The sequence below is a fragment of the Dendrobates tinctorius genome, unplaced genomic scaffold, assembly GCF_039654945.1.
Source record: "Dendrobates tinctorius isolate UK_male_01 unplaced genomic scaffold, ASM3965494v1 ptg000102l, whole genome shotgun sequence".
NCBI lineage: Eukaryota > Metazoa > Chordata > Amphibia > Anura > Dendrobatidae > Dendrobates > Dendrobates tinctorius.
This window is the reverse complement of record NW_027361770.1, coordinates 19639124-19894525: the sequence shown is the minus strand read 5'-3', so window position 1 is coordinate 19894525 and position 255402 is coordinate 19639124. Positions and strand designations below refer to the sequence as shown.

General features: G+C 44.6%; 1 protein-coding gene and 1 long non-coding RNA gene across 3 annotated transcripts; one reads left to right on the top strand and one right to left on the bottom strand.

The window, feature by feature from the left end:
- Positions 1-26515: 26515 nt before the first annotated feature.
- Positions 26516-49655, bottom strand: RMP24 (ribonuclease MRP subunit p24). The gene is made up of 5 exons (XM_073587768.1): positions 49486-49655; positions 48802-48824; positions 43196-43395; positions 36639-36844; positions 26516-28192 (listed from the first exon to the last, which is right to left on the bottom strand). Exons 1-5 carry the CDS (start codon positions 49557-49559, stop codon positions 28036-28038), a joined length of 660 nt encoding a protein of 219 aa, XP_073443869.1. The 5' UTR covers positions 49560-49655; the 3' UTR covers positions 26516-28035.
- An 18646-nt stretch (positions 49656-68301) lies between these two features.
- LOC141099815 (uncharacterized) lies at positions 68302-125327 on the top strand. Of its 2 annotated transcripts, none has more exons than XR_012234530.1 (3): positions 68302-68568; positions 112627-112747; positions 124907-125327. It is a non-coding gene; the product is annotated as an uncharacterized lncRNA (long non-coding RNA). The 2 variants fall into 2 exon arrangements; XR_012234531.1 differs by having other exon boundaries at positions 112627-112751.
- The last annotated feature ends 130075 nt before the right edge of the window (positions 125328-255402 follow it).

Here is a 255402-nt window from a genome sequence, read left to right as displayed (position 1 = left end):
CCCCTCTCCACATCAGTTGTTTTACAGAGCACGAGAGGAACTCCGCACCATGAGAGAGTTAGAGATTTGTATTCTCTTAGGGAGGGATTGCTGCTTGTAACACTCTTCTCCCAAATGTGAGATCAGAGGTAGCAGATAGGTCTAACCTATAATGTTTGAAAAAGGTAGACGGAGAGGACCAAGTGGCCGCCTTACAGATTTGGTCGATGGAAGCATCTGCTCTCTCTGCCCAGGACTGCTCCATGGCTCTCATGGAGTGGGTTTTTATCCCTCTGTAACAGCCCTGCCTGCACTTCTAAACGCTAGCATAATGGTCTCTCTCACCCATCTAGCTATAGTCTGTTTAGAAGCTTTAAGGCCTTTTCTTGACCCCTGGAATGAAACAAATAAGGCCCTCTGCTTTCTCCAAGGTCTTGTCACCTCTAAATACTGCAGGAGAGATCTCCTCACATCTAGGCAATGAAGCCTCTCCTTCTGATTGCTAGGGTTAGGACAAAAGGATGGTAAGACTATCTCCTAAGCCCTATGGCATTTTGATACCACCTTGGGAAAGTATGCTGGATCTAATTTTAACACAACTCTATCATCCATGACCTGGGTGTAGGGAGGGTCTGCTGACAATGCGTGTAAATCCCCAATCCTATGGGCCGATGTGAGCGCCACTAATAAGGCTGTTTTTAATGTTAAAATTTTATCTGATGTTGTGTTCAGTGGTTCAAACGGACTTTCTGTCAGAGATGATAAGACTAAATTTAGATCCCAAGGAGGAGGAGTAGGTGTCAGGACAGAGTCAGCTCTAGTACAGGCTAAGGAGGAGGAGTAGGAGTCGGGACAGAGTCAGCTCTAGTACAGGCTCGGCTAAACCTGGCGATCCACCTATTATTTGCCAGATCATAGTTAAATAATGCTGCCAAGGCTGAGACGTGTACTTTGAGGGTACTTCCAGCTAACCCCAACTCTAAACCTTTCTGCAGAAATTCCAGTATTGCCACTATCGGGACTTCCCCTTCCCGTATTGGCCCAGAGGAAGATAAGAATTTTCTCCATATCCTCCCATAAATGTTGGTAGTTACTGGCTTCCTGCTACGGAGTAAGGTGGATATTAACCCTGCTGAGTCCCTTTTTCTCTCGTAGTGACCTTTCAAATTCCAGGCTGTCAAATGCAGCCCGGACTTCTGAGGGTGATTGAAGTGACCATGTGCTAGAAGGTCCTGGTCCCATGGGTCCGTCACTGACATCACTCTCAGCCAGTAGAACCATGGTCTTTTTGGCCAAAAGGGGGCTATCACAATCACTCTGGCTCTGACCTCCCTGATCTTCCTCAGAACCACTGGTATGAGGGCATATTGGAAGGAAGGTGTACCGGAGACCTGATGTCCACTCTATCCTGAAGGCATCTACTGCCAACAGCCTGTCTGCTGGACTTAGGGAACAGAATTTCTGAACCTTCCTGTTGGCTTTTAAGGCAAAGAGATCTGTACTGGGTTTCCCCTTTCCCCACATGTGCACTATCCATTGAAAAATTGACTCTTTTAGGGACCATTCTCCTTGCCTCAAGTGGTTTCTGCTCAGAAAATCTGCCTTTAGGTTGTCTACACCTCGGATATGCAGGGCCGACAATGAGAGGAAATGGTGTTCTGCCAGAGTCATGATCCTCTTTGTTATCTGCATCAAGGACTGAGAATGCGTGCCCCCCTGGTGGTTTACATATGCAACCGCTGTTCGGTTGTCCAATAGGACTCTCATATGGTGTCCTCTTAAGTGTGGTAACAACCCCTTTATCGCCTTTTCGATTCCCAGAAGTTCCCAATCTTTGAGGATAGATTTCTTTCCTCCTGGGCACAGGGATCCTGGAGCCATACTGTGTCTAGGTGAGGTCCCCACCCCCAAGAACTGGCGTCCGTTGTGACTACCTTGGAGGCTGTGTATGTCCAGGGTACTCCTCTCGGAGATGACTATCTGTAACCACCACCTGAGTGACTGAAGTACATAGTCTGGGAGGGTGAGCTTCTGCTCTAACTGTCCCTGAAGTTCTAGGTCATTCTACAGCACACACCATTGCAGTTCCCTTGTATGGAACTGGGCCCATTTCACCGCTGGTATGCAAGAGGTTAGAAATCCCAACACCAACATGGCCCTTCTCAGAGTCATTTCCGGCTTTTTTATTGTTACAATTAATTGTTTGATTTTCTCCTCTTTCTCCTCTGGGAGGTGACACTCCTGCACCACTGAGTCCACCGTTAGCCCCAAGAAATTCTGGATCATTGCTGGTTCCAGCTTAGATTTTTTGAGGTTCAGTTACCATCCCAGCGTCTGTAGTGTTTCCATCACTATTCTGACTTGTTCTTGACAGTGAGGGAGATTTCTTGCCGCTATCAAGAAGTCATCCAGACATGGTATCACCAGAGTATCTTTTTCTCTGAGATGTGCTGTGACTTCTGCAATCAATTTTGTGAAAACTCGAGAGGCTATCGCTACCCCAAAGGATAGAGCCCTGTACAGAAAGTGATGTCTGTTGTGAACTCATTTTCTGGTCTGCCTCTGGTTTCTGGTGAGGGAGCTGGTTGTGCTGACAGAGGAGTTGTGAGTTCTTTTCAAGCTCCCTCTGGTGGTGGCAGAAGGTAGTGAAGCTGATCTAATTAACAGAGACCTGCCACCTGATAATGAGGAAGAGGAGTGGACATCTGGAGTCTCAGACTGGATTTAAGACAGCCGACTCCCTATTCCCATGCTGGTGATTTTTTCCTGCCTCCTGAGGTCTGTTTCCAGCTCAGTTCCTGCCTTCTCAAGCTAAGATGCCTTTGCTAATGTTCACATTTGATTTGGTTTGGTCTATTCAGTTTTTGTGTGGCCATCCATAACAGAATCACCAGCCATACCGCAGATTCTAGGGTACTCAAAAGCAGAAAAAAATTGTTAAAAAAAATTGTCAGAATTTTTTTTTTATTTTTATATGTATTTTTTCCTCTTTTTCTCTGGGGCCGTAGGAGGATTTTTTCTCTAATTGAGATTAAGCAATTGTCTGATCGTGTGGAGCAGCTTGCTGCTGAAGTGCGGGGAATTTCCGCCTATTTCACTCAATCACATGCTGTTGAACCAAAGATCCCTACTCCTGATGTGTTTTCTGGGGATCGGTCTAAATTTCTGAATTTTAAGAATAATTGTAAATTACTTCTTGCCTTGAAGCCTAACTCATCGGGGAGCTCTGTGCAGCAGGTTAAAATTGTCATCTCCTTTCTGCGGGACAATCCTCAGGATTAGGCTTTTTCTCTGACACCTGAAAATCCTATTCTGACTAATGTGGACGCATTTTTTGAAGCCTTGGGTTTGTTGTATGATGAACCTAATGATATTGATCATGCTGAGAAAACCCTATTGGCATTGAACCAGGGTTAGGATTCTGCAGAGTTATACTGTTAAAAATTCCGAAAGTGGGCGGTCCTTACTACATGGAATGATGGTGCATTGGCAGCTCTCTTTTGGAAGGGTTTATCAGAGACCGTAAAAGATAGGATGGTGGGAGTTCCAGTTCCCTCTGGTCTTGATGATTCTATGTCATTAGCCATTCAAGTTGATCAGCGTTTTCGTGAATGTAAAACTACACAAGATGCGTTGCCACCTTTTGAACAAACGTCTGAACCTATGCAATGTGATAGGGTTTTGTCTAGGGCGCAACGTCAAGAGTTTAGAAGGCGTAATAAGCTGTGATTTTTCTGTGGAGACGCCTCTCATACTATTTCTGTCTGCCCTAAACGAGAGAGACGATTTGCACACACATTTGCTGTGGGCAGTGAACAACCTAAGTTCCTTTTTGCAATTACTCCGATCTGCTCCTTATCCACATTTTCCGCTAAGGCTTTTGTAGATTCAGGAGCAGCTTTGAATCTGATGGATTTGGACTTTGCTAAACGTTGTGGTTTTCCTATGATACCTCTGTGGATGCCTATTCCTTTGAGGGGTATTGATGCTACTCCTTTGGCGGAGAATAAGCCTCAGTTTTGGACCCAGGTGATAATGCGAGTTGCCCCAGACCTCCAAGAAAATTGAAAATTTTTGGTGCTGCACAATTTGCATGATACTATTGTTCTGGTTTTTGCCTGGTTGCAAACTCATAATCCAGTTTTGGATTGGAAATCTGTGTCTGTGGTAAGTTGGGGTTGTCAGTGTGTTCTTAGGGACACTCCTGTTTTCTCCACCTCTCCTCAGTCTCATGATATTCCTGATTATTTGGCTGATTTTTCTGATGTATTTAGTGAGAGTAAGTCTGCATCTTTGCCTCCTCATAGGAATTATGACTGTGCCATTGAGTTGATGCCTGGGTGTAAATTTCCCAAGGGTCGGCTTTTCAACTTATCAGTACCCGAACATGATGCTATGCGATCCTATATTAAGGAGTCATTGTAGAAGGGTCATATTAAACCATCCTCTTCACCCTTAGGTGCTGTTTTTTTTTGTGGCCAAGAAAGATGGTTCATTAAGACCTTGTATTGACTATCGTTCCCTTAACAAGATGACGGTTAAATATCAGTACCCGTTACCCCTGATGTCTGATTTATTCTCCAGAGTTAAAAGTGCCTGCTGGTTTACTAGGCTTGACCTCAGGGGGCGTATAATCTTATTTGCATCAAGCACGGGGATGAATGGAAGATGGCTTTTAATACTCCAAAAGGACATTTTGAGTACCTGGTGATGCCTTTTGGGCTCACTATTGCCCATTCTGTCTTCCAATCCTTTATGAATGATATTTTCCGGGACTTTGTGGATACGTTTTTGATCATCTATCTGGATGATATTTTGATCTTTTCCAGTGATTGGGATTCTCATGTGGAACATGTCCGGACTGTGTTCCGGATTTTGAGGGAGAATTCCCTGCTTGTTAAGGGATCGAAATGCCTCTTTGGTGTACAGAGGATTTCATTTTTGGGATTTATTTTGTCTCCGTCGACTATTGAAATGGATCCGGCCAAGGTACAGGCCATTTATGATTGGGTTCAACACACTTCTTTGAAGGCTCTCCAGAAGTTTTTGGGTTTTGCTAAATTCTATTGTAAATTTATAAGTAATTTTTCTGGTATTGTCAAACCACTGACTGATCTGACCAATAAGGGCGCTGATGTGCTGAATTGGTCTCCAGAGGCTGTCTCGGAATTTAAGGAGCTTAAGCGGAAATTCACTTCTGCTCCGGTTTTACAACAACCTGATGTCTCACTTCCATTTCAGGTGGAGGTAGATGCTTCTGAGATTGGTGCGGGAGCTGTTTTGTCCCAAAAAGATCCTGTGACTTCTAAAATGAATCCCTGTGCCTTCTTTTCTCGAAAGTTCTCCCCATCTGAACGCAACTATGACGTGGGGAATCGGGAATTGTTGGCCATGAAATGGGTATTTCAAGAGTGGAGACATTGGTTGGAGGGAGCTAGACATCAAGTTGTGGTCCTCACCGACCACAAGAATTTGATTTATCTGGAGTCGGCCATATGCTTGAATCCTAGACAGGCTAGGTGGGCCTTGCTTTTCATGCGTCTTAATTTTGTGGTCTCTTTTCTTCCTGGCACTAAGAATGTTAAGGCAGACGCCCTTTCTAGGAGTTTCTTTGCTGATTCTCTTATTGTGACCGAGCCTACTACCATCCTAGGTGAGGGGGTAGTTCTTTCTGCCATTTTGCCAGATTTGAGATGCACCCTGGAGGAATTTCAGGAGGATAAACCTGAGCGTTGTCCTATGGGAAAATTGTATGTTCCTGACCAATGGAGGAAGAGAGTGATGTCTGAAGTTCATTGCTCCGCATTGGCTGGTCATCCAGATATTTTTGGTACCCGAGATTTGGTGAGTCGGTCTTTTTGGTGGCCTGCCTTATCTCGTGATGTCAGGAATTTTGTGCACTCCTGTGGGACTTGTTCTTTGTCAAAACCCTGTTCTCGTTCTAGTGGGTTGTTGATGCCCCTGCCGGTGCCTTGAAGGCCATGGACCCATATCTCAATGGATTTTATTTCTGATCTTCCTGTCTCTCAGAGAATGACTGTTAACAGCGTGATTTGTGATTGATTTTCTAAGATGGTCCATCTTGTATCACTCCCAAAGTTGCCATCTTCCTCAGAGTTGGTGCCCTTGTTTTTACAACAGGTGGTTCGGTTGCATGGGATTCCTGAGAACATTGTGTCGGACAGAGGAGTTCAGTTTGTTTCCAGATTCTGGAAAGCCTTTTGTCCCAATCTGGGAATTCTGTTATCTTTTTCCTCTGCATTTCAACCTCAGACCAATGGGCAGACTGAGAGAACAAGCCAGACTTTGGAGTCCTATTTGAGATGTTTTATATCTGCTGATCGGGATGACTGGGTCTCATTTTTGCCCTTGGCCAAATTCGCGCTAAACAATAGAGCTAGCTCTGCCACTTTGATGTCGCCCTTTTTCTGTAAATTTGGGTTTCATCCTCGATTTTCTTCAGGGCAAGTGGAATCTTCAGCCTGCCCAGGTGTGGACACTGTGGTAGAGAGAATGCAGCAGATTTGGGACCAAGTGGTGGATACGTTGTCACTCTCTCAGGAAAGGGCCCAGCTGTTTGCCAACCAACATAGGACCATTGGTCCCCGGTTTAAAGCAGGTGATATGGTTTGGTTGTCGTCAAAGAATATCTCTATGAAGGTTGTATCTCCAAAGTTCAAGCCAAGATTTATTGGACCTTATAGGATTTTGGAGATTCTTAATCCTGTTTCTTTTCGATTGGCTCTTCCAGTTACATTTAAGATCCATAACGTATTTCATAAATCTCTGTTGAAGAGGTTTGTTGAGCCAGTAGTTCCTGTGGCGGTGCCTCCTGACCCTGTATTGGTTGAAGGCAATGTGGAATATGAGGTAGAGAAAATATTGGATTCTCGTTTGGCTAGATGGAGACTCCAGTATTTGGTCAAATGGAAGGGTTATGGCCAGGAGGATAATTCTTGGGTCTCTGCCTCTGACATTCACGCCAATAGATTGGTTCGTGCTTTTCACCGGGCCCATCCTGATCGGCCTGGTGGCGTGGATGAGGGTTCGGTGACCCCTCCTCAAGGGGGGGTACTGTTGTGAGTTCATTCTCTGGTTCACCAGTTGTGAGTTCTCCTTCCAGACTCCCTGTGGTGGTGACAGGAGGTAGTGACGCTGATTTGATCGGTGGAGATCTGCCACCTGAGAATGAGGATGGCAATTGGACCTCAGGATTCTCAGATTGGATTTAAGACAGCCGACGCCCTATTCAGTTGCTGGTGATTCCTTCTGGCTTGTCAGCTCTTGGTTTTCAGCTCTGTTCCAGTCATCTAAAGCTAAGTTGCTCTGCTAATGTTCACACTTGATTTTGTTGGTCTATTCAGTTTTTTGTGTGGTCAGCCAGCCCCGGCTGGGGACTGTGCTGAATTTCCACTCTTATTTATCAGTATTTTGCCAATTGGCTTTTTGTCCCTTACTAGTTCGGTCTCTTTTTGCTCTGTCTCAAAATATTTCAGAGTGCTGATTGTTATAATGAGTCACTAAAGGAGGAAAAAACAAAATACTAACTAAGTCCAGAAAAACCAGAGAGGTTGGCAGCTATCGGATTGCAGACCCCTGAACCTATCCACAAGAACTAGCAGTAGCCGTGGGGGGTTCCTACGGTGCCCTAGACCCCTCACCACAGCCGGAGAACTACATAGCCTAAAGACAGAAAGGGGAAAAACTAAACTGCCCCAGAGCAGACCCCAAAGCAATAGGCAGCCCCCAACATATAATGACGGTGAAAACACTGACACAGATAGAAAGATAGGTTGAGCAAATGATGGGGCCCAAGCTAACTAAATAGGACAGGATAGGAAAGCCGCTGTCTGCCATCCGCAAAAACCCTATCCAAAATGTGCCAACCGACTGATAGGAAAAACAGGTCCTGAAGTCGCTAGGCTTCAAAAGACTATATCAGCACTCAGGTATATTCTGAAGACAGAGCAAAAGATCAACAGATCAGAGACAAAAATGGAATTCAGCTCACACCCGGCCGGGGATGGCAGAACTCCCAAAAAACAAGGCAAAACAAAAACAAAACTGAAGAGTACAAAGCAGAGCAGAAAAACTTAGCTTTGAGACGCAGGAATCAGACTGGTCTCCAAGAATCCAGCAGGATCACCTGCAAGGCAGAAGGGCGTTGGCTGCCTTATATCCAGACACCCAGTCATCATCTAGCTGCCCAGGTGTTTGGTAATCAGCCTCACTACCTTCCTTCACCAGAGGAGGGAGTTAATCAGACCTCAACGGTGAAGGGAAAAATGAACTCACAACAGTACCTCCCCCTTGAGGAAGGGTCACTGAACCCTCATCCATGCCACCAGGGCGATCCGGTTGAGCCCGATGAAAGGCATGCACCAATCTTTCGGCATGAATATCAGAGGCAGAGGCCCAGGAATTATCCTCCTGACCATAACCCTTCCACTTAACCAAATACTGGAGTCTCCATCTAGCCAGGCGGGAATCCAGTATCTTCTCTACCTCATATTCCATGTTACCTTCAACCAATACCTTCAGGAGGTGCCACCACAGGAACTACTGGTTCAACAAACCTCTTCAACAAGGACTTATGAAACACATTATGAATTTTAAATGTGACAGGAAGAGTCAACCGAAAAGAGACCGGATTAATAATCTCCAGAATCTTGTAAGGTCCAATAAATCTAGGGTTAAACTTAGGAGAAGCCACCTTCATAGCGATATTTTTTGATGACAACCAAACCATATCACCCACCTTAAACTGGGGACCAACGGTCCTACGCCGGTTGGAAAACCGCTGGGCCTTTTCCTGGGAGAGAGACAGCTTATCCACTACTTGGTCCCAGATCTGGTGCATTCTCTCCACCACAGTGTCAACACCAGGGCAGGCAGAAGGCTCCACCTGCCCTGAAGAAAATCAAGGGTGAAACCCAAAGTTACAAAAAAAGGTGACATCAAAGTGGCAGAACTAGCTCTATTATTTAAAACAAATTCGGCCAAGGGCAAAAATGAAACCCAATCATCCTGATCGGCAGAAATAAAACATCTCAAATACGACTCCAAGGTCTGGTTTGTTCTCTCCGTCTGCCCATTGGTCTGAGGGTGAAACGCAGAGGAGAAGGACAACTGAATTCCCAGCTTGGAACAGAAAGTCCTCCAAAATCTAGACACAAACTGAACTCCTGTGTCAGATACAATGTTCTCAGGAATCCCGTGCAAGCGAACCACCTGTTGCAAAAACAAGAGAACCAACTCAGAGGAAGATGGCAACTTAGGGAGTGGTACAAGATGGACCATCTTAGAGAATCTATCACAAATCACCCAAATAACAGTCATTCTCTGAGAGACAGGCATATCAGAGATAAAATCCATTGAAATATGGGTCCATGGCCTCCTGGGCACCGGCAAAGGCATCAACAAGCCACTTGAGCGAGAACAAGGTTTAGACCGGGAGCAAGTCCCACAGGACTGCACAAAATTCCTGACATCATGAGACAAGGCGGGCCACCAAAAAGACCGACTCATCAGATCTCTAGTACCAAAAATACCTGGATGACCAGCCAATGCAGAGCAATGAACTTCAGACATCACTCTCTTCCTCCACTGGTCAGGAACATACAACTTTCCACTGGGACAACGCTCAGGTTTGTCCTCCTGAAACTCTTCCAGAGCACGTCTCAAATCGGGCGAGATGGCAGAAAGAACTACCCCCTCGCCTAAGATGGTAGCAGGCTTTGTCACAACAGGAGAATCAGCAAGGAAACTCCTAGAGAGGGCGTCTGCCTTGACATTCTTAGTGCCCAGAAGAAGAGAGACCACAAAATCAAAACATGTGAAAAACAAGGCCCACCTAGCCTGTCTAGGATTCAAGCGCTTGGCCGACTCCAGGTAAATCAAATTCTTGTGGTCAGTAAGGACCACGACTTGGTGTTTGGCTCCCTCCAACCAATGTCTCCACTCCTCAAATTCCCATTTCATGGCCATCAGTTCCCGATTCCCCACATCATAGTTATGTTCGGATGGGGAGAACTTTCGGGAAAAGAAAGCACAAGGATTCATTTTAGATGTCACAGGATCTTTTTGGGACAACACCGCTACTGCACCAATCTCAGAAGCGTCCACCTCCACCTGAAACGGGAGTGAGACATCAGGTTGCCGCAAAACCGGAGCAGAAGTGAATCTTCGCTTCAGCTCCTGAAAGGAAAAAACAGCGTCCTGAGACCAATTCAGCATATCAGCACCCTTCCTAGTCAAATCAGTCAATGGCTTGGCAATACCAGAAAAATTAGCTATAAATTTCCAATAAAAATTAGCAAAACCCAAAAACTTCTGGAGGGCCTTCAAAGAGGTGGGCTGAACCCAATCATAAATGGCCTGTACCTTGGCCGGGTCCATTTCAATAGTTGACGGAGACAAAATAAATCCCAAAAATGAAATCCTCTGTACCCCAAAAAGGCATTTCGATCCCTTGACATACAGGGAATTCTCCCTCAAAATCCGGAACACAGTCAGAACATGTTCCACACGAGAGTCCCAATTCTTGGAGAAGATCAAAATATCATCCAAATACATAATCAAAAATGTATCCACAAAGTCTCGGAATATATAGTTCATGAAGCACTGGAAGACAGAAGGGGCATTAGTGAGCCCAAAAGGCATCACCAGGTACTCAAAATGTCCCTCCGGAGTATTAAACGCCGTCTTCCATTCATCCCCATGCTTAATGCGAATAAGATTATACACCCCCCTGAGGTCAAGCTTGGTAAACCAGCAAGCACCTTTAACTCTGGAGAATAGATTAGAAATCAGGGGTAACGGATACTGATATTTAACAGTAATTTTGTTGAGGGCACGATAGTCAATACAAGGCCTTAATGAACCATCTTTTTTATCCACGAAAAAAAACCCAGCACCTAAGGGTGAAGAGGATGGTCTAATATGACCCTTCTCCAACGACTCCTTAATATAGGATCGCATAGCCTCGTGCTTGGGTACAGATAAATTGAAAAGCCGACCCTTGGAGAATTTACACCCCGGGTTCAGCTCAATTGCACAATCATAACTCCTATGAGGAGGCAAAGACGCAGACTCATTCTCACTAAATACATCATAAAAGTCAGCCAAATAGTCAGGAACATCATGCGACTTGGTAGAGGTGGAGAAAACAGGAGCATCACTAAGGGCACACCAACAACCCCAACTCACCACAGACAAAGATTTCCAATCCAGAACTGGATTATGGATTTGCAACCAGGGAAACCCCAGAATAATGGTATCATGCAAATTATGCAACACCAAAAATCTGCAATTTTCTTGATGGTCTGGGACGACCCGGATTACCACCTGGGTCCAAAACTGAGGTTTATTCTTCGCCAAAGGAGTAGCATCAATACTCCTCAAAGGGATAGGCGTCCGCAGAGGTGTCATAGGAAATCCACAACATTTAGCAAAATCCAAGTTCATCAGGTTCAGAGCTGCTCCCGAATCCACAAAAGCCTTGGCGGAAAATGTGGACAGGGAGCAGATCAGAGTACTTGCCAGAAGAAACTTAGGTTGAACACCACCCACAGAAAACGTATGTGCACAACGTTTCTCTCGTTTAGGGCAGAGAGAAATAATATGCGAGGCATCTCCACAAAAAAAACACAGCTTATTACGCCTTCTGAACTCCTGATGTTGCGCCCTAGACAAAACTATCATATTGCATAGGTTCAGACATTTGTTCAACAGGTGGCAAGATCTCTCGTGTAGTTTTGAGTTCACGTAAACGCCGATCCACCTGAATGGCTAATGACATAGAATCGTCAAGACCAGAGGGAACAGGAAATCCCACCATAGTATCTTTTACAGTTTGACAAACCCTTCCGAAAGAGGGCTGCCAAGGCATTATCATTCCAGGTAGTAAGGACCTCCCACTTTCAGAATTTTTGACAGTACAACTCTGCCGAATCCCGATCCTGGCTTAATGCCAGCAGGGTCTTTTCAGCCTGATCAATAGCATTAGGTTCATCATACAACAACCCCAAGGCTTGAAAAAATGCGTTCACATTATTCAGAATAGGATCATCAGGTTTCAAAGAAAACGCCCAATCTTGGGGATCGCCGCGCAGCAAAGAGATGACAATTTTAACCTGCTGCGCGGAGTTGCCCGACGAGTTCGGCCTCAAGGCAAAAAAATAATTTACAATTTTTCTTGAAATTCAAGAATTTAGACCGATCCCCAAAAAACACATCAGGAGTATGAATGTTTGGTTCAGCAGCATGTGAATGAGCAAGATAGGCGGAAATTCCCCGCACTTCAGCAGCGAGCTGCTCCATACGATCAGACAATTGCTTCATCTCCATTGAGAGAAAAATTCCCCCTACGGCCTCAGAGATATAGAGGAAAAAATATGCACAAAAAAAAATAAAAATTCTGACACTTTTTTTTTTTTTTTATAATTCTCTCCTGCTATTGAGTACCCTAGGATTTGCGGTATGGCTGGTGATTCTGTTATGATGAGTCACCGAAGGAGGAAAAAACAAAATACTAACTAAGTCCAGAAAAACCAGAGAGGTTGGCAGCTATTGGATTGCAGACCCCTGAACCTATCCACAAGAACTAGCAGTAGCCGTGGGGGGTTCCTACGGTGCCCTAGACCCCTCGATCACAGCCAGAGAACTACATAGCCTAAAGACAGAAAGGGGAAAAACTAAACTGCCCCAGAGCAGACCCCAAAGCAATAGGCAGCGCCCAACATATAATGACGGTGAAGAAAGATGAAAACACTAACACAGATAGAAAGATAGGTTGAGTAAATGATGAGGCCCAAGCTAACTAAATAGAACAGGATAGGAAAGCCGCTGTCTGCCATCCGCAAAAACCCTATCCAAAATGTGCCAACCGACTGATAGGAAAAACAGGCCCTGAAGTCGCTAGGCTTCAAAAGACTATATCAGCACTCAGGTATATTCTGAAGACAGAGCAAAAGATCAACAGATCAGAGACAAAAATGGAATTCAGCTCACCCCCGGCCGGGGATGGCAGAACTCCCAAAAAACAAGGCAAAACAAAAACAAAACTGAAGAGTACAAAGCAGACAGAAAAACTTAGCTTTGAGACGCAGGAATCAGACTGGTCTCCAAGAATCCAGCAGGATCACCAGCAAGGCAGAAGGCGTGATTGCAGACAGTGTCTTTCCTTTCCTGTCCTTTCTAGCTAGTGTGGGCCCAATCGTTTGCTCAGCCTATTTTCCTACCTGTGTTCGTGTTTTCATCTTGTCTCACCGTCAATACATGTGTGGGGCTGTCTATTCCTTTGGGGGGCCTGCTCTGGGGCAGTTTTAGATTTTCCCTTTTCTTGCTTTAGGCTTATTTAGTCCTCCGGCTGTGACGAGGCATCCAGAATCATCGTAGGTACGCTCCACGGCTGTTATTTGTGTGGTTAGGATCAGGGGTCTGCAATTACCAACCTCTCTGGTTTTCTGTGACTTGGCTTGGTCTTGTTTTCCTCCTCGGTGACCAATTCATAACAGACGCCACTGTGACCCCAATCTGGACTGCCACTCAGATATTTGCGATCTTGTTGCCGGATTGGGACGTGATAATAAGCGTCCTTGAGGTCCAGGACTGCTATATAACACTGAGGAAAGAGGAGTTTTACTGATCTTATCATCTCCATCTTGAAAGATGGGATTATCAGATACCTGTTGAGGCCTTTCAGATTTATAATTGTCCTCCAGGAATTGTTTTTTTTTTTTTTTAATAAGAAATAGGGGGGTAAAATCCTTCCTTTCTTTCCTCTGCCGGAACCTCTTCCAGGACATGTTTGTCTAGGAGCGAGATTACTTCCCCTTCCAGATTCTCTTGTTTTTCTTGAGAGGACTGTACTGGAGTCTGCATTTATCTTTGTGGCGGTCAGTGGTGGAACCTTAACTCCAGACCTGATCCCACAATTTGCCGGATCCAGGTGCTGGATGAGATCCTCTCCCAGGCTGGGAGGTGGTGTGAGAGCCTCCCTCCCACCTGAGGACAGTCACTGGGAGGGTATTTTGGGGTCTTTGGAGGGATTGCCGAAGTAGAAGCCTCTCCCTCCTCTGGATCGCTTGTTAGAGTTGTTTCTGTCTTGGTTCTTGTACTGCTGTCTTGTGAACTTCCGGCTCTTCTAAAAGGAGCACCGAAGGGCCTGAAATGGCTGTTTTGGGAAATTTTTCTTCTTGTCGCCGGCCTTTTCTAACACGTCATTCAATGCCGGTCCAAACAAGAAATTTCCCTCACACAGCAGAGAGCAGAGTTTCATCTTTGCCTGTGTGTCCCCCGGCCAGCATTTGAGCCATTCTGCACGGCGTCCCACATTCGCCAACAAAGCTGCTGAATTTGCTGCTAGCCTTGCTGAATCCACTGAAACCTCAGCTAGAAATACTGCCATTGCACTTATGGCTGGTATTGCTTCTAGAATAGTCTCCCTGGGGACTTTTTGCTCTAGTTGATCCTCCAGGTTATCAAACCATATTTTTAGGGATCTAGCCACACAAGTTGCCGCGATGGCCGGCCTTAGTGCCCCCCGCCGAGGCCTCCCAGGCTGTTTTAAGACAACTATCCATCTTTCTGTCCAGAGGCTCTTTCAGGGAACCTAAATCCTCAAAGGGCAGGGAGGACTTTCTGGCGACATTTGAGATTGCTACATCAATCTTTGTAGCCTTATCCCAGGATGAGGATGCCTCTTCATCAAAGGGGTACCTCCTCTTTAGGGAATTGACTATCTGGGACTTCTCTGGTTTTTCCCATTCACTAAGGCTAGTTTCACACTAGCGTTCTCGGGCGCAGCGCAGGGTCGCCACTTAGCTCCGCCCCGGCCGCGCCCCCTCCGGTCAGCTCCTCCTAGGATCGCATCACGCTGCATGCGATCAGCCTACCGCATATTTAGCGCTGGGTACGCTGACCGTGCGCTGGTCTTATTCTTGTGGCGCTGCACCCAGCGCACAAAAATGCAACAGCGCGTTTTTGTGCAAAATCTGCAAAATCAGACCAGCGTACCTTGCTTTGCAATCTGTATCCGTAGTCTGTAAAGCCTTCACTGACGCACAGACCTCTGACTGAATCAGGGATCTCAGGTTTTCAGCGAAAGAGGGTGTCTCCTCCGCTACTGTTTTATCAATACAGTCCTGGCATAATCTCTTCTTACTCCAGGATGCTCCTAAGAAACTTTTGCATAAGGGACATTCCTTATTCTTAGATTTTGATTTACTCTTCTTAGGGACCGACCTCCTATACTCCACCCCACCAATGTATGTTTAAAGAGGGGAGAGATGGAGACAGAGAGAGGAGAAAATAGAATTAGACTTACCGGTAATTCGGTTTCTAGGAACCTTCCACGACAGCCACCTTGGAGGTTGTCTCTCCGCCCTAATGGGGGACAGGAACACAAAGAGGTTAAATAACCCTCCCCTTCCTGCTACCTCAGTGTTTTTTCTGACATACTAGCATGAATAGTTACCGCCAGTAGAGCAGGAATCATCAGGTAAATACATCATATAGGGAGGGAAATTAGTGCTGTCATGGAAGGTTCCTAGAAACCGAATTACCGGTAAGTCTAATTCTATTTTCTCTAGTCACCTTCCACGACAGCCACCTTGGAGTCATGCCAACGTTAATTTTTTTAGGGAGGGACTACGGCTTGCAAGACGCGTCTGCCGAACGTCAGATCCCTATTGAAGTCCAGTCTATAATGTCTGGTAAAGGTGTGCACAGAGGACCAGGTGGCAGCTCTGCATATCTGCTCTGAAGAAGTATTTCCTCTTGTTGCCCAGGACGTAGCGACTGATCGAGTGGAGTGGGCTTTTAACGACTCCGGCGGAGATAGATGTCTTGAAGAGTATGCCAGGGAGATGGACTGCTTGATCCAACCCGCTATTGTGCTCTTTGCTGCCTTCTTCCCTTTGTTTCTTCCCAAATACTGAAGGAACAGGTTCTGATCAATTCTCCAATCCTTGGTTGCTTCGAGGTAGCGGAGAACCACCCTGCGAACGTCCAGGGTATGAAACCTTCCCTCTTTCGGATTAGAAGGATTTGGGCAAAATGAGGGCAACACGATATCCTGGCTTCTATGAAAATCTGACACCACCTTGGGCAAAAAGGAGGGGTCTAGACGCAGTACTATACTGTCAGAATTGAGTAGGAGGTAAGGTTCCTGTACTGATAGGGCCTGTAACTCCCCCACCCATCTAGCCGATGTGATTGCTACCAGAAATACCGTTTTGAGTGTAAGAACCTTCAATGAGATTTCTGACAGGGGCTCAAACGGGGCCTGTGTCAGGCTATTGAGTACTAAATTAAGATCCCAGGGGGGAACCCGATCAGGGACTGAAGGGCGAATCCTGCCTGCCGCTACCATGAACAGCTTGATCCAGCGGTGTCTAGCTAGGTCTTGGTCAAAGAAAGAGCTAAGGGCAGATACCTGTACTTTTAACGTACTTGGAGTAAGCCCTAATTCTAAGCCCTTCTGCAGGAAATCCAGTATTTGGGCAATATTTGGATGAATGGGGTCAGGGGCCCCCGGGAGGCACCAGGAGCAAAACCTCTTCCATATCTTGCCGTAAATTGCATTCATCACCGGCTTTTTACTTTTTTTGAAGGGTCCGAATCACCTTGTCCGACAACCCTTTAGCCTTTAGAATATTGGCTTCAATAACCAAGCTGCTAGATGCAGCCTGGTCGGGTTCGGGTGAAGCAAGGGACCCTGAAACAGGAGGTCGGTGTTTTGGGGTAGGAGCAAGGGACCCTCTTGGGCCATGTCCAGCAGAGCGCTGTACCAGCTTCGTCCTGGCCACATGGAAGCCACCAGGATCGTTGTGACTCCGTCTGCTCTGATCTTCTGTAATGTTCTTGCCAGCATCGGGATTGGGGGAAAGGCGTAGGCCAGTCTGAAGATCCATGGATGGGCAAACGCATCTGTCCCCCGGGCTCCATACGTGGGACTGAGGGAAAAAAAGGTTGCCACCTTTGCATTCTGCGCATTCGCGAACAGGTCGACTTCTGGGTTTCCCCATCTTGAGACTAGGTTCTGGAAGACCTCTTGGCTCAGACACCATTGTCCTGGATGGACGTCTTTCCTGCTCAGGAAGTCTGCCTGGATGTTTTCCGACCCCTTCAGATGTACTGCGGAAACGGATAATAGGTTCTTCTCCGCCCAGAGGAAGATCCTTGCTGCTACATTCTTTAGACTGGTGTACCTTGTGCCCCCCTGGTGCCTGAGATACGCTACTGTGGTCACGTTGTCGGAGTATATCCGAATATGATGGTTTTTGACTAGGGCTGATGCGGCTTTCAGCGACTCTTCTACTGCTGTCAATTCTCTTAGGTTTGACGATCCAGATCTTATGTTCTGGGGCCATTGCCCCTGAAAGTATGAGTCTTCGATCACCGCCCCCCAGCCTCTCAGGCTGGCATCGGTACATAGTACCTTCAGAGGAAGCTGATCCCAACTTATTCCTCTCGCCTCAGGTTCCGGTAATTCAGCCACCACCAAAGGCTTGTTTTCACATGTCCTGGAAGCGGGATTCTTTTTGATAGGTTGTTTGAATACCTCTTTGCGTTCATCAGGACATATGATTGGAGGACTCGCGTATGAGCTTGTGCCCAAGATACCGCCTGAATGCACGCCGTCAGAGAACCAAGGATGGACATGGCGTGCCTTAGTGTTGGCGCCTTCTGGTTTCTGAACCGGATTACTTTCTGCCGAAGGTCTCTTTGCCGATCTTCGGGGAGAAAGGAGGTTCTTTCTTCTGAATCCAAGAGGATTCCCAGGAATTTTCTCCTTGGAGAAGGATAGAGGGCCGACTTCTAGAGATTCGGTATTCACCCCAAGCCCTCGAGTATCTGTAGGGTCCTTGATACGTCTTGGTTCAGCCGGACTACCGATGGTGCGATGATCAGCAGATCGTCTAGATACGGCACAATACATATTCCTTGAAGCCGGATAGAGATGACTGCTTCCCTCATTATCTTCGTGAATACCCTTGGTGCTGGGGATACCCCAAACGGCAGGGCGTTGAACTGGAGGTGGCGGATTTCTTGGCCGTGGAAGATCGCGAACCTCAGGAACTTTCGGTGGTCTGGATGAATGGGGACGTGGTAATACGCATCCCTCAGATCTATCGTGGCCATTTGCCAGTTTTGCCCAATCAGCGGAATTGCCGACTTCACTGATTCCATTTTGAACCTTCGGTACTTGATGAAGTGGTTCAGGGGCTTCAGATTTATTATGAGCCTGTGTTTTCCTGAAGGTTTTTTTATCAGGAACAGGCGAGAATAATGCCCCCTGCCCTCCTTTTGCGGAGGCACATATGAGACCACTTCTTCTCGTAGGAGTTCTTCTATCTGATGCCACAATATTCTCTGTAGACTTGGGGACTGTGTTGGAGTAATTCTTAGGGCGTGTGGGGGAGGGTGCTCGAACTCCAGCTTCAGCCCAAATTGTACAGTGTGCAGGACTGGTTTGAAGTCGTGGCCTGCCATTGGGCGAGAAACTGTGTGAGTCGACCCCGGACCCGGTAGTCACTGTTTCTCCGGGGGCTGCTGCTGTTGGGGCACAAGGATGTTTCTCTCTTTCCCCCCTTTCGGGTAGCTCCATCGACCCGTCTTGCCCTTTCCTCTGAATGCTCTCTGGGAGGTCTGCTCTCTTGAGGGACGAAAAAACCGCCTTTTGATTTCTGTTCTGGCAGCGACTTATTCTTGTCTGAGGCCTTCTCTAGGATGTCCTCTAGGACCGGACCAAACACATGGTGTCCCTGGAAGGGGATAGCACACAGCTTCGTCTTGGAGGTGATATCACCCCCCCATGATTTTAGCCACAAGGCTCTCCTGGCCGAATTTGAAAGGACAAGGGACCTTGCTGCCACCCGTACCGTCTCTCCTGAGGCATCCGCTAAATATCCCGTTGCCTTCTGGAGAATTGATAGTGAGTCTAGGATTTCCTCTCTTGGAGTACCCCCCGATAGGTGGTCTTCCAACGTGCGTAGCCAGAAAAACAAAGATCTGGCTACACAGGTAGATGCAATATTCGCCTTGAGCAGGTTCGTGGAGGCCTCCCAGGACTTTTTAAGATGGCTCTCTATTTTCCGATCCATCGGATCCTTTAATTGGGAAGCATCCTCAAAGGGTAAGGACTTTTTTTAGTGACCTTAGACACCTGGACGTCTATTTTAGGGATCTCCCATATAGAACTATCACCCTCTAGGGGGAACCGATTTTTAAGCTCAGAGGGCACAGTGAGCGCCTTCTCGGGGGAGGACCACTCCTGAGCTATTAAATCCTGTATGACCTCATGAACCGGGAACCCTTTTCTACCTTTGGGTTTCAACCCTCCAAACATCTCATCCTGGACTGAGAGTTTAACCTCTTCCTCCTCTAATCCCATGGTGTTTCTCACCATGGATACTAACTCCTCCATATCCTCTGAGGAGAAATAATATTTTTTCGCATCATGACTGGATGTGGACGTGGAGCCCTCATTTTCCCAGATATCCTCCGATCCGGACCTCTCCTGAGTCCGAGTCATCTTCCACAGGTGCTCTTTTCCTCTTTTTTGGGGCAGGGCCCTGGGCCGCGGGGGTCTGGGCGGCTATGGAGGACTGCACCTCCTGTCTGATGAGAGTTTTTATGCTGTCAAACAGGGAGGGTTGCTCGGTACGCAGGATACAGTCATATGTTAAAGTTTGGGCACCCCTATTAATGTTAACCTTTCTTTATAACAATTTTGGTTTTTGCAACAGCTATTTCAGTTTCATATATCTAATAACTGATGGACTCAGTTATATTTCTGGATTCAAATGAGGTTTATTGTACTAACAGAAAATGTGCAATCTGCATTTAAACAAAATTTGACCGGTGCAAAAGTATGGGCACATCAACATAAAAGTGACATTAATATTTCGTAGATCCTCCTTTAGCAAAAATAACAGCCTCTAGTCGCTTCCTGTAGCTATTAATGAGTTCCTGGATCCTGGATGAAGGTACTTGTGACCATTCCTGTTTACAAAACAATTCCAGTTCAGTTAAGTTTGATGGTCGCCGAGCATGGACAGCCCGCTTCAAATCATCCCACAGATGTTCAATGATATTCAGGTCTGGGGACTGGGATGGCCAGTCCAGAACGTTGTAATTGTTCCACTGCATGAATGCCTGAGTAGATTTGGAGCGGTGTTTTGGATCATTGTCTTGCTGAAATATCCATCCCCTGCGTTCCCTTCAACTTCGTCACTGATTCTTGCACATTATTGTCAAGAATCTGCTGATACTGAGTTGAATCCATGCGACCCTCAACTTTAACAAGATTCCCGGTGCCGGCATTGGCCACACAGCCCTAAAGCATGATGGAACCTCCACCAAATTTTACTGTGGGTAGCAAGTGTTTTTCTTGGAATGCTGTGTTTTTTAGCCTCCATGCATAACGCCTTTTTGTATGACCAAACAACTCAATCTTTGTTTCATCAGTCCACAGGACCTTCTTCCAAAATGTAACTGGCTTGTCCAAATGTGCTTTTGCACACCTCAGGCTTCTTTTGCATCACTCTCCCATACAGCTTCTCCTTGTGCAAAGTGCGCTGTATTGTTGACCGATGCACAGTGACACCATCTGCAGCAAGATGATGCTGCAGGTCTTTGGAGGTGGTCTGTGGATTGTCCTTGACTGTTCTCACCATTCTTCTTCTCTGCCTTTCTGATATTTTTCTTGGCCTGCCACTTCTGGGCTTAACAAGAACTGTACCTGTGTTCTTCCATTTCCTTACTATGTTCCTCACAGTGGAAACTGACAGGTTAAATCTCTGAGACAACTTTTTGTATCCTTCCCCCGAAAAGCTATGTTGAATAATCTTTGTTTTCAGATCATTTGAGAGTTGTTTTGAGGAGCCCATGATGCCACTCTTCATAGGAGAATCAAATAGGAGAACTACTTGCAAGTGGCCACCTTAAATACCTTTTCTCATGATTTGATAAACCTGGCTATGAAGTTCAAAGCTCAATGAGGTTACAAAACCAATTTAGTGCTTCAGGAAGTCAGTAAAAAGTAGTTAGGAGTGTTCAAATCAAGAAAATGATAAGGGTGCCAATACTTTTGCACCGGTCAAATTTTGTTTAAATGCAGATTGCACATTTTCTGTTAGTACAATAAACCTCATTTGAATCCAGAAATATAACTGAGTCCATCAGTTATTAGATATATGAAACTGAAATAGCTGTTGCAAAAACCAAAATTGCTATAAAGAAAAAAGGTTAACATTAATAGGGGTGCCCAAACTTTAACATATGACTGTATTTTGCGTACAGGGTTGGCATAACTTCTTCCTGTAGTCAGAAGGAAACCTGGCACCACAAATACCACACTTGCGAGGATTTTTGGGGCCCGAGGCCTTGTCTTCCTACAAGAAGAAGAGTGGCTCGCTCAGATCCGTGCCACCGTAGTTTGACAGAAAAAGGGGACCGGTCCTGCTACTCACTGTAGGAGGGGGAACGCTGGGCTCCGCAGATGCTGCAGTTGAGGGTTTCTCACCATCCATGCTGTACACACCACAGACACGCTGCGCTTACCTGGAGCTGCTGCACCCTTTTGAGGGTGTTGCTGGCGTTCATTCTGTGGTGCTCCTCCCTCCTCCTTTGTCCCTGGGGAGGACCTGGTCGACCCCCGCCGCCATTGGAAGCATTTCCCGGGTCCCCCGGGTGCCGGCGCTCGTTTCCCCCTTGCAGGACGCCGGAGGCCGCAAACCGGAAGTGCGCGTCACCGCAACTTCCGGTTTACTGCCCGCCCCCTCTGGCACGCGCGCCGGCTTCCACCTGCAGCGCTGGAAGGAGGGAGGACGCCGGGGAGCTGTGCAGGACCTCGCAGGAACCATACCGCCCCGCTTTACCCCGGAGGGCGCGGGAGGGGCGGCAAAGTCCCGAGTCACACCGCAGTGGAGACGGGAGCATGTGGAGGAGAGGCGAACCCCCCGACCTCGGCTGCCCAGCTTCGGTTAGTATCTAGGGCTCCGCTCGCTGGCCACGGCAGCCCCTTGTGACCCCTTCATGCCCCGATAGGGGACAGGAAAAACACTGAGGTAGCAGGAAGGGGAGGGTTATTTAACCTCTTTGTGTTCCTGTCCCCCATTAGGGCAGGGAGACAACCTCCAAGGTGGCTGTCGTGGAAGGTGACTAGAGAAAGAACAGACATTAGCGTGCTGGACTTTCTCGAAGCTCACTCACATGCTTCACGGGACGGGTACCGGAAGTGGAGGCTGACTGGTCTTCTCACTGTCTCTCAACGAGACTATGGACCCTTCCTTTTTAGAACAGCGAACATCCACCCGTACGTTGCCCGAGAGGCTTCCACTGCTGCTGCAGCGCATCTGGCTCATCTCATTTGAGCAAGACCGCCTCTCCCGCACCTCCTGATGTGGCTGTAAGTGCTCTGGCGAAAAGCTCTCCATCTCACAAGCTGCTTAGCGGCTACCACCAGACGAGAGCAGTCACATTCAACCTAGAATGGCCGGTGACACCCGCCAGCACTTCTGACTGCCATTACAGCATTGCCTTTTTTTTTTTCTTTTAATTAATTGATCACCTGATTGATCCTGCACCTGCCGACCGCTTGCGCTTCCTGGATCTATCCCCATGCATGCGCGCTGTGCCCTGTCTGTACGCGCACCTGCCAACCACATCTGGTTCACCTCCGGAGCGCGCCGGCTACTTCCGGTGTGCACTCTGACATACCCGGTGCCTGTGCGTCTCTGCTTCCGGGTGTACCTGCTCCCTGCGCGCACCCGGCCATTTCCGGTCCACCTCTGGGCCACATCCAGAGCGCACTGGATCACTTCCGGTACGCGCTCCCTTGCTTACCGGCTGCCCGCGCCTCTATAGTCTCTCCGGGTACTCGACGCGCACCCGTCCCTTCCGATGCGCGCCCGGTGCACTCCCGGCTCGTTGTTTTTTTAAATCATGGGCCGGCCTCTTGGGCTCAACAGGGAGGGTAGATAAATCTGGCCTCCAAGGAGTTTTAATTCACCTGGGCACCAATGTGCCCCACGGGCTGCATGGCCACTAATTGTCAACAGGGAGGGTGCACAGAAAGTGGCCTCCGAGGACCTCCATATAACTTGTGGGACATGACAGCATCAGGGAGGGTGCACCCAATGTGTACTCCAAGACTTCTGTCTTCACCCGGGCATTGCCTCACGGGCTGTGGCCATGCATTCGCTCAGGGGGGGGAATGGGAATACATAGTCCCCCGAGGCGACTACTGACACCTAGTGACGGATGCAGCAGACCAGTTGCCTGCCAAAACCCATCCGACCCAGGCCCGGGCATCCTCTTCTTTCTTCAAGAGTCTTCATCTTGAGGGTTCCTCATCAAGGACAGGAAACCAACTGATGTGGAGAGGAGCCGCCCCTTTTATCTTGAAGGTTTCCTGTCCTTAAAGGGCGGATCCCCTCTCTCATGGTGCCATCATGTATGATGCAAAAAATTAAGTTGCATCCTTGCTGTTTTATTTTCTTCTTTATAAACCTTATCTGGGCAATACTGCTGCATTAGTCACTCCTGTGATCAGTGTCTCAGCGGTAATCAGGCCCAGTTTGTTTCTGGATTGACATTCTGCTAGGAGTGTGAATAGTCTCTACGAAACATCATGGAACAGTGAGCGTGTTATACTGACTACACTGGTGACAACTCAATGTCAGTGTTGATATACAGTGCCTTGCGAAATACTGCACGCCCCACTTTTCAGTTTTTGAATTTCCACAAAAATTTATAACCGATAAATTTCGTGCAACTTCACAATTATGTCCCACTTGTTGATTCTTCACCAAAGGTTTACATTTGGTATCTTTATGTTTGAAGCATGATATGTGGGAAAAGATTGAAAAGTTCCAGGGGGCCAAATACTTGCACTGTAACTACCAGACATTCTGGTGATTTACACATGGGCAGGTTTAAAACAGATTTGCCAATATAAACTGCATAAGATCATCAGACTACATTCCTTTTTGAAAATTTAAACTCAACTGCCACCCAAGTAGCTTGACTGACTCCTCCGCATACCCCCACCCCTTAAAACTCTCACACTGCTCAGTACAGGATGCAGCTGTCAACCAGACTGGGTGGGAAATTATTGAATACACTTGCAACCATAGGCTCTCTTACGATTTAGTTGGGCTAATAAAATGCTCATTTTAAAATTGGGATGGATTAAGAAGCCATTTTGACAAATAAGTACTCCAGCCTCATCCGTTCTAACAGATTTAATGTATTCAATAATGAAAATCTGCTTACATTTCACATGCTGATGAGTGGTGGGCTATACATACTGCTCTTGAGAAGCATACAGTTATTAAACGCATGATGCTGATGGACGCAATACACAAATATCGGCACTGCTCTGAAAATTATACTATATTAGTAAGTGGATTAAATTAATGTTTCATGCAGAATTGAAAAAAATGGCAATGAGTTTGAGCAACCATGTACAATCTTTTACCTCATTTTCATACCTAAATTGGTTATCTGTTAAAAGTTTTACAAGAGATCGATTAGTAGGTTTCCTAACTTTTGCACGATCAGGAACTGTGAGCTGTAAAATAAAAGCATCCTGCATCTTTACTTTGTTTTCTTTTCACGCACATACAATAACTTTTAGTTCTTTGGAAAAGCTTTCTTGGCGGACTTTAGAAAAAAAAAAATTGTATTTTCAATATAATTTCAGCTTTAGCCAAGTTATGGCTCATAGCTATAAAAGATAACTACATAGCCTGGACATACAGTAGTGTGCAAAAGGTTTAAGTGTGGAAAAATGCTATCGTGGAGAGGGAAGGAACTAAAAAAATATTGGAGAACTACAGGTCTTCTGTGGATGGTGGCTTCTGTAAATCCTTCTGTCTCTTCATGTAATCCCAGTTAGACTCAAAGATGTTGAGATAAGGGCTATGTGGCGGTTCATATCACTTCTACGGCTAAGGCTCACTGTTCTTTCTCTTCTTTCTCTCCAGCCCTTCAATGAACAAACAGAATGCAGTTACAGCCACAGATTTTGACCCATCAGTCCAGAACAGCTGCTGCCATTTTTTTGCACCGTTGAGTCAATTGGCCTCGTTTAGGTGTCGAAGGAATGGCTTTTGGCCACAAATCTTCCATGGTGACTTTTGGACAGAATTATCTGAACTGCAGACGTGTGTAGCTGGGTCCCAATGGTTGCTGCCGGTTCTGATCTGATGGCACTTCTGAATGCCATTCAGTTTCAAAGGGAAATAAGCATAATGTGTCTCATCTGGTATATGAAGTTTCGTGGATCGACGAGTGCATCTACGGTCCTGACCATTACCCATTTGTTGGTGTACTCAATGTCATTCGAGTGCAGTTCAATTAACGCGGACACAGAATGGACAAATTAAGTTTTGTCTTCTCCACACCCGTGGTATGGTTCTCTCATGCAAGAGAATCAGATCACACTGAGGTGACCCTCGGATCAAACTTTGTCAGTGACATTATCTTAATTGGCCCGTTTCTCTCACATGCCTAAGAGACATAGCTAGTCTCCACCCACTAGCTCTGACAACTGAAAATTAGAAACAGAGCTTGCAGGGTGAAAACCTGGTAAGAAATGCAGGATTCAAGTTATACACTGGTTCAAAACGTATTTCTTGACACGACAGATTATTTTTAAGTCACAAAAAACTGCAATGCTAATGTGCTTGTTCCTTTGCCCATTCACAGAAAGTGGTCAAAAACTCCCAAAGAAAGTAGCTGCAACATCATCGTCCTTGCTGACATTTTGGCGCTATTCACACACTGCAAGTCTATTTTTATATCCCTAGAAAACTGATAGTTTTTCGCTCATATGCCATTTGTATAGCCTCTATTTTGCATACTTTTTTCTCAACCATTTTTATTCCATCGTGAATTTTATTAATCCATTGATTCTTAACGGATCTGTTAAAAATGGATGAAACAGATAGAACTCAACTAAAAAGAATGGCTCCTGTTTTCCAACCCTAACAAATTCCCATAAACTTTAAATGGCTGAGTCTGATCTGCAAAATAGCAGAGTAGGATATGCTCCAAGTCTCATGGACAGGAGAAATGGATCGGTTTTTAAAACTGCTGTGTGTATGGGTCAATGTGCTCTGTTTCAAAAATGGACTGCACACATACAATCAATGTGTGAATGAAGCCTTGGGACTGTTTCACTATTTCTGAAGAAATCCTACTGCAGTTTTTGATGTAATTTTTTCTGGAAGTTGGTCCAGCGAAAGAAACAAGTGCTCCCTTTATAGCGGGGCTCAGTTAAGGAACCCTTAGGGTATTTGCACACATTAAGCATTTGTAGCGGAAATGTCTGCATCTCTTAGCAGCATAAACTTTGGGTGAAATAAGCTGCATTTTTGTTGCAGATTTTTCCCCACTTATTAGTATGCATGAAGCGTGCAGCAAAAACATTGAAAGGAATTGACACTGCAGATTTAAGCTGGCTGCAAATCTGCAAAGTAAAAATATAAAAATTCTACCTAAAATAAACTACAGTATACAATTTCAAAACATATTTAGTTTTTTTTTTTATTATGTCTCTACAATGTGAAATACAGGCAGACAATCTAACAATGCATCCAGCATAGAAAATTTCATAAATGTACAACTATAAAGTAATTTTTATGGAAATAAATGACAGATTGACAACTCAAGAAAAACTAATGATTTGCTATGTTTAGGATGCATCTTGTCCAGCAAGGAGACATGATCAGGGCTGTGGAAGCAGATATATACCGTATTTTTCGGACCATAAGACGCACTTTTTTCCCCAAATTTTTTTTGGGAAAATGGGGCTGCGTCTTATGGTCGCAATATACTTACAAATCCGGCGGCGGTCCCAATGCAGCCTCCCTGTGCTCTGTGGTGCGGTGGGGTCGGGTCTCTGTAATGTGGCTGCAGCGGGGCTCTGTGCTGCGTGGGGGGGCTCCGCCGGCATTTCGTTAAAGCCTGAAAGCCCCCCGCAACTCTGTTGCTGCAGCGCGGTGGCCTCCAGAAAGATGGCCGCCAGGAGCAGCGCATACTCAAATTCAAATCACGGCAACGAGATCTCGTCTCCCGAGACCTTGGGACAAGATCTCGTTGCGGAGATCTGAAACTGAGCAACGGCCATCTTTCCGGAGGCCCCTGGCGGCCATCTGTCCGGAGGCCTCTGCGTCGCAGCAACAGAGCTGCGGGAGGCTTTCGGGCTTTAACGAAATGCAGGCGGAGCCCCCCACACAGCACAGAGCCCCGCTGCATCCCCGACACCACCGCACCACAGAGCACAGGGAGGCTGCATTAGGACCACCGCCACAACAAGATTTGTAAGTATATTGTGACCAGAGCACAGCCACCCCACAGACCACAGCAATGCCACGGAATTCGGACTGTAAGACGGACCCCCATTTGACACATTTTTTCCCTCCGTTATTTTCCACCCCAAAATTTGGGGTGCGTTTTATAGTCCGAAAAATACAGTATATATGGATACACCTAAATAAAATGGGAATGGTTGGTGATATGTAACTTGTAAATAACTCATGAAAGAAAAAAGTTACGTTAAAACCAAGCACACCATTGTTTTCTTGTGAAATTCTCAATAAAGTTTGATGTGTCACATGACCCTCTTCCCATTGAAAAAAATAAAGTTGGATCCAAAATGGCCAACTTCAAAATAGCCGAAATGGTCACCACCCATCTAGAAAATTTCCCCCCTCCCATATACTAATGTGCCACAAACAGGAAGTTGATATCACCAACCATTGTCATTTTATTTAGGTGTATCCATATAAATGGCCCACCCTGTACTTCATAGGCATTTATGAAGCAGAGAGCTCAGGTTGAAAGACCTTGCAGTTTAGACTGGATTTTCAGACACAAAAATGGTCTTTGTTTCACAGTTTTGTGAAACCGACCTAAAAAAGTTAGACACAGATAATAAATACACTTGACAGACAATCTACAAAATGTAGTTAAAGCAGTATTCATATTTTAGAGCAATCAAGGAATCCCGAGACCACAAGATTACAATTCTTACATCCATCATGAAAGAGAGGTTAGGAAATTCTGCAAATTTTGCTTTTTATTTTGTTCTTTTTCCTCTTGACCGAGTAGCATTTTTAACCTTGAAAAATGGAATTTGCCCTTCTTTGCTGACTTTGCTATCAAGGCTGGTGAAGATGTGGCAGAGGCATATGACCTGCAAAAATTAGATGTAAATCTATTAAACATTTATCAAAAAATACAACACAAAATCAAGCATTATATATTATCAGACAGCTCGTCGACTTCTTTTGTTTTACTTTTTCTGCCTCCACTGATGGCTGTAGCAGTCACTCACCAGCTCGTAAGAAGAGGAAGCAGGGAATCATGCAATAATACGGAGTAGCAGTGGGACTTCGGTAAGGTAACATGTGTTCGTGGGTGGCAGGGCTGTGGAGTCGGTAACCCAACCACAGACTCAGATTCCCCAATTTCCTTGACTTCCAACTCCACAGCCCTGCCTCACTACAGAGCATGTACATAAAGTGCAGCAGATTTATCTCAACTATGACTCCACAGCCCTGCCTCACTACAGAACAAGTACATAAAGTGCAGCAGATTCATATCAACTAAAACCAGAGATCCTTACATAAAGGACAGAACAGACTTTTATTTAGGACATTTCACAACTTTCCCAAATTCTTATGAAAACATTTACAGCACTGAACTACTGAACCCAATTTATTATATATTTTAGGAGTCTGAGTCCGTCCATTTTATACCGACTGCAACTCCGGCAATATGAACACCAACTCCACAGCCCTGGTTGTAGGTGTGTTTTTTTCCGTAGACAAGTATCTGAAGAAGGGCGTTACAATTAAGCGAGAACTGTATTTTTAGCAGGCTTTACATAAATCAATAGTACTTTGTAATAACCAGAATCCTACAATATCTGTCCACTTTTTCCAAGTTCCTTCTCTGCTAGATTTCTAAAACTTAACAAGGATAAAACAGAATTCATCATCTTTCCCCATCTAACACAACCACCCAACAAACCTATCCATCAAAGTCAATGGCTGCCTACTCTCCCCAGTCCTGCAAGCTTGCCGTCTCAGGGTAACCCTTGACACCTCTCCTTCAAAACACAAATCCATGCCCTTTCCACATCCTGCCAACTGAAACGCAAAAATATTTCCGTACATTCCTTAGCCCAGAATCTGCAAAAACAATAGTGCATACCCTCATCTGCCACCTCGACTACTGCAACCTCCTGCTCTGTGGCCTACCTTCTACCACTCTTGCACCCCTCTAATCTATCCTAAACTCTGCTGCCCGACTAATCCACCTGTCATCCAGCCTCTCCTCTGTCAATCCCTTCATTGGCTCCCCATTACTCAGAGACTCCAATTCAAAGCCATAGCCATGACATACAAAGCCATCCACAACCTGTCATCTCCATACATTTGGGACCTAGCCTCCCAGTACTTACCTGCATGCAACCTCTGATCCTCACAATATCTACTTCTCTACTCCCCTCTTATTTCCTCTTCCCACAATTGCATGCAAAATTTCTCTTGTACATCCCCTCTACTCTGGAACTCTCAACCCCAACTTATCAGACCAGGGGCGGACACAGACTGTAGTGGGCCCCTGTGCAGGAAATTTTTTCGGGCCCCCCCCTTCATAGGGCAACAAAGTTATTTGTTATCTAATATTGAGGCTATGCAGGGCTGGTTATAATATCTGTATAGACATTAATGTAACCCCACCATAGAATATAATGCAGTCCCCCTCCATATAGTATAATGCAGCCCCTCCATAGAATATATGGCAACGCCCTCATAGTATATAATGCGGCCCCTTATATAGTAAAATGTTGGCCCTCCATAGAATACAATGTAGCCCTCCTTATATAGTATAATGCAGCCCCCATAGAATACAATATAATACAGCCCCCCTATAGAATATAATGTAGCCCCAAATAGAATATAATGTAGCCCCCCATATTATATAACAGCCTCCCCTTATAGAATATAATGTACCCCACATGGTATATAACACAGCCGCATAGTATATAGCTTAGCACCACATGGTATATAGCCCAGCCCACCATGGTATACAGCCCAACATGGTATAATACAGCCCAGCATGGTATATAGCCCCCCCAGCATTGTATAATACAGTCCAGCATGGTATATAGCCCCCCCCCAGCATGGTATAATACAGCCCAGCATGGTATGATACAGCCCAGAATGGTATACAGTCCCCCCCCCCAGCATGGCCCCACAGTCCAGCATGGTATATAGCCCCCCCCAGCATGGAATGATACAGCCCAGCATGGTATATAGCACTCCCCAGTATGGTATAATACAGCCCAGCATGGTATATAGCCCCCCCAGCATGGTATGATACAGCCCAGCATGTTATATAGCCCTCCCAGCATGGCCCCACAGTCCAGTACTCATACTGATTTAAAAAAACAAAAAAAAACCAAAAAAACACCACACTCCTCACCTTCTCCTCGTGCCTGCGTTGCTCCCGGCTCCTGTCTCCTCTCCTGCACTGCCTGGTACACAGTGAGAGCGCGATGACGTCATCGCGCCCTGGCCTTGTCAGAGGCAGAGCGGGGAATGATGGGAGAGGGAGCGTCAGCTGACAGCTCTCTCCTACAGGCTCCATCATTGGGGGTGGGGGGGTGGAGTCGGCGCAGGGGCCCCTTTGCCTCCCACAGCACTGCTCTCCTCATTGCACTACAAATGGCTAGTTTGAATTTTGACATAATTAGCCATGCGGTGCTGGAGGGGCCCCCTCTCCCCCGTGCAATGCACGGGCGGTAGGTCTGCCGCTGTATCAGCACTTGTCTACCAAAGAAACCTTCAAAAGGAACTTGAAGACCTACAACCTGCAGCAACCGTTGTTCCACATTACTGCTGGATGACTAGCTCTACCCTCACCTATTGTATTCCTCACCCATCTCTTGTAGACTGAGCACTCACGGGCAGGGTCCTCTTTCCTCCATTACTAGTCGGTGACTTGTATTGTTCATGATTATCATACTTGTTTTTTTTTTAGTACATATACCCCTTTTCACATGTAAAGCGTCATGCAATAAATGGTGCTATAATAAATGTTATTAAGTACGTTTTTTTTTTCTCAACTTCTGAACCACTATTTCCTCTCCCCCTACTTCCTTAACTTAAAAGGGAACGCATAATCAGAAAACAACTTGATTAAAATCAGGCTTTTGTGTTAATCCCGTAACAAGAGGCATTTCAGTTTTTGTGTTTTAGTTTTTTGCTTTCCTTCTTCCCAGAGCCATGACTTATTTCAAATTAGCCACGTGAGGGCTTGTTTTTTGCAGGACAGGTTGTACTTTTGAACAACACCATTGGTTTTAACATATTGTGTACTGGAAAACGGTAAAAAAATTTAAAGTGCAGGGAAATTGTAAAAAAAAAAAAAAAAAAAAAAAAAAAGGACATTTGCACACTTGTTTTTTACCATGTTCATTAAATGCTAAAACTGACCTGCCATTATGATTCTCCAGGTCATTACGAGTTCATAGACACCATTTTTTTTTCTTTAAGTGTTAAAAAGAATTCAAAAATTGGCGCGTCGAGCCGCCGTTTTTATTGATACAATTTTTGGTGTATATACAATCTTTTGATCGCCCATTAATGCATCTTACTGCAATGTTGCAGAAACCGGAAAAACGTAATTGACATTTTGAATTTTTCTCTCGTTACGCCGTTTAGCGATCAAATTTTTTTTTTTATATTGCTCGATCGGGCGATTATGATACCAAATATGTGCAAGTTTGATTTTTTCATTGTTTTATTTTGAATGGGGTGAAATGGGGGTGATTTGAACTTATACTTTTTTTTTTTTTTACTTTTTGCATGCTTCAATAGTCTCCATGGGAGACTGGAAGCTGCAGTACTTCGATCACCTCTGCTACACACAGACGATCAGATCTCCTATGTGTAGCAGAAATGCTCACTTGTTATGAGCATCGACCACAGGAAGGAACTCATAGCAATTTGACAATAACAACCGTAGAGGTCTGCTGGAGACCCCTGGCTGTCATGTTGACCCATCGGTGACCCAAGATCATGTGACAGGGTCACCCATTGGCGGGATTTTCTGGTAAGTGCGAGTTAAATGCTGCTGTCGGAGATTGACAGCGGCATTTAACTTGTTAACAGCTACGGGTGGATCGCGATTCCACCCCCGGCTGTTGCGGGCACACGTCAGTTGTATACATTAGCTGTCATGTGCTCAGAAAAAGTGCAGGCTCAGCGGCGGAGCCAGCTCCAAACAGGGGGGAATCCGGCTTCGGCGTACTATTACGCCCAGTGTTGGAAAGGGGTTAAAGCCATTTTATTTTTTAAATTAGCATTTTTTTTTTCCATATCATAATCTGTAATAAAAATTGTAACTCCTGCAATTTTCACACTAGTCAATGTCAATGGGGCTACCTTAGACTGCCTTCCTGTTTCAGGAGATGCACATGTAGAACAGCAAAAGCCTGACTTCATTACAAAAGATTAGGTCTGAGTATCTACTAAGTCTTAGGGTGTGTGCACACGCTGCGGAATCCGCTGCGGATTAATCCGCACGGATTTTGCAAAAACCGCAGATAATCCGCAGGTCAAAAGACGGTTTTGCCTGCGGATTCACTATCTCCACAATGGTGGAGATAGGAACCCGCAGCGGTTTCCGCAGAAAGAATTGACATGCAATTCTTTCTGCGGATTCAAAACCGCAGCAAATCCGCGCGGATTTTTCCGCAGCGTCGGCACAGCGTTTTTTTTTTCCCATTCATTTGAATGGTACTGTACACCGCAGCTAAAGCTGCTGCGGGTCCGCAGCGGCCAAAACCGCTGCGGAAACCGCAGTGTGTGCACGTACCCTTAGGCAAACAAAACCTACAAAAGACAAAATGAAAAAAAATGTAGGACCGCCCCGACCACAGAGTCACCTTGTTGATGGTGGGACGGCTTTTATACAGTATTACTAAGAACTCTGTATGATTTAAATGCACTTTTGCTTTTTACTTAATTTTATTATAAAAGGGTTTTTTTCATTTTGTCTTTTGTAGGTTTTGTATGCTTTTTGGCCATGTGAACATGCATTTATATGCTGCATGTGTACCAACTCAAACCAAGCTCAATTTTTGTGTTAAGTCTTAGGCAAGATTACCTTTCCAATCATTATATAATGAGCCTGCAAAATACGCTTCCTGAAAGGACAAGAGGAACGAGTTATGTCTAAAATAACCAGTGGCCAGTGTGAAATTACTAATTGTTAATACAAATTGTGATATGGAGAAAAAAAAAAAATGTTGCCAAACAGGTTTTAACACATACATGTAACAAAAATCGAATTTAACCCCTCAGTGACAGAGCCAATTTAGTACTTCATGACCAAGCCAATTTTTACTATTCTGACCATTGTCACTTTATGAGGTTATAGCTCTGGAACACTTCAACGGATACCATTGATTCAGAGATTGTTTTTTCGTGACATTGTTGTTAGTGGTAAAATTTCTTCGATATAACTTGCGTTTGTTTATGAAAAAAAGGGAAATTAGACAAATTCTGAAAATTTAGCAATTTTCAAAATTTTTATTTTTGTACCCTTAAATCAGAGTAGTGTCACACATTTCCCATACGTTAACTTTACATCAGCACAATTTTGGAAACTTTTTTTTTTGTTAGGACATTACAAGGGTTAAAAAGTTGATCAAATCATTTTTTTTTTAGGGACCACCTCACATATGAAGTGAGTTTGGGGGGGGTCAATATAACAGAAAATACCCAAAGGTGACACCATTCTAAAATCTGTACCCCTCAAGGTGCTCAAAACCACATTCAAGAAGTTTATTAACCCTTCAGGTGCTTCACGAGAACTAAAGCAATGTGGGAGGAAAAAAATGAACATTTTACTTTTTTCAAAAAAATGTTTACTTTGGAACCAAATATTTTTTCATTTTCACAATGGTATCAGGAGAAAATTGCACAACAAATTTTGTGGTCCAATTTCTCCTAAGTACACCAATACCACATACGTGGGGAAAAGCCATTGTTTGGGTGCAAGGCAGGGGGAGCACCGTTTGACTTTTTGAATGCAAAATTGGCTGGAATCAATGTACCTAAGCAGTGGAACCCCCTATTCTAACTCCAATCCTAACCCCAATCTTAACTTTAGCCCAACCCTAACAAAAAAAAAAAATTATGTATTTATTTCCATTTTTCTATTTTATTATTTTTATCTAACTAAGGAGGTGATAAAGGGGGGTTTGATTTACTATTTTTTTTTCTTTTTTACTGCTGTGATAGACCCTATAACAGTGATCAAAATGAACCAATAGGAAAAATATCCTATGATGCTGTGTGCCAACTGGCAGATCTCAGCGGGTGCAGTGCAGGAGGATCCAGGGACACTGGAGGTACCATGTGCAATCACATCAGAGGAGAGAGAAATTAAATGGGAAATCGGACCTTTTTTTTTGGGGGGGGGGGGGGGGGGGTCGCAGTTACTCCGTAAATAACGGTGATCGCATCACTGAGGTCGGTAAAAACCAAGACTCTGGAGAAATTCTGACTCTGGCGGGGCGCTATACACATTTATTAGCGCCATTGGGGAGTAAGTACCCTTAACTGCCGACGTTAAAAGGCGCATCGGCGGTCGTTAAGGGGTTAAACAATAAGTAATTTTCTGATGACATTCTCTTGACTTCCATTCTTAAAAGACAGCTCAACTCATCTTGTTGAAGATAAGAGGCATCAGTAGCACAACATTTTGAAGGGATAAGTGAGGAGCACAGCTAGAAAAAGGGCTGCTGGAGAAGTGCTTTACCAACAAGGTTGCTTTTACACATGCCGTGTTTTTGCGGGCCGATTTTGCGGACCCAATAGATTTCTATGGGGCCGCTAAATCGGCCCGCAAAAATTCCACGGTGCGCCGTGTGCTGGAAGTTTGTTTTTGCGGTGCACTTCCGGTTTTGCGAAACACCGTTTTTTTTCCAATACTATTTCCATAGTACTGGAAGAAAAAAAAAAACATTGCGACAGACCACAAAAAAAAATGCAAAAACGGGCCGCAATAACGGACAAATGTAAAAGTAGCCTAAAGGCCCTTTTACATTTAGCAATGCACCAGCGATCCGACCAGCGATCCGACCAGGTCAGGATCGCTGGTGCATCGCTAAATGATCGCTAGTGAGCTTTCACACAGAAAGACCTCACAGCGATGCAGCAGCGACGCAGCGCACGATACTTACCTTTCACACACAGCGATCCTGCGTCCTCCCGCCCGCCTCCACGCGTCGCTGGACGTCACAGCAGGAAGTCTCAGCAGGAAGCGCCCGACGAGAAATGGAGCCGGACATTCTCGCGCGATCAGCGATGGACAGCGGGGGAGCCGGTCGCTGGTAAGTATCACACATAGCGATATCGCTAGCAATATCGCTATAACGTCACAAAACCAGTGACGTTTTAGCGATATTGCTAGCGATATCGCTTAGTGTAAAACCCCCTTAAGTCTTTTACTTATCCATAAAGCTGGATTCAGTATTGCGGTATCATTTCCTCCATAGTTCAATGCTGGTGCAGCTTTTGTTTGTGTATAGAAGATAACATAGCAGCTAGTCTCCTAGCTGCGACCAAAAAAAAAAAAACCTAATTCCTGTATTTCGATTTTTTTCCCGCTACACCGTTTAGTGATCAGGTTAATTCTTTCTTTATTGATAAATCGGGCGATTCTGAAGGCGGCGATACCTAATATGTGTGTGATTTTTTTATGGTTTTATTTTGAATGGGGCGAAAGTGGGGTGATTTAAACTTTATTTTTTCATATTTTTTTATTTTGACATGCTTCAATAGCTTCCATTGGAGGCTAGAAGCATCCACAACTCTTATGCGGGCATAATCTATGGAGCATTTTATGCGGGCATAATCTATGGAGCATCTTATGGGGCCATAAACTTTGTGCAGCATTATATGGGGTGTATTTTGTATGGAGCATCTTATAGGGCAATCATGAACTGTATGGAGCATTATATGGGGCTCCTGATTAAATATGGATATTAAAAAACATTTAATCTACTGATGTCTCAATTAATTTTACTTTTATTGATATCCATTTTTATTTTTGAAATTTACCAGTAGCTGCTGCATTTCTCACCCTAGGCTTATTCGCGAGTCAATAAGTTTCCCAGTTTTCTGTGGCAAATTTAGGGGGGGGGGGGGGGTCAGTTACACACAAGTATATACGGTAAATATATTAGGTGTCTATGCCATTGCCAGCATATTTTTGGAACCAACAGGTGTAAGGATGAATTATATTCTGCTGTTTGTGATGCATTTTTTATGCCAAAGTCAGGACTGAACCCAAAAAAGGAAGTGAAAGCATGAAGGAGAGACCGATACTGCTCTAATTTGTTCAAAGTCCTGTGGTGTTGGGCTTAAACTACAAAGCACCAGAAAAACGTGATTATAGCATTAAACTAGTCTGCTGACAATGCAACCTCCTACATTGATTTAAAATGGTCAAGATACATGAAATTAATTTTTACAGAGATAATGCATTTTGACAGCTGCAATGTGAAAACAAATGTGAAAAAAAATCCAACAAGCGAACATTTAGAAAATTTAGTATACCTGGGTGTTAGTAGAGGGCTTCGGGTTTTAGAACTGAGCTTCTCTTCGCTGTAAGACAAGTTGACTTTTCGGTTGGATCCAGGCTTTCTTAAATCGGGAGATCCAAAATTCCTAATCATCTTTGGAGTACCTGGACTGTTTGCAATAACCATTCTGCTTTCACCAGGATACTTTGAAATCTTTTGGCAAGTATTACATGTAACTACCTAAAACAAGAAGTATGACGTTAAAGCGAACACTATCCTACTACTTACAAATAGAATCACTAATCCCCCTTAACAATATAACAACTATTAACATAACACAGAAAACAAAGACTATTATTAAATAGTTACGATAACTTAATAAGTGACAGTACCGTGGCAAACGCTGCCATTCCACCTGTAGATGAGTCTGGATTTCAAACAACCACTAAATCTACATAGCACTATTGATGTGGACCCTGTGACGTCCATAGTGGGATCGCCTACGGTACGGATGTCTGCTCCAGTAGCAATTACTCAATCATGTCCTAAAATCTAATACGATCTACACAAAGCATCTACGCCAAAAGATTTATACACACGGCATAGTAAAATATACATATAAGAATAACGGACAGATTTTTTTTCCCTCTAATGAGACCCTTATGATGATGCACATTATTACCAGCAAGATGCCCACACGTCTTAATAGCTTGTTTTAAATCACTACTGTAGTTTTCAAGGGAGATATACTACACTGCTGAAGAAAAACAAAATAAAAAGCAAAGTACCTTTATCTTTAGAAGGGCAAGCCTCTCACCTTAACATGTGTTCCCTCCTACTTTTGGACTCTTTGCTTTAGGCCATGTTCACATATTCAGTATTTGGTCAATATGTTAAATCAGTATTTGTAAGGAAAAAAAAAAAAAAAAACAGGAGTCGGTGAGAAAAAAAAAAAAAAAAAATACAGAAGTGGTGACGTGATTCCATTACACAGGGTGGGCAATTTATATTGATACACCAGCATATCTTCTATGGTGTTATCAGTGTGCCAAGAGTGGGAGAAGAGGGTTGCATTGACAATCCAACACAATAGGCAGCACTTTGAACACATTTTAGAAGTGGTCATAAACTTGTAAATAACTCATGAAAGAATAAAGTTACGTTAAAACCAAGCACACCATTGTTTTTCTTGTGAAATTCTCAATAAGTTTGGTGTCACATGACCGTCTTCCCATTGAAAAAAAATAAAGTTGGTTTCAAAATGGCTGCCATGGTCACCACCCATCTTGAAAAGTTTCCCCCCTCCCATATACTAATGTGCCACAAACAGGTGATATCGCCAACCATTCCCATTTTATTTAGGTGTATCCATATAAATGGCTCACCCTGTACTTTTCCTCTGTTTGTTCCAGTCCTGAATTTGGCTTACAAATACGGATGTAAAATACTGAAAGTGCCCTATTCCAATTACCTCAATGGGACATTCTCTAAACCAAGGTTCCCTTTGGATCTTTATGGTGTCAGTTAACTGCCTACTGATTGCTTATATTCCAGAACTCCCTTTTCTACTGCTAATGTAATGCTATCACTCCCCTTCATGTTTTCTTTGTCCACGTAAAACTTAAAAACTACGGCATCTCAGTCCAGACCTTTTTAGCTTCCTGGTTCAGTAAGGATGCGAGAGAGGGAAGTCTGCAATTTGTGATACAATGGCTCTTCTGTGTTACCAGAACTGCTAGTTCACACAAGATTTAGGGCTTGCTCACACGTTGCGTTTTTTACGTCTTACTGTCCCCCTGCAGTGTGAATGACAGTTCTGAATTCTCCTGCAAATGCTGCTTATTTTTCCTTTGCAGATTTTAAGCAGTTACAAATCTGCAGCATGTCAATTTTTTCAGCATTTCACACACTAATGCATGCATTTTTCACGTTGCATTAATTCCTGTAAAGCACCTGAAGGGTTAATGAAATAACCAAAAGTAATTCTGAATAGGGTGCTGTTTTTACATTTGGGGGCTTCCAATATATAGGACCCCCAAAGTCACTTCAAAACTGAGCAGGTACCTATAAAAATAAGTTTTGTAAATTTCCTTGAAAAAAAATGACGGGTACATTTTTAAAAACTTTCTAAAATGCTGACAAAATAAAACATTTAAAAAATGGTGCTGATGTAAAGTAGACATGATGGAAAGGTTATTTATTAGTATTTTTGTGTAGTGTGACTATATGGATTAAAGGGATAATCAAAGTAGGAAAATTGTGATTTTTTTTTAAATTGTCAAAATTTCTGATATTTTTATGAATGAAATCAAAACATAACAAATTCACTATTATCAAAATGCATGTGTCACCAAAAAAAAAAAAAAATTTCAAAATCAATGGGATATGTTGAAGCAATCCAGAGTAATTACTACCATAAAGTAACAATGGTCAGATTCTTAAAAAAATTAAAAAAAAATAAATAAAAAAAATCCGGTAACTAAGGGGTTAATAAGTCTGTTAAAGGGAGGGTGCCACCAATTTTCTTGCAGTTAGTTTTTTTGTGAAATTAAGCTTTAAGAAGTAATTAAAATGTATTAATGCAATGTTTGCACACATTTCTATATGAAAAATGAAATATATTTTTTTACAAATTCATATAATTACCACCAGGGGGAACATTTTCCGCTTTAGACCTCAAGCAGGTATAGGGGAGAGAGAGAGCGAGAGAAAGCAAGAGAAAGAGAAAGAGCGAGCGAGAAAGAGAGCGAGCGAGAGCGAGAAAGAGCGAGCAAGAAAGAGAGCGAGAGCGAGAAAGAGCGAGCAAGAAAGAGCGAGCGAGAAAGAGAGCGAGCAAGAGAAAGAGAGAGAAAGAGAGAGAGAAGTGCCGGGGGGTAAGACAGGGCTGCAGCCTGAGCCCAACTCTATTTAACATCTACATAAATGGACTGGCAGCGGCCCTGGAATCCTCCTCTGCCCCAGGTCTCAGCCTGCACGACCAAGAGGTGAAGATCCTGCTGTATGCAGATGACCTCCTGCTGCTTTCCCCAACCGAGAGAGGCCTCCAAGATAGCTTGGCCGTGCTGGAAACATTCAGCACCACATGGGCGCTGCCCATCATCCAAAAGAAGACCAAAGTCATGGTGTTTCAAAAGAGGAGTTCTAAAGAAACCTCCACTTCCTCCCTCACACTAAATGGTGCCACGCTAGAGAAGACAAGCAGCTATACCTACCTCGGTCTGGAGCTAAGCCAAACCGGGAGCCTCAAGCAAGCAGCAGAGACCCTGAAAGGGAAAGCATGCAGAACCTTCTATGCCATCAGAAGACAAATGTACCACCTTAAACCACCGGTGAGAGTCTGGCTCAAGATATTCGACAGCGTCATCACACCTATACTGCTATATGGCAGCGAGGTATGGGGTCCAGCAACCTATCCAGACCAGAAAAAGTGGGATTCCAGCCCAACCGAAGTCTTACATCTGGACTTCTGTAAATATCTCCTCCAGGTACATCGCAGCACCCCAAACATAGCTTGTCGGGCAGAGCTGGGCCGATTACCCTTATGGCTCACTATACACAAGAGGGCGCTATCACACCAGGCGCATATACAGAACAGCAACCCCAGCTCCTACCATCATAAAGCCCTGCTGAGCCAGAGCCAAGAGCAAGCCAGGAACCTCGGCAGCCAGCTCAACCAAAGTCAGCAACACACCCTAACTAAAGCCCAAATAAAAGATCTCAGAGAGCTGCAAGATGCAATACATAGAGGGTTGGAAGAGTGAACTGGAGAACTCCCAGAAACTCACCATCTACCGGTCACTGCGGTTTTTGTGTTTGATGCCGACGAGCGACCTCGTTGGCGACGCAGAACTCAGGGACGCAGGTGGGAGTCATCAGAATAGCTGCTGTGTGACAAGGTCCCAACGACTGCTGAGGTCGTTATACGTATCGCCGTATCGTTGCTGTGTCGTTGAGTAGATCTGCCTGTTTGACAGCTTACTAGCGACCATGTAGCGACGCACCAGCGATCCTTACCATGTCATATCATTGTCGGGATCGCTGGTGTGCCGCTATGTGTTACGGGACCCTTACAATACATAGGGTAGGAGTCTGTTATCTCCTATGACCATGGGGTGCCGTATTATGACACTGAAAGTGTCTTGCTGCTACTGTGAAAGCAAGACGTCAGCCCCTAGTGCCTTCTTTAAACTCCTATAACACAAAATATGTTTCAAATGCAATCAAAACGTTGTTATAACAGCATGTTATGCCACAATACATTGATTATTTATGATCTACAATCGCTGAACCTTCCCTTTAAGTCATTATTTTAAATTGAAGGGAAAAAAATTAAAAAAGCCACACACACAAAACTTCCCTTAAGCCAAAAGTGCCCTTGAAATGTGCAAACTGTACACATGAGAAAAAGGCAATCACATTATCTGTCAGTCAGTTTAATGAAAATTGATCTTGCAAGAAAGTTCTGTTGATATAACCTATTAATGTACAGTATAAGTTACATCAGGAGGTGGTGTACACAAATACTAACAAGTGTAAGTCAAACTTGTAGGTTTTTTTGTCTACAAATCTCTAAACGTTTTATCCCAGTCCGGCAGAATACGATGAGCATGAGATTTAGAAAGTCACCTTACAGCACAGGCTGCTTGGCTTCCCATGTAGCCTACAATTACAGCTAATCAGGATAACCTTCCACCTTACCGTTTCTCATCGCCACGCTGCCATGACTGGATCTACCCACACACAATGCCCCACTGCAGCTTGCAGCCAAAACAATGCATACAGAAAGCAGGTTTTGCTGTGTTTTGCGGTGCTGATTACATGTTTGATTTGTCTACAGTACTTGTTTAATAAAGTTAGTTTTATTCAAAGATGCAGCAAAAGAAAAAAAAAAAAAATCACTGCTAAGCCTATTTGCAGTTTTTTTGCGCTCTCCCATTGTTTTCGATAGGTGAATTTAACATGCTAAAAAAAGCTAAAAGACACTGCAGTTCTCAAATTCAGTCAGAAAAAAAAAACAAAAAACAAGAGTGTGCTTGAGATTTTTGCCGGTAAATTAAAAGGCAGCTTTTTTTGCAGACAAACATGCTCCCAGAACGCTGTGTGACACCATAGCCAAATTCTTCAACACTTCTGCGCCAAATACTGGCTCATGGCAACCAATTCTTGCCTATTTAGTGCTTGGGGTTTATCAAAATTTTTCTGTTTGTACGGACGCTTTGAGGATTGACCACAAGTTCTCAATGGGATTGAGATCTGAGGATTTTCTGAGATCACGGCCATGGGCCCAAAATGTCAATGTTTTGTTCACCGAGCCACCTCGCTATCGCTTTTACCTTGTGCCATTGTGCTGCATCATGCTGGAAAACCCATGGTTTAATACCAAATTTCTGCATCGCTGGGAGACGCTACTCTTGTAGGTTTAGATAACACTGCCAGGAATAAAGCATTGCCTTTACTGTTGGACTAATGGTAGCACCCACCTTTTCTTCTCCAGACAATCATTTTTCTAAATGTCCGAGTCTGAAGGGGCCTTGTTCAGACAAAATACCTTGGTACAATGTACACTGCAGGGGATTGAGGTCAATTTATTTACTCTGATGTAGACCTCTTCATAATGTTTGGGGCATCGGGAAGAATGATTGTCAGAACAAATGTTGGGTTCTAACATAAGTCCTGCAATCACTCCGGTGTGGGCTCACTCACAATTTTACCTATGAACACTGCTATGAATAAAGAATGGTATTTAATCATCCCCCATGAGCGATGATTTAGCAGTGTGGTGATGAATAGGGATGAGCGAGTAGTGAAATACTCGGACTCGCTCTACTCGTTACGAGCAGCTCGTAATACTTGGGTACTCGTAAAGAGTCCAATTTATTTCTATGGGAAATGTGAGTAATGGGCGGAGACTATGTGTGCAGGCAGAGTGCGCGTGTGGGCTCTGCCGGGCCGCTCGGAGGTCTGTGCGGGCCGTGCATATAACATACAGTACATACACATGACATACAACACATAACAGAGTACATACTAACCGCACACACCTAATTCCCCGAAGCCTTCATCTCCTGTAATAAACAAAATAAAGCAACCTATACTCACTTCTCCGCCGTAGTCACTGGGGTGATAAGTCTTCTGGTGTATGTAGCGCTGTAGGTATGGCGATCCTCCCCACAGAGAGCAGCACAACCCACACGCCGAGAGAGACAGCATCCGAGCGCAATACCAGAAGCGACGAGGTTGCCATACAGCGCTACATACACCAGAAGATTTATCACCCCAGTGAAATACCACGTCGCCTATTAACCGCACTGCAAAATTACATTGATATATACCGCAGGCCTGCAGAGCCAGCTACATAGGATATAATGAAAACAAAAGCGACAGTCAGTCGCCTCACTAATAACGCTATCTAGTTTATTACAAGCATATACAGCATCCAGTAATCTTTAAGAGATTCTCTGATGAAGGTCCTATGCTGGACCGAAAACGTTTAGAATTTAAACTTCACGTGGATGCAAAATAAAAATGGAATTTATTTTCAACAAATATTGAGTGCCAAGTTCATTATCGCTTTTTGATCAGTTTTCTTACCAGACAACTACTGGAGAGTTTGTACTTCCTAAGTAGCCTTGCTTGCTTCAGATTAAGCCTGTGGCACTTGGCTTCTCTCTTTAGCAGATTTTCAATCTGTGGTGTTATTTTCATTTTGGGCTTGAGACGAACCTTGTGATTATCTGGCAAAAGGATTTGGAAGCAAAATGGACAAATTCCTCTCTCTTTCCTCTTCTTCTCTGTAACAGACGAAAGTGTTACCATGTAATATTACACGGGAACAGTAGAGCCGGGCTCTGATGAGAAGGTGAAGATCTGCACAGCTTTCCATCATTATCAATTCCGTATGACATTATTTTATAGTCCCAATTAGAGAATAATAAAAGGCCTAAAAGTCTCTTCTGTAATCTTATACGTACTCTGGATTTCCCCCATACTCTGATGATATCATGATAAGGAATTTAGATTGTGAGCCCAATGGGGACAGTGATGATAATGTCTGTTAAGCGCTGTGGTATATGTTGGTGTTAGGGTACCGTTACACGAAGCGACGCACCAGTGATCCCGGCAACGATACGACCTGGTAAGGATCTCTGGTGCGTCGCTAAATGGTCGCTAGCAAGCTGCCAAACAGGCAGATCTCTTCAACAACGCAGCAACGATACGGTGATCCGTATGACGACATCGGCGGTCGTTGGTACCTTGTCACATAGCAGCTATTCTGACGACTCCCACCTGCGTCCCTGAGTTCTGAGTCAAACACAGCGATGCACGCTGGCCAGCGCGACGCCAACGATGAAAAAATGGCCCAGGACATTCGAGCACGGTCAGCGACATCGCAGCGGGGGCCCGGTCGCCGCTATGTGTTACACGTAGTGAGATCGCTGGCGCGTCACAAAATAGGTGTCGCAATAGCAATCTCGCTATGTGAGACGGGGCCTTTACACAAGTAAGCACAATAATCTTTGCAATGGATCCATTAAAAATGGTGGCGTGTGTCTGTGTGGCAGCCGGTGTTTCTTTTGCGTTTACTGAGCAAGTCTCATTAGAACAACAGAAGATCCCAGAGCTGGCTGCGGTCTTATACATCCGCTTATCAGAATTAGCCTCCAATGTGCTGGCCATACACACACGGCAAAAGAAAAGAATGCCTGAATGAGTTGTAGTACTAGCACACGTGCAATTACTGAAATGTTATTTCAGAGCTGGAATTACAATACAACGTTCTGACAATGTGGTTTATGTGACGTCCAACTAAACTCTAAGGCTGTGTGCAGGGCTGTGGAGTCGGAGTTAGTTTTGGTTGGAGTCGGTAGAAATGTACCGACTCCAGCTTTAAAAAAAAAATGTATTAATATTTCATAATTGAACTTTCATATGAATTTTATAAATGTTACTTAAATATATATGTTCTATCAAACAGGGCTGTGGAGTCGGTAAGCCAAACCTGTGACTCCGACTCCTCAATTTCCCTTACACCGACTCCGACTCCACCACATATTGCTTATATTTAAGTGAAAAATTTATTGTAGTACAATGTGAACCTCAGACATTTAATCATTTTTATGATCCAATAATCAAGATATTTAGATAGAACAGAATATATATTGGTGTACTACCCGGTTTTCATTCTTTTTGGTACAGATACGATATGGATAGACAGATATGGATAAATGGATAGATAGAGCAGATTTCTAATCTGCTTTTGCTATTGAAAACATTATCTATGAGCTCAAAAACCTTTCAGGTGATGCAGTTTTTTTAAAAAGATGATCAGCTTTTGCAGCTGAAAAACGTATCCTCAAAAAACACAGGAAAAACGCTGTGTGTGAATGTAGCCTTAGATCAGGAATATAACAGCCATTTATAGGACATTTCATAACTTTCCCAAACTCCTATGAAAAAATATTCAGCACATCCTGCATTGAATTACTGTACCCAATTTATTATATATTTTAGGAGTCGGAGTCGGTCCATTTTATACCGACTCCAACTCCGACTCCGACTCCACGACTCCGACTCCACAGCCCTGCTATCAAACTATGAACAACAGTGATAAGCAGTTCTGCTGGAGATAGAGACATTTCTTACTTCTTGTGTGTCACTGTTCTCCACTGCCCTTATCTAATCTTATACTTTGTTAACCTCATGCTGCCCCAACCCCCCTACTTACAATGTATGAAACTGAAAGTGAAAATGTGTTGCAAATTCTTAGTAGTAAAGCTCCTCCTCTAGACTAGATCATACTAGGTGTGCGTCTTCCAAGCATCTCACAGCTGCCTGCTACTCAGAAGAGGAAGACTGTAAGAAGTATTATCCTTTCAACAAACTTTGCATCAGTTAACTGTGAGTACATGAGGAATAATAACAGTATTACTGACCACTATATCAGTTGTACGACCTGGCAATAATGTTGTACAATTGTTTTTAGGAAAAACAATTGTCATTTGGATTGTGAATGCAGAATTAAAAACCTGAGAATGTCAAAGAAGCATCACATTAAATCAGCTGTATTTGAACATTTCACCATCACTCAAGATAGAAAACATTATGTCTGTCAGTGTATGACAAATGATCCAGATGAAAACAAATGCTGTGAAGCCAAGATGAGTGCATATTCAGGCAAAGATAAAAATGTTCCTACCAGAGCTTCCAATCTAAAGAGACATTTACAGCGCTTTCATCCAGAAGTACTGAAAGCAGTGGATGAGAAAGGCTGCATCCAAACCAATGAACCAGTGCCCAGCTCTTCCAGCCAAACAAAGGAGCAGAGAACTTTGCAGCCATCAGTTGCAAGATATTTTGTCAGTGACAAAGTTACTGTGACAATGACAGTAGATACATTTAAAAAACAGATCATAGAGCTTGTTGTAAAGGATAGTGTGCCTATTTCATTATTTTCACGAGCAGCTTTTATGTGTCTGAATGGGGAAATGGCCCGCAAGCTTGGTGTTTCTCTGGAGATAGAGAGTATTAGAAAATTAGTAATCGAAGAAGCTTTTAAACAAAAGGAAGAACTTAAAAAAACTCTCAAGGGACGCTTTCTGTTTCTTAAAATGGATGCCTGCACACGTCACAGAGTGAACTATTTTGCCATCAATGTCCGATTTGTTTGTGACAAAAATGAAATAGTTACCAAGACATTGGCAGTAAAAGACACCAAAGCTCATCACACCAGTGAGTTTCTCCAGGTCTTGGTGGAAAAGGTTCTACAAGACTATGAACTTAAAAAAGAGCAAGTTCTTTCTGTCGTAACTGACAATGCTTCAAATATGATAAGTACTATTAAGCTAATGAATGAGAGTAATGATGGTGACCAGCAGCTAGAAGAACATTCTGGGTCCACAGACACAGAAATGTTTGAAATAGAGGAACACAGTATTGTAACTGAGGAGCAAACTGAAGTTGCTTCAGATGAACAGCAACATGATAGTTTAGATGATCTTGTTGAAACTGTGTCAATATGTTCTTTCATTCATCACATGCGCTGTGTTGTGCATACGCTACAGCTGGCTATAAGAGACAGTCTGCAAGAAGGACATGCTGCTGCACTGATTGGCAAGGTGAGAAAATTGGCTACTGTTGCCAGAACCCCTAAAGTTGACTCAATTTTGAAGAGACGTGCTGGAAAAGGGGCAATTATTGATCAAGCCACACGATGGGGCAGTACTTACTTAATGATTCAGCGCTTGGTTGAACTGAAAACCTTTCTTGTAGACATGGCTAACCTTCAACTGACGCTAAATGAAAGTCAGTGGAATCAGGTGACTGAGCTGGAAAAATTGCTAGAGCACCCATTTACAGTGACTAAAAAATTACAAGCAGAGGACTTAACTCCAGGTATTTTCTTAAAGGAGTGGAAGAACCTGATGTTTCGCCTGTCCCAAAGAGGAGGGTTAATTGCAAGTGGCATTGCTACATCAATGAAACGGAGAGAGGAGCTACTATTACAAAATAACATTCTTTTGGCAGCTGTTTATGTAGACCCAATGCATCGGATTCTTCTAGATGATCAACAGCTAAGTAAAGGAAAAGAAGCTCTGTTTGAAATAGCAGTAAGGATGAAAGGGTTGCAGAACAGTCAGGAGGAACAAGAAGAAATTGGTCGTCCTGCCACATCTTCACCCTCATCAACTGATGAAGAATTTAATTTCGAAAAATATTTGGATCACAAGGACCGTGCAAAGCGTTCCCGCATAGAAGAGTCATCCCCATCAAGGAACACAGCCAGTACATTTCAGCAGAATTTTTCATGTGCACTAAAAGAAATTGAGAAATTTGACCGTTCATCAAAAATAACAGTGCAACAAGCGATTCCTCTGTATCCTGACATTGTCAGAGATGTTGCCCGAGTGGTTACTGCTTTGCCACCAACACAAGTTAGTGTAGAGAGGTTGTTCTCTGCTCTCAAAATAATTAGATCAGATTTGAGGGCATCCATGAAGGAGGATCTGACAGAGGCAATACTTTTTCTGAGGACAAATTTATAGATTTCTTCTTATTAACTGCATAAAAGTGTTTATTGCATATTTACTTACAGTTTAGAAAAGTTTATAAAAGTTATTTGCTATATTCTAATTGTATTCTAATAAATGTAGTTTTTGCTCTAAGTGGTCTGATTACTTATATGATGGTGAGAAACTGAATAAGCACGATGTTTAATATTTTACAACAGTAAATTTGTTGTTATGAATTGGCCATTTATGAAGGAGTCGGAGCCTGATAAAATCCAGGAGTCGGAGTCGCAACTGTGGCTTACCGACTCCACAGCCCTGGCTGTGTGCACACACTGCGGATTCTGCTGCTGTTCCACAGCGGTTTTGGCCGCTGCAGATCCGCAGCAGTTTTTGCTGCGGTGTACAGTACCATTAATTCCCTATGGGAATAAAAAACCACAGTGCAGATTTTTCCGCGCGGTTTTGAAACCGCAGAAAGAATTGACATGTCAATTCTTTCTGCGGATTCCGCAGCGGTTTCCTATCTCCACCATTGTGGAGATGAAAAACCGCAGGATAATCCGCAGGTCTTTTGACCTACGGATTTTACAAAATCCGCACCCCATTCCGCAGCGTGTGCACGTAGCCTTAGGCCTGTTTCACACATCAGTTTTTTCTGTCAGTTGTAATCCGCCAAAATGGCGGAAAACTGACATCAACGTGTGCCACCGGACCGGTTTTTTGACGGATCCGGGGAAGAAAGGATGCGAGAGAGCGAGAGAGCGCGAGAGAGCGAGCGAAAGAGAGCGAGCGAAAGAGAGCGTGTCTATAGGGAAAAAAACGGATCCGCCAACATAGATGGTGGATCCGTTATTTTTGCGAAACGGCGGATCTTGACTGATGGAGACGAACGGATGTGTGAAACAGGCCTAAGGTGCATTGTGTGAAAGGGGAATATGGCCACCTTTATGTGGGACCCTATAACAACCCCTATAGCTGCCACAGTCAGCCCCGCAGCACATTAGAAGGCAGGACAGACGAGGCTGGATGGAAAGGCACTGGAAACAACAGTGATAAATGTACGGGATATGATGGGAAATCTAATGGGAAATGCCTGTCCCTAACTTATGTCACCAATAAGACTAATTAATGAGATGCCCACTATACGGGGCTGAGAGAAGGAATACATCTCACCCATGAAATACTTACTTTCAGGCAAGCGATGAAGCGACCTACAAAAAAAAAAAAAATAATAAATTATCTACTATTAAATTATTCTATGTGGAAACGTGTGCAAGACTAGCTTACCACCAGCACCTTCACAATATGTAATGCTATGTGCCCTCGATCAGGAAACGGCAGCGGATGGTCGCCGCGTTCTAATCACACAGTAATCCGCATGTGTTCCGTGAGCCATGCGGACGTGCAGCACCTACCGGCTATGGGTGCGAGTACGCAGCGGAGACTAGCGGCTACACTGCAGACCCGGGCGCCTCTCTGACCGCACACCGTTAGGCTATGTGCACACGCTGCAGATTCTGATGTGTTGTACAGTACCTTTATTTTCTATGTAAAAAAAAACAACGCTGTGTACATGCTGCGGATTTTTCCGCGCGGTTTACAATCCGCAGCATGTCAATTCTTTAGTGCAGAAACGCTGCAGTTTCACACCTCACCCATCATCCTGCGAATTTATCTGCGGTTTTCACTTCAAAATCCGCAGATCCAAAAAACTCCGTGTGCACATAGCCTTAGGGGTCCCGTGCGCTGCCCCTCGGGTCAGGGTCTCTCCTGCTGTTCAGGACATGGCTAGAAGTGACGGAAATTACAAGTGAAGACGTGCGAGAGCCGCTGAGAAGCGTGGGAAGAAGCCATGACATAGCGGCCACTCACATGAGGTACCGGGACAGCCCGGGGCACGTGTCCTTCACGGCGGCGGCCGCTTCTCTTAGGAACCTGCCCCTCATCCTCCTCGTCAACCTGAAGTAGCAGCTCGTGGCCTGAATCACATGACACACGCGATTTCCTGCCGAAGGAGGGGCCGACGCGCATGCGCAGCTGTGATTCGTCGCGCGTTTATGCAGCTGGAAACCAACTGGAGCTGTCGCTAGTGAGGGACGCTGGCGATGGCTGGGAAACCGCTGCTGCTCATCGGATGCAGACTTGGGAGGTGGCACCACAGTATCTAGCTCAGCATTAGAAAGAATTCTGCCGTTTCGTGTCCACAGCTCCTTGTCTCCATGGTTACGGATTGTCAACAGCAGGAAAACTTTGAATATTGTCCTGCAACACATAGGGCGCTAGTCATTACTGCGTTTGTGCTTGTTTTCTTAAAGGGAACCTGTCCTGGTGGCTGGGGGCCTGACTACAGCAGGAATGGGGGCCTGACTACAGCGGGAATGGGGGCCTGACTACAGCGGGAATGGGGGCCTGGCTACAGCAGGAATGGGGGCCTGACTACAGCAGGAATGGGGGCCTGACTACAGCAGGAATGGGGGCCTGACTACAGCGGGAATGGGGGCCTGACTACAGCGGGAATGGGGGCCTGACTACAGCGGGAATGGGGGCCTGGCTACAGCAGGAATGGGGGCCTGACTACAGCAGGAATGGGGGCCTGACTACAGCAGGAATGGGGGCCTGACTACAGCGGGAATGGGGGCCTGACTACAGCGGGAATGGGGGCCTGACTACAGCAGGAATGGGGGCCTGACTACAGCGGGAATGGGGGCCTGGCTACAGCGGGAATGAGGGGCCTGACTACAGCGGGAATGGGGGCCTGGCTACAGGGGGCCTGACTACAGCAGGACTGGGGGCCTGACTACAGCGGGAATGGGGGCCTGACTACAGCGGGAATGGGGGCCTGGCTACAGCGGGAATGGGGGCCTGGCTACAGCGGGAATGAGGGGCCTGACTACAGCGGGAATGGGGGCCTGGCTACAGCAGGAATGGGGGCCTGACTACAGCAGGAATGGGGGCCTGACTACAGCGAGAATGGGGGCCTGACTACAGCGGGAATGGGGGCCTGACTACAGCGGGAATGGGGGCCTGACTACAGCGGGAATGAGGGGCCTGACTACAGCAGGAATGGGGGCCTGACTACAGCAGGAATGGGGGCCTGACTACAGCAGGAATGGGGGCCTGACTACAGCAGGAATGGGGGCCTGGCTACAGGGGGCCTGACTACAGCAGGAATGGGGGCCTGACTACAGCGGGAATGGGGGCCTGGCTACAGCGGGAATGGGGGCCTGACTACAGCGGGAATGGGGGCCTGACTACAGCGGGAATGGGGGCCTGGCTACAGCGGGAATGAGGGGCCTGACTACAGCGGGAATGGGGGCCTGGCTACAGGGGGCCTGACTACAGCAGGAATGGGGGCCTGACTACAGCAGGAATGGGGGCCTGACTACAGCAGGAATGGGGGCCTGGCTACAGGGGGCCTGACTACAGCAGGAATGGGGGCCTGACTACAGCGGGAATGGGGGCCTGGCTACAGCGGGAATGGGGGCCTGACTACAGCGGGAATGGGGGCCTGACTACAGCGGGAATGGGGGCCTGGCTACAGCGGGAATGAGGGGCCTGACTACAGCGGGAATGGGGGCCTGGCTACAGGGGGCCTGACTACAGCAGGAATGGGGGCCTGACTACAGCAGGAATGGGGGCCTGACTACAGCGGGAATGGGGGCCTGACTACAGCGGGAATGGGGGCCTGGCTACAGCGGGAATGAGGGGCCTGGCTACAGCGGGAATGGGGGCCTGGCTACAGCAGGAATGGGGGCCTGACTACAGCAGGAATGGGGGCCTGACTACAGCAGGAATGGGGGCCTGACTACAGCGAGAATGGGGGCCTGACTACAGCAGGAATGGGGGCCTGACTACAGCGGGAATGGGGGCCTGACTACAGCGGGAATGAGGGGCCTGACTACAGCAGGAATGGGGGCCTGACTACAGCAGGAATGGGGGCCTGGCTACAGGGGGCCTGACTACAGCAGGAATGGGGGCCTGACTACAGCAGGAATGGGGGCCTGACTACAGCGGGAATGGGGGCCTGACTACAGCAGGAATGGGGGCCTGGCTCCAGCAGGAATGGGGGCCTGACTACAGCAGGAATGGGGGCCTGACTACAGCAGGAATGGGGGCCTGACTACAGCGAGAATGGGGGCCTCACTACAGCAGGAATGGGGGCCTGACTACAGCGGGAATGGGGGCCTGACTACAGCGGTAATGGGGGCCTGGCTACAGCGGGAATGAGGGGCCTGACTACAGCAGGAATGGGGGCCTGACTACAGCGGGAATGGGGGCCTGGCTACAGCGGGAATGGGGGCCTGGCTACAGCAGGAATGGGGGCCTGACTACAGCAGGAATGGGGGCCTGACTACAGCGAGAATGGGGGCCTGACTACAGCGAGAATGGGGGCCTGACTACAGCAGGAATGGGGGCCTGACTACAGCAGGAATGGGGGCCTGACTACAGCAGGAATGGGGGCCTGACTACAGCAGGAATGGGGGCCTGGCTACAGCGGGAATGAGGGGCCTGGCTGCAGGGGGCCTGACTACAGCGGGAATGAGGGGCCTGGCTACAGCGGGAATGAGGGGCCTGGCTACAGCGGGAATGGAGGCCTGACTACAGCGGGAATGGGGGCCTGACTACAGCGGGAATGGGGGCCTGACTACAGCAGGAATGGGGGCCTGACTACAGCAGGAATGGGGGCCTGACTACAGCAGGAATGGAGGCCTGGCTACAGCGGGAATGAGGGGCCTGGCTACAGCGGGAATGAGGGGCCTGGCTGCAGGGGGCCTGACTACAGCGGGAATGGGGGCCTGACTACAGCAGGAATGGGGGCCTGACTACAGCAGGAATGGGGGCCTGGCTACAGCAGGAATGGGGGCCTGACTACAGCGGGAATGGGGGCCTGACTACAGCGGGAATGAGGGGCCTGGCTACAGCGGGAATGGGGGCCTGGCTACAGCGGGAATGGGGGCCTGACTACAGCAGGAATGGGGGCCTGGCTACAGCAGGAATGGGGGCCTGACTACAGCGGGAATGGGGGCCTGACTACAGTGGGAATGAGGGGCCTGACTACAGCGGGAATGAGGGGCCTGGCTACAGCAGGAATGGGGGCCTGGCTACAGCGGGAATGAGGGGCCTGGCTACAGCGGGAATGAGGGGCCTGGCTGCAGGGGGCCTGACTACAGCGGGAATGAGGGGCCTGGCTACAGCGGGAATGGGGGCCTGACTACAGCAGGAATGGGGGCCTGACTACAGCAGGAATGGGGGCCTGGCTACAGCGGGAATGGGGGCCTGACTACAGCGGGAATGGGGGCCTGACTACAGCGGGAATGAGGGGCCTGGCTACAGCGGGAATGGGGGCCTGGCTACAGCAGGAATGGGGGCCTGGCTACAGCGGGAATGAGGGGCCTGGCTACAGCGGGAATGAGGGGCCTGGCTGCAGGGGGCCTGACAACAGCGGGAATGAGGGGCCTGACAACAGCGGGAATGAGGGGCCTGACTACAGCGGGAATGGGGGCCTGACTACAGCGGGAATGGGGGCCTGACTACAGCGGGAATGGGGGCCTGGCTACAGCGGGAATGAGGGGCCTGACTACAGCAGGAATGGGGGCCTGACTACAGCAGTAATGGGGGGCCTGACTACAGCGGGAATGGGGGGCCTGGCTACAGCAGGAATGGGGGCCTGGCTACAGCGGGAATGAGGGGCCTGGCTACAGCAGGAATGGGGGCCTGGCTACAGCGGGAATGAGGGGCCTGACAACAGCGGGAATGAGGGGCCTGACTACAGCGGGAATGGGGGCCTGACTACAGCGGGAATGGGGGCCTGACTACAGCGGGAATGGGGGCCTGGCTACAGCGGGAATGAGGGGCCTGACTACAGCAGGAATGGGGGCCTGACTACAGCAGTAATGGGGGGCCTGACTACAGCGGGAATGGGGGGCCTGGCTACAGCAGGAATGGGGGGCCTGGCTACAGCAGGAATGGGGGGCCTGGCTACAGCAGTAAATAATTGCCCCTCACTATATTGTCTGCACAAAATATGACCCCACACTGTCCCTCATTTGGTACATGCTCTTCACACCTTTCCAGACTGGGATACCTTTTCACACTGTCGTATTACACTGTATCCTCCCTATAGGGCTCAGTCACTTTACTGTACCATTTCATCAGACTCCCCCTTCTTGGAATACTGTCCCCTCCTGGCTGTACCCTTACACTGTCCCCCCATGCTACGCCCCCACTACTCAGTCTCTATTCTGTGCCCACTCACAGCTGGGGCAGAGGGCCTGGCTACAACAGTGCAGAGGGTCTGGCTACAGCCAGAATGGGGGCCTGACTACAGCAGGACTGGGGGCTTGGCTACAGTGGGGCAGATGGCCTGGCTACAGCAGGAACGGGGGCCTAGCTACAGCGGGGTAGAGGGCCTGGCTGCAGCAGGAATGGAGGCCTGGCTACAGCAGGAATGAGGGGCCTGGCTACAGCAAGGCAGGGGGCCTGGCTACAGTGAGGCAGGGGGCCTGGCTACAGCAGAATGGGGGCCTGACTATAGCAGGAATGGGGGCCTGGCTACAGCAGGGCAGGGGGCCTGATTAAAGTGAGGCAGGGGGCTTGGCTACAGCAGGAATGGGGGCCTGGCTACAGCAGGAATGGGGGCCTGGCTACAGTGGGGAAGAGGGCCTGATTACAACAGGAATGGGGTCCTGGCTACAGCAGGAATGGGGGCATGGCTACAGCTGGGCAGAGGGCCTGGCTGCAGTAGGAATGGGGGCATGGCTGCAGCGGGGCAGAGGGCCTGGCTACAGCAGGAATGGGGGCCTGGCTTCAGCAGGGCAGAGGGCCTGTCTGCAGCAGGAATGGGGGCCTGGATACAGCAGGAATGGGGGCCTGGCTACAGCTGGGCAGAGGGCCTGGCTGCAGTAGGAATGGGGGCATGGCTGCAGCGGGGCTGAGTTTCTGGCTATAGCGGCCCTGGGGACCTAGCTGGGCGAGTGCAGCAAGGTATACAGTTCTCTGAAAGCTTCCATGTTTCCGAGAAAATATACATTAAGGCCACATTCACACGTTCAGTATTTTTTCAGTATTTTATTCAATATTTGTGCTTTCAATGGTTTTCATTAAATTTAAATATATGCATTGGGGAGGGAAGAGAAGTAAAAAAGAGGCAGGAGTTTATGGGAGGGATACGGTAAGGTACATGGAAGCGAGGGAAAGGAAAGAGGAGTGCTCAGATTATATAACAAATTCAAAGTTTGGCACATAATACAAATAAAACATAAACAATAAACATTCATGATAAAAACTGTAAAAATAGCACTAATGCAGGTTTAACCCCTTAGTCACGGAAACAATTTTGACCTTAAATGGAACCTGTCACCCCTGGACGATTTTGAGCTATTACTATGGGCACGTACCTCTGTACCAGTCATGACTTTTATCGTTTAAGATTACTGTACTCGTTTTACAATGTATACCCTTTTTCACATGTAAAGCACCATAGAATAAATGGCTCTTTTATAATAAATATAATAAATATTTATAATAACTGGTGCGATCATACTATATATATGTGGAGACAACTGGGGGCATCCTACTACGTATATAGGAGAACTGGGGCCATACTAAGCTTCGGCAAGCATCCAGAATTGCAGAGCGGAGCTGGAAGAAAACACATTCGCAAGACGACTTCATTGCACTCAAACAAGCAACACTTGCATTCAAATCTGCCCTTACCTCTACTAAACAGGCCTACTTTACATCCCTTGTATGTTCCTTATCCCACAACCCTAAACAGTTGTTCAATACTTTTAACTCCCTCCTCCGCTCACCACTGCCCCCTCCGACTTCCCTAATCTCTGCCAAAGACTTTGCCACACACTTCAAAAACAAGATAGACCAAACACGGCAAGTCTTTATTGCTCAACCACCATAACCCCTTTGCACACCAGACCAATGCCCAAACCCCATAACCTCCCTATCTAACATCACTGAAGGGGAGCTTGCTCATCTTCTCTCCAAATCACACCTCACCACTTGTGCACTTGACCCGATCACATCCCACCTCCTCCCCAACATCACCACCACTTTTATCCCATCCCTAACCCACCTCTGCAACCTATCACTAACTTCTGGTACCTTCTCTTCTGCTTTCAAACATGCCACAATCACGCCTATCGTTAAAAAGCCAACCCTCGATCCAACAGCCACGTCCAGCTATCGCCCAATATCGCTGCTCCCATTCGCGTCTAAACTCCTGTCTGTGGATGGATACCATGTTTTGGCATAGGTGGTTTCCTTCATTGGAGACTATCCTTCCCGTGGTTGTTCCTTCCCGGTTTAAGACCTGGCTAGTCATTGCTTGCGTTGAGAAACATGTGATGGTGTCTCCGCGGCTGATTGATTTACAAGTTTTTGCATATTTCCCATAAGGGATGGGGGCATTGCTCTAGAATCACTGCGTTGAGAAACATGTGATGGTGTCTCCGCGGCTGATTGATTTACAAGTTTTTGCATATTTCCCATAAGGGATGGGGGCATTGCTCTAGAATCACTGCGTTGAGAAACATGTGATGGTGTCTCCGCAGTGTTGGATGTTGATCTCCATGAGGTCACTCATCCTCATTTTCATAGTCTTTTACTAGGCATTGCTAATACTAGCCAGTTTCCTACTCCACACTGATGAGGGGCAATACCCCGAAACAGCTGTCTGTGGATGGATACCATGTTTTGGCATAGGTGGTTTCATTCATTGGAGACTGCCCTTCCCGTGGTTGTTCCTTCCCGGTGAAAGACCTGGCTAGTCATTGCTTGCGTTGAGAAACATTTGATGGTGTCTCCGCGGCTGATTGATTTACGTGTTTTTGCATATTTCCCATAAGGGATGGGGGCATTGCTCTAGAATCACTGCGTTGAGAAACATGTGATGGTGTCTCCGCAGTGTTGGATGTTGATCTCCATGAGGTCACTCATCCTCATTTTCATAAACTCCTGGAGCAGCATGTCCACGCTGAACTTTCCTCCCACCTCTCATCTAACTTGCTCTTTGACAATCTACAATCTGGTTTCCGTCCCCATCATTCCACTGAGACAGCCCTGACCAAAATTACCAACGACCTACTTACAGCCAAAGCTATCGGACAATCCTCTATACTCCTCCTTCTAGACCTGTCCTCTGCTCTCGACACAGTTGACCAATGCCTCCTACTACAGATCCTCTCCTCCTTTGGCATCAAAGACCTCACCCTATCCTGGATCTCCTCATACCTTTCCAACCGCACATTCAGTTTCTCCCACTCCCACACTACCTCATCCCATCCTCTCTCTGTTGGAGTCCCCCAAGGCTCTGTTCTAGGATCCCTACTCTTCTCAATCTATACACTTGGCCTGGGGCAACTCAAAGTCCCATGGATTCCAGTACCACCTTTATGCCGATGATACTCAGATCTACCTCTCTGGCCCAGACGTCACCTCTCTGCTGTCCAGAATCCCGGAGTGTCTATCAGCCATATCCTCCTTCTCCTCTCGCTTCCTCAAACTCAATGTGGACAAAGATGAAAGTTTAGAGGGACGGCTGGGTCTTGGTAGATTTGCAGTGGTATGATACTCCTTTCATTTCAATATGATCGCTTGTACAGTGCTCCTTGGGATGTTTACTGTTTTGGAAATCATTTTGTACCCAAATCCAGCTTTAAACTTCTCCACAACAGTATCACGGACTTGCCTGTTGTGTTCGTTGGTCTTCATGATGCTCTCTGTGCTTCAAACAGAACCCTGAGACTATCACAGAGCAGGTACATTTATATGGAGACTTGATTACACACAGGTGGATTATATTTATCATCATTAGTCATTTAGGACAACATTGGATCATTCAGAGATCCTCAATGAACTTCTGGAGTGAGTTTGCTGCACTGAAAGTAAAGGGGCCGAATAATATTGCACGCCACACTTTTCAGTTTTTGAATTTCCACAAAAATTTAAAATAACCAATACATTTCGTTCAACTTCACAATTGTGTTCCACTTGTTGATTCTTCACCAAAAATTTACATTTGGTATCTTTATGTTTGAAGCATGATATGTGGGAAAAGGTTGAAAAGTTCCAGGGAGCTGAATACTTTCGCAATGTACTGTATTTGAGGTCTCTTGGCCCGTCATACTAATATATATATATATATATATATATATACAGTGGGGCAAAAAAGTATTTAGTCAGTCAGCAATAGTGCAAGTTCCACCACTTAAAAAGATGAGAGGCATCTGTAATTTACATCATAGATAGACCTCAACTATGGGAGACAAACTGAGAAAAAAAAATCCAGAAAATCACATTGTCTGTTTTTTTTTCATTTTATTTGCATATTATGGTGGAAAATAAGTATTTGGTCAGAAACAAGCAATCAAGATTTCTGGCTCTCACAGACCTGTAACTTCTTCTTTAAGAGTCTCCTCTTTCCTCCACTCATTACCTGTAGTAATGGCACCTGTTTAAACTTGTTATCAGTATAAAAAGACACCTGTGCACACCCTCAAACAGTCTGACTCCAAACTCCACTATGGTGAAGACCAAAGAGCTGTCAAAGGACACCAGAAACAAAATTGTAGCCCTGCACCAGGCTGGGAAGACTGAATCTGCAATAGCCAACCAGCTTGGAGTGAAGAAATCAACTGTGGGAGCAATAATTAGAAAATGGAAGACATACAAGACCACTGATAATCTCCCTCGATCTGGTGCTCCACGCAAAATCCCACCCCGTGGGGTCAGAATGATCACAAGAACGGTGAGCAAAAATCCCAGAACCACGCGGGGGGACCTAGTGAATGAACTGCAGAGAGCTGGGACCAATGTAACAAGGCCTACCATAAGTAACACACTACGCCACCATGGACTCAGATCCTGCAGTGCCAGACGTGTCCCACTGCTTAAGCCTGTACATATCCGGGCCCGTCTGAAGTTTGCTAGAGAGCATTTGGATGATCCAGAGGAGTTTTGGGAGAATGTTCTATAGTCTGATGAAACCAAACTGGAACTGTTTGGTAGAAACACAACTTGTCGTGTTTGGAGGAAAAAGAATACTGAGTTGCATCCATCAAACACCATACCTACTGTAAAGCATGGTGGTGGAAACATCATGCTTTGGGGCTGTTTCTCTGCAAAGGGGCCAGGACGACTGATCCGGGTACATGAAAGAATGAATGGGGCCATGTATCGTGAGATTTTGAGTGCAAACCTCCTTCCATCAGCAAGGGCATTGAAGATGAAACGTGGCTGGGTCTTTCAACATGACAATGATCCAAAGCACACCGCCAGGGCAACGAAGGAGTGGCTTCGTAAGAAGCATTTCAAGGTCCTGGAGTGGCCTAGCCAGTCTCCAGATCTCAACCCTATAGAAAACCTTTGGAGGGAGTTGAAAGTCCGTGTTGCCAAGCGAAAAGCCAAAAACATCACTGCTCTAGAGGAGATCTGCATGGAGGAATGGGCCAACATACCAACAACAGTGTGTGGCAACCTTGTGAAGACTTACAGAAAACGTTTGACCTCTGTCATTGCCAACAAAGGATATATCACAAAGTATTGAGATGAAATTTTGTTTCTGACCAAATACTTATTTTCCACCATAATATGCAAATAAAATGAAAAAAAAAACAGACAACGTGATTTTCTGGATTTTTTTTTCTCAGTTTGTCTCCCATAGTTGAGGTCTACCTATGATGTAAATTACAGACGCCTCTCATCTTTTTAAGTGGTGGAACTTGCACTATTGCTGACTGACTAAATACTTTTTTGCCCCACTGTATATCTAATATATAAAGCTCAAGTGTGTGTATGTATGTGTGTGTGTGTGTGTCCGGGATTGGCATCCGCACCGTCGCAGCTACAGCCACAAAATTTGGCACAGTCACACTGGACCCCGAGAGTGTCCTACTCCTAAGCTATGTTGTGAGGCAAAATTTTAACCCCGCGCGTTCCAATTCAAACAATTTTGCCCCATCTACATAATGGGGAAAAAGTGTGTATCAAGCCCCGCCCCTCATTATGATGTCATAATGGTTGCCATGGCAACGCTGATGTCATCATAGGTTGCAAGCCCCGCCGCTCATTATGATGTCATAATGGTTGACTATGGGATGGAGGATGTGTGATGGGTATATGGTCACTGGACTATGGGATGGAGGATATGTATGACGGGTATATGGGCAAGGGACTATGGGATGGCGGATATGTATGATGGGTATATGGGCACGGGACTATGGGATGGAGGATATGTATGATGGGTATAAGGGCATGGGACTATGAGATGAAGGATGTGTGATGGGTATATGGGCACTCGACTATGGGATGACGAATATGTATGATGGGTATATGGCCATGGGACTATGGGATGTATGGCATGGACGATGTGTGATGGGTATATGGGCATGGGACTATGGGATGGAGGATGTGTGATGGGTATATGGGCACTCGACTATGGGAAGGAGGATATGTATGATGGGTATATGGGCACGGGCCTATGGGATTGTGGATATGTATGATGGGTATATGGGCACGGGACTATGGGATGAAGGATAATTATAATTTGCTATAACTAACCACAGTTGGTTACTATGCCCGGGTAGTGGCGGGCTCTTCAGCTAGTATATATATATGTATATATATATATATACAGTAGCTGAAGAGCTCGGCGTTGCCTGGGCATAGTAACCAACTGTGGTTAGTTATAGCAAATTATAATGATTATATCGCACATAAAAACATTTCACATCATATATTCAACACTACAGATTTGCAACACAAATTAAACGATTACCCAAGTATCCTCTCCTGTGTGATACTTTCTGCTGAGCTGTGTATCTAATCCTATCATGTGTTACTGACTGCTCAGCCATGTATCTAATACTGTTCTGTGTGATACTGACTGCTGAGCTGTGTATCTAATCCTATCCTGTGTGATACTGACTGCTGAGCCATGTGTCTAATCCTCTCCTGTGTGATACTGACTGCTGAGCTGTGTATCTAATCCTATCCTGTGTGATACTGCTGAGCTGTGTATCTAATCCTATTCTGTGTGATACTGACTGCTGAGCTGTATATCTAATCCTATCCTGTGTGATACTGACTGCTGAGCAGTGTATCTAATCCTATCATGTGTGACACTGACTGCTGAGCCATGTGTCTAATCCTCTCCTGTGTGATACTGACTGCTGAGCTGTGTATCTAATCCTATCCTGTGTGATACTGCTGAGCTGTGTATCTAATCCTATTCTGTGTGATACCGACTGCTGAGCCGTGTATCTAACCCTATCCTGTGTGATACTGACTGATGAGCCGTGTACCTAATCCTATCACGTGTGTTACTGACTGCTCAGCCGTGTATCTAATCCTATCCTGTATGATACTGACTGCTGAGCCATGTATCTAATCCTATTCTGTGTGATACTGACTGCTGAGCCGTGTATCTAATAGACAATAACACCATAGAAATGATAAGAATAATAGGCCTCAGTTACCACAACTGTCTACAAAGAAAACTATTGCTGATAGCAACCAATCACAGCTCATTTTTCATCTTTTTAACAGCTCTTGGACAGTGTGGTGAGTTTACCTCCTTTACCCGCAGCACCTACAATTTAGCCTCTGCACGCTGGTGCTGCAGTCGTGCAAGAGGCGGTAATTGATAAGATCACAGAAGGGAAGGAGTCCCTGATCACGTGACCCCTGAAAGCTCCCCTCCTGTGACCTCATCACAGGTCCTGTAGTCGCTCCTCTCCTCATCTGTATCGTCTTCACTCTGGATATCATGTGACCCCTGACTCCTCCCCTCCTATGACCTCATCAAAGGTCCTGTGCGCATCAGCCCTTGTTTTATGCAGAACTCTGCTGTCTGTCATCCTGGATGAGGGAAGTTTATTTGTGGGGTCAGGGGGGTTTACAGGGTGGATGTAGCAGAGCCGCGAGTGTGTGAGTTGTACGGAGCAGAGCTGCACGTGTACGAGGTGTACGGAGCAGAGATGTGTACGGAGTGGAGCTGTGCGTGTGTACGAGGTGTACGGAGCAGAGATGTGTACGGAGTGGAGCTGTGTGTGTGTACGAGGTGTACGGAGCAGAGATCTGTACGGAGTGGAGCTGTGTGTGTGTACGAGGTGTACGGAGCAGAGATGTGTACGGAGTGGAGCTGTGTGTGTGTACGAGGTGTACGGAGCAGAGATGTGTACGGAGTGGAGCTGTGTGTGTACACGGAGTGGAGCCGTGTGTGAGTACGAGGTGTACGGAGCAGAGCCGCGAGTTTGTGAGGTGGACGGAGCGGAGCTGTGTGTGCGAGGTGTACGGAGCGGAGCCGCGTGTGTACGAGGTGTAAGGAGCGGAGCCGCGTGTGTACGAGGTGTACGGAGCAGAGATGTGTACAGAGCGGAGCCGTGTGTACGGAGCGGAACAGCGCGTGTGCGAGGTGTACGGAGCGGAGCAGCGGGTGTGCGAGGTGTACAGAGCAGAGCAGTGCATGTGCGAGGTGTACGGAGCAGAGCCGCACGTGTGCGAGGTGCATGGAGCAGAGTCGTACGTGTGTGTATGGAGCGGAGCCACGTGTGTATGAGGTGTATGGAGCGGAACCGCGTGTGTACGAGGTGTATGGAGCAAAGTCGCAAGTGTACAAGGTTCACGGAGTGGAGCCATTTGTGTACAAGGTTTACAGAGCGTGGCCACATGTGTACAAGGTGTACGGAGCAGAGCCCCATGTGTTCGAGGTTTACGGAGTGGAGCCATGTGTGTACTGAGTGGAGCCGTGTGTGTGCGAGGTGTACAGAATGGAGCCGTGTGTGTACGAGGCATAAAAAGCAGAACCGTGTGTGTATGATGAATGCGGAGCCATACGTGTACAAGGTGTATGGTGGGGAGCATTCATACCTCCCAGCGGGACAGTCCCGATTTTGAGAGAGATTCTGCCCGCTGCCCCGGCTGGGAGCTTACTTTTCCTGTGGACACAGGAGTACATGGCGGAGCCCCGAGGAGCACTTTAAAATTCGCATGTGACATTCCACCGGAAGTGACGTGCTAGAAGCTGACTGGAAATTAGGTAATTTCGGGAGGAGATTGTGATGGAACCATGGAGGCACTTCAGGGAATGCTTCAGATCCATCACCGTGTCCTCCCCCAACAGCGCGGACAGCAGGATCGCCTTGGACTCGGGGATGCCGGCCATGTGAGCAGATCATGATATGTCCTGCATCGGGAGGCTCAGGTGGGCACTACAGTGGGAGCCGGGCTGCTATAGTATCTTTATAGAATCTTTCTCTCTCTGTTTCTTTCCTTCTTCTTTCTTTCTTTCTCTGTTATTTCTTTCTTTCCCCTCTTTCTTTCTCTCTCTGTTCTTTATTTCTTTCTCTCTCTGTTTTCTTTTTCTCTCTGTTATTTCTTTTCCTCAGTACCAGTCAGTGTGCCCACAGTACCAGTCGAATAAGAGGGGTAGGAAACTAGGTGGCACTGGTCAATTTGAGCCTCTCATACTTTTTACTGGAGTATAATCATATGCCCTGAGCACCCCCATAAAGTGGGCCAGCGCCAGACAACAGGGTACAAACAAATCACTATTACTATCAGTCCAAGTTGACAATTATATCGGTAAAGTTTATGATGTCCCTGTGCCAAGCACTGCGGAGGATCAGAATACACTGAGGAGACCAGAACAGCGGAGTTTGGGTAGAAGAATTATATGGGGCCCATTACACTGTATGAAGTAATATATGGTGCCCATTATGCTGTATGAAGTAATATAGGGTACCCATTATACTGTATGAAGTAATATATGGTGCCCATTATACTGTATGAAGCAATATAGGGTACCCATTATACTGTATGAAGTAATATATGGTGCCCATTATACTGTATGCAGTAATATATGGTGCCCATTATGCTGTACGAAGTAATATATGGTGCCCATTATACTGTATGAAGTAATATATAGGGCCCATTATGCTATATGAAATAATATTTGTGGCCCATTATACTGTATGAAGTAATACATGGTGCCCATTATACTGTATGCAGTAATAATACTGTATGAAGTAATATATGGGGCCCAATATACTGTATGAAGTAATATATGGATCCCATTATACTGTATGAAGTAATATATGGGGCCCATTATACTGTAAGAAGTAATATATGGGGCCCATTATACTGTATGAAGTAATATATGGGGCCCATTATACTGTAAGAAGTAATATATGGGACCCATTATGCCGTATGAAATAATATTTGGGGCCCATTATACTGTATACAGTAATATATGGGGCTAATTATACTGTATGAAGTGATATATGGTGCCCATTAAGCTGTATGAAGTAATATATGGTGCCCATTATACTGTATGCAGTAATATATGGTGCCCATTATGCTGTACAAAGTAATATATGGTGCCCATTATACTGTATGAAGTAATATATGATGTCCATTATACTGTATGAAGTAATATATGGTGCCCATTATACTGTTCGAAGTAATATATGGTGCCCATTATGCTGTGTGAAGTGATATATGGGGCCCATTATGCTGTGTGAAGTGATATATGGGGCCCATTAAACTGTATGAAGTAATATATGGGGCCCATTATACTGTATGAAGTAATATATGGGGCCCATTATACTGTATGAAGTAATATATGGTGCCCTTTATACTGTATGAAGTAATATATGGTGCCCATTATGCTGTATGAAGTAATATATAGTGCCCATTATGCTGTACAAAGTAATATATGGTGCCTATTATGCTGTATGAAGTAATATATGGGGCTCATTATACTGTATGAAGTAATATATGGGGCCCATTATACTGTATGAAGTAATATATGGGGCCCATTGTGCTGTATGAAGTCATATATGGGGCCCATTATGCTGTATGCAGTAATATATGGTGTCCATTAAACTGTATGAAGTAATATATGGTGCCCATTATACTGTTCGAAGTAATATATGGTGCCCATTATGCTGTGTGAAGTAATATATGAGGCCCATTATACTGTATGAAGTAATATATAGTGCCCATTATGCTGTACAAAGTAATATATGGTGCCTATTATGCTGTATGAAGTAATATATGGGGCCCATTACACTGTATGAAGTAATATAATGCGGCCCATTATACTGTATTAAGTAATATATGGTGCCTATTATGCTGTATGAAGTCATATATGGGGCCCATTATACTGTATGAAGTAATATATGGGGCCCATTATACTGTATGAAGTCATATATGGGGCCCATTATACTGTATGAAATAATATATGGGGCCCATAACACTGTATGGAGCATTATATGGAGCCCATAATACTGTATGGACATTATGAGGGGATAGGGGATGCATTTCTGTTTGTTGTGGATCTGACCGCTGGGACCTCCATGATCCTAGGAAACGTAGCTTTGAAGAGCACCATGTAAATGCAGCTGTGGTCAGTCATACGCACTGTGGTGCCATTCACATGTGGCTATTCAAATAACTCCTTAAAGAGAGTGATGAGGGGACGACAAAGTATAGGAAAAATTCACTGATCAGGCTGAGGAGTGCTATAGTTTGTGGGCTGGTGGGATTTGTGTGGCAGGGCTGCATTTTTGTCCCAGTCCAGCTCTATGCCAGGCCTACTATTGCCATTAATGACCCTTGTTCCGGATACTTATGTGTTGTTCTTGTATGTGCGTGTGATGGCGCTGACTGTGACATTGGCGGCCGTGCCCGCTGATGCCCCTTCAGCGGCGGCGCCTGCCGCAGCATCCCTTCACCTGCACGCCCCCGTCCACTGTAGTTCTATTTTCATGTGTACTCCTTGTCACCCGGCTGTTCCGCCTCTGTCTCTGTTCCATTGCCGTCCTCCTTGCCTGCCTCTGCCTCGCCTTGTCTGTGCGTTCACCCCAGTGTCTTCCCAGTCTGTCGGCTGTGTATGAGCCTCTCTGCCTGTCTCCTTGCCTCCCTGTGTTCTCCGTCCTCTATCCGTCCGTTGTTATTCCTGCCCTTGGGATTTCCTCATCAGACTCCCTTCGCTCCCTGTACCTTCCCCTGCTGCCTCTTTTGTTCCTCCTTCCCTGCCCAGGAACCCCTGCTCTAGTTCCTAGGTTCTGTCAATCTCCCTTTGCCTTATTGTCCTTTGAGCCATCCCTCTTGGTACCGGCTGTCGTGCTTCTGTCCCCTGTGGTCCTGTCCCAAACGATCCCTCTATAGGAGTCGGTCTTCACCTGGCGTGCTCGGCCCCAGGGGCTCCAGATCCGCGATCCAGAGGGTCCACTCTCGGACGTAACCTGCTCCTAAACGTCACACTGACATACTTGTGTTTGGACACCTTTTTTTTCTATTTATCTAAATCAAAATGTCCACTATTGTACTCAGTTTTACAGGATAGATATGAAAATTTACTTTGTGTGCGGGGGTGGGGGGGGGCGTCATTTTGCTGTTCGCCACAGGCAGCGGATAGGCTAGGTTCACCCCTGTATATATATATGGGGAGAACTGGGGCCATAAAACTGTCCATGGGGGGAACTGGGGGTCTTCCTAATATTTATATGGGGGAACTAGAGCCATCCTACTATACAGCTCTGGAAAAAATTAACAGACCACTGTAAAATTTTCAGTTTGTCTGATTTTTCTATTTATAGGTATATTTTTTGAGTAAAATGTAAATTGCTCTTTTATTCTATAAACTACTGACAACATGTCTTCGAATTTCCAAGCACTAAATTTTGTATTTATTTTCAGAAAATGAGAAATGGTAAAAATAACAAAAAAATGCAGTGCTTGCAGACCTCAAATAAAGCTAAGAAAACACGTTCATAATCATTTAGAAACAACAATACTAATGTTTTAACTCAGAAAGAGTTCAGAAATCAATATTTTGTGGAATAACCATGATTTTTAATCACAGCTGGAAAACTGCTGGCCGCACCATGTCCACCCGCTCGCTGTCTGCATTGGTGGAGGAGGGGCCTCCAGCCACTTCCTCCACCAATCAGAGTGTGAAACAGCTGACACGATGACGTCATGTCATTGCGTAAGCTGTGTGCTGTGGTGCTGAGAGTCAGTGCACCGGAGACAGGGAGACAAGCAGAGCGCCAGGGAACGGGACAAAGGTGAGTATGTGGTGTTCATTTTTTTTCATGTGTATGGGATGTATGGGTGGGCATGGGGATGCTATAGGGGTGTTGAGATTTACAAGGGGATGCTATGGGAGTGTTGAGCTTTACAAGGGGAGGTTATGAGAGTGTTGAGCTTTACAAGGGGAGGCTATGGGGATGTTGAGCTTTACAAGGAGAGGCTATGGGGGTGTTGTGCTGCACAAGGGGAGGCTATAGGGGTGTCGTGCTGCACAAGGGGAGGCTATGGGGGTGTCGTGCGGCACACGGGGAGGCTATGGGGGTGTCGTGCGGCACACGGGGAGGCTATGGGGGTGTCGTGCGGCACACGGGGAGGCTATGGGGGTGTCGTGCGGCACACGGGGAGGCTATGGGGGTGTCGTGCGGCACACGGGGAGGCTATGGGGGTGTCGTGCGGCACAAGGAGAGTGTCACGACTGTGGCCGCAGACGCTGCCCAGCAGGCGCCTTCACGCCGACAGCGAGGGGGCGGGCGTCCCCCAGGGACGCAATATGGACCCTCTATACCACAGAGGGGGCCCCGGGCCTACCCGAACTAGGGAAGGGCAGCGACCGGGATTCTGTGGCAGCTGAGCATGTGGACAAGGACACGTAGGACTTGATGACACCGCACAACTTCAGGTATAAATAAAGTAAAGTTTACTTAAAGTAAAGTCACGCACATAGACAAATCCAGGACACACGAGGTCATCAGGACATACGAGGTCATCAGGACACACGAGGTCATCAGGACACACGAGGTCATCAGGACACACGAGGTCATCAGGACATCAGGACACACAAGGTCATCAGGACACACGAGGTCATCAGGACACACGAGGTCATCAGGACACACGAGGTCATCAGGATCACCCACAGGACATCAGAGTCACCGGCAGACATCAGACGGGAGTAGTTTGGTTCCGGACATCCAACACGACTTACAGGCACCACTGCAGTCATCCAGCTCCAGGCTCCAGGCAGCCGTCATCAGGTTCCAGACTGCGGTCGACAGGCTCCAGGCATCGGACCTAGGAAGGAACTCAAGTGTGATGGTGCTAACACCGCAGGATTCCTGGGCCTGCATGGAGCTTGCACCGCATGGTAGTCAGAGCACAGCATAGTAGATGCTCAGCAGGAACACCGGTTACCAGAGTCTCAGAGTCACTGGGTGCGGGGCTCCAAACACAGAGGGATTCCAGGAACATAACACAGCAGACTGTTCAGACATAGTCAGGTACGGGATAGGTATAGGATCAAGGATTCAAGCCTGGATACACCGCCTCCAGGGCAGGGCGAATTTAGACAGGGTCATGTACAGGACAGGTACAGGATCAAGGATTCAGGCCTGGATATACCGCCTCCAGGGCAGGGCGAGGGAACAGGATAAAGCAGGAATCAAGGCAGGGAATTTGGTACCATAACCGAGACAGATGAGGTCCACAGACACAAGACACACATGGCAAAGTCCAGGAGCTTTGTGAGTAGCTCTTGCCCCACCCATAGGGCAGGGTAAGTTTATAAAGGAGCTACCCCTCAGCAATTGGCTGGGGACAGCATTTGAAGTACACACACTAGCCATGATAAAAGCAGGGAAGTTGTGGCTGTGCACGCCCTAAGCACACACAGAAACCATTGCAGCACAATCAGTGCAGGAACTGCAGCTTAGAGCACCTGGCCATGGCTGCCAGCCAAGACACACGTGGAAAGTCTTGCACCAGCTGCAAATGACCTCACAACCCGCGGACAGCTTCCACAGCAGCGACCAGGGACCGCACATGCGAATGGTCAAGCAGCAGAGCAAAGACCCAACACCACATGTTCAGCTACACAGCAGAGCAGGGAACCGAGCAGGCTCCATACAGGTAAAAGCCAGCAGTATCCCAGCTCAATTAGGGGGAAAAGAGTAAGGGGTTAAAGCAAAAAACATGCATTGTCACGCAGACAACCAAATACAAACAGAACGGCGTGACAGAGAGGCTATGGGGGCCTTGTGCGACACATTGGGAGGCTGTTTAGGGCTTGTGCGGTATATGAGGAGGCTGTGTGGGCCTCATGCAGTGTATATAGGGAGGCTGTGTGGGGCCCATGCAGTGACCGTTCAAAAGTTTTGGGTCACCCAGACAATATTGTGTTTTCCATGAAAACTCATACTTTTATTAAATGAGTTGCCAAATTAATTAAAAATCTAGTCCAGACATTGACAAAGTTCAAAAAAATTTTTTTATTTGAAATAATAATTTTCTCCTTCAAACTTTGCTTTTGTCAAAGAATTCTCCCTTTGCAGCAAATCCAGCATTGCAGACCTTTGGCATTCTAGCAGTTAATTTCCTGAGGTAATCTGGAGAAATTTCACCCCATGCTTCCAGAAGCCCCTCCCACAATTTGGTTTGGCTTGATGGGCACTTTTTGCGTACCATACGGTCAAGCTGCTCCCAGAACAGCTCAATGGGGTTAAGATCTGGTGACTGCGCTAGCCACTCCAATAAAGATAGAATACCAGCTGCCTGCGTCTTCCCTAAATAGTTCTTGCATAATTTGGAGGTGTGCTTTGGGTCATTGTCCTGTTTTAGGATGAAATTGGCTCCAGTCAAGCGCTGTCCACAGGGTATGGCATGGCATTGCAAAATGGAGTGATAGCCTTCCTTATTCAAAATCCCTTTTACCTTGTAGAAATCTCCCACTTTACCAGCACCAAAGCAAACCCAGACCATCACATTACCTCCACCATGCTTGACAGATGGTGTCAGGCACTCTTCTTGTTAGGCGCCGGATTCCTGCAGCTGCACAGTGGTAATCTAGAGCCTTGAATCCAGCGGTCTCCCATTCTCCGCCGACCGCTCAGGAGTCTGCACAGCAATCTCGGCGTCCCAGACGCTCTGCTCAGACCAGCTCTGTAGGACTGGTTGTTGCTGCCACCTCTGGGTCAGCAATAGCAACGCAGGCTGTCCTGCAGCAAGTCACTCCAGAGACTAAGTCCTCTCATCGCGCTACTGGGCATGCTCATGAGACGATCTCTCATTGGAGATCGGGAGTCACATGCTCAGGTCCTTCTCCGGATCTGATTGGTCCATCTCAGAGATCTGGAAGGTTGAAAAGCGCACAGCTATAAAAGGCCCGCATGGCCGAGTGGCCACGCGCTAGTATAGACTCTAATTGCTATCTGTGTGAATGATGATGAATGCATGTGCCTGCGAATGACTCATTAAGATCCCCTCCCTCTGATATTAAGTGTGTGGATAGGGACTTAGTAATAGAGTCAGTGCCAGTCAGTGGCGCGCTACAGGCCACATTTAACATCTTACAGCACTAGCGTCCGACAGTGCGCCCCCTCTTGGGCATTGTCATGTGGCGGCTGGGTCGGTCGCCGCGCTGCAGTCAGCAGCACTTGTTGGCGTCCGCGGTAGCAACGCCACAAGCACGGTAGGTTTAGACGGACATTGACCCTGAGTCTTGGGCCTAGTCCTGTGACTGTATACCGTGTGTGCACACCGCTGAGACCTGTGAGGTCAACAGGCTCGGCATTTATGTTTATACCTTAGGCGTCTCTGTGACAGAGGTCGCCAGCGCACATCGGGGGACGTATAACCCGCGTGTGCTACACCGCCATATAGCGCGTCTGCCATTATATAGCAGCAGTTTAACACCTCTGCACGGTGGACCCCGGGCAGCGAATGCACTTTCTGTTTAATATTTAGTGCGTTCCGCTGTCCCTAACACTTCTAGCATCTTTTCAGTTGTTCTGCATCTCACAAATGTTCTTCTGTGTGATCCAAACACCTCAAACTTAGATTCGTCTGTCCATAACACTTTTGTCCAATCTTCCTCTGTCCAATGTCTGTGTTCTTTTGCCCATATTAATCTTTTCCTTTTATTAGCCTGTCTCAGATATGGCTTTTTCTTTGCCACTCTGCCCTTAAATGCCAGTATTCCGGAGTCGCCTCTTCACTATAGATATTGACACTGGCGTTTTGCGTGTACTATTTAATGAAGCTGCCAGTTGAGAACCTGTGAGGCGTCGATTTCTCAAATTACAAACTCTAATGTACTTGTCTTGTTGCTCAGTTGTGCAGCAGGTTCTCCCACTTCTCTTTCTACTCTGGTTAGAGCCTGTTTGTGCTCTCCTCTGAAGGGAGTAGTACATACCGTTGTAGGAAATCTTCAGTTTCTTGGCAATTTGTCGCATGGAATAGCCTTCATTTCTAAGAACAAGAAGAGACTGTTGAGTTTCACATGAAAGTTCTTTTTTTCAGGCCATTTTGAGAGTTTAATGGAACCAACAAATGTAATGCTCCAGAATCTCAATGAGCGCAAAGGAAAGTCAGGTTTATAGCTTCTCTAATCAGCCAATCTGTTTTAAGCTGTGCTAACATACTTGCACAAGGGTTTACAAGGGTATTCTAACCATCCATTAGCCTTCTTAGGCTGGTTTAACATTTGCGGTTGTGTCCGCAGTGTTTCTACCTCATACTTCCGTATGCATCTTGTTTTCCTATCTTTAACATTGGGGACGCAGGTACATGCGATTGGATGCTTTTTGCTGCGTTTGACGACACATGCGTCGTTTCGTCGTCTGCGGCTGGGTGCGGTAAACGCAACATGTTGCAATTTTGTAGGCGTCAGTTTGCTGCCTAGAAAAGTATGCGGTTGTTTGCGGAAGTAATGCGTCTAAACAATGCATTGCAGTCTATGCGAACACATGCATTCGCAAGCACACGCGTGTGCATTTGTGAACACGTGTTTTTCCTGAATAAACCTGTGTAGACACTAATTAGCCACCCCCCACACAAAGATAGATAAAAAAGAGGGAGTGTGCATTGGCAGTCCACAACTCCTCAGACTGCAAACAAGCAAAGAAGAAGCTCTGACCTGTGAAGACTCTCCACTTTGAACAATGTGAGTATAAAAGCCAATGTCTATATTTTCTTTTATCTCTCTTTATATGTACTAATAATTTCTGTCTCTTTTTTCTTGCAGCATTCATCAGAATGTCTTCACCTTCCTCTTCAGAGGAGCGCCCTGTCCCTGAACATGCTGCACAGGAAAGTGAAGTGAGTACTCACCTCTACAGATTGGTAAGTATTCTCTGTAACATCTACACATGTGGCAAAATTTTTTTTTCTTTTTCAGAACAGTTCTTCAACTGCAGCAGAGGCCAAACAGGGGCAGCAAGGACAAGTTCGGGTGGCTAGGCGGCATGTAAGTATACCTGACTATTTGTGCTCTGTTTATTGTATCCTGACTGTACTATTCTTGCCTGTTCATTTCTTCACTTTGCTTCTTTCTATCTCTTTTTGGTCTTGACTACTGTTGTTCTTTTTTTTTCTTGACTTTACTTATTCTTGCCTGTTTTCTGTCTCTGTAGTTTTCTTTCTTTTCCTTTTTTTAATCTCTCCAACATTAATGTTTTTCTTTCTTTTCTAGGTTTCAGAACGGGATGAAGACCTCATTGATAATGACATTCTCATATCCCTGATCCATGAGTGAGTCCCGTTGTGGGACACCCGGGTTCCGCAGCACTCGGACTACGTGTGGATCCGGCGACTATGGAATGAGGTGGCCCAAGCGATGATGGATGGGACAATGCCCCGGATCGGGTCCGCAAGGCATTTCGAAAGCATTAAATGCTGTGTGATGCAGAACTGACCTTGGCCGGGATCACACAACTGTGTGTGATGCGAGAAACTCCTGAGAGTTTCTCTCATCACACACACTTGTGTGATCCCGGCCAAAAGTGCAGTGGCTAAATTTTTTTTTTACAGTGCTTAAAGTCAAAACACGTTGGCGTTCGATGAAGGATCGCTTCAACAAGGACCTTCATCAGGAGCCCCGGGTTCCCAGAGGTTCTGGAGCAAGGATCAGAAACTACAGTCATGGCCAATAGTTTTGAGAATGACACAAATATTATATTTTCACATGATCTGCTGCCCTCTGGTTTTTATGTGTGTTTGTCAAATGTTTTTATCACATACAGAAATATAATTGCAATCATATTATGAGTAACAAAAGGTTATATTGACAGAATGAGTTAATGCAGCAAGTCAATATTTGCATTGTTGACCCTTCTTCTTCAGGACCTCTGCAATTCTCCCTGGCATGCTCTCAATCAACTTCTGGATCAAATCCTGACTGATAGCAGTCCATTCTTGCAAAATCAATGCTTTTATTTTGTCTGAATTTGAAGGTTTTTGTTTGCCCACCTGTCTCTTGATGATTGACCACAAGTTCTCAATGGGATTAAGATCTGGGGAGTTTCCAGGCCATGGTCCCAAAATCTCTGTTTTGTTCCCTGAGCGATTTAGTTATCACCTTTGCTTTATGGCAAGGTGCTCCATCATGTTGAAAAAGGCATTGTTGATCGCCAACTTGCTCTTGGACGGTTGGGAGAAGTTGCTCTCGGAGGACATTCTGGTACCATTCTTTTTTCATGGCTGTGTTTTTAGGCAAGACTGAGAGAGAGCCCATTCCCTTGGCTGAGAAGCAACCCCACACATGAATGGTTTCAGGATGCTTGACAGTTGGCATGAGACAAGACTGGTGGTAGCGCTCACCTCGTCTTCTCCGAATAAGCCGTTTTCCAGATGTCCCAAACAATCGAAAAGGGGGATTCATCAGAGAAAATGACTTTACCCCAGTCCAAAACAGTCCACTCCCTGTACCTCCTGCAGAATATCAGTCTGTCCATGATGTTTTTTCTGGAGAGAAGTGGCTTCTTTGCTGCCCTCCTTGAGACCAGGCCTTGCCCAAGAGTCTCCACCTCACAGTGCGTGCAGATGCACTCACACCTGCCTGCTGCCATTCCTGAGCAAGCTCTGCACTGCTGGTAGCCCAATCCCGCAGCTCAAACACTTTTAAGAGACGGTCCTGGCGCTTGCTGGTCTTTCTTGGGTGCCCTGGAGCCTTTTTGGCAACAAGGGAATCTCTCTCCTTGAAGTTCTTGATGATGCGATAGATTGTTGACTGAGGTGCAGTCTTTCTAGCTGCGATACTCTTCCCTGTTAGGCCATTTTTGTGCAGTGCAATGATGACTGCACGTGTTTCTTTAGAGATAACCATGGTTAACAGAAGAGAAACAATGATGCCAAGCACCAGCCTCCTTTTAAAGTGTCCAGTGGTGTCATTCTTACTTAATCATGACAGATTGATCTCCAGCCCTGTCCTCATCAACACCCACACCTGTGTCAATGGAGCAATCACTGAAACGATGTTAGCTGGTCCTTTTAAGGCAGGGCTGCAATGATGTTGAAATGTGTTTTGGGGGATAAAGTTCATTTTCTAGGCAAATATTGACTTTGCAAGTAAATGATGTTAAGTTGATCACTCTTTATAACATTCTGGAGTATATGCAAATTGCCATTAGAAAAAATGAAGCAGTAGACTTTGTAAAAATTAATATTCGTGTCATTCTCAAAACTTTTGGCCATGACTGTATAAATACCACTGCATGCTGGCATTTTTGAGACTGGTCCTTGCCCAGAGAACGTAAGTATTTTTGTGGTCTGTTGGATTGTGTTGCACTGCCTAATCTGTATTTTTCTATTCCACAGGAATTGGCGCTTTTACTATTGTAAATGTTTGGTACTATTGTTTTTTCTTTCTTTTCACAGCACCTAGTGCTGCACCCTTGAGCCTGGTTCCGGAGCGGTCCTTCATTGAACAGCCACGGACCCGTCCCAGCTATCCACCATCAAAGCAGCAAGTGGGCCAGCAACACAGACTGGAGAACAGGAAGCTGGTCCATCAGGTGTTGCCCTGTCCCAGGCCTCTGCCATTTCTTTTTCAGCGTACAGCGCCGAACTGGAGTACCTGGGGCCCACCAGGAGAACTCAATCTTGGGGCCCACCAGCCCCATGCAGTTACCGTACTGTATATAAAAATAACATAAGTCCACAAATCTTTCAAAATTAATTAACTTTATTAACTAATAAATAACCAATAAAATGAATAAATAACAAACTATAGAAACACTCTGGCAAAAGAGGACACACTGGTGTCTTATTCACATCAGTGTGGGATAAAGTGCCATAACAGAACAATAAATACTTTCAAGGTACATTCTCTTAAAGTATAAGTGCCACAAATTGAACCTGCATCTATCTAGTATCCCAGCAGCCAGCATCATTGTAGCAGTACCAAACTTGCCCCACTCGGAAAACTTAATGAATTCTATAGGCATTTTGGAAGTTTGTATTGCACGTTTTCCTCTCATCTATAATACAATACCATTCAATTTTTATGGGTTCACACTACCATTTTTAGCAGGTTTTATCGGCATCTGCTAAAAACGTAGAATCTTTTCCAGAAGCGCATAAGCGCTAAAGAGCTCTTTAGCGCTTATGCGCTTCTGGAAAACATTCTAAGTTTTAAGCGGATGCCGATAAAACCTGCTAAAAATGGTAGCGTGAACCCAGTCGTATATTGAAAGGACCTATAACAACAAATAAACACACAACGGTCATGCAGCAGCAAAATTACAAAAGTTTTTTTTTCAGAACAGAAGATGACATTGCATATGTATTAATAATGTCATCATAGTCTAAGTTCCTTGAAATGTCATACTCAATGTTCAACAGAAGGAGTGACTCTAAAAGCTCCTGTCCAATCGAAGACCTCAGACGATTTTTTACAATCTTCAGCTTTGAAAACACTCTTTCACATGAAACCTGGGTGCAAGCTAATGTAAGAAGTGTCTTGTAAACGGCAAAAAGGTTTGTGTAAGCAGCAGAATGTAAATTGTAGTCATATAAAAGTCTGTAGCAGCAGGAAAGACAGTTTTCACAAGCTAACTTTTTGGTATCAATGATCTCCTCTTCATCATCCTCTATTTCATGTGTGATTTCATCCATAGGAGGGCATGGATTTTTGAGAGCAGAATAGTTTTCTTTAAAACTAACTAGCTCAACTTTAAGTTGAATAACATCAACTTCAGCCAGTGTAGCTACAGTCTGCAAAGCCTCTGATGGAATGTCAGTATAGCTAATACGGTCAAACTGTCTGGGGTCAAAGTACGCTAGATCTTGAATCAGGTTTTTGTTTTTTGAGAATTTGTTTTCAATGCTCATTGTTGCCTGGTCAATGACAACATAAAAAACATGATGCTGAAAGCTTTTCAGGGGGTCAGAAGAAGGCTCATCCTTTGCTAACTCACCAGGCATAATTTTTTTTCTACCTATTCTTTTCTGGGGTAAGGCTTTTTCAATAATAACATTGATTGACTGTTCGTCAAGTGTAGAATCTACATTTTCCATAAACGAATTGACTGTTTTAATAAGGTCAGAGAAGGAATCCCTGAGCCTAAAGATCTGAATTCTGGCACTTTCGATCATGCGCCATGCCTGTAAAACATCCAGTCCACGAGTTTGGAGGTAATCAGAAATCGGATTAGCAATTTCAAAAATTTGCATAAACAAAAATGCAACAAGCAAGGTTTCATACTTTGTCCAGCAGTGAAGTAGATTAGTTGCCTCAGTTATTGCTTTGTCATCAAAAGTTGGGCAAGTTGAAATGTAATGCAAGCAGTACAATAATGTGCTGTACAGTTGCCTCAATTGGTCATGGTAGGATCCAAAAATGATATGCAAAGCCCTTGGTTTGCTCCACCAGCGAGTGTCAGCAATTTTCTTAAGTCTAGCCAATTTGTCATGACCTTCAGTCTGTGATCTAACATGTTGAGTCCATACACCAGATCTTTTATAGGATTCTGAGAAAAAGACAGCTGTCTTCTCTAAAAGGCCAAAGAATGATTTTACCTGATAGGCAGATTTTGTAGCATCAACAATGACCAGGTTAAGTATATGCGCATAACACTAAGTAAACACAGAGTTGCATGACATGGTCTTTATGTGGGCCTGTACACCATTGTAGCATCCACTCATATTAGCAGCTCCATCAAAAGAACAACCAACAATATTGGTAACACTCAAAGAAAACGTATCTAATTGTTCTTTCATTCCTGAGAAAAGATCTTGCCCAGTTGTGCTACTGACATTAATTAGAGAAAAGAGTCTTTCATGTACCGTCCTGTCCTTCACATAACGCAAAATTATGCTGCACTGTTCTTGAACAGAAACATCTTGTGTGCTGTCCATTTCCACACTGAACTTAACAGCATTTTTCACATTGAGACTTATTTGGTCTTTCACCATTTTTCCCATTATTACAATTAGACGGTTGACTGAAGTCTTACTTAAAAATGTCACCAAACCACCACGTCCTTTGCTATGTGGGTGTGCTTTTTTTGTTTCTCACTAATTGCCACAACGTCATCTACATGTTTTTTCAGTATACTATCACACTTGCTAATAAGCAGTGCTATCTCTAGAAAATTTCCATGATTTAGATCAGGATTTAGCAAAGAATGAGCAGCTTCTTCCTTTCCTCTGTACGCAAGGTTTAGTTTGGCTATGCAGAGTATAATGTCAACTGTTCTATTTTGTTGTATTTTTTCTTTGTTTTTATTGACTAAATTTATATTGATCATTGTTTCAATGTCTTTTTTTTTTTCAGCAGACAAATAGGCTGTTGCAGATGACTGATGTAGGATCGATTCCTCATGTTCCTTTATGCGATCATACACATGTGTTTTATCAACTACCCAGCCATTAATAAAATGGCTTCTTCTGTTGCTACAAAATGCCATGCAAGTAGAGCAAAATAACTTTTGACTTTGTGCACAGTAAGAAAGCCATTTTCTTTGAATGGCACTACCGCCTGGTACAGCTCTGAAGTAAACTTTGTGTGCATGGAATGGCAATGTATGGGTTGCATCGGATGATGGTTGAATTGGATGTTTATTCATAAAGTGCAGCTTTGCAGTTAAACTGCTCATCTGATCTGGTGCTCTAAAAGCAATGCAAGTGTCAGACAATGAAGACACATCTGAGGATATGACATCATAGGCTGAAGCAGAACTCTCTGAATCGGAGTCACTTATTGGCTCACAAGTTTCATCTGTGCAATACTGTTTAACTGTATGTGATGTGTAAGGTTCTTTTGCATCACATATTGCATCTACAGTAGTAGCTTCATCTGGCAATACCTCAGGTTGACTAGTAGCAACGTCCGAGGTTGAGGCTGTTTGCTGCACAAATGTTTCACTGGCAACACCTCTTGGTTGCCATAACCTCTGCTGTCATGGTGCTAAACTGGCTTTGGCTAGCCCCTTTCTTGATGTCTCCTGTCTCTTTATTGCACCAGATTTATATATTTTTTTTTTTGCCACCCTCTTCTTCTGCCTTGTCTTTTGAATCAGAATTTCTTTTAGAAGACATTGCGCTGTCTTCTTCCTATTGACGAAAAGGTAATGTAAGTTATAACTAATTAGTGGATTCTCACGAATAAAATCAGTTTCCCACCACGGCAGGATCAGGTCCGGGGCTGTCCGATGTCAACCTGACACCTCGGACCCGATTTTCACACAATACAGACCTATGGTGCCAGACAGGACTGGATGGCAGTTATTTGCCATCCGGTTTTGTCCCTGTCCGGCATCATCAGGCTGCAAACGATTTTTGCCCCGGACACAAAAATGGAGCTTGCAGCATTTTTGTGTCTGGGCCGAAAAATTAAAGCAAACTGGACCCTGCCATATTCTTACGGGTCGACAGCGATCCGGCGCCCCTCAACATGGGATTCTATGGGGCAACCGATCTGACAGAGAATCTGTCATGTTCCCAGACTCCGGCTGCTGCAGTTCAGCGTGAGCTCTGCTGAACTTTAGCACTGGGGAGCTGTCTCATGTGAAGAGGTTTAGCACCATTTCAGCAGGGGACAGCTTCCTCAGCTGCGTTCTGTAGAATCCGGCTACAAACAGGACTGGGGGGCATAATAACCCTCTGGTTCTATTTGTCTGGAGCTGTCAGGCTCTGTCCAGTGCCTCCTGCAAAGCACCGGACACAGCCTTACAGGGCAAAAAACGTGGTATGAAACCGGCCTAAGTACAATCTTAGCATACGAGCCTATGCACTTGTACTTCATAAAGCCATGTCAAACTTATATTGTAGCATATAGAATCAGTATGGATACACAATATTCAGCCAAACATACTCCAGCTGCCACAAAATAGAGACTTTGCATTTGCTTCTAAAAAAGAATACTATATCAATAGGGAGAACTGTCAGCTTACATGTATGGTGTGTGAGGGGCCCCGCTGTATGCCACTGCTGGGGCCCGCTGTATGCCACTGCTGGGGCCCAATGTATGCCACTGCTGGGGCCCGATGTTGCTGGGGCCCGCTGTATGCCACTGCTGGGGCCCGATGTATGCCAATGCTGGGGCCCGATGTTGCTGGGGCCCGATGTATGCCACTGCTGGGGCCCGCTGTATGCCACTGCTGGGGCCCGCTGCATGACACTGCTGGGGCCTGCTCATGGGCCCCCTCAGTCACCACTGCACTACAGGCCCCCAGCCAGCAGGACAGAAGGAATGTGGGGGCTGGAGCACTGTCTGGGACCCTGACCCTGGTCCCAGGCTGGTGAGGTGACTGAGGAGCCCATCATTTATGGCACTGGCAGAACAGATCATGGGCCCCCTCAGTCACCCACCACACTCAGAGTCACCACCAGCACCAACACCCTCCCCCAATCCCCCCCTGCTCACCCTTCACCCGGCCCCCCGCCTTCCATACTCATCAATCATGCTGCCATGGTTTTTCTCCTTCAGGCAGCCGGGTTCTTCCTCCGCAGTGCGACACAGCGAGTGCCGGCAGCCGCGGCACAGGAAGCAGGAAGCAGACAGTCATGACTCATCGCCGCCGAAACTGTCTCCTGTGCGCATGTGCCGGGCAAGGCAGTGTCGCGCTGCGCAGAGGAGACTCAGAGCTCCCGGCAGCAGCAGCAGCACTGTGTGGAAGCCGCTGCAAAGAGGGGGAACAGAACATGATCACATTCCCTGTGTGCTGTGTCACTGACTCACTGATCATATCGGCAGTGCGCCGATATGAGACAGTGTGTACTGTCATTACCGGACGGGGGCCCCAGGGGGGGGTAGGGGGTGGGGCTTCGGGGGCGTGGCCAACAATGGTCGGGGCCCACCGGGGATTTCCCCGATCTACCTGTGGGCCAGTCCGCCCCTGTCAGTGTATCCCTGCCAGCGGCAGAAGGCCTCGGACAGGACAGTCATGCCCGAGTTTTTGCACTTGAGCTCGATCTTTCTGAATGGACTCAAGGCGATGGGAGACAGATTGGATAATGGCTTCAACCTTATGAAGACACTTATCCAGGATGTCAACCAAAGCCTTGACCAAGTGTAAGCCAACCTCCAGAGGCCAGCACATCACTTTTTCAATCAAATTGCACAGGGCATGTCGGAACACCTTATTCCTGATTTCCAGCTGAATGTCATGCAGGCCTGAAATGCTGCTTATGTGCAGGCTATGCAGCAGATATTTTCAGCAGTCAGTGGTGGCATTTCCACCTGTGCCATCACTGACATGCTTGACCTCAATGCCGAGCTCTGCTGCATACCACTGCACGGCCACCACCATTCCAAGCCCTGCCGAACACCACTACAGCGCCACCACCATGCCGAGTGCTGTTGGACAGCCCACTGCCACGATCCATGCCAAGTGCTGCTCCTGCTTGGACATCCTCCACCGCCACCAGCATGCAGCAACAGTACCCGGACCCTGGCAGGACATCCTCCACCACCACCAGTGTGCAGCAGCAGCACCCGGACCCTGCCACGACCTTCACCACCACCATGCATCAGCAGCACCCGGACCTTGACAGGCTGGCCCTCAGCACCATGTCACAGCAGCAGCAGCACCCAGACCCTCCAGGCCATCCACCAGGCCGCGGCCGCATGAAGACAACACACCCAGGCTCCCCAGAAACCAGCGCAGATCCCAACAAAAGAGGGAAAAAAAACCAAGGACTCTCACACTCCCTCCCCCCTCACCTCCCAATGTGTCTGTGATGTCAGGTTTGTCTCTCCCTACCAGTGTGTCTCTCCTGTCCCATGTCTCCAGTACCATCCATGACCTCGCTGACCCCACTAGTTTGATCGCCCCTTCTCCTGCAACCCCTGCATTGTCTTTACCCAGCCAGGCGTCCCAACTCAATGAGCCCCCGGTTACGTCACTCTACCCCCAGCTGTCACAGTTAATTTTTTATATAGTAAATACATTTATTGTTTTTTTGCCCCTGTTTGGTTATTTGTGTATTTAGCTGCCGACAACACACACCGTGTGCTGTAAAAACACTGCTCCGTACACTTTAAGTATTTGACATCACATAGTTCTAGGAGTGACACAGCTTGAAAACTGCATCTTTGCTTCTTGTGTCTGTGGCGCTATGAGTTGTCAAAAACTAATATCACTTTGTATTTTCTCCAGCATCTCTTCAGTCTGCTTAATGTATGTGACCCACACTGAAGAGATAATGGAGGTCACTGAAGAGATAATGGAGGTAATACAAGGCATACTGTATCTATACTCACCTGGCCAGCTGTCAGAAATAGTGAATTCAGAATGCACAAAACCCAGCATCCTGAACTCACTATTTCTGCAAAATTGCATGGTAAGTATAGATATGCCTTGTATTACCTCCATTGTCTTTTCAGTCTATGTAATCTATTTAAAACAGACTGAAGAGACGATGGAGGTAATACAAGGCATATCTACACTCACCTGAACAGGTGTCAGAAATAGTGAATTCATGATGCTGGGTTTTTAAGCATCATGAACTCACTATTTCTGACACATGGCCTTGTGAATATATAAATTGTCACCAGTCTACGTCTATTTAAAAGAATGAAGAGACGATGGCGGTCATACAAGGCATATCTATACTCACCAGGCCATGTGTCAGAAATAGTGAGTTCATGATGCACAAAAACCCAGCATCATGAATTCACTATTTCTGATACCTGTTCAGGTGAGTATAAATATGCCTTGTATTATGCCTCCATCATCTCTTCAGTCTGCGTACAATAGATACTGCAGAAGAGATGCAGGATGTAATGACGTCAACTATACCATTCACATAATAAGTGGGTTTTGAGATTAAACACATAGGAGACTCGGTACAGGTATAAAAATTTTTTATTTATTAACAACAAACATTAGGAACATTTTAAACATGACTGGTACATACCCAAACCCAACAGAACATTTTACACCATATCATCTTGCCATTCCACATGTCTGATTTCAGAAACAAAGTATGCAGCAAATTGGTTCCTCATGTGTGCAACTTCAACTGTTGACCGAAGAGGGTGATGCTGGTAATCTGGCAATGGGTTTGCTACTGGTTCATCCAGTTCAATGTTTGGTCGCTCCTTAGACATTATGTAATTGTGGATAACCACACAGGCTTTGACCACCTCATCAACTGTCTCCATTTTTAGATTAATGGCTGTCCCAAGAATGCGCCATTTTGAGACAAGAATCCCAAAGGAACACTCAACTGTTCTTCGGGCCCTGCTCAGTCTGTAGTTAAAAATCCTTTTAGTGTGGTTCAACTCCCGACTGGAATATGACTTCAGTAGCTTTTCACACATCTGAAAGGCCTCATCCCCAACCATAACAAACGGCATCGGTGGGCTTTGAGCATTGGGGAGAGGTCGTGGCAGGGGTAAATTAAATTTTTTTCCATACAAGCGTCTGCCCATATCAGAATTTCCAATGTCCACTGCGATAAAGTGACAGTCTGCAACTGCTCTGGCCATGAGCACTACAGAAAAATATTTTTTGTAGTTAAAGTACTCCGATCTGGTTTTGGCGGGTTTGGTGCTTTCCATCCACTGCTCCCAAACAGTTGGGGAAATTACACACTCGCCAGAATTTGACGGCAATTTCCATCCACATTTCCGCGGTGGGTAGGGGGATAAATTCATCCCGGAGAACGTTCCACAAAGCCCAGCAGATGTCCGCAACAATTCCAGAGAGGGTGGAAATTCCTAGCCGGTACTGAAAATGGAGCGATGAAAGTGTCTCTCTGGTAGCCGGGAATCTGCCAAACAGAGAAAGAAAAAATTAAGAAGCTAAACAGATAACGTTGAAAAAAATTTATACAAAGCAGAACAATAATAATTATGACAGGCGTTTGTTTAGAATTATTACGTACCTTAATGTGACCATGAGACGTTCTTCTGCAGGAATTGCTCTAGCTGGGTGTCCTGTCTCCGGATGGCTCCTTGGACACGACCAAGCAAATCCCGGAAGGTCTCTTGAGACATTCTGGTATATTCCGGAAATTTTGCCGGGGTGGCATTGAGCTTGCTGTATAGGGTGTGGTAGGCTCCACCGCTCTCCTGGACTTCAATAACGGGGTGTCTCCAATAACGCCGACGCCGTCTTCTCCGTCTTTCTCTATTTCTTTGTTGCTCACGAGCAAACGCATAGGCAAGAAACAGCTTTATACTTAAATCCAGGTTGAAATAAAAGCTCTCCATGCCAAGATCCATCATGACACAGGATACAGGAGCAAAATCTGAAGATTTCAGCTGTCAAAGGGTATGTATAAATTTTCCTTAAGACACGCCCATTGTTGTCCCATTGGTGGTGTCTGTTTATCTAGTTTTTTCTCCTGTAAAATTTTCCACCATGCGCAAAAAAACTGCAAATGCATGCAAAAGCAGGCAAACGCGTTTTTTTGACCACATGCGTAAGCTATGCGTCTGAAAACCGCAGCGTTTGCATGCATTTGCATGTGATTTTTCATGCATTTGAGGTTGCGGAAGATACGCTGCGAATTCAACCGCAAATGTGAAACTAGCCTTACACAGTTAGCAAACACAAAGTACCATAAGAACACTGGAGTGATGGTTGTTGGAAATGGGCCTCTATATACCAATGAAGATATTGCATTACAAACCAGACGTTTGCAGCTAGAATATAGTCATTTACGACATTAACAATGTATTGAGTGTATTTCTGAATCATCTAATGTTAGTTTCATTGGAAAAAACTGTGCTTTTCTTTCAAAAATAAGGAAATTCCTAAGTGACCCTAAATTTTTGAACGGTAGTGTATATAGGGAGGCTGTGTGGGGCTCATGCAGTGTGTATAATATATAGAGGGAGGCTGTGTGGACTCATGCAGTATGTATAGGGAGGCTGTGTGGGGCTCATGTAGAATATATTGAGAAGCTGTGTGGGGCTTATGCAGTATATATATATAGGGAGGCTGTGTGGGGCTCATGCAGTGTATAAAGGGAGGCTGTGTGGGGCTCATGCAGTGTATATAGGGAGGCTGTGTGGGGCTCATGCAGTGTGTATAATATATAGAGGGAGGCTGTGTGGACTCATGCAGTATGTATAGGGAGGCTGTGTGGGGCTCATGTAGAATATATTGAGAAGCTGTGTGGGACTTATGCAGTATATATATATAGGGAGGCTGTGTGGGGCTCATGCAGTGTATAAAGGGAGGCTGTGTGGGGCTCATGCAGCATATATAGAGAAGCTGTGTGGGGCTCATGCAGCATATATAGAGAAGCTGTGTGGGGCTCATGCAGTGTATATAGGGAGGCTGTGTGGGGCTCATGCAGTGTATATAGGGTGCTGTGTGGGGCTCATGCAGCGTATTTAGGGAGGTTGTATGGGGGCTCTTACAGTATGTAAGGGTGGCTCATACAATATACAGAAGGGGCTGTACTTGGGTTCAAACGATATTTAGAGGATGTCAGCATACTTAATTCTGCTCACTATTAAGTGATACAATTAATAATATAATTATCAATAATATAATTATATTATATTGATATTAATATTGAGTAGAATTAATTTTGGCATATTGGTTCGGTCCTCGACAACAGTCACGGTCCCTCATGTGGCCTCTCAGGAAAATTAATTGCCCACCCCTGCCTTAGCAGAAGGAATCAACTGTTTTTCCAGGATAAACTTGAATGCGGCTTGATTCATACATGCTTCGCAAAGATTAACCTGCCCAATTCCAGCCTTTGTGAGCATCCCCAGATCATCACCAATCCTCCAACAAATTTCACAGCGGGTGCAAAACACTGTGGCTTGTACGCCTCTCCAGGTCTCTGTCTAACCATTAGATGACCAGGTATTGGGCAAAGCTGAAAATTAGACTCATTAGAGAGGATTACCTTACTCCAGTCCTCTATGGTCCTATCCTAATGGTCTTTGGCAAACTTCAGCCTGGCTATCCTTTGCTTCTCATTGAGGAAAGGATTTTTTCTAGCTTTATATGACTTTAGCACTGCCTCTAGGAGCCTGTTATGAACTGTTCTTATCGTGCACTTCACCCCAGCTGCCATTTGCCATTCCTTTTGTAGGTCACTTGATATCATCCTGCGGTTGCTGAGTGACATTCGAATAAGATGACGGTCATCCTGGTCAGTGGAAAGATGTTTTCGCCCTCTGCCAGTCTGTAGCTTTGTTGTCCTCAATGTTTGCTGCTTGACCTTGTTGTAATTGACTGCCGTCTTAGAAATTTTAAGGATGGAGGCAACATGACGTTCACTGTATCCCAGTAAAGCCAGAATTGAGCCCTTTTTTCGTCACTCAAGACTTTTCAACTCCTTTGGCATGGTTAAAAGTTATTTTTTCATTCCTTTTACTTTTGGGATCTTACTAGCACTTGTTTTGCCATCCAGCTTGTCCTATTGCAAGAGGATTGTGAACACAACAGCAGGGTTTTTTATACTTTTCTTCGTCAAATAAGATTTAGTTCAGGTGATCATCATCAGAAGCACATTAAGTAGAATGAGGTATACTCTGGTTGACATTGAACTGACACTGGAATGGAATGGCTGTCAGATATGTAGAGAAGCTGATTTTTATAAAACAGTGCAGTGGTCGCTTAATTTTTGCCAGAGCTGTATATACCTGGATGGGGGATATATATAGCAGGATAGGGTAAAGGCAGAGACATAGCTAGGGGATAAGCTAAGGGGGCCAAACATCTGAGTGGGCCCCTAACTCCTGATTACAACTATGGTGGCACAATTTTATTGTAAGTATAGGAGAACCTCAGAAGATGATCCTGCTGTAACTAGAAAGCATCACAATGACCAACACTGATATTTCCGCCATATTGTGACAATATAGTGGTAGATAGTAACATAGTAACATAGTTATTAAGGTTGAAGGAAGACTTTAAGTCCATCTAGTTCAACCCATATCCTATCCTAACTTGCCCTAGCATGTTGATCCAGTGGAAGGCAAAAAAACCCCATGTGGCAAACAGTAAGCTTCACATTGGGGAAAAAAATTCCTTCCCGACTCCACATACGGCAAGTAGACTAGCTCCCTGGATCAACGCAATATTAAAGAAACTAGTGTTTATAACCTGTAATATTATTGTTTTCAAGAAGGCATCCAGTCCCTTCTTAAATTTTAGTAGGGAATCACTCATTACAATATCATATGGCAGAGAGTTCCATAGTCTCACTGTTCTTACAGTAAAGAATCCGTGTCTGTGATTATGCTTAAACCTTCTTTCCTCCAGACGTAGAGGATGCCCCCTTGTCCCCGTCAAAGGTCTAAGAGTATGAAGATCGTTAGAAAGGTCTTTGTACTGTCCCTGCATATATTTATACATTGTAATAAGATCACCCCTAAGCCTTCGATTTTCCAAACTAAATAACCCCAAGTGTAATAACCTATCTTGGTATTGCAGACCCCCCAGTTCCCTAATAACCTTGATCGCTCTTCTCTGGACCCGCTCCAGTTCAGCTATGTCTTTCTTATACACCAGAGACCAGAACTGTACGCAGTATTCTAAGTGAGGTCGCACTAGTGACTTATATAGAGGTAAAATTATGTTCTCCTCATGAGCATCTATGCCTCTTTTAATGCATCCCATTATGTTATTTGCCTTTGCAGCAGCTGCCTGACACTGGCCACTAAATGTGAGTTTGTCGTCCACCCATACACCCAGGTCTTTTTCAGTGACAATTTTGCCCAGTGTTTTACAATTAAGCACATAATTAAACATCTTGTTTGTTCTACCCAAGTGTATGACCTTACATTTATCCCCATTAAAGCTCATTTGCCATTTATCAGCCCAAGCTTCTAGTTTACATAAATCCTCCTGTAATATAAAATTGTCCTCCTCTGTATTGATTACCCTGCAGAGTTTAGTGTCATCTGCAAATATTGAAATTCTACTCTCTATGCCCCCTACAAGGTCATTAATAAATATGTTAAAAAGAAGCTGTCCCAATACTGACCCCTGTGGTACCCCACTGCTAACCGTGACCCAGTCCGAGTGTGCTCCATTAATACCCACCCTTTGTTTCCTATCCCTGAGCCAGCTCTTAACCCACTTACACATTTTTTCCCCTATCCCCATTGTTCTCATTTTGTGTGGCACCGTATCAAAAGCTTTTGAAAAGTACATGTACACCACATCCACTGCATTCCCTTGGTCCAGTCTGGAACTTACCTCTTCATAAAAGCTTATCAGATTAGTCTGACAGAAACAGTCCCTTGTAAACCCATGTTGATATTGGGTCATGAGGTTATTCTTCAGATACTCCAGTATAGTATCTCTTAGAAAACCCTCCAGGATTTTACCCACAGTTGAGGTTAAACTTACTGGCCTATAATTTCCAAGTTCAGTTTTTGTCCCCTTTTTGAATATTGGCACCACATTTGCCATACGCCAGTCCTGTGGTACAGACCCTGTAATTATGGAATTTTTAAAGATTAAAATTAATGGTCTATCCATACCAATCCTCAAAAGCATACAAGTGATTACAGTACTGTTATTGATGGTAATTTACCACATCCCACATCTGCAGGTCATGCCACAATGATACTGGGCATGTGGTCAGTTCTTCCTCTAATTCTAGCAGACGATCAACATCTCTCTACTTGTTCCCCTGCCTTTCTTCAGGTGGACACTGGGTTTAGAAATTGTGTTCCACTTTAGTACTTGTGAATATGCCTGCAGTCTGGCATTGTAAAATGAGCCATCACCAAAATCCTCCCATTATTTACTTTCCTTACACTCTTCAACAAAATCACCAAGGAAATACCATGATCTATCTTTACATCTGTAGAGGGAAACATGTGGTACATAACCTCTAAAAAGCAAAAAAAAAAAAAATTAATTTGTTCTGACAGTTTACAACTGATGGCACAGTTCCCTTTCTAATCCCAGTATAGAGTGCCCAAAGAACAATCTAGAACATGAATATTCTCATATTTTACATCAGGACCTCTAAAATACCTATAGTACATGCTGCAGTGTAGTTCTTGAGGTGTTTGAAAATCTAAATTTGTGTACCCTTATCTCTTGCTTCCTTGATTAAGGACTCAGCAAATGAGGATGGTCCTGCAGTTATTAGATCTAGACTGTAAAAGTATCTAGGTTCCCCATACCCTTGGAGCACCATTGTCTCAGCCATGGATTTTACCTGATGTCCTTCAGCAGTATGAATTATTCCCAGGCTCAGTGCTTGCATCATATCCTTCCAACACGGTAGATATAATTTGTGTAATTGCACTTTTACCTGTGCCGGGGTCCCGTATCTCCACTGGTGTAGACAATGGTTTTCTGTGGGCCTGATCATTCGCTCCTTTTACCACTCTGCAGGCAGTAGACAGTCCAATAATGGGTCTCTCTTCTGGATATACTAAAGTTCTAGTGGCTCCTGAATCAATATGAAAAGTGACCTTATGACAGCCCACAAGGACGGTTATTTCTGGAAGTACAGTGTTTTATAAATGTATTTCTATTTTTGCCAAATTAAATGTTTCCTCTCATTACACTTTTCCATTTTGTGTACCAAATTTTCACATTTTATCAAAGTAAGTTTACTGTCAAATACAACCCTGTTATGCCATCTGTCAGGGTACTTCACTCATACAGGGTCTATTTTACACATATACTTAATATCCCCTTCTAGTTGTCCCTTCTTAACACCACAGGCAACCACATTCCACTTTTGCCTCAAACATTTCTCATGTTCATAGATTATCTTACCACCTCAAGACTGTTTGCTCGGCTTGGGTGGTGCCTTCTGGTTATTCAAGATTAAAGAGAAACCTGAATGGAATTTTTTCAGGAATGTACAATTTTTACTCTCTATTTGGTGTAAGAGTTAGGCCTATAAGTTTATGACCAACAGGTACATAATGCACATTTAATCTGAAGACTGTTGTCTCTGGGTACCTGATGAAAAAAGACCATATCCTGCTTCATTAAAGGGATACCCTCTTAGTACAATCTTAGCAACTTTCCAGTCTTCAGATGAAATGGTCAATAACAATTCTACCATACAATGAGGACAAGACTTTAAAATATAGCTATGGGATAAGGTCCCATAAGGAAGTTACATGAAATTCTTAAGACAAAAAACAAGATGAGGACTATACACAATATAAATCCTTAAGCACAATGGATTTCTACCCACTTGCAAGAAGTCTATCAAATATCAGTGAAATTCATATGTCAACAAAAGGATAAAAAAACCAATAGCAACAATTCAATTACCATTACTAATATCCAGGATCTAAATAATCCTCACTGATTACACTATGTCCTAGGTATTTACCAGCTTGTATTTCTATATCCTGCCACCTCCATCCAATGAAGGCCTGTAAGGGATGAATGTAACAACACAGTGTATTAAACAAGAAAGGTTCCCAAGGAATATGGTTACTGATATGACAGAGATACATATGGTCACAAAGACTTTTGACTAGTGTAACAGTACAAACACACAATATACAACAATCTTCAGTTAGGGACTGGACATACACACATACTCAAAGACATCTATTGTCAGACAAGAAAAAACATATAAGACAAGAGAGTAAAGATCCCTCATACTCCTAGACCTGAAGTGCTGAGATAAAGTCTAATGACACAGTGTCATGATCCCAGTGCAGGTTTTTGAGCTGCACACCGGGGGTTAATGTCTGGAGCTCTGTGCAGGTTTTGACCTGCACACTTGGGGTTAATGATTGTGGCCTCTTTCTGGTTCTGGGAGAGCTTCATAAACCCCTGGGTAGCTTCAATCCCTGCCAGCTATACTTTTGAATTGGCCTAGTGTGCTGACCCCGTGTGCCTGTTTGTTGCTATAGCTTGTTTATATGGTTCTGACCCGGCTCTGTTTCCCATTGTGAGTTTGCCTGTTGATTATGTACTGCGTTATTGTCTGTGTATGACTCATTGCCTGTGACCTGACTACTCTCTGCTCGCCCCCTTTGGTACCTTGCAGCTATCTCTGTGTGTGACTCATTGGCTACGTCTTGACTATTCTCCCTGTCTATGCCCCCTGGTAAGTTTGTCTCGCAGTTACTCTGCTAGGAATTGTCTTGCAGCTCCTAGCTCTGTGGAGTTTAGGCCACGCCTCTAGCAGTCATGTACTTCAGGTCCTGCGGCTCTGAATTACGCATCTACTCGACTGCTGCCCGCTCCACAGGTAGCTTTGAGCACGCTTTCGCTTTACTCAGGACACGCGCACTGGCTCAGTGAGCAAGTTCAGTGCGGTGTCTTTGACATTATAACTGGCCTACAATTTTTTTTTCTCTCCTCACTTCTGCAGCATGGACCCAATGTGTGCTTTATCTGAGCAGGTGAAATGCTTGACTCAGTCGCTGCAGAAGCTTAGTTTGGAACACCAAGCTCTGGCTCAGTCCCAACGGCGGGTTGAGGACTCAGTTCAGGGGGTGCAGGCTTCCAGCAGGTGGGGAATAGAGATGTCATTTTAGTCCCACCTGAATCCCCGGTTAAATTGCCAGATATATTTTCTGGTAACAAGGATGATTTCAGGGCATTTAAGGAAGGCTGTAAGCTTTTTTTTCTTTGAGACCCCGCTCCTCTGGGGATGAGAAACAGAGGGTGGGGGTGGTGATGTCCCTGCTTAGGGGGTTCCCACAAGCCTGGGCATTCTCGCTTTCCTCTTCTGCCCCTGAGAGAATGTTTGTGGATGCATTTTTTGAAGCTTTAGGGCTTATTTATGATGAGCCTGATAGAGTGCGGTTGGCTGAGGACAAAGTGATGAGTGTCTGTCAGGGGGAGCACTCGGCCGAATGGTTCTGTACTGAATTCAGACGTTGGGCAGCGGAGATTTCCTGGAGTGATGCCGCCCTTCGGGGGCTGTTCCACAAAGGCCTGTGTGAACGTCTGAAGGATGCTTTGGCACTTCATCCTCCGCCTGACTCCCTGGAGGATGCCATGGTCCAAGCGGTTCGCATGGATCGCAGGCTGCGGGCTAGAGGCATTATGCAACAGGAATCGCCCTTATTCTTCAGTGGAGATGAGACCCGGACTCTTCCTATGGCTATGGAGGTGAGCGCTGTCACCTGTGAGGGAAAGGAAAGAAGACGCCGCCGGGAAAAGCAGTTGTGCTTCTATTGTGGGGAATCTGGACACTGGAAGAAGGACTGCCCCTCCTGTCCGTCATCCTCCAAGATGGCGGGAAACGACTAGGTCTGGGTAGTAATCGAGGAGGCTACCCAGACCTTCAGGTACAATTTTCCTCATGTGCAAAAATGGTGCTGCAGGTGGAACTGGAACTTGGTTATGGTCCTGTTCAGACTACTGCTTTTATTGACTGCGGTTCTGCTGTGAACCTGATTGATACCAAGGTTATGACTCTTAATAAGATAGGGATAGTCAGGCTTCACGATCCTGTTAAAATTGTGGCAATTGACTCATCTCCTCTTACCCAAGACGGTATCTGTTGCAGGTCTGAACTTTTTTCTCTAAAAGTGGGTTCCACTCATGTGGAGAAACTAAGTTGTCTGGTGCTAGATAACTTGCCTGCCGGACTGGTACTGGGGATGCTTTGGCTTCAACGCCATAATCCTACCATTGATTGGGTTACAGGGGAAATCACTCAATGGGGATGCAATAATAAATGTGGTAACCAGGGACATCTTGTTAACTCTGTTAAATCCGTGTCTGTGTCGTCTGTCAATCTGGAAGGTATTCCGGAGTACCTGAAGGATTTCGAAGACGTTTTTTCCGAAAGTGAGGCTGAGGCGCTGCCACCACATAGACCCTATGATTGTGCCATTGATTTAGTACCCGGAGCCAAGTTACCTAAGGCTCGATTGTTCAATTTGTCTGGGCCTGAGCGCCAAGCCATGAAGGAGTACATAGCTGAGAGTCTCCACAAAGGGCATATCAGGCCTTCTGTGTCACCTGTGGCAGCAGGGTTCTTCTTTGTGAAGAAAAAAGATGGTGGTTTGCAGGCTGTGCCTCGACTTTCGGGAACTGAACAAGATAACGGTTAGGAACTCTTACCCGCTTCCCCCCATCCCAGACTTATGTAACCAGTTAGCTGGGGCCCAATGGTTCTCCAAGTTAGATCTGCGGGGGGCCTACAATCTGATAAGGGTTCGGGAAGGGGACGAGTGGAAAACGGCATTCCTCACATCAGAAGGACTCTTTGAGAACCTGGTAATGCCATTTGGGTTAACTAATGCACCCGCTATTTTCCAAAATTTCATCAATGTTGTGTTTTCTGATCTGATAGGCCATTTTGTTATTATTTATTTGGATGATATTTTGGTGTATTCCCCGGACAGTCAATCTCACTTGCAACATCTAAAGACAGTTCTCCAGAGACTCAGGGAGAACCAATTGTTCGCTAAATTGGAAAAATGTTCGTTTTTTGTACAGGAGCTGTCTTTTTTGGGGTTGATTGTGTCCTGTGAGGGGTTTCGTATGGATCCTAAGAAGGTGCTGTCGATCGCTGACTGGGTTCAGCCTCGAGATCTCAAGGGGCTCCAGCGCTTCTTAGGATTTGCGAACTATTACCGGAGATTCATTAAAGGTTTCTCACAAGTGGTTAAACCACTCACGGATCTTACCCAGAAGGGAGCTGATGTAAAAAATTGGTCTGTACTCGCTAAGGAATCCTTCTCAGCGATTAAGAAATGTTTCATGTCTGCCCCGGTGTTGGTGCAACCTGACCCGTCCAAACCATTCATTGTGGAGGTGGATGCTTCTGAAGTGGGGGTGGGGGCTGTGCTGTCCCAGGGTCCGGCCACCCTTACCAATCTCAAACCCTGTACCTTCTTCTCCAAGAAGTTCTCTTCAGCTGAGAAAAACTATGATGTAGGCAATAGAGAACTTCTTGCGGTCAAGCTGGCGTTTGAGGAATGGAGGCACTTTTTGGAAGGGGCAGCTTACCCTATCACGGTTGTCACGGATCACAAAAATTTGGCATACCTTGAATCTGCTAAGAGGCTTACTCCTAGACAGGCCCGTTGGTCACTTTTTTTTCACGATTTCAGTTCTCAATTACTTTTCGACCGGGGTCCAAAAATGTTAAAGTGGATGCCCTGTCCAGAAGTTTTGATCCAGTGTCTCCCCCTGAGCCGCCATCCTCCATTCTTCCCCCAGGGGTGGTAGTGGCGGGGGTCTCAACTGAGTTGGAACAAGAAATCCTAAGGGCTCAGGCCCTAGCTCCGGCAACCAGGCCAAGTGATAAACTGTTTGTTCCAGATTCATTGCGGCCTAGACTTCTGCAGGAGTTTCAAGATTCTAGGCTGAGTGCTCATCCAGGTATCACGGCCACTAGAGAGGCAGTAGCCAGGGGTTTTTGGTGGCCTTCATTAAGGTCCGATGTCAAGGAATTTGTTTCTGCTTGTGGCATGTGTGCCCGTTCCAAAAGCTCGCATAACCGACCGGCTGGGGAACTCATACCTTTACCGGTTCCTGATAGGCCATGGACTCATCTTTCCATGGATTTTATTACCGGCCTTCCACCTTCCAGGGGCAATATCGTGATCTGGGTGGTGGTGGATAGGTTTTCTAAACAGGCCCATTTAATTCCCTTGGCAGCATTACCTTCAGCAGAAACATTGTCAAGGTTGTTTGTGCAGCATGTGGTCCGATTGCATGGGGTACCCCTGAATGTTGTGTCTGACAGAGGTGTGCAGTTTGTGGCCAAATTTTGGAGGGCGTTCTGTATGAAATTGGGCATCTCACTCTCCTTCTCGTCGGCATATCACCCGGAGAGCAATGGTTAGACAGAACGCACCAATCAATCCCTGGAACAAATTCTCAGGTGTCTGACCTCCGTCAGACAGGAGGATTGGTGTGATGTGTTACCGTTGGCTGAATTCGCTTTTAACAACCGGGTGAGTCAGTCCACCAACATGTCCCCATTCCTGATTAACTATGGCTTTAATCCGCATTTTGGGGCGTTTTCTCGGGTGGATTCCGGTTGTCCAGGAGCTGAGGGGTCCGTTCAACGGTTAAAAAACCTCTGGGCTGAAGTCCGGCGTAATATCTCTCGGGCCCAGGGGAGATACAAATATTTTGCGGACAAAAAGAGAGCCTCGGGAGACATGTTTCAGGTGGGAGAGAAGGTTTGGCTCTCCACGCGTAACATCAACTTAAAGGTACCATCAGTTAAGTTGGGACCAAAGTTCATTGGTCCGTACGAGATTATGGAGATAGTCAACCCTGTGGCATATAGGTTGCGTCTCCCCGCCTCCTTAAAAATATCTAATGTGTTCCATAAGTCTCTGTTGAAACCAGTAGGATCTGTCAAAGAGAACTCTGAGACTGTTGTTCCTCCAGTGCTGGTGGAGGGTCAATTGGAGTATGAGGTCGGACATATTGTGGACTCTCGGCGGGTGCGCCGCTCTTTGCAGTACCTGGTCCACTGGAAGGGATATGGACCAGAAGAGCGCTCATGGGTCCCTGCTCGCTCGGTACATGCAGATCGCCTGGTTCGGGTGTTCCATGCCAAGTACCCGGGGAAGCCTGCGGTCCAGAGGCCCCCCGTTGAGAGGGGGGTACTGTCATGATCCCAGTGCAGGTTTTTGAGCTGCACACCGGGGGTTAATATCTGGAGCTCAGTGCAGGTTTTGACCTGCACACTTGGGGTTAATGATTGTGGCCTCTTTCTGGTTCTGGGAGAGCTTCATAAACCCCTGGGTAGCTTCAATCCCTGCCAGTTATACTTTTGCCTTTGGCCTAGTGTGCTGACCCCGTGTGCCTGTTTGTTGCTATAGCTTGTTTATATGGTTCTGACCCGGCTCTGTTTCCTGTTGTGAGTTTGCCTGTTGATTTTGTACTGCGTTATTATCTGTGTACGACTCATTGCCTGTGACCTGACTACTCTCTGCTCGCCCCCTTTGGTACCTTGCAGCTATCTCTGTGTGTGACTCATTGGCTATGTCTTGATTATTCTCCCTGTCTATGCCCCCTGGTAAGTTTGTCTCGCAGTTACTCTGCTAGGAATTGTCTTGCAGCTCCTAGCTCTGTGGAGTTTAGGCCACGCCTCTAGCAGTCACGTGCTTCAGGTCCTGCGGCTCTGAAGTACGCATCTACTCGACTGCTGCCCGCTCCACAGGTAGCTTTGAGCACGCTTTCGCTTTACTCAGGACACGCGCACTGGCTCAGTGAGCAAGTTCAGTGCGGTGTCTTTGACACACAGCCTCTTTATATCCAGAGATGTTCCCGTTCTTAAAATCAGGTATTCAGAGCACCACCGGCGCGGACTCTACTAACTCCTCAGTGATCGTGATAAGATCTTAATTGACCGCCACAAATCTGACTTTGTGTCCACTTTTTAAATGCGGACGTTTCAGTCACTCTGTGTTATTAAAAGAAAAACATAACAATGCAACATGGAGCATTCTCAATATGGGGATCAGGTGGCATATACCTAGGTGTTTTATACCACTATAATAACCTATGATTTATCTCCAGTCCACACATGACTGTCAACCACACCTAACTGGACTCCCTTATACACTCAGGATTTTATATTTCAGTCCTTATACATTCACTCAAAAGATCATTCAAGGAGTCTCATGTGTAATATAAAATATATATTTATGGCGTTTTAGTTCTTTAATTTTAAAAGCCAGACAAAGCAGCACATTTAACAGAAAACAACAGTCAACAAAGTACAGAAGACAACACAGAATACCGGCAAAAAATAATCTTATACTGGGTTCTATTTTAGGTTAATCCAGTGGATTCCTCAATCCCCAAGAGTCTCCCTCGATTCTCCCATCCAGATAAATTTAACATGCACACGGAATTTTTTATTCCAAAATAGCCTTCTCACACTGGCTTTGCACCCAACTCACACTGGCTTTGTACTCATTCTACGGAATATCTTACAAGAACTAACAAACCCCAATCACATCTATGGAGCTTTGCAACTTACAGGAGTTTTACAACCCCAATTGCATGTAAACAACTTCCAACTTACAGGAGACTACAAACTCCAATTGGAAATGTTCACAGTCGCAGTCCCCAGATCAATTCCTAGAATAACATTAATACTGGATTAACAAGGTTATCAAATATAATGAAAATTCTTAAATGTTCTTACCTGTATTCAGATACAGACAATTCCCAGAGATTCTTCGACTATATGAAATCTGTCACTTTCTCTCAGTCCGGGATAACAGATAATGCCTCTGTTGAGGCCTAATGTTAAGACGGAGGACTTACTTAAAGAGTTCCAGACTCCCCCATGCCCGGTTTACAGTCCACACAGGTGAGGGAAAGATGTTGGATTTCCCGACCAATGCACCAAATTTCAGTGAAGTTATAGTCTTCCAATTAGAAATCGTCCAGAACTGAATAAGTAAGATGATTTGTTCTTTATTGATCATTCCGGAATGGAGAAAGAATAACATCTGCACCAGATGTGCGCAGTCACCTGTCTGCCCCAATACAGATTCTTTGAGTTTAAATAGAACAAGAGAAGGGTGTTCAAAATACAAAATTTGCAAAATAGTGCACATGTTGGAATATGCTTAACTGTCAGCTTCCATTATCTACGTTACCAGAGAAGAGAAAGTGATGACACCTTTATTTGTACATAAGACGAGGAAAGCCAACTAAGCATTCACAAAAATTACACCCATGTCTTCACAATACGTCAGCTGCATAGAGTTTCTAATCTAGATACTTAAATGTCATACATGCAATCATATATATATACTAGCTGAAGAGCCCGGCGCTGCCCGGGCATAGTAACTAACTGTGGTTACAGCAAATTATAATTATCCTCCATCCCATAGTCCCATGCCCATATACCCATCATACATATCCACGATCCCATAGGCCTGTGCCCATATACCCATCATACATATCCTCCATCCCATAGTCGAGTACCCATATACCCATCACACATCCTCCATCCCATAGTCCCATGCCCATATACCCATCACACATCCTCAATCCCATAGTCCAATGCCCATATACCCATCATACATATTCGCCATCCCATAGTCGAGTGCCCATATACCTATCACACATCCTTCATCTCATAGTCCCATGCCCATATACCCGTCATACATATCCTCCATCCCATAGTCCAGTGCCCATATACCCATCACTCATCCTCCATCTCATAGTCAACCATTATGACATCAGAATGAGCGGCGGGCTTGCAACCTATGATGACATCAGCTTCGCCATGGCAACCATTATGACATCATAATGAGGGGAGGGGCTTGATACACACACACTGTTTCCCCATTATGTAGATAGGGGCAAAATTGTTTGGTGAATTGGAACAGGCGGGGTTAAAATTTCACCTCACAACATAGCCTTTGACGCTCTTGGTGTCCAGACGCGTGACTGTGCCAAATTCTGTGGCTGTAGCTGTGACGGTGCGGATGCCAATCCTGGACATACACACACATACATACACACACTTGAGCTTTATATATTAGATATATATATATATAAATATATAGATACATATACACATATATATGTATATATACTGTGTGTGTATATATATATATATATATATACAGTCATGGCCAAAAGTATTGACACCCCTGCAATTCTGTCAGATAATATTCAGTTTCTTCCTGAAAATGATTGTAAACACAAATTCTTTGGTATTATTATCTTCATTTAATTTGTCTTAAATGAAAAAACACAAAAGAGAATGAAGCAAAAAGCAAAACATTGATCATTTCACACAAAACTCCAAAAATGGGCCGGACAAAAGTATTGGCACCCTCAGCCTAATACTTGATTGCACAACCTTTAGCCAAAATAACTGCGACCAACCGCTTCCGGTAACCATCAATGAGTTTCTTACAATGCTCTGCTGGAATTTTAGACCATTCTTCTTTGGCAAACTACTCCAGGTCCCTGATATTTGAAGGGTGCCTTCTCCAAACTGCCATTTTTAGATCTCTCCACAGGTGTTCTATGGGATTCAGGTCTGGACTCATTGCTGGCCACCTTAGAAGTATCCAGTGCTTTCTCTCAAACCATTTTCTAGTGCTTTTTGAAGTGTGTTTTGGGTTATTGTCCTGCTGGAAGACCAATGACCTCTGAGGTAGACCCAGCTTTCTCACACTGGGCTCTAAATTATGCTGCAAAATTTGTTGGTAGTCTTCTGACTTCATAATGCCATTCACACGGTCAAGCAGTCCAGTGCCAGAGGCAGCAAAGCAACCCCAAAACATCAGGGAACCTCCGCCATGTTTGACTGTAGGGACCGTGTTCTTTTCTTTGAATGCCTCTTTTTTCTCCTGTAAACTCTATGTTGATGCTTTTGCCCTAAAAGCTCTACTTTTGTCTCATCTGACCAGAGAACATTCTTCCAAAATGTTTTAGGCTTTTTCAGGTAAGTTTTGGCAAACTCCAGCCTGGCTTTTTTATGTCTCGGGGTAAGAAGTGGAGTCTTCCTGGGTCTCCTACCATTCAGTCCCTTTTCATTCAGATGCCGACGGATAGTACGGGTTGACACCGTTGTACCCTCGGACTGCAGGGCAGCTTGAACTTGTTTGGATGTTAGTGGAGGTTCTTTATCCAACATCCGCACAATCTTGCGTTGAAATCTCTTGTCAATTTTTCTTTTCCGGCCACATCTAGGGAGGTTAGCCTCAGTGCCATGGGCTTTAAACTTCTTGATGACACTGCGCACGGTAGACACAGGAACATTCAGGTCTTTGGAGATGGACTTGTAGCCTTGAGATTGCTCATGCTTCCTCACAATTTGGTTTCTCAAGTCCTCAGACAGTTCTTTGGTCTTCTTTCTTTTCTCCATGCTCAATGTGGTACACACAAGGACACAGGACAGAGGTTGAGTCAACTTTAATCCATGTTAACTGGCTGCAAGTGTGATTTAGTTATTGCCAACACCTGTTAGGTGCCACAGGTAAGTTATAGGTGCTGTTAATTACACAAATTAGAGAAGCATCACATGATTTTTCGAACAGTGCCAATACTTTTGTCCACCCTCTTTGTTATGTTTGGTGTGGAATTATATCCAATTTGGCTTTAGGACAATTCTTTTTGTGTTTTTTCATTTAAGACAAATTAAATGAAGATAATAATACCAAAGAATTTGTGTTTGCAATCATTTTCAGGAAGAAACTGAGTATTATCTGACAGAATTGCAGGGGTGTCAATACTTTTGGCCATGACTGTATATATATATATATATATATATATATATATATATAGACACTGTTCAAAAAAATAAAGGGAACACTTAACCAACACAATATACTAGGATGTGTTCCCTTTATTTTTTTGAGCAGTATACAAACACATACATACATACACATAAAAGAAAGGACTTTGTTACAATTATAACATAGTATCATGGTCCCAGTTCTCCCCATGTATACAGTAGGATGGCCCCAGTTCTCCCCATATATATAGTATGATGGCCCCAGTTCACCCATATATAAAGTAGGATGGACACTGTTCCCCCATATATAGTAGAACGGCCCCAGTTTGTCTGTATATATAGTAGGATGGCCCCAGTTCCCCCCTTTATGTAGAAGGATGGTCCCAGTTCTCCCCATATATACTGCTCTGGCAAAAGGCCATGCAAAATTTTCAGTTTGTCTGATTTTTCTCTTTATTGGTATATTTTTGAGTAAAATGTAAATTGCTCTTTTATTCTATAAACTACTGACAACATGTCTACGAATTTCCAAGCACTAAATTTTGTATCCTTCTTTAACCCAGTGCCTCTTTTTTATTATATTTATAATATATATTTTTACACACAACAAAAGAACACTCATTTCTCTTTTAATATTTTTTTTATTTATAGTATATCCTAATAAAATTGTTTTATTACATCTCCTTTTGATTTAACATGAATCCATAAGGTTGGTGACGCATCTGAACATATAAATAAGTGAATTATCTCTTGAGAAAAGTTATTTTTTATCTGTAGCTTCTCATCTCTTTATGCATACATTTTTTTCTCAGCAATATTTCTTTATTCTTTTGGTTTCTTCCTGATTTTTCTTATTCCTGCAAAAGATGTAATAAAGATTATGTTAGAAATTGACTATTTGTAAGTAAATAAGTCTCTATTATATTGAACTTTTTTTTTTTTTTTTTACTTGAACTTTGACATGTCACGTAATGCTATTGGCTCCATTTTTTTGAATTTGGACTTATTTAAGAGCTAGCTGTCAAACATGCAGACTTCCATCTTCTCCTGTCTTCTGCAGCAAATCTCCACACGATGCCCTTAAAGACAGAAGTGTCATTATAATGCTCCTAAATAAAATTATCTGCAGTACACTGAGCCCCTGAATAAATAATTGCCCCTCACTATATTGTCTGCACAAAATGTGACCCCACACTGTCCCTTATTTGGTACATGCTCTTCACACTGACCTCTCCTTTCCAGACTGGGATACCTTTTCACACTGTCCTCTCACACTGTGTCCCCCCTATATGGCCCAGTATTTATACTGTACTCTCTCTCACACTCCCCCTCCTTGGTATACTGACCCTCCTGGCTGTACCCTTACACTGTCCCCCCATGCTACGCCCCCACTACTCAGTCTCTATTCTGTGCCCACTCACTTTTCTCCCCCTATATTGTCGCCTCACACTATTCCCCTCCCTCCTCATACTGTTTCCTCTAACATCCCCCTGTTCACCATACTGTCTCCTCATATATTTACCCCCTCACTCTGTATACTGTCTGCTCACACATACCCCTGACCCCCATACTGTCTGCACACATCCCATCACCCTCACTCCCCATACTGTGTCCACATACATTTTTCCCATCGCTATTCATACTGTGTTCTCATACATTTACCCGTTCGCTCCCCATACTGTCTGCACCATCCCCCCACTCACCATACTGTGTCTGCACCCATCCCCATACTGTTTCCTCATACATGCCCTCATACATACATACTCTTCATTTTGTGTTCTCAAATCTCCCCACACACATTAAATCCCCCATCCCCTCTTCAAATCCCCCACACACTTTAAATCCCCCCATCCCCATGCCAAATCCCCCCACACATTAAGTACCCCCATCCCCACGCCAAATCTCTCCCACACATTAATTACCCCTCATCCCAACTCCAAATCTCCCCACACATTAAATAACCCCCATGCCGACTCCAATTCTCCCCACACATTAAATAACCCTCATCCCAACTCCAAATCTCCCCCCACATTAAATAACTCCCCATCCCTACTCCAAATCTCCCCACACATTAAATAACCCCCATCCCCACTCCAAATCCCTCACACACATTAAATAACCCCCATCCCTACTCCAAATCTCCCCACACATTAAGTAACCTCCATCCCTACCCCAAATCTCCCCACACATTAAATAACCCCCATCCCTACTCCAAATCTCCCCACCCACATTAAATAACCCCCATCCCCACTCAAAATCTCTCCACAAATTAAATAACCCCCATCCCCACTCCAAATCCCCCCACACATTAAATAACCCCCATCCCCACTCTAAATCCCCCCACACATTAAATAACCCTCATCACCACTCCAAATCCCCCCCACATTAACCCCATACATGTGCTTTAACCCATAGAATCTATGGGGTATTGTCAAGAGGAAGATGAGAGACACCAGACCCAACAATGCAGATGAGCTTAAGGCTGCTATCAAAGCAACCTGGGCTTCCATAACACCTCAGGAGTGCCACAGGCTGATTGCCTCCATGCCAAGCCTCATTGATGCAGTAATTGATGCAAAAGGAGCCCCGACCAAGTATTGAGTCAGATTTTAAAATCATTTTTCAAGCTGGTGTTATAAAGTATTCTAATTTACTGAGATAATGACTTTTTGTCTTTCATTGGCTGTAAGCCATAATCATTAACATTAACAGAAATAAACACGTGAAATAGATCACTCTGTTTGTAATGACTCTATAATATATGTGTTTCACTTATTGTATTGAAGAACTGAAATAAATTAACTTTTTGATAATATTGTAATTTTGTGAGAAGCACCTCTATATGTTAGGCTAGTTTCACATTAGCGTTTTTTTGCGCAGCGCATCGTGCGCATAAAAAACGCAAAGAAAAACGCAAAACAAATGTGCGTTTTTTTTTCTTCATGCGCACGCTGATGCGTCAAAATAACGCAGTGTTACTTGCGTTTTACATGCGTTTTTGCATGCGGTTGCGTTTTTTATGCGCATGCGTTTTTAGGTGTGACATTTCACAATAGCAAAATCTTTGACCACCAATGGGTCACCAGTGGGCGTGTTTCATTGGAATGTTTTATAGACCCTGTACTGCTGAATTCATCAGATTTTGCTGCTGTTTCCGGTGTCAAGATGGACTTGCGTCTGGATAATTTCCGCTTCAAGCTGGATCTTGACATTGCGCTGTCTCAGGCGTATGTCTTTTGTTGCCAGCAAGAAAGGGAGAGGGAGAGACAGCAGAGACGGCAGCGGCGTAGGTTTTGGAGGCATCCAATCATCGAACTCCGGCCAAGCCGTGGAGCATATCACACGCTGTACAGCGAGCTACAGGAAAACCCGGAGAAATTTGCTGACTATACACGGATGTCCCAGGAAAGCTTCCTTGACTTGCTGGGTATGGTTGAAGGAAACATCCGGAGAAGGGACACTCAGCTCCGGCGTGCCATTCCTCCCGAAGAAAGGCTCCTTGTCACCTTACGGTATGTATGTTGTTATGTTTGCATAATTTTTTTGGCTTTTTATTTTTTTTTTTTTTTGGTCCAAAAAATTAGGTTTTTTTTGGCTATTGATTTTTAACATTATTTTTGTGAAATTGCTTTTTTGCATAATGGTTTTTCTTCTGGCATGTACTAATCCCAAGCCTTTATAAAATGTTTTTTTGCTATGTTGTATTAAAAAAACATGCAAAATAGTTAGGCCATGTACTTTTTTATTTTCAGTGTTTTTAGTAATACCCAAGACAGAAATATAATTATTTTTTCTTTTTATGTTTGGCAGGTTCCTGGCAACTGGAGAGAGTCTTTCATCCCTGCATTTCCAGTACCGGCTGGGAATCTCAACTTTATCTGGGATTGTTGCCGACACCTGCAGGGCTCTGTGGGATGTTCTGTGTCCGGAGTTTCTGCCATTGCCCACTGCCGAAAAGTGGCTTCAAATATCGGAGAAATTCTGGGCAGTCTGCAATTTCCCGAACTGCCTAGGAGCGGTGGACGGGAAGCACATCCGCATCACAAAACCCGCAAGAAGTGGCTCCGAGTACTACAACTACAAGAAGTACTTTTCCACAGTCCTAATGGCCATTGTGGATGCAGACTGCCGGTTTGTGGCGGTGGACATAGGGGCATTCGGACGGGGCAACGATTCACAGACTTTTAAGAACTCTGATATGGGCTGGAGGTTGTACGGCAACCATTTCAATTTTCCACTGGCACGGCCTCTTCCCCAAACCCAAACTCCACCACTGCCATTTGTAGTGGTTGGGGATGAGGCATTTCAGATGTGCCCAAACCTGCTGAAGCCGTACTCCAGCCGTGACTTGGACCACCGCAAGAAAATTTTCAACTACAGGCTTACGAGGGCTCGCAGGACTGTAGAGTGCGCCTTTGGCATTCTAGTGTCCAGATGGCGAATTCTCAGCACCGCCATCAATCTCAAAATGGAAACAGTTGATGAGGTCGTGAAGGCATGCGTGGTTCTCCACAATTTTGTTATGGCAAAGGAGCGGCTGAACTTTGACATGGATGAGCCTGCTGCCAACCCTTTGCCAGATTTTACTCAGCACCCTCTTCGGTCCTCAGTCGAAGTTGCCCAAATGAGGGACCAATTTGCGGACTACTTTTTATCCGATGTTGGTCGTGTAGCATGGCAGGATCAAATGGTTTAATAGTTTTGTTGTTTGTTAAAAATAAAATACATGGTTTTTTATACCTGTACCCAGTGTACTGTGTCTTAATAAACTCCACTACTCATCTGCCCAGGTTAAATTGAAGAAAGGGAAACCACCATAAAAAAAAAAAAAAAAAAATATATATATATATATATATATTTATATATATATATATATATATATATATATATATATATATATATATATATTTATATATATATATATATATATTTATATATATATTTATATATATATATTTATATATATATTTATATATATATATTTATATATATATATATATATAAATATATATATATAAATATATATATTTATATATATATATTTATATATATATATATATATAAATATATATATATAAATATATATATATATATATATATATATATATAAATATATATATATATATATATATATTTATATATATATATATATATATATATATATATATTTATATATATATATATATATTTATATATATATTTATATATATATATATATTTATATATATATATTTATATATAAATATATATATATATATATATAAATATATATATATATATATATATATATAAATATATATATATATATAAATATATATATATATATAAATATATATATATAAATATATATATATATATATATATATATATATAAATATATATATATATATATATATAAATATATTTATATATATATAAATATATATATATAAATATATATATATATATATATATATAAATATATATATATATATATATATATATATATATATATATATATATATTTATATAAATATATATCTATATAAATATATATATATAAATATAAATATATATTTATATAAATATATATTTATATATATATTTATATATATATATTTATATATATATTTATATATATATATATTTATATATTTATATATATATATTTATATATTTATATATATATATTTATATATATATATATATATATTTATTTTTATATATATATATATATATATATATATATATATATATATATATATATATATATTTTTTTTTTTTTGGTGGTTTCCCTTTCTTTACTTTCTACCGGATGGTCAGCCATCCAACTCTGAAAGGGATACTATATTTCATTTTTGTTTTATTTATATATATATATATATATATATATATATATATATATATATATATATATATAAAAAAAAAAAAGAAATATAGTATCCCTTTCAGAGTTGGATGGCTGACCATCCGGTAGAAAGTAAAGAAAAACAAACCATAGTGTAGGGCGCAGTGTGTGCAGGCGGCGAAAGACACAATAACCAAACATTATTTTGAAAAAAAAATATAACATTTATTTAAATTATTTTTTAGTTGCTGGAAACTGGGGGGTGTGGAGGGATGAGGAACGGCTTTGGGTGGAGTAAGGGGTTCTAGGGGAAGGAGGAACCAAAGAAGTGGGGGAAGGGAGCTGAGGCAAGGAAAGTTGTGAAGTGGGAGGTGAGGGAGGAGGGAGGGTAAGAGTCCTCCTCTTTGTTTTTTTAGGACGGTGGCCCGTCGTCTTCCTGCTGTCCTCGCTTGAGCCTGAGGACTGGCTAGACCCCGGGGACCGCCTTGAGCCTCTGGACCGCCTTGAGCCTCTGGACTGCCTTGAGCCTCTGGAACGCCTGGAGGCTGGGGACTGGCTGGAGCTGGGGGACCGCCTGGCACTTGTTGACCGCCTGCCAGGATCTTGTTCCAGCTGTGGCATGCTGGAGGTGGTGGATGTCCTGGCAGGGGCCGTAAATATTGAATGCGGGTCCCCCAGCTGATGCTGCTCCGAGGTGGTGGTGGTGGTGGTGGTGGTGGCGGTCCATGCAGGCGTGGTGGCTGTGGCGGTCCATACCGGGGTGGTCCTCCCGCTGGTGGTGGTGGTTGCGGCGCTCAAGGCAGGGGTGGTGACGACGGGCCATCCAGTGGTGGTGGCGGCAGCAGTGGTGGGCCAGGCAGGAGCAGCGCTTGGCATGGTGTTGGCGGGTAAGTGTCCAGCTGCACTCGGACTTGGGGCGGTATATTGGTGTCCGGCGAGGCTTGGAAGTGTGGTGGCTGTGCAGTGATATGCAGCAGAAGTAGGTAATGCTGTAAAACGAGTCAGTGGTGGCACCGGTGGAAATGCCACCACTGACTGCTGCATAATCCTACTCTGCTGCATAGCCTGCATAAAAGCATTGTTGCAGGCCTGCATGACAGTCAACTGGAGGTCAGGGGTAAGGTGTTCCGCCGTGTCCCGAGCTATTTGGGTATAAAAATGATGCGCTGGTCTGGCGAGGTCGACTTCCAGGCGCTCAAGGCGACCCTCGATAGACTTGTAGCGTTGGTCCAAAAGGAGGAAACCACTCTCAAGTCTATCGGAGAGTGCCTTGAGGCTACTCTGAAAGACCGAGCTCAATTCAACGAACTCGGGCATGAGAGGCCTGTCCAAGGTCCTCTGCCGCTGCTGGCGGGAAGTGCCCGCAAAACCAGTGGCAGAGACCTGGGACAGGGGAACACCTGAGCGACCAGCTTCCTGGTCTCCAGATGACTGTGGTGCAGACCTGCAAGGTGCTTCCTCGCTGATGGATGGCTGGGAGGGGTCCGGGGCAGCTTGATGAAGGACCGCTTCGGGACCAGGTTGCAGGGTGCTGCTCCAGGTGCTGTGAAAAGAAAAGAAAGAAATTACTACCATAAATTAACAATCGCCAACTCCTGTGGAATAGAAAAGCACAGAATAAAACACAATACAACTAGAAAATACTTACGTTCGGGAGGCAAGGACCGGTCTTAAAAATGCCAAGGCACGATGGTATCGGTACTTCGTGCCTGTCCTTGCCGCAGCACCACTGCGAACCTTATTCTCCTGACGGATATCCCTGTTGAAGCGGTCCTTCATCGAGCACCAACGGGTTCTGACTTTGTTCACTGTGATGGAAAAAAAAAAAAAAGAAAAAAAGTAAGACTATGCACTGGAGGCTGTGATCATCCAACTGTGTGTGATGATAGAAACTCCATGGAGTTAATAGCATCACACACAGTTGGGTGATCCCGGCCAAGATCACTGCTGCATCACACTGCATTTAAATACTTACGAAAATCCTTGCGGACCCGGGGAGAGGCGTTGTCCCAGCCATCCATCAGCGATGCGGCCACCTCGTTCCAGAGCCGCCGGATCACCACGTTGTCCGAGTGCAGTTGGTGACGGGTGTCCCACAACGGGACTCGCTCCTGGACTAGACGGATGAGCTCGTCGTTGTCCAGGGCGAGGTCCTCCTCCAGCTGTGGAGCCTAGAAAAGAAAGACAAACATTAATCTTTGAAAGATTTAAAAAAAAAAAATATCGATAACTAGCTGAAGAGCCCGGCGCTGCCCGGGCATAGTAACTAACTGTGGTTAGTTATATAAATTTAAAATTATCCTCCATCCCATAGTCCCGTGCCCATATTCCATCATACATATCCTCCATCCCATAGTCCTGTGCCCATATACCCATCATACATATTCGCCATCCCATATGCCTGTGCCCATATACCCATCATACATATTCGCCATCCCATATGCCTGTGCCCATATACCCATCATACATATTCGCCATCCCATAGTCCCGTGCCCATATACCATCATACATATCCTCCATCCCATGCCCATATACCCATCATATATATCCTCCATCCCATAGTCCCGTGCCCATATTCCATCATACATATCCTCCATCCCATAGTCCTGTGCCCATATACCCATCATACATATTCGCCATCTCATATGCCTGTGCCCATATACACATGATACATGTTCGCCATCCCATAGTCCCGTGCCCATATACCATCATACATATCCTCTATCCCGTGCCCATATACCCATCATATATATCCTCCATCCCATAGTCCCGTGCCCATATACCCAAACAAACAAACATACACACACACACACAAACACACACACACACACATACACACTTTGAGCCCTAGATATTGATAAACAATCCATGAAAAAATTATTTGTTTTAAATGGAAATAAATGGAAAAAAAACAACAAACATCGAAAAAAACAACCATGAAAATTTAAAAAAAAAAAACTAAAAAATACCAAAAAAAAAAAAAAAAAAAAACAGACTAGAAAATAAGTAAAAAAAAAAAACAACAGTCCGTCTGTACTTACATCACGTCTACCCGCCCGCACTTGGCCTTGCTGCTCCTGCCGTTCCTCCGGTGGTGGTGGCGTGATGGAGGATGAGCTCTGAAAATTAAACCAAAAAAATTAATCACATGTGTTTATTTTTTCAAATCCATACGGAAGCATAGTACTCACTTCTTCTGCCTCTTGCCCTGTCCCGGGGACATATTCTTCACCAGATGAAGACATGCTGCAATAAAAAAAAAAAGAGACATAAGTACATAGAAATGTATTGAAATTTCAGCCAGACATTAGGTTTTTCATACTTACATTGGTGCAGCTTGTGCTGTGTGTCCACTAGTGAGCAATCCTTAAAGTATTGTGGAATCCCAGTGCCCACACCATTTTATCACCTTGGTTCAATTTTTTTTTTTTACTGTCTAGACCAAATTTCAGTCATGTTTATGTAAAAAACGCATGCGCATAAAAACGCAAGACCATGCGCAAGTATTGCGCTCCCATAGGCTCCAATGTGGTGTTTTTGCGCATTCCGTGCGCATTCCGTGCGCATGCGTTGTTTTAACGAGACAGGGCGGAACCAAAAATGCAACATGTTGCGTCTGAGGCGCCTGGCGCAAAAGACAAAAAAACGCATGCGCACGAAAGCGCAAATATGCGCAAGACCATGCGCACATCATGTAAAATATAGGTGCGCAGTGCGCATGCGCACTGGTGCGCCCGATGCGCTGCGCACAAAAGCGCTAATGTGAAACCAGCCTTAGATGTGCGATATGACAGACATTTCCAAACATATTTTGTAATTTATCACAGTGTAGGGGGTAAAGTGCATCAAAAAGTAAAAACTGTTTCTTTCTTTTTTCTTACATAAAGTGCAAGTTGCAGATATAAAAGTTTTTACGGTAAAAGAGCTCTTTATTATATAAAGTTGTTTTACCCCACGAACTGTGCAGTCTCTGCATATAACACATCAAACATATAGCTACTGGGCGTAATAATTACCACTGTGCAGTGCTGGTTGGCCACACTGTGAGTCCCCTTAACACATATTTTGCGTATGATTGTTCAGAAAAATCTAATACTACTAGACCTGCAACAAGTTATGGTCTAACTTACCCCTGGCTACTTTTTTGTCCCCGTACTCTCCGCTGGAGATTTGCACCAGCTTGTTTCCTCATTTTTACCTTCCTTTGTGCCTGTATTTGTGACTTATGTTTTATGTATCTAATTTTGTTTAATAATATTGTTGGATTTGATGTCTGATGGCCTTATGTACTCCATTCCTTGTGGTGTTGTATATCTATGGGAGTATTCCATCTACTGATTTGTATTTTGCATTTATGCACTCATTTTGGGAGCGAGGCTCTAGCCTTCCTTGGCCCTGGTATTTTGGATTGCTTATTTTGACTTTTGTTTTAAGTGTATTCTTTTCTGTGTTTCTCACAGCTTCCAGTCATAAGCAGACGGACTATCGCGCCAGAGACTAAACATGGTTGTCTCAATTACAGGGGGTGTTTAAGGAGGACTCTGCTGGTATTTTAAATGTTAATGGTGGTGACTCTAAAGAACAGATTATGAGATTGAGGACTCTGCTGCAAAAGCGGACGAAACTGTGGTGGAACATGGCATCCTTGGGGCAATACCTGACTCGCGGGTTAATTCCTAGGGGATTGCGTGTTCAAATTTTTCCAGCCTTTTCAATAGAGGATGATCTATTCAGAAGGGAATGGGAGGAGACTGCTACTAGATGTTCACGGGCATTTATGGAACTGTTGTTGAAATTGGATGAGACAAAAATAGAAGAATTAGAGAAAGAAATTGATGTCCTTCAATCTACTATTAAGGACACTCTAACTGCAGATGCTCTAGAAAAACTTAATGTCGATCTTGAAAAAGACCTTACTAAATGGGAACAGGAGACTTGCATGGTTAACCTCTTCACGACCGCCCACTGTAGATAAACGTTGGCGCTTGCTGGGCTTTGTGCAGCGCCGACGTTTATCTACTGTTGGCGGTTTTGTGCCCCCCGGGACCCCCACATACCTTACAACGCGGGGATCCCGGTGCACAATGCATGCTGGGACCCCCGACATCATCGAGACCTGATTGGTTCAGGTCCTGATGACGTCAGCGTCACAGCAGCCAATGGGAGCGATCGCTGGGAAAGCTGCTTGTTTCCCGGCGATCTCACTCATTGTAACGCGGCTTCTCCTCTGATCTAACACTGACAGATGATCAGAGGTGAAGCAGCGTTACTGTGTGACTAGATCGCTGCCTGGCACAGCTGATCGCTGCCTGGCACAGCTGTGCCAGGCAGCGATCTTGTCACACAGTAACGCTGCTTCACCTCTGATCGCCTGTCAGTGTTAGATCAGAGGAGAAGTCACGTTACTGTGTGCCAGGCAGCGATCTTGTCACATAGTAACGCTGCTTCTCCTCTGATCATCTGTCAGTGTGAGATCAGAGGAGAAGTGGCGTTACTATGAGTCAGATCGCAGCGCAGCGATCTTGTCACAAAAATAAAAAAAAGTAAAGAAAAAAAAGAAAAAAGCAGGTACACAGGTTAGGGCTAGGGCAAGGGCTAAGGTTAGGGCTAGGGTTAGGGCTAGGGTTAGGGCTGGGATTAAGGTTATGGGTGTGTTGGTGTTAGGTTTGTGGTTAGGGTTATGGTTAGGGCTGAGATTAGGGTTAGGGGTGTGTTGGGGTTAGGGTTGGAATTAGAATTGGGGGTTTCCACTGTTTAGGTACATCAGCGGCTCTATAAATGCAATATGACGCCCGCAGACCATTCCATCAAAGTCTGCATTTCAGAACGTCACTACTTCCCTTCCGAGCCCCACCGTGTGCCCAAACAGTAGTTTTCTCCCACATATGGCATACCAGCGTACTCAGGACAAATTGGACAACAACTCTTAGGGTCCAATTTCTCCTGTTACCCTTGTGAAAATAAAAATTGGGGGCTAAAAGATCATTTTTGTGGAAAAAAAATGATTTTTTTATTTTCACGCCTCTACATTATAAACTTTACTGAAACACTTGGGGGTTCAAAGTGCTCACCACACATCTAGATAAGTTCCTTGGGGGATCTAATTTCCAAAATGGGGTCACTTGTGGGGGATTTCCACTGTTTAGGTACATTAGGGGCTCTGCAAACGCACATGACACCCGCAGACCATTCCATCAAAGTCTGCATTCCAGAACGTCACTACTTCCCTTCCGAGCCCCACCGTGTGCCCATACAGTAGTTTTCTTCCACATATGGGGTATCAGCGTACTCAGGACAAATTGGACAACAACTTTTGGGGTCCAATTTCTCCTGTTACCCTTGTGAAAATTAAAATTGGGGGCTAAAAGGTCATTTTGTGGAAAAAAAATGATTTTTTATTTTCATGGCTCTACGTTATAAACTTCTATGAAGCACTTGGGGGTTCAAAGTGTTCACAACACATCTAGATAAGTTCTTTAAGGGGTCTAGTTTCCAAAATGGGGTCACTTGTTGGGTGTTTCCACTGTTTAGGTACATCAGGGGCTCTCTAAATGCGACATGGCATCCGATCTCAATTCCTGCCAATTCTGCATTGAAAAAGTCAAACGGCGCTCCTTCCGTTCTGAGCTCTGCCGTGTGCTCAAACAATGGTTTAGCCCCACATACGGGGTATCTGCGTATTCGGGAGAAATCGCACAAAAAATTTTGTGGTTCATTTTCTCTTTTTACACTTGTGAAAATAAAAAAAATGGTTTTGAAGTAAAATGTTTGTGAAAAAAAGTTAAATGTTTATTTTTTCCTTCCATATTCCATTCATTCATGTGAAGCACCTGAAGGGTTAATAAACTTCTTGAATGTGGTTTTGAGTACATTGAGAGGTGCAGTTTTCAGAATGGTGTCACTTTTGGGTATTTTCTGTCATATTGACCCCCCAAACTCACTTCAAATGTGAGGTGGTCCCTAAAAAAAATGGTGTTGCAAATTTTGTTGTAAAAATGAGAAATCGCTGGTCTACTTTTAACCCTTATAACTTCCTAAAAAAAAAAAATGATGTTTCCAAAATTGTGCAGATGTAAAGTAGACATGTGGGAAATGTTATTTATTAACTATTTTGTGCGATATCACTCTCTGATTTAAGGGCATAAAAATTAAAAGTTTGAAAATTGCAAAATTTTCGCCAAATTTTGATTTTTTTTTAACAAATAAGCGCAGCTCATATCTAAAATTTTTTACCACCATCATGAAGTACAATATGTCATGAGAAAACAATGTCAGAATCAGTAGGATCCGTTGAAGCGTTCTAGAGTTATGACCTCATAAAGTGACACTGGTCAGAATTTAAAAAATTGGCCCGGTCACGAAGGCAAAAACAGGCTCGGGTGTGAAGGGGTTAAATCGAAAAAACTACAGAGGGATAATTTGGATTCCCTGAAGTATAGGGTCTATAAGTGGAAAAATAGGACAAATAGATCGCCCCCAATTCCCCATTCAAGATCTGGTTCCATTTCCTCTTTTACATCAGCGGATGATGTGAGAGTTAAGTCTGAGAAAACCTCAGGGACTGAAAATGTGAGGAAAGTACAACCATTTAGGACTACAAGGGGACGACAGGCCAACAAAAGAAAACCTATGTCTCCACCTACTTATGATCGTAAAGCTAAAAACTCTGGTTTGCAGGTAATTAACGTGTCTTCTCACTCCCTTTCTGAAGCGCAATTAGAATTATTACAATTGGGTTTGAATTTTGTACCTAGTAATGGCTTTGATTTTTTCACAGTCCTAAAAGATTTGCACCTGTTTTGCAGAAAATTAATCCTTAGGAGACTACATCATCAAACTAATTCTGACTTAGGCCTGACTAGTTATGTGGAACAACAAGCAGTGGCTGCTCTAGATGATCTTCTGAGGGAACGGCAACCTGATGATGTAGGTAATTTGCCACGTTCGATCCTGCCGAGATCGCTGACGTTCCCCCCTTTGTCTGTGTGCCCACAGATGGACATTTTTTGCAGACTAGTCATCAAAGATTTAAAGAATATATCCTGAAATCTGTGTAATGATAATCTAACATCTTCACAGAGACGTGCTCTACGTGAGCTGCAATCACTTGATTCTGTGGTTATCAAGCCCGCAGACAAGGGAATGTGGCGATCGACAAATATGGGAAGGAGGCATTTCGTCAGTTGTGAGATAGGGAAACATATCACGTTCTTCCCCAGGATCCTACCAATTTGTTCTCTGTTGAACTTGGGCGTATAATATCTAATGCCGGCGAGTTGGGTGTTGCCCCAAAAAAGGTCTTGGATGGTTTGGTACCAAATTATCTTAAAGTGCATACTCTTAATTTTTTTGCCGAAGGTGCACACAGACATCCAGAACCCCCCCTTCGACCCTTTGTCTCTGGCATAAAAGGTTTGAGTGACAATGTGTGCAAATACATTGATCACTACCTAAAACCAATGGTAGATACATTCTCCTCCTATGTCAGAGACACGACCGATATATTTACCAAGGTTGATGGACTCTCCCTCGAAGCGGACATGCTCTTGGTTACCATTGATATCGAGTCTCTTTACACCTCTATTATACACAGTGATGGACTTCAGGTGGCCCATTTTTTCCTTGAGACTGCCAATTGGGATGGTCATTTTTCGGACTTCATTTTGGATTTATTAGAATTTGTTTTTACACATAATTTTTTGTGTTTAAGGACAGATTTTATTTACAGACTCAAGGTACTCAATGGTGCATACTCAGATTGGGCCAGGGTCACTAGTGGGGTATCACAGGGTTCTGTATTGGGCCCCCTATTATTTAATATATTTATTAATGATCTAGTGGATGGCTTACAAAGTAAAATATCAGTATTTGCAGATGATACAAAACTATGTAAGGTAGTTAACACAAAGGAGGACAGTTTGCAACTTCAGACAGATTTGAGTAAATTGGAGAATTGGGCTGAAAAATGGCAAATGAGGTTTAACACAGATAAGTGTAAGGTTATGCACATAGGAAGGAGAAACAGATGCTACAATTACTTACTAAATGGGAAACTGCTGGGGAAATCAGACGTGGAAAAAGACTTAGGCATCTTAGTCAATAAGAAGCTAAATTGGAGTGCCCAGTGTCAGGCAGCTGCCACCAAAGCAAATAGGGTCATGGGATGCATTAGAAGAGGTCTGGGGACACGAGTTGAAAACATAATTCTCCCTCTGTAAAAATCACTCGTCAGACCACACTTGGAGTTTTGTGTGCAATTTTGGACGCCGATGCTCAAGAAAGACATTACTGAACTTGAAAGGGTTCAAAGGCAGGCTACTAAAATGATAAATGGAGTTGGTTCACTACAATACCCAGAAAGGTTATCACAATTAGGTCTATTTACTCTAGAAAAGAGGAGACCTAATATATATGTACAAGTATATCAGAGGGCAATACAGAGATCTCTCCAATGAACTGCTTGTACCAAGGACTGTGACAAGAACAAGGGGGCATTCTCTTCGTTTGGAGGAAAGACAATTTCTGCACCAGCATAGAAGAGGGTTCTTCATGGTAAGAGCAGTGAGGCTCTGGAATTCTCTTCCTGAGGAAGTGGTGATGGCCAACTCACTGAATGAATTTAAGAAAGGATGGTTTTCTTGTAAGTAACAGTATTGAAGGTTACGAATAACAAAATATTATAGGTAGATGGTTGACCCAGCTTTGGAGTCGGGAAGGAATTTTTTTTCCCTATGGAGAAAATTGGCTTCTACTCTGTAGGTTTTTTGCCTTCCACAGGATCAACAATGCAAAACAGCTGCACTAAAAATAGGATGAACTAGATGGACATAAGGTCTTCCTTCAGCCTTCAAAACTATGTTACTATGTTAGTGCGATGGGCGCGGCATGTGCTCCATCATATGCAAACCTGTTTCTCAGTTATTGGAGAGACAGGTTTTTCCGGGTGATGGATCACATGCCCGCGGACCCAGTGATGGGCTGGTTTCGCTACATTGATGATGTTCTGATGATTTAGAGGGGTAGCGAGGCCAGCCTGAGTATATGCAGCTACTCAATAATAATTCATTTAATTTGAAATTCACGTTTAAATACCATTTACATCAAATTGATTTTCTTGATTTGACATTGTGTGTCGCAGAGGATGGATCTATTGAAATAGACCTTTATCGTAAGGAGACCGCGGTTAAAGGGAATCTGTCACCTAATTTTTTGTATATAAGATGCGGCCACCACCATCAGGGGCTTATCTACAGCATTCTGTAATGCTGTAGATAAGCAAACGATGTAACCTGAAAGAGAAGAAAAACGAGTTATATTATACTCAACCAGGGGCGGTCCGGGTCCGGTCCGGGTCCGATGGGTGTCGCAGGTCCGTGTCCGGCATCTCCCATCTTCTAGCGATGACGTCCTCTTCTTTGCTTACAATCGCGGCTCCGGTGCAGGCGTACTGCTCTGCCCTGTTGAGGGCAGAGCAGAGTACTGGAGAGCACAGGCGCTGGACCTCTCTGACCTTCCAGGCGCCTGCACACTGCAGCACTCTGCTCTGCCCTCAACAGGGCAGAGCAGTGCACCGGAGCCTCGACGGGAAGCAAAGAGGACGTCATCGGTAGAATATGAGAATGCTGTAGATAAGCCCCTGATGGTGGTGGTCGCATCTTATATACGAAAAATTAGGTGACAGATTCCCTTTAACTCTCTTTTACATGCCTCTTCGCCACACAATCGGTCCATGATTAGGGCCATCCCGGTTGGTCAATTTTTGAGGAATAGAGGGTTTGCTCGACGTCAGCCCGCTTTGAGCGACAGTCTATCATCCTTCCTGATCGTTTTAGGGAGAGAGGCTACAGCCATCCGTGTATTAACCCCTTTCTGACAGATGACGTACTATCCCTTCCATATGCCCTCGGACTTAATTCCCAAGGATGGGATAGTATGTCATCATAGATCACCGGCGCTCCCAGGGGGCAGCGCCCCTGATCGTGGCCGGGCGTCAGCTGATTATCAGAGCAGACACCTGGCACTATGTGCCAGGAGTGATCCCGGACTGCTCTAAGCATATTAAACCCTGGCACACTGCGCTCAAACATGATCGCAGTGTACCGAGGACATAGGGAAGAATCGCGCAGGGAGGGGGCTCCCTGCATGCTTCCCTAAGACCCTCGAAGCAATGCGATGTGCTCGTATTGCTCCGAGGGCCTCCTCCCTGCAGGCCCCCGGATCCAATATGGCCACAGGGGTCTTCGGGGTCCTGCAGGGAGACGGCTTTCTCAGTCAGTGCCTGCTGAGAGCAGGCGCTGAGAAAGCCTCCTGCAGTGCCTGTCAGATCGCTGATCTGACACAGTGCACTGCAAAGTGTCAGATCAACTATACACTGATGTCCCCCCGGGACAATATGATAAAGTTTAAAAAAAAAAAAAAGTGTAAAAATAATTTAAAAAAAAAAATCCTAAATAAATAATTCACTAATAAATTCTTTTTTTGTAAGTAAAAAGAAATGGTAAAAATACACATATTTATTATCGCTGCGTCTGTAACGACCCGCCCTATAGAACTGTCCCACTAATTAACCCCTTTAGTGAACCCCTTAAAAAAAACCCATGCTTTAACATCATACCGCTGAACAAAAAGTAACACCCGATCAAAAAGACGTATATAAATAAACATGGTACTGCTGAAAACGTCATTTTGTCCCGCAAAAATGAGCCACCATACAGCGTCATCAGCAAAAAAATAAAAAAGTTATAGGTCGCAGAATAAAGCGAAGCAAAAATAATTATTTTTTATATAAAATTGTTTTTTTTGTATAAAAGCGCCAAAACATAAAAAAAATAAATGAGGTATTGCTGTAGTCATACTGACTCGAAGATTAGAACCGCTTTATCAATTTTACCACCCGCGGAACGGTGTAAATGCCCCCCCAAAAGAAATTCATGAATTGCTTGTTTTTGTTTATTCTGCGTCCCAAAAATTGGAATAAAAAGCGATCAAAAAATGTCATGTGCCTGAAAATGGTACCAATAAAAACATCAACTCGTCTCACAAAAAACAAGACCTCACATGACTCAGTGGGTCAAAATATGGAAAAATTATAGCTCTCAAAATGTGGTGATGCAAAAACTATTTTTTGCAATAAAAAGCGGCTTTTGACAGCTGCCAAGCATAAAAACCCGCTATAAATAGCAAATCAAACCCTCCTTTATCACCCCCTTAGTTAGGGAAAAATAATAAAATTAAAAAAAGTATTAATTTCCATTTTCCCATTAGGGTTAGGGCTAGGGTTAGGATTAAGGTTAGGGCTTGGGTTAGGGCTAGGGATGGGATTAGGGTTCGGGGTGTGTTGGGGTTAGAGTTGGAGTTAGAATTGGAGGCTTTCCGCTGTTCAGGCATATCAGGGGCTCTCCAAACGCGACATGGCGTCTGATCTCAATTCCAAAAAATTCTGTGTTGAAAAAGTCAAATGGTGCTCCATCCCTTCCGAGCTCTGCCATGCGCCCAAACAGTTGTTTACCCCCCACATATGGGGTATCAGCCAACTCAAGACAAATTCCACACCAAGTTTTGGGGTCCAATTTCTCCTGTTACCCTTGGGAAAATAAAAAATTGTGGGCAAAAAGATCATTTTTGTGGAAAAAAATATTATTTTTTTATTTTTATGACTACGTTATAAACTTCTGTGAAGCACTTTGGGGTTCAAAGTGCTCACCACACATCTATATAAGTTCCTTGAGGGGTCTAGTTTCCAAAATGGGTTCACATGTGGGGGGTTTCCACTGTTTAGGCACATCAGGGGCTCTCCAAATGCGACATGACACCCTCAGACCATTCCATCAAAGTCTGCATTCCACAACGTCACTACTTCCCTTCCGAGCCCCGACGTGTGCCCATACAGTAGTTTTCTCCCACATATGGGGTATCAGCATACTCAGGACAAATTGGACAACTTTTGGGGTCCAATTTCTCCTGTTGCCCTTAGGAAAATAAAAAAATGGGGAATAAAAGATCTTGTTTGTTGAAAAAATATGATTTTTTTTTTATTTTCACACCCGGGTGTTATAAACTTCTGGGAAGCACTAGTGGGTTCAAAGTGCTCACCACACATCTAGATAAGTTCTTTTGGGGGGTATAGTTTCTAAAATGGGGTCACTTGTGGGGGGCTTCCACTGTTTAGGCACATCAGGGGCTCTCCAAATGCGACATGACACCCGCAGACCATTCCATCAAAGTCTGCATTCCAAAACATCACAAATTCCCTTCCAAGCCCCGATGTGTGCAGCATACTCAGGTCAAATTGGACAACTTTTGGGGTCCAATTTCACCTGTTACCCTTGGGAAAATAAAAAAATTGGGGAATGAAAGATCATGCTTGTGGAAAAAATACGATTTTTAAATTTTATGGCTGTATGTTAAAAACTTCTGTGAAGTCCCTGGGGGTTCAAAGATCTCACCACACATCTAGATAAGTTCCTTAGGGGGTCTAGTTTCCAAACTGGTGACATTTGTGGGGGGTTTCCACTGTTTAGGTAGATCAGGGGCTCTCCAAACGCGACATGGCATCCAGTCAATTCTGCGTTGAAAAAGTCAAATGGCGTTCATTCCCTTCCGAGCTCTGCCATGTGCCCAAACAGTGGTTTACCCCCACATATGGGATATCAGCATACTCAGGACAAATTGCACAATAACTTTTGGGGTCCTGTCTCCCTTGGGAAAATAAAAATTGGGGGTGAAAAAAATCATTTTTTTTTTTTAAAAATATGATTTTTTAATTGTACGGCTGAAAGTTATAAACTTCTGTGAAGCCCTTGGGGGTTCAAAGTTCTCACCACACATCTAGATAAGTTGCTTGGGGGGTCTAATTTCCAAAATGGGGTCACTTGTGGGGAGTTTACACTGTTTAGGCACATTAGTGGCTCTCCAAATGCGATATGGCGTCCGATCTCAATTCCTGCCAAATTTGCGTTGAAAAAGTCAAACAGTGCTCCTTCCTTTCCGAACTCTGCCATGCACCAAAACAATGGTTCTCCCCACTTATTAGGTATCAGCTTACTCAGGACAAATAGAACAATAACTTTTGTGGTCTAATTTCTCATGTTACCCTTGGTAAAATAAAAAAATTGGACCTGAAGTAATTTTTTTGTGAAAAAAAGTTAAATGTTCATTTTTTTTAAAACATTCAAAAAATTCCTGTGAAGCACCTGAAGGGTTAATAAACTTCTTGAATGTGGTTTTGAGCACCTTGAGGGGTGCAGTTTTTAGAATGTTGTCACTTTTGGGTATATTCTATCATATAGACCCCTCTGTTACGAATGAGTCACCAAAGGAGGAAAAACAAAAATACAAGCTAAGTCCAGAAAACCGGAGACGTTGGAAGCTATCGGATTGCAGACCCCTGATCCTATCCACAACAACTAACAGTAGCCGTGAGGGGTTCCTACGATGCCCTAGACCCCTCGATCACAGCCGGAGAACTAAATAGGCCTAAAGAAAGAAAGGGGAAATCTAAACTGCCCCAGAGCAGACCCCAAAGCAATAGGCAGCCCCCAACATATAATGACGGTGAAGCAAGATGAAAACACTAACACAGATAGAATGATAGGTTGAGCAAACGATGGGGCCCAAGCTAACTAAGAAGGATAGGATAGAAAAGCTGCTGTCTGCAATCCGTAAAAAACCCTACCAAAAAATGTCCCAACTGTCTGATAGGAAAAACAGGCCCTGAAGTCGCTAGGACTTCAAAAAGACTATATCAGCACTCAGGTAAATTCTGAAGACAGAGCAAAGAAACAAACTGATCAGAGACAAAAATGGAACTCAGCACACCCCCGACCGGGGATGGCTGAACTCCAAAAAACAAGGTAAACAAAAACAAAACTAATAAGTTCAATAGCAGAGCAAAAACTTATCTTTGAGAAGCAGGAATCAGACTGGTCACCAAGAATCCAGCAGAGAAATCACCAGCGACTCAGAAGGGCATCGGCTGCCTTATATCCAGTCAGAATTTCCTGTTACCCAGTCATCATCTACCAGATCAGGTGTTTGGTAATCAGCCTCACTACCTTCCTTTACCAGAAGAGGGTGTTCATCAGACATCGACGGTGAAGGGGAAAATGAACTCACAACAGTACCTCCCCCTTGAGGAGGGGTCAACGAACCCTCATCCACGCCACCAGGGCGATCAGGATGAGCCCGATGAAAGGCACGAACCAATCTTTCGGCATGAATATCGGATGCAGGGACCCAAGAATTATCCTCCTGGCCATAACCCTTCCATTTAACCAAATACTGGAGTCTCCGTCTAGCCAGGCGAGAATCCAGTATCTTCTCAACCTCATATTCCACATTACCTTCAACTAATACCGGGTCAGGAGGTGCCACCACAGGAACTACAGGCTCAACAAACCTCTTTAACAGAGACTTATGAAACACTTTATGGATCTTAAATGTAACAGGAAGAGCCAATTGAAAAGAGACTGGATTAAGACTCTCCAAAATCTTGTAAGGTCCAATAAATCTAGGTTTAAACTTTGGAGAAGCCACCTTCATAGCGATATTCTTTGATGACAACCAAACCATATCACCCACCTTAACCTGGGGACCAATAGTTTGGCAATACCAGAAAAATTAGCTATAAATTTACGATAAAAATTAGCAAAACCCAAAAACTTCTGGAGGGCCTTCAAAGACGTGGGCTGAACCCAATCATAAATGGCCTGTACCTTGGCCGGGTCTATTTCAATAGTTCACGGAGACAAAATAAATCCCAAAATGAAATCCTCTGTACACCAAAAAGGCATTTCGATCCCTTGACATACAGGGAATTCTCCCTCAAAATCCGGATCACAGTCCGAATATGTTCCACATGAGAGTCCCAATCCTTGGAAAAGATCAAAATATCATCCAGATAGATGATCAAAAATGTATCCACCAAGTCTCGGAAAATATCATTCATGAAGCACTGGAAGACAGAAGGGGCATTAGTGAGCCCAAAAGGCATCACCAGGTACTCAAAATGTCCCTCCGGAGTATTAAACGCCGTCTTCCATTCATCCCCATGCTTAATGCGAATAAGATTATACGCCCCCTGAGGTCAAGCTTTGTAAACCAGCAAGCACCTTTAACTCTGGAGAATAGATCAGAAATCAGGGGTAACGGATACTGATATTTAACAGTAATTTTGTCGAGGGAACGATAGTCAATACAAGGCCTTAATGACCCATCTTTCTTAGCCATGAAAAAAAAACCAGCACCTAAGGGTGAAGAGAATGGTCTAATATGACCCTTCTCCAACGACTCCTTAATATAGGATCGCATAGCCTCGTGCTCGGGTACAGATAAATTGAAAAGTCGACCCTTGGGAAATTTACACCTAGGGCTCAGCTCAATTGCACAGTCATAACTCCTATGAGGAGGCAAAGATGCAGACTCATTCTCACTAAATACATCATAATAATCAGCCAAATAGTCAGGAACATCATGCGACTGGGGAGAGGTGGAGAAAACAGGAGCATCACTAAGGGCACACCGACAACCCCAACTCACCACAGACACAGATTTCCAATCCAAAACTGGATTATGGATTTGCAACCAGGGAAACCCCAGAACCATGGTATCATGCAAATTATGCAACACTAAAAATCTGCAATTCTCTTGATGGTCTGGGGCGACCCGCATTACCACCTTGGTCCAAAACTGAGGTTTATTCTTCGCCAAAGGAGTAGCATCAATACCCCTCAAAGGGATAGGCATCCGCAGATGTGTCATAGGAAATCCACAACATTTAGCAAAATCCAAGTCCATCAGGTTCAGAGCTGCTCCCGAATCCACAAAAGCCTTAGCGGAAAATGTGGACAGGGAGCAGATCAGAGTAATTGCCAGAAGAAACTTAGGTTGAACACCACCCACAGCAAATGTGTGTGCAAAACGTTTCTCTCGTTTAGGGCAGACAGAAATAATATGCGAGGCATCACCACAGAAGAAACACAGCTTATTACGCCTTCTGAACTCCTGACGTTGCGCCCTAGACAAAACTCTATCACATTGCATAGGTTCAGACATTTGTTCAACAGGTGGCAACACCTCTCATGCGGTTTTGCGTTCACGCAAACGCCGATCAACCTGAATGGCTAATGACATAGAATCGTCAAGACCAGAGGGAACAGGAAATCCCACCATAGTATTTTTTACGGTTTCTGAAAAAACCCTTCCGAAAGAGAGCTGCCAAGGTACCATCATTCCAGGTAGTAAGGACCACCCACTTTCGGAATTTTTGACAGTACAACTCTGCAGAATCCCGACCCTGGCTCAATGCCAACAGGGCTTTTTCAGCCTGATCACTAGCATTAGGTTCATCATACAACAACCCCAAGGCTTGAAAAAATGCGTTCACATTAGTAAGAATAGGATCATCAGGTTTCAAAGAAAACGCCCAATCCTGGGGATCGCCGCGCAGCAAAGAGATGACAATTTTAACCTGCTGCGCGGAGCTCCCCGACGAGTTAGGCTTCAAGGCAAAAAATAATTTACAATTATTCTTAAAATTCAAAAATTTAGACCGATCCCCAAAAAACACATCAGGAGTAGGGATCTTTGGTTCAGCAGCATGTGAATGAGCAAGATAGGCGGAAATTCCCCGCACTTCAGCAATGAGCTGCTCCACACGATCAGACAATTGCTTCATCTCCATTGAGAAAAATAATTCCCCCTACGGCCTCAGAGACATAGAGGAAAAAATATACACACAAAAAAAAATTCTGACAAACTCTTTTCCCCTTTTTTTTTTTTTTTTTTTAACAATTCTCTCCTGCTATTGAGTACCCTAGGATCTGCAGTATGGCTGGTGATTCTGCTATGAATGAGTCACCGAAGGAGGAAAAAACAAAAATACAAGCTAGGTCCAGAAAACCGGAGAGGTTGGAAGCTATCGGATTGCAGACCCCTGATCCTATCCACAACAATTAACAGTAGCCGCGGGGGGTTCCTACGATGCTCTAGACCCCTCGATCACAGCCGGAGAACTAAATAGGTCTAAAGAAAGAAAGGGGAAATCTAAACTGCCCAGAGCAGGCCCCAAAGCAATAGGCAGCCCCCAACATATAATGACGGTGAAGCAAGATGAAAACACTAACACAGATAGAAAGATAGGTTGAGCAAACGATGGGGCCCAAGCTAACTAAAAAGGACAGGATAGAAAAGCTGCTGTCTGCAATCCGTAAAAAACCCTACCAAAAAATGTCCCAACCATCTGATAGGAAAAACAGGCCCTGAAGTCACTAGGACTTCAAAAAGACTATATCAGCACTCAGGTAAATTCTGAAGACAGAGCAAAGAGACAAACTGATCAGAGACAAAAATGGAACTCAGCACACCCCCGACAGGGGATGGCTGAACTCCAAAAAACAAGGTAAACAAAAACAAAACTAATAAGTTCAATAGCAGAGCAATAACTTATCTTTGAGAAGCAGGAATCAGACTGGTCTCCAAGAATCCAGCAGAGAAATCACCAGCGACTCAGAAGGGCATCGGCTGCCTTATATCCAGTCAGAATTTCCTGTTACCCAGTCATCATCTACCAGATCAGGTGTTTGGTAATCAGCCTCACTACCTTCCTTCACCAGAAGAGGGAGTTCATCAGTCATCGACGGTGAAGGGGAAAATGAACTCACAACACCCCTCAAAGTGACTTCAAATGTGATGTGGGCCCTAAAATAATAGTTTTAAAAATGACAAATCGCTGGTCAACTTTTAACCCTTATAACTTCCTAACAAAAAAAATTTTGGTTCCAAAATTGTGCTGATGTAAAGTAGACATGTGGGAAATGTTATTTATTAAGTACTTTGTGTGCCATATCTCTGTGATTTATGGGCATGAAAATTCAAAGTTGAAAAACTGCAAAATTTTCAACATTTTCTCCAAACTTTCATTTTTTTCACAAATAAACAAAATCTATATGAATGAAATTTTACCACTATCTTGAAGTACAATATGTCACAAAAAAACAATGTCAGAATTACCAGGATCCATGGAAGCGTTCTAGAGTTATTACCTCATAAAGTGACAGTGGTCAGAATTGTAAAAATTGGCCCAGTCATTAACGTGCAAACCACCCTTGGGACTTAAGGAGGGGTACAGGTGGGCCAGACTCACGAGAAAGGAGGACTTACTTGTTCAATCCAAAAGAAATTGCCTTAAATCCAATCAGAAACTCCTGATGTCCAATCGCAGTCCTTTTCCTCAGGTGGCCAGTCTCTGCCATTTAGATCAGCTTCATTACCTCCCTTCACCAACAGAGGGAGTCCAGATAGAGAACTCACTACTCCTCTGTCAGCACAGCCAGCTCCACAACCCTCACCAGAAGCCAGAGGCAAACCCGAAAATGAGTTCACAACAGCTTCCCCTGCGGTTCGTGTGTCACATGTCCCAACATCCTCAGATGTGGTACCTTTACATCCTCAGAAGGGAACATGGAATACAAGATTCATGACTACATCTCTTGTACCACATGTGTACCACACATGTGGTTTATTACGCCACTTGTCCCTTGTCCCCTATTTACGTGGGTCTCACATCTAGGGAGTTGAAAGTGAGGACTGGCGAACATGTGCGGGGTATTTTGGCCGCTAGAGATGCTGATGATTTATCATCTTTGAAGACCTTACTGAGACACTTTAGGACTTCTCACGGCTCTGATCCCGGCGGCTTGAGGGTGAGGGGTATTGCTAGGATTCGTGGTGGGATTAGGGTGGCAATGTACCTCAGATTTTAGCACAACGAGTATGTAGGTGGATTGTCAGCCTTGACACCATAACTCCAAAGGGATTGAATGAAAAGTTGACCTTTGTCCCCTTCCTATGATTCTGTCCACTCCTGTATAATTATTATGTGCACCTTCGTTTTATTGTTTATTTTTTATTTTTTTATTTTTCATTTATTAACGGTTCTCCCTCGCCTCATTTCATTTCTTCTGCAGCAGTCGTCCTCACTATTTCATTTATTTAATTCTAATTTTTATATTCTGTTTCCTTCAAGTCTTTTCCACCTTGTTTTTATATTTGTTTAATTTTTGTGTTGTTTTCTTGCTTTAATTTTAGTTATATGCTGGCCTATGGTTCATTGGATCTGTATGCATCTTCTGGTCCTGTCTCCTTCCATTCCCCTTTTTTTGTGTCCCATGGAGACTTGGACTTTATTCAATCAAGATTATGAAGAGGACCATGCATTTCTATAGCACTTTATTGTTTTTTATTCATATATCTTATTTATGCCTTATCTTTATGCTGCTTTATTCATGCACTGTCACTTTAAATGAGATTTTTCTCATTATATGCATCTTGCACTTTCCCTTTTTTAACTTTTTTCTTTTTATTTTATTTTCCATTTTTGGGTCTTTATTTTCTTTTTTGTCCTCATCCACATTCTGTATTTCATAGTTTGTCCACTCTCTGATGGCTAGTTTATTAATAATTACCTATTTATCAGCATAGAAGAAATGACGGATGGCACTCACCGTTCCAATTTAACAGGCTTTTATTCAGGAATGAAAGGCATCGGCACGGGAGACATGTGCAAAGTACGGACTACAGCCGTTTCATGCTGCTGCACTTCAACGGGTCCGGTTGAAGCGCAGCAGCGCGAAACAGCCGTAGTCCGTACTTTGCACATGTCTTCCATGCCGATGCCTTTCATTCCTAAATAAAAGCCTGTTAAATTGGAATGGTGAGTGCCATCTGTCATTTCTTCTATACTGATTTTCAAGTTGTTTTTCTATGGATTGAGCACCTGTTCTGTTTCGGGGTTGTATGGCGTAAAACATTGAAGTGTGTTTTTCACCTCTCGTGATCAAGATTGAGGTATAGGTGATGCAGCGGTGCTGGGTGCTTTCTTTTGCTTGCAGAATTACCTATTTATCATTTCCTCAAGGTCTTCCCCGTCATAATGGTTGTCCTGGTCTTCTTACAAAATGGCCGCCGTAGTGTGCACGCGTGCCTTGATCTCGGCACTGTCTTTCCTTACATGCGGCTATCATGCTGTGCACTGTGCGCATGTCCATTGACGTCACCGGGTGAACTTTCAACCACATGTGCACAGTGCTCTGATGGCCACGGAGGAAGGAGGTATGTCCGGTGTTTGAAATCCAGGACACGTGCGCCATTAGGACCTGCATTTAGAGGCCTATATTTAAACCCCTGGGATACGGCACAAGGCACTCCCCTTTCTGAAGAAGCATTTACACAAAAGGCGCGTCAGGGGGCAGCAGTGCGTTACTCAGACACTGCCAGCTATAATGAGTGAGCACAACTAACACTGGGGTAGAAATGTGCTGGGTGATTCATGAATTTTTTAGATGATTTATCATAGGATGTTTTCATACCCCTTATTACCTATATGTGCTCAAACTTCTACACGTTATGGTCTAACTTACCACTGGCTACTTTTTTGTCCCCATACTCTCTGCTGTTGCACCAGCTTGTTTCCTCATTTTTCCCCTCCTTTGTGCCAGTATTTGTGGCTTATGCTTTATGTATCTAATTTTGTTTAATAAAATTGTTGGATTTGATGTCTGATTGTCTTATGTACCCCATTCCTTGTGGTGTTGTACTACTAGACCTAAACCTAATTTAACACTGGTATTTTTATATATATAAAACTGTAACCCTAAGCCTTGCCCTAAGACTAACCCTAAGCCTAACCCTAATGGCAAAGACTGAAAGAAATAAAAATGATAAAAAAAATGTTTTCTGATTAGCGGGATGAAACGAAGGGAGGGTGGCAGTGATCAAGGGAGTGATTAGGAGATTGGAGGAGGATTTACAGAAACTGAGCTAAAAATTTGATTTTGATTTTTTTTTCTCTGACAGGACAGCACTTGGTTGAAGTGTCTCTCTCTTCTCTCCCAAAACAACTACAAGGTGGGAAGAGAGAGACACAGCCCAAATGCTCCTATATTTATCCAATATTGGTGTGTTACTCAATGTGATAGGGTCTATCACAGTATTCAAAAGCCATGAGCCGATTGCAAAAAAAATCCCAGCAGTTTCTGGATGCAGGGAGGAAGATCTTGGCGGGTGCACTGTGCATGAGTCGGCCATTTTGCTTCAGCAGAAGGAGTAGGGGGTTGAGGGATGGCATCACCAGCACTAAGTATCGTGGTGGGCTCGGGGACATAATTTCTCTTTCCTCTGACATGTTAGATTATGTCAGAGGAGAGAGAAATTATTTTTTAACCGGATAACAGTTTTCTTTTATGTGATCACTATTATTAATTAAATAACGTGATCGGGGACCAGAAAATCCAGCACTGATCATGTTCTCCAGGGTCTCAGCTACCCCTGTTAGCTGAAACATGGAGAGATTTCAACCATGGGGGGCGCTATACACATTCCCGATTGCAGTTTTAAAGCAGCGATGAAGGAATAAGACCCCTTAGCACTTGCCGGTTTAATGCCTATCGGTGGTCATTAAGTGGTTAATAAATGAAATAACATGAGACTTTAGAGCACTATTTTCTTTGGTTGGTAAGTATAGCTATCAGGTGCATATCAGTGATTATTCATTGATATACTGTATGCTCAGCTTTGTGTCGGTAATAGTGATTGTGCAGTCAGAGTGTGAGATCGCACAAAAGGAGCAAGATGTTATCATGCAAAAAGTTGTCACAGTGGAATTCAGGCAGTTATTGATCTCTTGATTTTCACTTCTCATAACGGGAGTTCACTAACTTATTCGCCAATTCTTGGCCGCTGCATTTTTCATGAACTTTAATTGAAAAGCAGCTATAAAGTGAGAACTGTACTGTGCAAAAATATGCAGCCAAGGGTCAGTGAAACCCTGTTCTAATGATAGCTGAGCAACCATACTGTACAGCTCTCAGCGTATACTGCAAGGAAATGACAGTAAACTGTTTACCAATGACCTTTCTTCTACCATTACTTACCTGTCAATAATCTGTGGCTCCAGCGCCAATGCTCAGGTGGTCCTTTTCAGTCATTATTACTTTGTTGCAGCTATAACGTAGGGTACATTCACATGAACATATCAGGTCAGTCTGCCCTGCGCATCATATAAGTGTGTATCATACAAGTGTGAAGCTCAGAATACAGAATGATGTATACAGACTGTGCCCTGCCATCTGACATCATCGCACTCTAATGAGCATGTCCATTTATGTATTCTCCCTACAGGTATGTCATCCAGCTTACCCACACTGATCTTTCCTACCTCAGCTTGTTGCAAAAACTTGGTATGTCATCCAGCTTTCCCACACTGATATTTCCTACCTCAGCCTGTTGCTAAAAATTGGTATGTCATCCATCTTTCCCACACTGATCTTTCCTACCTCAGCCTGTTGCAAAAACTTGGTATTTTTTAACTAACCCCTGCAATACCCCCAATGTTATTTATGACTTTGTTTACTCTGCCTTGGACATATACTTCTGGCTCACCCCTAATTATCTGACCAAGATGAGCACAGACCACTCCCCACTGCTTCACACCTGAATGCACTGCACATATATTTTACAGCATAAGTCTGCCAAGACGTCAGTCTGCCCCGTGCATCATATATGTGTGTATCATACAAGTGTGAATCTCACAATTAATCCAGAATTGAACCAGAAGGGAACTGAAGGTAACTGGATACAGTCACTGTAAACAATGTTTCTGTTTGTTTTCACTCTGACCCCTATAATCCTTCACTTTCTGCTATCCCCCTTAATCCCTACATCTAGTAAGGGACTGTTCATCTCTTCTTCAATCCTCCCCATTCATCTCACCTCCTCCTCAGAACTGTTCCTCAACATACAATCCTCTGTCTCCAAACACAGACAGCCCCCTCATGCCCTTTCCTGCTCCCACCTAGCACTTTCTCTGCTCCTCCTCCCTGCCGTTGATATCGCTCCAAATGCTGGTCCTCCTCACCACATTCCCACAGTCATTTCTACCTCCCATCCACGCTCTCTCACAACTTTCCATAACCTCTCCAACCTTATACCCAGTTGCCCAGTCCCCGCATTCCAGTTCCACTAACAGGAGCTCTATGGAACGCTCAATCTGTCTGTAACAAACTTTCCTACATCCATGATCTTTTCATTACTCACAAACTTTCCTTTCTCACCATCACTGAAACCTGGCTCACCCCCTCTGACACAGCCTCTCTTGCTGCACTCTCTTATGGTGGATTCACCTTTCCCACACACCCTGTTCCAACAGCAAGTATGGTGGTGGAATTGGTTTTCTCCTGTCAGATAACTGCTCCTTCATCCCAATCCCACTGCCACCCTCTGTTACCCTTCCTTCCTTTGAGGTGCACTCTGTGTGGATCTACTCCCCCTCCAACCTCCAACTGGCTGTCATTTACCACCCCCCAGGGCCAGCCTGCACCTTCTTCGACCAGTTCATCACCTGGTGACTTCAACATCCCCATTGACACTTCCCTCTCAGCTGCCACTAAACTTCTATCTCTCACTTTCTCCTTTGGCATCAATCAGTGGTCATTTGCAGCCACTCACAAAGATGGCTACACATTGGACCTCATCTTCACCCGCCTCTGCTCACTATCTAACCTCTCCAACTCACCTCTCCCTCTTTCTAACTACAAACTACTCACATTCTTTTCCCTCTCCACGTCTTGTCGACAATCCCCACTCCATAAACACACACCGTCGCAGAAATCTTAAACACCTCGATCTACACTCACTCTCTGAATCCCTCCTCCCTCTTACAGATATGTTCCCTACACATTGCGGATGCCGCTGCTGCTCTATATGACACCACAATAGCTGTAGCTCTGGAATCGGTTGCCCCTCTCACACATACCAAAGCTCGCAAAATCAACAGACAGCCCTGGCACACCAGCCTGACCAAAGAACTGAGATGGCCTACCAGGGTTGCTGAGCGGAGAGGGAAAAGATCCCACTCCAATGAGCACTTAATCGCATTCAAACAGTCCCTCATTACTTTCAAGGCCACTCTCGCTGCAGCACCTACTTCTCATCTCTCATATCCTCCCTGTCTCACAACCCTAAACAGTTATTCAACACCTTCAATTCTCTCCTCTGCCCCCCAGCACCTCCTCCCTCCCCACTCATCTCAGCTGAAGACTTTGCCTCATTTTTCAAGCAGAATATTAATAACATAAGAGACAGTTTTGGTCGACAACCCCCAGAGCCCTTCCTCCTAACTGTTCAGCCCGCCTCCTCCAAAACCAACTTCTCCACCATTACAGAAGATCGACTCTCCACTCTACTCTCAAGATCAAATCTCACCACCCGTGCACTTGACCCGATCCCATGCCACTTCATCCCAAACCTCACCACAGTCTTCATCCCAACCCTAACCCATGTCTTCAACCTATCACTAACAACTGGTGTTTTCCCCTCAAGCTTTAAACATGCCTCAATCACATGTAAGAAGGGGACAGGACGGTAGTTGTGGACAAGGACACCAGGGCCTTGGTGTCCGGGCCTTCTCCCACAGAAAAATTGTCACCTTCTACCGGTGTACCTGTTTGTGGTCCTAGTTCATCGTCAGGGATTCTACAGCGGTATTGCATAGCTCCTGTACACTCAGTTTCGGCGCACAGGGCTGAAAGATACCGTATCAGATGCCAAACCAACGATTTTACCTTACTCTTCAACGGTCCTGGGCTCATCAGTAACATTACAGTCCACACAGCATTCCTCCTGCACTTTCCCTTTCCTGCTTTCTTTGTCCTCATGCACAATACGGGGTTGTAGCACCCTAGGCATCACTTCTGTAGGACCTCAAGACATAGGGGATCCCGTTCATCCATATCGCCCCGGACTTACAAGCTTCAGCCCTATTTAAGATCTGCTACATTGTGAATATTCTGCACCCTGCATGACTCCTGGACCACGTAATTCTCTCCTTTCCTTGCTGCTGTGAAACACCATAACTCCCGGGGTGCTTAGGTCTCATCCAGCACCTGTCTGACTGTGCCTGTATGCTTTTCTTCCAACAGAACATTTCGTAGCCGCTATGTCGTCCTGGGCCTAGAGCCCTTGTGGACACTTCGGGCATCCTCGCCCTTCTAACCTGTTCCTATCTCCTACACTTACTTAACCCATAGCAGCTCCCCCTACAATTAACCCTATATGAATTTCCTATCAGCTATACCTAACAAGGCACACTAGTATACCCCCATCTAGTGGCCCACTACAGAACTACACTTACCCATATCTAGGAACGCTATACTAATAGTACCCTCCTCTAATGACTCCAAAGGATGCACCAACTTACCCTAATCTATAGAAAAATATGCAGAACATAATACAACACAATATATTACAATCTTTACAGCATGGGAACACATATAAAGCAAACAATGGTAATACACTATAAGTGTAGCCGTACCAAGAATAATGACATAAAGTATATACATTAGGACTTCTTAAAGGGAGATGACGTTAAATGGACGTCTTACTTCACTCCCCTACTCACACATATCTTCAAAAAGCCCTCTCTTGACCCATCCTCTGCATCTAGCTATTGCCCCATATCACTTCTCCCCCATGCCTCAAAACTACTGGAACAACAATTCCATGTTGAACTGTCTTCCCACCTCTCTTCCTTCTCCCTCTTCGACCTCTTTCAATCTGGCTTCCAGCCGCATCAGTCCACTGAAACTGCACTAACTAAAGTCACCAATGACTTATTAACTGACAAAGCCAAGAGACACTACTCTGTCCTCCTCCTCCTAGACCTGTCCTCTGCCTTTGACACAGGGGACCACATTCCCTATTATTACAGACCCTCTCATCTCTTGGCATCACTGACTTGGCCCTATCTTGGATCTTGTCATACGTAGCAGATTGGATATTCAGCGTCTCCCTCTCACACACCACCTACTCACCTCGCACCCTTTCTGTCGGAGTCCTGCAAGGTTCAGTCCTAGGGCCTCTGCTCTACTCCATATACGCCTTCGGCCTCGGACAGCTCATAGAATCTCACAGCTTTCAGTATCACCTCTATGCTGGTGACACACAGATCTACATCTCTGGACCAGATATCACCTCCCTACTAACCAGAATCCCACAATGTCTGTCCGCTATTTCATCCTTCTTCTCCACTAGATTTCTAAAACTTAATATGAACAAAACAGAATTCATCATCTTTCCCCATCTCACTTGACTTTCCCAACAGACCTATCCATTAAAGAAAATGGCTGCTCACTCTTCCCAGTCCCACAAGCTCGTTGCCTCGGGGTAATCCTTGACACTGATCTCTCCTTCAAACCACATATCCAAGCCCTGCTGACTTCAACTCAAAAATATTTCCCGGATTCGTACATTGCTAAACCAAGAATCTGAAAAAACCCTAGTCTGACAGCCCCCGAGGAAGCCCACGCGAAACATGTGTTGGGGCTGCTAGCACCTGATTCTATGTGGAGATGATGGGTAAGAGCCCTTTTTAAAGTAAATAGTGATATATACTACCTATTTGTTAGTGCTCTCCATCTGTGCCCTGAACTATCCAGCTTATCGGTTACTATTATTAAGTCTGTGACTTTGACTACTTCCTCTTATATTTGATATTGATGTTTATTGGACGCATTGTGTAAGCACTGAATGAATAGCCAGTAAGAACTTAAGCACTAGCACTTTCTATATATAACACTCCTGTTTCCTTGGGTCTCCCATCTTCTATCTATACGACCTCTCTCCCCCCCTTTTGTAGGGTTTTGGTGCTGTTTTCACCATTGTTCCACACTACTCAGCTATGTTTTCCATAGCATTTGTACATATACACTGATGCTTTAATCATGTGTCTATTAAAATTTGTAGCTGATTGTGTTATGTTTTATATTGGACAAATTGTCACTCTCTTCCTTCTGGGTTTTCAATGTCTGTATACTTTATGCTTTCTCCCCTACCCAGGAGATGTAGTGTGATCAGAACATGTTCTTGCACAGACACAGCCAATTACACAGCAGGGGCACATTTATAAGATTATATCAGCAAAGGAACATTTTACTTAAAACACATCCAGTTGTGGAGATTATTATTATTCCAAGATCAGTTGATTAAAATGTACTTTGTCGGTAAACCCCTTTTAAAACTGCATCTTCATGAGCTTTCCATTGCCTGAAATTGCTGGTACTATTAAGAGTGACCGCTAGAGGGCAACAATGTACAGTTCAGAATTACACAAATATTTCATTGCCTGGATCCAAGACCCACAGGAAGGAGAAGAATGAGGATGGCAGATCAGTTATTGCAGGACTCATAGTGCTGTTTCTGACAAATATATTGACGACTCACAGAAGATAACCATTTTGTTGCATCAGTGGACTTACTACATACAGTTTGAAATTATAATGAATTCTCTGGATGGAAAATCTTTTGTGGGACTTAACCTCAGACCAAAAAATTTCATCCTACTACACTGGGAGCTTTGGTCATCAGTATGTGCTGACTACATAGAATATGCACTACATCGGGGGACATATCACTTGGTAAGTATTATGTATGTGGAATTTATTCTTTAGCTTTATACTTGAGATTCTGATTTCAGGGATTATAATCTGAATATACAGAGAGAATGTCACCTAACCGCAGTGCATTGACGCTATACTAAGTGTGTAGGTGCTTGGACGTTTGTTAGATGCTATCATTGTGGGGTGATTGATACCGACACTTCTCATGACTTATTACAGGTCGTCTCCATTACATCCAGTTAGCAAATTAGCTTCGTTCTGGTGCAAATTTCATTCACTTGTCTTGTTGATATTCTGTGAGTAGTTGTTGCCTGACTTGACATGATGAGCATTATTACTACTCGTCATGCCAAGAAGCACAATTAATAAATAGCAGCTATAAGGGATGTATCATCTGGTTACACTTTACACGTTGTTTTTTATTCAGATTTACCAAGTGCTGAAAGTTTGAAACATTTTTACAATGTTGTATTAGTGTCAAAATTTAGTTCAGAGTAAAAAAGGAAGATATTATTCGAGCCACAACATACTATAGAGATGCATTAATCCTGACCTTTATATTATTGTGCAGTTTTGGACTGTCATGTCTAAAGGAGCAGTAATCATTTTGGTATTTGGAAAACATTTATATTTTCTAATGCATCTCAAGTTTTTACCTTAAAATTAGGAATAGGCTGTCAACTGAAAAGACTAAAATCCAGTTGGGTAGAGCATATCTTAGAAAAGGTTCAGAAGAGGCTAAAATATAAAAAACCATTACTTACCTCACTAAATGTCCTGCTGTTCTACTGTAGCCAATAACTGACCACAGGAGAAAGTAGAAATTCACTAGGTGGGTTTTCACAGTGTTGTAATGTTAAAGGCGGGGGACTGGTGAGGTGACTTTGTCATTTATTTATTACTAGCTGAAGAGCCCGGCGCTGCCCGGGCATAGTAACTAACTATGGTTAGTTATAACAAATTATAATGATTATATTTATATATAAAGCTGAGTGTAGAGCCCTGCCCACTCTGCATAGCCACAATCACTAAAATATCCCATATCATCCCATCAGCCAGAGCTACCAGACTACTACACGTAATATCCCACATCATCCCGTCAGTCAGAGCCACCGGACTACTACCACTAATATCCCACATCATCCCGTCAGCCAGAGCCACCGGACTACTACCCCTAATATCCCACATCATCCCATCAGCCAGAGCCTCCGGATTACTACCCCTAATATCCCACATCATCCCGTCATCCAGAGCCACCGGACTACTTCCTCTAATATCCCACATCATCCCGTCAGCCAGAGCCACCAGACTACTACCCATAATATCCCACATCATCCCGTCAGCCAGAGCCACCGGACTACTTCCTCTAATATCCCACATCATCCCGTCAGCCAGAGCCACCAGACTACTACCCATAATATCCCACATCATCCCGTCAGCCAGAGCCACCGGACTACTCCTCTAATATCCCACATCATCTCGTCAGCCAGAGCTACCGGACTACTACCCCTAATATCCCACATCACCCTGTCAGCCAGAGCCACCGGACTACTACCTCTAATATCCCACATCATCCCGTCAGCCAGCGCTACTGGACTACTACCCCTAATATCCCACATCATCCCGTCAGAGCCACCGGACTACTCCTCTAATACCCCACATCATCTTGTCAGCCAGAGCTACCGGACTACTACCCCTAATATCCCACATCACCCTGTCAGCCAGAGCCACCGGACTACTACCCCTAATATCCCACATCGTCCCATCAGCCAGAGCCACCGGGCTACTACCCCTAATATCCCACATCATCCCATCAGCCAGAGCCACTGGACTACTTCCTCTAATATCCCACATCATCCCGTCAGCCAGAGCTACCGGACTACTACCCCTAATATCCCACATCACCCTGTCAGCCAGAGCCACCGGACTACTACCTCTAATATCCCACATCATCCCGTCAGCCAGCGCTACTGGACTACTACCCCTAATATCCCACATCATCCCGTCAGAGCCACCGGACTACTCCTCTAATACCCCACATCATCTTGTCAGCCAGAGCTACCGGACTACTACCCCTAATATCCCACATCACCCTGTCAGCCAGAGCCACCGGACTACTACCCCTAATATCCCACATCGTCCCATCAGCCAGAGCCACCAGGCTACTACCCCTAATATCCCACATCATCCCATCAGAGCCAGTAAAAGTAGAATAGTGAAATTGCACAGAAACATGGTTCACTAAGATCCCAGGTTTTCTACTGATCAGGCTGATATTCTCACTTATCTGTCACCATAAATATCACAGTCATGCTTTTCACCAATGGACAGGCACAAACCTTATACATTAGTACAGTAGAGAAACTTTCACACACATTTTCATGCACCGTCAACTTGTAATTTGTCCAGCTGAATTGCTCATGGATGTACAGCATCTGTATGCAGTATAGTATCATATTTAATGGGTTGTTATGGGAAAAGCATTACATGTTATATGGGTATATTCAGGTGAATTATGGGGAACGTAGCATTTAATATGTGCACTTTCCTACATCCTTGTGTGTCACTTAATGATACCACACAGGAGGGGGGATTTATTTCTGTCATGTACTCACTGCTCCTTTCTGGGGGACAGACGATGGCTGGAGCTTATGTTCCTGGGGATGCTAGATTTCTCCCACCATGTCAGTGTCTGCTGAGGTGTTGTCAAGTGGGAAAACTTGCACATAGCAACCAATCACAGCTCAGCTACTTTTAACCAGCTCTGGTAAAATGAGAGATGCTTAGTGATTAGTTGCAAGGAAAACTGTTGGTCATAGCAACCAATCACAGCTTAGCTTCTTTTGAACAGCTCTGGTGAAATGAAAGATGCTTCGTGATTGGTTGGTGATACACACACACACACACACAAACATTGATTTTTATATATAGAGATGCTTTTCTTGTATAGCGCTATCATATTCTGCAGTGCTTTGCACACATTATCATCGCTGTCCCCAATGGGGCTCACAATCTAAATTGTGAGCCCTGAGGAAACACACGCCAATACAGGGATATCATGCAAACTTCTTGCAGACTTTGCTTCTGTTATTTTTTTTAAACTCTTTCTGAGTCTTTGGTAAAAAAAAATGTTTAACCCTCCGGAACAACTCCTTTAAAAAAAGAAAAAAAAAAAAAAAAGATATTGTCACAGTAATTGTAAATTTTAGAGATGAGCGACTTTGCCTTTTTTAGGGTCGAGTCGGGTTTCATGAAACCCGACTTTCTCAAAAGTCGAGTTGAATGAAATCGGCCGACTATAGGGAAAAGTGGGGGTCCGACTGAAACACGAAACCCAATGCAAGTCAATGGGGAAGCAAAGTCGACAGGGAGTGGAGAACAGTAAACACACCTACAGTGCCCATATAAATGCCAGCAACATCAATTCTTATTACTTAATCTTGTCAACCTTAATTTACTTTATAATAATAGTTATGCATTGAAAACTGGGGGCTATTTGGCTAAAGTTGGGGGGGGTAGGGCAGGCTCCAGGTTTTCGTGTGCCCCGGGCTAAAGAGTGTCAGTGGGCCCCTTTAACACATACCACAACTCATGATGCTCCGATACGGCAGAGAATTATTGGTATAGTTCAATGAAAAATACTTCACTTCTTACATGACATGACTGATATCTATTTTAAATTCTACAATAGCTCAAAAAACGGACAGTATATTACTCCATACAGTATTATGGCCACCACATAGTGCGCCATACAGAATAATGAGCCCCATATATTTCTCAATACAGAATAATTTGTCCCATATAATGTTCCATACAGTATATGATGAGCTCCACATAATGCTACAGTATATGTTGGTCCCCATGGATGATGCTCCATTGTCTTATGGGCCCAAATAATGCTCCATATATAATGGGTCCCATTTCTAATGCTCCAGTATATAATGGCCCCGTAAATGCTGATCCAGTGTCTGATATCTCCCATTTGGAATGCTCCAGTATATGATGGGCCTCATGGATGATGCTCCAGTGTATGATGGGCCCAAATAATGCTCCATATATAATGGGCCCCATTGCTAATGCTCCATTGCATAATGGGCTCTGGAAATGCTGATCCAGTGTCTGATGTCCCCCATTTGGAATGTTCCAGTATATGATGAGCCTCATGGATGATGCTCAAGTGTATGGTGGACACAAGTAATGCTCCATATATAATCTGCCCCATTTAGAGTGCTTCGGTAAATGATGGGCCCCAAGGATGATGCTCCATTGTGTTATGGACCCAAATAATGCTCCATATATAATGGGCCCCATTTCTAATGCTCCAGTATATAATGGCCCCGTAAATGCTGATCCAGTGTCTGATATCTCCCATTTGGAATGCTCCAGTATATGATGGGCCTCATGGATGATGCTCCAGTGTATGATGGGCCCAAATAATGCTCCATATATAATGGGCCCCATTGCTAATGCTCCATTGCATAATGGGCTCTGGAAATGCTGATCCAGTGTCTGATGTCCCCCATTTGGAATGTTCCAGTATATGATGGGCCTCATGGATGATGCTCCAGTGTATGATGGGCCCAAATAATGCTCCATATATAATCTGCCCCATTTAGAATGCTCCAGTATATGATGGGCCCCATGGATGATGCTCCAGTGTATGATGAGCCCCATATCTCATTCTCCAGTGTCTATTGCTCCCCAAAAATTGCTCCCAACCTTTAAAAAAATTAAATACCTCTCCTCGCTGGGCACTGCTCTACTATGGACTCCTCAGCGTCACCATATTCCAGCTCTCTGCACTCGTACTGTTTAGGCAGAGGGCATACAGACGTGATGCCATTGCACTCTCTCACCTGAATGTCACTGTCAGGAAACGCAGAAGATGTCTCGGCAGTGGAGCAGGGAGAGGTAAGTATTGCAAGTGCTGTAGCCTTGAGCAAGCAGGGTGGGCCCACTCATGGGCGACGGCACTGGCACAGGCCCCTCATAGTATGCTGGTGTGTCTGATGGCGAATTGGCCCTCCCACCGGCAGAGACACTTTTGCGTACTATGAGTGGCCCTGTGCCAGTGCCGTCACCCATGAGTATGCCCCCCACCTTCTCAGGGAACCGACACTTTCATCTGCACCTTCCTCTGTGTCACTGTGTAAGGTGGTATAGTATGCGGGAAGGGGCACCTGAGTTTCATCAGGGTCAGATTCTGGCTCTGTAGAGTGTGAGGGGAATGCAGTGCTGTGGGTGAATGTACCAGCAGAATCATCTAGCAGTGGCTGTGCATCAGTGCACTCCACCTCTGATTCGTGTTGGACTGGGGAATTCAGGATTTGACTTGATAACCCAGGCATGGTATGTGAAATGAGCTCCATGGAGTAATCTGAAGAGTGTGCTGCGGCATCCTTCACTTTTGGTGGGGGGTGAAGGACACAAGGAAGGGGGTTGTTCCTGACCAGAAGCCTGCACTGACGATTCAGTGCTTTCATTTTTTGCAACTTCAGAAGAGGAGGCGATCGAGCTGGAGGCTGTTTCGGCAATGTAAGCCAAAACCAGTTCCTGATGCTCCGGCTTTAAAAGCGGTTTACTTACTCTCAGAAAAGGGAGACTTCCGGTGCCAGACCATGCCGCAGTCTCAACACCTACTGCCTTAGCTGCTATTGTGCTTTTGGCACTACCAGCAGATGCACTACCACCACCATCAGTACCAGCTGGCCCCCCACACCCACATCCTCGGCCTCTTCCTCCATACTTCCTAATTTTTGTGAAAATGTACCCAAAATACCAGCAGATATATGGTACTGTATCAGAAGCGTAGAGCTGTATACAGTCTAGGGATAATCGTAAATCTCCATATATAGTTCATGAGTCAGACACAGACGCTCACTGGCTCAGTATGAATTAGACAATACTATGAAAATTTGAAAAAGGGTACAGTATCACCAGATACAAGGTATATATAGTATGGTTTAACCATTCTAAATCTCCGTATATAGTTAGGTCCATATACATTTGGACAGAGACAACATTTTTCTAAATTTGAAACTCCTAAACCCTTTATCCAATTTTTCATGTGGATACCCTCAAATGAAAGCTGAAAGTCTGAACTTCGACTGCATCTGAATTGTTTTGTTTAAAATGCATTGTGGTAATGTCTAGAACCAAAATGAGAAAAATGTTGTCTCTGTCCAAATATATATGGACAGACACAGACGCTCATTGGCTCAGTATGGATTAGACAATCATGTAAAAAGTTGAAAAAGGGTACAATATCACCAGATACAAGGTATAGTATAGTTTAAACATTCTAATTCTCCGTATATATTTCAGGAGGCAGACACAGACGCTCTCAGGCTCAGTATGCTTTCAAAAAGAATATAGAAGGTTGAGAAAGGGTACAGTAACACCAGATAGCAGGTATATATAGCATAGGTTAAACATTTTAAATCTCCGTATATATTTCATGAGTCAGACACAGATGCTCTCAGGCCCAGTATGGATTAGACAATACTATAAAAATTTGAAAAAGGGTACAGTATCACCAGATACAAGGTATATATAGTATAGTTTAAACATTCTAAATCTCCGTATATATTTCATGAAGCAGACACAGGCGCTCTCAGGCCCAGTATGGATTAGCCAATAATACAAAAAGTTGAAAAAGGGTACAGTATCACCAGATACCATGTATATAGTGCATACTGTAGTTTAAACATTCTGAATCTCCGTATATATTTCAGGAAGCAGACACAGACGCTCTGAGGCTCATTATGGATTAGATAATAATATAAAAAGTTGAAAAAGGATACAGTATCACCAGATACCAGGTATATATAGTATAGTTTAAACATTCTAAATCTCCGTATATATTTCAGGAGGCAGACACAGACGCTCTCAGGTCCAGTATGGATTAGACAAGAATATAGACAGTTGAGAAAGGGTACAGTAACACCAGATACCAGGTATATATAGTATAGTTTAAACATTCTAAATCTCAGTATATTTTTCAGTAAGCAGAAACAGACGCTCTCAGCCTCAGTATGGATTACACCACATTATAAAAAGCAGTAAAAGGCTAATGGATCAGAAGCGTATAGCTTTATACAGTGTAGGGGTCATTGTAAATCTCCATATATATTTTCAGAGTCAGAAACAGACTCTACTTGCTCTGTATGCATTAGACCAGAATATAAAAAGCAGTAAAAAATGGGTAATGTATCAAAAGCGTACAGCTGTATATATATATATATATATATATATATATATATAGTGTGGTGGTAATCGTAAATCTCCAAATATATCCAAAGACATACTGATAGGGAATTTAGATTGTGAGCCCCATCGGGGACAGTGATGAAAATGTGTGCAAACTGTAAAGCGCTGCGGAATATGTTAGCGCTATATAAAAATAAAGATTATTATTTATTATATCTCCGGAGTAACAGACAGACATTCACAGGCTGAGTCTGGATTACACCAGAATCTAAATAGCAAAAAAAGGGTACTGTATCAGAAGCGTACAGCTGTATTCAGTGTTGGGCAAAATTCAATTCTCGGTATACTGTATATTTCCGTAGTCACCCTCAGACGCTCACTCAGAATGGATTTGACCGTAATACAAAATGTCTAACAAAGGTACTGTATCACACGATAGGAGGTGTATATAGTATAGGGTAAAATTGTTATCTCCGTATATATTGAAGGAGTAAACCACACACACTCAGTATGGATTATAATGTAATAAAAAATTTAGAACTAAGGTACTGTATCAGCAGATACCAGGTGTATATAGTATAAGTGAAAATGTAAACCTCCCTATATATTTCCGGAGTCACATACAGATAGTCAGCATGCATTTCTCCGTGATACTAGCCAGTACACGGTAGTGTGTGAGGAGCGTACAGCTCTATGCAGAAAAAGAGAATAAAAGTAGGTGTCATGTCCCACGACTTGGGAAATCATTTAATATTTGCATTGTTTGTGTTGCATCTCTGTTGCTAGGCAGAAGTTTGCCTTTCCCTGTATTTTGTTCCAACTCTCTCCCTGTAGTCCTGTGATGTATGTTTGTTCCCTCCTTTATTCTCCATTTTGTGATCGTCCCTCCTTCTGTATGCTTCCTGTTACATGTCCTCTGAAGAATATTCCTTTTTACCTGCTGCTTTCATCTTAATACAAGAATTTCAGTTAAAGCATCCTCTTTTCCTGGAGTCTTCTTACATGAGATCGTGGCTGAGTTAAGCTGTCTGATTAATCGGTATGAACGTGAGTACAGGTCAATACGGAAGGGGCCCAGAAAGAGAGGTCTATCCAGGTACCATACGTTCTACATATCCATGAGTCAGAACAGTAAAAAGGAATAACCTGCCTTCAGAGACAGTAACTCAAGGTCTGTGCTAAATCTCAGTGGAAAAGGACATTTCCCAGATAGACTGTAACCCAGTTCCAGCCAGACCCCAGCGCGCATAGAAGCCACACACTGCAGCTGAACAGAGAGGAATATAACTCCCATCATTACACAGGACCCTGCAGCTGCTCCAGCATTAGATACAAAGTAACCGTGCAGAGTCTCTGTGTATTTCTTGTTGCTGAACAGTAGGAAGTATAACCCCCATCATCAACTCTTCCTGCCTGCAATCTAATCATGTCTGAAGCAAGGAATACAATGTCCCTACCAGACTTACAAGCACAGGAAAGAGACCCAGACCCCCATCCACCATCTAGCGAAAGGGGAAAACGTACAGTCAAACCCACATGGAAAGTCATGGAGAATTTAGAGACTGCAAAATGTGAATTATATAGTGATGTGTCTTCAGTATGGAAGAAAGTGCTGAGTCACATAGACACTGTATCAAGGCCTGCTTCTCATGAGTTACCACCAGAGGGAGTCCTATAACAATTATGCACAGCATACCAAATGTATATGGAGAAGAGTGACCAATGCATTGTTCTCCTGAAGAAACTGAATCTCCCAGAGACTTTAAACGAATTGCAAGGTTTCCAGCAGCTTAATTCTGAAAGAGACTGCACTGTACGTGACATTAAAGCCAAGATAGAGGCTAGAATCGCACGAACACCAGATGCATCAACTCGCTCATCCAAATCGTGTAAGCACTCAAAACTTTCATCTAGGTCAAGTTCATCAAAATATTCTACTCTTACTGAGCAGCTTGTAAGAGCACGTGCTAAGGCTGAAACTACTTAGGTACAAGCTGCCTTTGCACAAAAGAGAGCAGAAATGGACGCAGCTGCTGCACAAAATAGAGCAGAAATGGATGCAGAAGCGGCACGCGTGAAAGCGGAAATGGAAGCTCTAGAGAAGGAATGTGAGCATGCAACAGCCGTGGCAGAATTAAAGGTACTCGAGCAGGCTATCAGTGGGAGTCAAAGAGACAGCATCAGTTTGTGTGAAATGGAGGCAGAAGACCCTATTGAACGCACAAGAGACTACGTGCTAAGCCAAGATGGCGAACCGCAGATCATCACTAACACTCTTGATGGTGTTGACGCTTCTCTAGAGCACCAGGATGCCGATCCACTTACAGAATCCTGCATTCAAGGTCATTATACCCTCGACAACCACACAGTGCCACCTCCACATGTAGCAGAAACTATACCCACCAAACCAGTTGCTGGACTAAATGCATCTGCCACTCCATACTTCCCCATGTTTCAAGGCCAAGACGTCTCCACCCCTATGTACAACACCGCTCAGCCTACAATTGTGCATCCTAAGTCAGAAAGAACAGACATGTCCGACTTCGCAAGGTACATGATTCGCCGTGAACTTACTAAAACCGGTCTCACAAGGTTCAACGACCAACCTGAAAATTACAGAGGTTGGAAAAGTGCCTTTAGAACCGTAACTGGTGACCTCGGCATCACTGCTGCGGAAGAGCTGGACCTGCTGATCAGATGGTTAGGACCACAATCCACAGAGCGTGTCAAGAGACTCAGGTCTGTACATATCAGTAATCCAACGGCTGGTCTCATGGCTGCATAGGAAAGACTAGAGAGACACTTTGGCAGTCCAGAAGCCATAGAGGATGCACTGTTCAAGCGACTACAGAATTTTCCAAAGATATCAAGCAAGGACAGTTCAAAGTTCCTAGAGCTCAGTGACCTGCTGTTAGAGCTCCAGCTGGCCAAGGCAGACACCCACCTACCTGGCCTTAGCTACCTGGACACTGCTCGTGGAGTAAACCCCATTATCTCCAAGCTACCATACAATGTACAAGAGAAGTGGACTGCAATAGGGTCAAAATACAAGAAAGACCATCAAGTGTCATTTCCTCCGTTCTCCTACTTCTGTGAGTTTATAAAAGACATTGCAGAACGTAAGAACGACCCAAGCTTTTCCTACGGAGAATCCAGTGGCCCAGTTTCACCTCCCTCTAAATACGTGAGCACACGCTCGAATGACAGAAACCGCAGGGGTCCAGTGTCAGTGAAGAAGACAGATATTCTTCCCTTACCAACATCAGCCCCAGGCAAGAGCAACAAGGGTGAAAAGATAGAGAACCCAAATCGTGAGTGTCCCATCCACAAGAAGCCACATCCCTTAAAAAAGTGCATCGGCATCAGGAAGAAGCCGCTCCAAGAACGCAAGGAACTTCTAAAGAAGTTCGGGGTATGCTACAGATGTTGTGCTTCTACTGAACACCTTGCTAAAGACTGTAAAACTACAATTAAGTGTATGGAGTGTGACAGTGAGGATCACGGACAAGCACTCCACCCATACCGTCCTGACTCTACACGTACTCCTTCCCCCACCACGAGCCATGGCGGGGAGGACGCAGCTCAAACTGCAAGTCATACCACAATATCTTCTGCGGAGAAGGTCTCTGGGACAAGTCCTCTGCGAAGATTTGCCTGGTGAACGTATATCCCAACGGTCACCCAGAGAAAGCCATGAAGGCTTCCTCTTGGATGATCAGAGCAACCGATCACTTGCAAGGTCAGAACTCTTTGATATGTTTAACTTAAAGGGAAATGCTTACCCTTACACCTTAGGTACCTGCAGCGGTGTTACAGAGGTCTCTGGGAGAAGGGCCAGTGGTCTTATAGCGACATCCCTTGACAACACCGTGGAGATACCCTTACCCACACTTGTCGAGTGCAACCAGATTCCATCCAATCGAGAAGAGATCCCAACGCCAGAGGGTGCTCTTTATCACCCACATCTCACGGGGATAGCAAACAAGATACCAGCCCTCAACAACAGCGCAGATATCCTGATTCTGCTTGGCAGAGACATTCTCCGGCTGCACAAGGTACGTCAGCAAATTAACGGACCACACGACGCACCATTTGCCCAACGCTTTGATCTAGGCTGGGTAATTATAGGCGATGTTTGCATACATAAGATGAAGAGACCTAATAACATCTCCTCTTACAAACCACACATCTTGCCATATGGTCGCAGCACTCATTTTCAGCCATGCCCACATCATTACTGGGTGAAAGAGAAAGTGAGCAACACCAAGAGGCAACAGGAATCCTTCAACAACATGAACATGCTCCAGCCCTGGGACGAAAACCTCGGGTCAACAGTGTTCGATTCCACAAGTAAAGACAACAAGTTAGCACCCACAAGGGAAGATAAAGAATTCATAAAGGTTATGGACAAAGAATTTGTTCAAGATGACTCCAACAGTTGGGTAGCTCCCTTACCCTTTCGTTTCCCAAGAGCGAGGTTGCCAAACAACCTGCAGCAAGCAACTGCAAGGTTCTCATCCTTAAAACGTACCCTAAAGAGGAAACCAGAGATGGAGAAGCATTTCATTGACTTTATGCAGAACATCTTTGACAAAGATCATGCTGAACCTGCGCCACCACTGAAGGAAGGAGAAGAATGTTGGTACCTTCCATCCTTTGGCGTCTATCACCCTCGCAAGCCTATCCAGATCAGAGTGGTGTTTGACTCCAGTGCTCAGTATGAAGGCCTCTCTCTCAACAACCTGTTACTAACTGGACCCAACCTGAACAACAGCCTCCTTGGAGTACTGATCCGCTTCAGACAAGAACCTGTTGCTATAATGGCTGACATCCAGCAGATGTTTCATTGCTTCATCATGAAGGAAGACAGTAGAAACTATCTTAGGTTCCTATGGCACAAAGACAACAATGTCAACAATCAAGTCATAGACTACCGGATGAAGGTCCATGTCTTCGGCAACAGTCCTTCACCTGCTGTGGCGATCTACGGACTGAGAAGGACAGCCCAGGAAGGTGAGAGAGAGTACGGATCCGATGCTCGTCAATTCGTAGAGAAGAACTTCTACGTAGACGACGGGCTCAAGTCCTTGCCCACAAGTGAAAAGGCAATTGACCTACTCTCCAGGACGCAGGAAATGCTATCCACATCAAACCTCAGACTCCACAAGATCATCTCTAACAGTCAAGAAGTAATGAGCGCGTTTCCATCTGAGGACCATGCCACGAACCTAAAGGACCTCAACCTAGGTTCTGATGTTCCTCCCACACAGCGCAGCCTTGGTCTACTGTGGGATATCAAACAGGACACCTTCACCTTCCAAGTGTCGCCCTGTGACAAACCCTTTACCAAACGAGAAGTCCTATCTGTCATAAACAGCATCTACGATCCTCTCGGGTTTGTAGCATCCATCACTATTCAAGGCAAGATACTGTTAAGACAGCTCACTGCCAAGAACACTGATTGGGACACCCCGCTTCCGACTCAGAAACAGCAAAGGTGGGAGACATGGAAGAAGTCCTTGAAGTTCTTAGAGCAACTCCAAGTCCCACGTTGTTATTCTCCAAGATCATCTTTGGCTGCAACCAGAAGAGAAGTCCATATTTTCTGTGATGCATCTACAGAAGCCATAGCCGCAGTAGCTTATCTGAAGACCTTAGAAGCTGATAAGGTGCATTGTGGTTTCGTCCTGGGTAAGGCCAAATTAACTCCGAAGCCTGCACACTCTGTACCCAGACTCGAACTTTGCACTGCAGTACTGGCAGTAGAAATTGCTGAACTTGTAAGAGACGAAATGGACATTGCAGTTGATTCCTTTACCTTCTACACAGACAGCAGAGTGGTACTCGGGTACATACACAACCAAACAAAGCAGTTCTTTGTATATGTGAGCAACAGAGTAGAGCGCATCAGAAGTTTTTCTACCTCCGAGCAGTGGCATCACATCTCCACCGATCTAAACCCAGCTGACCGAGGTACAAGACTTACATCTGCTTCTAAGTTTGGTGACAACATGTGGTTTACGCCTCCCAGTCTCCTGTACGAAGATTTCTGTGCGAGCAACACCAACAATGCTTATGAGCTGGTGGAACCAGAATCTGATAAGGAAATCAGACAAACTATCTCTGTTCACTATACTTCAACGACACCTAGGAAAGGGTTGAAGTCTCACCGCTTCGAACGCTTCTCTAGCTGGTCCTCCGCTGTACGAACTATAGCTCGTCTCATCCACATTGCTCGCTGTTTTACAAAGGACATTTACAAACGTCAGTGGAAGCAAGTACAACACATAGCCAATGTGTTTTGGCACCGTTGGAAGACCGAATACTTGCACCTGCTTCAAAACCGTCACAAATAGCAGACACCCAGTCCCAATCTCCAAGAAGGAGACCTTGTTCTCTTAAAAGACAAAGAGGCTCATCGTAACGACTGGCCAATGGGTCTTATCACCAAGGTCATGCCCAGCGAGGACGGAAAGACTCGTAAGACAGAAGTTAAGGTGACAAAAGGGGGCTCTACCCAAACCTTCCTCCGTCCGGTCACCGATCTCGTGCTGCTACTGCCAAAGGAGGACGTCACATGAACTGAACATTGCTCCTGGACGTTGCTCACGGCGGGGAGCATTCCTCTTCATTCCCCAGTTTTTAATTGAACATTGACATTTTCCATTGGATTGCTGGGTTGGTGGAAGAGTTGGCATGTTTCCGGCTTCCCCAATCCGAAGATGGGTTTATAGTCTTGGACTTATCTCCCGGTGTGATCTACGGGTCAACAACAACGAGTTGGACTTTAAAAATGCTTGATGTTTATTATTGCATACACTTTTTTTTTCTCTTTTTTCTTGTTTTTCAGGTTCGAACGACTTTGAAGAATTACGGACATCGTGAAATCCAAGGATTTCAGACGGGGAGTGTCATGTCCCATGACTTGGGAAATCATTTAATATTTGCATTGTTTGTGTTGCATCTCTGTTGCTAGGCAGAAGTTTGCCTTTCCCTGTATTTTGTTCCAACTCTCTCCCTGTAGTCCTGTGATGTATGTTTGTTCCCTCCTTTATTCTCCATTTTGTGATCGTCCCTCCATCTGTATGCTTCCTGTTACATGTCCTCTGAAGAATATTCCTTTTTACCTGCTGCTTTCATCATAATACAAGAATTTCAGTTAAAGCATCCCTCTTTTCCTGGAGTCTTCTTACATGATATTGTGGCTGAGTTAAGCTGTCTGATTAATCGGTATGAACGTGAGTACAGGTCAATACGAAAGGAGCCCAGAAAGAGAGGTCTATCCAGGTACCATACGTTCTACATATCCATGAGTCAGAACAGTAGGAGTGCTGTGTAAAAAACAGTCTACACAGCAGTGTCCACACAGCAATACTGCTGTAAGGCAGGCTAATAATCAGCGCTGCTGCACACAAGAAAATCATTCCCTGTCACTGCACACTAACTGTACACAACAATTGCGTTCAGCACAAGCACATAAGAACTTCTGTTTACAGGCCTAAGTGTCTCCCAAATGATAAACAGCGTCAGCAACCTCTCCCTACTGTAAAGATGGGCAGAAGAAAAATGGCAGTCGTGGGTGAGGGCTTTTAGACACACTCCGTATATACAGGGGTTGGACAAAATAATGCAACCACCTGACGTTTTGGCATCATAATCTTCGAACATGTTATAAACATGCAAACAGTGACATATGGTAATGTTTTGTAGTTGATTATTTGTGTTATGTGATATGTGTATGTAAATTAACTGTTTGTTTTGCATAATTGTAAGAACATTGATGAAAACCTGATACCAATGGCAGACCTCTCTGATTTTCAAAGAAGCCAAATTGATGATGCTTGTATGGCAGGCGCTAGTGTAACAGAAAGTGCCCGTATGCTTGGCGTGTCAAGAGGTACTGTCTCCAAGTAATGACTTTGTTGGAAAGAGAAGGCAAAGCATCAGCAGCAAAGCACAGGTCCGGCCGAAAGTCGAAGTTGACTGAGAGACACTGTCGGACTCTAAAGCGAATTGTGAGAGAGCATCGCAAGACCACGGCTCCAAAAATCAATGCTGGGCTCAATGAACACCTACTGAACACAGTTTACATGAAAAATGTTCGTCGGGAGCAACACAAATCTGGATTCCATGGAAGAGTTGCAATTTTAAAAACGCTGCTCTCACTGACAAATGTTTCCAAGGATTTAGAGTGATGTAGAAACCTCCAGAATAGGTCCCTCGAGTATTGGAAACATGTGATACTCTCAGACAAATCATCGTTTACACTATTTCCGACCTCCAGCCGAGTGTACGTTTGGAGACAGCCGAAAGAAGCATTCCATCCAGACTGCCTTCTCCCAACCGTAAAAAATGGCTGAGGTTCTGTGATGATCTGGGGTGCTATTTCGTGGAGATCCGCCGGGCCAATGATACTCCTTCATGGAAGAATTAACAGCCGCGATAATTTAGGCATTTTGGCCAACCAAGTGCATCCTATGGTTCAAGCACTGTTCCCAGAGGGGAACGCCATTTTTCAGGATGATAATGCACCAATTCATACAGCTAGAATTGTTAAAGCATGGCATGAGGAACATTGTAATGAAGTTGAGCATCTCATCTGGCCCCACAATCCCCAGACCTCAACATTATTGATCATTTATGGCCGATTTTAGAGATTCAAGTTGGACGTCGATTTCCACCACCATCGTTGCTCAAAGAACAGGAGTGTGTTTTAACATAAGAATGGGCTACAATTCCTTTGGAAACAATTCACACCTTTTATGAATCCATACCTCGGATAATTGAGGCTGTAAAGGTGGACATACACCATATTAAACTAACTTTTGTGGATGCTTCCAGATGTTTCCATTATTTTGTCCAACCATTGGATTTCAGGAGTCACCCTGAGACGCTCACTCAGTCTGTATGGATTTAACCGTAATCCAAAATGTTGAAAAAAGTTACTGTATCAGCAGATACCAGGTGTATCCAGTCTAGGGGTAATTGTCAATCTCTGTCTATATTTCCCGAGTCAGACAAAGACACTGACAGGCTCAGTATGGATTAAACAAGAATATAAAAAGTCAAAAAAGGGTAATATATTACAAGCGTACAGCTGCATACAGTGTTGGGGTCATTTTAAATCTCCTTATAGTTTACCAGAGTCAGACACAAACTCTCACAGGCTCAGTATGGATTACACCATAATATAAAAATTAGAAAAAGGGAACTGTATTTTAAGCGTACACCAGTATACAGTGTTGGGGTACTTTTAACGCCTTAATGACCATCAATAAGTCTTTTAACTGACCTGAAATATAAGAAAATATCATCCTCCTACAGGTGACCATCCAGCATCTGTCAGCTGTGCACTATAGCGGACAACTTGCAGCATCAGCCACGATCATTGTTGTCACTGTCCATATCTGTTTAACCCCTTAATTGCTGCTGTCAATAGTGACTATATCATATAAATGTTTCAAAGAGTGTGGCTTCTCGCTCTTTATCCAATTTGGCACTCTGAGATCATGATTGTGTGGTCCTGATGTTTGCCATGGCAATTCATGAGTAAATAGCATCCTTAGAGTCTGCCGTCTACACTGAACTGTTCAAAAGTCAGCAACATTTAGGTGTTAAAAATCAACTTTTTCATTCCTATCATGCCATTTTGTATTAATTCCTGAAAAGCACCTGAAGCGTTAATAAACTACCTGACAGCAGTTTTCAATAAGTCAAGGGGTGCTGTTTTTAAAATGCTATCACTTTTGGGATTTTTCCAACATATACAACCCCCCAAATCACTTCAAACCTGGAGAGGTCCCTGAAAAAATTATTTTGTAAATTTCCATGAAAAAATTAAAAATTACTGCTACATGTTTCAACCTCCTAAAATGCTAACAAAATAAAATAACATTTTCAAATGGTGCTGATGTAGAGCAGACATGTGGGAAATATTATTTATTAAAGTTTTGCTATGGTATGACTATCTGAATTAAAGGGATAATCATTCAAAGTTTGAAAATTGCTATTTTTTTACATTTTTGTTACATTTCTGATATTTTTACAAATAAACACAAAACATGTGAACCTAATTTTACCATGATCATAAAGTATAATGTGTCACGAAAAAAACAATCTCAAAATCACTGGATTTTGTCAAAGCGTTCCAGAGTTATTACCACATAAAGTGACACTGGTCAGATTTTTAAAATTTGGCTCTGTCACTAAGGGGTTAAATCTTCGTGTGTGTGTGTATATATATATATCAGTCTCAGTAAGCCAGTCCAGACTCTCCGCTACAGGAAACTAGATGGATACAAGTACAGGTGGAAAGTGGAGTGAGTGCAGAAATTTGGGAATTAAAAATCATGGGAAAACCTCCCTGGAGAATTTGCAGAGACGATGGTGACCCTCAAGTTACTTTGTCTGTGGAGACTGCGAAAACGGTTCTTTGTGAAGAAAGGGTTGCTGTATCGCAGTAGCGTGGATCCCATCAACGTTACTTGTCTCCATCAAATTGTGATCAAAGGGACAGATGTAGACATGGTCCTCACTGCCTATCATGATCTGTGTGTTCACTTTGGAGTGCAAAAGACAGAAGCCACAGGCCGTAGGCGATTCTATTGGATTGGCTTGAGAGGAGATATTGAAAAATGGTGGAAGGAATGTCACACGTCTGTGAGTCTGTGACTAGGAAAACTGTGAAAGCTGATCATAAAGCACCCCTGCATCCGATTTGTGAGTCGACGTCCATTACAAATGGTAGCCATTGATCATCTGAAGGTAGAGCCCAGCATGACAGGCTATAGCTATGTCTTAACCATCATCAATCAGTTCAGCAAATTTGTAGTGTCCGTCCCTGTGAAGGATTTAACTGGTCAGACTACAAAGCGGTGGAGCAGGGAGAGGTAAGTTTTGCAAGTGCTTGGGCCCTGAGAAAGCAGGGGGGGCACACTCATGGGAGGCGGTACTGGCACAGGGACCCTCATAGTACGCCGGTGTGTCTGGCAGCGAGTGGGCCCCCCCACCGTCAGAGACACTTTATTGTACTATGAGGGGCCCTCTGCCAGTGCCGTCGCCCAAGAGTGGGTCCACCCACCTGTTCAGGTGTTCAGGGCAACGGCACTTGCCCGGGTGCACCAGGTGGTGACCTCGGCCCTGGGGGGGGGCAGCCCAGTTAGGGAGGGTGAAAAAATGGCATATGTTGATGTGTAGGCTGAACATTCAGCAGCTGCAAATGGAGGAAGTGGAGAAGTCTGAGGAAGAGGAGGACAAAAGCGAGCCTTTTTTATTGCCACCTATGTGTCATCAGGGGAAGGTGGGACAAAATACTTTGAAACCCATGCATGGTTCATTTTAATGAAGGTTAGATCATCAACATTTTGGGTCGACAGACGGGTCCTTTTTTCTGTCAGGATTGATCCAGCAGCACTGAAGACTCTTTCAGATAACACACTAGCAGCAGGGCAAGCGAGCTCCAATAAGGCATATTGTGCCAATTCAGGCCAGGTGTCCAGTTTACAGGCCCAATAGTCAAAGGGGAATGACCTGTGAGGGAGAACATCGATATGGGAGGAGAAGTAGTTTGTAACCATAGTTGACAACTGCTGTCTCCTGTCACTTGCAATCGATTCAGTATTACCAGTCGTGTGAGCGGTACTTGAGAAATCAGTCCACAACATGGTCATGAATCCCCTGTCTCCAACGCCACTTCGGCTGTGTGCACCACAAACACCTCTTCCATTTTGCCCTCTATGGCTCGTGGGAGAGCCAGCACCACTGCTGTGTGCTGGGAATGCCTCCAGCAAACGGTTTACCAGAGTTGCTTGTTTGTTAGCCAATATTATCTCTAGGTTCTCCTGTGGCATGATGTTCTGTAATTTGCCTTAATAGCGTGGATCCAGGATGCTGGCCAACCAGTAGTCGTCATCACTCATCATTTTGACAATGCGAGGGTCCCTTTTTAGGATCCGCAAGGCATAATCACACATGTGGGCCAATGTTCCAGGTGTCAATGGTGCACTGGCAGTGGTGGGTGGAGGAGCACTTTCTTGCAAATCCACATCCCTCCAGTCACGCACAAACCCTGGACCTGACCTTGGCTCGCCAACATTTTCTCTTGCCCCCTGAGAAGCATCCTCCTCCCCAAAATAATCATCCCACTCATCCTTCTCCTCCTCTTCCTCTTCTTCCACCACCTCGTCCAGGTCAGTTGCCCTCGCTGACAATGGCTGACTGTCATCAAGGCTTCCCTCCTCCTCTTCCTCCTCCTCTGCTGCAGACGCCTGATCCTTAATGTGCGTCAAAGTGTGCATGATCCTTTGCTAGGTGAAGAGAATGGGGCATCAGACTGCGCTGCTCGCCTGTCAGGATGATGCACCAGAGGAGTCCAAGTGGATGTAATAGAAAATAGACTTTATTTCTACGCATTTCATCGTGATCACACCACTTCCTCAGTACAGTATATACATATACACATACAGGGTCTGCTACTTATAGCAAAGGAGGCAGATGGAGACGCCTCCTTTAAAAAAAAAAGGCCACATCCAATGGAGGGCGGGGAATCAGACTTAAGCACATATATACATCGTAAACACAACAAACAATCATAAAATATAATGGAGTACGAGGGGCGCCTGAAAGTTCGAGGCCCACCCATGAAATGTTTTTTTGCATGGTCTTGTTTTGCAATGCAATATGTTATTTAGTTTGTTGAATGGTCTCATGAGCAATATGGATTTATTTTGATTTTTTTTTGTTTCCATTACAGCATTTTAAAGTTGGGTCACAAGGAATAATATAAAAAATATGGAAATGGAGAAGTTGGCAAAGTTCACACATCGGCTGTTGCATACAACATAATAGGTGAGTGAAATTGATTATCCCTCACGAATATTCCTTTTATCTCGGATAAGTCCCTATGCGCACTCTATATTCCTTCTAGGTACAAAGTTTGCATGAGCAGACGCATAAGTGGTATGCTCATGCTTATGATGGCGTCGTCTGTGCTTACCAGCCGTGTGCATTCCTCAAAACACTGAAGGACTTTACAGAGGTCATTCAGCTTTGACCACTGCACACCCGACAACTCCATGTCTGCCCTCAAACTGCATGCCCGTGTATCCTCCCACAAATGCATTACAGACTGCCTCTGTTCGCACAGCCTCTCAACCATGTGCATGGTGGAGTTCCACCTTGTTGCAGCGTCTATGATTAGGCGGTGCTTGGGAAGGTGGAGCGATCGCTACAGCTTCTGCATATGACTGGAGTGTACGGGCGAACGACGGATGTGCGAGCACAGTCTTCGCATCTTATTGAGCAGGGCTGTTAACTCTGGATAATTATTTAGGAAGCACTGCACCACCAGGTTCAAGGTGTGAGCCAGGCAAGGTATGTGTCTGAGTTTTGCAAGGTCTATGGCTGCCACAAAATTCCTGCCGTTATCACTGACTACCTTGCCTGGCTCAAGATATAGACTGCCCAGCCATGACTCAGTTTGTCACTGCAAGTAGTCGGCCAGTACCTCTGCGGTGTGTCTATTGTCGCCCAAAGACATCATCTTTAAAACAGCCTGCTGCCGCTTACCACTAGCTGTTCGATAGTGGGACACCTCATGTGCAACACTGGCAGCTGCGGATGGAGTGCTCGTGCGACTGCGCTCTGTGGACCAGCTTTCGCTTCTGGAGGAGGAGGAGGGTCGAACGCTTACAGCCAACTGTTTCCTATACCATGGGCTAGGCAGCACTGTTCCACCGCTGCTGTCCCCTGTGGAGCCTGCATCCACCACATTAACCCAGTGTGCATTGATGGACACGTAACGGCCCTGGCCATGCCTACTGGCCCATGCATCTGTTGTGAGGTGCACCTTTCCACTCACTGATTGTTTGAGTGCATGGACAATGCAGTCTTTCACATGCAGGTGGAGGGCAGGGATGGCTTTTCGAGAAAAGTAGTGCCGACTGGGTAGGTCATAGCGTGGGACAGTGTAGGCCATGAGCTCTCGGATCGCTTCGCTTTCAACCAAACGGAAGGGCATCATCTCTAATGAGATCAGTTTGGCAATGTAGCCGTTCAAAGCCAGTGTACGCGGATGAGAGGATGAGTACTTTCTTGTCCTACTCAGAGTGTCTGGTAAGGTGAACTGGACTTGAGAGCTGCATATGGGGGAACTAGCGGTGGACCTGACGGACTGAGTGGGGGTTGTGATGGTGGTGGTGGTGATGGCCTAGATTCAGTCTTTTGTTGCAAAAACATTGTGATTCCCTGACTGCTTTGGCCTTGTGACGACACCTCAACATTTCTTGCTGGTGGTGTGCTTACCGGTGGGCTTTCAGTGGGGGAAGCGATGGAGCGTTGCTGGCTTCCTTCAGTTGGAGCAGGTGCACATGTGCTACCTGAGGTTTTGTAGTCTGTCCACGCTTGCAAGTGCATGGTGGTTAAATGTCTAAGCATGCAACTGGTGTTTAAATTTCTGAGATTTTTACCTCGGCTGAAGGTCCTTCCGCACTTCTTACAGATAACCTTTGCCTCATCAATAGGATTTTAGTCAAAAAAGTGCCACACTGCACTCTTCCTACTATGGTATAAATTTTCAGGGCTTGCACGCTGTGCAAATTTGACCATCTGGCCAAGCTGTCCTGCAACTCTTTTGTTTTTTTAACAAGTATTGGTACACCTACGGGCCTGCCAGATAGCCGCTGCTGCAATGTCGATGCCTGCTGCAGATCCTTCTCTTCTGAGCTATTGCCAGCGGCACCCTCTTCCCCCAATGGATGCCAATCCGGGTCAACAACTGGGTCATCCATCACCTCCTCTTCAATTTCATCTGCATCTTCCTCTCTGTGACCGTGTAAGGTGGTATAGTATGCGGGAAGGGGCACCTGAGTTTAATCAGGGTCTGATTCTGCCTCAGTAGACTGCGAGGACAATGTAGTGCTCTGGGTCAATGTACCAGCAGCATCATCTAGCAGTGGATGTGCATCAGTGCACTCCATGCCAGTTTCATCTTGGACTGGGGAATTCAGGATTTGACTTGATAACCCTGGCATGGTATGTGAAAAGAGCTCCATGGAGTAATCTGAAGTGTGGGCAGCCGCATCCTTCACTTTTGGTGGGGGTGAAGGACACAAGCAAAGGTGTTGTTCCTGACCAGAAGCCTGCACTGACGACTCAGTGCTTACAGTTTTTGAAACTTCAGAAGAGGAGGCAATAGAGCTGGAGGCTGTTTCGGCAATGTAAGCCAAAACCTGTTCCTGATGCTCCGGCTTTAAAAGCAGTTTACCTACTCCCAGAAAAGGGAACCTTAAAGGCCTTCTTGTGCCAGATGATGACGCAGGCTCAACACCTCCTGCCTTAGCAGCTATTGTGCTTTTGCCATAACCAGCAGATGCACCACCACCACCATCAGTACCAGCTGCACCCCCCCGCCCACGTACACGGCCTCTTCCACCATAGAATCATAGAATCGTAGAGTTGGAAGGGACCTCCTGGGCCATCTGGTCCAACCCCCTGCTCAAAGCAGGATTCGCTAAATCATCCCAGTCAGATGTCTGTCCAGCCTCTGTTTGAAGGCTTCCATTGAAGGAGAACTCACCACTTCTCGTGGCAGCCTGTTCCACTCATTGATCACTCTAACTGTCAAAAAGTTTTTTCTAATATCTAATCTGTGTCTCCTCCCATTCAGTTTCATCCCATTGCTTCTAGTCTTTCCTTGTGCAAATGAGAATAAAGTTGATCCTTCTACAATGTGACAGCCCTTTAGATATTTGTAGACAGCTATTAAGTCTCCTCTCAGTCTTCTCTTTTGCAAACTAAACATTCCCAAATCCTGCAACCTTTCCTCATAAGACAGGGTTTGCAGACCGGTCACCATTCTGGTCGCTCTTTTCTGAACTTGCTCCAGTTTGTTGATGTCTTTTTTAAAATGTGGTGCCCAAAACTGGACACAATATTCCAGATGAGGTCTGACCAAAGAGGAGTAGAGGGAAATAATGACTTCACGTGATCTAGACTGTATGCTTCTGTTAATACATCCTAGAATTGCATTTGCCTTTTTTGCTGCTGCATCACACTGTTGACTCATATTCAGTCTGTGATCTATTAGTATACCCAAGTCTTTTTCACATGTGCTGTCACTTAGCCCTATTCCTCCCATTCTATATATGCTTTTTTCATTTTTATTGCCCAGATGTAGTACTTTGCATTTCTCCCTGTTAAAAACCATTCTGTTAGTTGCTGCCCACTTCTCCAGTTTATTTAAATCTTTTTGAATCCTCTCTCTCTCTTCTCTAGTATTAGCTATCCCTCCTAGCTTTGTGTCATCAGCAAATTTAATCAGTTTACCCTCAATTCCTTCATCTAAATCGTTGATAAAGATGTTGAACAATACAGGGCCCAGGACAGAGCCCTGTGGTACCCCACTTGAGACATTCTTCCAACTGGATGTGCAGCCATTTACGACCACTCTTTGGGTCCGATCACTAAGCCAGTTATGAATCCACCTAACAGTTGCCTTGTCCATTCCATACTTAGTCATTTTTTCAATAAGGATTGTATGAGAGACTTTGTCAAATGCTTTGCTGAAGTCAAGATATACTATATCTACAGCATTTCCTTGATCCACCCAATCAGTGATACCGTCATAGAAGGAAATTAAGTTAGTCTGACATGACTTATTAGTTACAAACCCATGCTGACTCTGTTTGATCACTTCATTCTTATCCAGGTATTGACATACATGTTGTTTAATAATTTGTTCAAAGATCTTTCCTGGTATAGAAGTCAGACTCACCGGCCTATAGTTGCCTGGGTCCACCTTCTTCCCTTTTTGAAGATAGGAACAACATTTGCTCTTCTCCAGTCTTCTGGCACTTCTCCTGTTCTCCAAGAATTTTCAAAGATTATGGAGAGGGGTTCAAAAATTTCTTCTGCTATCTCCTTCAGTACTCTGGGGTGTAATTCATCTGGACCTGGAGACTTGAATTCATTTAGGTTAGCTAAGTGTTTCCTCACTATCTTTCTGTTTATAGATATCCTGGATTCTTCTATTCCCTTAATAGGACAGTGAATAACAGTTGGTGTTACATTTCCTTTCTGAGAGAAAACAGATGCAAAATAGGAATTTAAAAGTTCAGCCTTCTCAACATCCTGTCTTACCATTTCATCATTTTCATCCTGTAAAAATCCTATAGCATCTTTGACTTTTCTTTTACTTTTGACATATCCCCAAAATCCTTTATTATTGCTTTTGACATCTCTTGCAAGCCTCAATTCATTTTCAGCTTTAGATAATCTGATTTGTGCCCTGCAGGTTCTGCAGACAGCATTATATTCTTCTTTAGATATGCCTCCCTCTTTCCATTTTATAAACATTTTTTTCTTCCTTTTTAGCATGTGCTTAAGTTCTGTGTTCACCCATCCTGGTTTCCTTAAATGCTTCCTATTCTTCCCTCTTTTCGGAATTGTTAACAACTGTGCTTTGAGAATTTCATTTTTCAAGATTTCCCATCCTTCCTGGACATTTTTGTCTTTAAGGATATCCAGCCATTGGATCCCTCCAATTATCTTTCTGAATCCCTTAAAATCTGCCTTTCTGAAATCTAACCTTGACGTCTGAGTCTTCACAGGTCTTCCGCCTCTAGTTATCCAAAATTCTAAAATAGCATGGTCGCTACCTCCTAGGGTTCCAGCCACTTTTACCTCCTCAACCATTTCCTCCCTGTTTATAAGGATTAGATCCAAGGTAGCAGTTCCCCTTGTTTTCTCCCCTACCTTTTGGAAGATAAAGTTGTCAGCAAGAGAGGATAAGAATTTCCTTGACCTGTTAGTTTTGCCTGAGAGAGATTCCCAACAAATGTCTGGAAAGTTGAAATCTCCCATGACAACTATGCCATATTTTTTGGAGAACTTGGCCATTTGATGCATAAAGAGTTCATCCATATCTTCAGCTTGCACAGGCGGCCTGTAGTAAATGCCTACAATGGTGTCCTTTCCATTGTTCTGTCCTTGTATTCTTACCCAAACAGTTTCCACAGAACTCCCAGTCTCTGAAGCTTCAATCTCTGTGCAGATATACGCTTTTCTAACATACAATGCAACACCCCCTCCTCGTTTATCAAGTCTGTTTCTTGCAAATAAGTTGTATCCTTCTAGTCTTGTATTCCAATCATGTGTATTGTCCCACCAAGTTTCAGTGATTCCAATGACATCATATTTCTCTTCCTGTGTTAGTAGTTCCAATTCTCCTTGTTTGTTGCCCATGCTTTGTGCATTAGTATAGAAACATTTTAGTTTGTGATTGGTTTCTCTTTCTCCAATATTTTTATTAATTAAACCATACTTCCTCATGTTTGGGAAAATGTACCAAAAGTACCAGCAGAGATATGGTACTGTATGAGGAGCGTACAGCTGTCTAAGGTGTATGGAAAAATTTAAATCTCCGTATATATTTCCTTAGTCACAGATGCTCTCCCAGTATGTACAGTATTTGACTGTAATCCAATCAGCAGATATACGGTACTGTATCAGAAGTGTACAGCTGTATACGTTTTTGGGAAAATGTCAGTCTCCCTATATATGTTTCCAGATTCACACACAGACTCTCTGACAGTATGAATTTGACCGTAATACAATCAGCAGATATACTGTATTTTATGAGAAGCGGATAGCTCTATACAGTGTATGGAAAAATGGAAATGTCCGTATATGTCTTTCTGGAGTCTCACACACACGCTGTCTCTGTAGAGATGTGACACTAATCCAAACACCAGATATACGATACTGTTTGAGAAGCAGACAACTCTATATGGTGTATTGAAAAATGGAAATGTCCGTAGATGTATTTCCGGAGTCTCACACATACGCTGTCTCTGTATAGATGTGACCGTAATGCGAACAGCAAATATACGATACTGTTTGAGAAGCGGACAGCTCTATACGGTGTATGGGAAAATGGAAATGTCCATATATGTATTTCCTGAGTCTCACACACACACGCTGCCTCTGTATAGATGTGACCGTAATGCGAACAGCAGATATACGATACTGTTTGTGAAGCGGACAGCTCTATATGGTGTATGGAAAAATGGAAATGTCCGTATATGTATTTACAGAGTCTCACACACGCACATGCTGTCTTTGTATAGATGTGATACGATACTGTTTGAGAAGCGGACAGCTCTATATGGTGTATGAAAAAATGGAAATGTCCGTATATGTCTTTCCGGAGTCTCACACACACGCTGTCTCTGTATAGATGTGACACTAATCCAAACACCAGATATACGATACTGTTTGAGAAGCGGACAGCTCTATACGGTGTATTGAAAAATGGAAATGTCCGTAGATGTATTTCCAGAGTCTCACACATACGCTGTCTCTGTATAGATGTGACCGTAATGCGAACAGCAGATATACGATACTGTTTAAGAAGCGGACAGCTATATACGGTGTATGCAAAAATGGAAATGTCCGTATATGTATTTACGGATTCTCACACACACACGCTATCTCTGTATAGATGTGACACTAATCCAAACACCAGATATGATACTGTTTAAGAAGTGGACAGCTCAATACGGTGTATGGAAAAATGGAAATGTCCATATATGTTTTTACGGAGTCTCACACACACGCTGTCTCTGTATAGATGTGACCGTAATGCGAACAGCAGATATATGATACTGTTTGAGAATCGGACAGCTCTATATGGTGTATGGAGAAATGGAAATGTCCATATATGTATTTCCTGAGTCTCACACACACATGCTATCTCTGTATAGATGTGACCGTAATGCGAACAGCAGATATGCGATACTGTTTGAGAATCGGACAGCTCTATACGGTGTATGTATGGAAAATTTTAAATCTCCGTCTATTTTTTTACGAAGTCACACTCATGGTGTCTTTGTATAGATGTGACCATAATCCGCAAACAGCAGATACACGATACTGTTTGAGAAGCAGACACCTCTACATGGTGCATGTATTGAAAAATGTAAATCTCCGTCTATTTTTTTACGGAGTCACACACATACGCTGTCTCTGTATAGATGTGACTGTAATCCGCAAACCATAGATATACGAAACTGTTTGAGAAGCAGACACCTCTACATGGTGTATGTATAGAAAAATGTAATTTGTAAAGTGTAATTTTTTATAGAGTCACACACATATAACATGTATTTGTCCGTGATACCAGCTGGTGCATGGTAGTGTGTGAGGAGCGTACACCTCTATACGGTGTGTGAAAAAATAAGCGCTCGGTAACTGTACAGAAAAAAGGAATAAAAGTATTTTTGCTTTGAAAAAAGCAGTCTGCACAGCAGTGTGCACACAGCAATGCAGCTATCAGGTAGCCTTATAAGGCAGCCTAATAACCACCAGCGCTGCGGCACACAAAATAATCCTCCCCTGTCACTGCACACTAAGGCTACTTTCACACATCAGTTTTTTGCCGTCAGGCAGGATCCAGCTATTTTTAGAAAAAACGGATCCGGCATAAATTTTGGAGAACTGTAGAAACGGATCCGTTTTTTTGCTGGATCCGTCTAGCAGGTTATATCTGTTCCTGGGGGCTGGCCAATTGGATCTGAGCATGCGCAGACTTAAAAAAACCGGATCCGGTGGCTGGATCCGTCTTTTTCTGGATCCGGCGCATTCCGGCGCCCATAGACTTTCATTGTAGCAAAAAGCTGGAAGCGCCGGATCCGGCGCTTCCGGCTTTTTCGCCCGAGACAAAAAACGTTACAGTAGCCGTTTTTTCCAGACGCCGGAATGAGACAAGTTGCCGGATCCGGCAAAAAACGGATGAAACGCAATGCCATCCGGCACGATCCGGCGCTAATGCAAGTCAATGGGGAAAAACTGGATCCGGCATTGCATTTTGCCGGATCCGGTTTTACAAAAAAAAGCCGGATCGCGCCTGAAGGCAAAAAACTGATGTGTGAAAGAGGCCTTACTGTAGTGTTGTACAGTGAAAATCTCTATTAGCAGAAGCACAGATTTCTTTTTTCTTTCTTGCTTAAACACTCTCCCTATTGAGAACGAGCAGCAGCAACCTCTCCCTATGCTAAGATCGGCAGAAGTAAGATGGCGGTCGGCGTTCAGGGCTTTTATAGCCACTGTGACGCCACACAAAGCAAGCCAATCACACGAATGCCCTTCTCTAAGATGGTGGTGGCCGCTGCCCATGTCATCGCATTGCCCACAGTGTGCGTCCTTGATCATTGGCTGAGAAAAGGCGCTGGAAGCATTATGGGAAACGCGACTTTGGTGCTCGAGTCGGCGACCGTATGGCCAACCTCACGCTATCGTTGGGTTTCAATAGGCGAAACCCGACTTTAACGAAAGTCAGCGATTTTTGAATTTGACTGACCTGTTTCGCTCAACTCTAGTAAATATTATGCATTCATCTCAACATTTTTAAAGGGAATCTGCCAGCATGTCAGAGGACATCATAAGTTAGGGGTTAAAACACAGATTTCAGGGATGTGTCACTTATTAGGTTGTGTGCTGTTATTTCAATTCAATGAGTGTTTTATTACCAGATAACACCATGTAGCATTTTTGGTACGTTTTTGCACTTTGTCATTGATATCAGAGGTGAAAAAAAATTGACTGATTTCAATGGTGAAAAAATTGACATGCTGCTTCTTTCAAAAACACAGCAGTTTTCTATTTAAGTTAGGAAAAAAAAGCTATAGTTTTCATGAGGTTTTAGAAATCTCAATGCTTTTGCATGTATTGTGAAAGGTAGCTTTTAATTTGAATAAAACTCATAAAAAAAGGCAACAAAAACACAATGTGTGAACAAAGCCTTAATAGCCGGGCTATCTCTTTCATAGTTTCCTATGACTAATGTAGATGACAAAGTAGAGGTGGAAATTAAACTACACCCACCCATAGTCGCCGTTAGGCTGGGGTCACACTTGCGAGTGCAATGCAAGAAACTCGCGCGAGTCTCTCGCCTGAATACCCCACACTGCCGCCGGCACTCGGGATCGAAGTGTGCGGCTGCATGTATTTCTATGCAGCTGAATGCTCCGGTCCAAACCGCCGGCAGCAGTGCCGAGTATTGAGGAGAGAGACTCGCACTAGTTTCTTGCATTGCACTCGCAAGTATGACCCCAGCCTTAATGCAATTTTACCATTTTACTATCTTATCTGGCCATGTGGTGTATGTTACATGGCCAGACACATCGTGTTAAATTTATGAAGAAGGGACTCTGAAACTCATAAAGCCATTGTGGACAATGCAAGAATGCAAGAAGAAAATTACAAGGAAGAGGGACTCCGATATACCCTGTATTAGACATAAAGGAGGGCCTCATACACATTCTGTTCAAATTGTTGGTGGGACTCCTAGACTCATAAAGGCTATGCACTAAAGGTTTTTTTCCTGCTATATTCCGTTTTGCGCTGCATTTCAGAGATATTCACATTTATTTTTCTTCAGGAGCGCACTATGTAAAATTTCCTCTTTCTTGGTGTTTTTTTCACAGTATTTTCTGGGGCGCCCGCTTTCATCCCTCCCAGATTTTGCCAATAACATCTTGGCAGCTAAGTTAGCAGTCTATCAGTCTCAGACACTGCCTAACTTGGAGGGAGGATTGAAAGCGCAGCCCCCACAGAGAAAATTGGAAAGAAATGCCTCACTGGACTGCAAGCAAAGATTTCACATAGCGCACTGTGGAAGAAACAAATGTGAATATTTGCAATGATGTAGCATTGAAGGGAAAAGAGCGGCACAGTCGGGAAGGGAAGAGATTTTTAAAAGGTATTTGATAACTCATTTTTTTAGAGCAAGTGAAAGGTCCTTTTAAAGCACACCCTCTCTTTTAACAAAGCAAAAAATCATTAGACATTAACCGATGTGTGTACCGGTGAGCAGCAGAGTCTTTAAATGATGAATTTGCAGCAAACAAAATGCATTATGTAAAGACAGAACAACCCCTTCAAATATAATACAAATATTTTTATATGAAAAGACAGAAAGATGTTATTTTTAATCTAAGCACTCAGGAGACCAAGAATCATGATAAGTTGTCTTAGTAACTGCTACAACTTCAATTCCAAAATTGTAAACAAAACAAGAATGCAATGATTTGGAAATCTCTTACAGTCATATTTACCGTATTTTACGCATTATAAGACGCACTTTTATAAAACCCAAATTGGGGGGGGAAATGGGGATGCATCTTATAATGTGTATATACCTTACCGGTACTGATGCTGCATGCTGGGGTGAGGGGGTGCCCGGCGGTGCTGCTGGGTTGTCCGGTGCTGATGCTGGGGTCTCTGGCGGTGCTGCGTGGGTATCTGATGGTGCGGCCCGGGTGTCCGGTGCTGCGGGGGGCTCTGCCGACGTTTTGTGAAAGTCCAGAGTCCCCTGCAGTTTCATGGTTTCCTGGGCAGTGGACTCCGGGAAAATGGCCGCCGGGGGATGCGCATGCGCAGATGGAGATCTTGGCATCAAGATCTCGGTAGATGAGATTTCAGCACTGAAATCTCATCTCACGAGATCTTGATGCCGAGATCTCCATCTGCGCATGTGCAGCCCCCCGACGGCCATTTTCCCAGAGTCCACCACACAGGAAACCGCGGAACTTCGGGGGGCCTTTCATGAAATGTCAGCAGAGCCCCCTCCAACTTGGGCATCCAGGGCAGCAGCCCGGACACCCCGGGCAGCAGCACCGCTGGGGACACCCGCAGCACTGAATACCCACAGCATCGGATACCCGCAGCACCGGACACCTGCAGCGGCACACTGCACATCGGACACCCTCTCATTCCAGCCTGCGACCTGCAGCATCACCCCAATCCTGCCTCCTCCATCAGCGACTCTGGGACCCTGCTTCACTGCAGCCACCACCCCCAGTAAGCAATAAGACGCATGGATTATAAGAAGCACCACCATTTTATTAAAATAAAATTTTTTCCTATTTTTCTCCTCAAAAGTTGGGGTACGTCTTATAATCCGGAGTGTCTATAATCCGAAAAATACGGTAATTCGAAGTAGAACATAGAACACATATCAGAAGTTAAATGTTAGACATTTAGATATTGAGGACAGCCCAAAAGTTGGGACCGGGACCATCCAGCTTATTAGTGCGCAGTTCAAAAACCTGCATCTATAATAGTATGGGGTTGCAGTAGTGCCTATGGCACGTTCAGCTTACACATTTTGGAAGGGATTTTCAATAGAGATGAGCGAACCTTTAAAGTTTCGGTTCAAATTCGCTGAAAGGACCTCCGTTCTACAAATATTTAAATGAATGGTTCGCTGAGCGTACCCGCACCCCATTAGATTCAGTGGGAGGCAAAACCAAATGCATAGACAACACCTTAAGGTGTTTCAAAAAACTTCCCAAGCAGCTAAAATTAGGGGCAGACACCATGAAAAGTGGCATCAATTGACCAACAGTAGAAATATGCAAATGGCACAGCAGCAGTCAGCCATGGGCCATGCATGAGTTATCGGGGTCTGGGCCAGCATTTACAGCTTAGAATTGGAGTTTTAATGAGGACCTGTGGTTAAGGAAGCAGTGTAAGCCTTTTTAGCTGGGAGCCCTGATACCTCATGCACCACCTCAAAATTTTTGCTTTTTACAGCCATACTCAGATGGGATAAACATCAGTTTCATATAGTACTATTAGTTGAAAAATGTAAGAATAGTAACACAGGTAGTTGACTGATCAAATTACCAACAGGAGAACCTGTTATAATGGCACACAGGCAGTCATCCAAGGGCCATCCATGAGGTATCAGGCTCTGGTCCAGCATTTACAGTTTGGAATTTAAGTTTTAATGGGAACCTTGTGATTAAGGGAGTGGTGTACGCCTTCTTAGCTGGGAGACCTCACACCTTATGCAACTCCTTCAATTTTTTTTTTACTGTTCCAGCTACACTCAGATGGCACAAACATCAGTTTTATAGACAAGTACTGCTAGAAAAATGCAATAATAACACAGGTAGCTGACTGAAAGTAAGTATAGGCCAACCTGTCTCGTAGCCCTACTTACAAGGGCAACTCCCCAGTTGAAAACCCAACTTTGCGTCTCAACATTTCAAAGAATATTTGTTCTACAGCACTAAAGTGGCATCAATTTCCACAGAGTAGAAACGGTATATTAGGCCTCTGACATACCTTCTACTACAGGCTACCCACCACATGGAGACCCAACTTGGAGTCTCCACATTTCAAAAAATTGTTTGTAACATCAGCAGCAGTAGCAAAAGCAAGCACAGAAGACACCATAAAGACGGCACAGACTGCAATAACGTGTGATCAATACTGGAGATTTAGCAAAGGATCAGATAAAATATAACCTTTATTTAAATAGCAACCATGAAAAGGTACCAAAGGGATGGGACCTATTAAAAAGTGCTCTAGTGCAAAAAATGTGCAAAAAGTGGAAAAATGGAAACAACTAATTAAATTCTATATATAGATTAAATCCATGGTACATAATCTCAACTGCCAATTACCGGATATACTCATGTATAAGCCAAGTTTTTCAGCACATTTTTTTGTGCTGAAAACACCCCCTTGGCTTATACACGAGTCATTGTCACAGAAAGCTGGCGGCTGTGGCTAAAGCCTGTGCTGCTGTTGTAATAGCGCCCAGTGCCAGTGTTAGGTGCGCGGGTGCTTAATGGTCTTCTGATAGTTACCGTCCGTTGCCTGCTCCGGCATCCCAGTACGCTGTTGGTCAGGGGCGTTCCTGCTCCTCTCTGGTACTTCCTGTCTCCCAGCCTGCTGCTGTGTTCTGGTGTGTGCGCGCTCCCTGGTCGGCTGAGGACGCGGCACGCGTCTCCTGCGTTCTAGGGACCTGTCGCCCGTTGACCTGGAAGTGCCTATCCTCCAATAGCGGGTATGTACGGGGTATTTCTTGCTACCTTCTCCCTTGGGCCATGCCTGATTATCTCATTAGCTTGCGGTAGCTCAGGCCCCTGTAGTCTATGCCTGTGTATCTTGTTCTGTACCTGTTTAACCCTGCCTAGCCCTTGTCTTCCCTACAGTGCCTCCTGTCATCCGTGCTCCTGGTGGCCCCTGGACTCTCTTCTCTAGTCTCCCGGCTCCCGCTCTCGGTGCTCCTCTGACCCCGCCAGGATCCATGATACTTCATGGATCTACCCTCTGTTGTCCGGTTCCCTTCATGTCACCCCATCCATGCCCTCCAAGTTCACTCCCTTTTGTTGCTACCCCCTGTGCAGTGGTACCCATGTCTTGTCGGTCTCCTATCCTCATATTTCCACTGCTCGTGCTTACATCCTCAGCATCTCTGTCCGTACGAGTCACCCTCTTGGCACCAGCAGTCGTGGTGTTTGAATCCCCAGGGTTACCCCTGACGGTCCCTGTATAGGGGTTGGCTCACTATGGTTAGCTCATCCTGGGGAGGTTCGGTACCACGGCCCTGAGGGTCCACTCTAGGATAACCTTCCTATAGCGTTACAGCCAGCCGCAGCCACTGGCTTCCAGCACACATCCTACTCAACTACCTGCGCGCCCTCGCTAGCAGTGGCACTGCATCTCGTTCATTCTGGTGCCAGCAGCTTTTCTGGCTGAGCGATCATGTGGCCCTGCTCATTAAGGTAATGAATATGCACACCTCTCCACTTCCATAGGCGTGGAGTGCATATTCATTAGCAGGGCCACGTGGTCGCTCGGCCGGAAGAGCTGCTGGCACCGAAACAAGATGCAATGCCAGCGAGGGCACGCAGGTATGTAAATAGGATGGTTTTTTAAACAGGAATCATGCATACAAGGATAGGGGATAAAGAGCCATACATTAAAGGATAGGGGATAAGGAGCCATGCATACAACGACAGCGACGGGGAAGCCATGCATACAATGACAGGGATGGGGGAGCCATGCATACAATGACAGGGACATGGAGCCATGCATAGAATGACAGGGACGGGGGAGCCATGCATACAATGACAGGGACGGGGGAGCCATGCATACAGTGACAGGGATGGGAGAGCCATGCATACAATGACAGGGACGGGGGATCAATGCATATAATGACAGGGATGGTGGGAGCCATGCATACAATGACAATGACAGGGACAGGGGAGACCGTGCATACAAGGACAGGGATGAGGGGACAATGCAAATCCGGCTTATACTCAAGTCAATAAGCTTACCCAGTTTTTCGTGGCAAAATTGTGCCTTGGCTTGGCTCATACTCAAGTATATATGGTATGTTGCAGTGCTATATCAGCCTATGCAAAACTATTTAGTTGAGGACTGTGCCAATCCACATACAGGAACTGTTGTGTCCCCCCCGTAATCTCTTATTTACCAGGCCTTACTATGTAGTAATCATATAGCTCATAGCCTGATAAAAAAAGAGTATGATTTGTGTAATGCAAAATGGAGATTTATTAAGAACACCAACAAGGATGGTATCCACAGTCACCAAAATATTCTTCCAACTGGTATCTGTCACGCTGCTGCTATGCAGGTAGATGCAATCTCCACTAGATAGCAATAGGGTGGAGGGAGGACTGCATACAGCAAGAGAATGTTAGGCGTCAGGTTTCTGCATCTGCTCTGCAGGAATCCAGAGCCTCACATTCTGTGGTCTCCTGCTGTCTATCTACCGTAGAGGAGATAGCTTTGCAGCAGATCGCTCCAGAGACTAAGTCCCTCTGTTCTCCTACTGGGCATGCTCATGAGATGATCTCCCATTGGAGATCGGGAGTCATGTGCCCAGGTCCTGCTCCACATCTCATTGGTCCATCTCGGAGATCTGGAAGCTTCCAGAAGGACCCGGCTATAAAAAGCGCGCTTGATCGTTCGGCCATGCGCTAGTATAGTCTCTAGTTGCTACTGTTTGAATGATGATGGATGTATGAACCTGCAAATGACTCATTAAGATCCCCTTCCTCTGATATTACAAATGTGTACAGGGACTTAGTTTAGAGTCAGCGCCAGCGCGTGGCAAGCCTCATGCCACTACAGCATCATCCACAGTGCTAGTGTCCGACATTGCGCCTGCTTCCTTGCTTTGTTGACTAGCGGCAGTGTTCTACGCCGTCCTGCAGTTGCAGCCCTCTTTGGCATCTGCAGTAGCGATGCCGCACACACGGTAGGTCTAGACCGACGCAGCTCCTCTGTCTTGGGTCCTGCTCCTGTGACCAGATACCGTGTGTGCATTTACCCAAGACCTGTGACACTAACAGGCTCAGCCTTTTGTGTTTACCTCTGCTGACATCTCTGTGAGCAAACAGAGATTGCTTGCTGCACTTGGGTGACGTTCAACCTGCGTGCGCATTTCCGCCATATTGCTCGTCTGTCACTACTTAGCAGCAGTGTTCACACCTACTGCACGGTGGACCCCGAGTGGCGAACTCACTTTATTATTTATTTTTATTTAGTGCGTTCTGCCGTTCCTAACAGAGCAGACCTGCAGCGCAGCAGCAAGGCTACCACCAGGTGGCAGCAGACTAGTCAAACAAGCCGGGTCGATATTAGTCTGTAGCGCAGTACCAAAGGAATAAACAAACACAGAGTCAGAAGCAAGCCAAACGGGTCAGTACCAGTCTGGAGCAGATATGCCAAAGACAAACAGCAGGTCAGGGTCCAAGCCGAGTCAGATACCAGGAAGTCATAAACATAAAAAGGGAAGCACTGCGTCGGGACGGGGAGTGGGGAGCAAACAGACATGGGCAAAGAGAAACCTTTTGCCAGGGCAGGGAGCCAGCGGGAGGACTTCCTGTGGAGGCCTGTCTTCCTCCGGTGTGAAAAAAAGCAAGTGCCTTCCATTGGATGTGGACTCCTGTCATACTCCAGCAAAGTCTGGGCTCCGGGATGTACAGCCTGCCCTTCAGACCTCTGGTAAGAAGACTCCTGTGTTTGCCGTGATCCCGGCACCTGCTGATTCTGCCTTGAAGAAGCGCAGGGAGACCGCGGGGAAGCAGGATGCCAGGATGCAGCTGATCAATGTTGTTGCCACTGCCTTGGCTCTGGCGCTGGGAAGGAGTATCGAGCCTTCCCTGCACGCCGGTGACTTGGAGAAAGGACCAGCTGGAAGTGGTGCCGGGGAGGATGGAAGAAGCAGGCCCTCAATAGCAGCGGTGGAGCGGTCAGGTGGGGAGACTGCGACGGTTGGGCTTCCTGCTCTCGCTGCGGCCCCGTCATCAGCTGTTCAGAAGATGCGCTGGGAGACAGCGGGGATTCCTGGTGCCGGGTCGCCGCGGGCAGGAGAGGGAGACTTCTCTGCTTCTGCATTGCAAGAGCCAGGCGGGACATCATCAGAAAAGGGTATTTCAGAAGGAAGACTCTGGTATGAGGCGGCGGTTTTTGTCCCAAAAGCAGCTGCTAATGGATGTAGTTGGACACAGGCAACAGGTGCGGAGCAGGAGGGGAGAGCTTTACCATTGCAGCATTTTCAGTAGGCTTTTGTGGATCAGCTGGAGGGGAATCAGTTGGGTATGCTGCAGGGAAGTGGTGATTTAGAGAAGAAAGCTCACTCTCACAAATTCAAAGACTTACTCTAACTTGTCTTTTGATGAGGAGGGTTTGGAGGATAACTATTCAGAAGAGATTAATGATATGTCAGACTCCTCGCAGTATAGGGGGAGTGATTTCTCTAATGGGGTAGAGTCTGATGAAATCTCGTCCAATCACTCTTCCTTGGAAGATTCTATTATATATGGGAACTCTGATTTTACAAGGAAATCTTTGCCTCAGCTGAATAAAGTTAATGCGAGTCAAGAGAAACAGCATCTTACATAGTTGAAGATAGAAATTTATAATCTGTTATGGCTTCTGACACTCATCTTCAGGATATAAAAATACAGGACTCCACACAAAAAATTCATAAGGCTTTACACTCCATTGATGTTCAAAGCTCTTCCTTCATATTGAAATCTCTGGAGAAGTTTTGGAAGGATTTTGACTCTGTGGTGTAGTGACCACTGTGACCGCTAGGGGGCGCTGTGTGGATGTCCCAAGAGAGAAGATGAGTGGCAGAATCCTGAAGGACCATTATGTATCTCAAAGTGGGTGGCCTTGAGATGGAGACTTACGTGTGTGTGTTGATCAGCAATGATATTGCTGAGGTGTTGTTTCAATGTGTCAGGGAGAAGTCTCCAGATAACTGGAGACCCAGTTACCTACAAACCCACCCAGGGGGTGTGTTTAAGGACGTTATTGCAAAGAGTGTGTGAATGGGTCAAGGACCTGTGATGAGGTCATAGCCATGTGACCCAGTGGGCGTGGCTGCGGACCATATATGGTGGCCAGGGTAGGTCACATGTGGGAAATGCTGGGACCCGGTTGGTCCAGTGTGGAATCATAGAATCCTAGAGTTGGAAGGGACCTCCTGGGCCATCTGGTCCAACCCCCTGCTCAAAGCAGGATTTGCTAAATCATCCCAGTCAGATATCTGTCCAGCCTCTGTTTGAAGACTTCCATTGAAGGAGAACTCACTACTTCTCATGGCAGCCTGTTCCACTCATTGACCACTCTAACTGTCAAAATGTTTTTTCCAATATCTAATCTGTGTCTCCTCCCATTCAGTTTCATCCCATTGCTTCAGGTCCCGCTGAGGTGGGGCTTCCTGGCTAATAGCCTGTGAAGTGGCTGTGTGTAATGGCTGCCAGCAGCTGAGAGTTCCCAGGAGAGGGAATGAACGTTTGCAGTCTGGAGAAGCAGCCGTGAGGTAATCCTGAGGGGTTATAACTGTGAGGCTAAGAGAGCCTGTGTGCTGGACATTGCACACCCTGTGTGACCATAGGGTATACAGAGGGAAACTCTGTCATAGACGCTATGCTGTTAAGTGAACTTTATGTTGCTTGCTTTGGTTTATGCTGCTGAATAAACCGCAGGGAGTTATGGTTTTATGGAAAACCCATGCCGGATCTGTTTTGTGGCTGCAAGCGAGTATCCCCTACCCGAATGACAGCGCTACCTCACAACTCTTTTAGAAATTCCTTGGCTAATCATGAGGACTTCAAAAGGAAAAACAACATTAAAATCAGAGGAATTCCAGTAAAGGTCAAGCCCTTTCAATTAAAAGAATGTTACCTCATCTAATACCCTCTAACAAAAAAGAAAATGTGATTGAGAGGGTGTTTAGAATCCGCAGGCCACCATTTCTTCCAAAGGATATAGCAAGAGACATTATCGTGCCATTTTACCGTAACTGGATAAGAAACGTTCTTCTTGGATTTACAAAGGACCCAAAATTTTTCTCTTCTCCATACAGCAATTTAAGTTTCTTTAAAGACCTCTGAAGAGATACTCTACTACAACGGAAATCATTTTATCAGCCAACACATGAACTTCTCCGTGCTGGAATCTCTTATAACTGGACCCAGACTTTGTCTCTTCAGGTGAAATATGCGTCAAAAATAATGATAATTTCTTCACCGGAGGAGGGAATTAACTTTCTAAAAAGTGCAGGAATTGTGTCTTCTGCGGCTTCCATGGATGTCTCCTCATCGTTCGCGTCAGATCTTTGCCCCACCTGATGGATTTGGATCTAAATAATGGCTAGCTTAAATATTTGAGCTGCTATAGGTTTTATATTCCCCTTTTTGAAAAAAACAAACTTTCCCTCCATTTAATTAGGTCTTAGGGTCACATGTAAGTGTACCCGGACGCGACAGGCTTACATATTTTTTTTAAAGCGAATTGGTATATTATGTAATGCTTGTGTCGTAACTTGTGTACTAATTTTTATTTTAGGTGTTCAAAATAAGCAAAATTGTTCTAAACTCTGGAAAATTAATGTTCTATTTGATGTATACTATGTGCATTGTTTTTATATATTGTAAAACTAATTGTTATATTGAAGTCTTTAATAAGCAACTTTTGCTTTTTGTGCAAATTTACAGTTTTATATGATGCGTAGTATGAGTACTATTCTTTTTTTACTAGATATTGTAATATGCTACATGTGTACAACTGTGTGTAAATCTACGATAGTGTTTGTATGTATGTATGCCTGTCTTTCCCCTATCTATAGGGGTTCTATTTCATTTCTTTCCCTATTCCTCTTTCCCTTGTTCTATTGACCTTTCCTCCCTATACTTTAATTCCGTTCTTGTCGTTCTCTATCCTTTACCCATACTCTTTAAAAATTTTAAAATACCATTAAAGATTATTGGAAAAAAAATAGTATTTTATCAATACTTGGGTAATCGTTTAGCTAATTTGTGTTGCAAATCTGTAGTGTTGAATATATGATGTGAAATGTTTTTATGTGCAATATAATCATTATAATTTGTTATAACTAACTACAGTTGGTTACTATGCCCAGGCAATGCCGGGCTCTTCTGCTAGAGTCTGAAATAAATGAAAAATAAATAAATTAGTTAAAAGAAACCCTGCCAATCCAAATAGCTGTTACTGACAATAACTCCGTTACGAAAAGCAAAAAAACCTCAAGTGTTTGATTTATAAAAATAAAAATAATTTACTGAAAGGGGAACAAATTATAAAATGAATTTTAATTGTCTTTTGTGATCATAAAAAAATGTTCAATGTGAAAAACAGACACGAATTTGCGATGAAAAAGAGAGTATGAACATATCATAAAAATTAGGCTCTACATATAATGAAAAATTGCAAAAATTATTTGAATATCCAAATGAGAAAACATTTTACAGCTTTTAAATTGCACATCTGAAAAAAAGGCAGAAAATGTGCCTTGCCAGGAATGGGAGAAATGACCTGCTATTGAACCAGTTAATGACTTATGAGTATAATATATTGACATGTCAGAGCAAGCTATGAGATCTTTAGTTACTACAATATGTAAACCCTCTTAATTTTCATTATTTTACATAAAAGTCGAATTTTTATCTCTAGATGTATTTATATGCATTCTCCTTCCTCAGATGATTAACTTCACATTTCTTTTTTATGACATTTTTTTCTAAATCATAAAATCTCTTTCATTTTTCCTCTTTTTATGACTTAAAGCATTCCATTTTATGTTATTATAGATTGCTAATTCAGTATTTACATCCTTGAACTAAGATGTATTTTTACACTATTAACCCCTTTAGGAAGGACCCAGTTTTCATTTTTACATTTGCATTTCCACTTCTCCTTCTTGTAAGAGACATAAAGTTGTATTTTTTCCATTGACATAACTACACTCACTGGCCACTTTATTAGGTACACCTGTCCAACTGTGTGTTAAGACTTAATTTCTAATCAGCCAATCACATGGCGGCAACTCAGTGCATTTAGGCATGTAGACATGGTCAAGACAATCTCCTGCAGTTCAAACCGAGCATCAGTATGGGGAAGAAAGGTGATTTGAGTGCCTTTGAACGTGGCATGATTGTTGGTGCCAGAAGGGCTGGTCTGAGAATTTCAGAAACTGCTGATCTACTGGGATTTTCACGCACAACCATCTCTAGGGTTTACAGAGAATGGTCCGAAAAAGAAAAAAAATCCAGTGAGCGGCAGTTCTGTGGCCGGAAATGCCATGTTGATGCCAGAGGTCAGAGGAGAATGGGCAGACTGGTTCGAGCTGATAGAAAGGCAACAGTGACTCAAATTGCCACCCGTTACAACCAAGGTAGGCAGAAGAGCATCTCTGAACGCACAGTGCGTCGAACTTTGAGGCAGATGGGCTACAGCAGCAGAAGACCACAATGGGTACCACTCCTCTCAGCTAAGAACAGGAAACTGAGGCTAAAATTTGCACAAGCTCATCGAAATTGGACAGTAGAAGATTGGAAAAACGTTGCCTGGTCTGATGAGTCTCGATTTCTGCTGCGACATTGGGATGGTAGGGTCAGAATTTGGCGAAAACAACATGAAAGCATGGATCCATCCTGCCTTGTATCAACGGTTCAGGCTGGTGGTGGTGGTGTCATGGTGTGGGGAATTTTTTCTGGGCACTCTTTGGGCCCCTTGGTACCAATTGAGCATCGTTGCAACGCCACAGCCTACCTGAGTATTGTTGCTGACCATGTCCATCCCTTTATGACCACAATGTACCCAACATCTGATGGCTACTTTCAGCAGGATAATGCGCCATGTCATAAAGCTCGAATCATCTCAGATTGGTTTCTTGAACATGACAATGAGTTTACTGTACTCAAATGGCCTCCTCAGTCACCAGATCTCAATCCAATAGAGCATCTTTGGGATGTGGTGGAACGGGAGATTCGCATCAGGGATGTGCAGCCGACAAATCTGCGCCAACTGTGTGATGCCATCATGTCAATATGGTCCAAAATCTCTGAGGAATGCTTCCAGCACCTTGTTGAATCTCTGCCACGAAGAATTGAGGCAGTTCTGAAGGCAAAAGGGGGTCCAACCCCTTACTAGCATGGTGTACCTAATAAAGTGGCCAGTGAGTGTATATGAGAGACTGTTTTTTTATGGGATGAGTTATAATTTTGAAAAACACAATTAGTTTTGCCATACAATGTAGGGCAGTATGGTGGCTCAGTGGTTAGCCCTGTAGCTTTGCAGCACAGGGAATTTGGTCAACAATGCTCCTAACATAGAAAGACAAACACCATGAATAATGATCCTAAACACATCAAAATCCACAATGAAAGTTTTACAAAGGCACTCATAGTCCCCTGGTGAGAACATCATTGATAAAAAGGGCTACACCTCAAAATAGCAGTGCATGCAAGACCATCCAGGAATCTCACAGAACTAGAAGAATTTTCCAAGGAAGAATGGACGAAAATCCCTCAAACAAAAATTGAAAGACTCTTATCTGGCTACAAAAAGCGTTTACAAGCTGTGATACTTTCAAAAAAGGGGTGCTACAAGGTACTTACCATTCAGGGTGCCCAAGCTTCCAAAATTTCCATTGGCCAACTTTCCTTTTTGTTATTTTTAAAATGCAGAAGATGAAAATATACAGTGGGGGAAATAAGTATTTCATCCCTTGCTGATTTTGTAAGTTTTCCCACTGACAAAGACATGAACAGTCTATAATTTTAAGGGTAGGTTAATTTTAACTTTGAGAGATAGAATATCAAAAATAAAATCCAGAAAATCACATTGTATAAATTATGAAAATTTATTTGCATTTTGCAGTGAGAAATAAGTATTTGATCCCCTACCAATCATTAAGAGTTCTGGCTCCTACAGACCAGTTAGACGCTCCTATTCAACTCATTACCTGCATTAACCCCTTAATCCCTGAGCTTTTTTCGGTCTGGCCTTTTCTTTTCGCTCCCCTCCTTCCCAGAGCCATAACTTTTTTATTTTTCCGTCGATATCGCCATGTAGGGGCTTATTTTTTGCGGGATGAGTTGTACTTTTGAACAACATCATTGGTTTTACCATGTCATCTACATAAAAATGGGAAAAAATTCCAAGTGCGGTGAAATTGAAAAAACAATTGAGAAAAAAATGCAATCCCACACTTGTTTTTTGTTTAGCTTTTTTAATAGGTTAATTAAATGCTAAAACTGACCTGCCATTATGATTCTCCATGTCATTACGAGTTCATAGAACCAAACATGTCTAGGTTCTTTTTTATTTAAGTGGTGAAAAAAATTCCAAACTTTGCTAAAAAAAAAAATTGCGGCATATTCCGATACCCGTAACGTCTCCATTTTTCGTGATCTTGGGTTGGGTAATGGCTTATTTTTTTGCATGCCGGGCTAACGTTTTTAATTAAACCATTTTGGTGCAGATTCAATCTTTTGATTGCCCCTTATTGCATGTTAAAAAACATAATTCTGGTGTTTTGACTTTTTTCTCACCATGCCGTTCAGCGATCAGGTTAATCCTTTTTTTATTGATAGATTGGACGATTCTGAATGCGGTGATGCCAAATATGTGTATGTTTGATTTTTATTTTTATTGTTTTATTTTGAATGGGGCGAAAGGGGGGTGATTTGAGCGTTTATTTTTTTTTATATTTTTAAACAATTTTTTTTAACTTTTGGCATGCTTCAATAGTCTCCATAGGAGACTAGAAGCTGCCACAACTTGATTGGCTCTGCCACATAGAGGTGATGGTCAGATCGCCTCTATGTAGTGGAATTGTTCACTTGCTATGAGCGTCGACCACTGGGTGGCGTTCACAGGAATCCAGCACTGAAAACCATAGAGGTCTCCAGGAGACCTCCGGTTGCCATGCCGACACACCGGTGACCCGCGATCATGTGTATTTCTGAGCGCTTGTTAAATGCCGCTGTCAGAGTTTGACATTGGCATTTAACTGGTTAATAGCTGCGGGTGGATCACGATTCCACCCGCGGCTATTGTGGGCACATGTCAGCTGTTGAAAACAGCTGACATGTCCTGGAAAAGATGTGGGGTCACCGCCGGAGCCCACATCAAAGGGAGGGAGTCCAACATGGGCGTAAATATATGCCCAATCGGAAAGAGGTTAAAGACAGCTGTTCTGCATAGTCATCTTTATAAAAGACTCATGTCCACAAACTCAATTAATCAGTCAGACTCTATCCTCTACAAACTGGGCAAGACCAAAGAGCTTTATAAGGATGTCAGGGACGAGATCATAGACCTGCATAAAACTGGAATGGGCTAAAAAAACGTAAGTAAAATGCTGGGTGAGAAGGAGACAACTGTTGGTGCAATAGTAAGAACATGGAAGAAATACAAAATGACAGTCAATCGACATCGATCTGGGGCACCATGCAAAATCTCACCTCATGGGGTATCCTTGATCATGAGGAAGGTGAGAGATCAGCCAAAAACTACACAGGGGGAACTTGTTAATGATCTCAATGCAGCTGGCTCAACAGTCACCAAAAAAACCATTGGTAACACATTACGCCGTAAAGGTTTAAAATCTTATGGTACCCGCAAGTTCCCCCTGCTCAAGAAGTCACATGTGTAAGCCCATCTGAAGTTTGCCAATGAACACATGGATGATTCTGGGAGCAATTGGGAGAATGTGCTGTGGTCAGATGAGACAAAAATTGAGCTCTTTGGCATTAACTCAATTCGTGTTTGGAGGAAGAGAAATGCTGACTATGACCCAAGAACACCATCCCCACAGTCAAGCATGGAAGTGGAAACATGTTTTTGGGGGTGTTTCTCTGTTAAGAGAATAGGACTACTTCACCGCATCATTGGGAGACTGTATGAAACCATGTACCGTAAAATCCTGAGTGACAACCTTCTTACCTCTGCCAGGACTTTAAAAATGGGTCTTGGCTGGGTCTTCCAGCAAGACAATGACCCAAAACATACAGCCAAGGCAACAAAGGAGTGGCTCAAAAAAAAGCACATTAAGGTCATGGAGGAGTGGCCTAGCCAGTCTCCAGACCTTTATCCCATAGAAAACTTATGGAGGGAGTTGAAGCTCTGAGTTTCTAAGCGACAGCTTCAAAATGTTAATGATTTAGAGATGATCTGCAAAATGGAGTGGACCAAAATGCCTCCTGACATGTGCGCAAACCTCATCATCAACTAGAAAAAACGTCTGACTGCTGTGCTTGCCAACAAGGGTTTTGCCACCAAGTATTAAGTATTGTTTGCCAGAGGGATCAATTACTTATTTCTCACTGCAAAATGCAAATAAATGTATATAATATACACAATTTGATTTTCTGGATTTTATTTTTGATATTGTATCTCTCAATGTTAAAATTAACCTACCCTTAAAATTATAGACTGTTCATGTCTTTGTCAGTGGGCAAACTTACAAAAACAGCAAGGGATCAAATACTTATTTCTCCCACTGTATACATGTTGTTTTTTTTTTTGCCTAAAATATAAAGAAAATTAGTGATGAGAGAGTATACTCATTGCTCGGGTTTTCCCGGGCATGCTCGGGTGATCTTCGGGTATTTTTGTGTGCTCGGAGATTCAGTGTATGTTGACGCAGCTGCATGATTTGTGGCTGCTGGACAGACTGAATATATGTGGTGGTTGCCTGTTTGTTAGGAATTCCACACATGTATTCAGGCTGTCTAGCAGTCACAAATCATGCAGCCACTAAATCTCCGAGCACTCGAAAATACTTGGAGACCACCAGAGCATGCTTGGGGAAACCCGAACAACGAGTATACTTGCTCATCACTAAAGGAAAAGTGTCATTTTTAACTAGGCCTTTTAGAGATCATTTCACCTTCAATTTGCTTAACTGTTCACAATAACAGTAATTTTGACTAGGAGTGCCCAAACTTTTACATGCCACTGTACAGTATATACTGTATATTTGTATGTTGGCCACATAGTGTATTTGTGCCAGTAAAAACCTTAAAATTGAAATAAGGACATGGCTTCCTTCCTCACCCGCTTTAAACCTTGTTGAAAACTTGTGCTTTAATAAAGGTGAGATTTATGGTGATGGAAAACAGTACACCTCTTTGAACAATGTTTGGGTGGCTGTGGTTGGTGCTGCCCAAAAAGTTATTTGTCGAGATGTTAAGAAACTCACAGACTCCATCTATAGCTTATGACTGTTATTGAAAATAAGGTAAGCAATATTGGTCACTGATACATTTTTAAATTGTCAGAAGTGTATTTTTGTACATTTTGGATTGTTTCATTATTATTGTCACTTTAAGCCCTTTCCGACATTGGCTGTAAATTTATGCTGATGTCAGACTCACTCCCTTTGATGTGGGCTCCAGCAGTAAGCCCACATCCTTCTCGGCACATGTCAGCTGTTTTGAACAGCTGACATGTACCCGGAACAGCCACGGGTGGAATCGCCATCCACCCGCAGCTATTCACCCGTTAAATGTGGCTGTCAAACTCTGACAGCGGCATTTAACATGGGCTTTCAGCAATCGTGCCAGAAATCCACCCACTGGTAACCCCTGTCACATGATTGCGAGTCACCAATGGTTTGGCATGACAACCAGAGGTCTCCTGGAGACCTCTATGGTTGTCACTGTCGCGCAATGCTATGAGTGCCGCCCGGTGGTAGGCGCTGGTAGCAAGTGAGGTATTCTGCTACACGCAGGTGATCTAATCATCGCCTGTATGTAGCAGAGCCAATCAGGTTATGACAGATTCTAGTCTCCCATGGAGACTATTGAAGCATGCCAAAAGTGAAAAAAAATGTTTTTAAAAATATAAAAAAAAATATAAACGTTCAAATCACCCCCCTTTCGCCCCATTCAAAATAAAACAATAGAAAAAAAATCAAACATACACATATTTTGTGTCGGCGAGTTCAGAATCGCCCGATCCAGCTATAAAAAAAAGGATTAACCTGACCGTTAAAAGGCGTAGTGAGAAAAAAAGTTGAAACACCAGAATTACGTTATTTTGGTCGCTGTGACATTGCATTAAAATGCAATAATGGGCGATCAAAAGATCGTATCCGCACCAAAATGGTATCATTAAAACGTCTGCTCAGCACGCAAAAAGGAAGCACTCACCCAACCCGAGATCACGAAAAAAGGAGACGCTATGGGTATCAGATGATGGTGCAATTCTTTTTTTTAACAAAGTTAAGAATTTTTTTCAACACTTAAAAAAGAACCTAGATTTCTTTGGTGTCTATGAACTCGCAATGACCTGGAGAATCATGACAGGTCAGTTTTAGCATTTAGTGAACCTAGTAAAACAGCAAAACAAAAAACAAGTGTGGGATTGCACTTTTTTTGCAATTTCACTGCACTTGGAATTTTTTTCCCATTTTCGAATACACATCATGGTAAACCCAATGGTGTCGTTAAAAAGTACAACTTGTCTCGCAAAAAAAAGCCCTTAAAAACATTACGTCTCTGGGAAGAAGGGGAACAAAATATGAAAATGCAAAACCAAAAATACTTCTGGTCGTTAAGGGGTTAATAGATGAAAATAAACAATTGAGATGGGAAAAATTACATTTTAATTAGGTAAATAATTATTCTACACACTAAAAGTTGCCCAATAACTCTGCACACATGGATATTCTCCTATTCTCCTAAGAAAGAGGAAACCTCACTTGTGTGCAATATTCAGGCTCCATGTTTATTTATTTTTTGGATTGACTGACTCCACAGCACTGTATTGTTCAGTAATTTAATTAATCATCAAAAATACAAAACAATACGATATTTATAAATTTAGATATACACATACTGTATATAAATGCATATATATTATATATTATATTACACACAGTGAGTACGGAAAGTATTTAGACCCCTTTAAATTTTTCACTCTGTTTCATTACAGCCATTTGGTAAATGCAAAAAAGCTCATTTTTTGTTTTCATTAATTTACACTTTGCACCCCATCTTGACTGAAAAAGACAGAAATGTAGACATTTTTGCAAAATCATTAAAAAAGAAAAACTGAAATATCAGATGGTCATAAGTAATGACTTACTCACAGCCAAAACTAACAGACAGTTTTCCATCCTCCTCCTTCTTGACCTGCCCTCTGCCTTTGACACAGTTGACCACTGCCTACTGCTACAGATTCTTTCTTCCCTTGGCATAAAAGACCTCTCCCTGTCCTGGATTTCCTCATACCTTTCTGACCGCACATTCAGAATTTCCCACTCCCACACTACCTCCTCATCTCACCCCCTCTCTGTTGGAGTCCCACAAGGCTCTGTCCAGGGGCCCCTACTTTTTTCCATCTATACTCTCGGCCTAGGAAAACTCATAAAGTCCCATGGCTTCCAGTACCTCCTGTATGCAGATGACACTCAGATCTATCTCTCTGGCCCAGATGTCACCTCTCTGCTGTCCAGAATCCCAGAATGTCTATCTGACATATCCACCTTTTTCACATCTCGCTTCCTAAAACTCAGCGTAGACAAAACTGAACTCATTATCTTTCCTCCATCTCACGTATCTTCCCTACCCAATCTATCTATTATGGTAAACGGCATCATGCTCTCTCCCGCACCTGAAATCCGCTGCCTTGTAGTAACTCTCGACTCAAACCGCACGTCCAATCTCTTGCCACCTCCTGTCGTCTCCAACTCAAAAATATTTCCAGAATCCATCTCTTCCTCAGTCCTCAATCTACTAAAACTCTTGTACATGTCCTCCTCATCTCCCGCCTTGAATACTGCAACACCCTCCTCTGTGGCCTCCCTGCTAACTCTCTTGCACCATTCCAGTCTGTCCTCAATTCTGCTGCCCGACTAATCCACCTCTCTCCTCGTTACTCCCCTGTCTCCCCCCTCTGCAAATCCCTCCATTGGCTCCCAGTTCCCCAACGAATCCAGTTCAAACTACTAACACTGACCTACAAAGCCATCCACAACCTTTCCCCTCCCTATAACTCTGAACTAATCTCCCAGTATCATCCCTCACGTACTCTTCGATCCTCCCAAGACCTCCTACTCTCCTCCACACTTATTCGTTCCTCATACAACCGCCTCCAAGACTTCTCCCGAATATCCCCTATCCTCTGGAATGCCATGTCTCAACACGTCCGATTATCCACCACTCTCGGATCCTTCAAACGGAACCTGAAAACCCATCTTTTCAGGAAAGCTTACAGACTGCAATAACCATTCTGCCGCCTCACCACTGCCTGAGCTGCCACCTCATCACCACCAGAGCTGCTGCACCCCCGACCTTCTGTCTTTTCCCCACTATCCCATAGAATGTAAGTCCGCAAGGACAGGGTCCTCTCCCCTCTGTATCAGTCTGTCATTGTAAATTTATTGTGGAAACTTGTTTACTGTTAACGATATCTATAACTTTGTATGTAACCCCCCTTCTCATGTACAGCACCGTGGAATTAATGGCGCTATATAAATAAATAATATTTCAAAAAGAGCCATGGCACTCAATGAGCGAGACGGAGGTGCACAAGTCGGGTATCCAACCAACTGTACAAAATATAAAAAAATTTGGCACTCAAAAACGAAGGCAATTTCACAGTTACTTTATTGTTATCGCATCCAATTCAACACACTCCTTTTGAACATTTTCGGCCAAACAACAGACCTTCATCGGAATAAGTTTCTCATGGTTGATTTAGCTGAAGTGCATTTTAGAATAGAAAAGCAAAAAAGATTGCAATTAACATCCAAGATAATACACAAGGTCAATAATAATAATAGGATGCTACAAAACATTGCATAACGTATTACAAGATACATATAAGTTGATCCAATGAATTTTTTAGATTTATAATGCCGAAGATTGAGGTAAAGTAAGTGTAATTAACAATGAGCAGGGTAATTAGATGGCACAGTGAAGTCCACACACGTCTGCTTTACCTCTACACATCTTGTTACTTATTCAGGTACGAGATGATTGCTCAGAACTCACCTTGATATACATCACCTCCATTTCCTTCATAACATATTGTGTTCATCTTTTGTATAAACCCTTTTTCTAATGTTCTAATCTTCCTTTTCAGTACCACAAGTTGTGTACCCAGTACAGCATACCCTACAGCATATGAGTTTTCCCATACAGCTCCTTTTTTTGGTATCTCCTCTAGTACTCACCTTCTCATTCGACCACCACCTCACGTATGGTGACACACACCATATTACTCCAGTGAACCTCACTGTATCCTTTTAATACTCAGATACACTTGTTTTCTCCACCACCATTTTCTGCAACACAATACTGTTTTCCTTATTTACCATCACAGCAAGGACTTCGAAGCACAGCCCATGGAAGCCAAGGAATTTCACTGAGCTCACTTGAACCTCAATCTTCAGCATTCTAAATCTAAAAAATAATTCACTGGATCGACTTATGTGTATCTTGTAGTATGTTATACGATGTTTTGTAGCATCCTATTATTATTGACATTGTGTATTATCTTGGATGTTAATTGCAATCTTTTTTGCTTTTCTCTTCTAAAATGCACTTCAGCTAAATCAACAAACTTATTCTGATGAAGGTCTGTTGTTTGACAGAAAACATTCAAAAGGAATGTGTTGAATTGGATGCGATAACAATAAAGGAACTGTGAAATTGCCTTCATTTTTGAGTGCCAAGTTTTTTTTATATTTTATATAAATAATAATAATAATAATAATAAAAAAGTATTCACACTCTTTGCTCAGTATTGAGTAGAAGCACCCTTTTGAGCTAGTACAGCCATGAGTCTTCTTGGGAATGATGCAACAAGTTTTTAACACCTAGATTTGGGGATCCTCTGTCATTCTTCCTTGCAGATCCTCTCCAGTTCCGTTAGGTTGGATGGGGAACGTTGGTGGACAGCCATGTTCAGGTCTCTCTAGAGATGCTAAATTGGGTTTAGGTCAGGGCTCTGGCTGGGCCAGTCAAGAATGGTCACAGAGTTGTTCTGAAGCCTTTGTTATTTTAGCTGTGTGCTTTGGGTTATTGTCTTGTTGGAAGGTGAACCTTCGGCCAAGTCTGAGGTCCAGAGCACTCTGGAAGAGGTTTTCATCCAAGATATCTCTGTACTTGGCCGCATTCTTGTTTCCTTCAATTGCAACCAGTCGTCCTGTCCCTGCAGCTGAAAAAAACCCCCATAGCATGATGCTGCCACCACCATGTTTCACTGTTGGGATTGTATTGGGCAGGTGATGAGTACTGCCTGGATTTCTCCATACATACCACTTAGAATTATCACCAAACAGTTCTATTTTCATCTCATCAGAGCAGAAAATCTAATTTCTCATAATCTGGGAGTCCTTCATGTGTTTTTTTTAGCAAACTCTATTTGGCCTTTCATATGTCTTGCACTGAGGAAAGACTTCTGTCGGGCCATGCTGCCACAAAGGCCCGACTGGTGGAGGGCTGCAGTGATAGTTGACTTTGTGGAACTTTCTCCCATCTCACCAAGGCTCTTCTCCCATGATTGCTCAGTTTGCCTGGACAGCCAGGTCTAGGAAGACTTCTGGTCGTCCCAAACTTCTTCTATTTAATTATTATGGAGGCCACTGTGCTCTTAGGAACCTTGAATACTGCAGAAATTCTTTTGTAACCTTGGCCAGATGTGTGTCTTGCCACAGTTCTGGCTCTGAGCTCCTTGGCCAGTTCCTATGACCTCATGATTCTCATTTGGTCTGACATGCACTGTAAGCTGTGAGGTCTTATAGACAGGTGTGTGACTTTACAAATCAAGTCCTATCAGTTTAATTAAATGCAGCTTGACTCCAATGAAGGAGTAGAACCATCTCATGGAGGATCCCAGGAAATAGACAGCATGTTACTTAAATATGAGTTTCTGATCAAAGGATCTGAATACTTATGACTAGTGTTGAGCATTCCGATACTGCAAATATCGGGTATCGGCCGATATTTGCTGTATCGGAATTCAGATACCGAGTACCGATATTTTTTCAATATCGGATACCGGAATCGGAAGTCCCCATAATGCAATGAGCCACTGTTGTGGCTGTGATTGGCTGCTGAAATGATGTCATCATGATGCGCGGTCTGTGCCGACTGCGGGGGGCCTATACCGACTGAGGGGGGCCTGTACGGGCCTGCCGGGGGCCTGTGTCTGCTGTCGGGGGTCTCTACGGGCCTGTCGGGGGCTTGTGTCGGCTGCCAGGGGTCTGTACGGGCCTGCCGGGGGCTTGTGCCGACTGTCGGGGGGTCTGTACGGGCCTGCCGGGGGCCTGTGCCGGCTGCCGGGGGTCTGTACGGGCCTGCCGGGGGCTTGTGCCGGCTGCCGGAGGTCTGTGCGGGCCTGCTGGGGGGCTTGTGCCGGCTGCCGGGGGTCTGTATGGGCCAGCTGGGTGCTTGTGCCGGCTGCCGGGGGTCTGTGCGGGCCTGCCGGGGGTCTTGTGTGTGTGCAGGCATCGACCGATGGGACTACAAGTCCCATCGGGCGATGCCTGCTACAATGACAGTGATTGACACATTAGCCAATGATGGGACAGTAGTAGTCCCATCATCCGGCTAATGTGTTGAATGTAAAACGAAAAAAAATATATAACTATATACATACTACGTACATACTACATTCAAACAACATACATACTACATACATACTACATACATACTACATACATACAGCATGCTACAGACATACAGTACATACTACATTCATACTACATACATACTACATATATACTACATTCATACTACATACATACTACATATATACTACATTCATACAACATACATAAATACATACTACATATATACTACATTCATACTACATACATACAACATGCTACAGACATACAGTACATACTACATACATACTGCATATACACTACATTCATGCTACATACATACTACATTCATACAACATACATACATACTACATACAATTGTGGCCAAAAGTATTGACACCCCTGCAATTCTGTCAAATAATACTCAGTTTCTTCCTTAAAATGATTGCAAACACAAATTCTTTGGTATTATTATCTTCATTTAATTTGTCTTAAATGAAAAAACACAAAAGAGAATGAAGCAAAAAGCAAAACATTGATCATTTGACACAAAACTCCAAAAATGGGCCAGACAAAAGTATTGGCACCCTCAGCCTAATACTTGGTTGCACAACCTTTAGCCAAAATAAATGCGACCAACCGCTTCCGGTAACCATCAATGAGTTTCTTACCATGCTCTGCTGGAATTTTAGACCATTCTTCTTTGGCAAACTGCTCCAGGTCCCTGATATTAGAAGGGTGCCTTCTCCAAACTGCTATTTTTAGATCTCTCCACAGGTGTTCTATGGGATTCAGGTCTGGACTCATTGCTGGCCACCTTAGAAGTCTCCAGTGCTTTCTCTCAAACCATTTTCTAGTGCTTTTTGAAGTGTGTTTTGGGTCATTGTCCTGCTGGAAGACTCATGACCTCTGAGGGAGACCCAGCTTTCTCACACTTGGCCCTACATTATGCTGCAAAATTTGTTAATTGTCTTCTGACTTCATAATGCCATGCACACGGTCAAGCAGTCCAGTGCCAGAGGCAGCAAAGCAACCCCAAAACATCAGGGAACCTCCGCCATGTTTGACTGTAGGGACCGTGTTCTTTTCTTTGAATGCCTCTTTTTTTCTCCTGTAAACTCTGTTGATGCCTTTGCCCAAAAAGCTCTACTTTTGTCTCATCTGACCAGAGAACATTCTTCCAAAACGTTTTAGGCTTTTTCAGGTAAGTTTTGGCAAACTCCAGCCTGCCTTTTATATGTCTCGGGGTAAGAAGTGGGGTCTTCCTGGGTCTCCTACCATACAGTCCCTTTTCATTCAGATGCCGACGGATAGTACGGGTTGACACTGTTGTACCCTCGGACTGCAGGGCAGCTTGAACTTGTTTGGATGTTAGTCGAGGTTCTTTATCCAACATCCGCACAATCTTGTGTTGAAATCTCTTGTCAATTTTTCTTTTCCGTCCACATCTAGGTAGGTTATCCACAGTGCCATGGGCTTTAAACTTCTTGATGACACTGCGCACGGTAGACACAGGAACATTCAGGTCTTTGGAGATGGACTTGTAGCCTTGAGATTGCTCATGCTTCCTCACAATTTGGTTTCTCAAGTCCTCAGACAGTTCTTTGGTCTTCTTTCTTTTCTCCATGCTCAATGTGGTACACACAAGGACACAGGACAGAGGTTGAGTCAACTTTAATTCATGTCAACTGGCTGCAAGTGTGATTTAGTTATTGCCAACACCTGTTATGTGCCACAGGTAAGTTATAGGTGCTGTTAATTACACAAATTAGAAAAGCATCACATGATTTTTCGAACAGTTTCAATACTTTTGTCCACCCTCTTTTTTATGTTTGGTGTGGAATTATATCCAATTTGGCTTTAGGACAATTCTTTTTGTGTTTTTTCATTTAAGACAAATTAAATGCAGATAATAATACCAAAGAATTTGTGTTTGCAATCATTTTCAGAAAGAAACTGAGTATTATCTGACAGAATTGCAGGGGTGTCAATACTTTTGGCCACAACTGTATATACTACATACGTACCACATACATACTACATATATACTACTTGCTACAGACATACAGTACATACTACATACATACTACATATATTCTACATTCATACTACATACATACTACATACTACATACAACATGCTACAGACATACAGTACATACTACATTCATACTACATGCATACTACATATATACTACATATATTCTACATTCATACAACATACATACTACACATATTCTACATTCATACAACATACATACATACTACATATATACTACATTCATACTACATACATACATACTACATACAACATACATACATATATACTACTTTCATACAGCATACTGTAATGCACAGGCTATAGCCTTCAATGTAGCGTAATGCATAGCCCATAGTGCCAGCACTTGCGTGCCAGTTTGTACATCAGCTAGACCAGCCCGCACCTGCCTTGCCTGTTTGTACATGAGCCGGACCCGACTGCACTTGCCGTACCAACTTGTGTATCAGCTGTACTAGTCCACTTCTGCCAGTGCCTTTCTGCATCAGCTCTCCTGTCCTTTCAGGTGGTTCCAGCTACCAGTCCCTTGGGGGTCAGCTGCCTTGTATCCAGGGTCTGTCCTAGAGTAGCACCTAGTGTTCATCGTGAGCCAGGTCTAACTCCTCCATCAGGGGTATCTAGGGGCTCACTTAGTCACATCCCTACAGGCTCTCATCAGACCATGGCACAGTGGTTCCACCACTCTCATTATATAATGCACAGCCCATAGTCCTCCATATTAGTATAATACACAACCCATACCCTTCATATAATGTAATGCACAGCTCATAGTCCATCATATAGTAAAATGCACAGCCTATATTCCTACAAATAGTATAATATACCTCCAAATATACTGTAATGCACAGACCATAGTCTTCAATATAGCGTAATGCACAGTCCATAGTCCTTCATACAGTCCTAGCTATTGAATCCGTTTTACACCCAGGTGGCGAGTCTCTCTCTCAATTTATCTCTGTCTCTCTCTGTCCCTTTTTCTCTCTTTCTGTCTTTCTCTCTCTATTTCTTTCTCTCTCTGTCTCTCTCTGTCTGTCCATCTCTTTCACTCCCCATAGTCATACTCACTGACTTCAGCGTGCAAGCGACGGGAGTAGAAATGGGCAAATTCGAACAGTAAAGTTCAGAGTCTGTACCGAACACCTACTGTTCAGGCACGGACCCGAACCCAGACTTCTCCACAAAGTCCATGTTACTGTTCAGGTTCATCACCGCAGGCATCAGATGTTTCCAACGCTGTCATCTGCAACACCAGTGGATCTGATTGGTGGTAAAATTATTAACATTGGGAAGAGCACTGTGGTTACAACACTGTCAGATGACATTAGAAACAAAACCAGTTGCATAATGATGCACGGGAGAACATCACCACCTGGTGAGCCTCCCAGCAAAAAACTACACCAACTCCAATTGTAATAACAGCACCAGAGGAAAAAGGAGTACACGGTGAAAGAAGATTAAAAAGTTTTCATTTTATTCAAAGTACAAAATACATGATTAAAGGTATCAGAAATTAAGTAACCATAGTGCACCAAGGAACATACAGGCAAAAGAAGGGACCGCCCCTCTGACATCCAAACCCGGTATTACCAATAGCCCTGGTCAAGTGACCCAAAAGAGTAAGGCATGCTAAGCTGCAGAATAGAAAAATATATGCCAATATTGATGGCTGGGCTTACCAGGGTGAAGAGGGTGCCAGAAAGAGTGCCCCACGACCAGACGTCCGTCCCCAACGCGCGTTTCGCAGGCACTGATGCCGCTTTCTCAAGGGGATGGTAAGTAGTGAGGAATAGGACCTTAAAATAGCCCATGTGACAAGTCACGTGAGGCTCAAGAACCAATGGAAGCGGTTTTAGCGGCGCTTGCGCAGTGTGCGCGCCAGGTCCTCCACACAGCTCGGGCGTCATGTCTTCATATGCACAGATGGGATAGAAGTATCCCGGTGTGCACAGGGACAAAAAGACGCCCTGCAGCCAGAGCACTCAGGCGCACACCACCGCAGACGGGTACAACCGCAATAGTTACCCAAAGTAACATAAAGGGGCTTAATGATGAGCATAAATGGCCCTAAAGTGCATAGTGCAAACTCACAATGTGACCCAAAGTATCCCGCACAACAACAAAATTGGAAAATATAAATAGGGAGGAAGACATAATAGTGAATCACAAAAATGTCACAAAAAACAAGTAAAATGGCAGAGTTATAATAATACGCCAAAATAGCCCTAAGATATATGATAGACAGGTACAATAAAAATAGCCTATACAGTGACGATATTGTAATATACATGAAAAGGTATACAGATCACAAATAATCACAAGGATAAGTGTAGAAATAGATAATAAATTCAGGCCACATAAATCAGAAAATGATGTAGAGAAGTGATATGTCCCGGTAGATCCAAAATTGAGACATTATTATTTTTCATTAGTTCTGAGGCCACTTCAGATGCACAGGTCCTAAAGCGTCAAAGGAAAAGGCCCTATAACCACACAAAAAGTGAGAAAATAAGGAAAAAGGGATAAAATATTAAAAACAAAAATGAAAAACAAGAACATCTGGTAGTAATGGAACCAACAATAGGTAAGCCGATGGAATATTATATGCTACATCTCACAAAAAAGGGGCAAAACTAAGGTGTCATTTAGGCCTTTAGGGGCCATGGTATCAAGTAAAACAATCAATTGCTAAATTCAGGCTGTTTTGGTATTATTATATAATGAGAGTGGTGGAACCACTGTGCCATGGTCTGATGAGAGCCTGTAGGGATGTGACTAAGTGAGCCCCTAGATACCCCTGATGGAGGCGTTAGACCTGGCTCACGATGAACACTAGGTGCTACTCTAGGACAGACCCTGGATACAAGGCAGCTGACCCCCAAGGGACTGGTAGCTGGAACCACCTGAAAGGACAGGAGAGCTGATGCAGAAAGGCACTGGCAGAAATGGACTAGTACAGCTGATACACAAGTTGGTACGGCAAGTGCAGTCGGGTCCGGCTCATGTACAAACAGGCAAGGCAGGTGCAGGCTGGTCTAGCTGATGTACAAACTGGCACATCCCGCTGATGTGCAGAATGGCATAGCAGGTGCAGATGTTTCTGGCTGATGAACAGACTTGTACGGCTGGTACAGGAGGATCTGGCTGATATACAGACTGGCATGGCTGGTGCAAGTGGGTCCGGCTGATATACAGACTGACTGGGCTGGTGCAAGCGGGTCCAGCTGATATACAGACTGACAAGGCAAGTACTGGCAAGGAGGTTAGGGACAGACAGACACTATTGGAAACTAGCAGACTGGGACCTTAGACCTAGCAAGTGTGTTTGGAAACAGACTAGCAATATTGCACAGGCACCTCAGTGCAAGAAGAAGTGCCTTAAATAGTAACTGTCTCCCAGCCATTGGCGTGGGACAATTTCAGATGACATGCACTGACCCTTTAAGAAGGGGGTTAGCACACACGCCCCCTAAGCACAGAGTCCGGTAATCTACACACTGTCTGCGTACCCCAGGCAGCTGACGACAAGGAAGAAGGAGGAAGTGCGGGACGGCATCCACGGCAGTGAGTGAGCTGGTGTCCCTGCCTGAAGAGTGGTGCAGTGATGCCGGAGCTGCAGTACCTCACCTTTATAACCCGTCTTTTTCAAGCCAGCAATAAATCTATCCAGCAGGAGAGGTGCATGGATGTTCTCCCTGGGCTCCCATGACCTATCCTCAGGATGGAACCCCTTCCAATCCACAAGAAAAAAGTTTTTTCCTCTTACCATCATGGTGGCCAGAATTTTCTCTACCTAGAAAACATATTCAGTGCTGACTGGAGCATGAGTGGTACCAGGTTCTTTGCAAAAAGGACAAAGGATGACAGGCTTGAGGAGAGATATGAAAGGAATTGGAGATCCGAAAAGAGTCCGCAATTTTGATTTTGTAGGCTACTGGATTAACCTGTTTTAAAACCTTGAAGGGACCGATGAAGTGAGAACCCAGTTTAGACAAGGTTATCTTGAGAGAGAAATACTTGAATGGCAGCCAGGCCTTGTCCCCAGGATGAAACAGAGGCGGATGCAGATGTCTCTTTTCTGCATGTCTTTTCATCCGTTTAGAAGACTTCAATAATACTTTCACACATCAGGTTTTCGGCGTCAGGCGCGATCCGGCGTCGTGCCGGAATGCCGGATCCGGCAAATGTTTTGTAAAACCTGATGTGCCGGATCCGGTTTTCTGCCGGATCCGTCTTTTTCTTGACAGACAAAACTGGATCCGTCTCATCCGGTTCATCCGTTTTTCTATCCGTTTTTCGACGGATTACGCCGGATCCGGTTTTTAAAATTGACCCTTGTGGCCTTCCGAACGGGATTGGCTACTGGAAAACTATATATAGCATGTTCCTACAGCCCTTCTTTGACAGGTTGTAGAGGAGAAAGTGCAGGTTGGAGAGAAGAGCAAGTTACTGGCGAAGGTGGATGTTGTCATTGGAAATATTTTGAAGAATTTGGCGGATTTTATAGCGGAGGCGAATCGTTTGAGGGTGATTGTTCTGGAGAAGGAGAGAGCGAGACAGCAGCGCATCAGGCATCGTAGCCGACGTTTGTGGATCCACCCCATCACAGCCAAGAGAATGACGCGTGGGGTCTATTCTACACTCTGCATGGACCTTCGACGAAACCCGGATAAATTTTTTGGATATGTTCGGATGAAAATGGAGAATTTTGATTACTTGGTGGAGCGCATTGCACACCTCATAAGAAAAGCGGACACCTATTGCCGCTTCTCTGTTTCACCCGCAGAGCGTCTGATGGTGACTTTAAGGTAAGCCACATTTATTGGATGTGATCGCATCAGAGCACACTTTCACTGCAATCTTGTTGGTGGTAGTTTGTATCTCCAAGTGTTATAGCTCAGTTTTGGTATGTAATGCTGTGATTTAAAACTAATTTATTGTTTTTTAATTCCCCACAAATTTCTTGCAACTGGAGAATCCCTTTCGTCACTGCATTTCCAGTACAGACTCGGGATTTCCACCATATCTGGAATTGTGAAGTACACATGCCGTGCACTGTGGGACTCCTTAGCTGAAGAGTTTTTACCAGAGCCCACAACAGAGAGGTGGGTTGAAATTGCTGACAAGTTTCAACAGATATGTCAGTTTCCCAACTGCTTGGGCGCTGTGGACGGGAAACATATCCGCATTGTAAAGCCAGCTGGATCGGGATCGGAATATTTCAATTAAAAGAAATATTTTTCAATTGTCCTCATGGCCATCGCTGACGCGGAATACAAATTTATTGCGGTTGATATTGGGGCCTATGGCCGCTCCAATGACTCTCAAGTTTTCAAACTGTCTGCCATGGGGTGTAAACTGTATGGAAACACCTTCCAGTTCCCACCACCTAGACCGCTGCCGCAAACATCTGGTCCACCTATGCCATTTGTCTGTGTAGGGGATGAAGCCTTCCAGCTGTCAGAACACCTTTTGAAACCATACTCTAGCAGAGGATTGACAAGACCAAAACGCATTTTTAATTACCGCCTCACAAGAGCAAGAAGAATGGTTGAATGTACCTTTGGTATTCTGACAGCCAAATAGCGGGTCCTATTGACTGCGATCAACCTCAAGACAGAAACTGTGGACGAGGTGATCAAAGCTTGCGTGGTACTCCACAATTTTGTTATCTGCAAGGAACCCATTTCCATTGAGGACACCTCTGAAGAAACCACCTTGCAAGATTACCATGACATTACCACTAGAAGTTCTGTGACGGTTTCAGTAATGAGGGACAATTTTGCACTATACTTTATGTCACCTCAAGGCAGAGTACACTGGCAGGATGACAGAGTGTGAAAGATTTGTGCCCTAACCAAACTTGTGTACCTTCTGTACCAACAGTATATACCTTTGCCAACCAAAGTTGGCTATCTTGTCATGGTCTCTATTTTTAGCTTTAGGCCACAGGTGTGTACCTGGTTGTGTTTTATGCAAAGTATTTCACCTTTTAACAAAAGTTGTGTACATTGTTAGGAAATCACCAACAATAAACACAACTTTTCAGGTGAAATACTTTGCTTCAAACACAACCAGGAACACAACTGTGGCAAAAAGCTAAAATTTACCCACAGTTATATACCTGGTTTTGAATACCTTTTTACCTTTTAAATACCCTGTATTTAACCTTTTTTTTAAACATATTTCGCCGCAGAAAGAAATGACAGACAACCAGTGTAAACAATAATTTAACTTTTATTTAAAATATTTTTTTTTGTGTAAACTATTTTTAAAGTTAAAAAAACTTTTTTAATAAAGGTTTGAAACCAACCAAATGGGCATTTTTATTACAAAAAAAACATTATAACTCGGTGTAGTGTGGGGTGGAAATACTGCTAGAGGGGCTGCGGGACACTTCGACAATGGGAGTGTGGAGAGAGGACTGGGATCGTGGTGGGGAAGGAACAGTTAGAGGTGATGGTGTGGAAAAAGCTACAGAATGGGTGGACATGTGGGAGGCAGAAGAGGTGGTGGGCGGTGGAGTGGAGGGTTGGGCAGGGACTGTAGGAGCAGATGATGTTGATGGAAAGTTGTATGGGGAAGGAGTTTGGTACGGGGAAGGAGTTTGGTACGGGGAAGGAGTTTGGTACGGGGCAGGTTGCTGGAAGTGGGGAGATGTCTGGTTCTGGGGAGGTTGCTGGTACTGGGGAGGTTGCTGGTACTGGTGAGGTTGCTGGTATGTAATAGGAGGGGGAGGATGGAAAGTGGCTGGAGGGGGTGCAGATGTAATAGGAGGGGGAGGATGGAAAGTGGCTGGAGGGGGTGCAGATGTAATAGGAGGGGGAGGATGGAAAGTGGCTGGAGGGGGTGCAGGTGGAGGAACTACAGTGGTGGGAGGTGGAGGTTGGGAGGTAACCTGCTGTAGAGCACCGTGGCACGAATGCATTACATGCATCTGCTGGGTAGGAGATAGTGTTGCCATGCGCTCCACAACAGACCTGAAAAAGGTGTGGTTTGGCGAAGATCTTGCTTCTGAATGCATGGTTTGCAGAAGTGTCTTCACCTCCAGAATGCTGGAGTTGATCTGCTGAAAGCCTGCGGAGATTTGCTCTGACAAGACTTTTAGACAGTTCTGGAAAGATGCATTCAGATGCAAGAACTCTTGCGCATAACTCTTTTCCTGACCCCTCTGCCGCTGCCGCCCAGTACCCGCAGGTGTACTAGAGGTGGCAGGGGCAGAAGGGTGGGGTAAAGGGAAAGTGATCTCCTCACCAGCAGCTTCATGTAATGTAGGCGGCCACGATGCTCCTGTGCTGGTGGATGGGACAGATGGGTCGAATGTGTGGGAAGGCTGGGAAGGTGCAGATGTACCGGGGCGGTCGAAGTGTCCCTCGGTGCCGGTCTCCTCAGGGATCGCCTCAGAAGGGTCCAATCGTGCAGGCTCCCGAGTGCTGCTCACCGTGCTGTGGAATAAAGAGAAAAAAAAACAATTAAAATACTGACATGGTATGGCCCTGGCTGAAAAAAAAAAGTTACATCTAACATTTTTTTTCACATGTGGTGTGTAATATTTACCTTCTAGTGACCATTGTTTCCCGGAGGAACGACAGGGCTTGTGCGTAATTGTACTTGCTCCTGCGTCCTCCAGATCCACTCGGGGCCCGCATCTCTTTATTGAACTCCTTCTTGAAACGATCCCTCACAGACCGCCACCAATTCACAATTCTGTTCCCTGAAACGAGAAAGGAGTGGTTAGTATACAACATCAGTGTTTCCCAAACTCCAGTCCTCATGGTCCCCAGGGGTCATGTTTTCAGGATTTCCATAGTAAATAGAAATCCTGAACACATGATCCGTGGGGACCACGAGGACTGGAGTTCGGGAAACACTGGTTTACATCAAGCAACCGGTACTGTATATACTTACGCTCTTTAATCTGGGCCCGAGCATCGAGGTCCTCCCAGCGGCCCACAAGGAGCGAACAGATTTCCTCCCAGAGTCGTCGGGTAACGATAAGGTCAGCATGGCGGCGGTCAGCCATATTCCAGAGCGGCTCCCTTTCTCTGACGAGATCGATGAGGTGGTCCACATCGAGTCCTCCATCCTCACCGTTAGAGTCGGGAGCACGCTGTGAAGGCTGTTAAAGAAAAAGACAAAAATAACATAATTAGCCTCCACAAAAGAAATGAAATAAAAAGTGCAAAAAAACAAAGCAAAAATATTTATACTTACACGCTGGTGACCGCCGCGTTGCTGTCGCCGACGACCCTGGGAGGCACTGCGAGGACCTCTTGGCCGAGCACCAGATTGGGAAGACTAGAGAAGAAAACAAAAAATGTTATGTCTTTGGATGTAGGCATTTGTTTGCTGTGTGTGGTCTGCAGAACATTGTTTTCTATGTGTTGTGTGTAGTGTGATGTTGTGTTTCTGCGTTTGATGCAAAAAACTTACCAATTGTGAGCCCACTCCAAGTGTCTGTCCACCCCTTCCTTCTTCTTCTGGGAGCTCCTCTTCATCTTGTGAATCCTGTTTTGAAATAAAAGGCAATGAATAGACATATATTTACAGAGATGATGGATTTTGGAAATAAAAACTTACCGTCAAACGCTGACGATGCGAGGGAGGGCTCCCAGAAGATGATGTGCAGTCTTCCTGGTGGCCACACTCCATGCCTGTGGGTGGTGTTCCAGCTGCTGCCATTGCTGCTGCTGCATCTATTGGGCGGCTGTTGAATAAAGAGAAACAAAGGGCCAATGAATATCTTGATATTCAATAGCCCTAGTTTGGAGGAATGGGGGATTTGATAATTACCGTCTCTCATCTGCTGCTGGCCTCCCCTCCTCAGCATGTTCCATTTGCTGCTCCATTTGGGGTGGTGGTGGTGCTGATGGTGCTGCAGTGGTCTCCTGCCTTCTCCTGCGCTTGGTTGCTTTCTTGGGTGGCATGTTGGGTGTGGCTGTGGGTCCCACTGTCTTGCTTTTATATATGTCTTGTGGGCAGAGCTACTGAGCATGCTCAGACCAAAAAAACCGGATCCGGCTACCGGATCCGGCTTTCGCCGGATCAGGTGCATTGCGGTGCTCATAGGCTTTCATTGTGTGAAAAAGCCGGACGCGCCGGATCCGGCGTGTCCGGCTTTTTCGCCGGAGACAAAAAACGTTACAGTAGCCATTTTTTCCAGACGCCAGATCGCGACACATTGCCGGATCCGGCGAAAACCGGATGAAACGCATGGCCATCCGGCGCGTTCCGGCGCAAATGCAAGTCAATGGGGGGGAACCGGATCCGGCATTGCATTTCGCCGAATCCGGTTTTTGTCAAAAGCTCCGGATCGCGCCTGACGGCGAAAACCTGATGTGTGAAAGAGGCCTAAGGTGGACTTGGTGTCCTCCCAGATTTTAGAAAAACTCTTGATGAGGGATTCAGCAGTGGGAATATTGGAGGTGGTAGAAACAGGGAATGGAATATTGGGATGTTGAACGCAGACATCAAATTGCAGACATTTGGCAGAAGATTTGCTCATAAGGTTGCTGTATGAGAATTCTGCCCAAGACAGGAGTTCAGCCCAGTCACTGTGGTGGGCATTGACAAAGTGCCGGATGAAGTTATTCAGTCTCTGATTGACCCGCTTTACCTGGCCATTGGACTGAGGATGGTAGGCCGAAGAGAAATCCAAAGTGATATTCAGTAGCTTGCAAGTGGCCCTCCAGAAGTGAGACGTTAACTGGACCCCAAAATAATATGGAGGGGTAGAACATGGAGGCAGAAAATATGTTGAATAAACTTCTCTGCAAGCACTGGTGGAGATGGAAGACCGACAGGGGAGTGAAGTGAGCCATCTTGGAGAACTGATCTACAATCACCCCGATGAAGGTACACCTGGCCGACACTGGAAGATCAGTGATGAAATCCATTGCAATATGCTGTCAGGGAGCTGACTGGTTGGAAGCTGTTTTAGAGTTTTGTTCTGTGCACAAGAGGGACAGGCGAAGATGAAATACGCAATATCCTTGCATAGGGTCGGCCACCAATATTTTCGGGAAATGAGAAGTGTTTTCTTCTGTCCAGCATGGCCGACCAACTTAGACAAGTGACCCCAGAGAATGACCCGCTTGTGGACGCTTAAAGGACTTTTGGGTAAGAACGGCTCCGGCCCTTGAGGAAGAACCATCCACCTCCAGAAAGAACTGCTTATTATTGCCAGGATGATGCAGCACAGGAGTAGAACAGAAGGCCTATTTTAAAGACACAAAGGTGCTCTCTGCCTCTGGAGTCCATATCTTAGAATTGGCCCTCTTGTGGTCCGAGAAATCGTTTGATACCTTTAAAACTGTCTGGACGGGGCCACTTCAGGAAGGCGGACACCTTCTTGGGATCCATTTTCAGGCCAGTCTCAGAAATAATGTACCCAAGAAATTTAAGAGACATCTGCTCAAAGACGCACTTTTGATATTTGGCGTACAGATTATTCTTATTTAACCCCTTAACCCCCATGGGTGGTTTGCACGTTCATGACCGGGCCAATTTTTACAATTCTGACCACTGTCCCTTTATGAGGTAATAACTCTGAAAAGCTTCCGTGGATCCCGGTGATTCTGACACGGTTTTCTCGTGACATATTGTACTTCATGCTAGTGGTAAAACTTCATTCATATAACTTGCGTTTATTTGTGAAAAAAATGGAAATTTGGCAAAAATGTTGAAAATTTCGCAATTTTCCAACTTTGAATTTTTATGCCCTTAAATCACATAGATACGGAACACAAAAAACTTAATAAGTAACATTTCCCACATGTTTACTTTACATCAGCACAATTATGGAACCAAAATTTTTTTTTGTTAGGAAGTTATAAGGGTTAAAAGTTGACCAGCGATTTCTCATTTTTGCAACACCATTTTATTTTTACGGACCACATCACAGTAGAAGCCACTTTGAGGGGTCTATATGAAAGAAAATACCCAAAAGTGACACCATTCTAAAAACTGCACCCCTTAAGGTGCTCAAAACCACATTCAAGAAGTTTATTAACCCTTCAGGTTGCTTCACAGGAATTTTTTGAATATTAAAAAAATGAACATTAAACTTTTTTTTCACAAAAAAGTACTTCAGGTTCAATTTTTTTTATTTTACCAAGGGTAACAGGAGAAACTGGACTGCAAAAGTTTTTGTGCAGTTTGTCCTGAGTACGCTGATACCCCATATGTGGGAGAAAACTACTGTATGGGCACATGTCGGGGCTCGGAAGGGAAGTAGTGACGTTTTGGAATGCAGACTTTGATGGAATGGTCTGCGGGTGTCATGTTGCTTTTGGAGAGCCCCTGATGTACCTAAATAGTGGAAACCCCCCACAAGTGACCCCATTTTGGAAACTAGACCCCCCACGGAACTTATCTAGATGTGTGGTGAGCACTTTGAACCCCCAAGTGCTTCACAGAAGTTTATAACGCCCGGGCGTGAAAATAAAAAAAATCATTTTTTTCCACAAAAATGTTATTTTTGCCCCCAATTTTTTATTTTCCTAAGAGTAACAGGCGAAATTGGACCCCAAAAGTTGTTTTGCAATTTGTCCTGAGTAGGCTAATACCCTATATGTGTGGGTAAAGCACTGTTTGGGCGCATGGCAGAGCTTGGAAGGGAAGGAGCACCATTTGACTTTTTCAACGCAGAATTGGCTGGAATTGAGATCAGTCGCCAAGTTGCATTTGGAGAGCACCTGATGTGCCCAAATAGTGGAAACCCCCCCAATTATTACTCCAACCCTAACCTCAACACATCCCTAACCCTAATCTCAGCCCTAAATCTAGCCCTAACCCTAATGGGAAAATGGAAATAAATACACTTTCTTTTAATTTTATTATTTTTCCCTAAATAAGGGAGTGATAACAGGGGGTTTGATTTACTATTTATAGATGGTTTTTATTTTTTGGCAGCTGTCGCACACTAAAAGGCGCATTTTATTGTAAAAATAGTTTTTGCATCACCACATTTTGAGAGCTATAATTTTTCCATATTTTGACCCACCGAGTCATGTGAGGTCTTATTTTTTGCGGGACGAGTTGACGTTTTTATTGGTACCATTTTCGGGCATGTGACATCTTTTAATCGCTTTTTATTCTGATTTTTGGGACGCAGAATGAACAAGAACCAGCGTTTCATGAATTTCTTTAGGGGGGTGCGTTTACACCGTTCCGTGTGTGGTAAAATTGATAAGGCGGTTTTATTCTTGGGGTCAGTACGGTTACAGCAATACCTCATTTAGGTCATTTTTTATGTTTTGGCGCTTTTATGCAATGAAAACAATTTTATTTAAAAAATAATTATTTTTGCATTGCTTTATTCTGCGAGCTATAACTTTTTTAATTTTTTGCTGATGATGTTGTATGGCAGCTCGTTTTTTGCGGGACAAGATGGCGTTTTCAGCGGTACCATGGATATTTATATGCGTCTTTTTGATCGCGTGTTATTGCACTTTTTGTTCGGCGGTATGATAATAAATAATTTTTTGCTTCGTTTTTTATTTTTTAAGGGGTTCGCTAAAGGGGTTAACTAATGGGACAGTTTTATAGGGCGGGTCGATACGGACGCGGTGATACAAAATATGTGTACTTTTATTTTTATTAGGGAATTTTTTTTTTTTTAATTTATTTAGCGATTTTTTTAAAATTATTTTTACACTTTTTCTTAACTTTATTACATTGTCCCAGGGGGGACATAACTCTCATGTGACAGATCGCTGATCTGTCACATCACAGATCACTGTGACAGATCAGCGATCTGTCACAGGCACTGCACAAGACTTCCTCCTTGCCTGCGCTTTGCAGGCATGAGGTAGCCAGCTCCCGCAGGCCCCCGAAGGTCCCCGTCGCCATCTTGGATTCGGAGATCTGCAGGGATGGAGCCCCCCACAGCAGCGCTGCACATTGCGCTGCTGTGGGGGGCTCAGGGAAGCACGGAGGGAGCCCCCTCCCTGCCGATGTTTCCCTTTAACCCCCGGTACACCGCGATCGTGTTTGATCACAGTGTGCAAGGGGTTAACGTGCCGGGTGTCAGCTGTGATAGTCAGCTGACACCTGGCCACAATCAGCGGCGCTCACCACGTGGGCGCCGCTGATCGCTGTGACATACTATCCCGTCCCTGGGAATTAAGTCCCAGGGCACATGGATGGGATAGTACGTCACATGACAGAAAGGGGTTAATCTTTGCAGAACCTAGCAAACATCTCTTCAATATGAAGGCAGATCAGGGGGAAACACCAAGAAGTCGTCCAAGTAAACTACTACACACGTGTAGAGAAGATCCCGGAAGATGTTGTTCACCAGTTCTTGAAAGACTGCAGGGGCATTAAAGAGTTCAAACTGCATTGTGCGATACTCATAGTGGCCATCACGAGTATTAAAAGCCTTCTTCCAATCATCTCCCTTGTGCATTTGTATCAGGTTGTACTTGCCCTGAAGGTCAAGTTTTGTGAATACTCTAGAACCTTTAAGACGATCAAATAACTCGGAGATGAGAGGCAGATTATATTTATTTTTGATTGTTATTTGATTGAGTCCCATTTTGTTAATACAAGGTCAAAGTGAACTGTCCTTCACAGAAAAGAATCCTGCTCCAGCCGGGAAGGAAGATTTCTGGATAAATTCCCTGGCAAGATTCTCTTTAATATATTCAGACGTGGCTTGGTTCTCAGTCTGCTACAGGGGTGAGATTCGACCTCGTGGAGGTGATGCACCTGGAAGGAGATCGATAGGGCAGTCATACGACCTATGAGGTATTAGCGTCGCAGCTTAATTCCTGTCAAAGATGTCAGCTTACGTCCAATATGGTGCAGGCAAGGCAGGTAAGTTAGAAGGAGAAGTCAGAGGTTGAGCAGGATGGATGGGGACCAGAAAACTTATGTGGCACTCCTCTCCCCAACAGAGTACTTCTATGGATTTCCAATCCAAGACAGGCTCATGTGTCTGCAGCCATGGCAGACCTAGAGTCAAAGAGTGAGATAGACCTGACAGTATATGGAGATGAATCCTCTCTGAGTGTAGCATTCCTACTTAACGTTCCACTGGCTCAGTAGTGAAAAGGATGGTCATCCTCCGACAAAATAACCATAGGATCTTGTAGACATTGGATCGACATTTGATACCTCTCCACTACAGCCTTTTGGATGTGATTACCTGCGGAATCAGAGTCCAGGTAGGCTGACTGGCTAAAACGGATGTTCTCACAAGAAAAACATATTAACAGAGTCAACGATGGAGAGTAGCGATACTCACCCAGAGTAGTCTCTCCAACAGACCATAGGCTCTCGAGTTTCCCAGTTTCTCTTGGCTGGAATTGATTATATGCTCTGGACTTCCACAATAGAAGCATCTACCCTCTGCATGACGAGCCTCCTGATGATGCTTAGCCATCTTCACCTGGTCAGTCAGCATAGATGCTAGATAAGGAATCAAAGCTGAGGCTCACTGAGTGATCGACCTTTGAAAGGTTAGAGCTAGGTGCACAGGTCTTCTCTTGCGGATCACCTCCTTGGAACGCTCCTGAAACTTGATGTCTATCCAGGTGGCCAGGGACGAAAGGTCATCCACTGATGTAGGTATATCATGACCAGCCAGCATCTTTATGAAGGGGATACAGTGCGTATGCGACAAGATACACCCCCCTTGAAACTGGCATAAAATCTATTACACCAGTGTTTAGAATAGAGTATCCACGCTATAGAATTAATAAATTATTTGACAAACACAGACACATACAGTGGGGAAAAAAGTATTTAGTCAGCCACCAATTGTGCTTAAAAAGATGAGAGGCCTGTAATCATCATCATAAGTAGACGACAACTATGAGAGTCAAAATGAGAAAACAAATCCAGAAAATCACCTTGTCTGATTTGGCAAGATTTATTTTTCAAATTATGGTGGAAAATAAGTAATTGGTCACCTAAAAACATGTAAAATTTCTGGCTCTCACAGACCTGTAACTTCTTTTTTAAGAGGCTCCTCTGTCCTCCACTCATTACCTGTAGTAATGACACCTGTTTGAACTTGTTAATAGTATAAAAGACACCTGTCCACAACCTCAAACAGACACACTCCAAACCCAACTATGGTGAAGACCAAAGAGCTGTCAAAGAACACCAGAAACAAAATTATAGCCCTGCACCAGGCTGGGAAGACTGAATCTGCAGTAGGCAAGCAGATTGGTGTGATGAAATCAACTTTGGGAGCAATAATAAGAAAATGGAACACATACAAGACCACTGATAATCTCCCTAGATCTTGGGCTCCACACAAGATCTCAGCCTGTGGGGTCAAAATGATCACAAAAATGGTGAGCAAAAATCCCAGAATCACATGGGTGGACCTAGTGAATGACCTGTATAGAGCTGGGACCACCGTAACAAAGGCTACCATCAGTAACACACTATGCCGCCAGGGACTAAGATCCTTCAGTGCCAGGGCCCATCTGAAGTTTGCTAGAGAGCATTTGGATTATCCAGAAGAGTATTGGGAGACTGTCATATGGTCTGATGAAACCAAAGTAGAACTGTTTGGTAGAAACAAAACTCGTCGTGTTTGAAGGAGACAGAATGCTGAGCTGCATCCAAAGAACACCATACCTACTGTGAAGCATGGGGGTGACAACATCATGCTTTGGGGCTGTTTCTCTGCAAAGGGACCAAGACAACTGATCTGTGTGTGCACGAAAGAATGTATGGGACCATGTATCGTGAGATTTTGAGTGTAAACCTCCTTCCATCAGCTAGGTCATTGAAGATAAAATGTGGATGGGTTTTTCAGCATGATAATGATCCCAAGCACACCTCCAGGGCAACGAAGGAGTGGTTTTGTAAGAACCATATGAATGTCCTGGAGTGGCTTAGCCAGTCTCCAGATCTCAACCCCATAGAAAACCTTTGGAGGGATTTGAAAGTCTGTGTTGCCCAGCGACAGGCTCAAAACATCACTGCTCTAGAGGAGATCTGCATGGAGGAATGGGCCAACATACCACCAACAGTGTGTGCCAACCTTGTGAAGACTTACAGAAACCTTTACTTCTGTCATTGCCAACAAAGGATATATAACAAAATATTGAGAGATGAACACTGATCAAAAAAATAAGGGGAACACCTAAACAACGGAATATAACTCCAAGTCAATCAAACTTCTGTGAAATCAAACTGTCCATTTAGGAAAAAACACTGATTGACAATCAATTTCACATGCTGTTGTGCAAATGGAATAGACAACAGTGGGAAATTATTGGCAATTACCAAGACACCCTCAATAAAGTAGTGGTTCTGCAGGTGGGGACCACAGACCACATCTCAGTACCAATGCTTTTTGGATGATATTTTGGTCACTTGAATGTTGGTTGTGCTTTCACATTCATGGTAGCATGAGATGGACTCTACAACCCACACAAATGGCTCAGGTAGTGCAGCTCATCCAGGATGGCACATCAATATGAGATGAGGCAAGGTTTGCTGTGTCTGTCAGCGTAGTGTCCAGAGGCTGGAGGCGCTACTAGGACACAGGCCAGTACACCAGGAGATGTGGAGGGGCCGTAGGAGGGCAACAACCCAGCAGCAGGACCGCTACCTCAACCTTTATGCAAGGAGGAACAGGAGGGGGACTGCCAGAGCCCTGCAAAATGACCTCCAGCATGCCACAAATGTGCATGTGTTTGCACAAACGGTTAGAAACCGACTCCATGAGGATGGTCTGAGTGCCCGACGTCCACAGATGGGGGCTGTGCTCACAGCCCAACACCGTGCAGAACACTTGGCATTTGCCACAGAACACCAGGATTGGCAAATTCACCACTGGTGCCCTGTGCTCTTCACAGATGAAAGCAGGTTCACACTGAGCACATGTGACAGACGTGACAGAGTCTGGAGACACCATGGAGAGCAATCTGCTGCCTACAACATCCTTCAGCATGACTGGTTTGGCAGTGGGTCAGTAATAGTGTGGGGTGGCATTTCTTTGGAGGGCCGCACGGTGTTGAGCTGTGAGCCCAACCCCCATCTGTGTACGTCGGGCACAGAAAAATAAATCTTGCCAAATTAGACAAGGTGATTTTCTTTATTTGTTTTATCATTTTGACTCTCATAGTTGTGGTCTACCTATGATGTCAATTACAGGCCTATCTCATCTTTTTAAGTGGGAGAACTTTTGTTGGCTGACTAAATACTTTTTTCCCCACTGTGTGCACAGCAAATGTGTGCTCCAAATAAATGCCTATAAAAATAAAATCTATAAACTCTTTCTTGAAATAATATACCTCAAAAACATATTTTATCTTCTATTGAAAACAACTTATGGGAATATACTGGCCATGGGCTTCTCTCTTGGATACTCCATATTTATTTTGTATCCTTGACACATTCAACCATTCTGGTGTTGTTGATTAACATGTTGGTTCATCTTTTGAATCCTAATGGGCATTTGTGTTTACAAACTTGTATAGTCCCAATATTTTTAGGGCTTTCCAAGGCGACAAATGGCAAGCCGACGTTGAATGGGGGTCGCCACAATCGCTTCCTATTGTGCCAACCTCGGCGGAAAGGCAGGGACACTACTAGGACTAAGGGTTAAGGGTTCAATAAGGTAGGAAGGGTAAGCTGACATTGAGTGGAAGCGCCACACTGATTCTAAGGTGCCAAACTCTGTGACAAGGTAGGGTAAATTCTAGGCAGCTATGAGGGCCAGTACCTTCATTCTTCACCTCTCTGACTCCCGCTAATACTGAGAAAAAAAACCTCTTTTTAATATTGAATCATTAAAATTGTCTGTACATAGTAGGTGAGTCTTTTTATGTGTGTTTTTTTACATGGACACCCCCCATTAGCTGGGGCACATAATCTGTAAACCAACGGAATGGTGGGAAATATGCACTCTTTGGAGGGACACAATTCTCAACCTTCACTCCAAACAGACTTTTGAGCCATGTACATGCCATCATTAGACTCAACAACATCATTAGACGTTCCATTCATATTTATATACTGTATATATTAAATGAAATATATTAATCATGTACAGCTGTTGATTCTAATGATCAATTGAAATATTTTTTTGTTTCTGTCGGTTTTTAATGATGCATGTATCACATTTTTGCACTTTATCACATTGAAAATTATGTGTATATACACACACACACACATATATATATATATATATATATATATATATAGACACACACACTAGCTATGAGCTCGTTCTACGCCCGAGTGGCGGGCATCTTTATTGGTATATGGCCTCCCATCCTGGTATGTGCTGCACCCCTCATCCCTATCCAGGTATGTATGGTACCCTCACCCCCCAATCCTGGTATGCATGGTACCCCCTTATCCATAAACTGGTATTCATGGTTCTCTCACCCACCTATCCTGGTATGCAGGCTCCCCTCACCCCCCTATCCTGGTATGCATGGTCCTCTCACCCCCAATCCTGGTATGCATGATCTCCTCACCCCCCAATCCTGGTATGCATGGTCCCCTCACCCCCCTATCCTGATATGCATGGTCCTCTCACCCCCCCAATCCTGGAATGCATGGTCCTCACACCCCCTATCATGGTATGCATGGTCCTATCACCCCCGTATCCTGGTATGCATGGTCCTCTCACTCCACAATCATGGTATGCATTGTCCTCTCACCCCCCAATTCTGGTATGCATGGTCCTCTCACCCCCCTATCCTGGTATGCATGGTCCCCCTCACCCCTCTATCCTGGTATGCATGGTCCTCTCACCCCCCTATCATGGTATGCATGGTCCCCCTCACCCCTCTATCCTGGTATGCATGGTCCTCTCACTCCCCAATCCTGGTATGCATGGTCCTCTCACCCCCCAATCCTGGTATGCATGGTTCTCTCACCTCCCTATCCTGGTATGCATGGTCCTCTCACCCCCCTATCCTGGTATGCATGGTCCCCCTCACCCCTCTATTCTGGTATGCATGGTACTCAACCCCCCCAATCCTGGTATGCATGGTCCTCTTACCCCCCTATCCTGGTATGCATGGTCCCCTCACCCCCCTATCCTGGTATGCATGGCCCTCTCACCTCCTTATCCTGGTATGCATGGTCCCCTCATCCCGCAATCCTGATATGCATGGTCCCCTCACCCCCCTGTCCTGGTATGCATGGTCCTCTCACCCCCCTATCCTGTTATGCATGGCCCTCTCACCCCCCTATCCTGGTATGCATGGTCCCCTCACCAACCAATCCTGGTATGCAGGGACCCCTCACCCCCCTATCCTGGTATGCATGGTCCCCTAACCCCCCTTTCCTGGTATGCATGGTCCTCTCACCCCCTTTCCTGGTATGCATGGCCCTCTTACCCCCCTATCCTGGTATGCATAGTCCCCTCACCCCCCTTTTGTGGCATACATGGTCCCCTCACCCCCCAATCCTGATATGAATGGTCCCCCTCACCCCTATTAAACTGCACACATTAAAAAAAAATAATTTATACTCACCTTTCTTCCCTGTGTCCAGCGGTGTCCTGTTCTGGGCGTGTTGTGGTGCCGGACTCGGCGCCTGTGCAGTCCTCGCTTTCTGCCGCCATGTTCTTGAAGACACACTGCAGTGTGTGTTCAACAAAATGGCGGTGGTAAGCACGGACTGCACAGGTGCAGATTCCGGCGCTACAACACGCCCACTCCAGACACCTGAAGACGCAAGACCCCGCCGGCAACAGCGTCACCGGGTTCGGTAAGGTGTTGCGGAGATCGCGGTATGCGTTCAGTGCTTACGCATTACCGCGATCTCCTGGGGGTCTGCGTCACTCTGTGGGGGATGTTTCACTCTGGGTCCAGACTGTGTAGGCGCATCGCGCTTGCACAGTCTATAGAGGCTTCAGACAGAGTGACGCTTAGCCCGTTATATTATAGATATACTGTATATATACTGTATATATGTGTATATATAAATAATAAAAAAGGCTTGATAAAGACGGGTCACCGTTGAAACGTCGCCACCTGAGGATCAGTAAAGTATCCACTTTTTTCACATTTAATTTGTAGTGCTGCCTACTTTTTTATTTTTTTAATTTTATGTATATATATATATACAGTATATATATATATATATATATATAATCTCATAGAAAAGGGAGACTACATTTTAGCCCTTTATCACATTGAAAATCATGTGTATATTCACACACATATACAGTAAATGTATATATACAGTATATATATGTATATAAAATCTCATAGTAAACGGAGACTATTGGAAATTGGAGCTTTCATGTTATCTTTATTGTACCAAAATCAACATGATAAAAGATCAAGATACAGATCAAAAGATCAAAATCAAAATAAGTGTTGCGGGGAGAAAAGTCTTAGTTACTTTCCGGCAATGGAATTTTTTTGGAGCCCACAACAGCACCATGAGAGGGGGATCCGCCCTTCAAATACAGGAAACCGAAAGATGTAAAAGGGAAGCACCTCTACCATGCATCAGTTGGATTACAAAGCACTAGAGGACCTCTCATGGTTATTTGCAAAACTACAACTTTATCCGAACACTCATCAAAATTTCAAATGTGACTTGTATACTAGTAAACGAAGTGCTCACCCACACGTGAAGGGAGAAAATATAATGACGCTGTCATGGGCTCTGAATAATCCTGTTACCGGTAAGTAACTAAGATTAATTTTGATCCCTTATGACAGCAGCACAAGAGAATTACAGAGAGGTAAGAATTCGTGGAGGAACAACAGCCTGAAGCACCCTTCTTCCAACAGTGAGGTCAGAAAAGGGACCCATATCCAGTCTATAATGTTTATAGAAAGAGGATTGAGAAGACCATGGAGCTGCCTTAAGGCCCCGTCACATACAGCGAGATCGCTAGCGACATCACTGATTTTGTGACACCACAGCGATCTCGCTGTGTGTGACAACATCAGTGACCGGGCCCCCTGCCGGGTATTGCTGATCGTGCATGATCATCCTGGGCCATTTTTTGATCGTTGCTCTCCCGCTGGCCAGCACGCATCGCTGCGTGTGGCAGCGGGAGCCAACGATCAGCGAGACTCCCAGCGCTCTAAGCAGGCGCTGGGAGCTGGTATCTAAGGTAAATATCGGGTTACTAAGCGGCGCGTGTCACTTAGTTACCCGATGTGTACCTTAGAAACCTGCATGCTCGCAGCTCCTGACGCGAGCACGCAGGTTTCTAAGGCCGGTTTCACATTAGCGCTTTTTAAGCGCACGCACGGCCGGGGGTAGCTCCGCCCCCGAGCTGGCTCTCTGCCCGGCGTGCCCGCCCCTTGCTTGTAGCGCCGCCTACTAGCGGACAGCGGCGCCTGCGATCGGCGCACCCTATCTTTAGCATAGGGTGCGCAGATCGTGCGCAGGCCGTGCGCTAGTTGCGCTTTGACCTGCGCTGCGCACAATTGACGGTGCGCCGTGCGCGCCAAAATCAAACTTTTCGGATTTTGGCGCGCACGGCGCACCGTCAAAAGTGCGCAGCGCAGGTCAAAGCGCAACTAGCGCACGGCCTGCGCACGATCTGCGCACCCTATGCTAAAGATAGGGTGCGCCGATCGCAGGCGCCGCTGTCCGCCAGTAGGCGGCGCTACAAGCAAGGGGCGGGCACGCCGGGCAGAGAGCCGGCTCGGGGGCGGAGCTACCCCCGGCCGTGCGTGCGCTTAAAAAGCGCTAATGTGAAACCGGCCTAAGGTACACATCGGGTAACTAAGTGACGCGCGCCGCTTATTAACCCGATATTTACCTTAGATACCAGCGTCTTCGCTGGTGCTGATTGCTGGTGAAGCTGCCTGTCTGGCAGCTCACCAGCGATCATGTAGCGATGCACCAGCGATCCTGTATCGTTGTCGGGATCGCTGGTGCATCTTTAAGTGTAACGGTACCCTTAGATATCTGCTCGATCAAGACCTCAGAACTGATAATTGGACCTTGAGGGTGCTAGTAGATAGGCCCAGTTCAAGGTCCTGTAGCAGTAACACCAGAACCCGACCTACTGTGACTTCCTTCTTAATTTTTGATCCAGAGGTAGACAGCAATTTCCTCCATGTTCTGGCATATATTCTGGTCATGGAAACTTTTGTACTCTGAAGTAGAGTGGCTACCAGATTGGAAGAAAAACCTCTTTCTATCAATAGTGCCCTCTCAAATTCCACACCGTCAGATGGAGGTTAGATACTCGTGGACTGGTCCCTGAGAGAGGAGATCTGGAAGCTCCGTAAGTATGTACAGATCGGTGATCGACATAGTCCTCAGCAAAGAAAACCATGGCCTTCTGGGCCAAAAGGGGGCAGTTAAGATAATCCTTGCCTTGTCCTCTCTGATCCTTCTCTTTACCAGTGGAATCAGGGCATTTGGAGGAAAGGCATATACCTGGCTGAAGTTCCAATGGACAAGGAAGGCATCTACCCCCTGTGGACCTTCCCCGGGGTTGAGAGAAAAGAACTGCTCCACTTTCCTGTTTACCCTCATGGCAAAGAAGTCTAGGGCTGTATGACCACACATTTTTACTATCTGGCCGAAGATGACATGGTTTAGCTCTCACTCTCCCAGCCTGATATGATTGCAGCTTAGAAAGTCCGCTTTGGTGTTTTCTCTCTGTCTTATCTAAAAGGAGCTGGTAAGGACAGTAGATGGGTTTCTGCTATATGGAATATGTGATCCGTCACTTTCATTAAACATCTGGATCAGGTCCCCTTGGTGGTTGACATAGGCCACTGTCACCTGTAGGGACATAAGGAGCTTTCTTATTGCTGAGTCAACACCAATAACTCCTTTATGTTAGATGAACCACCAATCTGCTCCCCCATCCAAATCCCCTGGACCACTACATTGCCAAGATGGGCCCCCCAACCCTTCAGGCTTGAGTCCTTGGTGACCACTCGAGATATGTCAATCACCCAGGGAACCCCCGGGACAGATTAGGAAAATCCAGCCACCAAACAAGTTATTGCATTGAAGATGGGGATAGAGATATCTTTCCTTCTAGGTATCCCCTAAGGGAAGAGTCGTTAAGCAAAACATCCCACCGCAAGGCTTTAGTATGGAACTGGGCCCACAGGACTGCCGGAATATAAGACATCATCAAACCTAAAAGGGACATCGCACTTCAAAGGGACATGGTGGGATGCTTCAAAGCTTTCAACAGCTGACATTAGATGCCCTCTATTTTAATGTCCAGTAGGTGACACTCTTCAGAATCCAGCAAAAACCCCTGGAATTCCTATACCCTTAGAGGCTCTAAAAATGACTTCCTATGGTTTAACAGCCACCCCAATTGCTCCACAGTGAATATTATCCCATCTACATGTGTCGTGCAATGTTGGGTCGAATTGCCTACTACTAGAAAATCATCCAAATAGCGGAAAATTAACATATCTTCTTCCCATAAATGGGCCATTAACTTCGCTACCATCTTGATAAAGACCAGATAGGCAATAGTGAGGAAAAAAGGGAGGGCTCTAAATTGAAAGTGTCTAAAGGGGGTTTTACACATAGCGATATCGCTAGCGATATCGCTATAACGTCACCGATTTTGTGACATTATAGCGATATCGCTAGCGATATCGCTTATGTGTGATACTTACCTCCGACCGGGTCCCCCACTGTCCATCGCTGATCGCGCGAGAATGTCTGGCTCCATTTCTTGTCGTCAGCTTCCTGCTGTGACGACGAGCGACGCGTGGAGGCGGGTGGGAGGACGTCTTCATCGCTGTGTGTGAAAGGTGAGTATCGTGCGCTGCGTCGCTGTGAGATCTTTCCATGTGAAAGCTCACTAGCGATCATTTAGCGATGCACCAGCGATCCTGACCGGGTCGGATCGCTGGTCGGATTGCTGGTGCATCGCTAAATGTAAAAGGGCCTTTACTGTACTCCCCAGGACTACTGCAACTCTGCAGAACTGCTCAAGATCTGCATGTATTGGCACATGGTAGTAAGCATTGGTCAGATCTAATGAAAGAGTAACTTTATTGCTGATTTTGTGGACTCCATCTTAAAAGGGCATGCTTCTAGGAACTTATTGAGACCTTTTAGATTTATTATGGTCCTAAAGGAACTGTCTGGTTTATTAATCAGAAAGTGAGGGGAATAAAATCTCCTGCCCCTTTCTGATAAAGGAACCTCTCCACCAGGACTGCCTTCTGCAACAGCTCCATGACTTCCACTTCTAGGGCCTGTTGTTCCACTGTGGAGGATCAAGAGGGAGTTACCATGAACCTGTCCCATTGGGATCGAAGCAAACTCCATCCTTATCCCAGATTTTATTAGGCTGTAAATCCTGTCACTTCTCGATATCTCTTTCTAGGCAGGGAAGAAGGCCGTAAGCCTCCCCCACACTTTGGCTAAAAGTCATTGGGATGTTTTTTGTAGTCTTGGGAGGAGGATCCAAACATGAAACCTCTACCTTTTCTCCTCCTGTCATCCCACTTGATCCAGTCTCTGGAGAGATTCCCACAGATGAATCTTCTTTTACCGAAGGAAAGTCTGTAGGATGGGACCAAAAGCTGGCGCATAGTTTCGATCTGGCCTGGATGTCCCTCAGCCAGCAATTCAACCATAATGCCCGTTTAGCCGTGTTTGAGAGGGCTGTGGCTGCTAATTGGGCAGAGTTTGCTGATGCTTCTGACAACAAAGCTGCCGCTCCTTGCATCATAGGTATAGTGGCTAGTATATTGTATCTAGAAGCTTTATCATTTAGCTGGGATTCTAGCTGATTCAGCCAGACCATTAAAGACCTGGCAGTACAAGTAGCTGCTACCACTGGCCTTCAAAATTCTGCCAGGGGAAGGGAGCCTTTCATCTCAGGTTTATTCTAGTCCCTATATATTAGGCCATGGATCCTTTTATTTAAGGGAAATGATCTGCGTCTCCTCTGGTCCAGTCCTCTGAACATGATGTCCTAAACCACTGTGGTGTTTCCAGGGACCTCGCAATGGCCAAGGCAGGAGAACCCCTCTGCTGTAACCAACTGGCTGGGCCTGGGAGTGACTCGTTCTTCAAATGGTACATCTGTAAGAAGTTCACTGGTCAAGGACAGAAAACCAACTGATGCGTGGGAGAGGTGCCGCCCTTTTATGTCTGTAGGTTTTCTGTCCTTGAAGGGCACATCCCCTTTCTCGTAGTGCTGTCATGGGGGATCGAATAAAAAAGTCCTATTATACAGCTGTGTATAGTTCAGTGATCAAATAACCATAAAATATTGTTGTATATCAAGAATACAAAGACCTAGAATTATGCCATCCACATGACAACCCTAGGAAAATATATTAGAACAACCCGTATAGTGTAGTACTAGTAATGAGTAAAACCACCTGGAAATAGAAGCAAACAGTGCAATTAGGATGCCAGTGTCACCAGATTTATTAAATAGATCTCTTAGACCTAAGGATACTTGTCAAGATTGACAAGGGTAGGTCCAGCGAACGCAACAACAAACACCAACAACGTGGGTGGAAAAAGTTAGAGGAAGGCCCTAACAGTAGGGAATGAGGGATGGGGCACCTAACACAGCCTGTGCCTATCCCTGAGCCTCCTAACGCCCTATGTGGGTCCTTCTCCCCGCTGCCATCGCGTGCCTGGTCCCTAGCTGTCACCTCACTAAACCCTGGCTAGGGCACTGGCTGGCAAGGACACTAGCATCACCACTGAGGATGGTACAAACAAAGGGGATAGTGACATGGATGAGACAGACAAGGTAAATAAACAAGCAACTTAGCTCCAGGCTCCGTTGTCAAGCTCCACAACGCAGAGGATACAGAAACAGGACCCCAAGTTCCACAAAAGTGGCAGATTCAGTGCTATCACTAGAGAGCTGCAACTCCTAGGCTGGTCTACATAAAAAGCTCTGTTACCAACAGTCATCTCATGTGTCATGTGACTATCTAAAGGATGGTGGAAGTGGTTAGTTACCACCCACATTAGCTGACTTAGCAACACTGCAGCTTCCAGCAAGGAAACTGACATCAACCCTTGCTGGCATGAAAGCAAAAAAAAACAACATTTAAATTAAAGCAGAACCAGAGCTGTCACGATTCCAAAAATGAATCGTGACAATACTGTTGTATTCATATTGAAAATTCATGTCAGAATAGCTGTGCAATCCTATTATTAAGATGAGCACTTTGAGTCCAGCTATAGAATGAAAATAAAATATTCATTATCCACACCCTCATTCTGACATGTGGCAGCTTTTATTGAACAGTGTGAGATCTCAGCAGCAGGAGGGACACTGATGAGCTGTAAAACTGGCTATGTATGTGGGCAGAGATTGAGTAAACATTGTATCCTTATCATTTTTAAGAGATCTATTTAATAAATGGACCTTTTCTCTGATGAGAGTATATTCAATAATACTGAATAATAATAGTATTTTCTCAGCATATGTTTCTATGTTTTTTTCCCCACTTAGCTAAATATCACAAGTTTAATACTAGAAATGTATCCAAAGCTTGTTGCCTGGCAGTGTATAGCAGAATGTATGCTGATTTACTAGCTGACTCAATTTAATCCATTTTTTTCCTTCTTCCTTTTCAGCAAATGTCAGAACATTTTTTGAGACTAAGTTCAGATTTGCGTTTGTGTGCGCAGCATAGGCCTGCGTACTCCTTTCCTAAGATTTGCATGTGTCTTGCATACCCATATTTAACATTGTGTAGGCAGGGACATGCTTTGGCATCAGTTTGTATGTGGATGCGTACCCGTGCGTCATTTCGTGGTGCCCACCGAGTGCAACATGTTGCATATTTTGAGGTTTCAAATATACGCAGGCATGCGGATGAGTGTGTCAAAACAATGCATTACTGTCTATGTGAACGCATTGGTACGCAAGGACATGTGCATGGATGCGTTCGATGCGCAGGCGTATTACAGACTACACATGTCCAGGAACTGATTACAGCACCTCCTAAATCCCAGGTGTATAAAAGGGGGTGTGGACACTGGAAGTTCAGGACTCTCAAGACAACGGATGTGAAGTCAAGACTCTGTATGTAAGTATAGAACTTTTGAAAATGTCTGTCTGTGTCTCTCACTGCAGTCTATACTCTGTACTTATTTTTTTGCTTTCTGCTCCTTGTAGACTGCGCAGTGTTGCTGTCTACGTATAAGAATACGTGAACAAATCCAGGACATTCAGAGGACAAAAGAAGCCGAGGAGGGGGAGCAATTAAAGACCCTTCCTCGACACTTCAAAAGATTTCACAATACAAGTGGCCTCCGGATTATGGCCATTGACCAAGTTTCGTTGGGGATTAGGGGAGGAAATTTATTCAAAAGATTGTCGCAAATAGAAAGCAGGTGGATCTTAATTCCATGATCCCTGGGGGTTTGAATGAAAATCACGGGTTTGGGTCCTTCTTTATAAAAGCATGGGTATTTTTAGCCTTGGTGTTTTTATTAGTTTTTAATTTTAGTTTTTTATTACAGTACTGTATATTGCTGATAAGTTTAAGATGCACAAGATCCTGTTGATGAGTCCTTATGGTCCTGATATTGAGAAGAATAAGGTCCCGTTTGGATATCGTCTAAAGAATATATATGGGAAATGGACTTATCACATTTTTGTCTTGTAGTATGTTTTAGAATATTGAACAAAAGTATGTGACATTTAACAATAGTCACTTAAATATTTGCAATTTATTTGTAATATTTTGTGCTGCTAGTATGCGGTATATTTTTAATATTATTTTTCTTTTATAGAATAATTGGTCACTGTATAATGATATTTGACTATCATTGTAATGTATAATTATAATATAAGAATATTGCATCTTGCACTTGATAAATGTTAATTTCTCATATTGCACAATAATACTGCAGTAACGCGCCCTGAATATTAGAATAAGTGGGCGCCTCACTGATATACAATATTTTTATTCGTTTTCACATTTTTTTTAGTATTCACTCAGTCATGTTTTTTGTGTTTTTTTATATTTTTTGCAGGATCTAATGCATCTTTATCAGTGTTTTTATATGTAATTTAGTTCCCTTTTTTTCATGCTTTGTAATATGGTCTAGTGCGCATGCCTGGAACTGGCCCTGTCAGGGATTTCTCTGAGCACTCGATGGGAATTGCAGGCGATGCTAGTTGCTTAGCAGCACCAAGCCGCTTGCGTTCCATGGGCGTAGGGGAAAGTGCCCAGATTGATGACGGTCTTGAATCCACGCATGTGCCATTATAAGACCTGGTATCTGATCGCTTATCGGCGATCTGATTGGATGTTGGTCTCCATAAATACTAACACCGGGGCTGTTGTATGCCATGCCTCCTGAGGAAAAAGCGGTGAAACGCACGTTGAGGCGGCAGGCGCGGGGATACTTTAACCCCTTCCTGACATGAGACGTACTATCCCGTCCATGGGACCTGGGCCCCTATGCCCATGGACGGGATAGTACGTCTACCGCGATCAGCGACGCCCATGTGGTGAGCGCCGCTGATCGCGGCCGGGTGTCAGCTGATTATCACAGCTGACACCCGGCACAATGTGTCAGGGGCGGTCATGGACCGCCCCCGACACGTTAACCCCTTGTACACCGCGATCAAACACGATCGCGGTGTACCGGGAGTTAAAGGGAAGCATCGGCAGGGAGGGGGCTCCCTCCGTGCTTCCCTGAGCCCCCCACGGCAGCGCAATGTGCAGCGCTGCTGCCGGGGGCTCCTTTCCTGCAGGCCCCGAATCCAAGATGGCGATGGGGGCCTTCGGGGGCCTGCAGGAAGCTGGCTTCCTCAGTGCCTGCAAAGCGCAGGCATGAGGAAGCCTTCTGCAGTGTCTGTGACAGATTGCTGATCTGTCACAGTGATCTGTGATGTGACAGATCAGCGATCTGTCACAGGACAGTGATGTCCCACCTGGGACTATTTAATAAAGTAAAAAAATAAATAAAAAAGTGTTAAAATAAATTTTAAAAAAATCGCCAAATAAATTAGAAGAAAAAAAAATATTCCCCCAAATAAATCCATTTTTTAGAAATAAAAAAAAACAAAAAACAATAAAGTACACATATTAGGTATCGCCGCATCCGTAACGACCCGCCCTATAAAACTGTCCCATTAGTTAACCCCTTTAGCGAACCCCTTAAAAAATAAAAATAAAAAACGAAGCAAAAAATAATGATTTATTATCATACTGCCAAACAAAAAGTGTAATAACGCGCGATCAAAAAGACGCATATAAATATCCATGGTACTGCTGAAAACGTCATCTTGTCCCGCAAAAAACGAGCTGCCACACAGCATCTTCCGCATAAAAATAAAAAAGTTATAGCTCGCAGAATAAAGCGATGCAAAAATAATTATTTTTTATATAAAATAGTTTTCATTGCATAAAACCGACAAAACATAAAAAAACGACCTAAATGAGGTATCGCTGTAACCGTACTGACCCAAAGAATAAAACTGCTTTATCAATTTTACCGCACGCGAAACGGTGTAAACGCACCCCCCCAAAAGAAATTCATGAAACGCTGGTTTTTGTTCATTCTGCGTCCCAAAAATCGGAATAAAAAGCGATCAAAAAATGTCACGTGCCCAAAAATGGTACCAATAAAAACGTCAACTCGTCCCGCAAAAAATAAGACCTCACATGACTTGGTGGGTCAAAATACGGAAAAATTAGAGCTCTCAATATGAGGTGATGCAAAAACTATTTTTACAATATAAATCAAACCCCCCGTTATCACCCCCTTAGTTAGGGAAAAATAATAAAATAAAAAAAAATGTATTTATTTCCATTTTTCCATTAGGGTTAGGGTTAGGGCTAGGGTTAGGGTTAGGGCTAGGGTTAGGGTTAGGGTAGGGTTAGGGTTAGGGTTAGGGTTAGGGCTAGGGTTAGGGTTAGGTCTGAGATTAGGGTTAGGGGTGTGTTGGGGTTCGGGTTGGAGTTAGAATTGGGGGTTTCCACTGTTTGGGCACATCAGGGGCTCTCCAAATGCAACATGGCATCTGATCTCAATTCCAGCCAATTCTGAGTTGAAAAAGTCAAATGGTGCTCCTTCCCTTCCAAGCTCTGCCATGCGCCCAAACAGTGTTTTACCTCCACATGTAGGGTATCAGCCTACTCAGGTCAAATTGCAAAACAATTTTTGGGGTCCAATTTCTCCTGTTACCCTTAGGAAAATAAAAAATTGGGGCCAAAAATATCATTTTTGTGGAAAAAAATGATTTTTTTATTTTCACGCCCGAGCGTTATAAACTTCTGTGAAGCACTTGGGGGTTCAAAGTGCTCACCACACATCTAGATAAGTTCCTTGGGGGGCCTAGTGTCGAAAATGGGGTCACTTGTGGGAAGTTTCAATAGTTTAGGTACATCAGGGGCTCTCCAAATGCACATGACACCCGCAGACCATTCCATCAAAGTCTGCATTCCAAAATGTCACTGCTTCCCTTCCGAGCCCCGACGTGTGTCCATACAGTAGTTTTCTCCCACATATGGGGTGTCAGCGTACTCATGACAAATTGGACAACAACTTTTGGGGTTCAATTTCTCCTGTTACCCTTGGGAAAATAAAACAATTGGCGACTAATTGATCATGTTTGTGGAAAAAATACGATTTTTTTTATTTTCATGCCCTGGCATTATAAACTTCTGTGAAGCCTTTGGGGGTTCAAGGTGCTCACCTCACATCTAGATAAGTTCCTTAGGGGGTCTAGTTTTCAAAATGGGGTCATTTGTGGGGGGTTTCCACTGTTTAGGTACATTAGGGGCTCTCCAAAGGCAACATGACACCCGCAGACCATTCCATCAAAGTCTGCAATCCAAAACGTCACTACTTCCCTTCCGAGCCCCGACGTGTGCCCATACAGTAGTTTTCTCCCACATATGGGGTATCAGCATACTCATGACAAATTGGACAACAACTTTTGGGGTCCAATTTCTCCTGGTACCCTTGGGAAAATAAAAAAATGGTGACTAAAAGATCATGTTTGTGGAAAAAATACAAATTTTTTATTTTCACGCCCGGGCGTTATAAACTTCTGTGAAGCACTGGGGGGTTCAAAGTGCTCACCACACATCTAGATTAGTTCCTTGGGGGGTCTAATTTTCAAAATCGTGTCATTTGTGGGGGGATTCCACTGTTTAGGTACATCAGGGGTTTTCCAATCGTGACATGGTGTCCGATCTCAATTCCAGCCAAAAACGTCAAATGGCGCTGCTTCCCTTCCGAGCTCTGCCATGGGCCCAAATAGTGGTTTACCCCGACATGTGGGGTATCAGCGTACTCAGGACAAATTGCACAATAACTTTTAGGGTCCTGTTACCCTTGGAAAAATAAGAATTGAGGGTGAAAAGATCAATTTTGTGGAAAAAATATGATTTTTTAATTGTACGGCTGTATGTTATAAACTTCTGTGAAGCCCTTGGGGGTTCAAAGTTCTCACCACACATCTAAATAAGTTCCTTAGGGGGTCTAGTTTCCAAAATGGTGTCATTTGTGGGGGGTTTCCACTGTTTTGGTACATCAGGGGTTTTCCAATCGCGACATGATGTCCGATCTCAGTTCCAGCCAAAAACGTCAAATGGCGCTGCTTCCCTTCCGAGCTCTGCCATGCGCCCAAATAGTGGTTTACCCCCACATGTGGGGTATCAGCGTACTCAGGACAAATTGCACAATAACTTTTAGGGTCCTGTTACCCTTGGGAAAATAAAAATTGGGGTGAAAAGATCATTTTTGTGGAAAAAATATGATTTTTTAATTGTACCCCTGTACGTTATAAACTTCTGTAAAGCCCTTGTGGGTTCAAAGTTCTCACCACATATCTAGATAAGTTCCTTGGGGGGTCTAGTTTCCAAAATGGGGTCACTTGTAGGGGGTTTCCACTGTTTAGGTACATCAGGGACTCTCCAAACGTGACATGGCGTCCGATCTGAATTCCAGCCAATTTTGCATTGAAAAAGTCAAACGGCGCTCCTTCCATTCTGAGCTCTGCCATGCGCCGAAACAGTCATTCCCCCCCACATATCAGGTATCAGCGTACTCAGGACAAATTGCACAATAACTTTTGCAGTCCAATTTCTCCTGTTACCCTTGGTAAAATAAAAAAAATTGAACCTGAAGTATTTTTTTTGTGAAAAAAAGTTAGATGTTCATTTTTTTTTAAATATTCAAAAAAATTCCTGTGATGCACCTAAAGGGTTAATAAACTTCTTGAATGTGGTTTTGAGCACCTTAAGGGGTGCAGTTTTTAGAATGGTGTCACTTTTGGGTATTTTCTATCATATAGACCCCTCAAAGTGACCTCAAATGTGATGTGGTCCTAAAAATAAAATGGTGTTGTAAAAATGAGAAATCGCTGGTCAACTTTTAACCCTTATAACTTCCTAACAAAAAAAAATTTTGGTTCCAAAATTGTGCTGATGTAAAGTAAACATGTGGGAAATGTTAGTTATCAAGTTTTTTGTGTACTGTATCTCTGTGATTTAAGGGCATAAAAATTCAAAGTTTGAAAATTGCAAAATTTTCAAAATTTTCACCAAATTTCCGTTTTTCTCACAAATAAACGCAAGTTATTTGAATGAAATTTTACCACTAACATGAAGTGCAATATGTCACGAGAAAACAATGTCAGAATCACCAGGATCCATGGAAGCATTCCAGAGTTATGACCTCATAAAGAGACAGTGGTCAGAATTATAAAAATTGGCCCGGTCATGAACGTGCAAACCACCCTTGGGGGTGAAGGAGTTAATTACATACGGCCAGATGTAAGTACAGCACATAGCCTTGTTTACAGGCACATTGCCTGAATTGCACTAAAAGCACTAGAATCACTTTGCACTTTTTGAGATATGTACTGAACCTATTTAGTATAATTGCCACTTTCAGTAAATGTATGCCAGTATTGGAACACATAAAGGAGTCTATAGGGCGTTGGTGTTAGGACACTTGTATGCTGATTGTTCTGTACAGCCATATAATTGCTGTCTAGAAGGTCTAGTCATTTTTTATGTCTTCGATTATTACAGGCATTGTATTTTTTGTGTGTATTAATCCTTCATATATTTCATACTGTAAGGTAACATCACCACCTGCTGGCCGTTTAATGCATATATTCTAGTTTAATTTGCAATGTATTGTGGGATTGTTCCTGTTGCATCATAGTCTTGTTTAGGACACTGTGAGGGAACAGCAGCCATTATTCCTCCATGTGTCTTAAGAAAAACTACACCATTCGTGTTCTTCATGCTTCTTAAACAGCCTGCTCTAAGCATAGTTGGTAAGCACTATCTAGGTGTTATAATCCTGTGTTTATAACGTTTGTTGTATTAAATAGGCAATCATCAGCTTGTATTACCTCAAGGTACCTATGTATTACCTCATGGTACCTATGTATTACCTCATGGTACCTATGTATTACCTCATGGTACGTATGTATTACCTCATGTTACTGTGTATTGCAGACTATCTGTATTTTATGCTCTGTGCAGTTATATATTCTGAAATGCTCCTGTTAATGCATCCTATAGTTTCACCCTTTCCTGTCACATCTGCAATCAATAAAAGAAGGTTACAATTTTACAGCCTCTATTTCTTAAAGAAGACAGGGGGTTTAGCTACATGTCTCATTGCACACCCTGCTAATGTGTATGAGGACAGTATACTGAAACAACTGCTGAGAACAAGCTCAGAAGATCTGACGTTACAGAGCCCGCCATTATCCAAGCATACGGTTATTGCATACGGATATTGCAGCAACCTCCTAATGGTCGAACCGAATAATCAGACCATACGGAGCCCGCCATTATAGGAAGTTTCGCCCCCAGCAGTTCGCCCCCAGCATTTCGCCCCCAGCAGTTCGCCCCCAGGTACACTTCGCCCCCGAATATTTCGCCCCCAGCATTTCGCCCCCAGGTTGTTTCGCCCCCGCACATTTCGCCCCCGCACATTTCGCCCCCAGCAGTTCGCCCCCGGATGTTTCGCCCCCGGATGTTTCGCCCCCAGCAGTTCGCCCCCGGATGTTTCGCCCCCAGCAGTTCGCCCCCGGATGTTTCGCCCCCGGATGTTTCGCCCCCAGCAGTTCGCCCCCGGATGTTTCGCCCCCAGCAGTTCGCCTCCAGCAGTTCACCCCCGGATGTTTCGCCCCAGCAGTTCGCCCCCAGCAGTTCGTACCCGGATGTTTCGCCCCCAGCAGTTCGCCCCCGGATGTTTCGCCCCCAGCAGTTCGCCCCTGGATGTTTCGCCCCCGGATGATTCACCCCCAGCAGTTCGCCCCCGGATGTTTCGCCCCCAGCAGTTCGCCCCCGGATGTTTCGCCCCCAGCAGTTCGCCCCCGGATGTTTCGCCCCCAGCAGTTCGCCCCCGGATGTTTCGCCCCCAGCAGTTCGCCCCCAGCAGTTCGCCCCCGGATGTTTCGCCCCCAGCAGTTCGCCCCCGGATGTTTCACCCCCAGCAGTTCACCCCCGGATGTTTCACCCCCGGATGTTTCGCCCCCAGCAGTTCGCCCCCGGATGTTTCGCCCCCAGCAGTTCGCCCCGGATGTTTCATCCCCAGCAGTTCACCCCCAGATGTTTTGCCCCCAGCAGTTCACCCCCGGATGTTTTGTCCCCAGCAGTTCGCCCCCAGCAGTTCGCCCCCGGATGTTTCGCCCCCAGCAGTTCGCCCCCGGATGTTTCGCCCCCGGATGTTTCGCCCCCAGCAGTTCACCCCCAGCAGTTCGCCCCCGGATGTTTCACCCCCAGCAGTTCGCCCCCGGATGTTTCGCCCCCAGCAGTTCGCCCCCGGATGTTTCGCCCCCAGCAGTTCGCCCCCGGATGTTTCGCCCCCAGCAGTTCGCCCCCGGATGTTTCGCCCCCGGATGTTTCGCCCCCGGATGTTTCGCCCCCGGATGTTTCGTCCCCAGCAGTTCGCCCCCGGATGTTTCGCCCCCAGCAGTTCGCCCCTGGATGTTTCGCCCCCAGCAGTTCGCCTCCAGCAGTTCACCCCCGGATGTTTCGCCCCAGCAGCTCGCCCCCAGCAGTTCGTACCCGGATGTTTCGCCCCCAGCAGTTCGCCCCCGGATGTTTCGCCCCCAGCAGTTCGCCCCTGGATGTTTCGCCCCCGGATGATTCACCCCCAGCAGTTCGCCCCCGGATGTTTCGCCCCCAGCAGTTCGCCCCCGGATGTTTCGCCCCCAGCAGTTCGCCCCCGGATGTTTCGCCCCCAGCAGTTCGCCCCCGGATGTTTCGCCCCCAGCAGTTCGCCCCCAGCAGTTCGCCCCCGGATGTTTCGCCCCCAGCAGGTCGCCCCCAGCAGTTCGCCCCCGGATGTTTCACCCCCAGCAGTTCGCCCCCGGATGTTTCACCCCCGGATGTTTCGCCCCCAGCAGTTCGCCCCCGGATGTTTCGCCCCCAGCAGTTCGCCCCCGGATGTTTCATCCCCACAGTTCACCCCCAGATGTTTTGCCCCCAGCAGTTCACCCCCGGATGTTTTGTCCCCAGCAGTTCGCCCCCAGCAGTTCGCCCCCGGATGTTTCATCCCCACAGTTCACCCCCAGATGTTTTGCCCCCAGCAGTTCACCCCCGGATGTTTTGTCCCCAGCAGTTCGCCCCCAGCAGTTCGCCCCCGGATGTTTCGCCCCCAGCAGTTCGCCCCCGGATGTTTCGCCCCCAGCAGTTCGCCCCCGGATGTTTCGCCCCCAGCAGGTCGCCCCCAGCAGTTCGCCCCCGGATGTTTCACCCCCAGCAGTTCGCCCCCGGATGTTTCACCCCCGGATGTTTCGCCCCCAGCAGTTCGCCCCCGGATGTTTCGCCCCCAGCAGTTCGCCCCCGGATGTTTCATCCCCACAGTTCACCCCCAGATGTTTTGCCCCCAGCAGTTCACCCCCGGATGTTTTGTCCCCAGCAGTTCGCCCCCAGCAGTTCGCCCCCGGATGTTTCATCCCCACAGTTCACCCCCAGATGTTTTGCCCCCAGCAGTTCACCCCCGGATGTTTTGTCCCCAGCAGTTCGCCCCCAGCAGTTCGCCCCCGGATGTTTCGCCCCGGATGTTTCGCCCCCGGATGTTTCGCCCCCAGCAGTTCGCCCTCAGCAGTTCGCCCCCGGATGTTTCGCCCCCAGCAGTTCCCCCGGATGTTTCGCCCCCAGCAGTTCGCCCCCGGATGTTTCGCCCCCAGCAGTTCGCCCCCGGATGTTTCGCCCCCAGCAGTTCGCCCCCGGATGTTTCGCCCCCGGATGTTTCGCCCCCGGATGTTTCGCCCCCAGCAGTTCGCCCCCGGATGTTTCGCCCCCAGCAGTTCGCCCCCGGATGTTTCGCCCCCAGCAGTTCGCCCCCGGATGTTTCGCCCCAGCAGTTCGCCTCCAGCAGTTCACCCCCGGATGTTTTGCCCCAGCAGTTCGCCCCCAGCAGTTCGTACCCGGATGTTTCGTCCCCAGCAGTTCGCCCCCGGATGTTTCGCCCCCAGCAGTTCGCCCCCGGATGTTTCGCCCCCAGCAGTTCACCCCCGGATGTTTTGCCCCCAGCAGTTCGCCCCCGGATGTTTCGCCCCCAGCAGTTCGCCCCCAGCAGTTCGCCCCCGGATGTTTCGCCCCCAGCAGGTCGCCCCCAGCAGTTCGCCCCCGGATGTTTCACCCCCAGCAGTTCACCCCCGGATGTTTCACCCCCGGATGTTTCGCCCCCAGCAGTTCGCCCCCGGATGTTTCGCCCCCAGCAGTTCGCCCCCGGATGTTTCATCCCCAGCAGTTCGCCCCCAGATGTTTTGCCCCCAGCAGTTCACCCCCGGATGTTTTGTCCCCAGCAGTTCGCCCACAGCAGTTCGCCCCCGGATGTTTCGCCCCCTGCTTTTTGCCCCCAGATGTTTCGGCCCCAAATTAGGCAGGGAATTTTGGCCTTGTGTTTTAGCCCTAAGACCGCTTTCACAGTAGCCACTTTCCCAAGTGCTAAGCACTGGAAAATCGCTAAGAAGATTGCCAATTTTGAATATACTACATGGTGGCCCGATTCTAATGTATCGGGTATTCTAGAAGGCACAGCCACGTGGTATGTTGCACAGGTTATGTAGTATATTGGACAGTCCACGTAGTACATTGTACAGGCCACGTAGTATATAGGACAGCCGACGTAGTATTTTGGACAGCGCACGTAGTAAATTGCACAGTCCACATAGTAAATTGCACAGCGCACATAGTAAATTACACAGCGCACATAGTATATTGGCCAGCCAACGAAGTATATTGCACTGGTCACGTAGTATATTGCACTGTCCACGTAGTCTAGGAATGTGGGCACTATATTCGTGTTTAAAAAAAAATAATAAAGATATACTCACCTCAGCCACGGGCCCTGAAGTCCTCGCGCCTCTCTGCAGTGCTGGCGGTGGCTTCCGGTCTGAGCGTAGGACCTGCGATGATGTCGCGGTCACATGACCGTGACATCATCGCAGGTCCTGGACGGTGTGCATTGGAGAGAGGCGCGGAGGACAGCGTGACGTTGGAGGGGGTGAGAATAACTTTTTTTTTTATCATTATTATTTTTAGCATTACATCTTTTCACTATTGATGCTGCATAGGCACCATCAACAGTGAAAAGTTGGTCACACAGGGTTAATAGCAGCGTTAACGGAGTGCGGTACACCGCGATCCGTTAACACTGGCATTAACCCTGTGTGAGCGGTCAGCGGTGAGTGCAGGGCAGTGAAGCAGCGGCCATTTTTATGGCAGACTGTGACCGTCGCTGATTGGTCGTGGGCGTTTTGCCACGACCAATCAGCGACTTGGAATTACATGACAGACAGACGCCGCGACCAATGAATATACGAATAAAACGTTACAGACAGAAAGACGAAAGTGACCCTTAGACAATTATATAGTAGATAAGTCAATGGCTAGAAAAGCGAGGTGTTGTTTCGGCCAGCTCTTTTTATTTTATTACAGGAGCTATTTTTGAGCACTTAGCGTTCATCAATAGCCTGTATCTTATGGGTCATTACCGAGAGCGCTCACAAAAGCGCTCTGAAAAATGCCAGTAAAGCACGTGCTTTGGAGTTCTAAAACAGTGGCAGCATAAGGGTGCTTTCACACTTCCGCTACATATGCACTACAGGCCGCCCGTTCGCTTCTGTAATGCCGCATTCCGCTAACCTGCAGCGGAAAGAAAAGAAGAAAATGCTCTTCTTTTTGTTCTGACACTGATAGCGGAATGCGGCATTACGAAAGCGAACGGGCGTCTGCAGATCGCGGAACCCAGCCGTTCACTTCTATGGGCAATGCAAGCGGAATGCCAGCATTCAGCCAGCATTGCCCTGGGGTCAGCTGGATGTCAGATCCAGAGCGGATCGACCTCTGGCGGCCACAAACACAAGTGTGAAACCACTCTAAAATTACAGTGTGCAAGAGGCCTAAAATCTAAACAATTTTGAACTTTTACCTGACCCAGCACTGACCTGCTTTGTTGCAAGTTTTGTTGCAGATGTAACAAGTAGCATGGTCACATGTCCTGCAAGTTACATTAGACTAGCTTTTATTCCATCTGTATATCAGAATATAGCAGTGTCTGAAATCTCCACAAAGAGAGAAGTGTACTGCCACAAAAAATCAGTCAGCTTCCACAGCAATTCACTTTCTACAACTATGAATTCAGTTCTGTCCAAACGTGGAAGGAGCAAGTTGGTCCATGAGAATCACATTTACTTATTTTCCAAACGAACCGCTGACGATGTTCATTCCATCTGGGTATGTGAAAAACGGTCGACTTGCAAGGGACGTGTTTGGACCAATGAAGAATCTGGCGAAGTTGTGAAAGTAGTCAATCTTCACAATCACGCAGCACAAGCTGCAAGACCTGAAGCAATCCGACTTGTTAATGAGGCTGTGACCAGGGCAAGGACAACACAGGAGACACCACAACAGATTCTCACAGACGTCGTTTCAGGAGCCCATTCTAATGTTGCAGCACTTCTCCCAAGGAAAGCATCACTGAAGAGGACAATACGATTAGCAAGGCAACTTGGCAATATCCCAAGGTTACCTCAAACCCTTGATCAACTTGTTATCCCCCTCGAGTTCCAGGAGATCAGTATTGATGGTGTCCAGCAGCAGTTCCTTCTGCATGACTCTGGTAAGCTACTTAACCATTTAACATTGTATTAAAACAATTCCATTATGCATAATTATTGCAAAGTTTATTTTGCACAAATGTGAAAAATGCTACACTATAAGGTGCTGATATAAAATACTATGTGATTTTTGCCTTCAAGGGAAACTTTGAGGGTAATATAATGTAGTGAGGCCTACTGATTCTAGTGTTGGCCGATCACTGGAAAGATAGGATCAGATCGGGCTGATCATACCGAAAGATTGGAATTAATTCAGATCCAATCTCCAGAGCTAGATGTAGATATATATATATATATGCACACTGTACGCCCGAACAGTGTGTGTGTGTATATACAGTATATGCATATATGTGGGTGGGTGATGGTGGTCTGGCACTTTTGGAACTTTGAAATGCAATAAAGGATTTGTATAGGACTTCAGGAGCGCAGAGGTCTTTCTTCATGGATGCATGTTAAGTACGGGCGGAAGCCAACCCCTGCACTAGCAGCACACTGAGTCCTCAGCAACAATCTCAGTTGAGCCACTCTTCTTCCAGCTTTCTTGCATATATATAATGGCCCCAAGCTGCGCTGTTAAAAAATAAACAAACCCAGTTATTCAACTCTCTCTCCGGTGTCCAGCGCTGTCTCCGGCGGTGCAGGGAATTCCGAAATCCCAATGCTATGCATTCTGGGTTGTGCATCACCACCTCTGCACATGTGCCGGGCTGTTCTGTGACGTGATGTGGTGCTTTCCCAGGACCATCTAGTGAGCGGTCCTGGGATCACTCTCCACTGTAGTTATAGTACGGCAGGCACAGAGGCGGCGATGCGCCGCCTGGATTTCGGGATTCCCTGCACTGCTGGGCTAGGAGCCGGAGCCAGTACTGGACACTGGAGAAAGAGGTGAGTAACTGGGTTTGTTTATTTTTTAACAGCGCAGCCTGGAGCCATTTACTAAAGCTAAATATGCACACACGCTGTACACCTGTATAGTGTGTGTGTGTGTGTGTATATATATATATATATGCGCACACTGTTCGGGAGTGTATGCCCGGACAGTGTTTTCAGATTACGGAGGATTCCGATTTCTAATTCAGATCATCATCATGATCTGGCTACAAATCGGATCGTAATTTAAAATAACGATCAGCCTGAAAATCGTAATAAATTACGATCTTCAGTGATCGGACCGGCCAACACTAATTCCAAATATGCAGCATTATACTGGCCATACCTGTCCTGGATGCTGCCCCGGAGTTCAGCCTCGCCTGTCTGCGGCATGCACGGACTGAACTGCCATCGCCGGCTGATTCCTCGGCTCTCGTAGTTCAGTCCTGCAGATCCGTGGACAGGTCGGGCTGAACTCCGGAGCTCAGGTGAGATACGCCATGATTTGCAGATGCGTTTTGCCTGCTGCTTCCAAGCACTTTTTAAGCACTTTGCAAGCGCTTTGGCAAAACGCTTCTGCAAATAGGGGACGTGGCCAAGCTCTGCTATGGGCGTGGCCATGCCCTGCTATGGCCTAAACCGAGCGTATTTGGCGTGGTTTGCAGGCATTTTTCGGGAGGTTTCCCTCTTGCCCATTCCCATTCCTTCTGGGATCCGCCGGAAAATAGCTTTGAAGCTATTTTCCGGTGGGGCGTTTTCCGGCCCCGGCCGGAATCCGCCCGTAACCCGCACCATAGACATGAAAGGGCGGGTTTCAGGCAGGAAACACAGCACGGAATACGCCTGTAAATCCAGCTGGTCTGGATAAAGCCTGAGGCCTCGTGCCCACTGACGGAAGGGGATTGTGGAGCGGCATCTCCGCAGCGGCTGTAATTGCGGTAGCAATTGGAGATCCCACAGGAATCTATTTGTGCCTGCAATTGTGGCCACTATTGTGGTACCCTAATTCTGTATCAAAATCTTCACTTAACTCTATGGATTTAGGTGCAGGTTTTAGTGCAGGATTTCAGCCCCTTGTCTGAATGGCTGGAATTTTGTTTGTATAATGGCAGCATACATTGACATGCTGCACTGCATGTTTTTTTTTGTAAACAAAATTTTTTCATCAGCATGTGGATGGGATTTACACATTAATGCTGCATATGACCCCAGCCTAATGGACCATTCAGTTATGCCTTAGGCCAAAAGCACACTGGTGATTTTACTGGCGTTTTTTGCGTCCTGCACAATCCTCTCAAGGAGACAGCATAGGCAGCGCGGACATCACGAACGTCCGCGCTGCCCACCCGACGACTAGCGTGCCCATCCGCCTGAATGGAATGCCCCATTCAGGTGGGCGGACCGCCCAGTCGTTCATTCAGACGTCCAGCCGCACGCCGCGTCTGGATGCGGCTGTCAACTAGATGGCCCGTTCAGCATAGTGGCGATCGGCCGTGCTGAACGGCCGCCTAGTTGAAGGGTCTAAAGGTACCCTAAAAATGTGACCTATTTCAAGTTTGGAAGTAATTTTAATTTTAAACAAAAATATATAATTTTCCACTGGGACAATATATGTTGTAAAAAACTATTGGTTGGCCCCTTCACACTAGATTTTGCTTCAGTTTTTTATTATGAAATCAGAAAATCTGGAGCAAAATGTGAGTATTTAATGTGAGATATGAACAGAGTCTTCTGATTAGGATATTTTTTTTGTGAATTTATCCCAAAACTCTGTCTGCTGCTTGTTACACTTTTTCTGTTATTTCCTCTACTAATACTTTCATTTTAAATTAGGAAATGGACACAGCCGTATGTTGATATTTGGAACAAGAGACAATCTCCATCTACTGGCACAAAGTAAAGAGTGGTTTGCTGATGGCATGTTTTTCACTACACCAGCCTTGTTTAAGCAACTTTACACAATCCATGTAGTCCACAGCGGCCTTGTTGTTCCTGTAGTGTACACCTTGCTGACAGACAAGTGACGTTCTACATACCAGAGGTTGCTGCAAGAGCTGAAGAACTTGCAGCCTGCACTGCAGCCAGACAACCTGATGTTGGATTTTGAACTAGCTGCAATACAGGCATTTGAAAGTGAATTCCCCAACCTTGTGAAGACTGGTTGCTTTTTCCACCTTTCACAGTCGGTTTGGTGTAAAGTTCAAAATGAAGGACTCAAGATGCAATACCAAGGTGACCATGAATTTGCCTGTTGGATACGCATGATACCTGCCCTGGCCTTTCTACCACCACAGAATGTTGTGCAATCATTTGAAGAATTGGTGGAAGATCCTGACTTTCCACAAGAAGCAATACCTATTGCCAACTATTTTGAAGACAGCTATATCAGTCGAATGAATCGCAGAGGACGTCAAGCACCTTTGTTTCCAGTTCAATTCTGGAATGTGTATGAACGAACATTGAATGATCAACAGCGAACAAATAATGATGTCGAAGGATGGCACCATAGCTTTCGAGAAACATGTGGTACTCTTTTCCAAAATATATACCGGTTCATTAACTGTCTGAAACATCAGCAAGAGCTCCATAGTTTTGAAATTATTCAGATAATAGCAGGAAATCCCATCGCTGCAAGAAACAAAAAGTATGCTGCAATTTGAGCAAGGGTTAAACGTATCGTGCAAGATTTCGATAATAGAAGCTTGATGGATTATCTGAGAGGCATTGCCTACAGCTTTGATTTTTAGTTCATGGTCACATATTGTATGTTTTGAGAGCAGTGTTTTTAGCTGTAAAATAATTCAAGCATTATAACCTGCAATTTGTATTTTCTCTTTTTCTCTAATCCTTCCCCTCTATACCTTTTTATGTTTCTTGTTAAAACAGTTTTGATATATACAGTTAAAGCATAACTCTGCAAAAAACATGTTATGTTATAGTACCTGTGCCCATGATATTCATTTCCAAAGGAGACCTTCCAGCAGCTTCACTTCTGTGTGAAAAGTCTCATCCAAGTTAAAGCTCCATGTGCTGCAGGATTTCAGTGGTTGCTAAGGAGGTTGTTTCTCCTTAGTAGCAGTACTTGTGGATGGATTCTAGAGGGCGTGGCTGCACAGGAGCATGCAGCTAACAATATATTCCCTATGATGTATAAAGGGCTGCTGGTTTACAGCCCTCTGCAAAGCCCCCCCTATGTGTTCCGTCCTGTAACAGCTTTACACAGGCAGGGGGGAGCCCTCCTCTTGTCCAGGACACATGAGCGGAGGGTGAAGGGGAGCTTTGCAGAGGGCTGTGAACAAGCAGCCCTGAATGTATCATAGGGAGCCAGGAACCGTTCTGCTCCCAAGGGGGCACGACCTCCTTAGTAACCAATGAAATCCTACTATTTTCCTGTCTGTTTGTAAAATTACTCCTCTAGAAAACAAAGTTTGAGAATAAAAAAAACTAATTTGATCAGAATTGTATATCTTAGACTCATATGGTGTATTATTAGTGATAAGCAAACCTGCCAATGTTCAGTTCAGGCAGGTTTTTCCCGGATGCGAAAGATCCAGGAGCAAATTGCTAGAGGCAAAAGATTCAGGGATGAACTGCTGGGGGCGAACTGACAGGGGGCGAAACATCCGGGGGTGAAACATCCGGGGGCGAACTGCTGGGGCAAAACATCTGGGGGCGAACTGCTGGGGGCGAAACATCCGGGTACGAACTGCTGGGGGCGAACTGCTGGGGGCGAAACATCCGGGGGTGAACTGCTGGAGACGAACTGCTGGGGGCGAAACATCCGGGGGCGAACTGCTGGGGGCGAAACATCCGGGGGCGAAACATCCGGGGGCGAACTGCTGGGGGCGAAACATCCGGGGGCAAACTGCTGGGGGTGAAACATCCGGGGGCGAACTGCTGGGGGCGAAACATCCAGGTACGAACTGCTGGGGGCGAACTGCTGGGGGCGAAACATCCGGGGGTGAACTGCTGGAGGCGAACTGCTGGGGGCGAAACATCCGGGGGCGAACTGCTGGGGGCGAAACATCCGGGGGTGAACTGCTGGGGGCGAACTGCTGGGGGCGAAACATCCGGGGGCAAACTGCTGGGGGCGAAACATCCGGGGCGAACTGCTGGGGGCGAAACATCCGGGGGCGAACTGCTGGGGGCGAAACATTCGGGGGCGAACTGCTGGGGGCGAAACATCCGGGGGCGAACTGCTGGGGGCGAAACATCCGGGGGCGAACTGCTGGGGGCGAAACATCCGGGGGCGAAACATCCGGGGGCGAACTGCTGGGGGCGAAACATCCGGGGGCGAACTGCTGGGGGCGAAACATCCGGGGGCGAACTGCTGGGGGCGAAACATCCGGGGGCGAACTGCTGGGGGCGAAATGTGCGGGGGCGAAATGTGCGGGGGAGAACTGCTGGGGGCGAAATGTGCGGGGGCGAAATGTGCGGGGGCGAAACAACCTGGGGGCGAAATGCTGGGGGCGAAACATTCGGGGCGAACTGCTGGGGGCGAAACATCCGGGGGCGAACTGCTGGGGGCGAAACATCTGGGGGCGAACTGCTGGGGGCGAAACATCCGGGGATGAAACATCCGGGGGCGAAACATCCGGGGGCGAACTGCTGGGGGCGAAACATCCGGGGGCGAACTGCTGGGGGCGAAACATCCGGGGGCGAACTGCTGGGGGCGAAACATCCGGGGGCGAAACATCCGGGGGCGAACTGCTGGGGGCGAAATGTGCGGGGGCGAAATGTGCGGGGGCGAACTGCTGGGGGCGAAATGTGCAGGGGCGAAATGTGCGGGGGTGAAACAACCTGGGGGCGAAATGCTGGGGGCGAAATGTTCGGGGGCGAAGTGTACCTGGGGGCGAACTGCTTGGGCGAACTGCTGGGGGCGAACTGCTGGGGGCGAACTGCTGGGGGCGAAACTTCCAACTCCCCCATTATCCACGCAGAGCCGACAAAGGGATATCACAGCGGTCGCCTAACTGTTGAATCATGTCTCAAGGACGAGCATCCTCTTTTGAAGATGAGATCATGAGTTGGTTCCTCCAAGACATCATCCGTCAGCAATGCCGCCGCTATTGCCTGCGCAAAAGCTGAAGTGGCAAAAGTTAGAAGCACCTTTGCTGAGCAAGAGATAGAATTGAAACTACAACAAGCATGCCTGGATGCAGAGAAAGCGCGCCTTGAAGCAACATTACAGAAACTTGCTATTGAAAAAGAAACAGCAGCTGCCATAGGAGAAGAAGAAGCCTTAGAAGCTGCAGTATATTCTGACGACGAACACAGCAGACACAGCAGTGTGCTAGGCCTACAACAAGTTACTCACGATCCATTGCAGCATACTGCAGAGTACGTCCATCAGCATTCCAAATCAAATGACGATCCAGACCCACAGGCGAAGACAGAGCATTTTGTCAGCAAGCCAAGCCAACCAGATAATTCGGACCCCCAGAAAGCCAACTATCTGTCTCCCTACCAAAAGCAAGGAAATACACATTGGGATGATACTGACTACAATAATCTTTCTCCAGAACAGATGATCCGGAATCTGTCCCAGCTTAAAGAGAATCCCTTTGCTTCAGAAAGGTACTACAGCAGTTGGAACAAACCAGAGACATCTAACAGGTATGATCGCACAGCACACATGTACTCTGACAACACTCCATCAGCGCCAATCAAGCCACGATGGACTTTGCCAAGTTCCTTGCTCGACGTGAGTTGATCACTAAAGGACTTGTAAAGTTCAGCGATCGCGCTGAAAACTACAGGGCTTGGCGAACCTCCTTCAAAAATACCATAAGAGACATAGGTCTATCATGTAGTGAAGAAGTGGATCTCTTGATAAAATGGCTAGGAAGTGAGTCTGCCGAACAAGCAAAGAGAATCAGAGACATTACTGTAAATTACCAGATGTCGGCCTCAAAAGAATTTGGAATAGACTTGATGAATGCTATGGCTCAGTAGAGGTTATAGAAAGTGCCTTGTTTAAGAGAATAGAGGACTTTCCTAGAATAGCGAACAAGGATTATTCAAAGCTCAGAGAATTAACTGACTTGTTAATGGAGTTGTGTGTAGCAAAAGCAGAAGGAGATCTTGTGGGGTTGACATATCTCGACACTGCTAGAGGTGTGAACCCTATAGTTCAAAAACTCCCATATAACCTGCAAGACAAATGGGTTACATATGGTTCTAGGTATAAACAGACTTACAATGTACCATTTCCTCCATTCAATGTGTTCGTAGATATTGTCTCAGAACAAGCAAAAATTAGAAATGATCCTAGCTTTGATTTCATGCTGTCATGTGCCAATAACTCTGTTAGTAAACCTCGTAGAACAACTGTAGAGGTCCACAAAACTAACATTTCTTCCACAGGTTCAGTTCACAAAGAGTTCAGCTCCAGTCAAGGAGAAGACAAATCCAAGGACCCAAGCAGGCAGTGTCCCTTACACAAGAAGCCACATTCCTTACTTAAGTGCAGAGCTTTCAGAGAAAAGTCATTGGAAGAAAGGAAGGCCTTCCTTAAGGAGACCGCATCTGCTTCAAATGCTGCTCTTCAACATCCCACTTTGCCAGGGACTGTGAGGTTAGTGCAAGGTGTACCGAATGTGACAGCACCGAACATAACTCAGTTCTACACCCTGAACCACCATCGGATGCTTTGCCCCAAGAGTATAGCGGGGAGCTGAATGACTCAAATACTGACACTCCAGCCATTACTTCTAAATGTTCAGAAGTTTGTGGAAATCTCATAGGAGGCAAGTCCTGCTCTAAAATTTCCCTATTGAGAGTCTACCCGGGAGACGAAAAGGACAAAGCCATCAAAGTATATGCGATTTTAGATGATCAGAGTAACAGGTCATTAGACAAGTCTGCCTTCTTTGATAACTTTATCGTCAGAGGACTCAGTGCCCCCTACTCTTTGAAAACTTGTGCTGTACAGTAGAGACAGCTTGTAGGAGAGCAACAGGCTACGTAGTCAAGTCTATAGATGGCCAAATGCGTCTGCCCTTACCAACCATATTGGAATGTAACCAGATTCCTGACAACGGGTCAGAGATACCTACGCCTGAAGTGGCATCGTATCATCCTCATCTGAAGCGCATAGAACGCCTGATTCCTAACCTTGACCCAGAGGCTCAAATAGTCTTGCTCCTTGGGAGAGATATTCTACGAGTCCACAAGGTTAGTCAGCATATCAATGGCTTTCACAACGCTCTATATGCCCAGAGACTTGACCTTGGGTGGGTCATTGTAGGAGAGGACTGTTTAGGAGAAGCACACAAACCGACAGTGGTTAACATGCTTACCAGTACTCTCGAGAATGGACATCCATCTCTCCTTCAACCATGTGAAAATCACTACTTCATAAAGGAGTTGCTACACAGCACTTCAACACCAAGTATCTTAGCCAGTCGTGCCAATGATGATTGCATTCAGAATTGCGATCAAGATCACCTTGGGTGTACGGTCTTCCGTAAGACCAAAGAAGATAATAGTACAGCAATGTCATTTGAAGATAGACTTCCTAGAGATGATGGAGCAAGGAATGGTGCAGGACAAAACGAAGAGCTGGATTGCATCTCTACCCTACAAGCCTCAAAGACAACGCTTGCCTAACAACAGAGAACAAGTTTACAAACACTTTGTCTCCCTCATGCACAGCTTCTGTAGTAGACCAAAGATGAAAGACCATTTCTTAACCTTCATGGAGAAGATATGTAAGAACGGTCATGCAGAGTAAGCACCTACACTTCAAGACTTTGAGGACCACTGGAACCATGGTAAACACGTCCACACAGCTCTACAGCTAGAGCAGTCGAAGAATATAATTATCCGAGCTGTACAACGGGAAAACTATGCCAAAGAAATCGACTGTTTAACCAATCAATGACCAATACCAAAATATAGTGTTCTGAGGAAACTCAGAGCAGCAAGAGAACTGCAACTCTCTTCCAACTTGGATATGAATAAAGTAGAAAAATACCTAAGTGTACATGGGTGTACTTGGACTTTTAACCCACCACATTCTTCACATATGGGAGGTGTATGGGAGAGAATGATAGGTGTCGCTAGGAGAATGCTCGATTTAATCTTCTTACAGGAAGGATCTGCAAGACTGACACACAAATGGCCGAAGTGTCAGCCATCATAAACTCCAGACCGTTGACTCCAATTTCCAGTGATCCTGATGACCCAACTGTTCTCACCCCAGCGCTACTGCTTACGCAAAAGACTGACCCTAATTGCTCTCCACCTGGAGAATTTAATGTTAGAGACCATTACAGGAGTTGATGGAGACAAGTACAGAGTCTCTACAATGCCTTTTGGGACAAGTGGAAAAAACAGTACCTGCCTACTCTGCAACAGAGGAGAAAGTGGCAAACCAGCAAGCCTAACCTCCAGCCTGGCGATATAGTACTAATGAAAGACTGACAGTCTCGGAGAAATGAATGGCCATTAGGTCCCATTACCCAGACATTCCCAAGTAAGGATGGAATCGTACATAAGGTGGAAGTAAAAATAGGAAAACAAGGCGAGACCAAATTATTCCTCAGGCCAGTAGGGGAACGCGTTCTGCTGTTCTCGTCCAATAAACACGATAGTGAGCAGGGAGTGTTCTGTCCAGCCATATAATTGCTGTCTAGAAGGTCTAGTCATTTTTTATGTCTTCGATTATTACAGACATTGTATTTTTTGTGTGTATTAATCCTTCATATATTTCATACTGTAAGGTAACAGCACCACCTGCTGGCCGTTTAATGCATAGATTCTAGTTTAATTTGCAATGTATTGTGGGATTGTTCCTGTTGCATCATAGTCTTGCTTATGACACTGAGGGAACAGCAGCCATTATTCCTCCATGTGTCTTAGGAAAAACTACACCATTCGTGTTCTTCATGCTTCTTAAACAGCCTGTTCTAAGCATAGTTGGTAAGCATTATCTAGGTGTTATAATCCTGTGTTTATAATGTTTGTTGTATTAAATAGGTAATCATCAGCTTGTATTACCTCATGGTACCTATGTATTACCTCATGTTACCTGTGTATTGCAGACTATTTGTGTTTCATGCTCTGTGCAGTTATATATTCTGAAATGCTCCTGTTATTGCATCCTATAGTTTCACCCTTTCCTGTCACATCTGCAATCAATAAAAGAAGGTTACAATTTTACAGCCTCTATTTCTTAAAGAAGACAGGGGGTTTAGGTAAATGTTCATTGCACACCCTGCTAACGTGTATGAGGACAGTATACTGATAGTATTAACTCTTAGCAATGAAGGCTTATATTGTGCTCTGGGCCATTTGTTTATGAATTAACCCCGTGTTACATGCCTGCTTAGTGGGATACTTTATCTAGTTGTGTAATTTTAACATGTTTCAATAAGATTGTATATTTTATTTTCCAAAATACTCTTTTTGCTTTTTCTGCTATAATTAGCTAAGAGAAGTGTGTGTGATTATATTGTACCCAGAGTTGGTGAGGTTATACTATTATTCCATGATTTATGGGAATTGTTGTGCTAATACTGTAAATGTAGGTGCCTTGTTTTACAATTTATTGATTTAATTTTTTTCTTCCCCTTTACAGTAAAGAGAATAAAAGTCCGTTGGTGTTCGATGAAGGATCGCTTCAATAAGGATATGAGAGAAGATTCAGGTTCAAAGTGATGCTGCTCCAAAGATATCGAAGTACAAATACCATCACATGCTGTCTTTCCTGAGGCCTGCGGTTGCTTGGCGAACATGAGTATCTTTTGTGCTGTATTACTATAAACTGTATGCATTGCCATGTGTAATTTTTTTACTATATAAACTTATTATATTTTTTTAGTAATGTCTTTAATTTATTTTCCACACAGAACCTGGAACGTCCTCAATTGTAGCAGCCCCTCATCGACCAGCCACAGAACAGTCCCAATCATCCACCAGCGATGGAGCAACCAGGCAGGCTTCACAGGCTGGGGAACAGGCAGCCAGTCCATTAGGCGTTCCCCTTTCCCTGCCCTCTGCCACTGGTTTTGTTGGGTCTGCTCGCCAGCGGCTGAGGGCCTGGAAGAGGTCAATCATGCCCGAGTTTGTTCACTTAAGCTCGATCTTCCAGGATGGGATGAAGTCTGTTGTAAAAAGACTGGAAAGTGGGTTCACTTAGGTGAACACACTTTTCCAGGAAGTCCACAGATGCATTGATTGCCTGGAAGGCGACCTTCAGAGACCGGCGCAACATTTTTTTTCCACAATAGAGCGGGACGTGTTGGAGAACCTGCCACCAGAAATCCTGCTGTGTGTAATGAATGCCTATCAGGATGCTTACAGACAAGCCAAGCAGCAGTCCCAAACCTACCACCCGCAGTCATGATATCACCAGCAGGCACACATTTCTTTCCTTACATGTCAACAAGGGCCAGCACAGCATCAGTGGCAGAAGATGTCAGCACCACTGCACAGATCTCAAGTCAACTATCCCCCACCACCACTGCTGGACATTATGGCAGTTCCTCCACTTCCCAGCTACACCACGCTGCAGAGTGCAGCACCCCTGCAGCATGCAGCTTCCACCATATAGCCGAGTGCAGCACCCCTGCAGCATGCAGCTTCCACCACACAGCCGAGTGAAGCACCCCTGCAGCATGCAGCTTCCACCACACCGCCAAGTGCAGCAACCCTGAAACATGCACATAAGAAATGCCGAGGAAACACCAAAAAACAAGCGCCCAGTACTGACTCTGCTCAGAACCTGAAAATAAAGACCGGTAAAAGAAAAGAATGCCAAAAACAATACCCACCACCTCCACCCTCACCTCCCAATATGTCTGTTTTCTAATCTGTCTACACCTTCCCTTATGTCTCTCCCTTCCTATGTGTCTATCCCTTCCAATTTATATTCAACTCCTAATGTGTTGTCTTCCCCCAATGTTCCATATGCTCCCAATGTGTCATCTGCCCCATTATTTAGCCCCATCCATGACATCGTAGGCCACACCATCCATGACCCAATCCTACATTTTATTTCCCCTTCCCCTGTAACCTCTCCATCACCAACTCATGCCCAATCATCCCAGCCCGACACCTCCCAGGTCCACAATATCACTCCATCGGACAGACCACGAACCTAAAAAAATTGTAATTTATTTGATAAATTTTTTGTATTTAAAGGGAACAATTTTTTCTATTTTTGCTAATATAAATTGTATTTTGTTTTCACAATTCCTGTGTTTTCTTTGTCTTTATTTAATGCAGCCACCACAGAGTATAATGCAGCCCTGCCATTCAATACAATGTAATCCCCATAGAATATAATACAGCTTCCCTCATATAGTATAATGCAGCCCCACCATAGAATATATGGTAGCCCCCTGATAAAGTATAATTCAGCCCCCCACAGAATATAATGCACTCACTCCATAGAATATAATGCAGCCCCCTTATATAGTATAATGCAGCCCTGCCATAGAATACAATGTAGCCCTCCTCATAGAATATAATGTAGCCCCCTCATAGAGTATAATGAAGCCCCCATACAATATAATCTAGCCCCCCCATAAAATATAATGCTGCCCTCATAGAATACACTGTAGTATAATGTAGCCCCCTCAAAGAGTTTGCTGCAATTACCCTTCATAGAATATAATAAATATAATACAGCCTCCCATAGAGTATAATGTAGCCCCATAGAATATAATTCAGCCCAAGCCCACCTCCCCATAGAATGTAATATAGCCCCCATAGAATATAATACATCCCACCTCCCCATAGATTATAATGTAGCCCCTCATAGAATATAATACAGCCTACCCATTGAATATAATGTGCCCCCCATAGAATACAATGTGCCCCCCCATAGAATATAATACAGCCCACCTCCCCATAGAATATGGGGCATAGACTATAATACAGCATCCCCCAGAATATAATACAGCCCCCCCATAGAATATAATGTACCCCTCACAGAATATAATGTATGACTCATAGACTATAATGCAGCCCCCCATAAACTATAATACTATAGTTATAAACGATAAACTATAATATAGCCCCCCATAGAATATAATGTACCCCACCATAGACTATAATACAGCCCCCCATAGACTATAATACAGCCTCCCATAGACAATAATACAGCCTCCCATAGACTATAATACAGCCCCCCAGAATGGCCCCACAGTACAGTACTCACTGGAATATTAAAAAAAAAAACACAATCCTCACCTCTCCTTGTGCCCTGCGCTGCTCCAGGCTTGGCTTCTGTGTCAGATGCTGCACTGCCTGGGCCCAGCACACAGTGGGTGCATAATGAAGTGATGTCATTGCACACCCGCAGTGTCAGAGGCAGAGGGGAATTATGGGAGAGGGAGCGTCATCTGACGCTCTCTCCTCCATTATTGCTTTGAACAGTACCAGCATCTGTGATGCCGGTATAGTTCAATGCGACAGCGGTGGGGGGAGTCAGCGCTGGCGGCAGGTGGGCCCCACTGCCTCACAGGGGCCCCATAGTGGCTGCGTGATGTGCCGCTAGCTGGGGGCCCCTGGGGGAGTGGTGGCCCTGCCTGTATGTATCAGAGTCGATCAGATTGTAGCAGCTTCTATTCTTCCATGGAGACTATTGAAGCATGCCAAAAGTAAAAAAAAGTTTTTAAAAATATAATATTATAAAAAAAATAAAAGTTCAAATCACCGCCCTTTCAACCCATTCAAAATAAAATAAATCAAACACACATATTTGGTATCGCTGCATTAAGACTCGCCCGATCTATCAATAACTAAAAGGATTAACCTGATCGCTAAATGGCATAGTAAATAAAGTCAAAATGCCAAAATTCTGTTTGTTTTTTTTCGTCACCGCGACATTGCATTAAAATACAATAACGGGCGATCAAAAGATCATATCTGCACCAAAGTGGTATCAATAAAAACATTATCTCGGCGCACAAAAAATAAGCCTTCACCCAACCCGAGATCATGAAAAATGGAGACGCTTTGGTTATCAGAAAATGGCACAATTTTTTTTTTTTTTAACAAAGTTTGGAATTTTTTTCACCACTTAGATAAAAAAGAACCTAGACATGTTTAGTGTCTATGAACTCATAATAAAAAAAAAACAGAGAAGCCAGCGCCGCTTAAGGATAGAACGCATAGCATAAAGTGCATATGCACATAATATCTAACTGTATTCAAAATGAGATATTTGGCAAAAAAATTGATCAATTCAATTGAGCCACCCCGCCGCGCCAAGGCAATCTCATGTGGGGGGGTCCTACTCTACATTTTTAATAAACACTGTGCCATACGGCCTCCTAAATACATTAAAAGCAAGACCACATTAAGTGCAATCCGTACCAGAGCATATCTAGATCGCTCCCATGAAGCCAGATAAGGCAAGTGCAGATGAAGGCCAACCAGGTCTGAATGTAGACATGTCAGGTTTAGCCTCCACACATTGCCCAACCAGGAAACATAGATGAAGGGCGATGCAGGTTCAAACACAGGTGCACAATTAAATAAAGCTTGGGGCAGGGCGGGGCTGCTGTGTGTGTGCACAGCAGCCTAGATCCATCACAGTGAACACAGAAAAAATGGCGAACATAACCCAGCGCGCACGGCAAAAGTGGTGGTCAGCCACATACCAACATACAAAAAAAAACCCAGAGAAGCCAGCGCCACTTAAGGATAGAACGCATAGCATAAAGTGCATATGCACATAATATCTAACTGTATTCAAAATGAGATATTTGGCAAAAAAATTGATCAATTCAATTGAGCCACCCCGCCGCGCCAAGGCAATCTCATGTGGGGGGGTCCTACTCTACGTTTTTAATAAACACTGTGCCATACGGCCTCTTAAATACATTAAAAGCAAGACCACATTAAGTGCAATCCGTACCTGAGCATACCATATTGATCAATTTTTTTGCCAAATATCTCATTTTGAATACAGTTAGATATTATGTGCATATGCACTTCATGTTATGCGTTCTAACCTCAAGCGACGCTGGCCTCTCTCTTTTTTTTTGTATGAACTCATAATGACCTGGTGAATCATAATGGCAGGTCAGTTTTATCATTTAGTGAACCTAGTAAAAAAGCCATACAAAAAACAAGTGTGGGATTGCGCTTTTTTTGCAATTTCACCGCATTTTGAATTTTTTTCCCATTTTCTAGCACACGACATGGTAAAACAAATGATGTTGTTCAAAAGTACAATACGTCCCACAAAAAACAAGCCCTCACATGGCCATATTGACGGAAAAATAAAAAAGTTATGGCTCTGAGAGGAAGGGGAGCAAAAAATGAAAACACAAAACCGAAAAAAGGTACGGTCATGAAGGGAGTTAAGGGTTTAATGGCGTAAAGTGTTACCAATGGTTTTCTTGGTGACTGTGGTCCCAGCTGCCTTGAGTTCTAATGTTAATACAAGTTCCCCCTGTGTGGTTTTAGGCTGATCTCTCACCTTCCTCATGATCAAGGATAGCCCACGAGATGAGATTTTGCTTGGTGCCCCAGATCGATGTTGATTGACAGTCATTTTGTATTTCTTCCATTTTCTTACTATTGCACCAACAGTTGTCTCCTTCTCACCCAGCATCTTACTTATGGTTTTGTAGCTCATTCCAGCTTTGTGCAGGTCTATGATCTTGTCCCTGACATCCTTATAAAGCTCTTTGGTCTTGCCCTTGTTGTAGAGGTTAAAATATGACTGATTAATTGAGTCTGTGGACAGGAGTCTTTTATAAATGTGACTATGTAAGCCAGCTGTCTTCAATGCAGGTAATGAGTTGATTGGGAGTATCTAACTGGTCTGTAGGAGCCAGAACTCTTAGGGGATCAAATATTTCTCACTGCAAAATTCAAATAAATTTATATACTTTATACAATGTGATTTTCTGGTTTTATTTTTGATATTCTATCGCTCAATGTTAAAATTAACCTACCCTCAAAATTATAGACTGTTCATGCCTTTGTCAGTGGGAAAACTTACAAGATCAGCAAGGGATCAAATAATTATTTTCTTCACTGTATATATATATATATATATATATATATATATATATATATATATATATACACTAGCTGAATAGCTCAGCGTTGCCTGGGCATAGTAACCAACTGTGGTTAGTTATAACAAATTATAATGATTATATTGCACATAAAAACATTTCACATCATATATTCAACACTACAGATTTGCAACACAAATTAACTAAACGATTACCCAAGATTGATAGCATTTTATTTTCAACTCATTCAAGTTTTTTCGTTTTTCCTTTTGGTGCAAAGATGAACAGATTTTTGGCAGTTCCAACTCTTGAACAGACCCCGTAAAGTTGACCATGAGAAAAGCATGGAGATTGCAAATCGATCCCTACTACTTTCAAGGACTGTCCCTGAGCATTGTTAATGGACATTGCAAACAGCAGTTGAACTGGAAAATGGAGGCGTTTAAAATAAAAAAACAAATCAGATGGAATGAGTGGAATTCTTGGAATGAAAATGTCCTCTCCTTTGGCACATGCTGTTTCTGAGCTGTATATCTAACCCTATCCTGTGTGATAATGTCTGCTGAGCCGTGTACCTAATCCTCTCCTGTGTGATACTTTCTGCTGAGCTGTGTATCTAATCCTATCATGTGTGATACTGACTGCTGAGCAGTGTATCTAATCCTATCCTGTGTGATACCATCTGCTGAGCCGTGTATCTAACCCTATCCTGTGTGATACCGTCTGATGAGCCATGTATCTAACCCTATCATGTGTGTTACTGACTGCTCAGCCGTGTATCTAATCCTATCCTGTGTGATACTGACGGCTGAGCCGTGTATCTAATCCTATTCTGTGTGAAACTGTCTGCTGAGCCGTGTATCTAATACTATTCTGTGTGATACTGTGTGCTGAGCTATGTATCTAACCCTATCCTGTGTGATACTGTCTGTTGAGCCATGTATCTAATCCTATCCTGTGTGATACTGACTGCTGAGCCGTGTATCTAATCCTATCCTGTGTGATACTGGGCTCCCCTGCAGTCTGTGTCAGAGGGTGGTCTGTGTTGGCACGGTAATAAATTGTGTTATTTCCAGCTTTACAGAAGGACGATAACACCATAGAAATGATAGGAATAACAGGCCAAATTGTTTGGTGAATTGGAACGCGCGGGGTTAAAATTTCACCTCACAACATAGCCTTTGACGCTCTCGGGGTCCAGACGTGTGACTGTGCAAAATTTTGTGGCTGTAGCTGCGACGGTGCAGATGCCAATCCCGGATATACACACATACATACATATATACACTTTTTCGCCATTATGTACCTAGAGGCAAAATTGTTTGGTGAACTGGAAGACGCGGGGTTAAAATTTCACCTCACAACATAGCCTATGATGCTCTCAGGGTCCAGACGTGTGACTGCGGAAAATTTTGTGGCTTTAGCTGCGACGGTGCAGATGCCAATCCTGGACATACACATGTACATACATACAAACATACGCAGACACACACACACACTCAGCTTTTTATATATATACTGTATTACTAGCTGACGATCCCGGCGCTACCTGGGCATAGTAACTAACTGTGGTTAGTTATAACAAATTATAATTATCCTTCATCCCATAGTCCCGTGCCCATATACCCATCATACATATCCACCATCCCATAGGCCCGTGCCCATATACCCATCATACATATCCTCCATCCCATAGTCCCGTGCCCATATACCCATCATACATATTCTCCATCCCATAGTCCCATGCCCATATACCCATCATACATATCCTCCATCCCATAGTCCCGTGCCCATATACCCATCATACATATTCTCCATCCCATAGTCCCATGCCCATATACCCATCATACATATTCTCCATTCCATAGTCCCATGCCCATATACCCATCATACATATCCTCCATCCCATAGTCCCGTGCCCATATACCCATCATACATATCCGCCATCCCATAGTCCCGTGCCCATATACCCATCATACATATCCTCCATCCCATAGTCCCGTGCCCATATACCCATCATACATATTCTCCATCCCATAGTCCCATGCCCACATACCCATCATACATATTCTCCATTCCATAGTCCCATGCCCATATACCCATCATACATATCCTCCATCCCATAGTCCCGTGCCCATATACCCATCATACATATCCTCCATCCCATAGTCCAGTGCCCATATACCCATCACACATCCTCCATCCCATAGTCCCGTGCCCATATACCCGTCATACATATTCTCCATCCCATAGTCCCGTGCCCATATACCCGTCATACATATCCTCCATCCCATAGTCCAGTGCCCATATACCCATCGCACATCCTCCATCCCATAATCCCGTGCCCATATACCCATCATACATATCCACCATCCCATAGGCCCGTTCCCATATACCCATCATACATATCCTTCACCCCACAGTTCAGTGCCCATATACCCATCACACATCCTCCATCCCATAGTCAACCATTATGACATCATAATGAGCGGCGGGGCTTGATGACATCAGCGTCGCCATGGCAACCATTGTGACATCATAATTAGGGGCGGGGCTTGATGCGCATACAGTTTCCTCACAAATAGGGATCACCATACACTAATATAGTCAAAAATCAAATTTTATTATAGTGAACACAACAAGCAAACACTTAGTTTAAAAACAATTAAAATGTCTGAACTCACAGACACACATAGACAAACAAAAACAATAGGTCATGTTAATAGACAGTTAAATACTGTGGGCCCCAGAATTAACCATTTAATCAAATAACAAATATCTACTGAATTTCAATATCTGGGATCTAACACCACAGGTTAACAATCCCAATCTTATTCATTGTCATAATATCATGGTGTTAATACAAATGTACCAGAATATCTACATATCAAGTCCTATAGGGAAACACTGTGATTGCATAAGGGATACACAGGCAAAATAAACGCCATGTGTATGCATCAAATTCTCAACATGTTACCTCTAAATCAAATGCAAGAAAATAGGGACAACATAGCCCCTTTCCCTAACATGATATCACCTGGTTTCTGAGGACAAGCAGACCAATGGTTAAATTGTATGGGACCCCCAAACCCACTGATGACTATCAATTTGCTGTGTATTTATACTAAGGACTCTAACAGAGCACTACACTGACCTTGAGAAAGACACTTCATAGTGTCGATACGCGTGGGTTTGAGATAACAGAAAAACAAATATAGCCTTTGTCTGGCACAATGTGAAACATAAAATAAAGTTTATACAATAGTGCAGGTTCACTTGGCTTAGAGTTCGGTTTCTTAGTCCTTTTGCAAAGCCACATAATCCAAGAGCTCTACCACCTCCATACCTAGAACCATGTGCCAGATAAACAGGTCCCATTTTACCAAGTGAACCACACACAGCGGTGGATATATGGTGAGCAGCCTACCAGCTCTAATTCTTCAGCTCCTCACAATAAGAATTGGACCTAACATTGCCGATTAACCCCTCTTAGTACTATGTGTACTAGAGCATTTTATATCACAGAGGACAAGCAACCTCATTGATACATATCTCCCATCTACTATGAGTTCAGCAGCCACTTTAAGGGGGTTTTACACATAGCGATATCGCTAGCAATATCGCTAAAACGTCACTGATTTTGTGACTTTATAGCGATATCGCTAGCGATATCGCTATGTGTGATACTTACCTCCGACCGGCTCCCCCGCTGTCCGTCGCTGATAGCGCGAGAATGTCCGGCTCCTTTTCGTCGTCAGCTTCCTGCTGGGGCTTCCTGCTGTGACGACGAGCGACGCGTGGAGGTGGGCGGGATGACCTCAGGATCGCTGTGTGTGAAAGGTGAGTATCGTCCGCTGCATCGCTGCTGCATCGCTGTGAGATCTTCCTGTGTGGCAGCTCACTAGCGATCATTTAGCGATGCACCAGCGATCCTGACCGGGTCGTATCGCTGGTCGGATCGCTGGTGCATTGCTAAATGTAAAAGGGCCTTTACAATGGGTTAAAAAATAATAAACTTTTACATTCACTTATCCACTGCCTCACTGCTACTGTCTTGCCACCACAACTTTCTGAGTGAATCTTCAATCTCCTCCTCTTTGGTTTTCTAATTCCCCTGGGTTTTCCAGTAAACGCTGCTGCTGTCTTGACTTCATGAAGGACACACATCATTGTCATTAATGATATACAATGTGACCCACGCGATTATGTGGAACATAACATACATTGTGCACGTGGGCAATATTCAAAAGCTGCACCTGCTAAAAGACCTAGTGGGAGAAGCAGCCCAAAAAAGAACTGATCACAGGACTGCGCTGGAAACAATGGTAGTGGGACAGTTATAGGGAGACAAGGAGTGGTGATAAGAATTTATTGTTTTTTTTTTTGTCCAGTTCTAGCTTTCAGAGTCCAACAAAATGGAGAACAGTTACACCCAATTTACTGGTTTGGAGCAAATTAAATACTTCAAAATTCAGTTTTATTAGATTCCAAATTTTGAGGAAATGTGTAATAAAATTGATTAGTTTAGAATTGATCTGATTATCTCTAAAAAATAAGTCAAATAATATCAGAAAAACGTAGTTAAAAATTTTGTGATTCAATGTGGATACATGATCAAAACCATAAATAAGTGCTTTCATTATGAACAAATAACTTTAGAGAGGAAAGACAGCCAACAAAGTACAATATAGAAAATATACAAAACAGCGTGCTTTTTCTATATAGCCTAATGCCACCACCTTTCAGCCCTCTGTTACAGCATTCTGGAATGTTGTATATACTGTAAGTCTCCAAGTCCCTCTAAAAAAAAAACCTGACCCTTTATTATACTCACCTACGGGGCTGTCTGGTCCCATGGGAGTCTCTGGTCTTGATCCGGTGCCTGCTTTCTTTTTGCAATGCTGTCCTCCTTCTCTACTACTTCATCTGCACAGTGTTCTCCCATTTATCTAATGCGGAGGCGCACTCTTCTCTGCCTTGCTGAGGGCAGACCAACATACTGGGTGTCATAGTAAAAAAAACATATAATGCCACTATTGTTTTTTTCACAGCCTTCATTGTGCATTAAAATTGACTTTGCAATTACATTGATAATTAACTTAAAATGGTTTTTGTACTTCAGTAGTTAAAAAAAAGTAATCATTTAAATAAAGAAAAAAATGGTATATGGTATGTGTCTTCATTTTGTGAGACGCATAAGTTTTCTACTTTTTGATGGAAGAAAACAGCAAAAAAGCAGAGGGGTTTACCTGTCCAGGCCTCCAGACGAATGCACTATCAGGATGCAGTGGACCCATATAATTAAGGTGGCGACACAGGTGCAAGAATACCGATAAAACAACTGCTCACAGCCTACCAATACATGGAGGGGGCGGTTGCCTGGTATATTTTTGATGGACCAGTGTGAAGGCATATACCTTTTCATATAGAAAAAAAAGAATGCTCCAAATTTGGATAAAGATGTATGCCAATTGTTGGCTTATAGTTGCACCCATTAATAATTCCATTTATATTTTCCTGGTGAATCCAAATGTATGTGAGAAAAGCTCAGGGTTTATTAGCAAAATGTGTAGGAATGAATCAAAGCTGTGTGCTTCTCTGTTTATCCTAAAGGGAATCTGTTAGCAGGTTTCTGCTATGTAATCCAAAGACAGCAGGAGATAGAGACTGAAACACAGAATTTAGAGATGTTTGACTTGTCAAAGTGTCTACTGTTATTTATTTAAGGGAACCAGTCAGCAGGATTGTGCACAGTAACCTACAGACACTGTGAGGTTGAAGCCATTATACTGATTAAGGCCGGGGTCACACTAACCGATGCAAAATACGGTCCGTATTTTACATACGTAATACGGATGAATGACCCCTAAATAGTGCTCCATATGTCATCCATAAGCAAGGTGTGGACGTGTATTTTGCGCATATCAGCATCCGTATGTAATCCGTATGGCGAGATTTTCTCGCAGGCTTGCAAAATGGACATTTAACGGTTTTGAGGTCTGCAAACTATTTAAATCATTAGCCTGCACCCTATTTATTGGCTCAGGAACAGGTGGTTGCCTCCATTCTGTCCATTTGTGACCTTGCCTTCACTAGGTGTGTTGGTGTTGTATGTGCAACATGGCAGAGGGTCTGACTTTCAACACAACTGAGCAGGTTCTCTTCAACTGGCTTTTGTCACGCCGCTTTGGTCAACCATACCAAGTGATAGTGGATCCGCGGAGGAGGAGACGCATGTGGGTCCATCCACTTTTGAGGCAACGACTCACAAGAGGTCATTTTCACCGCTTCTATTCTTCTCTGCGGGAGCAGCCGGAAAAATTTTACCAATACTGTCGCATGAGCCTTGGATGCAGTGCGCCCTGGGATAACCTTTCAGGACACAAGGATGCGCAAAGCTATATCTGCAGAGGAGCGACTTCTACTCACATTACGGTATGTACTACACAACCACATTCTCTATGTTCATGATGTGTTGCCCAAAGTATGTATTTTTTGCTTTTTGGACTAAGTGTAATGCCGTCATCTTATTCCACATATGTTTAAACTTACAGACCAGAATGTTATGGGTAATATGTACTGAATATCACTTAGTCATTGTGCGACCAAATATATGTGTGTTAGTAGATCTGAATCACTAACAAGTTTGGTATGTATGTACCTGGTCTTTTGTTAATTTGTGCATTCTAAAATGTTCCATTTCTGTTGTTCTTCAGCTTCCTGTCCACTGGCCTGTCTTATGCCGCCCTCCACCATGAGTTTCTCATTGGAAGATCTACCATTTCTGGCATAGTCAGGTCGACATGTAATGAAATATGGTCAAGACTACATCAACTCATCATGCCCGAGCACAGGATGGAAGACTGGTTGAGGATATCAAGGGACTTTGAGGAGGAATGCCAGTTTCCTAATTGTATTGGGGCCCTTGATGGCAAACATATCCGGGTGCATAAGCCGCCGAACTCTGGCTCCCAATTGTTCAATTATAAACAATTCTTTTCTGTTGTATTGTTGGCTCTGGCTGACCCTCAATACATGTTTATAATTGTTGACATTGGGGCCTATGGAAGGACGGGAGACTCTAGAGTCTTCAATACTTCCATTATGGGTTGGCGGCTACGCACCAACCAGTTGGATCTACCACCACCACGCCAGCTACTAGGCTCCACTCATGAATCAGTCCCTTATGTCCTTGTGGCAGATGAGGCGTTTCAGTTAACGCGCAATGTCATGAGGCCATATCCCCGGCGCAACCTGGACCACCGGCGCAGAATTTTTAACTTGCGCCTATCACGTGCTCGGCGACTGGTGGAGTGTTCCTTTGGCATTCTTTGTGCCAAATGGCGGGTACTCCAGTCTGCCATTCAGCTGAGTGAACAAAATGTTAATTAAGTTGTTAAAGCCTGTGTGGCTCTTCATCACTCACCAGGATACATGATTGTTCCTCCTCTGCTGGTGTTGTGTGAGTCGGACAATATGCGTAGGGCGAGACCACCTATCAACCCTCAACGTAGACTGCTCTCTGGGCTCAAAGTGCATGATATTTTCACAAATTACTTTATGTCACCTGAGGGGGAAACTTCTTGGCAAGAGCATGCTGTGTCTATGTTATAATTTTTTGGTTTATGTCTGTCTAAATATATATATTTAAACCCCTTATGATTCTATGACTGTTTAATTTCATTGGTAAGTGTATGTTAGTATGCTGACACCTTTTTTTTAGAATTGAGACAGAGACGTAAAATGTAGTAGACAAATGTTTACTTTTGCCTTATTTGTTTTTTTTAGAAAAACATATTATTGCTGTATGATCAATGTGGCAATGGGCCAAATTGGCCTTTGTGCAGATGTGAAAATTGAGAACAAATAACATTTTCTGACAAACAAAACAACCACAAAACCATTAGCCAATACCAAAATGGCAACATTATAAATTTTGGTAGGTCAAGGGAGGATAAGGCGGAAGACCAGCCTGTGTTTGCTGCTGGCTACTTTGCCCAACTTGGCCATCGCCCTGTGTGGAGGCATACTGTTGCCCATGATGTGGGTAGTGTACTGCCTCCTGGGTTTGTGGTTGGTACTGGCCAGAGTGATACTGGAGAGGGGCCTCTTGTTGGGGCTGGTAGGCCCGTGTCTCATACCCACCAAAATAGCCATGTCGTCTCCAACCAGGTTGGGACCAGCCTCCAACACTGGGTGGTAACAAGTGGCCATATTGGTGAGGTTAGCTAGAGCCAGACATATGTGGCTGCTGTAGGAAAGCTTGGGTAGGGGGAGGAAGGGGGTGAAGTGTAGGCCCACGTATTTGAGGATCCTCAGAGCCTGCTTTTGCAAATGTGTGTGGGGTGTCCAAGGCGCATCAGATTCCTGGGGGAAAGCTGCCACCTCTCCAGATATTCAAATAACTTATATGGGGTATTGGGGTGTGTGCTTGCATCAAGCAGGATCTGAAAACATCCTCGAATACGTAGTCTCACCTCACGGGAAAGGGCACGAAGATAAAGGGCCAAGGGCCAGGCTGCGTGAGATTGTCTCCTCGCCATCATCATTATTGACTCTAGCCAGATAGTTCAGTACCCCTGTGTCAACATTGTTACGGGTATCATGGGCAGGGATCTGGCGCCTTCTTCCTCGCCGGGATGGTTCAGCAGACTGTGGGGAGCCCCGGATCTGGGCAGTTGGGCTGCTGCTGATGTTGCCCTGCTCCTCCTGTATGGCTGATGGTGCAGCAGCAGACGGTCCTGCTTGTGGATGTGGTCCTGGTGGTGGGGTATGTGGTGCATGCACTGGGTTTTCCTGAGAGGAATCTTCACCCATGCTTCTTGGAGGGGGAGAGGATGGGCCAGCCACCTCTTCCCCTATAGACCCAGGATCTATGATGGGCTCGGTATCTGAGCCAGTTTCTCTCTTCGTAAGGTTGGACTGAGTTCTGTTATGAAATAGAACAGAGTCAAAAATAAATCCATTTTTGGGCCCTGTAAAGTATCTGTGTAATGTGGTGTGAGGTATTTACTTACGGTCTCAGATCCAGAATTGGAGCGCGGAAGGAGAGGCGGTCATAATAGATATATTTCCTCTTTATGTGGCCCGCATCACCACTCCTGGACCGCTGCTGACGTTCCCGCCTGTATTTGTCGCGGATGCTGCGCCAGCATCTCATCACATCTTCCACTGCAATGTGACAGTAAATATTCTCAATTTCACATATTTGCTAGGTCAAATTTGCTACCAGTAGCCTAGGCATGTGGCCTTCTAAGGTATGCTTTCTACCCAGGGTGGCATATATAATTGGGGCATCCAGGCCAGATACACAGGGTCACAATAGTTCAGGTATCAAGTAACTACACTTAATAACTTGGTTGGCTAGGAGGATGAGGAGCTTGTGGCCTGGGCCAAATTATGGCACTGTAAAACCATGGGTCACATAAAAATCTACCCGCCTCATGAGGCAAAAAGTCCAAGCACAAGAAGGGGGGGCCTGATTCTAAATGCCTTTTTTGATGTGAGGTAATTTTAAACAGTTTTTGGGTTGTACTTACTCAGTTGCTGCTGCTCCTCACGTGGCCGATCAGCAAAATCGTGGAACATCTGGCGACATAAACGCCTCCATGACGCTTCCTTTCTTGCCCGGTTGGCATAATGGGCATCACGTTGGTCCCAGATTTCCAGGCGCTCCTGCACTAGTACAATCAGTATCTCCACATTGAGGAAATATGGTGCCATGACGCTGCAGGACTCCGTGGAGGCGTACTTCCTGGATGTCTGGAGCGATTTTTGAGCTAATTAGCATATCTAAGCTTCCTGATGATGGATTGGCCCATTTCCAGTCACCTACCAAAAGACCTACGTATTTCTCGCAAGTCACACGTGTGGTCCGTGTGTAATCCGTATTTTTTGCGCACCCATAGACTTGCATTGGCGTACTACAGGCGTAGTACGCTGACAATCGCAGCATGCTGTGATTGGCACGGACCGTAGAATACGGACAAGAATTATACGGCTGTTGGGAGCTGCCCCATAGAGAATCATTTGTCCATGTGTAATACGTGCTTTTAACGCCTCTCACTCGTCCATAATCCCTAGTGTAACCCTGGCCTTAACATGATACCCTGGTTGATGAAATTCATCTTGTGGTTGCTGCTGAATCTTTATTTTCAGTTTAAAATTAATGATATGCTCAAGCTTTGGTGCGGCCTGTGAGGGGTCTTCATGTGGTGTTCTGCTTATGTATTCATGTGTATGGCTCCTGACAGGTCACTAATCCTTCAGCAAACAGCCTCCTATTATAAGTACTGAATATTATATATATAGATTGAAAAAAAAAAAAAAACCTTCTGCAGGCAGGCGCCAGCGGCGGCACCTGCACTGCACCATGATCGCATATGTAATGAATTATATGCAAATTTGTTTGATTTAATCCTGAGGTTCCAGAAAAAAAATCAGTTTGAAAATGACACAGGCCGCGCCTGCACAGTATCTATTGATAATCCAATAGTTGCTATTGCGCAGTTGCTGGCGGCACCATCTTGCTAGAGAAAGGGAAGGACACAGAGCTGGATATTGACTTAAAGGGCCACTTAATATGGTGGTAGTGGTGGTTTCCGAAAGGAGCCACTCCTTGGCTGGGTCCTTCCCTGGAGGAAGAGCTGGCTAGTCACATGTTTGAGACTCTTAAATGAGGCTCCACAGACTTTATTTGCATATTTGTATTTCCCAGGGAGCAATGCACCTAGGATTTCACTGATTGAGCGCCTTCGCCGGCTGCCGCAGTGTTTTCTTTGACTGGTCTCCCTGAGGTCAGTGATTGTTTCGTCATGTTGGTCTACTAGGCATTGCTCCCACCTAGCCAGAATCCTACTCCACACTGATGAGGGGCAACACCCCGAAACAGTTGTCTGTGGATGGATACTTGGTCTTGGTATTTCCCTTTTTATATCTGTAAACTCATAAAGAGCTGGATATTGACTTATAGGGCCCCTTAATATGGTGGTAATGGTGGTTTCCGAAAGGAGCCACTCCTTGGCTGGGTCCTTCCCTGGAGGAAGATCTGGCTAGTCCCGTGTTTGAGACTCTTAAATGAAGCTCCACAGACTTTATTTGCATATTTGTATTTCCTAGTGAGCAATGCACCTAGGATTTCACTGATTGAGCGCCTTCGCCGGCTGCCGCAGTGTTTTCTTTGATTGGTCTCCCTGAGGTCAGTGATTGTTTTGTGATGTTGGTCTACTAGGCATTGCTCCCACCTAGCCAGAATCCTACTCCACACTGATGAGGGGCAACACCCCCAAACAGCTGTCTGTGGATACTTGGCCTTGGTATTTCCCTCGTTATATCTGTAAACTCATAAAGAGCTGATATTGACTTAAAGGGCCACTTAATATGGTGGTAACGGTGGTTTCCGAAAGGAGCCACTCCTTGGCTGGGTCCTTCCCAGGAGGAAGATCTGGCTAGTCCCGTGTTTGAAACTCTTAAATGAGGCTCCACGGACTTTATTTGCATATTTGTATTTCCCAGGGAGCAATGCACCTAAGATTTCACTGATTGAGCGCCTTCGGCGGCTGCTGCAGTGTTTTCTTTGACTAGTCTCCCTGAGGTCAGTGATTGTTTTGTGATGATGGAGACTATTGTAGCATGCCAAAAGTAAAAAGAAAATGTATTTAAAAATAGAAAAAAAAAAAAAGTTCAAATCACCCCCCTTTCGTCCCATTCAAAATAAAATAAAAAAATCAAATCAAACATAGACATATTTAGTATCACCGCATTCAGAATCGCCCAATCAATCAATAAAAAAATGTTAACCTGATAGCTAAACGGCATAGCGAGAAAAAATTCAAAACACCCGAATTATGCTTATTTGGTTGCTGCAACATAAAAATAACATAGTTATGGCTCTAGAAAGGAGGGGAGCGAAAATCAAAAATGCAAAACCAAAAAAAGCTCCGGGGTTAAGGGGTTAAACAATAACCACAAGACAGATTTAATCAACCAAGTTATTATTTGAATCAGTATAACAGGGCCAACCTGACAGTGTCTGTAGGTTACTGTGCACAGTCCTGCTAAATGTGAAAGATTTATCACAAAGAGATCAACCTTGCTGAACTACATCAGTCTGGCTTTGTCCTCCTGCTCCGTGATAAGCACCTCAATATCTTTGGACTTTGTACATAGAGAGCCTGGTGTGAGTGTCCTCACCTGTAGTGTGGATGAAGCTAGCTTTCACAGCTCTGCTTCAGTCTAAATCTAAAAGCTTATTGTGTCAGAACTGCTGAACCCAGTAAACTAAATGATACATTGTTGGATTCAGCTTCTCTTTGCCTACATTACGCTGCTCTCAGATGAAGCAGCACAAACCTGCTGACAGATTTCCTTTAAGTACAGCACAGCTTTGTTCCAAGAGGGAGAAAGATGATGCTCTAGTGGTAGCCACAAAAAGCAGCTTTCTTACACTTACAAATTAGTTGATTCCCATTGCTTTTCTTTTGTAGCATTCACAGTGCTAAAAGATTCCCGATGTCTGCTTTCCACTCTCCACAAGGAAAATCTTAACCTCTATACATTTGTTTAAAGGAATAGATTTTTGTTCAAGTAAGTAAAATTGCTTGTCACGAGGGATTTTTAATTTTATTATTCACTATTCTTTATCTAGGTTACCTTGGTCTCTAAGCCAAGGAGCACAGTACTTACAAGCTTTTTGCTATAGAGCTTGTAACTGCTGCTGTAAAGTAGGCACAATTACTGTAGCTGTGAAGCTTCAGTGAAACTGTGGTCCTCCAATGCTCTAGAGCCTAAGCAGCCACTGATTGAAGCACTCTTAATGAACTTTCAAGCCTTTATAAATAGCTATATTTAACCCCTAAACACTTTTGTAATTAGCTTTATTATTAAATTACCTTAACTTTTCCTGATCCTGTTATTTTCTATGTATGTTTTTTTTTACTTAATTTCCTGTGATGTTTCATTTGAGATTAGTCTCAAATGGGAAGTGACAAGAGTATGGCCCTGCAGTCACTTCTCTTCAGCATCTATCACCCGTTTTGAAACAAGATGCCATCAGGTAAAGGAGCTGCGGTTACTTACCACAGCTACTTTCACTGCCCTGTCCTGATGACATCCTAGTTTAGTAGAGGTGATTGAGAAGTGATCATATCTTCAGATGCCATAACAGTTACTGCTTCTAACACCACAATCTCTTTCCCTGAAATGAGTCTTCAATGGGGCAATGATAGAAGCAGTGAGTTACTTCAGCACCATTTACTTGAGGGTGGTGATAGAAGTTGTGGAGTGGTACTGTTGTCAGTCACCTTGCTTTT

Bases quoted from the DNA above. Each gene is read 5' to 3' on its own strand.
- RMP24 (XM_073587768.1), bottom strand. From the start codon at position 49,559: ATGAGGGGCAGGTTCCTAAGAGAAGCGGCCGCCGCCGTGAAGGACACG. The intron at 43,396-48,801 runs GTAAGTATTTCA...CGTCTGTTACAG, and splicing joins GCTTCATCGCTTGCCTGAAA to AGAAGAAGAGGAAAGAGAGA. The intron at 28,193-36,638 runs GTATACTAAATT...TAATTTTTGCAG, and splicing joins AGCCCTCTACTAACACCCAG to GTCATATGCCTCTGCCACAT.